We start from the raw sequence: 288,358 nt of genomic DNA, 5'->3' as shown, positions 1-288,358 counted from the left end.
TGCACACAGACTGTACTGTGCTGTGATGGCAGGAAGAGGAGAAGAGTGACTCTCAGGGCGAGGAGAGGGAGAACAAAGAGGATGAGGATGAGGTTGTAAATCCCACTTGAAGTGAACTCAGAAGCACACAGAAGCTTAGTGTAATAATTATAGGGGATAACTCAGGAGACTCTTTGCGTGGAACAAGACAACTACAGGGCACAGTTTTATAAGTGGTAAAGTCTATATTATCACATGGTGATTCAAACAGGTGCAGAGAGGAACTCAAGTCCACAACACTTGGTGTAAATAATAAATGCAGCTTTGTAGTCTATAGGGAACTTCAGAGGAAAATGCAATTACACAGAAAGTCTATGAAGCACAGTTATTCTTGAGGATACTTGACATGAATAAGTCCTTGTTTTAGTCCAAACACAGATAGATATGCTTATAAGGCAGTTCAAGCAATGTCTTATCTCAACCAGGAAGGCCTGGGTGGTAATCTCAGGTTTAAGCAGAGCAGCAACAGCTTACATGTCCAGCAAATGCAGATGGAAGTAAACACGAGCAGCAGATGAAGGAGGATTAGTGGAAACTGGTGCATGCAGCAGGAACTCAGAGCAGAGTAGCAGGATAACCACACAGGTTCACAGGAGCAGGTATATAGCCAGAGAGTCACCAGAGTCAGGAGCTGGATGCAACGCAGAATACTCTAGCACAGACTGAAGGCTGGGGTGGAGTTTTATAGCAGGAAGACACAGTGCACATGAGACCAAAGATGCCATCTTGGAAAAGGGCAGTAATGCACAAAAGGTAATAAAAATGTTCAGAGTCCTGACATTTAGTAGAGGAGGTGGAGGAGGAGAAAGACAAGGAGGTTATGTTGCTGCTTGCCTCACAGACACGGAGTGATGAAACCACAACAAGTACTGCATCCTCAGCCACCACTCTGGCTGTGGCCAGCAATGGTGGTGGGTTGCAGTCCACAGGAGCGGAAAGGGTTGCCTAGCCTGGGCCTTTTTGAGACTGCAAAGGATGACCCAACTCACATTATGAATATGAACATGTTATGTGAAGCCTTAATGAATTCACGCTGCTATACGTACATTATGTTATTGAGTGTGTAATTGTAACAAGCTGTACTGCTGCTATATATACCTTTCACTAGTGTTTGTGCACTGCTTGAGCAAGGATGCCACAACATTGCCACACCAGATGGGCTAATAAAGTCCTCTTTTTATCATCAATTTTTTTGGAGTGCTGCTTTTGGTGTTTTGAAACAGACTGCAGTATGGTAGTCGTGCAGTCCGTTTCAGCCCGGTTCGGGTTTTCCATGTGGCTAAAGGCCACAGATTCTAGTTTAAAATCCCTGCAGTAAAGGCTTTGGGTGTGTCAGTATCAGAGTGGAGTTTGCAGCAAGCAAAGCAGACAGCTCTGCAAAAACTCAGATCTGTGCGAGAGTAACACAGAACAGAGCAGAGCGAACTCCTGGCACCCGCAGCGTACACAGCTGTGCAGTCGCCCATGGAAACCGGTCAGAGGAGGACTGGCGTATTTAGGGACTGTAGTCTGGAGGATATGTTCCTGACTGCTATCCAGTGGATATTGTTGACTATGTAGAGCTGTGAGTTGGATATTAATGCTGTGCTTTTGTGAGTTGGACATTTAATTCTGTGAAGTAAACGCATTAAAGAGACTTTGTTTGGAACTGTGCTTGGTCACTGCCACAAAACTGCGTAAGTGGGCTACTGCAGCACTATAATATATATATATATATATGGATGGAATGACCTGGTTCTTGCCTTTACTTGCAAGTAGAAGGCAAAAACTTCTGTAAAGGAAACATTTTCTGTAGCAATTTAAAATGTATCTACATCTTATAGATAAAAAAAAATAAATAAATCTAAATCATATTGGTGTAAGAAAAGAAAATTAACAAAAAACCTCTAACAGCCATATACCACCCTGTAGACATTGACCGCCCAGGCTTTTATCTAATTACCAATTTCCGAGAACTTGCTCTTTTTGAAAACAAAACTTTAATCTGAGAACAATTTTGCCGTGGGTTGTAAACAGCAGTGCTATTTTATTTTAGTATTCCATACGTGACTGCAAAGTTACAACATGTTTAGTGACAAGTCATCTTGTTGGCTAGAAGACTCGATTCAAAGCTGCAGCAGTTGGCAACTTAATAACCTTATTCACTGCCAACTCCACTGGACAGCCAAGCAATTTTCTGGAACTTGTTAGCAAGTGGGAATGGAAAACATTTCTTTCTATTTTTTTCTGCTTTGTAAAAAAAAGCACATTTTGTCATCAGCAATCAATATATTTAAACCACATAACATGAATCCTTTCATTGTTGGTATGGAGAGAAGGAGTTAGGTTTTACGCTTTTAATATTAAACATATATCTAATATTAAGTTGAAATGATGAATAATTATATAAAAATAATTACCATTTTTTACAGTGTCTTTGTTATTAAAAATCTGCGGATTTATCAGTAGAGTGGACAACTGGGTGCAAATAGAGATGAGTTGCCATCATCCCAGAATTCTCACTAAAAATTTGATTTGCGGCAAATTTGTAGAGAATTTCAATACAGGAAAGCTTGTAAATGCTAAAAAAAATTTATACATGGGAGAGAGGATAGAGAGCAAACCCTGCTAAACATGAGAGCTTGCACTCTACAGAAGAGAAAGAGCACTCTTCTGATCGTACGAGCTTACACTCGAAAAGAAAAAGGACTTTGCAGACCTTAAGAGTTTACACTCTTCGAGAGAGCGAGGACTCTCTCAACATAAGAGCTTACACGCTACATGAAAGAGAGAGGGGGCTTTGCTGATGACAAGAGCTTACACATCACAGATGAGAGAGAGAAAGGACCTTGTTGACCATAAGAACTTACCCGCTATAGAAAAGAGAGACTTACCCAGTGATTCTGGAGATGGAAAACCCTGCCATACATACTAAGCTCCACTGCGAACCAGTGATCTGTGATGGCCCGTGTACTGACCACCACTGTACAAGGTATTAATTCCACTCGATGTCTTGGCTGCAGGACAATACGCAGCAGCCCAAATGGCAATGCAGAATGATGTTTGCCTGATCTCTAATGTTTCAGTTGTGTGTGCTGGGCAAGTTTATTTTTTCTTTTGTGTGACTTGCAAATAGAATTTATTCAAGAATTTTAGGAAATTTGACTCAAACTAGATACTCCACGGATTAATCCACTCATCTTTCATTGCAGATTGTATGATTCTATCAATAAAATTACCTTTGCTCTCCCATTTGCACCAGTTAAATTACTTTGAATGATTTGATATGGTTTTTTTTTATAAGGGTACTGTACTATTTTGTGGTTGTGGGGTGCCCTCTAGGGTCTAGGGAATACTTGGTACAGGGTCCAGTGGTCATTAAAGGGGTAGTCAAGGTGGCAGTGATCCGGTCCGTGGCCCTGGGTATCTAAGTAAAAGGGAAGGTCTTTAAAGGGGTTGTTGTGAATAAGGAATAAAGTTTGTTAGTGACGCCACCTGTGGTATTCGGTCAGGGATGACCAACGCTGCTTAAAGGGGTCCACTGGTGATGATGTTATTGCAGCAGGGATGATATGGCTTACCACAGGTGAAGCCTAGTCCCCAGGGCTTCTGGTGTAATAGGTAAAGATGACAGATGGTGTAGTGCTGGAAAGAATTGGAGGACACAAGGTTGCAGTCTCTTTACCTTTTACTGGTATTAGGCAGCCACAGTCCAGGGTATGATCATAGGTGATGGTGAGGTACGGCCAGCCTGAAAGCGATTCGCAATCCCCCTAGCCAGGTGGGGTTGGAAGCTTTCCTTACTGTGCTCTGTTGTAGTCCCTTGCTGCCTAAGGCTTCACACAAAGTCCTCACTTTCTCTCTCTGTCCTATTAATAGGAAAATATCTGTATGGCAGGCAATTAGAGCCTTTTTACAGCTGTCCTTACTTGCGGCGACTCCTGGCTCTATATGCTGCTGTGCCTTCGGATGCAATGGTGGACAGGCGACTTGAAATCTCCTGCCTGCCGGTTTCTACTGTGGGGCATACAGTTACCCCCAGAACCTCAGAATTCCAGCCTCCGTTTTCTGCGCTTTAGTGTGGAGGGAGCTCAGTTGAAGCTCCCCTCCTGCTCCTCACTTCTCCAGTGCTCCTTCTCCTCACACGATCTCTTACAATCTGCTCTGTATCTCTCTTCTCTTTCCGGGAGCTGCAGAACCTCATGTCTGCACGGCCCCAGCTTTCCGCTCCTCACTCCTCTCTGACAGACTCCCTCTAACAGACTAACTCCTCCTTCAGACAGAATATATATAGGGAAGCTCCCCTGAATCCATATCTAGAGCTCCCCCTTCTGGCCTGGAGTCAGAATAGCGTTGTGTGTACATTTTATCTGTTAAAGGGATCTTCATCGCTTCCAAGCATTGCATTACCCTCCCCATGAGGAATGCAATACCACTGTGACAACCGAACTCCTGGGGTGTCACATTTGCTGTGCTCCTATTAGTGCTACTTTTTTTTTTATAAGGGTAGGATACTATTTAGTGGTTCTGTGCGCAGGTCACATTGTGAAAGCTGCAAAAACTTTCATTGAAGTTTTTATTGGGGATTATTTGAAATAATTGCAAAATAAATGCTGAATTTTAATTGCTTGTGCTGGACACACTTTGTTGACTCCTATCCTACGGATAGATTCATTCCTCCATAAATAAAATCTGCTTTATACAACAGGTAAAATGAAAGCAAATATTATAGTGGCAATTAAGCTTTTCATCTAATCTGTGTTATTTTTTGAGCATTTATAACTCCTGAATTACCTCTAGGACACCGTTTCACAGTGGTATTCAACCCCATTACCACCTTGCTTTTTTTTTGCTCCCCTTTTTCCCAAAGCCATAACGTATTTATTTTTCCGACAATATGGCCATGTGAGGGTTTGATTTTTGCTGGATGAGTTGTACTTTTGAATCACACCATTGATTTTACCATATAGTGTACTGGAAAATGGGGGAAAAAAAATTCCAAGTGCGGTGCAATTTCACAATTGTTTTTTGTTTTATTACAATGTTCACTAAATGCTAAAACTGACCTGTCAATGTGATTCTCCAGGTCATTATGAGTTTATAAATGCCAAAAAATTATAGGTTCTTTTTTCCCAGACCCATAGCGTCTCCATTTTTCTGGATCTGGATCTACTGTGCTCACCATTGAGCCACCACACTGCCCAAGAATGTGACTCTTTGTTGAACACTGATAGTGGAATCTACTCTTTTAAAAAGCAGTGCTGCAATGCGTAATAATAAGGATTGCTCTTTACCATTTCATACAGAAAAGTGACTCTAATTTAATAACTTTGTTTTATGAGCGTACATAATGCATCATAGAGCAGGAAGGATGAAGGTCACCTTTGTGTCACAAACACAATATTTCAATTTGTCAATTTCTATGCAATAAAATAAACTCTACAATGAATACAAGAGATGCAATGTTCTTGATTCAGAGGTTGGTTTGCATGAAGAAAAACAAATACCTGTCCTAAATCAGCAGTATGACAAGTGTAATAAATAAGAGTGCAGCCTTTCCAATAAAATGATTGATATCCGCTATCCTCCCATGGCAGAGCAGAAGCCAAAACTCTTTGCTATTAATTTGCTTTTAAACACTGTATATCCATATGACAATATAATTTCTAAATTCATGGATCACTGATGAATATAAACACATTTAATAATATTATATTTTTTCTGTACTTGTGTGCACCTTTTTAGGTTTTTTGTTTTCTGCAACTCCATCAATCAAAAGCTCTACTATATATACAGTATCATCCTAAAGGTACAGTATACGATCATGATAAAAACTAAGTAAATCCTCTTTGAATTCTAATGTTCTAGACATCAGGACATAATAATAAAAAATCTGATCTTAACAAGGCCTTAAAATTAGGTAAATACATCCACAGATGGATAAAAACACATAATGTAACTAATTGCACCATGTCATTATTCAACAAAAATAGGATCAAACTGCGGAGGCGGTGTATGAAAAAGTAAGTATAACCCATGAATCATAAACTTGTAGAACCACCTTTAACAGTAATAATGTGAAATAATAGCTTTCTGAATGATTTTATCATTCTCTCACATCGTTTTGTATCAATTTTGGTCCACTCTTCTTTACAACATTATCTGCGTTCATTGAGCTTTGTGGATATTCACTTATATACTGATCTCTTCGGGTCCCACCGCTGTATTTCAATTAGGCCAGGGTCAGATGACCATAGATTTTCTCAAATTTTCAGCCAAATTTGTTCAGAAATGAAAATAGTTGAACTTAACTAATTTTGTGGTCCTGAAAACGATTATGATGCCTGAATTTGCTGGTTGGTTCTAATTTTCAAGCTCCAGAGAAGGTTGTAATTACTTATTATTATTATTATTATTATTATTATTATTATTTATTGTTATAGCGCCATTTATTCCATGGCGCTTTACATGTGAGGAGGGGTATACATAATAAAAACAAGTACAATAATCTTAAACAATACAAGTCATAACTAGTACAGGAGGAGTGAGGACCCTGCCCGCAAAGGCTCACAATCTACAAGGGAATGACACCTTTCATACGGGCTTATTGAAAAATTGTGTCTTTATTGTTTTATCATCATTATTGCACTGTTATTAGCTAACATACCTGCTCAAAAAAGGTGAATAGACACAAAGTATATTAAATAAATATATATAATTTCATTAAATACACCAGAATAAAATCAACGTAAAAAAAAAATTAGAAAAACATGAGGGGAAAAAAATAGTCATATGCAGGGAAATCACAAAAAAAACATATAGAGAGTGAGTATAATCAAGAGATAGCGTTAACGTTCCACAATATGGCCATGTGACTGGAGTAAAAATAATTTGTAACTAAACTTTCCCACATTATTTCATTTTTTATGATGTTTATATATGATCTTTTATTGGACTTTTTTATCCCCTCATGTTCTTCTCATTGTTTTTTCCATTTATTTTATTATTATGTATTTAATAAAAATTATATATTTTTTAATGTACTTTTTATCTTTTCACCTTTTTAGAGTACAGTAGGTATGTTGTTTAACAGTGAATATTCATATAACTAATGTGCATTTATTAGTGATTTTTTCACTTTGTTGTTGCTAATTGTTATTCGCTAGTCTATTACATCATCTGTTTAGTCTATTGAGCCTTCAGTATTCTATCATCTTAGAGTGACCAATCAAAAAATATCAACTCTGCTTTGATGATGTAATTCTAATTACAGTTGCATAACCTACTATTATAAATGCTCTCTGTGTAAGGTATACAGTTTTAGGATTTCTTAGCTTAGTTTCTTAACATATTGCCATGTTTCTATATGTTTTTTCAGATATGTCTAGTTCTTGCATTAGCAAAGCTGATAGTTTTACTACATATGCGGAAAAGTCACTTTTGCGTCCCAAAGGTGAAACTTGACTTCCATGATTAGGAAAGTCTACAACCTGTATTTTGGATGCAGAATAGAAGATCAGGACAAAAGCTAGGCTCCACACATATTCTGCAACAGATGTGCATCACATCTTACCCAGTGGTTGTATGGGAAGATGCAACCTATGTCTGTTGCAGTCTCAATGACCTGGAGAGAGCCAACCGATCATACTACCAATTCCTTTTTCTTTATAAAGTCCCTTATTAAGAAAAGAGTTTCAAGTGGACTTTATAGTATCCAAGCATTCCATCTTCAATATGCCCAGTGCTACATACGGAAGAGCTGCTGGTTCCAAAAGCACCAGAAACCTTTCCAATTGAGTCAAGTGAGGAAGAAGTGGGCACTTGGTGATGCATCTTCCTCTCACGACCCAGACTATCTGTCAGCAACAACAACTGAACCACAATAATACAAAGTAACCTGAAAGATCTTGCCAGAGATTTGGATCTGCCTATGAGTAACGCTGAGCTCTTAGGTTCCAAATTACAGCAGTGGAATCTCATAGCTGGTGATGTTTGGATTCCTTTGTTCCGCAACTGTGATAAAGATTTTGTTAAATATTTCTTCATGGAGGGCAGTCTTGTGGCATGCAACAACATCAACAGTTTAATGGAAGATCTGAAGATAAGTCACAATACAAAAGAATGGAGGCTCTTCATAGTTTCATTCAAAACAAGTCATCTTGCTGCATGACAATGCACTACCTTCAATTCCAGTTGGCTATGAAGTCCATATGAAAGAAACCTATGACCACATGAAACAGTTGTTGAGGTGCCTGAACTATGACCTTTTGTGGCTCCTCTTTAGTGAATTAAAGATGGTTGCCTTCTTACTTGGTCTCTAGGGTGGATACACAAAGTACTGCTGCTTTCCGCGTAAGTAGCATAGTTGTGCAAGAGAATATAACTACAATAGAAGAGACTGACCTCTCCGACTTTCACTTCAGCTAGGGAACAAAAATGTCCTGCATCCAGCACTTGTTGACCCGCATAAGATCTTGTTACCACAATTGCATATGAGGTTGGGGCTAATGATTGAACTTTGTAAAGGCAATGGGTAAAAATGCAAAAGCATTCAAGCATCTCATTGATAAATTTCCAAGGTTGAGTGAAGCAAAGGAGCGAATCAAGAACAACGACTGTGGTCAATAGGGGCCCGCAGACACCAGCAGAAACTTCAGCTGGATGTGTGTCCTTGGACAGACATCTAGTTGGACGCACAGACATCTAGTTGAAGTGTATTGCCATGCACAGACACATTGGGCCCATGCACTACAACACACACTGCCGTCCAATCAGAGCCAGCAGGTGACGTCATGCGCTCCCGTTACATGCCGAAGTCATGCGCTCCCGTTACATGCCGAAGTCATGCGCTCCCGTCACATGCCAAAGTCAGCTGCCGGCTTCACAAGAGAATGCATGCAGCGTGGGAGCACTGGGAAGGTAGGTATTTTTTTTTTTTATAAATCAGTGGCCATACTAGTACATGGATGACAAAGGGGTGCATTATACTTTATGGAACACTATGAGCTGTGCGTTATACTACATGGATGACTATGGGCTGGGCAGTATACTATATGAAAGATATGGAGGGTGTATTATATTACATGGAGGATTATGGGATGCATTATACTACATGGATGAATATTGTGAATATTGGCTATGCAGTACATTATATGGAGGACTATGGGGACTATGTGCATTATACTTCTAAGGAGCCCCATGACTTGTATGTATGTCCTTGATGAGTATAATGGCTTATTTTTTTTCTATACATTAAAGAAGAGTGGCAGAACGGGGAATATATACCAGGTTAGGGTATATATATATATATATATATATATATATATATATATATATATATACCAGGACAGGGCCAGGATAAGGTACATATACCAAAATGGGAGCTATATATACCAGGATGAGGGGCAAATATACCAGGATGGAGGGGGGGGGGTGTGCATATATTTTTATATACAGTATATAAAAAATAAAGGGAACACTTAAACAACAGAATATAACTCCAAGTAAATCAAACTTCTGTTAAATCAAACTGTCCACTTGTGAGACCATATGCTGGTGCGGTTGGCCTTGGGTTCCTCCTAAGACAGGACAATGCCAGACCTCATGTGGCTGGAGTGTGTCAGCAGTTCCTGCAAAATGAAGGCAATGAAGCTATGGACTGGCCCGCCCATTCCCCAGACCTAAATCCGATTGAACACATCGTGGACATCATGTCTCGCACCAGCCACCAACGTCACGTTGCACCACAGACTGTCCAGGAGTTGGCAGATGCTTTAGTCCGGGGTCTGGGAGGAGATCCCTCAGGAGACCTTCCGCCGCCTCATCAGGAGCATGCCCAGGCGTTGTAGGGAGATCATACAGGCACATGGAGGTAGCACACACACAACTGAACATCATTTCCTTGTCTTGAGGCATTTCCACTGAAGTTGGATAAGCCTGTAATTTGATTTTCCACTTTGATTTTGAGTATCATTCCAAATCCAGACCTCCATGGGATATTCACTTTGATTTACATTGATCATTTTTGTTTTATTGTTCTCAACACATTCCACCATGTAATGAATAAAGATTTGCAACTGAAATATTTCATTCAGTGATATCTAGGATGTGGTATTTTAGAGTTCCCTTTATTGTTTTTAAGCTATATATATATATATATATATATATATATATATATATATATATATATATATATATATATATATATATATATATATATATATATATATATATATATATATATATATATATATATATATATATATATATATATGTATATGTACATACGTACATACATATTCAGGATTTGGGTGGCCCAGTAAAAATCTGACACTGGGGCCAATCAGGCTCTAGTTACTGGAAGAAGTCTTTATTGGACCTCAGATTTGTCAGATTTGTAAGCTTCTTCAAATGAGTTTATCCATTTGTTGCAGTGCAACATGGGTAGATTTTGCATTAGAGGTAACTAATTTTCCGAGGGAAACTCAAGAGCAGATAACTATGAAGAGTTGGTGGAAAATCTCTTAAAACATATAAGGATCTTGGCTGTAACATGCCTTTAAAGATTAATTTCTTACATTTGCATCTAGACCTTTTTCCACCAAACTGTGGAGCAGTGAGCGACGAGCACCGTGAGAGATTTCATCAAGATATTGCAGCTATGGAGAAAAAATATTAAGGAAAATAAAATCCATCAATGCTCAAAGATTACTGTTGGATAATTGTAAGAGATGATCAGATGTAGGAGAACAAGTGACAAACAAAAAAAGAGTTGTCACTGTATGAGGACCAAATTTTGCAGTGCACTTTTTGTATGTTTATAATTCGCTATAGAGTTTAGACATATTTTAGTTATTAAAATTGTTGTTAACTTTCTTTTAAATGAATGCCATTAAAATTACCCTAACAAACTATTCTGAATCTTTATATTTGCAAAAATAATAATGTTTTGAAGTACTGAAACTTTGCATTAATTCTGCATTAATGCATTCATTAATTATACGTAGCAGTAAAAGGAAAACTCTCTGATATTATAGAAACAAAAGACAACTAAAACTTTTCATTGTAAGATTTTAATTCAGGAGGTCAAATTGATTAAGAAATGGTTAATTTTATAACTGAACCTGACAACTTTTGAGAGTATGTAAAGCAGTATTATGCTAATGACAGTCCAATCAGAGTGCAGTCTGATGTTGTCCACGCTCCCATAGACTTAAATGGGTGTCTTCTGATTTCAGAATAAAATAGTAGCATGATGCAATTTTTTTCACAGACAGATTCTTATTAATACTAGCACTGCACTTTTCTTTTTTCAGCTAGTCTAATAAAGATTTGCGGGTGTGTTTGGGATCATTTTCTAGTTCCATTATCTTATGCAAGTGGCTTTTACACATATGGCTTAACATTTGACTTCAGAATACCTTGGCATACAGAGGACTTCAAGGCTATAAAACAAGCTTAAATTACCACTTCTCCACCACTGTGCATGACAGTTTGTATAAGGTATTTGTGCTGATATGCTGTTTGGTTTTTCGCAAAAACATGGTACCTGAGCATTGTGACCAAACATCTCGCCTTTGTTCTTGTCTGTCCAAAGAATATTTTTTCAGGAGTCTTATGGTTTGCTTACATGCAAGTTTGCCAGCCTCACCTGATGTTCCATGTTCTTTTTAGGAAAAAGAGGCTGTCACTTGGCAAACTTTCCCAATAAAACCATAGTGATTTACTTTTTCTATTTGTACTGTTATAAACATGAATATTTAACATTTTGAGACCTTTAGAATCTGAACTGTAGCACTTGGGACTTTATGCAATTTACAGTATTATGCCCATTTCATGTTCTCACCTTGACTTGAATTTGCTGGGACGTCCAATGTTACAAAAATTGTCAACTTACTTGAATGTTATCCACTAATGAATAATGTTTCTCGCTGTATAATTATGGATTCCAGGTTTTGTAGTGGCCTTAAGGCCCTTACCAGATCGATGGGCAGCAACAATTGCTTCTCTAAGATCAATGCTGATGTCTTTCCTCCTTGACATTATGTTAACATATGAATGACTAACAAAATGTCAAAACTTCTGCTTTTATGGAGATGTTCACAGTTCATACTTGCTTATGAAAAATTAACCCCTTCCCGACCCATGACGCCACGTAGGCGTCATGAAAACCCGTGCCAATCCGACCCATGACGCCTATGTGGCGTCATGGAATGATCGTGTCCCTGCAGATCGGGTGAAGGGGTTAACTCCGATTTCACCCGATCTGCAGAGACAGGGGGAGTGGTGCTTCAGCCCAGGGGGGGTGGCTTCACCCCCCCGTGGCTACGATCACTCTGATTGGCTGTTGAAAGTGAAACTGCCAATCAGAGCGATTTGTAATATTTCACCTGAAAAACTGGTGAAATATTACAATCCAGCCATGGCCGATGCTGCAATATCATCGGCCATGGCTGGAAACACTAATGTGACCCCCCCCCACCCCACCGATCGCCCCCCAGTGCTCCGTTATGGGGTCCGGTCCCCTCGGTCCTGTGCTCCGCTGCCCCGTGCTCCTGCCCGCTCCCCCCGTGCTGCTATGCCACCCCCCTGTGCTCCGACGCCCCCCCGTGCCCCGATCTCCCCCCCCTTATACTCACCGAGGCTCCCGGTGTCCGTCCGCCTCCTCGCTGGGCGCCGCCATCTTCCAAAATGGCGGGCGCATGCTCAGTGCGCCCGCCGAATCTGCCAGTCGGCAGATTCGTTAAAAGTACATTTTGATCGCTGTGATAGGTTCTATCATAGCGATCGAAATAAAAAAAATAATAAATAAACCCCCCCCTTTATCACCCCCATAGGTAGGGACAATAATAAAATAAAGAAAACATTTTTTTTTTTTTTTTCTTTTTCCACTAGGGTTAGGGTTAGAACTAGGGTTAGGGTTACGGGTAGGGTTAGGGGTAGGGTTAGGGTTACAGGTAGGGTTAGGGTTAGGGGTAGGGTTAGGGTTATGGCATGTGCGGATTTGGCTGCGGATCCGCAGCGGATTGGCCGCGGATCCGCAGCGGATTGGCCGCGGATCCGCAGCGGATTGGCCGCGGATCCGCAGCGGATTGGCCGCTGTGAATTCGTAGCAGTTTTCCATCAGGTTTACAGTACCATGTACACCTATGGAAAACCAAATCCGCTGTGCCCATGGTGCGGAAAATTCCGTGCAGAAACGCTGCGTTGTATTTTCCGCAGCATGTCAATTCTTTGTGCGGATTCCGCAGCATTTTACACCTGTTCCTCAATAGGAATCCGCAGGTGAAATCCGCACAAAAAAACACTGGAAATCTGCTGTAAATCCGCAGGTAAAACGCAGTGCCTTTTACCTGCAGATTTTTCAAAAATCGTGCGGAAAAATCTTACACGAATCCGCAACGTGGGCACATACCCTTAGGGTTAGGGTTGGAATTAGGGCTAGGGTTGGAAATAGGGTTAAGAATAGGCTTGTGGTTAGGGTTACGGATAGGGTTAGGGGTGTGTTGGGGTTACAGTTGTGGTTAGGGTTGGGATTAGGGTTAGGGTTGGGATTAGGGTTCGGATTAGGGTTGGAATTAGGGTTACGGGTGTGTTGGGGTTAGGGTTGTGGTTAGGGGTGTGTTGGGGTTAGGGTTGGGATTAGGGTTATGGCTACAGTTGGGATTAGGATTAGGGGTGTGTTGGGGTTAGTGTTGAAGTTAGAATTGAGGGGTATCCACTGTTTAGGCACATCAGGGGCTCTGCAAACGCAACATGGCGCCACCATTGATTCCAGCCAATCTTGCATTCAAAAAGTCAAATGGTGCTCCCTCCCTTCCAAGCCCCGACATGCGCCCAAACAGTGGTTTACCCCCACATTTGGGGTACCAGCGTACTCAGGACAAACTGGGCAACAACTGTTGTGGTCCAATTTCTCCTGTTACTCTTGCAAAAATAAAAAATTACTTGCTAAGACATAATTTTTGAGGAAAGAACAATTATTTTTTATTTCCATGACTCTGCGTTATAAACTTCTGTGAAGCACTTGGGGGTTGAAAGTGCTCACCACACATCTAGATAAGTTCCTTCGGGGGTCTAGTTTCCAAAATGGGGTCACTTGTGGGGTGTTTCTACTGTTTAGGCACATCAGGGGCTCTGCAAATGCAACGTGACGCCCGCAGACCATTCCATCAAAGTCTGCATTTCAAATGTCACTACTTCCCTTCCGAGCCCTGACGTGTGCCCAAACAGTGGTTTACCCCCACATATGGGGTATCACTGTACTCACAACAAACTGGGCAACAAACATTGGGGCCCAATTTCTCCTGTTACCTTTGTGAAAATAAAAAATTGCTTCCTAAAACATCTTTTTTGAGGAAAGAAAAATGATTTTTTATTTTCACGGCTCTGCGTTGTAAACTTCTGTGAAGCACTTGGGGGTTGAACGTGCTCACCACACATCTAGATAAGTTCCTTGGGGGTCTAGTTTCCAAAATGGGGTCACTTGTGGGGGGTTTCTACTGTTTAGGCATATCAGGGGCTCTGCAAACGTAACATGATGCCCGCAGACCATTCCATCAAAGTCTGCATTCCAAAACGTCACTACTTCCCTTCCGAACCCCGACGTGTGCCAAAACAGTGATTTACCCCCACATATGAGGTATCAGCGTACTCAGGAGAAACTGGACAACAACTTTTGGGGTCCAATTTCTCCTGTTACCTTTGGGAAAATAAAAAATTGTGGGCTAAAAAATCATTTTTGAGAAAAGAAAAATTATTTTTTATTTTCACGGCTCTGCGTTATAAACTTCTGCGAAGCACTTGGGGGTTCAAAGTGCTCACCACACATCTAGATTAGTTCCTTAGGAGGTCTAGTTTCCAAAATGGGGTCACTTGTGCGGGAGCTCCAATGTTTAGGCACACAGGGGCTCTCCAAACGCGACATGGTGTCCGCTAATGATTGGAGCTAATTTTCCATTCAAAAAGCCAAATGGCGTGCCTTCCCTTCCGAGCCCTGCCGTGCGCCCAAACAGTGGTTTACCCCCACATATGGGGTATCATCGTACTCAGGACAAACTGGACAACAACATTTGGGGTCCAATTTCTCCTATTACCCTTGGGAAAATAAAAAATTCTGGGCTAAAATTCATTTTTGAGGAAAGAAAAATTATTTTTTATTTTCATGGCTCTGCGTTATAAACTTCTGTGAAGCACCTGGGGGTTATAAGTGCTCACTATGCATCTAGATAAGCTCCTTGGGCAGTCTAGTTTCCAAAATGGGGTAACTTGTAGGGGAGCTCCAATGTTTAGGCACACAGGGGCTCTCCAAACGCGACATGGTGTCCGCTAACGATTGGAGCTAATTTTCCATTCAAAAAGTCAAATGGCACGCCTCCCCTTCCGAGCCTTGCCGTGCACCCAAACAGTGGTTTACCCCCACATATGAGGTATCAACATACTCAGGAGAAATTGCCCAACAAATTTTAGGATCCATTTTATCCTGTTGCCCATGTGAAAATGAAAAAATTAAGGCTAAATGAAATTTTGTGTGAAAAAAAAGTACTTTTTCATTTTTACGGATCAATTTGTGAAGCATCTGAGAGTTTAAAGTGCTCACTATGCTTCTAGATAAGTTCCTTGGGGGGTCTAGTTTCCAAAATGGGGTCACTTGTGGGAGCGCTGCAATGTTTAGGCACACAGGGGCTCTCCAAACGTGACATGGTGTCTGCTAGCGATGGAGATAATTTTTCATTCAAAAAGTCAAATGGCGCTCCTTCCCTTCCGAGCCTTACCATGTGCCCAAACAGTGGTTTACCCCCACATGTGAGGTATAGGTGTACTCAGGAGAAATTGTCCAACAAATTTTAGGATCCATTTTATCCTGTTGCCCATGTGAAAATGAAAAAATTGAGGCTAAAATAATTTTTTTGTGAAAAAAAAGTACTGTTTCATTTTTACGGATCAATTTGTGAAGCACCTGGGGGTTTAAAGTGCTCACTATGCTTCTAGATAAGTTCCTTGGGGGGGTCTAGTTTCCAAAATGGGGTCACTTGTGGGGGAGCTCCAATGTTTAGGCACACGGGGGCTCTCCAAACGCGACATGGTGTCTGCTAAAGATTGGAGCCAATTTTTCATTGAAAAAGTCAAATAGCGCTCCTTCCCTTCCGAGCCCTGCCGTGCGCCCAAACAGTGGTTTACCCCCACATATGAGGTATCAGCATACTCAGGACAAATTCGACAACAACGTTCGTGGTCCAGTTTCTCCTTTTACCCTTGGGAAAATAAAAAAAATTTCGCTAAAAGATCATTTTTGTGACTAAAAAGTTAAATGTTCATTTTTTCCTTCCATGTTGCTTCTGCTGCTGTGAAACACCCGAAGGGTTAATAAACTTCTTGAATGTGGTTTTGAGCACCTTGAGGGGTGCAGTTTTTAGAATGGTGTCACTTTTGGGTATTTTCAGCCATATAGAACCCTCAAACTGACTTCAAATGTGAGGTGGTCCCTAAAAAAAATGGTTTTGTAAATTTTGTTGTAAAAATGAGAAATCACTGGTCAAATTTTAACCCTTATAACTTCCTAGCAAAAAAAATAATTGTTTCCAAAATTGAGCTGATGTAAAGTAGACATGTGGGAAATGTTATTCATTAACTATTTTGTGTCACATAACTCTCTGGTTTAACAGAATAAAAATTCAAAATGTGAAAATTGCAAAATTTTCAAAATTTTTGCCAAATTTCCGTTTTTTTCACAAATAAACTCAGAAATTATCGACCTAAATTTACCACTAACATGAAGCCCAATATGTCATGAAAAAACAATCTCAGAATCGCTAGGATCCGTTGAAGCGTTCCTGAGTTATTACCTCATAAAGGGACACTGGTCAGAATTGCAAAAAACGGCAAGGTCATTAAGGCCAAAATAGGCTGGGTCATGAAGGGGTTAATTAAAGGCATTTTATTAGCAGTACCTGGCTGTTTCTTACACCCTTAATTTGTATGGAAGCAGCAAAGGTGTACTTACTTTTTCACACATTCTATATTTTGACCTATTTTTTGTTAAATAATAATACTATAATTTGCCATCCATTTTTATTCATCTCCTGTACTTGCCTAACTTTGAGACATTCTAGGAAATTGATTTATTTTATTATACAAAAAAAAAAGAGCCCATACACCTACAGTGGGGAAAATAAGTATTTAATACACTGCCTATTTTGCAAGGTGTCCCACCTGCAAAGAATGGAGAGGTCTATAATTTTTATCGTGCGTACACTTCAACTATGAGAGACAGCATCTAAAGATAAAAAACAGAAAATCACATTGTATGATTTTTAAATAATTAAACAGCATTTTATTACATGAAATAAGTACTTGACCATCTACCAACCAGCAAGGATTGCGGCTCCCACAGACCTGTTAGGTTTTCTTAAAGAAGCTCTACAACTCTGCACTCACTACCTGCTTGAACTTATTACCTGTATAAAAGACACCTGTCCATACAATCAATCACATTCCATCCTCTCAACCATAGCCAAGACCAAAGAACTGCTTAAGAACACCAGGGACAAAATTGTAGACCTGCACATGTCTAGGATGGGCTACAGAACAATAGGCAAGCAGCTTGTAGAGAAGGAAACTGTTGGCACAATTATAAGAAAATAGTAGAAACACAAGATCACTGTCAATCTTCCTTAGTCTGGGGCTCCATGCAAGATCTTGACTCATGGTGTAATGATCATTCTGAGAAAGGTCAGGAATCAGCCCAGAACTACATGGGAGGACCTGGTTAATGACCTGAAGAGAGCTGGGACCACAGTTTCAAACATTACCACTAGTAAAAAATGATGCCATCATGGATTAAAATCCTGCAGGACACAAGGTCCCCCTGCTAATGGCAGCATATGTCCAGGCCCATTTGAAGGTTGCCAATGACAATCTGGATGATCCAGAGGAGGCATGAGAGAAGGTCATTTGGTCAGATGAGACCAAAATAGATCTTTTTGGCATCAACTCCACTTGCCGTGTTTAGAGGAAGAAGGATGAGTACAACCCCAAGAACACATTCAAACCGTGAAGCATAGTGGGGTAAAAATCATACTTTTGGAGTGCTTTTCTGCAAAGGGGACAGGATGACTGCACCTTATTGAAGAGAGGATGGATGGGGTCATGTATCATGAGATTGAAGATGGGTCGTGGCAGGGTCTTCCAGCATGACATTGACCTGAAACACACAGCCAGAGCAACTAAGGTTCTGGAGTAGCCTAGCCAATCTCCAGACATGAACCCAATAGAAAATCTTTAGAAAGAGCTGAAAATGAATGTTGCCCAGCGACATCCCTGAAAGCTGAAGGATCTGGAGAAGATCTAGGTCGGAAAGTAAAGGAACAAGGAGCACAGGTTGTCTTCTCATCCATCACCCCAGTAAATGGACATGGACCAAGGAGATTGAACAGTATTCTACAGATAAACAACTAGCTAAGTTGATGGTGCCATGAGCAATGTTTTGGGTTTCTTTACTATGGATTGAATTACCTGTATAATGGACTAGAGATGAGTTGCATCTTACAAAAACAGGAAAACACCTATTTGGTAGACACCTTGCTACACTCATCAGGAGTGCTTTAAACTAGAGTAATATGAGATGGGAAATATACTGCCAGGAAAATATATGCAGCTAATTAATTATTTTGAGAAGCCTGCTATTAGAAGTGGAAATAAATAAGAAAAGCAACAAATTCTGAATGAAAATAGTGGAGCAAGAGAAATCGACTACAGACTAAAATGTGTCTATACAAATGCACAAAGCTTGGGAAACAAGGAGAATTGGAACTGCTAACACAGGAAGAGAGATATGATGTCATATGCATCACTGAAAGTTGGTGGGATGATACTCATGATTGGAATACAAACCTTGAAGGCTACAACTTATTTATTAGAAACCAGATTAACAAGAGGGGAGGAGATTCTGCGATTCTGCATTGTATGTTAGGAAAACTCCACAGAAATCTAAGCTTAAGATAGCACTGTAGAACCTGTTTGGGTAAGAATACAAGGAGAAAGAACAGAAAGGACTCTATTATAGGTGTTTACTATAGGCCAGCTGAACAAACTGAAGATATGGATGAACTCTTTTTTATTTTTATTTTTGTATGACATAGTGATCACGGGAGATTTCAACTATCCAGATTTGCTATCTATATTTGTTGGGAATCTCACTCAGGCAAAAGTAATGGGTCCAGAAAATTCTTATCTTCTCTTGCTGACAACCATATCTTTCAAAACGTAGAAGAGAGAACAAGAGGATCTGCAATTTTGGACCTAATTGCTACCAACAGGGAGAAAATGATTGAGGAAGAAAAGGTGGCTGGAAATTTAGGAGGCAGTGATCATGCTATCCTCCAATTTTAGAATACAAGAGGAGGAAGACCAGCAAGGACTCAGATTTTAAGGTTGGATTTCAGAAAGGCTGACCTTAAAGTACTCAGAAAGAGGTTAAGGAAAGGTCCAATCTCTGGATATTCTAAAGGACAGGAATGTCCCACAGGCATGGCAGATTTTGCTAAATGAAATTCTCACTGCACAATCAGTAACAATCCGGAAAAGAAGGAAGTATTGGATGCATTAAAAGAGACCAGGATGGATGAACACCAAACTTAAACATTTGTTAAAAAGGTAAAAAGTAGTGTATATTAAATGGAAAGAGGGAGGCATATCTTAGGAAGCATATCATGCTGTTTGCAGGGAATGCAGGGTAAGCAAGAGAACAAAAAAGGAAAGAAAATTAAGCCAAGAAGTTATAGGCCAGTGAGCCTTACTTCTAAACCAGGAAAGATCTTTGAACAAAGTATGTAAGTACTTGGATATGAAAACAATAATTAACCAGAGCCAGCATAAGTTTGTAGCAAATAAGTCATGCCAGACTAATCTAATTTCCTTCTATGATGGAATCACTGAATGGGTGGATCAGGGAAATACAGCAGATCCAGTATATATGTACTTCAGCAAAGCATTTGATAAAGTATCTCATACTATCCTTATTGAAAAAATGACCAAGTATGAAATTGACAAAGCTACGGTTAGGTGGATTCATAACAGGCTCAGTGATCATACTCAAAGAGTGGTAATAAATGGTTGCACATACAACTGGAAGAGTGTTTCAAGTGGGGAACTACAAGGCTCTGTCCTGGCCCCAGTGTTGCTCAACATTTATATAAATGATCTAGATATTGGAACTGAAGGAAAACTAATCAAAATTGCAGATGATACAAAGGTAGGAAAGATAGCTAAAACTAGAGAAGACAGAAAAAAATTCAGAAGGATCTAGATAAGCTAGAACAATGGGCAGCCCTCTGCTGATCATAATGGCTTGCCAACATATGCAACATTGAGTTCCAATGAGTGGTGACATCGCATACCAGTCAGTTACCTGGAAGTTGCAAATGTTGCTGCAGCACTGGCAGGCCAGCGGCAGCTGTAGCTGACTTGTGGAAATGATCGCACAGGCAGATCTGGGTAACAGCTGCACCACTAAGTTGAGCATGTGGGTCATGCATTGGCACATGAGTGAGGTTGCCAAGCTTCAGAGCTGAAACCAGGTTATGGCCATTGTCACACATGACCATGCCTGGTTACAGGTTCAGAGGCAATAGCCACAGACCAGTGTGGTCTGGTAGACCGTTCAACAACTCAGCAGTGGATTGTGGTTTGTCACCTAAGCAGATTAGCTTTAGCAGAGTTTGTTGCCACTTGGCTGAAGCAATGCTGCAGTGTTTCCAGCTTGCAACTGATGCTGACATTTGTGATATGGAGGGCGAGGAGAAGGAGGAGGTAAATGAACTGCTGTAGAAGGTGGGAGCAACCCTGATTGAACCAAGGTCTGCAATCCTCAGTGTTGGTAGCACCTGTTCGTTCCCAAGGGTCCAACTGGGTCCCAGCTGCCACAATGATCACCAAGTGTGTAGCCAGGTAAATGTAGCGACCATGGCCACAAGCACTTGTACAGGTGTTCTTGGTTAAGTAGACTTTCCCATGTATGTATACTAACGCCAGAAGCCTTGCCAACAAAATGGACGAATTAAAATTAATGGTGTTGGAGCATAATTATGACATGGTGGGGATATCTGAAACATGGCTGGATGAGAGCCATGACTGGGCTGTTAACTTGCAGGGCTATAGTCTGTTCAGAAATGACCGAACGGATAAGCGAGCGGGAGGGGTGTGTCTATATGTAAAATCATCCTTAAAACCCATCCTGCGTGATAATATAGGTGAATCTGGTGAAAATGTAGAGTCCCTGTGGGTGGAGATAAGGGGAGGGGGAAAAAATAATAAATTACTGATAGGGGTTTGTTATAAGTCTCCAAAAATAATGGAAGCAACAGAGAATATACTCATAAAGAGGACTGGGGAGTCTGCAATACCAAGATAGTTATTATACCTGGGGCTATTTAGTTTGGAAAAACGAAGGCTGAGGGGTGATCTTATGTTAATGTATAAATATATGAGGGGACAGTACAAAGACCTTTCTGATGATCTTTTTAATCATAGACCTGAGACATGGACAAGGGGGCATCCTCTACGTCTGGAGGAAAGAAAGTTTAAGCATAATAACAGATGCAGATTCTTTACTGTAAGAGCAGTGAGACTATGGAACTCTCTGCCGTATGATGTTGTAATGAGTGATTCATTACTTAAATTTAAGAGGGGACTGGATGCCTTTCTTGAAAAGTATAATGTTACAGGGTATACATACTAGATTCCTTGTTAGGGTGTTGATCCAGGGAACTAGTCTTATTGCCGCATGTGGAGTCGGGAAGGAATTTTTTTCCCCAGTGTGGAGCTTACTCTTTGACACATGGGTTTTATTGCCTTCCTCTGGATCAACATATTAGGGCATGTTAGGTTAGGCTATGGGTTCAACTAGATGGACTTAAAGTCTTCCTTCAACCTTAATAACTATGTTACTATGTTACAGCATTGTTTAGAACATGGCTGATGTTATGGGGCATGTGCTTGTATAAACAGAGACAGCACACTGGGAGAAATTCAGCAAGTCATAACAACCAAAGTGTGGTCTTCTAATTACTTAGGACACTTGTCATGAAGGGAATGAATAATTTTGAGACTGAAGTAGTTAGTAAAAGTTACAATGTGTGTTACATTTAGAGAAAACACTAGTAATATTAAATGTGGAGTTACTTAAATTGTTCATGTCTGATTGGTTTATTGAAAACATTAGAAATTGTATATATTTTCTAAATAAATCTAATTTGCAATATGAGTTGAATAATTTTTAATGCAGCTTTAGATTAAGAGAACCATAGAGAAAAATTGAAAATGGGTCCTTCAATAAGTTTTAAGTTTTGCCGCCCTATTCTTTATGTAGCTACATAGATATGTCGGGACCACACTCAGTCGGAGCAGCCTTTGGAAGTGGGGAATCACCAGAAATAATACACAAGACACGTCTCGTATAGTATATCACTGGGAAGCCTCTGAAGCACGCCTGCCTTCAAGGTGCTATCCCCTCTTTATATAGTTGTACAGGTAGTTTCAGTGGTTATACAAGTTTTGCTTGTTTAAACAAAGAGAGAAAAGAGAAGACACAAAAAAAAAACAGTTTCGGCTATGTGATAGTTTCACAACAAACAAAACAGTACAGTTTCGCCTAAGTGGCAGTTTCACAAACAAAAAATAGGATTTCACACTATGGCTAAAATGTCCTTGAATGGACATTTGAATTGATCACAAATTCTTTTTGGTTCATTGAGGTAACCATTTTTGTTCCGCTCTTCACAATCCCCCCTTTGACATATTCCATTCAAAACCTTGTCATATAGACGATTATTTTAGTCATTCTTTTTGTGATATTACAAAAAAACTTTATATTCTCGCATCCATTACACAAAATTTATTTGTGCATACCGAGATACCCTTGAGTACAACCTTGAATAATACATATATAATTACAATAACTATAACTGTATGTATTAGGCTTTGCATAATCCCGGTAACCCACCCACCGATCCCCCTGAACCAATTGGCCGGGTTAAGAAAAGAAAAGGTATCTGACCACCAGCTATCCTTATTTTGGTCACTGTCTTTGTCATACTGATCCCTGAGTCGTTGTACGTCTTCTAATTTAAATCTCATACTCATAGTACTATTCGGGTCTATATAATGACAGCAGGTGGGTCCGATGATTTGACACATACCCCCTTGTGAGGCAGTTAGGTAATCCAATACCAGGGTATGTTGGTTAGTGACTATTATAAGCTGATTCTGTACAGCTATACTAGTATTTAATATGTCCAATATATCCCAAATCTGGTCATCTAGATAATCCGTGGCTCTAACTAATTTATCCCACATCTGTGTTAACATAGGATAAATAAAAATGGTACTAGCAATTTTGTTGGGAATTCCCATTTGTACTATATGTGGCCTCCCCGAGGGACGTGGTGAGTTATCTGCAGCTCTTTTATACAGTGTGTGCTTGGGCACGGCTTGCATATTCACTTGTTTGTTCGAAATTATGAAAGTAGCCGGGGTTAGGCGTCCTAATGTACAAGTACCCTTTATACCTACGGGAAGCCATTTATATGCTCCTTCTCCGCATATCCAAAATGTACCCTCAGGCAGATCCCACAAAGCTGAGTGCTGCAATACCAATCTGTGAGCCAAATCCACAAAACTAGATACATTCTGAAGCATACACCAAGAGGGTTTTTGTCCCAAGGGGCTACAGTACCGGGCTGCGGGATTCCCACATACATGCATTCCGTTGACATACTCATCGGATTCATTACAAACCAGGTTCCCCGGCTTACTTGTACAACTGTTTGCATCACCTTGGGGGAACAACTCAGAATGTTCCCATTTTCTATTATGTATGTACCTTTCCAATACTGTAGGTTTGAAAGCATCAGAGGAAGGGGTGGTTGTACTGAAACTGAGCTGTAGATTTTCAGTGGGGACCTGTCCTAAATCAGTTAATCCAGTCTTATTCCTAGGTACCCATGCTCCTCCTCTGAGTGCTAAATATTGTAAGTTGCCTATTTTTCCTGTAAGATTGCCCTGCCACCAAGGAAATTCTACCCATCCCACAACTGGTATGGCGATTGTAGTATTCCATAGTCTAGTATTGCCAGGTTGGTTGTTGGCCAGGTTGTCTGAACAATTAGGCCAAGCGAATATTTCTTCAGCTGACACGGGAACTGCTAGAAAAGGTATACTTGTGGCTGATACTGGTGAATGGGTACAGATCCAACAATCTGCCAGGGGTTGCGTATTATTTAACAAATCATGCACTAATTTTCTATGATGTTGTACGAATCTATTGTTCAAAGGGGCTAGAGAATTCAATTTTTCCCATGCCTCCGTTGAGGTTAACATTATTAACATCAATATCATGAGTCTTATACTGCTTTTTTGCAATGGCTTGCATGTATCCATGATGCCTTTCCTTCAAGCTTGACTGCTGTTGGAGTTGTTAACAGGACTTGGAAAGGTCCGTCAAATCTCGGTTCCAGAGTCTTTCTGGTGTGTCTTTTCACGTAGATTTGATCACCAGGTTCCAACTTGTGGCCTCCTTCGAGATTTTCTGGATCTGGAAGGGAAGCAAAAACTTGCGAATGCACTTTAGTTAAACGTTTTTGTAATTCTTGTACATAAGCAGTTAAAGTCTCAGTATTCAACATCAGTTGTTGTGGAAAATAACAACCCAAATTTGCTGCTCTAACAAAAAGAATCTCATGTGGTGACAGCTTAGCCTTCCCCCTTGGGGCGTTTCGGATGGAATACAGGGCAAGTGGTAGACACTCGGTCCAAGGCTTTCCTGTTTCTGCCATGGCCTTCTGGATTTTTAATTTTATTGTTCCATTTAATCTTTCCACTTTACCTGAACTCTGTGGGTGATACGGAGTGTGAAACTGGTTTTCTACTCCCAACATTTTCATAACATTCTGGAATATTTCTCCAGTAAAATGGGTACCCCTATCTGACTCGATCACCTCAGGCATGCCGTAACGGGGTATCAGTTAATGTGCTATTTTAATGGCAGTAGTTTTTGCTGAGGCTTTACGAACTGGATAAGCCTCTGGCCACCCTGAGAACATGTCCACACACACAAGCACATATTCGTATCCATTGTACCTAGGAAGCTGGATGTAGTCGATCTGGAGTCTTTGAAAGGGATACAGTGGTCTTACATGATGCTTGGTTGGGGTTTTAATGGTCTGACCTGGATTGTGTGCCAGGCATATAGCGCATGCAGCACACATGTTCCGAGCGAAATTACCAAAGCCTGTAGCCAACCACCTTTCTTTTACCTTGAGCGTCATACCGTTTGCCGATACATGCGTAGGTAGGTGGAGGTCACTCGCCACTGCGGGGTACCAGGCTCTGGGTAAACACAACAAAGTTCCTTTTTTCCATAATCCTTGCTGATCTTCTGCCCCTTTTTTCTGCCACTGCCCTCGTTCTTCGTCGTCTACCTGTTTCTGAGCTTCCTTCAATCTCTCCTCATCATCTTCAGAGCTATCTAGTGTGTGGGCATGATGTAAGGGTTTACGTGCTGCCTGTTTTGCTGCTTTGTCGGCTTTATCGTTACCCCTGGCTTCCTCGGTGTCGAGTCTCACATGTGCAGCTACCTTTATCACCGCTATTTCTTTAGTTTCTTGTGCTGCCTCCAGAATCTGTCTAATGAGGGAGGCATGTTTAACAGGTTGGCCTGAAGCAGTCATATAACCTCTGGCTCTCCATATTACGCCAAAATCGAAAATAATGCCATGTGCATATCTAGAATCAGTGTATATGTTTGCTGTCTGATCTTTGGCTATTTTTAGAGCTTCAACTAATGCCGTAAGTTCTGCTTCTTGTGCAGACTGATTAGCAGGGAGAGGTTCTGCTTTCAGCACTTCATGCTGAGTTACTACCGCATAACCTGTATGAAATTGTCCATTCATATCTGCATATCTACTGCCATCTATGAAAAGTTCAAATGTAGCATTACAGAGTGGCTTGTCACGTACATTACGTAAGCCCTGAGTCTCTTGTTCCATTAATTGTACACAATCATGCATTGACTCTGATGGGTCAAAGGAGTTGGAGAGTGCAGTTTCCTCAGGTATGGTACCCCCCTCAGACTCTAAAGGGAGCAAAGACGCGAGATTAAGAGTCTGGACCCTGGCAAAGGAAATGTTGGGCGGCAGTAGTAGGGAACATTGGAGACGGAGGAGTCTGGCCATTGAAATATGTTTAGGTTGGACCTGGTTAAGAATGCCATGTACATCATGAGTGGTCTGAACTAGAAGTGGGTGATCAAGAACAATCTCAGAAGCTTTATCTAATAACAGTGAAATTGCGGCTACTACTCTTACACAAGAAGGTGCGGCTCTAGCTACAGGGTCCAGATGAGCTGATATGTATGCCACAGGTCTCTGTTTGTTTCCATGTTTTTGTGTGAGCACCCCTGTAGCATGTGAGGATATCTCAGCTGCCATCAATTGAAAAGGTTTAGTGTAGTCTGGGAGTCCCAGAGCCGGAGCTGATACCAGTGCTGTTTTCAAAGAGGAAAATGACTGTTTAGCCTCTTCACTGAGTGAATATGGCGTGTTGGCAATACAGTCATATAAAGACTGCATGAGTTGACTTGCATGTATGATCCACTGTCTACAGTGTGAAACAATACCCAGGAAAGCACGCAGCTGTTTGTGATTCCTGGGTTCAAGCATGTTACGTATGGCTTCCGTACGTTGAGGTGTGAGGTGTCTGATGCCCTGTGATATGCAGTGACCAAAGAACACGACTGTTTGTTGACAAGCCTGGAGTTTCTGTCTATTTACTTTACAGCCTTCTTGCGCTAGGAAAATTAAGAAATTAACAGTTGAGGTAACTGCCGTCTGCTCATCAGGGCAACAAATAAGTAAGTCATCTACATACTGTAGAATGACTACTCCTGGTTCTGGGGTGAAATTTTTCAGCACGGTCTGCATTGCTTCAGAGTACAAAGTTGGTGAGTGTACCATACCTTGTGGCAATCTTAGTCCATGCTAATTGTTTACCCTTGAATGTAAAGGCAAACAAATGCCAACAGTTCTTATGTAGTGGCACAGAAAAAAATGCGTTTGATAAGTCAATTACCGTAAAATATGCAGCAGTGCTGGGAATTTGAGACAGTAAGGTATGAGGATTCGGTACCACAGGGGTGACCGGTGCCAAAACCTTATTGATTTCCCGTAGGTCGTGCACCATGCGATATTTCACCATAGTTTCTTTGGAGGAAACTTTCTTTTTAACAGGATATAAGGGTGTATTGGCAGGTGACCTGATTTCTACCAAAACACCTTGTAACACATAATCCTGAATTTGTTGAGAAATCGCCAGTTCTTGCTGGGCGCTGATGGGGTATTGCCTAAGCTGAGGTAAAATGGTTCCCGGGGCAGTTTCTAACAGTATAGGAGCTACTGATAAGAATCCTACATCAGTGTCTCCTTTTGCCCATAGGCTGTCAGGAACCCGAGACAAGTCAATTTTTGCTTGTTGAGTGTAAATTTCGGGAAAATCCTCCATTGCCTGTATTCTAACATATTGTTCCAGAGTTTCTGCATCTTCAGGGATGGTCAGCATAACTGTGCCATTTTCTCTAAAATGGATGTTTGCGTGCATTTTGCTTAAGACATCAGTACCCAGCAAGCAGGTAGGTGCACCTTTAGCAAATAAAAATTTGGATACAAAGGTTTTAGGGCCAAAGCTCACATTTAAAGGTTTTGTAAAGGGCAACGCCTGAATTTTACCATCATACCCTTCTGCATATGTTACCTTTGAGGATATATTGTCAGGATATGGTAAAAAGTCTTGATTTAAAATGGAGGATGTTGCTCCCGTATCTATCAGAAAAGGTACATTTTTACCCTCAACCTCAACTTGTATTATTGGTCTTCTAGAAGGAAGAGAGACCTGCATAACCTTCAGTCATTCTGAGCTGTCTGTTTGATCAGGCGCTGGGTTATTTATCCTATTTTTGGGTACAAAGGTTCCTGAATCTATATTTGCTTTTCTCTTCCTACATTCCCTTTGGAAATGTCCTGGCTTCTTACAGTAATGACAAGTAAACTTTTGATTAGCAGAGCCAGTATTAGCCTGTGCAATTCTTACTGGCTTAGAATTTTCTCTTAAGTCCATTTCTATCCCTACAGCTTTCTGTCTAGCCAGGTGTGGGTCTTCCAAGGTTCTCCAATCAGGGGTTGCGGCCTTAAGCTTTTCCTTCACTTTTGGAGACAATCCATCTATAAAGGTTTTTGTAACTAACCTCATCATTCCTGAAGCGGTTAGATCCATGCCTTCATCTCTGAAATTATTTTCTACACTTAGATAATATTCGTCTACTGATTGTCCAGATTTCTGAGCCACCACTCCCGTTGTTCCTCTCTGCCTCTGTTTTTCCCTCATGAAAACCATTAAGTGATCTACAAATTGCGTACCTGATTCTATCGTTTGTAAGGCACCATCTCCTGCCTGGGGCCTATGTACCTGTAGATTTGCTAATAGCTCCTGGAAGAGTCCAGGAGTCATTTTCATTCTACATAATTCTTCTCCATCTGCCCAAACTCCAGCGTGAGTCTGCATAATTTGCTGTATATATTGTGCAAATCTAACTGGACACTGGGTGGGATCTGGTGCGTTATGCAAGAGAGACATGCCTTCAGCGGGGGACCAAGGGAAATATTGTCGAGTTTGGTGATATCTAGTTCCCATTACTCCGTCAGCACCAGGTTCCCTAAAGGGTCTTGGTACTACCCTAACAGGGGCAAGTACAGCGCCATGTCTAGGTGTACCACAGGCTTGGCAATCATTTCGCCAGTCTGGATTTTGTTGTCCACAGTGCGGACATACCCATCCTCCTGGTCCGGCTAAACTTTGAGGTGGTGTTTGGAGAAAAGATGGGGCATGTGGGTTAAGGTATGGGGGTGGGGTGTTCTTATATTCCACATTTTGTTTTTCTCCATAGCCTGCGGGTCTAATACACCACTTTTTATTCTGTTGATTATATGTCCATCCCTCTTTTTCTGCTACCCTAGAGACATCAATCAACGCTTGGATCTGATCTATCCATTTCTTGTCTCTGATTATGCCTTTTTTTTTTTTTCCTGAATTCCTTCCCATTTTTTTCTACTAAAGGCTTCTGCCTTAGTAACTCCAAACTTACTAAAAATCTTTCTCAGCCCCTTAGTGGCATCTTCACCACTTCTCTCCTTTATGATAGTATAGATATCTAATTCTTCTGGTTCCGACTTTGTTTGCTTATTCCCCATTTTCTTATCCTGAGCTTTTTTCTTTTCTTGCCCTAGGTGGCGTTTGGGTATGAGAATGCCTCGTTACCTTGTTCCTAAGGAGCTAGGATGTTTAACGGCTTCTGCGTACCGTGTTGATGTAAGAAAATCCTGATTCCTACACCTATAGCAAACAACACAAATGCAACCAGACAGAGGATCAAAATACAACGTATCTTGTCCCAGGCTAATTTATCTGTCCTGGGCTCATACTATCATACACTTATCCGTCACCAGGTTTTCGTCAAAGACAGGATCAGAGATTGAACATAGGCGCGGAGGTCTCCCCGAAAGGACGCAACCACGTTGCCCAGTGGGACAGTCACTTCTTCTGTTTCAACACCCTGGGCGGCTTATAGGGCTATTCCCAACTTCCACACACCTTCTATTCACATGCACTCTCATTCAATGCCGTACTCCGTGAGGTGGTCAATTCCTAAGTAGTTCAAGAACCCGAGCTATAGGTATCCTCCTCTACTAGAACTACCCGCTAAAGGACACGACACAGAAAATCTTACGGACAGTGCAGGGCAGATATAAGAGATCTAACAGTGTCTCTTACCTGGCCAGGTTTTTATTCATCTGCCGTCCATTATCCCAGATTCTCTTTTCGTTCGTATTCTGCCGGTGTTCTTGAAGGAGTACACAGACCTCGGGTCCCTGTTCAGGCACCAGGAAATGTCGGGACCACACTCAGTCGGAGCAGCCTTTGGAAGTGGGGAATCACCAGAAATAATACACAAGACACGTCTCGTATAGTATATCACTGGGAAGCCTCTGAAGCACGCCTGCCTTCAAGGTGCTATCCCCTCTTTATATAGTTGTACAGGTAGTTTCAGTGGTTATACAAGTTTTGCTTGTTTAAACAAAGAGAGAAAAGAGAAGACACAAAAAAAAAACAGTTTCGGCTATGTGATAGTTTCACAACAAACAAAACAGTACAGTTTCGCCTAAGTGGCAGTTTCACAAACAAAAAATAGGATTTCACACTATGGCTAAAATGTCCTTGAATGGACAGGTCAATATTGATCACAAATTCTTTTTGGTTCATTGAGGTAACCATTTTTGTTCCGCTCTTCACAGATACCTTATAAGACGCTATATATTGGTATCTCATATTTTTGTTTTACTGCTACAATAGGCCACCTATTATCACCTACCTGACATTTGCCACCTATTAATACGATGGTTAATAGGCTCACCACTGGGAGCACCACAGATCATAAGGTTAGATGTTTAATGTCCACTGTTCCATTTCAGTCAGCCATTTTAAGAGGATTTTGCATGAAGCAACACTGGAGTATGCACCTCATTACTTCATTCAAAATCTGTGGGGCTGACAGAAACAGCTGAGTACAACGCCGCACTGTTTCCCTCAGCCTCTCTCACAATGAATGGTGTGCAATGTACACTGAAGTCTAGTCCGGCTCCTCCTCACCAAGATTGTGATGTATAGGGGGACAGGAAGGGGTCCCATGTGTTTAAAGGAGTCTCTGAAATAAAATGTTTATTACCTATTCTTGTGAATAGTTAACAAATATCAATATTCAGAAAACCCTTTTAACACTGATCATAAATTTTCTTTTGGTCAAGGACAGACCAACTCACAAGAACAGATGCCAAGCTGAGTAGAAGCTAAATTTTCTCTGTTGGGAGTACAGGAAGTCTCCCTTGTACACTGAAGTCCAGTCAAGTTCCTCCTCACCATGATTCTGATGTGTAGGGGAACAGATAGGGGTTCCATGTGATCAAGAATCAAGAGAGGAGTAGAAGGAGTGCAATGAAACACTTATTACCTATCCCATGGATAAGTAAAAAATGTAAATTCGGGGAAAACCTTTTTAACACTGATCATAAATCTCCTTTAGAAGATAATGGTCAAGGACAGACCACCTCAGGCTAACAGACACCAAACTGAGTTGAAGCTTAATTGTCACAATTGGTAAAACCGGAAGTCTCCCTTTTTCCAGTTATTTCAGAACAATCCAAGTGAGAAGTCCAGTAATTAATACATGAACACACATTGACATGTAAATATATAAAAAAAAAAAACTACTGTAGCCTAGCCACAGCTTTATGCTAGCTACCCCACCTGGGAATAAATAAAGTAATTACTGGTTTTGTGACAAGACATCTTTAACAAGATTAACCAAGATAATATTTTTGTAGATTTTCTCTTTTTTCTCTTTAATATTGAGCTGTTTCCACTCTTTATTCAACAATTCATTGAAAAATGTAATATATAAGCAATGTGAAGAAAGCTACAGAACGAAATTGCTGAGTCTCATACAACTAAAATGTGATGTTTACAAGCTGTCAGAAGTTGAGCTCTTAGATGTACAAACGTGATGCAATAAAACGACAAATATTACAAGCTGACTTCATCTATTTACTGTTACTGTCTAAGAAGAACATAAAACAAATTAATGTCATGAATAGTATATTATGGAAAGGGAAAATCAATCTTAAATGGTGAATTAATGTCCATAGTGATAATTTAATTACTATACTACTGATTCCATTAATATATGAAGTTAGTAAATATTTCCAGTAAATACTGGCATCGTAACACTGCAGAAGAAAGAAAAACTGTACATATAATTCTGTAAAAAATACTTTTCAAGCAAATCTGGTGCATAAATTGAAGGAAAGAATACCGCTCTAGCATAAAGTGTAAGCCTGCATAGTTTCTGAAGGTGGAGTTATAGATACATACATATTTATATCTTGTTGCAGTGTAGAGCATAATAGCCACACTTTTACCTACATGTGGTGAGCAAGGCATCTCTAAGCGCATCATAGTGTGTAAAATCACTGGTTACATTACCTTAGAAATTAGTCGGTCGCTCTAGAGATAGCAGAATGAATCACATGACATGATAGCAAAAGTTTATACCAAGAGAAATATTGAAATTGTCAAAATTCAAATATGAATGATAATATCATATGAGTTAAAATATATCAAAATGACAACTTAATTTATTATGTGCATGTAGTAATCTATACTAGGATTTAGTCTGCCTGGACCTTTCTCTTCTACAAACTGGTTCCCTTGAATAGCATTGTATACGATACGATATGATACACGTTATTGATCCCAGGGGAAATTACGGTATTACAGCAGCAATACAAACAGCAGTACATAAAATATTAGGACACAAATCTTGCACAAGTATACCAACATTACATAACTAATAAATGTGGGTACTTCAGGTATATAAGTCACTGTTAATTGACATTAGTACACCAGCAATCAGTCATTGTTGTCTACCACCCTTAGGAAATTGTTATACATCCCCATAGCAGTAGGTACAAACGATTTCCTGAATTTCTCTTCTTACACCTTAGTAGGATTAGGTGGCTGCTGAATGTGCTCTTCTGCTTCAAGATCAGCTCGTATAGTGGGTGTATTATTGATCATTATAGCTCTACACGTCTTCTGAATTCTATCCTCCAATACCTCCTCAAAAGAGTCCAGATGGAGGCCGACAGCCGCGCTTGCCTTCTTGATAAGTTGTTTGAGCTTATTAGCGTCAGATACTCGCACACTACTGCCCCAGCATATGATAGCAAAAAAAATGGCGCTTGCCGCAACGGACTGGTAGAACATTTCCAGCATTTTACTGCACACGTTGAACAACCTGAGCTTCCGAAGAAAGTACTGTCTGCTCATTCCCTTCTTGTAAACCTTTTCTGTATGACACCTCCAATCGAGTTTACTGTCAAGGTGAACCCCCAAATATTTGTAGCTCTCAACAATCTCAACCTCCTGGCCAGCAATATTGATCGGTAAGTAATCCTCCTTTTTCTTTCTATAACTTACCACCAACTCCTTGGCTTTCTTTACATTTAGTTCTAGACAGTTAGTTCGGCATCAATCCAAAAAGTCAGAAACCACCCTTCTATATTCCTCCTCCCCCCGGCCCCCCACAATGCCCCCTACAATCACTGAGTCATCTGAGAATTTTTGGAGGTGACAAAAATCTGATTTACACTGAAAGTTAGCTGTATACAATGTGAAGAGGAAGGGCTACAGCACTGTACCCTGAGGGGCTCCAACACTGCTAAGTACACTGCCAGATACCACCTCCCCCATCCTTACAAACTGCGGCCTGTATACTGTATATAATATACAATTTCAGGCAAAAGCTTTGGCACTTCTGGCCAAAATTACTCTTATTGTGAACAGTTAAGCAAGTTGAAGATGAAAGGATCTCTAAAAGTCCTAAAGATGACACATTTAATTTATTTTGTATTTTAGGCTAAAAAAAATTCATCTTTTGCATTTTAAAAATTACAAAAAGGAAAATGGGCCAATGTAAAAGTTTGGTCACCCTGCATGATTAGTACCCAGAAGCACCCCCTTTGGAAAGTATCACAGCTTGTGTTAGAGTTGGCAGATTGCACTAAATAGATTTAAAGAGGGAGTTCAATCGCAACCCGGGGTCCACTGTGCAGAGATGTAATACTGCAGCTAATGTGAACAATGGCAGAGAATGCAGTGTGCGATTGTTAGCACGCACTAAGTTTCACATGACTCAGTGAGCAGCACAAGAAGTAGTGTCAATCGCACACAGTAACGAAGCTGATACTCTGCAATAGAGGTGTGTCAATCGCACACAGTAATGAGGCAGATGCTCAGCAATAGAGCTGTGTCACTCGCACACAGCAACAAAAGTTATGACGCTAGACACAATCCCTGTTAACTTCACAGAGGATCTAAGCCTACTATCAGAGCAGATAGCAACAGTGATCAGTCAGCAACAGCACTCAAACAACTCCACTCCAGAGGTGCTGGAATTCTAGTGGCATTATGCCAGCCCTGAATCCACACGAACAAACTCCTCCCCCAGGGATGTCGGAATTCTAACGGCTAACAGCAAACACTGGGCACATGCTGACACAGACGACTCCATTGCAAAATACATTCACACGTAAAATTAGATTGATACTAGCGCACTGGCGTGTGCCTCTGAAAGACTTTTATACAGCTCAAGTCCAGTCGGACAGGACCTTGCCAGTGGAGCAATCCGGAGCTGCCACATCACCAGATCAGCTGCCGACTGACCACCAATGAGACGTCGCCACATCACGAGCATGCTCAGTAGGGTGATCTCTGGACTTAGTCTCCAGAGTGTTTGCTCGTCGCTGACTACTACTGATTACATAGGCTTGGCTGAAGAGACAGCAGTAACCAAATGAATAGCACAAGCCTGAGCAAGATGCTAGGACTGACGTCTATTCTCAGCAGCACCCGCAGCAGCCAAAGCAGAATTGGAGACAGCAGATGCAGGCAAGGCTTGGGATCTACCCCGTGCAGCGGGAGAATTCCTGCACCTAACAGCTTGTAAATGCTTTTTGTAGCCAGCCAACAGTCTTTAAATTCTTCTTTGAGGGATTTTCATTCATTCTTCCTTGGAAATTCTTCCAGTTCTGTGAGATTCCTGGGTCATCTTGCACGGACTGGTTTTTGAGGTCTAGTCACTGATTTTCAATGATGTTCAGACCAGGGGACTGTGAGGGCCATTGTAAAACCTTCAGCTTGCGCCTTTTGAGGTAGTCTATTGTAGATTTTGACCTGTGTTTAGGATCATTATCCATGTTTAAAAGCCATCCTCTTTCCAACCTCTGCTTTTTTTTACAGATGATGTAATGTTTACATGAACAATTTGATGAAATTTCACTGAAAGCATTTTTCCCTCAACCCATAAAATATTCCCAGCACCATTAGCTGCAATGGAACCCCAAAGCATGATTGATCCACTCCCATGCTTGACGGTGGGGAGATGGTCTTTTTCTGAAATTCTGTGCCCTTTTTTCTCCACACATACCTTTGAATATTGTGACCAAAGAGTTCTATTTTAACCTTATAGGTCCAAAGGACTTGTTTCCAAACGCATTCCTCCCTGCTGCACGGCGCACTCACACACTGGGATACAGCGCGGTTCTTTTTGCAATAGTTTTGCCTTTACCTCTTGCGCTGTCCTTGACTTATGATGCCCAGCTGGTCTACAGTACATACCCGCTGCAGCAGGTCCCTATAATTTGGATGCTCATGACCGCTTACAGAGCACCCCTTCACATCCAGTTCATGTTAAATAATGTTCTGATGAAGGTCCTGTGATGGACTGAAAACGTTCATAACCATTTTTGTCTGGATGCACAAATAAAAGGAAGCTCTTTTTTGTTCAAATACTGAGTGCCAAGTTTATTATTATATTTTGATGGGTTGGATACAAGACTTGAGCACCAACAACACTTTTAATACAGAGTGCCGAGTTAGACTATACTATTTGTTTCCAAAATGCATCAGGCTTGTTTAGATGTTCTTTTACATACGTCTGATGCTGAATTTTATGGTGAGGAGAGGTTTTCGTCTTATGACTCTTTGATGAAAGCCTTATTTGCGCAGGTGTCCCTGAACAGTAGAACAATGTACACAACTCCAGAGTCTGATAAATCTTTCTGAAGGTCTTTTTTGCAGTCAAGTGGGGGTCCTGATTTGCCTCTCAAGCAATCCTATCAGCAGCTCTCACTGAAATTTTGCTTGGTCTTCCAGACCTTATCTTGAGCTTTACTGGTCCTGTAAAATGCAATTTCTTAATTACATTTCGAACTGAGGGAAGGACAAATTGAAAATGCTTTGCTATCTTCCTATTGCCTTCTCCTCCTTTGTGGTCCACCACCATTTTCAGTTTCAGAATGCTAGGCCCATTCTGCAAATTCAGCGTGCCGATCTGGCATCAGTTGAACATCCCTTCGGCGGATATTAGCTACTCACAAATGGCACTCTTACAAAATCCGTCTGCTGTAGCAACTCAATAAAGATGACCCGGATCGGCATGCTGAATATGCAGAATGGGCAAAGCAAAAATTGGAACTGGACCCTCAGTTTACACAGAACATTATGTTCAGTGATGAGGCAAACTTTTTTGGGTGGACTATTTATATGGATACACCTAAATATTATGGGAACGGTGACAGTTTTCTTGCGTGGGGTGTCTTGCATTGAAATCTGCTTTAATGGCCCGGGTACTGCGTTCATCAGACATCAACCCAATTTCTATCAGCACCTCAAGTGTTAACCTCTGCGACATATCAATGGCTGTAAACAAAGAGAAACTTGTAAATAACTCATGAAAGAATAAAGTTACGTTAAAACCAAGCACACCATTGTTTTTCTTGTGAAATTCTCAATAAGTTTGATTTGTCACATGACCCTCTTCCAATTGGAAAAAATAAAGTTGGATCCAAAATGGCTGACTTCAAAATGGCCGCCATGGTCACCACCCATCTTGAAATGTTTCCCCCTCCCATATACTAATGTGCCACAAACAGGAGGTTGATATCACCAACCATTCCCATTTTATTTAGGTGTATCCATAAAAATGGCCCACCCTTATATACCCTGCTCAAAAAAATAAAGGGAACACTTAAACAACAGAATTTAACTCCAAGTAAATCAAACTTCTGTGAAATCAAACTGTCCACTTAGGACGCAACACTGTTTGACAATCAATTTCACATGCTGTTGTGCAAATGGAATAGACAACAGATGGAAATTATTGGCAATTATCAAGACACACTCAATAAAGGAGTGGTTCTGCAGATGGGGACCACAGACCACATCTCAGTACCAATGCTTTCTGGATGATGTTTTGGTCACTTTTGAATGTTGGTTGTGCTTTCACACTTGTGGTAGCATGCGACGGACTCTACAACCCATACAAGTGGCTCAGGTAGTGCAGCTCATCCAGGATGCCACATCAATGCGATCTGTGGCAAGAAGATCTGCTGTGTCTGTCAGCGTAGTGTCCAGAGGCTGCAGGCGCTACCAGGAGACAGGCCAGTACACCAGGAGACATGGAGGGGGCCGTAGAAGGGCAACAACCCAGCAGCAGGACCGCTACCTCAGCCTTTGTGCAAGGAGGAACACTGCCAGAGCCCTGCAAAATGACCTCCAGCAGGCCACAAATGTGCATGTGTCTACACAAACGGTTAGAAACCAACTCCATGAGGATGGTCTGAGTGCCCGACGTCCACAGATAGGGTTTGTGCTCACAGCCCAACACCATGCAGGACGCTTGACATTTGCCACAGAACACCAGGATTGGCAAATTCGCCACTGGTGCCCTATGCTCTTCACAGATGAAAGCAGGTTCACACTGAGCACATGTGACAGATGTGCAGAGTCTGGAGATGCCATGGAGCGTGATCTGCTGCCTGCAACATCCTTCAGCATGACCGGTTTGGCAGTGGGTCAGTAATGGTGTGGGGTGGTATTTCTTTGAGGGGGTAACACAGCCCTCCATGTGCTCGCCAGAGGTAGCCTGACTGCCATTAGGTACCAAGATGAGATCCTCAGACCTCTTGTGAGACCATATGCTGGTGGGTTGTCCCTGGGTTCCTCCTAATCCAGGACAATGCCAGACCTCATGTGGCTGGAGTGTGTCAGCAGTTCCTGCAAGATGAAGGCATTGAAGCTATGGACTGGCCTGCCCATTCCCCAGACGTGAATATGATTGAACACATCTGGGACATCATGTCTTGCACCATCCAACAACGTCACGTTGCACCACAGACTGTCCAGGAGTTGGTGGATGCTTTAGTTCTGGTCTGGGAGGAGATCCCTCAGGAGACCATCCGTCGCCTCATCAGGAGCATGCCCAGGTATTGTATGGAGGTCATACAGGCACGTGGAGGCCACACACACACACTACTGAGCATAATTTCCTTGTTTTGAGGCATTTCCACTGAAGTTGGATCAGCCTGTAGTTTGATTTTCCACTTTGATTTTGAGTATCGTTCCAAATCCAGGCCTCTATTGGTTAATAAACTTGATTTCCATTGATGATTTTTGTGTGATTTTGTTTTCAGCACATTAAACTTTGTACAGAACAAAGTATTCAATGATAATATTTCATTCATTCAGATCTAGGATGTGTTATTTGAGTGTTCCCTTAATTATTTTGAGCAGTGTATATATAAGAGAAAAGAAATCAAAGCACCAGAATTGCATTTTTTAGTCACTAAAAATCCTAAAAAAAAAAAAAAAAAAGCAATAAGAAGCAATCAAAATGTTGTATCCCCCAAAAACAGTATCAATAAAAACATCCGGTGGGCCTGCAAAAGAAAAGTCCTCACACAGCTCCATCAACTGCAAAATGAAAAGGTTGCAAGACTCGGAAAGATGGCAACACAAACAATTTTGTTTCAAATTACATTTTTTCACTAAATAAACAAAAATTATGCAAGCTTGGTATCTATAAAATTGTAGTGACCTAGAGAATCATATTTCACAGTCCTTTTGCTGCGCAATGAATGCCATAAAAACAAAACCCAGAAAACAAATGTGGTTGCATTTTTTTCTCAATTTCACCTCACTTGTAATTTGTTTCCCATTTTCCAATACATTATATTTTATATGATTTGTGCTATTCAAAAGTACAACTAGTCATGCAAAAAAAGCCCTCGCATGGTTATGTTTGTGAGAATATAAAAAAGTTTTGGCCCTTGGAAGGAGAAGAAGTAAGAACCAAAAGCAGAGTTTTTACATCTCATTCTTTTCTAAATATTTTTGCCATCTATTTTTGCAACAAAAATGTTAACCGAACTGTATCCTTTACAATTTACTACATTTACTACATTTTTTGCTTCCCTTTTTAAGCTTTCTGATAAATCTTGTTAACTTCTATGCTTCCTATAACAGCGATTAACGTTTGTAATTTATTAGTTGATTAATATGACTTTTTGTGTCTTTAGTTCATTTGTTTATAATGTTCCATATCACTAGATATTCTTCTGTATTTTCTGTCTCATGTAAAGCTAATGAAAACAAAAATAGCATGGCAGCAGAGACATATCATTGAAGACATTACTACTGACATGACAGAAAGTAAAACCATGGATGACATCAAACAAAAATGACATCATGAATGGATAACATTACTATAACTGATTACATTACAATGGCTCACATCAGAATCAGCATAAGAACAAGTGACATGTCATATTACAACAAACTGAGTAGCTTAACAGATAAAGTCAAAGTTGGGTTGTATCATCTGCTTTCGTTACAAATAAGGAAAGATGATTGATTGCTTTACAATAAACTGATTTTATGATGTTGTGCAAGGTAACTGAAGGTTACCCATGAATTCTTCATACATGGGTAAACAGTGTCTTCTAGCTTGCCAGTTGTGCCCTTCTGTTACCTTTGACTGTGGCGCCAACCAGCTGATTATCAGGAGCGCTCCAGGTATCCGGGTTCCCGATGCAGCTATTCGGTAAGTGCTTATCCGAAGCTATTCGCTTATCCCTAATAGTAATGAATTGAATTTAAAATTTACTAGTTGTGATATGAGGATTCAGCCAAATTGTTTTATACATAAATCTAAATTAATACTTTCAATCAGGCACTAGTTAAAACATCTATTTACCTTAAACCCCAAGGAGGAAATCATTAAAAGCTAACATATTATGTCCAAAACATGTCATTAAAGAATAATTGAGCAAATACACCTGTATTAGAAGCGTTTTTTCATATGATACGATTTCCAACATATAATGTTAGGAAAATAGCAGACTGCAGAAAGGAGGTTATCAGGAATGTATGTGCCACATTAAAAAATGAAAAATAAAACACAAAAAGTCTTTAGGCTTTGTTTAAACATTGTTTTTGCTGCATTTTTTTCATGCATATTAAAAGCTGATTTTACAGTAACAGCAAAAGTTATGAGATTTGATAAACCTCTTTTTTTTACTGAATTGGAAAACTGCTGCTTTTTTGAAATCTGCAGCAATGTAAATACTTTCAGTGTTTTTCCAGCATTTTTTTCTTATAGAAAGCAATGACCAAGTGCAAAAAAACAGCAAAAACTCTGCAAGAAAGTTCCCATTAGTTTTTGTAGTTTGTCATGAAAAAAGCAGGTACAGATGGATGTGAAACCCCTTTATTTTTGTGATTTTCTCAAGTTTAAATCAAAATGTCTTGGTTTCCTCACCTGTGAATGCCAGTTAGGTAGTATATAACAAAAAATATTTTATTATTGGTCCAATAAAAATAGAAAAATGCATACAGACATAAAAAATTGATTCATTTAAAGCGATAAAACATTCTTAATCAGTTATGATTGCTATGATTAAGAACGTTTTATCGTTTGAAACGCATCAGTTTTTTATGCCCCTTTGTATGGGTTTTTCTATTTTTAATGGACCAATATTAAAATAACTTTTTTTATACTACCTACGGATGTGGCAATTTCTCCTCTACTGCCTGTTACTGCTGAAACCTGCCAGCTGAATACTGCACCCGCCGTTAGGACTATTTTGATGGATATTTCGATTAGCAATGTTGGTGAGCTTCCTTTTTTGTTTGTTTTTCCACTTAGGATTAGTGCACTTTAATTAAATCAGTGATATGTATTAAAGTAAACAGTAATAATAATAATAATCATAATAATTTTATTTATATAGCACCAACATATTCCGCAGCGCTTTTCAAATTATAGAGGGGACTTGTACAGACAATAGACATTGCAGCATAACAAAAATCACAGTTCAAAATAGATACCAAGAGGAGTGAGGGCCCTGCTCGCAAGCTTACAAACTATGAGGAAAAGGGGAGACACGTGAGGTGGATGGTAACAATTGCTTTCGCTGTTCGGACCAGCCATAGTGTAAGGCTCGGGTGTTCATGTAAAGCTGCATGAACCAGTTAATAGCCTAAGTATGTAGCAGTACAGACACAGAGGCTATTGACTGCATAAAGTGTATGAGAACATGATGCGAGGAACCTGATTATGGTTTAAATTTTTGGAATGGGCCACCCAGGGATAGTTAAGCTAATGCATTGAGGCAGTAGGCCAATCTGAATAAATGAGTTTTTAGGGCACACTTAAAACTGTGGGGATTAATCATATTAACCTGGGTAGTGCATTCCAAAGAATTGGCGCAGCACGTGTAAAGTCTTGGAGACTGGAGTGGGAGGTGATTATTGAGGATGCTAACCTCAGGTCATTAGCATGATGTTAGAGACAGCGGTAAGCAGTATCACTGGTGTTTTCTAAAAAGGCCGGCGTGATATCAGGAGAAGAAGAGTATAATTGGGTGTCATCAGCATAGAGATGGTACTGGAACCCAAATCTATTGATTTTTTGTCCAATAGGAGCAGTATACAAAGAGAAGAGGAGGGGGCCTAGAACTGATCCTTGAGGAACCACACCAGTAAGGGGAAGGTGAGAGGAGGAGGAACCAGCAAAAGATACAGTGAAGGAGCAGTCAGAGAGATAGGAGGAGAACCAGGAGAGAACAGTGTCCTTGAGGCCGATGGAGCGGAGCATAGTGAGGAGGAGCTGATGATCCACAGTAGCGAATGCTGAGGAGAGATCCAAGAGAATTAGCAAGGAGTAGTGACTAATAGATTTAGCTGTTAGTAGATCATTAGAGACTTTAGTGAGGGCAGTTTCAGTAGAGTGTAAAGAGCGGAAACCAGATTGAAGAGGGTCAAGGAGAGAGTTATCTGAGAGATAGCAGATAAGACGGGAGTGGACCAGGAGTTCGAGGTGTTTAGAGATGAAGTGAAGATTAGAGACAGGTCTATAATTAACGGCATAGTTTTGATCGAGGGATGGTTTTTTAAGTAATGGATGTATGATGGCATGCTTAAATGAGGAGGGAAAAATACTGGAAGAGAGAGAAAGGTTGAATATTTTTGTTAGGTGAGAGGTGACAGCCAGGGAAAGGGACTGGAGGAGATGTGACGGAATGGGGTCACTGGTGCAAGTGGTTGGGCGAGAAGATGCAAGGTGTTATGATCCTTAGTGGTTGAGGATCACAAATTACTCAGCTAAGTAACAAACATAGGACAAGCTCTAGGGAGGTGGCAAACTGGACTGACCGCAAATCTGAACCTATCCAAACACACTAGAAGTAGCCGGTGAACGTGCCTAAAAATCCTAGATGTCCCGAGCCAGCCTGAGGAACTAACTACCCCTAGAGAGAAAGAAAAGACCTCTCTCGCCTCCAGAGAAATAATCCCCAAAGATATAGAAGCCCCCAACAGATAATAACGGTGAGGTAAGAGGAAGGCACATACACAGGGGTGAAAGCAGATTCAGCAAATGAGGCCCACTAATACTAGATAGCAGAAAATAGAAAAGGGAATCTATGCGGTCAGTAAAAAACCCTTACAAAATATCCACTCTGAGATTTCAAGAACCCCCACACCAACTAACGGTGTGGGGGGAGAAACTCAGTCCCCTAGAGCAACCAGCAAGCGAGGAAATCACATTTTAGCGAGCTGGACTAAAAACATAATGAACACTGATAATCAAAAAATGATCAAACAAAAACTTAGCTTGTCTTGGAGAGACTGGGAGCAAGGTAGACACAAGGAATCTGAAGAGCACTGAATACATTGATAGCAGGCAAGGAACTGAGTCTCCAGGTGAGCTAAATAGGAAACCAACCAAGGATAACGAACCAGCTGATGCAGCCAACCTGCAGAAAGACAACACTACACAGTACCGCTTGTGACCACTAGAGGGAGCCCAAAAATAGAATTCACAACAGTACCCCCCCCCCTTGAGGAGGGGTCACCGAACCCTCATCAAGACCCCCAGGGCGATCAGGATGAGCCGCGTGGAAGGCACGAACCAAATCGGCCGCATGAACATCAGAGGCGACAACCCAGGAATTATCCTCCTGACCATAGCCCTTCCACTTAACCAAATACTGAAGCCTCCGTCTAGAGATACGAGAATCCAAAATCTTCTCCACCACGTACTCCAATTCACCCTCGACCAGCACCGGAGCAGGAGGCTCCACAGAAGGAACCACAGGTACCACATACCTCCGCAACAAAGACCTATGGAACACATTATGAATGGCAAACGATGCTGGGAGATCCAAACGAAAAGACACCGGGTTAAGGATTTCCAAGATCTTATAAGGACCGATGAAGCGAGGCTTGAATTTAGGAGAGGAGACTTTCATAGGAACATACCGAGAAGACAGCCACACCAAATCCCCAACACGAAGTCGGGGACCCACACCGCGGCGGCGGTTGGCAAAGCGCTGAGCCTTCTCCTGTGACAACCTCAAATTGTCCACCACATGGTTCCAAATCTGCTGCAACCTATCCACCACAGAATCCACCCCAGGACAGTCAGAAGGCTCAACCTGACCCGAGGAAAAACGAGGATGGAAACCAGAATTGCAGAAAAAAGGCGAAACCAAAGTAGCAGAACTAGCCCGATTATTAAGGGCAAACTTGGCCAATGGCAAAAAAGTCACCCAATCATCCTGATCAGCAGAAACAAAACATCTCAAGTAAGTTTCCAACGTCTGATTAGTTCGCTCGGTTTGGCCATTAGTCTGAGGATGGAAGGCCGACGAAAAAGACAAATCAATGCCCATCTTAGCACAAAAAGTCCGCCAAAACCTGGACACAAACTGGGATCCTCTATCAGACACAATATTCTCAGGAATGCCGTGCAAGCGAACCACATTCTGAAAAAATAGAGGAACCAAATCGGAGGAAGAAGGCAACTTAGGCAAGGGCACCAAATGGACCATCTTGGAAAAACGATCACACACCACCCAGATGACCGACATTCTCTGAGAGACTGGAAGATCCAAAATAAAATCCATGGAAATGTGCGTCCAAGGCCTTTTCGGAACAGGCAAAGGCAAAAGCAAACCGCTGGCACGAGAACAGCAAGGCTTAGCCCGAGCACAAATCCCACAAGACTGCACAAAGGAACGCACATCCCACGACAAGGAAGGCCACCAGAAGGACCTAGCCACCAAATCTCTGGTACCAAAAATCCCAGGATGACCCGCCAACACCGAAGAATGAACCTCGGAAATAACTCTGCTGGTCCATCTATCCGGGACAAACAGTCTCTCTGGTGGACAACGGTCAGGTCTATCCGCCTGAAATTTCTGCAGCACTTGTCGCAAATCTGGGGAAATGGCAGACAAAATCACTCCCTCTCTGAGAAAACCAGCCGGCTCAGAAACTCCCGGAGAGTCAGGCACAAAACTCCTAGAAAGTGCATCAGCTTTCACGTTCTTCGAACCAGGCAGGTATGAGACCACGAAGTTGAAACGGGAGAAAAACAACGACCAACGAGCCTGTCTAGGATTCAGGCGCTTGGCAGATTCAAGGTAAATCAGATTTTTGTGATCAGTCAAGACCACCACACGATGTTTAGCTCCTTCGAGCCAATGTCGCCACTCCTCAAATGCCCACTTCATAGCCAACAACTCCCGATTACCGACATCATAATTCCGCTCGGCAGGCGAAAACTTTCTTGAAAAGAAAGCACATGGCTTCATCACAGAGCCATCAGAGCTTCTCTGCGACAAAACAGCCCCTGCTCCAATCTCAGAAGCATCAACCTCGACCTGGAAGGGGAGAGAGACATCTGGCTGACATAAGACTGGAGCTGAAGAAAACCGGTGCTTCAGCTCCCGAAAGGCCTCCACGGCCGCAGGAGACCAATTAGTCACATCAGAACCCTTCTTGGTCAAATCCGTCAAAGGTTTAACCACGCTAGAAAAATTAGCGATGAAACGACGGTAAAAATTAGCAAAACCCAAGAACTTCTGAAGACTCTTAACAGACGTGGGCTGAGTCCAGTCATGAATAGCCTGGACCTTGACTGGGTCCATCTCCACAGTGGAAGGAGAAAAAATAAACCCCAAAAAGGAGACCTTCTGTACTCCGAAGAGGCATTTTGAGCCCTTCACAAATAAAGCATTAGCACGCAGGACCTGAAACACCATCCTGACCTGCTTCACATGGGACTCCCAATCATCAGAAAAGACCAAAATGTCATCCAGATAAACAATCATAAATTTATCCAGATATTCTCGGAAGATGTCATGCATGAAGGACTGAAACACAGAAGGAGCATTAGAGAGTCCAAAAGGCATCACTAAGTACTCAAAATGGCCTTTGGGTGTATTAAATGCTGTTTTCCATTCATCTCCCTGCTTAATGCGCACAAGGTTATACGCACCACGGAGATCTATCTTGGTGAACCAACTGGCACCCTTAATCCGAGCAAACAAATCAGACAATAGTGGCAAAGGATACTGAAATTTGACTGTGATTTTATTCAGAAGACGATAATCTATACAAGGTCTCAAAGAACCGTCCTTCTTGGCCACAAAAAAAAAACCTGCACCAAGAGGGGAAGAGGATGGGCGAATACGTCCCTTCTCCAGAGACTCCTTTATATAACTCCGCATCGCGGCATGCTCTGGTATAGACAAATTAAAAAGTCATCCCTATTGGACTCTCTTGTAAACCAGAGATTGCTTCTGGAGTACTTTTCAAGCTTATGTCTATCCGGGTGAAGACGCGGTGTCCACCGCTAGTCATTACTGCATGCCGGAGTCACTCCGGCATGCAGTAATGACTAGCGGTGGACACCGCGTCTTCACCCGGATAGACATAAGCTTGAAAAGTACTCCAGAAGCAATCTCTGGTTTACAAGAGAGTCCATTAGGGTTCTATTGGCAGTGCATTCTCATTCTACACACCTCACAATTAGTAACTGAGGAAGGTCTGAATGGACCGAAACGTTTTGTTGTTGACACTACACAATAAATTGTTCAGCATCCCATCTTGAAGTTGAGTACGGGAGTCATGCACATGGTCATTTGCATCCAATACTGAGGCTTATTCTCAGCCAATGGCGTAGCATCAATTCCCCTCAGAGGAATAGGAAATTCCAAAGGCTCCAGGACAAAACCACAGCGCCTGGCAAACGACAAATCCATCAGATTCAGGGCAGCACCCGAATCCACAAAAGCCATAACCGGGTAGGACGACAAAGAACAAATCAAAGTAACAGACAAAATAAATTTAGGCTGTATAGTACCAATGGTGACAGGTTTAGATTTCTTTTTTAAGCGTTTAGAGCATGCTGAGATAACATGAGTAGAATCACCACAGTAAAAGCACAACCCATTTTGACGTCTATGACTTTGTCGCTCAATTCTGGTCAGAGTTCGGTCACATTGCATAGACTCAGGTCTCTGTTCGGAAAATACCGCCAAAGGATGAGCAGATTTGCGCTCCCGCAAATGCCGATCAACCTGAATGGCTAAAGCCATAGAATCACTCAGACTTGCAGGGGTGGGAAACCCCACAATAACATTCTTAACAGCCTCAGAAAGACCTTCTCTGAAATTTGCAGCCAGGGCACACTCATTCCATTGAGTAAGCACCGACCATTTCCGAAATTTTTGACAATACACCTCTGCTTCATCCTGACCCTGAGAGATAGCCAGCAACGCTTTTTCTGCCTGATTCTCAAGATTAGGCTCCTCATAAAGCAGTCCAAGAGCCAGAAAAAATGCATCCACATTAAGCAATGCAGGATCTCCTGGCGCCTGAGAGAAAGCCCAATCTTGAGGGTCGCCGCGCAACAAGGAGATAACAATTTTAACTTGCTGAGCGGAATCACCAGAGGAACGAGGTCTCAGAGACAGAAATAACTTACAATTATTCTTAAAATTTAGAAACCTAGATCTATCTCCAGAAAACAACTCAGGAATGGGTATCTTTGGTTCTGACATAGGGCTATGAATAACAAAATCCTGAATACGTTGCACCCGTGCAGTAAGATGATCCACACTAGAAGTCAGAGTCTGAACATTCATGTCTGCAGCTGAGCTCAAAACCACCCAGAGTTCAAGGGGATGAAAGAAGCTAAACAGACTGCAGCAAAGGAAAAGCGGGAGGAAAAAAAAAAAAAGTACTCCGGTCTTCTTTTTATCACACTTCTGCGATGCATTAAACACTTTTTGGCCTGCTATACTGTTATGATCCTTAGTGGTTGAGGATCACAAATTACTCAGCTAAGTAACAAACATAGGACAAGCTCTAGGGAGGTGGCAAACTGGACTGACCGCAAATCTGAACCTATCCAAACACACTAGAAGTAGCCGGTGAACGTGCCTAAAAATCCTAGACGTCCCGAGCCAGCCTGAGGAACTAACTACCCCTAGAGAGAAAGGAAAGACCTCTCTCGCCTCCAGAGAAATAATCCCCAAAGATATAGAAGCCCCCAACAGATAATAACGGTGAGGTAAGAGGAAGGCACATACACAGGGGTGAAAGCAGATTCAGCAAATGAGGCCCACTAATACTAGATAGCAGAAAATAGAAAAGGGAATCTATGCGGTCAGTAAAAAACCCTTACAAAATATCCACTCTGAGATTTCAAGAACCCCCACACCAACTAACGGTGTGGGGGGAGAAACTCAGTCCCCTAGAGCAACCAGCAAGCGAGGAAATCACATTTTAGCGAGCTGGACTAAAAACATAATGAACACTGATAATCAAAAAATGATCAAACAAAAACTTAGCTTGTCTTGGAGAGACTGGGAGCAAGGTAGACACAAGGAATCTGAAGAGCACTGAATACATTGATAGCAGGCAAGGAACTGAGTCTCCAGGTGAGCTAAATAGGAAACCAACCAAGGATAACGAACCAGCTGATGCAGCCAACCTGCAGAAAGACAACACTACACAGTACCGCTTGTGACCACTAGAGGGAGCCCAAAAATAGAATTCACAACAGTACCCCCCCCCCTTGAGGAGGGGTCACCGAACCCTCATCAAGACCCCCAGGGCGATCAGGATGAGCCGCGTGGAAGGCACGAACCAAATCGGCCGCATGAACATCAGAGGCGACAACCCAGGAATTATCCTCCTGACCATAGCCCTTCCACTTAACCAAATACTGAAGCCTCCGTCTAGAGATACGAGAATCCAAAATCTTCTCCACCACGTACTCCAATTCACCCTCGACCAGCACCGGAGCAGGAGGCTCCACAGAAGGAACCACAGGTACCACATACCTCCGCAACAAAGACCTATGGAACACATTATGAATGGCAAACGATGCTGGGAGATCCAAACGAAAAGACACCGGGTTAAGGATTTCCAAGATCTTATAAGGACCGATGAAGCGAGGCTTGAATTTAGGAGAGGAGACTTTCATAGGAACATACCGAGAAGACAGCCACACCAAATCCCCAACACGAAGTCGGGGACCCACACCGCGGCGGCGGTTGGCAAAGCGCTGAGCCTTCTCCTGTGACAACCTCAAATTGTCCACCACATGGTTCCAAATCTGCTGCAACCTATCCACCACAGAATCCACCCCAGGACAGTCAGAAGGCTCAACCTGACCCGAGGAAAAACGAGGATGGAAACCAGAATTGCAGAAAAAAGGCGAAACCAAAGTAGCAGAACTAGCCCGATTATTAAGGGCAAACTTGGCCAATGGCAAAAAAGTCACCCAATCATCCTGATCAGCAGAAACAAAACATCTCAAGTAAGTTTCCAACGTCTGATTAGTTCGCTCGGTTTGGCCATTAGTCTGAGGATGGAAGGCCGACGAAAAAGACAAATCAATGCCCATCTTAGCACAAAAAGTCCGCCAAAACCTGGACACAAACTGGGATCCTCTATCAGACACAATATTCTCAGGAATGCCGTGCAAGCGAACCACATTCTGAAAAAATAGAGGAACCAAATCGGAGGAAGAAGGCAACTTAGGCAAGGGCACCAAATGGACCATCTTGGAAAAACGATCACACACCACCCAGATGACCGACATTCTCTGAGAGACTGGAAGATCCAAAATAAAATCCATGGAAATGTGCGTCCAAGGCCTTTTCGGAACAGGCAAAGGCAAAAGCAAACCGCTGGCACGAGAACAGCAAGGCTTAGCCCGAGCACAAATCCCACAAGACTGCACAAAGGAACGCACATCCCACGACAAGGAAGGCCACCAGAAGGACCTAGCCACCAAATCTCTGGTACCAAAAATCCCAGGATGACCCGCCAACACCGAAGAATGAACCTCGGAAATAACTCTGCTGGTCCATCTATCCGGGACAAACAGTCTCTCTGGTGGACAACGGTCAGGTCTATCCGCCTGAAATTTCTGCAGCACTTGTCGCAAATCTGGGGAAATGGCAGACAAAATCACTCCCTCTCTGAGAAAACCAGCCGGCTCAGAAACTCCCGGAGAGTCAGGCACAAAACTCCTAGAAAGTGCATCAGCTTTCACGTTCTTCGAACCAGGCAGGTATGAGACCACGAAGTTGAAACGGGAGAAAAACAACGACCAACGAGCCTGTCTAGGATTCAGGCGCTTGGCAGATTCAAGGTAAATCAGATTTTTGTGATCAGTCAAGACCACCACACGATGTTTAGCTCCTTCGAGCCAATGTCGCCACTCCTCAAATGCCCACTTCATAGCCAACAACTCCCGATTACCGACATCATAATTCCGCTCGGCAGGCGAAAACTTTCTTGAAAAGAAAGCACATGGCTTCATCACAGAGCCATCAGAGCTTCTCTGCGACAAAACAGCCCCTGCTCCAATCTCAGAAGCATCAACCTCGACCTGGAAGGGGAGAGAGACATCTGGCTGACATAAGACTGGAGCTGAAGAAAACCGGTGCTTCAGCTCCCGAAAGGCCTCCACGGCCGCAGGAGACCAATTAGTCACATCAGAACCCTTCTTGGTCAAATCCGTCAAAGGTTTAACCACGCTAGAAAAATTAGCGATGAAACGACGGTAAAAATTAGCAAAACCCAAGAACTTCTGAAGACTCTTAACAGACGTGGGCTGAGTCCAGTCATGAATAGCCTGGACCTTGACTGGGTCCATCTCCACAGTGGAAGGAGAAAAAATAAACCCCAAAAAGGAGACCTTCTGTACTCCGAAGAGGCATTTTGAGCCCTTCACAAATAAAGCATTAGCACGCAGGACCTGAAACACCATCCTGACCTGCTTCACATGGGACTCCCAATCATCAGAAAAGACCAAAATGTCATCCAGATAAACAATCATAAATTTATCCAGATATTCTCGGAAGATGTCATGCATGAAGGACTGAAACACAGAAGGAGCATTAGAGAGTCCAAAAGGCATCACTAAGTACTCAAAATGGCCTTTGGGTGTATTAAATGCTGTTTTCCATTCATCTCCCTGCTTAATGCGCACAAGGTTATACGCACCACGGAGATCTATCTTGGTGAACCAACTGGCACCCTTAATCCGAGCAAACAAATCAGACAATAGTGGCAAAGGATACTGAAATTTGACTGTGATTTTATTCAGAAGACGATAATCTATACAAGGTCTCAAAGAACCGTCCTTCTTGGCCACAAAAAAAAAACCTGCACCAAGAGGGGAAGAGGATGGGCGAATACGTCCCTTCTCCAGAGACTCCTTTATATAACTCCGCATCGCGGCATGCTCTGGTATAGACAAATTAAAAAGTCATCCCTATTGGACTCTCTTGTAAACCAGAGATTGCTTCTGGAGTACTTTTCAAGCTTATGTCTATCCGGGTGAAGACGCGGTGTCCACCGCTAGTCATTACTGCATGCCGGAGTCACTCCGGCATGCAGTAATGACTAGCGGTGGACACCGCGTCTTCACCCGGATAGACATAAGCTTGAAAAGTACTCCAGAAGCAATCTCTGGTTTACAAGAGAGTCCATTAGGGTTCTATTGGCAGTGCATTCTCATTCTACACACCTCACAATTAGTAACTGAGGAAGGTCTGAATGGACCGAAACGTTTTGTTGTTGACACTACACAATAAATTGTTCAGCATCCCATCTTGAAGTTGAGTACGGGAGTCATGCACATGGTCATTTGCATCCAATACTGAGGCTTATTCTCAGCCAATGGCGTAGCATCAATTCCCCTCAGAGGAATAGGAAATTCCAAAGGCTCCAGGACAAAACCACAGCGCCTGGCAAACGACAAATCCATCAGATTCAGGGCAGCACCCGAATCCACAAAAGCCATAACCGGGTAGGACGACAAAGAACAAATCAAAGTAACAGACAAAATAAATTTAGGCTGTATAGTACCAATGGTGACAGGTTTAGATTTCTTTTTTAAGCGTTTAGAGCATGCTGAGATAACATGAGTAGAATCACCACAGTAAAAGCACAACCCATTTTGACGTCTATGACTTTGTCGCTCAATTCTGGTCAGAGTTCGGTCACATTGCATAGACTCAGGTCTCTGTTCGGAAAATACCGCCAAAGGATGAGCAGATTTGCGCTCCCGCAAATGCCGATCAACCTGAATGGCTAAAGCCATAGAATCACTCAGACTTGCAGGGGTGGGAAACCCCACAATAACATTCTTAACAGCCTCAGAAAGACCTTCTCTGAAATTTGCAGCCAGGGCACACTCATTCCATTGAGTAAGCACCGACCATTTCCGAAATTTTTGACAATACACCTCTGCTTCATCCTGACCCTGAGAGATAGCCAGCAACGCTTTTTCTGCCTGATTCTCAAGATTAGGCTCCTCATAAAGCAGTCCAAGAGCCAGAAAAAATGCATCCACATTAAGCAATGCAGGATCTCCTGGCGCCTGAGAGAAAGCCCAATCTTGAGGGTCGCCGCGCAACAAGGAGATAACAATTTTAACTTGCTGAGCGGAATCACCAGAGGAACGAGGTCTCAGAGACAGAAATAACTTACAATTATTCTTAAAATTTAGAAACCTAGATCTATCTCCAGAAAACAACTCAGGAATGGGTATCTTTGGTTCTGACATAGGGCTATGAATAACAAAATCCTGAATACGTTGCACCCGTGCAGTAAGATGATCCACACTAGAAGTCAGAGTCTGAACATTCATGTCTGCAGCTGAGCTCAAAACCACCCAGAGTTCAAGGGGATGAAAGAAGCTAAACAGACTGCAGCAAAGGAAAAGCGGGAGGAAAAAAAAAAAAAGTACTCCGGTCTTCTTTTTATCACACTTCTGCGATGCATTAAACACTTTTTGGCCTGCTATACTGTTATGATCCTTAGTGGTTGAGGATCACAAATTACTCAGCTAAGTAACAAACATAGGACAAGCTCTAGGGAGGTGGCAAACTGGACTGACCGCAAATCTGAACCTATCCAAACACACTAGAAGTAGCCGGTGAACGTGCCTAAAAATCCTAGACGTCCCGAGCCAGCCTGAGGAACTAACTACCCCTAGAGAGAAAGGAAAGACCTCTCTCGCCTCCAGAGAAATAATCCCCAAAGATATAGAAGCCCCCAACAGATAATAACGGTGAGGTAAGAGGAAGGCACATACACAGGGGTGAAAGCAGATTCAGCAAATGAGGCCCACTAATACTAGATAGCAGAAAATAGAAAAGGGAATCTATGCGGTCAGTAAAAAACCCTTACAAAATATCCACTCTGAGATTTCAAGAACCCCCACACCAACTAACGGTGTGGGGGGAGAAACTCAGTCCCCTAGAGCAACCAGCAAGCGAGGAAATCACATTTTAGTGAGCTGGACTAAAAACATAATGAACACTGATAATCAAAAAATGATCAAACAAAAACTTAGCTTGTCTTGGAGAGACTGGGAGCAAGGTAGACACAAGGAATCTGAAGAGCACTGAATACATTGATAGCAGGCAAGGAACTGAGTCTCCAGGTGAGCTAAATAGGAAACCAACCAAGGATAATGAACCAGCTGATGCAGCCAACCTGCAGAAAGACAACACTACACAGTACCGCTTGTGACCACTAGAGGGAGCCCAAAAATAGAATTCACAACAGCAAGGAGCCTGATTACTTCTTCTGTAACTGGTTCAAAGTCAGAACGTGAACTAGATGCTGTGGGGGAGGGAGGACAGTGCATGGTATGAAAGGATTGGGAGATAATTTCCTGTCCAATGTGGTCAATTTTTTCTTTGAAGTAATTGGCCAGATCGTCAGAGCGGAGATCCGTGGTTGGGGCCTGCACTCTTGGGTTGAGTAGGGAATGGAAAGTGTCAAAGAGACGTTTAGGGTTATTGGACAGCGAGGTGATGAGGGTGTTAAAATAGGTTTGTTTGGAGAGGTGAAGGGCAGAGTTGTATGTTTTAAGCATGAACTTATAATGGATGAAATCTTCGGGTGGATTAGATTTTCTCCACATACGTTCGGCACACCTGGAGCACTGCTGTAGGAAACATGTTTGCAGCGTGTGCCACGGTTGTCGCCGTCTGTGCCAAGTTGTTCTATGTATAGGAGGTGCAATTTCATCCAGGGCACTTTGCAGGGTTCCATTGTAATGCTTCAATGCAGAATCAGGACATGAGATTGAGGAGATAGGGGCCAATGAGGACTGCAAGTTCTTTATAAGTTTCTGGGTGTTAATGGCCTGTATGTTTCTATAAGTGTGGAAAGTGGGGGTGACCTGAGCGGGATGGCAGTTCTTGATAGAGAATGAAAGAAGGTTGTGGTTAGAGAGCGGGAGAAGGGAGTTTGTGAAACAATCCAAAGAGCAAAGCCGGGAGAAGACCAAGTGGAGGGAGTTTCCGTCTTCATGCGTTGGAGAGTTAGTATGCTTCGAGAGGCCGAAAGGGGAGGTTAGAGATAAAAGGTGAGAAGCAGCTGGGGAGAGGGGAGAAGCAATGGGGATGTTGAAATCACCCATGATGAGGGTGGGGATGTCACAGGAGAGAAAGTATGGAAGCCTGGTAGCAAAGTGAATTGATGAGAGGGGTCCGGAGGACGATACACCACCGCCACTCGCATGGAGAAGGGGATGTAGAGTCTGACAGCATGGACCTCAAAAGAAGGGAAGACAAGTGAGGGTACTTGGGGGATAACTTGGAAGGTACATTTGGTTGATAGGAGCAGGCCAATGCCTTCACCTACTCTGTTGTCCGATCTTGGGGTATGAGAAAAGGGTAGTCCACCATATGAAAGAGCAGCAGGAGCGGTGGTGACTGACTGCTTGATCCTGGTTTCAGTAAGAGCCAGGAGGTTAAGAGAATTAGAAAAGAAGAAGTCATGGATGAAAGGGAGTTTATTACACATAGAGCGAGAATTCCAAAGGGCACAATTGAACGAGGCAGAAGGCATGCATCGAATATTAATAAGGATAGAGGGGTTTCTGAGTGTAGCAGTTGGGAGGTTTGACTGGCAATAATATGGGGGGCTGGGGTTGGGAGAGATGTCTCCAGCAACTAGGAGAAGGAGGATAGAAAGAGTGAGCAGATGGTTAAGTGATTTGTGAGAGCGTCTCTTGTGTTGGATTGTGGGACTGAATGGATCTGCACTGTTAAGCAATGTGAACAGAGCATGAGTGCTATACATAGGAGAGGAGAGGACAGAGGGGCCGATATGGATGGAGTGTAAAGAGTTAATGCAAGGGCGGTGAATGTCAGTGAATGCCGCAGCCAGGATATAGATTATACAAATGCAAATGGTGAGTATTTGTTGTGCTTCAAATGTACAGGGAATAGATTTATTTAATTGTCTTACCTGTCTCCTGCCCTGTCTAACTGCCATGTTTTAACTGCCAGTACTTTGAAAAAAGGACTTTGAACAAATGTACACGAATAATAGTGCACAAATGCTCCCCTGCACGAATGCGTCCCCAAACTATGTCTACATTTATATATATATATATATATATATATATATATATATATATATATTTATTTATATATTTTTTTTCACTCTCGTTAGCAATCAATCTAACTCAGTTGAGACAGCAGGACACAATAAATATAGTGAACAGATAAACAAATGTCCTGGCCTACATGGATCATAAACCACTTTGAAAACAGTTATGTGATCTCTCTGCATAAGGGGAAGCAGAAGTGAGTTCAATATTTATATACAAAAACAAAGGCTTACTAAGATGCCTAACAAATCTAGATACATGCAGGATTCTATGTGTTATGACCCCAATGGCGAGGGTCTCAGAGAAACAAGTAAGTCTGCGACGTACAAAAATCCAGCTCATAGGGCAGTGGTAACTGGGTTGACCATATATCTACTCCTAACGCCAACACTAGAAGTAGCCGGGGAACATGCCTACGTTGGTCGCTAGATGTCTCGCGCCAGCCGGAGGACTAACTACCCCTAGAAGAGGAAAACAAAGACCTCTCTTGCCTCCAGAGAATAGACCCCAAAAGTAGGATACAAGCCCCCCACAAATAATAACGGTGAGGTAAGAGGAAATGACAAACACAGAGATGAACTAGGTTTAGCACAGAGAGGCCCACTTACTAATAGCAGAATGTAGTAAGATAACTTATATGGTCAACGAAAACCCTAACAAAAATCCACACTGGAGATTCAAGAACCCCCGAACCGTCTAACGGCCCGGGGGGAGAACTCCAGCCTCCCTAGAGCTTCCAGCAAGGTTAGGATACAGATTATGTGCAAGCTGGACAAAAATGCAAACAAAAACAAATAGCAAAAAGCAAGAAAGCAGACTTAGCTTAATTTAGCAGGAACCAGGATCAGTAGACAAGAGCACAACAGATTAGCTCTGATTACAACGTTGCCAGGCATTGAACTGAAGGTCCAGGGAGCTTATATAGCAACACCCCTGACCTAACGACCCAGGTGAGCATACAAGGGATGGCAGACATTCCCAGAGTCAAATCACTAGTAACCACTAGAGGGAGCCAAAAAGATAAATTCACAACAGTACCCCCCCCTTAGTGAGGGGTCACCGAACCCTCACCAAGACCACCAGGGCGATCAGGATGAGCGGTGTGAAAGGCACGAACCAAATCGGCCGCATGCACATCAGAGGCGACCACCCAGGAATTATCCTCCTGACCATAGCCCTTCCACTTGACCAGGTACTGAAGCCTCCGCCTGGAGAGACGAGAATCTAAGATCTTCTCCACCACGTACTCCAACTCGCCCTCAACCAACACCGGAGCAGGAGGCTCAGCAGAAGGAACCACAGGCACAACGTACCGCCGCAACAAGGACCTATGAAATACGTTGTGGATGGCAAACGACACCGGAAGATCCAGGCGAAAGGATACAGGATTAATGATTTCCAATATCTTGTAAGGACCAATGAAGCGAGGCTTAAATTTGGGAGAGGAGACCTTCATAGGAACAAATCGAGAAGACAGCCATACCAAATCCCCAACGCGAAGTCGGGGACCCACACCGCGGCGGCGGTTGGCAAAACGCTGAGCCTTCTCCTGTGACAACTTCAAGTTGTCCACCACATGACTCCAGATCCGCTGCAACCTATCCACCATCCACCCCAGGACAGTCAGAAGGCTCCACATGTCCCGAGGAAAAACGAGGATGGAAACCAGAGTTGCAGAAAAATGGCGAAACCAAGGTGGCGGAACTAGCCCGATTATTAAGGGCGAACTCAGCCAATGGCAAGAAGGTCACCCAATCATCCTGATCAGAAGAGACAAAACACCTCAAATAAGCCTCCAGAGTCTGATTAGTTCGCTCCGTTTGTCCGTTAGTCTGGGGATGGAAAGCGGATGAAAACGACAACTCAATGCCCATCCTACCACAAAAGGATCGCCAGAACCTGGAAACAAACTGGGATCCTCTGTCCGACACAATATTCTCAGGAATGCCGTGCAAACGAACCACGTTCTGGAAGAACACAGGAACCAGATCAGAAGAGGAGGGCAGCTTAGGCAAAGGAACCAAATGGACCATCTTGGAGAAACGATCACATATCACCCAGATGACAGACATGCCCTGAGACACCGGAAGATCAGAAATGAAATCCATAGAGATGTGTGTCCAAGGTCTCTTTGGGACAGGCAAGGGCAAGAGCAACCCGCTGGCACGAGAGCAGCAAGGCTTAGCTCGAGCACAAGTACCACAGGACTGCACAAATGACCGCACATCCCTTGACAAGGAAGGCCACCAAAAGGACCTGGCCACCAGATCTCTGGTGCCAAAAATTCCCGGGTGCCCTGCCAACACCGAGGAATGAACCTCGGAAATGACTCTGCTGGTCCATCTAGCAGGCACAAACAATCTGTCAGGTGGACAAGAGTCAGGCCTACCAGCCTGAAATCTCTGCAACACACGTCGCAGATCTGGAGAAATAGCAGACACGATAACTCCTTCCTTAAGAATACCCACAGGTTCAGCGACTCCAGGAGCATCAGGCACAAAGCTCCTAGACAGAGCATCGGCCTTCACATTCTTAGAACCTGGTAAATACGAGACCACAAAGTCAAAACGGGAGAAAAACAATGACCAGCGGGCCTGTCTAGGATTCAGGCGTTTAGCAGACTCGAGATACATCAGATTTTTGTGATCAGTCAAGACCACCACACGATGCTTAGCACCCTCGAGCCAATGACGCCACTCCTCAAATGCCCACTTCATGGCCAACAACTCCCGATTGCCCACATCATAATTTCGCTCTGCCGGCGAAAACTTCCTAGAGAAAAAGGCACAAGGTCTCATAGTAGAGCAACCAGGGCCTCTCTGCGACAAAACGGCCCCTGCCCCAATCTCCGAAGCATCCACCTCAACCTGAAAGGGAAGTGAGACGTCAGGCTGGCACAAAACAGGCGCCGAAGTAAACCGGCGTTTCAACTCCTGGAAAGCCTCCACGGCAGCAGGAGCCCAGTTAGCTACATCAGAGCCTTTCTTGGTCATATCCGTCAGCGGTTTAACAACGCTAGAGAAATTTGCGATAAAACGACGGTAGAAGTTAGCAAAACCCAAGAACTTCTGAAGACTCTTAACTGACGAGGGTTGAGTCTAATCATGAATAGCTCGGACCTTGACTGGATCCATCTCCACAGCAGAAGGGGAAAAAATGAACCCCAAAAAGGGAACCTTCTGTACACCAAAGAGACACTTTGAGCCTTTTACAAACAAAGAATTTTCACGCAGAATCTCAAAAACCATCCTGACCTGCTCCACATGCGAGTCCCAATCATCAGAAAAAAACAGAATATCATCCAGATAAACAATCAAAAATTTATCCAGATACTTCCGGAAAATGTCATGCATGAAGGACTGAAAAACTGAAGGTGCATTAGAGAGCCCAAATGGCATCACCAAGTACTCAAAATGACCTTCGGGCGTATTGAATGCGGTTTTCCATTCATCGCCCTGCCTAATGCGCACAAGGTTGTACGCACCACGAAGGTCTATCTTGGTGAACCACTTGGCACCTTTAATCTGGGCAAACAAATCTGACAACAGCGGCAAAGGATACTGAAATTTGACAGTGATCTTATTTAAAAGCCGATAGTCAATACAAGGCCTCAAAGATCCGTCCTTTTTGGCCACAAAAAAGAATCCCGCACCAAGAGGGGAAGAAGAAGGACGGATATGCCCCTTCTCAAGAGACTCCTTGATATATGAACGCATCGCGGTATGTTCAGGTACCGACAGATTAAACAGTCTCCCCTTAGGAAACTTACTGCCAGGAATCAAATCTATTGCACAGTCACATTCCCTATGAGGAGGCAGTGCACTGGACTTAGACTCGCTGAAGACATCCTGATAATCAGACAAATACGCCGGAACTTCCGAAGGCGTAGAAGAAGCAATAGACAAGGGCCGGGAATCTCCATGAATTCCATGGCAGCCCCAACTTGACACTGACATAGCCTTCCAGTCCAAGACTGGATTATGGGTCTGTAACCATGGCAAACCCAAAACAACCAAATCATGCATTTTATGCAGAACAAGAAAACGTATTACCTCCCGATGTTCGGGAGTCATGCACATGGTAACCTGTGTCCAAAACTGCGGTTTATTTTTTGCCAATGGCGTAGAATCAATACCCCTAAGAGGGATAGGATTTTCCAATGGCTCAAGAACAAATCCGCAGCGCTTGGCAAATGACAGATCCATAAGGCTCAGGGCAGCACCCGAGTCCACAAACGCCATGACAGGATACGATGACAGTGAGCAAATCAAAGTTACAGATAGAATAAATTTAGGTTGCAAATTACCAATGGCGACCGGACTAACAACCTTAGTAAGACGTTTAGAGCATGCTGAGATAACATGTGTAGAATCACCACAGTAGTAACACAAGCCATTCTGGCGTCTATGAATTTTCCGCTCATTTCTAGTCAGGATTCTATCACATTGCATTAAATCAGGTGCCTGTTCAGACAACACCATGAGGGAATTTGCGGTTTTGCGCTCCCGCAACCGCCGGTCGATTTGAATAGCCAGGGCCATAGAATCATTCAGACCTGTGGGAATGGGAAAACCCACCATCACATTCTTAATGGCTTCAGAAAGGCCATTTCTAAAATTAGCAGCCAATGCACACTCGTTCCACTGGGTCAGCACGGACCATTTCCGAAATTTTTGGCAATATACTTCAGCCTCGTCCTGGCCCTGAGACATCGCCAGCAAGGCTTTTTCTGCCTGAATCTCAAGATTGGGTTCCTCATAAAGCAAACCGAGCGCCAGAAAAAACGCATCAATGTCAGCCAATGCCGGATCTCCTGGCGCCAGCGAGAAGGCCCAATCCTGAGGGTCGCCCCGTAAAAAAGAAATAACAATTTTTACTTGCTGAGTGGAGTCTCCAGATGAACAGGGTTTCAGGGACAAAAACAATTTACAATTATTCCTGAAATTTCTAAATTTAAATCGATCTCCGGAAAACGGTTCAGGAATCGGTATCTTAGGTTCTGACATAGGACTTCTGATAACATAATCTTGTATGCCCTGCACACGAGCAGCAAGCTGGTCCACACTTGTAATCAAGGTCTGGACATTCATGTCTGCAGCAAACACAAGCCACTCAGAGGTAAAGGGGAAAAGAAAAAAAAAAATGAGAGAGAGAAAAAAAAACTCAGAACTTTCTTTCTTATAATCCCGCTTCTGCAATGCATTTAACATTTAATACTGGCCTGGCAAACTGTTATGACCCCAATGGCGAGGGTCTCAGAGAAACAAGTAAGTCTCATAGGGCAGTGGTAACTGGGTTGACCATATATCTACTCCTAACGCCAACACTAGAAGTAGCCGGGGAACATGCCTACGTTGGTCGCTAGATGTCTCGCGCCAGCCGGAGGACTAACTACCCCTAGAAGAGGAAAACAAAGACCTCTCTTGCCTCCAGAGAATAGACCCCAAAAGTAGGATACAAGCCCCCCACAAATAATAACGGTGAGGTAAGAGGAAATGACAAACACAGAGATGAACTAGGTTTAGCGCAGAGAGGCCCACTTACTAATAGCAGAATGTAGTAAGATAACTTATATGGTCAACGAAAACCCTAACAAAAATCCACACTGGAGATTCAAGAACCCCCGAACCGTCTAACGGCCCGGGGGGAGAACTCCAGCCTCCCTAGAGCTTCCAGCAAGGTTAGGATACAGATTATGTGCAAGCTGGACAAAAATGCAAACAAAAACAAATAGCAAAAAGCAAGAAAGCAGACTTAGCTTAATTTAGCAGGAACCAGGATCAGTAGACAAGAGCACAACAGATTAGCTCTGATTACAACGTTGCCAGGCATTGAACTGAAGGTCCAGGGAGCTTATATAGCAACACCCCTGACCTAACGACCCAGGTGAGCATACAAGGGATGGCAGACATTCCCAGAGTCAAATCACTAGTAACCACTAGAGGGAGCCAAAAAGATAAATTCACAACATCTATGCCAGAAATAGAATGACATGATTACTATTCAGGTTGCTTGCTGACAATGAATGGAGTAAAGACATGTAAGGTAATTCATTTCAGTGCCTGACCAATGTGTGAAATTGAGCAATTCCTGACCAACACAATGGCCCTACTAATGTGTTAAGTAAACAATATCTGTCCAACCCAATAAACTGCCAATGTTTCAGGTAAACTATGCCCAGCCAAGTCAACTTCCTCCTGCTGTTTTTACATTTGAAATTGTGTATTTTGTCATGAACTTATATGAACTTTTTTGTTTAGAATAGTCACTATTTTTTGACCCAGAAAAATCTTTTTTCACTGAATAATTTGATCAAATTACTGTTTTTTCCAAAAATATTTTATGGTTTCACATATGTCTTGCATTGGTGGCCTAATAATTATAGAGGACAAAGAAAAGGATGAGATTTTAAACATGCACTTTTCATCTGTGTTCACCAATGAAGGACTGTTTGTTCCAGGGATCATTCAACAAGGCAAAATTAAACTTCACCACTAGGGTTGAGCGAAACGGGTCGATCATTTTCAAAAGTCGCCGACTTTTGGCTAAGTCGGCGTCTCATGAAACCCGATCCGACCCCTGTGCTTGTCGGCCATGCGGTACGCGACTTTCGCGCCAAAGTCGCGTTTCAATGACGCGAAAAGCGCCATTTCTCAGCCAATGAAGGTGAACGCAGAGTGTGGGCAGCGTGATGACATAGATCCTGGTCCCCACCATCTTAGAGAAGGGCATTGCAGTGATTGGCTTGCTGTCTGCGGCGTCACAGGGGCTATAAAGGGGCGTTCCCGCCGACCGCCATCTTACTGCTGCTGATCTGAGCTTAGGGACAGGTTGCTGCCGCTTCATCAGAAGCAGGGAGAGCGTTAGGCAGGGTCCACTAACCACCAAACCGCTTGTGCTGCAGCGATTTCCACTGTCCAACACCACCTTCGGTGTGCAGGGACTGTGGAAGCTATTTTTTTTTTTTTTTCCCCTCAGCGCTGTAGCTCATTGGGCTGCCCTAGAAGGCTCCGTGATAGCTGTATTGCTGTGTGTACGCCACTGTGGAAACCAACTGCTTTTTTCAAAGCACATATCCTCTTGTTCCTTCCTTTCTGCACAGCTATCTTTTCTGTTTTTCCACACTTTTTATTTAATTTGTGCATCAGTCCACTCCTATTGCTGCCTGCCATACCTGGCTTACATTACTGCAGGGAGATAGTAATTGTAGGACAGTTTTTTTTTTTTTTTTGTTTTTTTTTTTTGTGGGAGATTAAGATTGGCATTTCTGCTACAGTGCCATCCCTGTGTGTGCCATCTCTCACTGAGTGGGCCATAGAAAGCCTATTTATTTTTTCCGTGATTTGTGTTCTAAAATCTACCTCAACACAAAAACAGTACATCAATCAGTGGGAGAAAAATATTGGCCTCAGTCAGGGCTTGTGTGCCACTGCTGTGTGTGCTATCTCTCATTCAGTGGGCTATAGCAAGCCTATTTTTTTTTTTTTTTTTTAATATTATTTGGTTTCTAATTCTCCCTGAAAAAAAAAAAAAAAACCTAAAAAAACAGTGGGAGAATAATATTGCCCTTTCAGCTTGTGTGCCAGTCTTGACTCCTGGGTGTGCCACCTCTCTCCCTCTCATTCAGTGGGCCATAGAAAGCCTATTTATTTTTTTTTTTAAAATATTATTGGGTTTCTAAAGTCTCCCTGAAAAAACAAAAAATACATAAAAAAACAGTGGGAGAGTAATATTGCCCTTTCAGCTTGTGTGCCAGTCTTGACTCCTGGGTGTGCCACCTCTCTCCCTTTCATTCAGTGGGCCATAGAAAGCCTATTTATTTTTTCCGTGATTTGTGTTCTAAAATCTACCTCAACACAAAAACACTACATCAATCAGTGGGAGAAAAATATTGGCCTCAGTCAGGGCTTGTGTGCCACTGCTGTGTGTGCTATCTCTCATTCAGTGGGCTATAGCAAGCCTATTTTTTTTTTTTTTTTTTTTTTTAATATTATTTGGTTTCTAAAGTCTCCCTGAAAAAAAAAAAAAAACATAAAAAAACAGTGGGAGAGTAATATTGCCCTTTCAGCTTGTGTGCCAGTCTTGACTCCTGGGTGTGCCACCTCTCTCCCTTTCATTCAGTGGGCCATAGAAAGCCTATTTATTTTTTGGTTTTTTTAATATTATTTGGTTTCTAAAGTCTCCCTGAAAATAAAAAAAAAAAATACATAAAAAAACAGTGGGAGAGTAATATTGCCCTTTCAGCTTGTGTGCCAGTCTTGACTCCTGGGTGTGCCACCTCTCTCCCTTTCATTCAGTGGGCCATAGAAAGCCTATTTATTTTTTGGTTTTTTTAATATTATTTGGTTTCTAAAGTCTCCCTGAAAATAAAAAAAAAAAATACATAAAAAAACAGTGGGAGAGTAATATTGCCATTTCAGCTTGTGTGCCAGTCTTGACTCCTGGGTGTGCCACCTCTCTCCCTCTCATTCAGTGGGCCATAGAAAGCCTTGTTTTTTTGTTTTTTTTTAATATTATTTGGTTTCTAAAGTCTCCCTGAAAATAAAAAAAAAAAACATAAAAAAACAGTGGGAGAGTAATATTGCCATTTCAGCTTGTGTGCCAGTCTTGACTCCTGGGTGTGCCACCTCTCTCTCTAATTGTGGGCCATAGAAAGCCTATTTATTTTTTGGTTTTTTTAATATTATTTGGTTTCTAAAGTCTCCCTGAAAATAAAAAAAAAAAATACATAAAAAAACAGTGGGAGAGTAATATTGCCCTTTCAGCTTGTGTGCCAGTCTTGACTCCTGGGTGTGCCACCTCTCTCCCTTTCATTCAGTGGGCCATAGAAAGCCTATTTATTTTTTGGTTTTTTTAATATTATTTGGTTTCTAAAGTCTCCCTGAAAATAAAAAAAAAAAATACATAAAAAAACAGTGGGAGAGTAATATTGCCATTTCAGCTTGTGTGCCAGTCTTGACTCCTGGGTGTGCCACCTCTGTCCCTCTCATTCAGTGGGCCATAGAAAGCCTTGTTTTTTTTTTTTTTTTTAAATATTATTTGGTTTCTAAAGTCTCCCTGAAAATAAAAAAAAAATACATAAAAAAACAGTGGGAGAGTAATATTGCCATTTCAGCTTGTGTGCCAGTCTTGACTCCTGGGTGTGCCACCTCTCTCTCTAATTGTGGGCCATAGAAAGCCTTTTTATTTTTTTCCTTCATTTGTGTTTTAAAATCAACCTCAACACAAAAACACTACATCAATCAGTGGGAGAAAAATATTGGCCTCAGTCAGGGCTTGTGTGCCACTCCTGTGCGTGCCATCTCTCATTCAGTGGGCCATAGAAAGCCTTGTTTTTTTTTTTTTTTTTTAAATATTATTTGGTTTCTAAAGTCTCACAGAGAAAAAATAAAAAATAAATTAGGTGGGAGATTAATATTGACATTAGTGCTTGAGTGACAGTCCTGCGTGTGTGTCATCTCTGTGATTTGGTGTCACAGAAAACAGAGTGTGTAACATTGTGCCTGATTTTCCTTGTGGTCTCACCAACCTGTTAAGGGATATTGAAATCATACTGAAGTTATAGCTCACCGTGTAAGTTGTTTGACAGCAACAAATAAAGTTAGTTTGGTTACGATTTTTAAACAATGAGGAAGTCTGGTGCAAGAGGTCGTCGTGGGCGTTCATTGTCAGCTGGTAATGATGGTAGTGGTAGTGGAGCATCAGGTGGTCGTGGGGATAAAAATATTCCACCTAAGTCTGGAGCTGTGGAGCCAGTTTCGTCGTCAGGCTACACAAGGCCTCGAACGCTCTCTTTTCTGGGAGTAGGAAAACCGCTTTTAAAGGCTGAGCAGCAACAGCAAGTTTTGGCTTACATTGCAGACTCAGCCTCTAGCTCTTTTGCCTCCTCTTCCGAAACTGGTAAATGTAAAAGCAGCGCGTCGCTTGTGGATGTTCACGGTCAGGGACAAGTCGCTTCCTTGTCCTCCTCAGCAAAAACTACAACAAGAGAGAAGGATGCAGCAGGCGACACAACGGGTCACTCCATGGAGCTCTTTACACATACCGTCCCTGGCTTAGAAAGTGAAACATTTAACAGGCCATGCCCATTACAAGTAGATTCTGACATGGAGTGCACTGATGCACAGCCACAGCCAGAGTACTATGCTGCTCCTTTGACTCAGACCACCACATTGCCCTCTCAGGGTACAGATCCACAATCAGACCCTGATGAGACTATGTTGCCCCGCCACGAACGCTATACCACCGACCGACACAGTGACACAGACGAAGTTGCACACGAGCTCGAAGAGGAGGTAATAGATGACCCAGTTATTGACCCCGATTGGCAGCCATTGGGGGAACAGGGTGCAGGCGGCAGTAGTTCAGAAGCGGAGGTGGAGGAGGGGCCGCAGCAGGCATCAACATCGCAACAGGTTCCATCTGCCGGGCCCGTATCTGGCCCAAAACGCGTGTCAAAGCCAAAACCTGTTGGAGGACAGCGTGGCCATCCGGTTAAAGCTCAGTCTGCAATCCCTGAAAAGGGATCCGAGTCTAGGAAGAGTGCAGTCTGGCATTTTTTTAAACAACATCCAACTGATCAGCGCAAAGTCATCTGTCAAAAATGTTCAACTAGCTTAAGCAGAGGTCAGAATCTGAAAAGTCTAAATACTAGTTGCATGCATAGACACTTAACCACCATGCATTTTCAAGCCTGGACTAACTACCAAACGTCCCTTAAGGTTGTAGCACCCTCGGCCAATGAAGCTAGTCAGCAACGCAACATCCCTTCCGTCACTGTAAGGCCACCATTTTCCGCACCACCGGCAGTATCTGTGCAGGTTTCTTTGCCAGCCAAAAGCAGTCAGGGTCAGGGAATCACCAGTTTAGTAGGAGGAAATATTGCATCTAGGGCACCGGCGGAAACAATACCGTCTCCAACCGTCTCTCAGTCTGCCATGTACACCGGCACACCCGAAAGTTCCACGATCTCCTGCTCTCCAGTCCAGCTCACCCTACATGAGACTCTGGTTAGAAAAAGGAAGTACTTATCCTCGCATCCGCGTACACAGGGTTTTAACGCCCACATAGCTAGACTAATCTCGTTAGAGATGATGCCCTACCGTTTAGTTGAAAGCGAAGCTTTTAAAGCCCTGATGGAGTACGCTGAACCACGATACGAGCTACCTAGTCGACACTTTTTTTCCAGAAAAGCCATCCCAGCCCTGCACCAGCATGTTAAACAGCGCATCGTCCATGCACTTAGGCAATCTGTGAGTACAAAGGTGCACCTGACTACAGATGCATGGACCAGTAGGCATGGCCAGGGACGTTATGTGTCCATCACGGCACACTGGGTGAATGTGGTGGATGCAGGGTCCACAGGCGACATCAATTTAGGGACAGTTGTGCCTAGCCCACGGTCTAGGAAACAGTTGGCTGTAGGCGTTCGCACCCCCTCCTCCTCCTCCTCGTCCTCCTGCAGAAGCTACAGCTCTTCCACAGAACGCAGTCGGCCAACCACTCCATCGGCAGATGACACTGTTGCACACCAGTTGTCCCATTATGGGCCAGCTACTGCCAAGCGTCAGCAGGCTGTATTGGCTATGAAGTGTTTGGGCGACAACAGACACACCGCGGAAGTTCTGTCCGAGTTCTTGCAACAAGAAACGCAGTCGTGGCTGGGCACAGTAGATCTTGAGGCAGGCAAGGTAGTGAGTGATAACGGAAGGAATTTCATGGCTGCCATCTCCCTTTCCCAACTGAAACACATTCCTTGCCTGGCTCACACCTTAAACCTGGTGGTGCAGTGCTTATTGAAAACTTATCCTGGGTTCTCCGACCTGCTCCTCAAAGTGCGTGCACTTTGCTCACATATCCGACGTTCGCCTGTACACGCCAGCCGTATGCAGACCTATCAGCGGTCTTTGAACCTTCCCCAGCATCGCCTAATCATAGACGTTGCAACAAGGTGGAACTCAACACTGCACATGCTTCAGAGACTGTGCGAACAGAGGCGTGCTGTTATTTATTTGTGGGAGGATACACGGGCAGGCAGTAGGATGGCAGACATGGAGTTGTCAGGTGTGCAGTGGTCGAAGATACAAGACATGTGTCAAGTCCTTCAGTGTTTTGAGGAATGCACACGGCTGGTTAGTGCAGACAACGCCGTAATAAGCATGAGCATCCCCCTAATGCGTCTGCTGATGCAAAGTTTGACGCACATAAAGGAGCAGGCGTCTGCACCAGAGGAAGAGGGAAGCCTTGATGACAGTCAGCCATTGTCTGGTCAGGGCAGTGTACAGGACGAGGTAGCGGGCGAAGAGGAGGTGGAGGACGAGGAGGATGATGGGGATGAGTATATTTTTAATGCGGAAACTTTCACGGGGGCACAGGAAATTGGTTGCGTGTCACGGCCGGGTTCTGGTTTTTTGAGGGACACAAGTGACGTAGATTTGCCTGCAACTGCCCCTCAACCAATCACAACCGGAGATTTGACAACTGGAACTTTGGCCCACATGGCGGATTATGCCTTACGTATCCTAAAAAGGGACACACGCATTACGAAAATGATGAACGATGACGATTACTGGTTGGCCTGCCTCCTTGATCCACGCTATAAAGGCAAATTGCAAAATATTATGCCACATGAGAACTTGGAACTAATATTAGCAACCAAACAATCAACTCTTGTTGACCGTTTGCTTCAGGCATTCCCAGCACACAGCGCACGTGATCGTTCTCACACAAGCTCCAGGGGGCAGCAGACTAGGAGTGTTAGGGGTGCACACATCAGAAGTGGCGTTGGACAGAGGGGTTTTCTGACCAGGTTGTGGAGTGATTTTGCTATGACCGCAGACAGGACAGGTACTGCTGCATCAATTGAAAGTGACAGGAGACAACATTTGTCCAGTATGGTTACTAACTATTTTTCATCCCTTATCGATGTTCTCCCTCAACCGTCATTCCCATTTGATTACTGGGCCTCCAAATTAGACACCTGGCCAGAATTGGCAGAATATGCATTGCAGGAGCTTGCTTGCCCGGCAGCAAGTGTCCTATCAGAAAGAGTATTCAGTGCTGCAGGTTCAATATTAACCGAAAAAAGGACTCGTCTGGCTACCCAAAATGTTGACGATCTAACATTCATTAAAATGAACCACAACTGGATTTCGAAATCTTTTGCCCCACCTTGCCCGGCCGACACCTAGCTTTCCTATGAAAAGCTCTTGCCTGTGAATTACTTTTCTAATGTCTAATTTGCTGCAGCTGATTGTACAGCATACGACATGTTTACACCTCCCTAAATGGCAAAACTCCCCACACGGGGCCGTGGTATCGCGACTTGGCGCAAGCACCCGTGAGACTGCTGTTTGTCTGAAGAGGTGGGTGTGCTCGCTTTTGGTTGACGGCATTGCTACTGGGTCCCTCATAGTACAATGTAGTGTCTCTGGCGGTGGTGGTGCGCACCCAACGTCAGACACACCGTTGTAACATGAGGGGCCCTGGGGCGGTCCCGCCGGCCTCAAGAGAGTTCCCCCCTACCCCAGCTCAAAATGTGCTCTACCACGTGCAAAATTATGTCGCACAGCTCCACCAATCTTTAGTCTATTCGCTGACATCATTCAATGTCTGGCACTGACAATACAAATTTGTAGACATCTATGATGCAACTTAAAGTAGTCTGTGTCTGTGTCCTATATTGGCACCATTAAATAGTTACTGCCAAATTACAATGTCAGAAACTCAGTAGATGAGCCCACCCCTGTACCTAAGTATGCCACCTTTTTTTTTTGTTTTGGTTGTTTTGCGAGACATTAACATCTATTTATATTTTGGGAGTACTGGGACAGACACTCCTTGCACTACTCCTCCACTCACCACCAAGCTGCCTGTGTATCCATGTAACCGCTGTAAAACTGCCATGAGCCTATTGTTTGTTATTTTAGGCCTTTGATAGCCTGTCTGCGGTCCCTACTTTAAATACTCCTCCACTGACCACCAAGCTGCCTGCCCGTGTATCCATGTAACCGCTGTGAAACTGCCATGAGCCTATTGTTTGTTATGTTAGGCCTTTGATAGCCTGTCTGCGGTCCCTACTTTAAATACTCCTCCACTGACCAGACCACTGCTGCCCGTGTACCCCTGGAACCAATTATAAAGTGCCTACAGCCAGCCCATTTTCTTATGTTAGGCCTTTGAAGCCTGTCTGCGGTCCCTACTTTAAATACTCCTCCACTGACCAGACCACTGCTGCCCGTGTACCCCTGGAACCAATTATAAAGTGCCTACAGCCAGCCCATTTTCTTATGTTAGGCCTTTGAAGCCTTTCTGCGGTCCCTACTTTAAATACTCCTCCACTCACCACCACCAAGCTGCCTGCCCGTGTATCCATGTAACCGCTGTGAAACTGCCATGAGCCTATTGTTTGTTATTTTAGGCCTTTGATAGCCTGTCTGCGGTCCCTACTTTAAATACTCCTCCACTCACCACCAAGCTGCCTGTGTATCCATGTAACCGCTGTAAAACTGCCATGAGCCTATTGTTTGTTATTTTAGGCCTTTGATAGCCTGTCTGCGGTCCCTACTTTAAATACTCCTCCACTGACCAGACCACTGCTGCCCGTGTACCCCTGGAACCAATTATAAAGTGCCTACAGCCAGCCCATTTTCTTATGTTAGGCCTTTGAAGCCTGTCTGCGGTCCCTACTTTAAATACTCCTCCACTGACCAGACCACTGCTGCCCGTGTACCCCTGGAACCAATTATAAAGTGCCTACAGCCAGCCCATTTTCTTATGTTAGGCCTTTGAAGCCTGTCTGCGGTCCCTACTTTAAATACTCCTCCACTGACCAGACCACTGCTGCCCGTGTACCCCTGGAACCAATTATAAAGTGCCTACAGCCAGCCCATTTTCTTATGTTAGGCCTTTGAAGCCTGTCTGCGGTCCCTACTTTAAATACTCCTCCACTCACCACCACCAAGCTGCCTGCCCGTCTATCCATGTAACCGCTGTAAAACTGCAATGAGCCTATTGTTTGTTATTTTAGGCCTTTGATAGCCTGTCTGCGGCCCCTACTTGCAATACTCCTCCACTGACCACAATGCTGCCTGGAGTGCCTGCCTGTGTATCCATGTAACCGATGTAAAACTGCCATGACTGCCTACTGTTTGTTATTTTAGGCCTTTGATAGCCTGTCTGCAGCCCCTACTTGCAATACTCCTCCACTGACCACACCAATGCTGCCCGTGTACCCCTGGAACCTATTTAAAAGTTCATAGAGCCTAGTTATATATTTTATTTACTATTAATAAGGCCATGATGGACTACGCTGTACCACGCTACAAGCTAACCAGTCGACACTTCTTTTGCGAGAAAAGCCATCCCAACCCTCCACCAGCATGTAGAAGACCGCATTGTCCATGCACTCTGGCAATCTGTGAGTACAAAGGTGCACCTGACAACAGACGCATGGACCTGTAGGCATGGCCACGGAAGATTACGTGTCCATTACGGCGCAATGGGTTAATGTGGTGGATGCATGGTCCACAGGGGACAGCCTACTAAGTCTGTCTGCAGTCCCTAATTCAAATTGTGCTCCACTGTCTAAATCGGAACTTCCACCTTCTGGCTTTCGGCCTATAGTATCAGAAATTAAACTGCATTTGGCCTTCAACTTTGGTTAGGGCCTACTAACGGCTTCTGCCCCTCCCTGGTGTTGTCCTCAACTAAATAAAGCTGAGCTTCAACCTTCCGGCTCTCATTATGTGGTTTTAAAAAAAAAAAAGGTGGTTAGGGCCTACTAACGGCTTCTGCCCCTCCCTGGTGTTGTCCTCAACTAAATAAAGCTGAGCTTCAACCTTCCGGCTCTCATTATGTGGTTTTAAAAAAAAAAAAGGTGGTTAGGGCCTACTAACGGCTTCTGCCCCTCCCTGGTGTTGTCCTCAACTAAATAAAGCTGAGCTTCAACCTTCCGGCTCTCATTATGTGGTTTTAAAAAAAAAAATGGTGGTTAGGGCCTACTAACGGCTTCTGCCCCTCCCTGGTGTTGTCCTCAACTAAATAAAGCTGAGCTTCAACCTTCCGGCTCTCATTATGTGGTTTTAAAAAAAAAAAAGGTGGTTAGGGCCTACTAACGGCTTCTGCCCCTCCCTGGTGTTGTCCTCAACTAAATAAAGCTGAGCTTCAACCTTCCGGCTCTCATTATGTGGTTTTAAAAAAAAAAAAGGTGGTTAGGGCCTACTAACGGCTTCTGCCCCTCCCTGGTGTTGTCCTCAACTAAATAAAGCTGAGCTTCAACCTTCCGGCTCTCATTATGTGGTTTTAAAAAAAAAAAAGGTGGTTAGGGCCTACTAACGGCTTCTGCCCCTCCCTGGTGTTGTCCTCAACTAAATAAAGCTGAGCTTCAACCTTCCGGCTCTCATTATGTGGTTTTAAAAAAAAAAAGGTGGTTAGGGCCTACTAACGGCTTCTGCCCCTCCCTGGTGTTGTCCTCAACTAAATAAAGCTGAGCTTCAACCTTCCGGCTCTCATTATGTGGTTTTAAAAAAAAAAAGGTGGTTAGGGCCTACTAACGGCTTCTGCCCCTCCCTGGTGTTGTCCTCAACTAAATAAAGCTGAGCTTCAACCTTCCGGCTCTCATTATGTGGTTTTAAAAAAAAAAAAGGTGGTTAGGGCCTACTAACGGCTTCTGCCCCTCCCTGGTGTTGTCCTCAACTAAATAAAGCTGAGCTTCAACCTTCCGGCTCTCATTATGTGGTTTTAAAAAAAAAAATGGTGGTTAGGGCCTACTAACGGCTTCTGCCCCTCCCTGGTGTTGTCCTCAACTAAATAAAGCTGAGCTTCAACCTTCCGGCTCTCATTATGTGGTTTTAAAAAAAAAAAAGGTGGTTAGGGCCTACTAACGGCTTCTGCCCCTCCCTGGTGTTGTCCTCAACTAAATAAAGCTGAGCTTCAACCTTCCGGCTCTCATTATGTGGTTTTAAAAAAAAAAAAGGTGGTTAGGGCCTACTAACGGCTTCTGCCCCTCCCTGGTGTTGTCCTCAACTAAATAAAGCTGAGCTTCAACCTTCCGGCTCTCATTATGTGGTTTTAAAAAAAAAAAAGGTGGTTAGGGCCTACTAACGGCTTCTGCCCCTCCCTGGTGTTGTCCTCAACTAAATAAAGCTGAGCTTCAACCTTCCGGCTCTCATTATGTGGTTTTAAAAAAAAAAATGGTGGTTAGGGCCTACTAACGGCTTCTGCCCCTCCCTGGTGTTGTCCTCAACTAAATAAAGCTGAGCTTCAACCTTCCGGCTCTCATTATGTGGTTTTAAAAAAAAAAAAGGTGGTTAGGGCCTACTAACGGCTTCTGCCCCTCCCTGGTGTTGTCCTCAACTAAATAAAGCTGAGCTTCAACCTTCCGGCTCTCATTATGTGGTTTTAAAAAAAAAAAAGGTGGTTAGGGCCTACTAACGGCTTCTGCCCCTCCCTGGTGTTGTCCTCAACTAAATAAAGCTGAGCTTCAACCTTCCGGCTCTCATTATGTGGTTTTAAAAAAAAAAATGGTGGTTAGGGCCTACTAACGGCTTCTGCCCCTCCCTGGTGTTGTCCTCAACTAAATAAAGCTGAGCTTCAACCTTCCGGCTCTCATTATGTGGTTTTAAAAAAAAAAAAGGTGGTTAGGGCCTACTAACGGCTTCTGCCCCTCCCTGGTGTTGTCCTCAACTAAATAAAGCTGAGCTTCAACCTTCCGGCTCTCATTATGTGGTTTTAAAAAAAAAAGGTGGTTAGGGCCTACTAACGGCTTCTGCCCCTCCCTGGTGTTGTCCTCAACTAAATAAAGCTGAGCTTCAACCTTCCGGCTCTCATTATGTGGTTTTAAAAAAAAAAAATGGTGGTTAGGGCCTACTAACGGCTTCTGCCCCTCCCTGGTGTTGTCCTCAACTAAATAAAGCTGAGCTTCAACCTTCCGGCTCTCATTAAGTGGTTTTAAAAAAAAAATGGTGGTTAGGGCCTACTAACGGCTTCTGCCCCTCCCTGGTGTTGCCCTCAACTAAATAAAGCTGAGCTTCAACCTTCTGCTCCAAATTACCATTTTAAAAAATGCAATAGGCTTTTCCGGCCTACTAAAGGTGTCTGCCCCTCCCTGGTGTTGTCCTCAACTGAACAAAGCTGAGCTTCCACATTCTGGCTTTCGCCCTATACTATCAGATATTAAACTGCATTTGGCCTACTAGTGTGGTTAGGCCCTTGAAACAGTGTCTGCTGCTCTTGGGTTTGCTACTCCACTGAACAAAGCAATGCCGCCTGTTTAGTCCTGTTACCAATTTTGAACTGCATGTAGCCTACTTTATTCTTTGGCCCTATATCTGTTTCCTCCTCATCCTGCCCATTGCCCAGCCACTGCTAAATGAGTCTGCTGGTACATTGACCGAGACCACTACATTCCCCTTGTACTCTACACAGCCAGAATCTGTCCCTGCTGAAAGTAAGGTTCCCCTTCCCGCATGTTATACCACCTTACACAGGGACAAAGAGGAAGGTGCAGATGAAAGTGCAGGTTCCTTCATCAGGTGGGGGGGCATACTCGTTGGCGACGTCACTGGCACAGGGCCCCTCAGAGTACGCAAAAGTGTCGCTGCTGGTGGGAGGCGCCCCCGCCATGCAAACACACCGCCGTACTTTGAGGGGCCCTGTGCCAGTGGCAATGCGAACGAGTGGGCCCCCCCCCTGCTTGCTCAGGATCACAGCACTTGCAACTTTTAAATAATTACCTTTCCCTGCAACACCGCCGTGACGTAGTCCGCATTTCCTGGGCCCACGAAAAACTTGAGCCGGCCCTACTCCCCCCACAACTTTTGCCAAATGACCCCCAATTCCCTATGCCCAACTATTATTATAAAGTTAATTAAGATTGACAAGCTTCAGAAACAAGAATGGATGTTTTTGGCATTAAAATGGGCACTGTAGGTGTTTTCCTGGCCTCCACTCACTGCCGACTATGCTTCCCCATTGACTTGCATTGGGTTTCGTGTTTCGGTCGATCCCCGACTTTTAGCGATAATCGGCCGACTGCACTCGACTCGACTCTGGACAAAATCGGGTTTCCCAAAACCCTACTCGATCTTAAAAAAATGAAAGTCGCTCAACCCTATTCACCACCTGATATAATTAGTTTAAGACAAGAAGAAGTACGCCTGCATCTGAGCAAATTAAATATTGACAAATCTATCTTCCCAGATGGCGTTCATCTATGGATATTGAGGGAATTGAGCTCAGTAATTGACAGACCAATGCATCTTTTACTCTTAGACTTTCTTGGAACAGTGTTGGTGCCACAGAATTGGCGGATGGCTGATATTTAAGAAAGGTATGAAGGTGGAATCAGGCAACTACCATCCCATAAGTCTGACATCAGTAGGGTGCCAACGTTTAAGAGATTCTAAGGCATTATAAGAGATGACCTGCAGAAATATATAGCATAGAATAATATAATAACTGACAACCAGCATGGATTCATGAAAGAGAAGTCATGTCTAACAAACATGTTGTGTTTCTATGAGGAGATAAATCTAGATGCTGGTAATGCAGCTGATGTGATTTATCTGGACTTTGCAAAGGCATTTGATACTGTACCACATAACAGCCTTATACTGGGGCTCCAGGAGCAAGGACTGGGGGAAACAATATGCAGATGGGTAAAGAATTGGCTAAAAGACAGTAAACTGTGTCCAGTTCTGGGCACCACATTTTAAAAAAGACATAAAAAACTGGAACACGTTAACAGAAGAGTTACCAGGATGGTGAGTGGACTGCTAAGCATGTCCTACGAGGAACTATTAAAGGATCTGGGAATGTTTCATTTGAAAAAAAGAAGGCTAAGAGGAGACTTGGCTGTCTACAAATATCTGAAGGGAGCTGCAATATTTCATCTGGTAAACATATATGTTGTCCCATATAGCATAACAGATTATATAGATATCATAGAGAAAAAAAAATGCCAGGACTAATATTTCATAAAGTATTAAGAATAATACACATTATTAAAGTAAATATTAAAATCCAGAAAACAGACACATAATCTGGAGGGTGAGAAGTGATGGTGGCACTACAATAAAAAGAATATTACAATGTCTGTATTATCGAGACAAAAATGTGCATAAGAAACATAGTAAAATAACCCTTAGTGAAGATTTTATGGGACTCACATATTAGTGAATTGGCTCATAGAGCCCCAAGGATTTAGAGTTTATGCGATTCAAGCACACTATAAACAAATCCAGTAAATTAGCCTTTAGTAGTGTCATATAGTGTGACAAGGGTGTATACAGATATGCACATAAACCAAGGAATGGCCCCCAAGACAAAAGTATATAGAATCACATGTAGTGCTTAGCGGTAACTTACTCACACACCAAGGATCCAATGCGCATTTCGCAGATGCTTTATCAGGGGGTCAAGAAAGGCTTTATAGTTGGAGCAGTCAGAATGTGGAATGCCCTACCACAAGATGTAGTAATGGCAGAAACTATAACAGCTTTTAAAAAAGGAGTTCATTCACCCCCCACATCCGATCACTGGCTCGCTCTTCTTATCTGCATCTCAAAAACATTTCTAGAATTCGCCCTTTTCTTACTTTCGACTCTGCAAAAACTCTTACTGTCTCACTTATTCATTCTCGTCTGGACTCTCCCCGCTCCAATCTGTCCTGAATGTTGCTGCCAGGATCATATTCCTCACCAACCGTTACACCGATGCCTCTACCTTGTGCCAGTAATTACATTGGCTACCCATCCACTCCAGAATCCAGTACAAAACTACTACCCTCATCCACAAAGCACTCCATGGCTCAGCACCACCCTACATCTCCTCTCTGGTCTTAGTCTTCCACCCTACCCGTGCCCTCCGCTCCACTAATGACCTCAGGTTAGCATCCTCAATAATCAGAACCTCCCACTCCCGTCTCCAAGACTTTACACGTACCGCGCCGATTCTTTGGAATGCATTACCTAGGTTAATACGATTAATCCCCAATCCCCACAGTTTTAAGCGTGCCCTAAAAACTCATTTGTTTAGACTGGCCTACCGCCTCAATGCATTAACCTAACCATCCCTGTGTGGCCCATTCAAAAAAAAAAAAAAAAAACATAATCAGGTTCCTCTCATCATGTTCTCATACACTTTATGCAGTTAATAGCACTCTGTCTGTACTGCTACATACTTAGGCAGTTAACTGGTTCATGCAGCTTTACATGAACACCCGAGCCTTACACTATGGCTGGTCCAAATAACTAAAGCAATTGTTACCATCCACCTCTCGTGTCTCCCCTTTTCCTCATAGTTTGTAAGCTTGCGAGCAGGGCCCTCATTCCTACTGGTATCTGTTTTGAACTGTGATTTCTGCTATGCTGTAATGTCTATTGTCTGTACAAGTCCCCTCTATAATTTGTAAAGCGCTGCGGAATATGTTGGCGCTATATATATAAAAATTATTATTATTAAGGAGTGGATGATTTCCTCAGTTCACATAACACTGTGGGTTACAGTTACCGTATTTTTCGGACTATAAGACGCACTGGACCAATAAGATGCACCTCCAATTTTGGGGTGGAAAATAGCAGAAAAAAGATTTTTATAAGATGGGGGCCATCTTAATGGCAGGCACGGTACAGAATAGGGAATGTGCCTCTGACTGCGGAGCCCCTTATGGAAGAAGCTAATAGGAAACACCGTGCAGTGCCTATTCCCCCCTCACACTACTCCCCCAGGTGATGCACTAATTGGGACGCCCAGCTGACCAACGGGAAGAGAGAGGAAGGGGCGTCTGGCCACACCCACAAGGGTTAAATCCAGGTGCCGGGGTCAGTTTCTTCCTCTTTCTCCCCGGCTGACCCTCTGGAAGCAATTGTCCCAGATATCCCGTCTGCCATGTCTGACCCCATGATCGAGGCCATACAGTGGAGAGCTGCACAGGAAGGTGAGCAATGGTTGCGATCCCTTATTTCTGGCCTGGGTGCTCACCTTCCTGTGCCCTCTTGCGTCCCCCTAACCTCCCCTCAAGCCTCCCCATCATACCCCAGGGCTCCATCCTCCCATACACTCTCCCCCGGGGCCTCGTCCTCTTCTGCCGCCCCAGGGCTGACAATCCACCCTCCCCTGCTCTCAGCGTCCCCTGGACTACCGCGGCCCCCTCTCCCGGACTGCCCGCACCCCCTCCCCCGCCCGCAGACCCACCTCTGTCCATCGCTGGTGCTGCGGGCTGTTCTCCTCCACCCCACCATTGATTCTGTCCCCTGCCACCAGCGCCCCTCTTCCCGCTGCAGCGCTGCCTCCGGGTAGACGCTCAGAGCGTTCCTCACCCCCCGTGCGCCTGCGGGTCGGCGGGGAGCCGGCGCCTACAAGCCGCCGTGCTCTTTCAGCCACCCCACGCACAGGTCCTTCCTCGCCGAGTGCCGCTGCCCGCCGCGAGGTGCCACAACATCGGGCCTGTCCACACTGCGCCCCTCCTCCTACAAACGCGCAGGCCCCAGTCACTTCCTGTCCCTGCCTTGCAGACCAGGGCCTGGCATGCTTGGAGCAACCCCAGTGCACTCCTCAAGGATGCAGGCCCGCCCCGTCTCCCAGAGCGCACTGTGGGCTGGCAGGGACACGCCCACTTCTGCCCCCATTTCCTCCCTGCAGGCCCGGAGCTCCGGGCATCATGAGGGACCGCCCACCACCTCCGTTAGTTCTGCGGCGCACCAGCCGCTCGGTGGGATAGCGGTACGGCGAGGCCAAACAGCCAGGGTGCTCCGCAAGCCCCCCACAGCTGCAGGCAGATCCCCCTCCCTGCTGCAGGCTCGGTACGACTACGCCCCGCCCACTTCTGCCCCTGCACGCTCGGCGAGCACAGCGCTGGCCTGGGGGGCCCCTGCCCACCAAATCATCCAGAGGGGCGCCTCACAGGCTGTGCTGTCTGGCCCCCCAGGCCATGTCCCACTCAACCACCTGCCACCCCAGCACAGACCATCCGCCAGCCGCGGCCTGGCCCACAACGTCCTTCTGGCAGGTATCGCTGCAATGCCTGCACGGGGGGGCTGTGGGGTCAGGTCTTCCACCCAGGAACGCGGTCGCGGAGTGCGCTGATCAGGCCATCTCATCCAACCAGCACGCTCCGCAACCAGTACAGTATAACACAAACACGTTCGCACACAACATGTACACAACACCAATAAATGGCGCACCGCTGACACCCCCATACACCCAGACGCAAGTTGATCTGTTTAATACTCCCCCACGGTCCCTTCCCGCACACCCCCGGTGGCTAACATCGTCGCCTTATCACCAACGCCGTCACACCGCCAGCTATGACACACAGCCTGTGCGGCTCAGTCTCACCCCCTAACCACGATAGTCACAGGCTTATACGCCGCAGACCATCCCCATCCTCCTCCGAAGACTCTCAGCATTACGTCCACGGCCCCCCAAATCCCCACTATTCCCCCTATAGACGCTGCGCGCATACATATCGCCACAGATCCCGGTCCGCTAGGTGGCGCTCACCATCCACATTGGGACAGTATGACAGTTTTGAGTGCCGTGAGAGGCGGTACCGGAGAAGACGGCGCTCACCCCGAGGATCCGTCATCGGGGCTGGAGCGACACCAACAGCGGTAACCGCTCAGCCACACTTCAACATGGCGGCAGCGACACCATCAGCTGTAACGGCTCAGCCACACATCAACATGGCGGGAGCGACACCATCAGCGGTAACCGCTCAGCCACACATCAACATGGCAGGAGTGAAACCATCAGCGGTAACCGCTCAGCCACACTTCGACAGGGCGGGAGCGACACCATTAGCGGTAACCGCTCAGCCACATGTCAACATGGCGGGAGCGACACCATCAGCGGTAACCGCTCAGCCACACGACGAGCCATTGCCATCAAGTGCCCCAGCCTCGGCTACCGGCAGGGGATACCTACCCTCAGATCCCTGGGCTACCACTCTACCTCCCTGGGCTTCCTGTCAACAAGTTATCGCAAAGATGGGAGTCAGAGTACCCCCACCAGTGGGAGACACTCGGCCTGCGTCACACAGCTGTAAGAGCTCTGAATTTGGCGAACATCATGCCATACACATCACAGGGGAAGGAGAATTAGCATCCATTATCAGGGTGCTGGTCCATCAGCTGACTCGCCCTGCCGGACCAACTGACACAAGGACAGCTCAATCAGCTAGCCTTCACAAAGACGCATTTTTCTGCAGAATTAGTCCCCTAGGTACTCACGTAGACCCAGAGATAAAACAGAAAATATGGGATAACAATTACGTGGATATATGGTCGCTATTGTCAGAAGACCAACAATCCGTAGATAAGGAGCGGAGGGCAGGATTCAAAAGGAACAGACCTAAGATCGCCCAAACCATGAACAACTGTCTTCAGGCCTTTGCAGTCTTAGGCTGCATCATGGGTCAAAAACACCCGGAACGCTGTTCCGAGCTATTCATATACCAGGAACTAGTATATAACTCATATAAGTCTCACGGCGGGTCAGCGTGGAGGCGGTATGACAAAGAATTCCGCAGGCGGCTTGCCATGCAACCCGACCTAGGCTGGGGCGTTAAAGCGACGGATGTTTGGTTGCGTCTTATGCTATCCCAAAAACAACCCCCCTTTTCGTCGTCGGACACTAATTACCCACCCACCGCAGGCCAAAATTCAGTGGTCGTACGGAGACCAGGGGCCTGCTTGCTGTATAACGAGGGGTACTGCCGCTTCCACGGTTCCTGTAGATACAAACACGACTGCGGTGGCGGACACCCCGCTGCGAGATGTACGCGCCAAGCACCTGCAAGGCATAACCCCGGTGAACGTTACCGCAATGGGCCCTTGGCTAAGCCTCTACCCCAATAAAGAGGCCGCGCAGCAACTCGATCACGGTTTCAAATTCGGTTTCTTTATCCCCTTTAACTTTAGTCGCAAAACGAAATCAGCTAATAATCTTAAATCTGCTTGCGAATTCCCCGAGATCTTACGTAAAAAATTTCAAAAAGAGGTAGAACTAGGCAGGATGGCTGGCCCATTTACATCGCTGCCATTCGAGAATCTTAGAGTCTCACCCCTGGGCATCGTCCCTAAAAAAGAACCGCAGGGTAGTGCGTTACGAAACCGGCAGCAATTCGACGGTTCATTACCTCGATGATTTCTTGTTCGTCGGGCCAAAATACTCGAAGCTCTGCTATTTCCTCCTCCAAAAATTTAAATTTCTAGCCAGTCAATTCGGCGTGCCTCTCTCAACAGAAAAAACGGTCGGCCCGTGTAATGTGCTGCCTTTCCTTGGCATAGAGATAGACACCAACGCAATGGTTTTTAGATTGCCAGAGGAAAAATTGCAGAAAACGCTGCAAATGGTCAAAGATTTCTGTGGGGTTAAAAAAGTCACCCTCCAACAGATGCAGTCCCTGCTAGGTTTGCTCAATTTTGCTTGCCACGTAATGCCGGTGGGCAGAACCTTTTCACGCTGACTATCGCTGGCGACGAAGGGCATCTCCCAGCCAGGCCATAGAATTAGGCTTACTCGCACACTGAAGGAAGACTTGCTAGTCTGGAAAACATTCCTAAATTCCTACAACGGCCATACTTGCCTCATGTCTCAAGAAATGCTAAGTAAAGAGTTAGGGCTAGCAGCAGGAGGAAATCTCAGAGACGGTTTTGGGGCAATCTACCAAAACCAATGGTGCAAAGCGGCCTGGCCAGCTCTATGGGCCACAGCCGACTGGGGCCGCGACCCAGCCCTGCTAGAAGTCTTTGTGATTGTAGCGGCAGTAGAGCTCTGGGGCGCACAACTAGAGAACAGAAACATAAGATTCCCAACAAAACACCCCGGGACAGCAAAGAGCTTGAACAGCATGTCCTCTGCATCCCCACCTTTACTCGCGCTGCTACGCTGCCTAGCATTACTATGCTTAAAACACAACATCTGGTGTCGAGCCACAGTTACGCCGGTTGATGATAACCTTGTTAACGCTCTGTTATTTTCCAATTGGCAGGCCTTCAAAGCTCTCCTTCCGGCCGCGCAACTAGCGGGTGTCCAGTGTCCAACACTCCTTTTGGACACGGTAGCCAATCAATGATGCCACTGATCCACGCATCAGTTATGCCGGCTACCTGGCAGGTTTACGGTAAGGCGTGGGACCAGTGGTGCTCATTAATTCATGAAAGACCGGTGGATAGGTGCGATCGGGCGAGATGCGAAGTGCTGGTTGATCTTCGGAATTTACTCAGACAAAGAGGCACATCGGGAACATCGGCGCAGCGTCATCTTTCGGGAATAGCCTTTTTCTACCAGATTCTGGGGTGGGCGGACGTGACGAAGTATTTTTTCATCAGACAAGCCGTTAAAGGCTGGAAAAGGCTCCAACCTAGTCAGGAGTGTTGTCGTCCCATTTCTTTGAGTTTACTTCACGATATTATCACGATTTCCCCGACGGTATGCACTTCCCAATACGAGTCAGTCCTAATGTCAGCCGCGTTTGCCATCGCCTTTTTCGGAGCGCTACGGATTAGCGAGCTGGTACCGCGTTCAAAAACCTCATCAGAGGGCGGGCTAATCAACGAAGACCTCGTCATATGTAACGATGCGCTGCGCATTAGGGTGCGTAAATCCAAATGCGACCCCGCCGGGAGAGGGACGTGGGTCCTTGTTAAGTCGTCGGACGGTCCCGTATGCCCACTTAACGTCGTGAAAAGATACACGGCAATGAAACGCGCGGGTAGATTCTTTCTGTCACACGCAGACGGCTCCCTCTTACCAAATACCAGTTCCACATAATTTTTAATCGATGTCTCAAAGCTGTCAGCGTCGATCCTTCAGAATACGAGACACATTCTTTCCGTATAGGGGCTGCTACCGAGGTGGCTAAGGCTGGGATCCCCGAGGACGAAGTGCAGCGATTGGGTCGATGGAAATCCGCATGGTTTGCCAGATACATTAGACCTGACCTGCTTAAGTAACATATCTTGTCTTTTCCAGGCGTCCAAAAACCCGCAGTTTGGGTGGTTGGACATTCATTACATCTACTGGGCAAAGAAACTGGCCAAACATCGGCCCGGGGGTGCGAATCTAGGCTTAAGGAATGTAGAGATCAGCTGGAAAGGGATAAGAGGCCTACAGTGGCAAAAAATCTTCTCAGAAGTCGTCGACATCGCTAAGAGGGCCAAAGGGCCGGTGATACTAGTCTTGCATGCCGGTGGCAACGATCTGGGAAAACAGAGATGTATTGAGCTCAGTTCAACGATGACACCTGATATCGAGCGTTTCTTCCACCTGTTACCGGATATGATATTGGTGTAGTCGGAGATGGTGCCACGAGCGGTCTGGCACGGGGCTAAGGATCCAAGAGCCTTAGAATGATCAAGAAAAAAGGTCAACCTGAGAGTGGCAAGATTTGTAAAAGCAAAATTTGGCATTGTAGTTTGCCACCACCTACTAGAAGGCGACAAATCAGGATTGATGAGGCCTGACGGCATTCATCTCACGGACATTGGGCTCAATATATTTTTGTCTGGTCTACAAGACGGAATCGAACAGGCCCTAACGCTAATGGGTGGGGGTTGGAGTCACGTGTACGTAGTACACATGATCCTCCGTGGCGGAAATGGAGGGAGGGGCGAAGCTTCGTAGCCGCTCATTGGCTGGCCTGTTGTGAATTCCGCTCTTGGACTCCTTCCGGTGATTATAAGTAGCATTTTTGTGAATTCTGCTCTTGGGCTCCCTCCTGTGGTTTTGAGTGGTATGGCTGCTTCTTGGATTTAGCATCAGCAGCTGTTCTCACTGATCGTCTTTCTGGCTCGGCTATATTAGTCTGGCCTTATCCCTAATTCAATGCCAGTTGTAAATTGTTGAGCTTGGAGTCATGGCTCTCTGAGGATTTCCCTGCCACTCTGACCATTTCAGCAAAGCTAAGTCCTTGCTTGTTTTTGCAGTTCACTTGTTGTGGACTTTGTTGTTTAGCATTTTCTATGTTTTGCTCATTTGTCCAGCTTATCAGTATGGATCTATTTAGCTAAGCTGGAAGCTCTGGGCAGCAGAATTTGCCCTCCACACCTTTAGTCAGGTGTGGAGATTTTTGCATTTCTCTGCGGTGGACTTCTAGTTTTAATTACTGACCGCACAGTTTTCTGTTCTGTACTAATTCTGTCTAGCTAGTAGTGGCCTCCTTTGCTAAATCTTGTTTCATACTACGTATGTCATTTCCTTCTCCTCTCACAGTCATTATTTGTGGGGGGCTATCCTATCCTTTGGGGATTTTCTCTGAGGCAAGATATCTTTCCTGTTTCTACCTTTAGGGGTAGCTAGATCTCCGGCTGTGACGAGGTGTCTAGGGAGTGACAGGAACATCCCACGGCTACTGCTAGTGTCTGTGTTAAGATTAGGAACTGCGGTCGGTATAGTTACCACCTGCTCAGAGCTAGTCGCATGTCGCTCCTTAATCACCAGACCATAACACTGGCCGCCGGTTTGTCACAGACTGGTCCCACGGCTGTGAGCCCATTGCGAAATGTAATTTGCCCCTCCCTGCTTATTAAATTAATAAACTGTGACTGACTAGTTCAACCCATCTAAGCCTGTTCGCGTTGTCTTTTCGGGATCGGTGGTAGGGGGGAAGGCACTAGTTACGACACACAGGTCTCCGCAGTCTGTCTGAATTTAAGGTATCTTACCTGAGAGCCGGAGGTGGTAGAGGAGGGTCACTGGAGGCATGGTCCCTTCCTTAGGAAGCCGGCGGTAGCAGAAGTGGGGCAATGCTGCAGTCCCGAGGTATCCCAGAGGTGCAATGTTGCAGGCCCGTTGTCGGCAGTGAGGCAGAGCATAGAGCAGGGTCCCTTCCACAGGATGCTGGTGGCAGAAATGTGGCGACGTCGCAGCCCAGTGTCCACGGCAAGCAGAGCCAAGTGCATCACCGGTTTCTCAGCAGCCATCTTCCTGAGGCTGCGAGTGTGCAGATTGAGATCTAGGCGGCCCTCGGCTTAAGGAAAATGGCTGCCAAGATCTCAATCTGTGCACACGCAGCCTTCGGTGACCCACGGCTTCAGGAAGATGGCCGCAGGGAAGCCAAGGATGCACTTCGCACCACCCACCGCTGACACCGAGCCTCAGCATCGGCAAACCTCTGCAGCCGCCGGTTCCCTGAGGAACGGATGCTGCTATACCACTGCCGCAACCCCCGGTCAGCCTGCATTTGGACTATAAGATGCACCCCCCATTTTCCTCCCAAATTTTTTGAAAAATCTGGTAATTTAGTGACAACATGTATAGTTGGTGGAGAAAGCTTGCACTTGATAGACCTAAGTCTTTTTTCAACCTACAGTGGCCTGTGAAAGTATTCATCTCCTTGGCTTTTTACCTATTTTGTTACATTACAACCTGTGTTTAAATATTGTTGTAATCCAATTTGTGTGTGATGCATCAGCACTAAGTAGTCTAAATTGGTGAAGTGAAGTGAGAAAAATAGAGGCATACATTAAATGTATGGGATCAAATAACTAAAAATTGGTATGTGCATATGTATTCATCCCTTTTGCTAATAAGCCCCTAAAACAATCTGGTACAAGAAATTACCTTCATAAGTCACATGCTTAGCGAAAGGAAGTCCACCCGAGTGCAATTTAAGTGTTACATGATCTGTCAGTATATATATATATATATCTATTCTGAAAGGCATCAAAGGCTGCAACATCATTAACCCCTTAGTGACAGAGCCAATTTGGTACTTAATGACCGAGCCAATTTTTACAATTCTGACCACTGTCACTTTATGAGGTTATAACTCTGGAACGCTTTATCGGATCCCGCTGATTCTGAGATTGTTTTTTCGTGACATGTTGTACTTCAAGTTAGTGGTAACATTTCTTCGATATTACTTGCGATTATTTATGAAAAAAATGGAAATATGGCGAAAATTTTTAAAATTTTGCAATTTTCAAACTTTGTATTTTTATGCCCTTAAATCAGAGAGATATGTCACAAAAAATAGTTAATAAATAACATTTCTCACATGTCTACTTTACATCAGCACAATTTTGGAAACAATTTTTTTTTTTGTTAGGGAGTTATAAGGGTTAAAAGTTGACCAGCAATTTCTCATTTTTACAACACCATGTTTTTTTTAGGGACCACATCACCTTTGAAGTGATTTTGAGGGGTCTATATGATAGAAAATAACCAAGTGTGACACCATTCTAAAAACTGCACCCCTCAAGCTGCTCAAAACCACATTCAAGAAGTTTATTAACCCTTTACGTACTTCACAGGAACTAAAACAATGTGGAAGAAAAAAATTAACATTTTACTTTTTTTTGCAAACATTTTACTTCAGAACCATTTTTTTTAATTTTCACAAGTGTAAAAACAGAAATTTAACCACAAATTTTGTTGTGCAATTTTTCCTGAGTACACCGATACCCCATATGTGGAGGTAAACCACTGTTTGGGCGCACCGCAGAGCTTGGAAGTGAAGGAGCACCGTTTGACTGTTTCAATGCAGAATTGGCTGGAATTGAGATCGGACGCCATGTCGCGTTTGGAGAGCCCCTAATGTGCCTAAACAGTGGAAACCCCCCACAAGTGACACCATTTTGGAAACTAGACCCCCCAAGGAACTTATCTAGATGTGTGGTGAGCACTTTGAACCCCCAAGTGCTTCACAGAAGTTTATAACGTAGAGCCGTGAAAATAAAAAATCGCATTTGTTTTCACAAAAATGATTTTTTCGCCCACAAATTCTTATTTTCACAAGGGTAACAGGAGAAATTAGACCACAAAAGTTGTTGTGCAATTTCTCCTGAGTACGTCGATACCCCATATGTGGAGGTAAACCACTGTTTGGGCGCACCGCAGAGCTTGGAAGTGAAGGAGCACCGTTTGACTTTTTCAATGCAGAATTGGCTGGAATTGAGATCGGATGCCATGTCGCGTTTGGAGAGTCCCTGATGTGCCTAAACAGTGGAAACCCCCCACAAGTGATACCATTTTGGAAACTAGACCCCCCAAGGAACTTATCTAGATGTGTGGTGAGCACTTTGAACCCCCAAGTGCTTCACAGAAGTTTATAACGTAGAGCCGTGAAAATAAAAAATCTCATTTTTTCTACAAAAATGATCTTTTTGCCCCCAAATTTTTATTTTCACAAGGGTAACAGGAGAAATTAGACCACAAAAGTTGTTGTGCAATTTCTCCTGAGTACGTCGATACCCCATATATGGGGGTAAACCACTGTTTGGGCGCACCGCAGAGCTTGGAAGAGAAGGAGTGTCGTTTTACTTTTTCAATGTAGAATTGGCTGGAATTGAGATCGGACGCCATGTCACGTTTGGAGAGCCGCTGATGTGCCTAAACAGTAGAGACCCCCCACATATGACACCATTTTGGAAACTAGACCCCTTAAGGAACTTATCTAGATGTGTGGTGAGCACTTTAAACCCCCAGGTGCTTCACAGAAGTTTATAACGTAGAGCCGTGAAAATAAAAAAATCGCATTTTTTCTACAAAAATGATCTTTTTGCCTCCAAATTTTTATTTTACCAAGGGTAACAGGAGAAAATGGACCCCAGAAGCTGTTGTACAATTTGTCTTGAGTACGCCGACACCCCATATGTGGGGGTAAACCACTGTTTGGGCGCATGGCTGAGCTCGGAAGCAAAGGAGCGCCATTTGACTTTTCAATGCAAAATTGACTGGAATTGAGATCGGACGCCATGTCGCGTTTGGAGAGCCCCTGATGTGCCTAAACAGCAGAAACCCCCCAAAAGTGACCCCATTTTGGAAACTAGACCCCCCATGGAACTTATCTAGATGTGTAGTGAGAACTTTGAATGCCCAAGTGCATCACAGAAGTTTATAATGCAGAGTCGTGAAAATAAAAAATATATATTTTTTAACAATAAAGATTTTTTAGCCCCCAAGTTTTTATTTTCACAAGGGTAACAAGAGAAATTGGACCCCAAAAGTTGTTGTCCAATTTGTCCTGAGTATGCTGGTACCCCATATGTGGGGGTAAACCACTGTTTGGGCGCATGGCAGAGCTCGGAAGGGAAGGAGTGCCATTTTGGAATGCAGACTTTGATAGAATTGTCTGCGGGCGTTATGTTGCCTTTGCAGACCCCTAATGTACCTAAACAGTAGAAACCCCCAACAAGTGACCCCATTTTGGAAAATAGACCCCCCAAGGAACTTATCTAGATATGTGGTGAGAACTTTGAATGCCCAAGTGCTTCACAGAAGTTTATAATGCAGAGTAGTGAAAATAAAAAATATTTTTTTTCCCACAAAAAAGATTTTTTTAGCCCCCAAATTTTTATTTTCACAAGGGTAACAAGAGAAATTGGACCCCAAAAGTTGTTGTCCAATTTGTCCTGAGTATGCTGGTACCCCATATGTGGGGGTAAACCACTGTTTGGGCGCACGGCAGAGCTCGGAAGGGAAGGAGCGCCATTTTGCAATGCAGACTTTGATAGAATTGTCTGCGGGCGTTATGTTGCGTTTGCAGACCCCTAATGTACCTAAACAGTAGAAACCCCCACAAGTGACCAAATTTTGGAAACTAGACCCCCTAAGGAACTTATCTAGATATGTGGTGAGAACTTTGAAAGCTCAAGTGCTTCACAGAAATTTATAATGCAGAGTAGTGAAAATAAAAAAATATATTTTTTTCCAACAAAAAAGATTTTTAGCCCCCAAGTTTTTATTTTCACAAGGGTAACAGGAGAAATTGGACCCCAAAAGTTGTTGTCCAATTTATCCCGAGTACGCTGATGCCCCATATGTGGGGGTAAACCACTGTTTGGGCGCACGGCAGAGCTCAGAAGGGAGGGAGTACCATTTGACTTTTTTAGCGCAAAATTGGCTGTCGTGTTTGGAGACCCCCTGATGTACCTAAACAGTGGAAACCCCCCAATTCTAACTCCAACCCTAACCCCAACACAGCCCTAACCCTAATCTCAACCCGATCCATAATCCTAATCACAACCCTAACGATAATCACAACCCTAACCCCAAAACAGCCCTAATCTCAACCCTAACCATAACCCTAATCAAAACCCTAAATCCAACACACCCCTAACCCTAATCCTAACCCTAATCCCAACCCTAATCCCAAACGTAACACTAATCCCAACCCTAATCCAAACCCTAACCCTAATCCCAACTCTAACCCTAACTTTAGCCCCAACCCTAACTTTAGCCCCAACCCTAACCATAACTTTAGCCCCCGTCGTCACAAAAAAAGTTCAATGTAACCTTTTTTTTGTACGTCGCGTCCGCCATTTCCGCGGATGCGTGGCCGTAACTCTGCCCTCTCCTCCCCAGGACATAGACTGGGCAGCGGATGCGTTGAAAAACTGCATCCGCTGCCCACGTTGTGCACAATTTTCACAACGTGCGTCGGTACATCGGGCCGACGCATTGCGACCGCCCCGTACCGACGCAAGTGTGAAAGAAGCCTTAGGCTACTTTCAGACATAGCGCATTTTTGAGCGCTATTTTGCGGGCGCTTTTCAAAAATGCGCAATGTCATTTTCGTCTGCCGGCAAAGTGAATGAGAAATTCACTTTGCCGTTCAGACACACCGCAAAAAAACGCGGCGCTTTTGTCTGCAAACACGCCGGCGTAAAAAGAATTGACATGTCAATTCTTTACGCAGCGGCGTGTCTGCTTATCCCCCTAGGGCCCCATATTACCTTCCACACACAGCGCCTTTGTCCTGGGTGTCGGCGTCTTTGTACGGAGGGGTTGACACCCAGGACCGGACGTGACGTCGGACAGGAAGAGGGAAGCCCCCGCCCCCCAGTGAAGCAGCATGGAGTCCTTCTGTGTGTGTGTGTGTGCGTGTGTGTGCGTGTGTGTGCGTGTGTGTGTCCCCATGCGACGCTAGTGCCACCATTGTGCTAAGTCGCCGTATGGGACTACTACTCCCATCCGGTATTAGGATGGGAGAGTTGTCCCTGTGTCCGGCGACTTAGCACAATTGTAAAGTTACACAAAACACCTACACACAATACACATACATGACACACAGTACATACAACATATAACACAGAGTATATACTCACCAACAGCACACTTGTAGGCGAAGCCCTCAATCCTCCAGGAAAAAATCCAAAAATAATAAACCAAATTCATACTCCCTGTCCGCAGAATCCATAAAACGAGTGTCCCACGCCGATCGGCTGCTCTCCGGCGATACACTGCCAGGAGCGAAGCTCCTAGCAGTGTATCGCGTACTGTTCCGGAGTTCAATGACTCCGGCGTCTCGGTTAACAGCAGTACAGCTGCGTTGAACTTTCCCACGCAGCACTGCCGTTAAGCGAGAGTGCCGGGGTCAATGACCGCCGGTAAACTCGCTCGCGCATGCGCAGTGACACACCGACAGGAACTATGGCTCCTGTCAGTGTGTTGCTGCAGCCGTGGAGAGCAGACATATCTCTGGATGTGTCTGTTCTCCATGGAAAATCTTGATACGTGGCACTTAAATATGTGGCAATTAAATACGTGACACGTGGCACTTATACGTGATACGTGTCACTTAAATACGTGGCACCGAAATACGTGGCACGTGGCACTTTGATACGTGGCACGTGGCACTTTGATACGTGGCACGTGGCACGTGGCACTTTGATACGTGGCACTGAAATATGTGGCACGTGGCACTTTGATACGTGGCACGTGTCACTTAAATACGTGGCACGTGGCACTGAAAGATGTGGCACGTGGCACTTTGATACGTGGCACGTGGCACTTTGATACGTGGCACGTGGCACTGAAATATGTGGCACGTGGCACTTTGATACGTGGCACGTGGCACTTTGATACGTGGCACGTGGCACTTTGATACGTGGCACGTGGCACTTTGATACGTGGCACTGAAATATGTGGCACGTGGCACTTTGATACGTGGCACGTGTCACTTAAATACGTGGCACGTGGCACTGAAATATGTGGGACACGTCGCACAAAAAAGTTACATGTAGTTTTTTTTGTGTCGACGGTCCGCCGAAGCACGACGCATCCGTCGCACGACGGATGCGACATGTGGCAATCCGTCGCAATGCGTCGCTAATGCAAGCCAATGGAGAAAAAACGCATCCTGCAAGCACTTTTGCAGGATGCGTTTTTTCTCCAACGACGCATTGCGACGGAAGCCAAAAAACGCTAGTGTGAAAGTAGCCTAACCCTAACCCTAGCCCTAACCCTAAATTTAGCCCCAACCCTAACCCTAACCCTAACCCTAACTCTAACCCTAACCCTAACCCTAATTTTAGCCCCAACTTGTCTTCTCCTGCCGGCCGGCAGATGGCAGCAGATGGCGGGCGCACTGCGCATGCGCCCGCCATGATGAAAAAGCCGGCTGGCAGGAGAAGACAGAAGAGGACCCAGGGACCCCGGGTGAGTATGTTAGGGTCCCCGAATCCCCCTATTTCTCTGTCCTCTGATGTGCGATCACATCAGAGGACAGAGAAATAACTGATCGCTTTTTTTTTTTTTTTTTTTTTTGCGGTCGCCGGTAAACTGTTAATTACCGGCGATCGCAAAGCAGGGGTCGGTGCAAATCGACCCCGATCATGTTCTTTGGGGTCTCGGCTACCCCCGGCAGCCGAGACCCCAAAGAACATCCGGGTGCCGGGCGGTGGGCGCACTGCGCGTGCGCCCGCCATTTTTTCCCGGAAAAAAGATGGCGGCGCCCATGGGGAGACACGAGGAGCACCGGGGGAGGTAGGTAAGTATTGGGGGGCTATTGGGGGCCATCGGGGACCACATTTCTCTGTCCTCCGATGTGCGATCACATCGGAGGACAGAGAAATTAAACGGCAAATCGCGTTTTTTTTTTTTTTGTTGCGACCGCCGGTAAACGGTTAATTACCGGCGATCGCAACTCGGGGGTCGGTAAAAACCCCCCGAATCATGTTCTCTGGGGTCTCGGCTACCCTCGGCAACCGAGACCCCAGAGAAAATCCGACTCTGGGGGGCGCTATTCACTTTTTCCACAGCGCCGTTAATTAACGGCGCTGTGGTTTAAGTACCCTTAGCGGCCGCCGTTAAAAGGCGTATCGGCGGTCGTTAAGGGGTTAAGCAAGAGGCATCACTAACCAAACAACACCATGAAGAAACAGGAGATCTCCAAACAAGGAATTCACAGAATAGTACTCAAATTAAAGATAGTTATATAAAACATAGCTTTTAATGTAAATATAAAGGTAAAAAAGTTACATATAACACAATACACAACAAAATTTTATCATCACCCCATATGATATGGGTCTGTCAATTATGAGGGACGGAAAGAAAGGAAGAGAGATCACCCTAATTGGTTACTATGGACTACCTACCAGCAGAGTTTGGCACCCTTAATCCTGTGCAGTGGCGCCACCATTCAATGATGGCTCTCCCTCCCTTTCCCTAAATGACCCTGTAACAATTAGGGTAAAAAATAGCAGTAAGGTACCATATGTTGATAATCAGGTAAATGTGGTACCCTGCTTCTGATAAACCATATGGCATGTGTAATATATCACCATGTTTTTAATATCATGAATTAAAAATTGTTTTGCTTTTTTAGGTGCTGGAAGGGCTTTCTTTTGGAAACATTAGCAAGCTTGAATGGGCAAATATACTCATTAAAAATTCCTTTGGACGGGGAGCAATTTTCACGTTATTTACTGTATAGTAACTTATTGCCTACTGCCTACTTTGTACAAAGGCAGAGACAACTTAGGTTCTTAGAATTATATAGATGACAATAATAATACCGAGACAGGCAAGGAGTCATTTATTTCAGTATATAATATATTTATAATGTCTTTAAAATCCTAGTTCAAAATGCTAGAAAATTTCCCTAAATTGTTGTCCCCTCTATAGTCTAATTTTTTTCTTAGAAACTTCCATGCGAACTGTCATAGCAGTCACCTTGGTATTCACATAACTTTCATAGAAACATATATAACAAGAGAAAACTGAATCAAATTCAAAAATATACATGAAATCCACTTTATTCACTGGCAATTCTTTTTTTTTTTTTAAGAAGAAAAGGCCTTTTCAAGTGCTTATTTCATCTTCAGAAAAAAACTATAAAAGGTAACGTGGATATAACATTCTAGCATGTAATGAACTGTAAAGATCCTAAGCCTTAACTATACATAAAACATTTTGCAAAATGAGATTCTGGTCCGGTTTGTTGTACTAGTAAAACTTGTAATTCCAGATGATAGGCTTTGGGCAGTAGTTTTACAACTGCAGAAATATCAGTTAATTTTTTTTTTACTTTTCTAAACTATTTTCTATTATCTCCTGTGGACAACCCATATCATTTTGTTGCCTTAAAATGATCCTATTACATCTTCCCCAACATAAAGTTTATTTAGCTTTAGTTTCAATTATTTCACTCTTGAGCCTTGTTACTATGGTTTTCCTTCTACAAAGGTAGCTTAAATCACAATTCTTTGCCTTACAGCATATCTGTGATAATGCCATACTTGATGAATCAGGCCCATCGTGTTCCTTTCAGTTGAAGCCAAATTTGTAGTGGGATTGCACTCATATAGTAGATTTGCAATCTGTCAGTGGAGTGGGGTATGTTGCCCTGTAAGTATCATTGAAGAAAATCACTATGAGCTCAAGAGTTATAGCAACGTGACATGGTATTTTATTCTGAAATGCAGCATGCAGATATGTCAGTGTTAGAGATTAGCAAATCTTTTGAAATTGGAATTCACCAACCTCGCCAAATTTTCCACAGTATTGCTGCATGTAGTAAAAATCACGGTCTCCGTTGAAGAACGGCCACGGGTTGGGTTTCAATTGAGCTTGTAATAACAGGCAGAGAGATCTTCAACAGACCCTGAGCTGTTATAGTAACCCAACGGCACCCCATGATCATGTTATGGGTTTGCCGATGGGCTCATTGAATGACGCACCTCCATGCCAGTGCTCTGTTAGTGCCGCTACTACAGATTAACAGTGGCATTTAACAGGTTAACAGTCTCATGCAGATCTCCGCTCCACCGATGTCTGTTAGAGGCAAGTCCTGGCTGTGTGTCGCAGCCATTATCTACCGAGTTTTGGGCAAACTCACTCCGTGAGCCCACTTCATACACCCGCTACCGACTTGCGCTGTACATGTACTTTAGGTATCGGTAAGGGGTTAATGTTAATTACTATAATTGTGATATATTATATGCTGTATTGTACTCTACAATGTGCAATGGACCTGTGACCAATTTACTTATGTTTCAATTACACACTGTTCATTATTGCTCTGCTTTGCATGAAAGTCATCCTAAAAAAAAATCAAGTTTGCAAAGCTTAATTACGATTCCCATGGTCTCAGATGAAGTTTAAAATGTTTCTTTCTCCTTCCCAGAAGGACATCTATACAATTATTTCTCCATATGGCATGTCAGATCCTTAAATGCAATGCCTCCGTGGAGGATGTTTAAGCCAGACCGGTAAAATGGCAATAAATCAATCTTATTGCCTGAAGGTAGAAAGACAACCTGGGTATTGCCTGTAGTTTCTTCTGCACCAGTGTTCTACATTTAGGGAATGTAACTCTACCAGCAAATATCATATTTTATTTCCAAAATAACATTATTGTGCATTTTATTTGATAAAAACATATTTGCATTAAACAGATACTGTATATTAGTATTGCATTTGTTTAACCAAAGGTATATTTAGAGCCCTTCACAATTTTTGTAATATCAAGTCTAGCTAATGTTAAGATCAAGCAGTACGGACTTAAATATTTCATGACTAGTGATGAGTGGATACATTCGGCACTGTTCGTTACTCGCACGAATAGTATGCTATTTGGGCTATTCATTACTCGTTAAGTTATTAGGTATTCACCTCAGTATATTCGAGTGACCTGCCCAGCATGTTTGGCGCTTTATTTGCAGCCAATGAACATGCTGTGCTGGCTTGCCAATCAAAGAAATGCCATCGCCATCTTTGGTGTGGCGTTACTGTGATTGGCTGGCCTTCCAGCATCATAGGGACTATTTAAACGCTGCCGGCGCCATCTTGGGCACATTGCAGCCGGAAGCAGAGTAGTGAGAGCATAGTCTGAGCCTAGGGAGATAAGGACAGTGATAGAGTGTTATAGTGAGTGTTATTTATTCCTGAACGCTCTTTTAAGAGCTGAAGACTGTTAAGATTAATTATTTTTGTTTGTTAGGTGGGGATATAGTAGTGAGAGATTTAATAGGAGGGAGGGAGGGAGGGTGGGTGAAAGGCAGGCACCTGGGTGTTATGATCATAGGAAGTACATGCTGCAGCTCTCTGCTATTTTTCACTTAAAATACCTAATATTTGTCTAGCAGTTGTGCAACTGGCGCAATCCGTGTAGAGATAATCGTACTTGACCATTTAGCAGGGGCAATAACCTTCATTACTCCGCATTTGGAGTGTGTCAGCCAGACGATGTCCCAAAAAATTGCCACACAATGCTAGATACAGTGAATTTGTACATAAGTACATAAGACCTTTGTAAGGGTACTTGTGAAAAATAAAGCCAGTATTTTTTTTGTTTCATAAGCATAACGCATTCAAGATGCGAAAGGGTGACATTAAGGGATGTGGATGTAGTAGTGCACGCCAAGGCCGTGTAACAGATCCGAAGCTAACTGTATCTTGTTCAAGGTTCCCGTCAAAATTATTTAGTCATCATGCTACATCACTAATGAACCCAGACAAGTACAAGGATGTTGTGGGTTAGATAGCAGACAAATGCTCCAGTGTGTTTACAAGCAGTACCACAAAGTCTTCCACATGGTCCAGTCTCAGTAGCCAAGAGGCTAGGCCTCTGAATCCTCAATCTGGTTCTTCTTTCTCCCACCACCAAGAGTCCCAGGAGACATATGACCCCAACTCTGGCCACTCTGAGGAACTGTTTATGTTCTCTTGAAATTTGTTTGTAATTTTATTTGATAAGAACATATTTGTAGTAAACAGATATATAAGTATTGCATTTGTTTAACCAAAGGTATATTTAGAGCCCTTCACAATTTTTGCAATATCAAGTCTAGCTAATGTTAAGATGTTATGTTACGTTCTCTTGTAATTTGTCACGCCTCTCAACGTGCACCATTAAAGAGGGTCATGATGTCTGAAGAAGTGGAGGATAAACATGAGGCACAGTTGCCATCAGGTCAGCCTCAAATTACAGCTCAGGAGGATCAGATTGAAGAATTGGAAGACGACGTGGTCGAAGATGAGGCCACTGATCCAACCTGGTAGGGTTGAGCGACTTTCATTTTTTTACGGTCGAGTCGGGTTTTGTGAAACCCGACTTTGTCCAGAGTCGAGTGCAGTCGGTCGATTATCGGTAAAAGTCGGGGATCGACCGAAACACGAAACCCAATGCAAGTCAATGGGGAAGCATAGTCGGCAGTGAGTGGAGGCCAGGAAAACACCTACAGTGCCCATTTTAATGGCAAAAACATCCATTCTTGTTTCTGAAGCTTGTCAATCTTAATTAACTTTATAATAATAGTTGGGCATTGGAAATTGGGGTCATTTGGCAAAAGTTGTGGGGGGTAGGGCTGGTTCAAGGTTTTAGTGGGCACAGGAAACGTGGACTACGTCACGGCGGTGGAGCAGTGAGAGGTAAGTATGTCAAGTTTGCAAGTGCTGTGATCCTAAGCAAGCAGGGGGGCCCACTCGTTGGCATTGGCACTGGCACAGGGCCCCTCAAAGTACAGCGGTGTGTTTGCACGGCGGGGGCGCCTCCCACCGGCAGCGACACTTTTGCGTACTCTGAGGGGCCCTGTGCCAGTGACGTCGCCAACGAGTATGCCCCCCCACCTGATGAAGGAACCTGCACTTTCATCTGCACCTTCCTCTTTGTCCCTGTGTAAGGTGGTATAACATGCGGGAAGGGGAACCTTACTTTCAGCAGGGTCAGATTCTGGCTGTGTAGAGTGCAAGGGGAATGTAGTGGTCTAGGTCAATGTACCAGCAGACTCATCTAGCAGTGGCTGGGGAATGGGCAGGATGAGGAGGAAACAGATATAGGGCCAAAGAATAAAGTAGGCTAAATGCAGTTCAAAATTGGTAACAGGACTAAACAGGCAGCATTGCTTTGTTGAGTGGAGTAGCAAACCCAGGAGCAGCAGACACTGTTTTAAGGGCCCAAACACACTAATAGGCCAAATGCAGTTTAATATTTGCTACTGTAGGCCAAAAGCCAGAAGGTAGAAGCTCAGCTTTATTCAGTTGAGGACAACACCAGGCAGGGGCAGACACCGTTAGTAGGCAGGAACCACCAATTTTTTTAAAAACAGCAGTTAATCAGAGCCAGAAGGTAGAAGCTCAGCTTTATTCAGTTGAGGACAACACCAGGCAGGGGCAGACACCGTTAGTAGGCAGGAACCACCAATTTTTTTAAAAACAGCAGTTAATCAGAGCCAGAAGGTAGAAGCTCAGCTTTATTCAGTTGAGGACAACACCAGGCAGGGGCAGACACCGTTAGTAGGCCGGAAACCACCAATTTTTTTAAAAACAGCAGTTAATCAGAGACAGAAGGTAGAAGCTCAGCTTTATTCAGTTGAGGACAACACCAGGCAGGGGCAGACACCGTTAGTAGGCCGGAAACCACCAATTTTTTTAAAAACAGCAGTTAATCAGAGCCAGAAGGTAGAAGCTCAGCTTTATTCAGTTGAGGACAACACCAGACAGGGGCAGACACCGTTAGTAGGCGGGAACCACCAATTTTTTTAAAAACAGCAGTTAATCAGAGCCAGAAGGTAGAAGCTCAGCTTTATTCAGTTGAGGACAACACCAGGCAGGGGCAGACACCGTTAGTAGGCCGGAACCACCATTTTTTTAAAAAAACAGCAGTTAATCAGAGCCAGAAGGTAGAAGCTCAGCTTTATTCAGTTGAGGACAAACACCAGGGAGCAGCAAACAGAGGTATTAGGCCCCATCCAGCAATTAAAAAAAAAAAAAAAAAAAGCTTAATCAGAGCCAGAAGGTAGAAGCTCAGCTTTATTCAGTTGAGGACAACACCAGGCAGGGGCAGACACCGTTAGTAGGCGGGAACCACCAATTTTTTTAAAAACAGCAGTTAATCAGAGCCAGAAGTTAGAAGCTCAGCTTTATTCAGTTGAGGACAACACCAGGCAGGGGCAGACACCGTTAGTAGGCCGGAAACCACCAATTTTTTTAAAAACAGCAGTTAATCAGAGCCAGAAGGTAGAAGCTCAGCTTTATTCAGTTGAGGACAACACCAGGCAGGGGCAGACACCGTTAGTAGGCGGGAACCACCAATTTTTTTAAAAACAGCAGTTAATCAGAGCCAGAAGGTAGAAGCTCAGCTTTATTCAGTTGAGGACAACTTGAATTAGGGACTGCAGACAGACTTACCAGGCTGTCCCCTGTGTGGACCATGCATGCAATACATTAACCCATTGCGCCACAAAGGACACGTAACCTTCCGTGGCCATGCCTTCCGCTCCATATGTCTGTTGTCAGGTGTACCTTTGGACTCACAGATTGACAGAATGAAAGGACAATGTGGTCTTTAACATGCTGGTGGAGGGGTGGGATGGCTTTTCTCGCAAAAGAATTGTCAACTGGGTAGCTCATAGTGTGGTACAGCGTAGTCCATCATGGCTTTATTAATATTAAATAAAATAAAACAATAGGCTCTATGCACTGTAAAATAGGTTCCAGGGGTACACGGGCAGCAGTGGTCTGGTGAGTGGAGGCCTAGTGGAAGGAGGGACCGCAGACAGGCTTCGAAGGCCTAACACAATAAAATGGGCTGGCTGTAGGCACTTTATAATTGGTTCCAGGGGTACACGGGCAGCAGTGGTCTGGTGAGTGGAGGCCTAGTGGAAGGAGGGACAGCAGACAGGCTTCGAAGGCCTAACATAATAAAATGGGCTGGCTGTAGGCACTTTATAATTGGTTACAGGGGTACACGGGCAGCAGTGGTCTGGTCAGTGGAGGCCTAGTGGAAGGAGGGACAGCAGACAGGCTTCGAAGGCCTAACACAATAAAATGGGCTGGCTGTAGGCACTGTAAAATAGGTTCCAGGGGTACACGGGCAGCAGTGGTCTGGTCAGTGGAGGCCTAGTGGAAGGAGGGACCGCAGACAGGCTTCGAAGGCCTAACACAATAAAATGGGCTGGCTGTAGGCACTGTAAAATAGGTTCCAGGGGTACACGGGCAGCTGTGGTCTGGTGAGTGGAGGCCTAGTGGAAGGAGGGACCGCAGACAGGCTTCGAAGGCCTAACACAATAAAATGGGCTGGCTGTAGGCACTTTATAATTGGTTCCAGGGGTACACGGACAGCAGTGGTCTGGTGAGTGGAGGCCTAGTGGAAGGAGGAACCGCAGACAGGCTTCGAAGGCCTAACACAATAAAATGGGCTGGCTGTAGGCACTTTATAATTGGTTCCAGGGGTACACGGGCAGCAGTGGTCTGGTGAGTGGAGGCCTAGTGGAAGGAGGGACCGCAGACAGGCTTCGAAGGCCTAACACAATAAAATGGGCTGGCTGTAGGCACTTTATAATTGGTTACAGGGGTACACGGGCAGCAGTGGTCTGGTCAGTGGAGGCCTAGTGGAAGGAGGGACCGCAGACAGGCTTCGAAGGCCTAACATAATAAAATGGGCTGGCTGTAGGCACTTTATAATTGGTTCGAGGGGTACACGGGCAGCAGTGGTCTGGTCAGTGGAGGCCGATTGTAATGAGTGTCTGCCAGTTAGTAGTCAAAAACAAAAAATAAATGTGAATGTCTCGCATTAAAACAAAACAAAAACACTAAAGGGTGCAATCATTAGGTTCAGGGGTGGGATCCTCTGCCTTGTTTCAGACCTACTAATTTAGCGCAAAGTATTTACTGTGGTAAATAGAGGACACTGCCCCTGACTATGTTAAGTACCATCATACATGTCAACACAATGGTATTGTCAGTGGCAGGTATGGAAGGATGTCAGCGCATAGACTAAACATTGGTGGAAGTGTGAGAGATAACTGTGGAAGTGGTAGAGCAATGTTTGACCTGGGGGTGGGTGAACTCTCTTGTGGCCGGCGGTACAGGCCCAGGGCCCCTCATGTTACAACAGTGTGTCTGACGTTGGGTGCGCACCACCACCGCCAGAGACACTTTATTGTACTATGAGGGACCCAGTAGCAATGCCGTCGACCAAAAGCGAGCACACCCACCTCTTCAGACAAACAGCAGTCTCACGGGTGCTTGCGCCAAGTCGCGATACCACGGCCCCGTGTGGGTAGTTTGGCCATTTAGGGAGGTGTAAACATGTCGTATGCTGGACAATCAGCTGCAGCAAATTAGACATTAGAAAAGTAATTCACAGTAGTCCACAGGCAAGAGCTTTTCATAGGAATGCTAGGTGTCGGCCGGGCAAGGTGGGGCAAAAGATTTTGAAATCCAGTTGTGGTTCATTTTAATGAATGTTAGATCATCAACATTTTGGGTAGCCAGACGAGTCCTTTTTTCGGTTAATATTGAACCTGCAGCACTGAATACTCTTTCTGATAGGACACTTGCTGCCGGGCAAGCAAGCTCCTGCAATGCATATTCTGCCAATTCTGGCCAGGTGTCTAATTTTGATGCCCAGTAATCAAATGGGAATGACGGTTGAGGGAGAACATCGATAAGGGATGAAAAATAGTTAGTAACCATACTGGACAAATGTTGTCTCCTGTCACTTTCAATTGATGCAGCAGTACCTGTCCTGTCTGCGGTCATAGAAAAATCACTCCACAACCTGGTCAGAAAACCCCTCTGTCCAACACCACTTCTGATGTGTGCACCCCTAACACTCCTTGTCTGCTGCCCCCTGGAGCTCGTGTGAGAACGATCACGTGCGCTGTGTGCTGGGAATGCCTGAAGCAAACGGTCAACAAGAGTTGATTGTTTGGTTGCTAATATTAGTTCCAAGTTCTCATGTGGCATAATATTTTGCAATTTGCCTTTATAGCGTGGATCAAGGAGGCAGGCCAACCAGTAATCGTCATCGTTCATCATTTTCGTAATGCGTGTGTCCCTTTTTAGGATACGTAAGGCATAATCCGCCATGTGGGCCAAAGTTCCAGTTGTCAAATCTCCGGTTGTGATTGGTTGAGGGGCAGTTTCAGGCAAATCTACGTCACTTGTGTCCCTCAAAAAACCAGAACCCGGCCTTGCCACGCAACCAATTTCCAGTGCCCCCGGGAAAGCTTCCGCATTAAAAATATACTCATCCCCATCATCCTCCTCATCCTCCACCTCCTCTTCGCCCGCTACCTCGTCCTGTACACTGCCCTGACCAGACAATGGCTGACTGTCATCAAGGCTTTCCTCTTCCTCTGGTGCAGACGCCTGATCCTTTATGTGCGTCAAACTTTGCATCAGCAGACGCATTAGGGGGATGCTCATGCTTATTATGGCGTTGTCTGCACTAACCAGCCGTGTGCATTCCTCAAAACACTGAAGGACTTGACACATGTCTTGTATCTTCGACCACTGCACACCTGACAACTCCATGTCTGCCATCCTACTGCCTGCCCGTGTATGTGTATCCTCCCACAAAAACATAACAGCCCGCCTCTGTTGGCACAGTCTCTGAAGCATGTGCAGTGTTGAGTTCCACCTTGTTGCAACGTCTATGATTAGGCGATGCTGGGGAAGGTTCAAAGACCGCTGATAGGTCTGCATACGGCTGGAGTGTACAGGCGAACGTCGGATATGTGAGCAAAGTCCACGCACTTTGAGGAGCAGGTCGGAGAACCCAGGATAAGTTTTCAATAAGCACTGCACCACCAGGTTTAAGGTGTGAGCCAGGCAAGGAATGTGTTTCAGTTGGGAAAGGGAGATGGCAGCCATGAAATTCCTTCCGTTATCACTCACTACCTTGCCTGCCTCAAGATCTACTGTGCCCAGCCACGACTGCGTTTCTTGTTGCAAGAACTCGGACAGAACTTCCGCGGTGTGTCTGTTGTCGCCCAAACACTTCATAGCCAATACAGCCTGCTGACGCTTGCCAGTAGCTGGCCCATAATGGGACAACTGGTGTGCAACAGTGTCATCTGCCGATGGAGTGGTTGGCCGACTGCGGTCTGTGGAAGAGCTGTAGCTTCTGCAGGAGGACGAGGAGGAGGAGGAGGGGGTGCGAACGCCTACAGCCAACTGTTTCCTAGACCGTGGGCTAGGCACAACTGTCCCGAAATTTATGTCCCCTGTGGACCCTGCATCCACCACATTCACCCAGTGTGCCGTGATGGACTCATAACGTCCCTGGCCATGCCTACTGGTCCATGCATCTGTAGTCAGGTGCACCTTTGTACTCACAGATTGCCTGAGTGCATGGACGATGCGCTGTTTAACGTGCTGGTGCAGGGCTGGGATGGCTTTTCTGGAAAAAATAGTGTCGACTGGGTAGCTGGTATCGTGGTTCAGCGTACTCCATCAGGGCTTTGAAAGCTTCGCTTTCAACTAACCGGTAGGGCATCATCTCTAACGAGATTAGTCTAGCTATGTGGGCGTTAAAACCCTGTGTACGCGGATGCGAGGATAAGTACTTCCTTTTTCTAACCAGAGTCTCATGTAGGGTGAGCTGGACTGGAGAGCTGGAGATCAAGGAACTTTCGGGTGTGCCGGTGTACATGGCAGACTGAGAGACGGTTGGAGACGGTATTGTTTCCGCCGGTGACCTAGATGCAATATTTCCTCCTACAAAACTGGTGATTCCCTGACCCTGACTGCTTTTGGCTGGCAAAGAAACCTGCACAGATACTGCCGGTGGTGCGGAAAATGGTGGCCTTACAGTGACGGAAGGGATGTTGCGTTGCTGACTAGCTTCATTGGCCGAGGGTGCTACAACCTTAAGGGACGTTTGGTAGTTAGTCCAGGCTTGAAAATGCATGGTGGTTAAGTGTCTATGCATGCAACTAGTATTTAGACTTTTCAGATTCTGACCTCTGCTTAGGCTAGTTGAACATTTTTGACAGATGACTTTGCGCTGATCAATTGGATGTTGTTTAAAAAAATGCCAGACTGCACTCTTCCTAGCATCGGATCCCTTTTCAGGGATTGCAGACTGAGCTTTAACCGGATGGCCACGCTGTCCTCCAACAGGTTTTGGCTTTGACACGCGTTTTGGGCCAGATACGGGCCCGGCAGATGGAACCTGTTGCGATGTTGATGCCTGCTGCGGCCCCTCCTCCACCTCCGCTTCTGAACTACTGCCGCCTGCACCCTGTTCCCCCAATGGCTGCCAATCGGGGTCAACAACTGGGTCATCTATTACCTCCTCTTCGAGCTCGTGTGCAACTTCGTCTGTGTCACTGTGTCGGTCGGTGGTATAGCGTTCGTGGCGGGGCAACATAGTCTCATCAGGGTCTGATTGTGGATCAGTACCCTGAGAGGGCAATGTGGTGGTCTGAGTCAAAGGAGCAGCATAGTACTCTGGCTGTGGCTGTGCATCAGTGCACTCCATGTCAGAATCTACTTGTAATGGGCATGGCCTGTTAAGTGTTTCACTTTCTAAGCCAGGGACGGTATGTGTAAAGAGCTCCATGGAGTAACCCGTTGTGTCGCCTGCTGCATCCTTCTCTCTTGTTGTAGTTTTTGCTGAAGAGGACAAGGAAGCGACTTGTCCCTGACCGTGAACATCCACAAGCGACGCGCTGCTTTTACATTTACCAGTTTCAGAAGAGGAGGCAAAAGAGCTAGAGGCTGAGTCTGCAATGTGAGGCTGGGGTCACACATGCGTGTTTTACGTACGTAAGAGCGCATAAACTACGTCCGTAAAACTCGCATTACATACGGCACAATGCTTCTCAATGGGGCTGCTCCTATCAGCCGTATATTACGGTTCAGTATTATACGGCTTTCTACGGCCGTACAAAATCGCAGCATGCTGCGTTTGTCAGCGTACTGCGCAAATAATACGCCAATGAAAGTCTATGGGGGCGAGAAAAATACGGATTCCACACGGACCAGCAGTGTGACTTGCGAGAAATACGCAGCGCTGTTAGTGAAAAGTCGGAAATTCAATTGCCGGCTTTTTCCTTCTCCTGCACAAACCCGACAGGATATGAGACATGGTTTACATACAGTAAACCATCTCATATCCCCCTTTTTTTTGCATATTCCACACTACTAATGTTAGTAGTGTGTATGTGCAAAATTTCAGCGCTGTAGCTGCTAAAATAAAGGGTTAAATGGCGGAAAAAATTGGCGTGGGCTCCCGCGCAATTTTCTCCGCCAGAGTGGTAAAGCCAGTGACTGAGGGCAGATATTAATAGCCAGGAGAGGGTCCATGGTTATTGGCCCCCCCGTGGCTAAAAACATCTGCCCCCAGCCACCCCAGAAAAGGCACATCTGGAAGATGCGCCTATTCTGGCACTTGGCCACTCTCTTCCCACTCCCTGTAGCGGTGGGATATGGGGTAATGAAGGGTTAATGCCACCTTGCTATTGGAAGGTGACATTAAGCCAGATTAATAATGGAGAGGCGTCAATTATGACACCTATCCATTATTAATCCAATTGTAGGAAAGGGTTAAAAAACACACACACACATGATTCAAAAGGATTTTAATGAAATAAACACAGCGGTTGTTGTAATAATTTATTGTTCTCGCAATCCATTTGCAAACCCTCGCTTGGCAAAATAATAAACGCACAATATACATACCTTCTGATGTCAGATCATGTCCCACGAAGTAATCCATCTGAAGGGGTTAACTAATATTACAGGCAGAGCTGCGATAATCCACTCGCTCGTGCCTGTAATCCCCGGGTGCTGAAAGGAAAGCAGTGATCTATACTTACATTCAGTCGCGGTGAGGCGCCCTCTGGTGGATGTTCTCATGAACTGCAGCCTGGGAACTTTTTCCCACGCTCCAGGTCATATGAGGACATCCACCAGGGGGCGCATCACCGCGACTGAAGGAAATGTAGGTCAATGACCTACATTTAATTCATTCGCTGGGGATTACAGGCACGGAGCACCGCTGCATTAGCAGGGCTCCTGCCTGTAATATTAGTTAACCCCTTCAGATGGATTACATCGTTGGACGTGATCTGACATCAGAAGGTATGTATTTTGTGCGTTTATTATTTTGCCAAGCGAGGGTTTGCAAATGGATTGCGAGAACAATAAATTATTACAACAACCGCTGTGTTTATTTCATTAAAATCCTTTTGAATCATGTGTGTGTGTGTTTTTTAACCCTTTCCTACAATTGGATTAATAATGGATAGGTGTCATAATTGACGCCTCTCCATTATTAATCTGGCTTAATGTCACCTTCCAATAGCAAGGTGGCATTAACCCTTCATTACCCCATATCCCACCGCTACAGGGAGTGGGAAGAGAGTGGCCAAGTGCCAGAATAGGTGCATCTTCCAGATGTGCCTTTTCTGGGGTGGCTGGGGGCAGATGTTTGTAGCCACGGGGGGGCCAATAACCATGGACCCTCTCTAGGCTATTAATATCTGCCCTCAGTCACTGGCTTTACCACTCTGGCGGAGAAAATTGCGCGGGAGCCCACGCCAATTTTTTCCGCCATTTAACCCTTTATTTCAGCAGCTACAGCGCTGAAATTTTGCACATACACACTACTAACATTAGTAGTGTGGAATATGCCCAAAAAAAGGGGATATGAGATGGTTTACTGTATGTAATCATGTCTCATATCATGTCGGGTTTGTGAAGGAGAAATGCAAAGCCGGCAATTGAATTACCGGCTGTTCACAGATATCGCGCTGAATGAAATATAAATACAGAATATATATATATGTGTCTCAATGACATATATATATATACATACTGTATATATGTTTTAATGAACATTTGAGCACATAAATCCATTAGATGTCGGTTTTGCAAGCCTGCGCGAAAATCTCGCAGTACGGATGCCATACGGATTACATACGGAGGATGCCATGCGCAAAATACGCTGACACACCCTGACTACGGATCAATATTTTGGGAACATTTCTCCATATTACGGCCGTAGTACGGACGTATAATACGTGGCGTATTGTCTTACGCCATGTGTGACCCCAGCCTAAGCCAAAACTTGCTGTTGCTGCTCCGCCTTTAAAAGCGGTTTTCCTACTCCCAGAAAAGAGAGCGTTCGAGGCCTTGTGTAGCCAGACGACGAAACTGGCTCCACAGCTCCAGACTTAGGTGGAATATTTTTATCCCCACGACCACCTGATGCTCCACTACCACTACCATCATTACCAGCTGACAATGAACGCCCATGGCCACGACGACCTCTTGCACCAGACTTCCTCATTGTTTTAAAAACTTAACCAAAGTAACTTTATTTGTTGCTGTCAAACAACTTACACGGTGAGCTATAACTTCAGTATGATTTCAATATCCCTTAACAGGTTGGTGAGACCACAAGGAAAATCAGGCACAATGTTACACACTCTGTTTTCTGTGGCACAAAATCACAGAGATGCCACACACGCAGGACTGTCACTCAAGCACAAATGTCAATATTAATCTCCCACTGTTTTTTTTTTTTTTCTTTTTCAGGGAGACTTTAGAAACCAAATAATAAAAAATAAATAGGCTTTCTATGGCCCACTGAGTGAGAGATGGCACACACAGGAGTCAGGAGTGGCACACAAGCAGAAAGGGCAATATTAATCTCCCACTGTTTGAATTTTTTTTTTTTTTTCAGGGAGACTTTAGAAACCAAATAATAAAAATAAATAGGCTTTCTATGGCCCACTGAGTGAGAGATGGCACACACAGGAGTCAGGAGTGGCACACAAGCCCTGAGGCCAATATTTTTCTCCCACTGATTGATGTAGTGATTTTTTTTCAGGTAGATTTTAGAACCCAAATCAAGCAAAAAAAATAAATAGGCTTTCTATGGCTCACTGAGTGAGAGATGGCACACACAGGAGTCAGGAGTGGCACACAAGCCCTGAGGCCAATATTTTTCTCCCACTGATTGATGTAGTGATTTTTTTTCAGGTAGATTTTAGAACCCAAATCAAGCAAAAAAATAAATAGGCTTTCTATGGCCCACTGAGTGAGAGATGGCACACACAGGAGTCAGGAGAGGCACACAAGCAGAAAGGGCAATATTAATCTCCCACTGTTTGAATTTTTTTTTTTTTTCAGGGAGACTTTAGAAACCAAATAATAAAAATAAATAGGCTTTCTATGGCCCACTGAGTGAGAGATGGAACACACAGGAGTCAGGAGTGGCACACAAGCAGAAAGGGCAATATTAATCTCCCACTGTTTGAATTTTTTTTTTTTTCAGGGAGACTTTAGAAACCAAATAATAAAAATAAATAGGCTTTCTATGGCCCACTGAGTGAGAGATGGCACACACAGGAGTCAGGAGTGGCACACAAGCCCTGAGGCCAATATTTTTCTCCCACTGATTGATGTAGTGATTTTTTTTCAGGTAGATTTTAGAACCCAAATCAAGCAAAAAAAATAAATAGGCTTTCTATGGCCCACTGAGTGAGAGATGGCACACACAGGAGTCAGGAGTGGCACACAAGCCCTGAGGCCAATATTTTTCTCCCACTGATTGATGTAGTGATTTTTTTTCAGGTAGATTTTAGAACCCAAATCAAGCAAAAAAAATAAATAGGCTTTCTATGGCCCACTGAGTGAGAGATGGCACACACAGGAGTCAGGAGTGGCACACAAGCCCTGAGGCCAATATTTTTCTCCCACTGATTGATGTAGTGATTTTTTTTCAGGTAGATTTTAGAACCCAAATCAAGCAAAAAAATAAATAGGCTTTCTATGGCCCACTGAGTGAGAGATGGCACACACAGGAGTCAGGAGTGGCACACAAGCCCTGAGGCCAATATTTTTCTCCCACTGATTGATGTAGTGATTTTTTTTCAGATAGATTTTAGAACCCAAATCAAGCAAAAAAATAAATAGGCTTTCTATGGCCCACTGAGTGAGAGATGGCACACACAGGAGTCAGGAGTGGCACACAAGCCTTGAGGCCAATATTTTTCTCCCACTGATTGATGTAGTGATTTTTTTTCAGGTAGATTTTAGAACCCAAATCAAGCAAAAAAAATAAATAGGCTTTCTATGGCCCACTGAGTGAGAGATGGCACACACAGGAGTCAGGAGTGGCACACAAGCCCTGAGGCCAATATTTTTCTCCCACTGATTGATGTAGTGATTTTTTTTCAGGTAGATTTTAGAACCCAAATCAAGCAAAAAAAATAAATAGGCTTTCTATGGCTCACTGAGTGAGAGATGGCACACACAGGAGTCAGGAGTGGCACACAAGCCCTGAGGCCAATATTTTTCTCCCACTGATTGATGTAGTGATTTTTTTTCAGGTAGATTTTAGAACCCAAATCAAGCAAAAAAATAAATAGGCTTTCTATGGCCCACTGAGTGAGAGATGGCACACACAGGAGTCAGGAGAGGCACACAAGCAGAAAGGGCAATATTAATCTCCCACTGTTTGAATTTTTTTTTTTTCAGGGAGACTTTAGAAACCAAATAATAAAAATAAATAGGCTTTCTATGGCCCACTGAGTGAGAGATGGAACACACAGGAGTCAGGAGTGGCACACAAGCAGAAAGGGCAATATTAATCTCCCACTGTTTGAATTTTTTTTTTTTTCAGGGAGACTTTAGAAACCAAATAATAAAAATAAATAGGCTTTCTATGGCCCACTGAGTGAGAGATGGCACACACAGGAGTCAGGAGTGGCACACAAGCCCTGAGGCCAATATTTTTCTCCCACTGATTGATGTAGTGATTTTTTTTCAGGTAGATTTTAGAACCCAAATCAAGCAAAAAAAATAAATAGGCTTTCTATGGCCCACTGAGTGAGAGATGGCACACACAGGAGTCAGGAGTGGCACACAAGCCCTGAGGCCAATATTTTTCTCCCACTGATTGATGTAGTGATTTTTTTTCAGGTAGATTTTAGAACCCAAATCAAGCAAAAAAAATAAATAGGCTTTCTATGGCCCACTGAGTGAGAGATGGCACACACAGGAGTCAGGAGTGGCACACAAGCCCTGAGGCCAATATTTTTCTCCCACTGATTGATGTAGTGATTTTTTTTCAGGTAGATTTTAGAACCCAAATCAAGCAAAAAAATAAATAGGCTTTCTATGGCCCACTGAGTGAGAGATGGCACACACAGGAGTCAGGAGTGGCACACAAGCCCTGAGGCCAATATTTTTCTCCCACTGATTGATGTAGTGATTTTTTTTCAGATAGATTTTAGAACCCAAATCAAGCAAAAAAATAAATAGGCTTTCTATGGCCCACTGAGTGAGAGATGGCACACACAGGAGTCAGGAGTGGCACACAAGCCTTGAGGCCAATATTTTTCTCCCACTGATTGATGTAGTGATTTTTTTTCAGGTAGATTTTAGAACCCAAATCAAGCAAAAAAAATAAATAGGCTTTCTATGGCCCACTGAGTGAGAGATGGCACACACAGGAGTCAGGAGTGGCACACAAGCCCTGAGGCCAATATTTTTCTCCCACTGATTGATGTAGTGATTTTTTTTCAGGTAGATTTTAGAACCCAAATCAAGCAAAAAAATAAATAGGCTTTCTATGGCCCACTGAGTGAGAGATGGCACACACAGGAGTCAGGAGTGGCACACAAGCAGAAAAGGCAATATTAATCTCCCACTGTTTGAATTTTTTTTTTTTTCAGGGAGACTTTAGAAACCAAATAATAAAAATAAATAGGCTTTCTATGGCCCACTGAGTGAGAGATGGCACACACAGGAGTCAGGAGTGGCACACAAGCAGAAAGGGCAATATTAATCTCCCACTGTTTGAATTTTTTTTTTTTTTTTTCAGGGAGACTTTAGAAACCAAATAATAAAAATAAATAGGCTTTCTATGGCCCACTGAGTGAGAGATGGCACACACAGGATTCAGGAGTGGCACACAAGCCCTGAGGCCAATATTTTTCTCCCACTGATTGATGTAGTGATTTTTTTTCAGGTAGATTTTAGAACCCAAATCAAGCAAAAAAATAAATAGGCTTTCTATGGCCCACTGAGTGAGAGATGGCACACACAAGGATGGCACTCTAGCAGAAATGCCAATCTTAATCTCCCACACAAAAAAAAAAAAAAAAAACAGGGACTGTCCTACAATTACTATCTCCCTGCAGTAATCTCAGCCAGGTATGGCAGGCAGCAATAAGGAGTGGACTGATGCACAAATTAAATAAAAAGTGTGGACAAACAAAAAAGATAGCTGTGCAGAAAGGAAGGAACAAGAGGATTTGTGCTTTGAAAAAAGCAGTTGGTTTGCACAGCGTCGTACACACACAGGCACAGCAAAGCAGCTATCAGGGTCAGGGAGCCTTCTACGGCAGCCCAATGAGCGACAGCACTGAGGAAAAAAAAATGTAGCTTCCACTGTCCCTGCAAACAAAAGGTGGTGTTGGACAGTGGAAATCGCTACAGCACAAGCGGTTTGCAGCTTTATGTACCCTGCCTATCACTATCCCTGCTTCTGAAGAAGCGGCAGCAACCTCTCCCTACGCTCAGATCAGCAGCAGTAAGATGGCGGTCGGCGGGAACGCCCCTTTATAGCCCCTGTGACGCCGCAGAAAGCAAGCCAATCACTGCAATGCCCTTCTCTAAGATGGTGGGGACTGAGATCTATGTCATCACGCTGCCCACACTCTGCGTTCACCTTCATTGGCTGAGAAATGGCGCTTTTCGCGTCATTGAAACGCGACTTTGGCGCGAAAGTCGCGTACCGCATGGCCGATGCAACGCTGGGATCGGCTCGGTTTCATGAGACGCCGACTTTCCCAAAAGTCGGCGACTTTTGAAAATGAACGACCCGTTTCGCTCAACCCTACAACCTGGCACTGTGACCCTCCTAGCGAGCACAGCAGTGCAGAGAGGGATGGATCCGTAGCAAAAAAACAGGCAAGGCAAGAAGAGGTAGTGTTTTACCCAGAGGTAGAACTCGGTCAACTGTTCCACAGAGCCTCCCCAACCCAGCTAGATAACAGGCCAAGGGTTCGTTGTTCCCTGGTATGGCAGTTTTTTCTGAACGTCCTTTAGATAAAACAACTGTAATTTGCAGCATCTGCCAAAACAAGCTAAGAAGAGGCAACACTGCCAAACTGACTCTGAGCCAGAGCCGTCATCAGGGCATTATTGCCCTTACTGCTGTATGGGGCCCAGTGAGCACCAGTACACAGAGGGGCCCACAGGTCCGGGGCCCCACTCTTGTGCTTCTGCTGATTGGGCCCCATTGTGCAGTAAAATAATGTGCACTGCGGCACACACATCAGCGCTGGGGCCCGGGAGCCTTTTTGGAGTTGTCCATTGCTGCCTAATCTTGATGGCTGTGCAGTTCCTGCTCGGCTGTAGCTAGAATGTATGGGCTCCTTTCAGGTCCTGACTATAGCCCATACATTCTAGCTGCTTCACTGCGGAAAACACTAGATGCCCCGGGAATGACTGAGGTAAGTATAAAAAAAGTTTTTGTTTTTTTTAAATGGGTGAGTTGGGGGGGAGTGAGACTGCATACGATGAAGTGTGTTTGAGGGGGTACTGCACATGGTGAAATGATAGTGGGATAGGGGGCTGCAAATGATGAAGTAAGGGGGACTGCAGATGAAGTGAAGGGGGGATAGGAGGCTGCAAATGATGAAGTAAGGGGGACTGCAGATGAAGTGAAGGGGATAGAGAACTGTAAATGATGAAGTAATGTGGACTGCAAATGATGAAGTGGGGGTGATAGGGACTGCAAATTATGAAGTGGGGGTGATGTGGACTGCAAATGATGAAGTGGGGGAGATGGTGACTGCAAATGATGATGTGGAAGTGATGGGGACTGCAAATGATGAAGTGGGGGTGATTGGGACTGCAACTGATAATGTGGGGGTGATGGGACTGCAAATGATGATGTGGAGGTGATGGGGACTGCAAATGATGATGTGGGGGTGATGGGGACTGCAAATGATGATGTGGGGGTGATGGGGACTGCAAATGATGTGGGGGCGATGGGGACTGCAAATGATGATGTGGGGGTGATGGGGACTGCAAATGATGAAGAGGGGGTGATTGGGACTGCAAATGATGAAGTGGGGGTGAAGAATGGGGGACAGCAATTGAGTTGAAGGTGGGGGGTGGGGAGAGCAAATGGTGAATCGAAAGTGGGGAGTGGGAAGAGCAAATAATGATGAATTTTCAGGGTGGGGGAGTAAATGATGTATTGAATGTGGGGAAGAGCAGTTGATAATGAATAGAGGGTGGGAGAGAGAGAATTCATGACAATGAATTGAGGCAGAAGGGGCATGTAACTATAATGAATCAGGGTAAGGGTTAGAGCAGGAGGTACATACTGGGAGCATTGAGGATAAAGTGACTGGTAATGAATTGGGGGAAGAGTACAGGTGTTAATTAATTTATATATTAAATGGGAAAAGTGGCTATGTATAGATAGTGTGAGGACACAGTGGAGGATTACAGTTTATATTTGCAATGGTGGGTTGCATAATAATCAATTTTATATTAATGGTGGGTGCACGTCTGTTTTCAGATGTGTAGTGTAGAGGAAGGGGAAAAAGTGGGGAATGTGCTCTGGAAGCGGTGCTCTAGATAACTGTGTTATTTTATGCAGAGACGAGTCCTGGCTGAAAGAAGTGATGGTGGTCTGCGCTTGATTAAAAAGAAGCGCTTGATTAAAAAGAAAGGCAAAGATGAAGGACGTTAGCTAGAGACGTCACTGATGAGTCAGTGTGTTACCTGTACACTGACACTATACACTGTATACTGTATACAGAGCTCCTGTGCATAATGTCACTGGTGATCACTATATTACCTGTACACTATACACTATATGCAGAGCTCCTGTGTATAATGTCACTAGTGATCACTGTATTACCTATACACTGACACTATATGCAGTGCTCCTGTGTATAATGTCACCAGTGATCACTGCATTACCTGTACACTAACACTATATACCGAGCTCCTGTATATAATGGCATCGGTGATCACAGTATTACCTGGACACAGACACTGCATACTAAGTACAGATCTCCGGTGTATAATGGCACTTATGGTGATAGTATTTTTTTTTATTAATGATCAGTATTGTAGTATTCAGTCACAATATGTTAGTAATATGTTGTCCGGCCATGGTGTGGCGGTATTTGTTCCTTGTATGTGGTATTATTGGTCACCATGTGGTGGTAATATGTGATCTGGACATGGTGCGGTGGTATTTGTCCCTTGTATGTGATATTGTTCAGTCACTGTGGTGGTAATATGTGGTCTTGACATTGTGTGGTTGTATTTGTTCCTTGTATGTGGTTTTATAGGTCACTATGTGGTGGTAATATGGTGTCTGGTCATGGTGTAGTGGTGTTTGTCCCTTGCATGTGGTATTATTGCTCATTTTAAAAATTGAAAAATAAATAAAAATATACTAAATTGTATTGCATATTTTAACAAATGTTTTATAGGTTAGAGTAGAGTAGGGCCTGACCAAAAGAGTCTACCTTGTCGTCGTGGCAGATTAAAAAATCTTTTGGCCAAAACAAAAGCTGCTGGCTATGTGTGTGATTTGGTGATGGGAACTGTTATTGTGTGATTGGTGACAAGTGGAGTTTTTCCAAAAGAGAGCGGTGGGACTGTGGACAGTTCGAGTGGTGGAGGTGGGGCTGGGATGGAGCCTGGGCAGAGTCTCAAGGGGGCCCCGGAAATTTTGTCAGTATGGGGCCCTGAAATTCCTAGTGGAAGCCCTGCTCTGAGCACCACCACCATGCAAAAGCACATGGCAGCCAAGCACCCCAGTATGTGGGCAGAACTCCTAGGTATCAAATCTGAGGGTGAAACCACTGGCACTTCCCCTGTGTTACAGCTTTCCCAATCTGCTGACCAGGAAGCCGATGCTGATGCCTCCGGCCCACAACCAGTGGTTGCACACACACAACAGTCAGCAACCACGTCCACTTCATGGTCCCAGCACAGCGTTCACTTGTCCCTGCCCCAGACATTTACTAGAAAGCAGAAATATCCAGTCACCCACCCACATGCACAAACGTTAAACACCCACATTACCAGATTGCTAGCCCTGGAAATGTTGCTGTTTCAACTTGTGGGAACTGAGTCTTTCTGTGACCTCTTGGCGATGGCAACCACGGTTTCACAATTTTCAAACTTTAAATTTTCATGCCCTTAACCCCTTAGTGACAGAGCCAATTTTTACAATTCTGACCACTGTCACTTTATGAGGTTATAACTCTGGAATGCTTTAACGCATCCCACTGATTCTGAGAATGTTTTTTACTGACATATTGTACTTCATGTTAGTGATAACATTTCTTTGATATTACTTATTAAATTAAAATTTTATGCCCTTAAATCAGAGAGATATTTCACATAAAATACTTAATAAATAACATTTACCACATGTCTACTTTACATCAGCACAATTTTGGAAACAATTTTTTTTTCTTAGGAAGTTATAAGGGTTAAAAGTTGACCAGCAATTTCTCATTTTTACAACAAAATTTGCAAAAGCATTTTTTTTAGGGACCATCTCATATTTAAAGTTACTTAGAAAGGTTTACATGACAGAAAATACCCCAAAATGACATCATTCTAAAAACTGTACCCCTCAAGGTGCTCAAAACCAACTTCAAGAAGTTTATTAACCCTTTATGTGCTTCACAGGAACTGAAGCAATGTGGAAGGAAAATATTTACATTTAACTTTTTTTTTACAAACATTTTAATTCAGAAGATTTTTTTTTTTATTTTCACAAGTGTAAAAAAAGAAAATGAACCACAAAATTTGTTGTGCAATTTCTTCTGAATACGCCAATACCCCACATGTGGGGGTAAACCACTGTTTGGGCACACGGCAGAGCTTGGAAGGGAAGGAGTGCCTTTTGACTTTTTCAACGCAGAATTGGCTGGAATTGAGATCGGACGCCATGACACGTTTGGAAAGCCCCTGATGTGCCTAAACAGTAGAATCCCCCCACAACTGACACCACTTTGGAAACTAGACCCCTTAAGGAACTTATCTAGATGTGTGGTGAGATCTTTGAAGCCCCAAGTGCTTCACAGAAGTTTATACCATAGAGCCATGAAAATAAAAAATCATATTTTTTTCCACAAAAATGATCTTTTCACCCCCAAATTTTTATTTTAACAAGGGTAACAGGAGAAATTAGACCCCCAAAGTAGTTGTGCAATTTGTCCTGAGTACGCCGATATCTAGAAGTGTGGTGAGCACTTTGAACCCACAAGTGCTTCACAGAAGTTTATAACGCAGAGCCACGAAAATAAAAAATCATTTTTTTCCTAAAAAAGGATTTTTTTAGCCTGCAATTTTTTTATTTTCACAAAAGTAACAGGAGAAATTGGACCCCAAAAGTTGTTGTCCATTTTGTCCTGAGTAAGCTGGTACCCCATTTGGGGGGGAACCACTGTTTGGGCACACGTTGGGGCTAGGAAGGGAAGTGCAGACTTTGATGGAATGGTCTGCGAGCGTCATGTTGCATTTGCAGAGCCTCTGATGTACTTAAACAGTAGAAACCCCCACACAAGTGACCTCATTTTGGAAACTAGGCCCCCCAAGGAGATTATCTGGATGTGTGTTGAGCACTTTGAACCCCAAAGTGCTTCACAGAAGTTTATAGGGTAGAGCCATGAAAATAAAAAAAACATATTTTTTCCCGGAAAATTAATATTTCCACCCCCAAATTTTTACTTTCACAAGGGTAACAGGAGACCATAAAAGTTCTTGTGCAATTTGTCCTTAGTACGGTGATACCCCATATGTAGAGGGACCACTGTTTGGGCATGTGGCAGAGCTCGGAAGGGAAGGAGCACTGTTTTGGAATGCAGACTTTGATAGAATGGTCTGCGGGCGTCATGTTGCATTTGCAGAGCCCCTGATGTGCCTAAACAGTAGAAACCCCCCACAAGTGGCCCCACATTGGAAACTAGACCAACCAAGGAACTTATCTAGATGTGTTGTGTGAACTTTGAACCCTCAAGTGTTTCACTAAAGTTTATAACGCAGAGCCGTAAAAATAAAAAAATCATTTTTTTCCACAAAAATGATTTTGTAGCCTGCAATTTTTTATTTTCCGGAGGGTAACAGGAGAAATTGTACCCAAAAACTCGTTGTCCATTTTGTCCTGAGAACGCTGGTACCCCATATGTGGGAGAAAACTACTGTTTGGGCACACGTCAGGGCTCGGAATGGAAATAGTGATGTTTTAGAATGCAGATTTTGATGGAATGGTCTGCTGGCGTCATGTTGCGTTTTGCAGAGCCCTTGATGTGCCTAAACAGTAGAAACCCCCCACAAGTGACCCCATTTTGGAAACTAGACCCCCAAGGAGCTTATCTAGATGTGTGGTGACCAATTTGTCCTGAGTACGCTGATGCCCCATATGGGGGGTAAACCACTGTTTGGGCAGCGTCAGAGCGCAGAAGGGAGGGAGCACCATTTGACTTTTTGAATGCATAATTAGCTGGAATCAATGGTGGCGCCATGTTGTATTTGGAGACTCCCTGATGTACCTAAACAGTGGAAACCCCCCAATTCTAACTCCAACCCTAACCCCAGCACACCCCTAACCCTAATATCAACCCTAACCATAACCCTAACCACAACCCTAACCACAACCCTAACCCCAACCCTATCCATAACCCTAACCACAAACCTAACCCCAACACACCCCTAACCCTAATCCCAACCCTAACCCTAATCCCAACACTAACCCTAACCACAACTCTAATCCCAACACACCCCTAACCCTAATCCCAACCATAACATAACCCTAACCACAAAACTAACCCTAATCCCAACCCTAACCCTAATCTCAACCCTAACCCTATCTTTAACCCCAACCCTAACTCTAACTTGAGCCCCAACATTTACCCTAACCCTAACTTTAGCCCAACTCACTTTAGCCCAACTCTAACCCTAATGGGAAAATGGGAATAAATACATTTTCTTTATTTTATCATTTTTCCCTAACTAAGGGGATAATAAAGGGGGGGGGGTTATTTACTATTTTTTTATTTTGATCACTGTGATAGGTTCTATCACAGTGACCAAACTAATCAATAGGAAAAATCTTCCTATTGTCGCTTACCGGAAGAAGACGGCAGCAACCATGGGGTGAAGAAGGAGGACCCAGGGACACCAGGAGACACTGGTAAGTATCGGGGGATTGGGGACCCTATTTCTCTGTCCTCTGATGTGCGATAACATCAGAGGACAGAGAAATGATAAATCGCCTTTTTTTGGGATGGTCGCCATTATACTGTTAATAACAGCAATCGCAACCCCGGGGTCAGTAAAAATCGACCCTAATCATATTCTCCAGGGTCTTGGCTGCCAGGGGTAGCCAAGACCCCGGAGAAATTCCGACTCTGGGGAGTGCTATACACTTTTTCCACAGCGCTGTTAATTGATGGCGCTGTGGTTTAAGTACCCTTAACTATCGCCCACATGCCTACTTTACATCAGCACAATTTTGGAACCAATTTTTTTGGGGGGAAGTTATAAGAGTTAAAAGTTGACCAGCGATTTTTTATTTTTGCAACAAAATTTACAAAACCATTTGTTTAGGGACCACATCACATTTGAAGTCACTTTGAGGGGTCTGTCACAGAAAATGCCTAAAAGTGACACCATTCTAAAAATTGCATTCTAAAAACCCTCAAGATGCTCAAAACCACATTCAAGAAGTTTATTAACCTTTCAGGTGCCTACAGGAACTTTTGAAATAAGGGAAAAATGAACATTTAACTTTTTTCGCAAAAAAAATTACTTCAGATTCAAATTTTTTTATTTTGACAAGGGTAATAAGAAAAAATGGATCCAAAATTTGTTATGTAATTTCTCCTGAGCATGCTGATACCCCATATAAGGGAGAAAACCCCTGTTTGGGTGCACGGCAGAGCTCAGAAGGGAATAGATGCCATTTGACTTTTTAAATTCAAAATTTGATGGATCAGTTGGCGGATGCCATGTCGTGTTTGGAGAGCCTTTGATGTGCATAAACAGTGAAAAAAAACACAATCGACCCCATTTTGGAAACTAGACCCCCTCAAGGAATGTATTTAGATGTGTGGTGAACACCTAGAATCCCCAGGTGCTTCACAGACATTTATAACGTTGAGCCGTAAAAATAATAAAATCACATTTTCCCCACAACAATGTTATTTTAACCCCAATTTTTGCATTTTCATAAGGATAACAGGAGAAATTGCATGATAGAATTTGTAGTGCAATTTTTCCTGAGTATGCTGATATTTCATATGAGGGAGAAAACTACTGTTTGGGCACACGGCAGGGCTCGGAAAGGAAGGAGCGTCATTTGACTTTTTGAATGTTAAATTTCCTGGAATCATTAACAAACGTCATGTCCCATGTGGAGAGCCCCTGATGTGCCTAAACAGTGGAAACCCCCCACAAGTGACCCCATTTTGGAAACTAGACCCCTCAAGGAATATATTCAGATGTGTGATGAGCACTTTTAACCCTCAGGTGCTTCACAGAAGTTTATAACGTTGAGCTGTGAAAATGAAAAAAATCACATTTTCCCCACAAAAAATGTTATTTTGATCCCAAATTTAGCATTTTCATAACGGTAACAGGAGAAATTGCACCATACAATTTTGTGTTTCCTTGTAGTCAGTGTGTTTGCATAAAAGCTGAGTGAGTTTCTGGGATCCAGACAGACTCTTGTATCTTTCATCTAGCCACTGACGTTTCTGGATTGTGAGTCATGGGGAAAGCAAGGTAATTGTCATCGGATCCACGGAAAAGGTAGTTGAACTGTATAAACCAGGAAAGGGATACAAAAATATATCCAAGGAATTGATAATGCCAGTCAGCAGTGTTCAAACTGTGATTAACAAATAGAAAGTCAGGGGCTCTGTAAAAACAAAACCACGGTCAGGTAGACCAATAGAAATGTTGTCCACCACTGCCAGGAAAATTGTTTGGGATGCAAAGAAAAACCCACAAATAACATCATCTGAAATACAGGACTCACTGAAAACTAGCAATGTGGCTATTTCAAGATGCTCAATAAGGAGGCAGATGAAGAAAAATAGGCTGCATGGTCGAGTCAGCAGAGAAAAGCCATTACTGCACAAATGCCACAAAGTATCTCTCCTACAATAAGCAAAACAGCACAGAAACAAGCCTCAAAACTTCTGGAACAAGGTAATTTGGTGTGATGAGACCAAAATTGAACATTTTGGCCACAACCATAAATTTTACATTTAGAGAGAGGTCAACAAGGCCTATGATGAAAGGTACACCATTCCTACTATAAAGCACCAAGATGGATTGGTGTTGTTTTGGGGATGTGTGAGCTACAAAGGCACAGGAAACTTGGTCAAAGTTGAAGGAAAACTGAATGCATCATGTTATCAGCAAATACTGCTTTCAAATTTGCACTCATCAGCCCTGAAGCTGCACATTGGACGTACTTGGACGTTCCAACATGACAACGATCCAAAAACACAAGGCCAAGTAGACCTGTCATTGGCTACAGCAAAACAAAGTGAAGGTTCTGGAGTGGCCATCTCAGTCTCCTGATCTCAATATCATTGAGCCACTCTGGGGAGATCTCAAGCTCGCAGTTCATGCTAGACAGCCCAGGTAAAGTGGGCCAAGTACATGCCAAGTAAAGTGGTCAGTTTTACCATCTGAGAAAATAAAGAACCTCATCCACAACTACCACAAAAGACTTCAAGCTGTCATTGATGTTAGAGGGGGTAATACACGGTATTAAGAAATAGGGTATATTAACTTTTGATCAGGGTCATTTGGATGTTTTGGGTTTTCATTATGATTTAAAAAGAGAAAGCACAATAGTTTGACAATAAATGGCTTCACCCAACCACAAACCATGAGTGGAGAAAAAGTTTTGGTGTTATCTTTCATATTCTCTGAAAAAAAGCCAAGAAAGCAAAAATTCTGAACTTCTAAACTTTTGAACACAACTGTAACTCTGGAATGCTTCAACATATCCCATTGATTTGTAGGTTATCTTTTTGTGACACATTATACTTTATAATATTGGTAAACTTAGGTTGATATGTTTTGTGTTTATTTACAAAAATATCAGAAATTTGAAAAAATGTAAAAAAAAAATATCAATTTTCAAACTTTGAATGAGTATCCCTTAAATCCAGATACTCATACCACACAAAAACATTTAGTAAATAACATTTCCCTGATGTCTGCTTTACATCAGCACCATTTGTAAAATGTTGTTTTATTTTGTTAATATTTTACAGGGTTTAAAAATGTAGCAGTAAGTTTTCATTTTTTTTCAAGGAAATTTACATTTCTTTAGGGACCAATTCAGTTTTGAAATGACTTTGGGGGTCTTATATTTTGGAATCCCCCCAAAATGATCCCATTTTAAAAGCAGTACACCTCAACATGTTAAAAAAAATTGCTTTCAGGTAGTTTATTAACCCCTCAGGTGCTTTTCAGGAATTAATACAAAGTGATATGACAGGAATGAAAAAAGTATTTTTACCACCTAAATGTTTCTAACTTCTGAACAGGCTATAGTTGGAAGACTTTAAGGCCCTTATTTGGCCATGAATTGACTTGCCATTATGACTCTCCAGGTCATTACGAGTTAATAGACACCAAACATATATAGGTTATTTTTTAAGTGGTGAAAAAATTGTGCTATTTTACAATACCCGTAGTGTCTCCATTTTACACGATCTCAGGTTGGGTGAGAGCTTCTTTTTTGCGTGCCAAGCTGACGTTTTTAATGATCCAATTTGGGTGCAGATACGATCATTTGATCTCCCGTCATTGCATTTTAATGCATTGTTGCGATGACCAAAAAAACTTAATTCTGGCATTTTTACTTTTTTTTCTGATTATGCCGTTTAACGATCGGTTTAATTCTTTTATTATATTGATAGATCAGGCAATTCTGAAAGCGGCAATACCAAATGCGTGTATTTAATTTTTGTATTATTATTTTATTTTGAATGGGGCGAAAGGGGGATGATTTGAACTTTTATATTTTATTTTTTTTAATATTTTTAAAAACTTTTTTATTTTTTGCATGCTTCAATAGTCTCCATGGGAGACTAGAAGCTGCAGTTGTTGAATCGGATCTGATACATACAGACGATTATCAGATCACCTGTATGTAGCAGAAATGCTCACTTGCTATGAGTGCCGACCACGGGCGGTGCTCATAGTAATCTGGCTATGACAACCATAGAGGTCTGCTGGAGACCTCTAGTTGTCATGCCAATCCATCGGTGACCTGCGATCACGTGACAGGGTCACCGATGGGTGGGATTTCCGGAGCACTTGTTAAGCGCTGTCAGGGATTGACAGTGGCATTTAATGGATTTACAGCTGCGGGTGGATTGCGATTCCACCTGCGGATGTTGCGGGCACATGTCAGCTGCATATATCAGCTGATATGTGCCAGGAAAGTTGCGGGCTCAGTGCCAGTGCCCGCACCAAACGGGGAGTCCGACATCTGCGTACTATTACACCCGATGTCAGAAAGGGGTTAAGGACATGTAGTTGTTGGCGGGCCTTGTTACAGATTTTGCACTGTGGCCAAGGAGTATTAGATAACACTACCGGTAATGTTGAATTTATGGGGTACATAATAAGCTGAAACTGCAAAGGAATAAGTGTATAGGCTGATGTCTGTGGATCTCGGACCACAATGCACAGACTTGCCGCAATTATCCCAACCAGAACGTGACAGCTTTATATATCTATATGAAGCTATTATCCTCAAGTCGAGAGAGGCACTGCCAGTTTACATTGTAGTCTGAGATTAGACCAAGATTCACAGACGTCTGCATAATCTTCCAGTTTTCTGATATACAATGTGTTTGCTCAAAGATTTGAGACTTTTTGCTACTTTACACTAATCTCGCTACTTGCAAAAAGTGATTTTAGTTTAGGTTTTTTTATCTATGTAAATAAAGTGTAAGTCAAATTTATGAATTGTATCTTTTTAAAAAGTCTCAAAAAGTTGAAAATTCACTCCAGTAGGAAGCATCAAAAATAGCAGCTCAATTATAACAGAAGTGTTATTTCTTATGATGTTCCAAATTAATCAAACATCATGCATCACTTTGATACATTTTTTGCCTATAACAGTAGCAAAGCAAGAAAAAAAACATTCTAATATTATCACATTTTAAGACAATGATAGTTTAGTCAGGTAAAATGAAAGTCAGTTTATTTATGCAAAGAATAGCAAAATAGCATTGTGTCCTCTAAGTACACTAGCAAAGTTTTTGTAGGAATTCGTAAAGGGAGATTTTTGCAAACATCCTGATAGCTAACCATGGATCTTCTGTGAATACACAGTTGTGTAAAAATGTATTTGCCCCCTTCCTGAATTCCTACTCTTTTGCATGCTTGTCATACTTAAATGTTTCAGGTCACCAAACAAATTTAAATATTAGACAAAGCTAACAAAAGTAAACACAAAATGCAGTTTTTAACCCCTTCCCGACCTGTGACACAGCGTATGCGTCATGAAAGTCGGTGCCAATCCGACCTGTGACGCATATGCTGTGTCACAGAATGATCGCGTCCCTGCAGATCGGGTGAAAGGGTTAACTCCAATTTCACCCGATCTGCAGGGACAGGGGGAGTGGTACTTTAGCCCAGGGGGGGTGGCTTCACCCCCCCGTGGCAAAGATCGCTCTGATTGGCTGTTGAAAGTGCAACAGCCAATCAGAGCAATTTGTAATATTTCACCTATGAAAATGGTGAAATATTACAATCCAGCCATGGCCGATGCTGCAATATCATCGGCCATGGCTGGAAATACTGGTCTGCCCCCCCCCACCACCCCCGATCTACTCCCCAGTCCTCCGTTCGGTGGTCCGCTCCCCTCCGTCCTCCTGTCCGCTCCCCCGTGCTGCGATCCACCCCCCATGCTCCGATCCCCCCTCCGTGCTCCGATCTCCCCCCCCTTCATACTTACCGAGACTCCCGGTGTCCATCCGTCTTCTCTCTGGGCGCCACCATCTTCCAAAATGGCGGGCGCATGCGCAGTGAGCCCGCCGAATCTGCCGGCCGGCAGATTCGTTCAATGTACATTTTGATGACTGTGATAAAACCTATCACAATCATCAAAATAAAAAAAATAGTAAATGAACCCCCCCTTTATCACCCCCATAGGTAGGGACAACAATAAAATAAAGAAAATATATATTTTTTTTTTTTTTCCCCCACTAAAGTTAGAACTAGGGTTAGGGTTAGGGTTAGAACTAGGGTTCGGGTTAGGGATAGAACTATGGTTAGGGTTAGGGTTAGAACTAGGGTTAGGGCTAGGGTTAGAACTAGGGTTAGGGTTAGAACAAGGGTTAGGGTTAGGGTTAGAACTAGGGTTAGGGTTAGGGTATGTGCACACGTATTCTGGTCCTCTGCGGATTTTTCCGAAGCGGATCTGATAAATCCACAGTGCAAAACCGCTGCGGATTTACTGCGGATTCACCATGGCTTTTCTACGGATTTCACTGCGGTTTTACAACTGCGGTTTTCTATTGGAGCAGGAGTAAAACCGCTGCGGAATCCGCAGAAAGAAGTGACATGCTGTAGAATGTAAACCGCTGCGTTTCCGCGCATTTTTTTCCGCAGCATGGGCACAGCGTTTTTTGTTTCCCATAGGTTTACATTGAACTATAAACTCATGGGAAACTGCTGCGCACCCGCAGCTGCGGAAACACTGCAGATCCGCAGCGTTTTCCGCAGCGTGTGCACATAGCCTTAGAATTAGGCTATGTGCACACGGTGCGGATTTGGCTGCGTATCCGCAGTGGATTGGCCGCTGCGGATTCGTAGCAGTGTTCCATCAGGTTTACAGTTCCATGTAAACCTATGGAAAAACAAATCCGCTGTGCCCATTGTGCGGAAAATACAGCGCGGGAACGCTGCGTTGTATTTTCCGCAGCATGTCAATTCTTTGTGCGGATTACGCAGCGTTTTACACCTGTTCCTCAATAGGAATCCGCAGGTGAAATCCGCACAAAAAACACTGGAAATCCGCAGTAAATCCGCAGGTAAAACGCATTGCCTTTTACCTGCAGATTTTTCAAAAATGGTGCGGGAAAAATCTCACACGAATCCGCAACGTGGGTACATAGCCTTAGGGTTAGTGTTGAAATTAGAGTTAGGGTTGGAATTAGGGCTAGGGTTGGAAATAGGGTTAAGATTAGGCTTGTGGTTAGGGTTATGGTTATGGGTGTGTTGGGGTTAGGGTTGTGGTTAGGGTTGGGATTAGGGTTAGGATTAGGGTTGGGATTAGGGTTAGGGGTGTGTTGGGGTTAGGGTTGTGGTTAGGGGTGTGTTGGGGTTAGGGTTATGGCTAGAGTTGGGATTAGGGTTAGGGGTGTGTTGGGGTTAGTGTTGGAGTTAGAATTGAGGGGTTTCCACTGTTTAGGCACATCAGGGGTCTCCAAACGCAACATGGCGCCACCATTGATTCCAGCCAATCTTGCGTTCAAAAAGTCAAATGGTGCTCCCTCGCTTCCGAGCCCCGACGTGCGCCCAAACAGTGGTTTACCCCCACATATGGGGTACCAGCATACTCGGGACAAACTGGGCAACAATTATTGGGGTCCAATTTCTCCTGTTACCTTTGTGAAAATAAAAAATTGCTTGCTAAAACATCATTTTTGAGGAAAGAAAAATTATTTTTTATTTTCACGGCTCTGCGTTGTAAACTTCTGTGAAGCACTTGGGGGTTCAAAATGTTCACCACATATCTAGATAAGTTCCTTTGGGGGTCTAGTTTCCAAAATAGGGTCACTTGTGGGGGGTTTCTACTGTTTAGGCACATCAGGGGCTCTGAAAATGCAACGTGACGCCTGCAGACCATTCCATCAAAGTCTGCATTTCAAAACGTCACTACTTCCCTTCCGAGCCCCGATGTGTGCTAAAACAGTGGTTTACCCCCACATATGGGGTACCAGCATACTCGGGACAAACTGGGCAACAACCATTGGGGTCCAATTTCTTCTTTTACCCTTGTGAAAATAAAAAGTTGCTTGCTAAAACATCATTTTTGAGGAAAGAAAAATGATTTTTTATTTTCACGGCTCTGCATTGTAAACTTCTGTGAAGCACTTGGGGGTTCAAAGTGATCACCACATATCTAGATAAGTTCCTTGGGGGTCTAGTTTCCAAAATGGGGTCACTTGTGGGGGGTTTCTACTGTTTAGGCACATCAGGGGCTCTGCAAACGTAACATGATGCATGCAGACCATTCCATTAAAGTCTGCATTCCAAAACGTCACTACTTCCCTTCCGAGCCCCGATGTGTGCCAAAACAGTGGTTTACCCCCACATATGGGGTACCAGCATACTCGGGACAAACTGGGCAACAACCATTGGGGTCCAATTTCTTCTTTTACCCTTGTGAAAATAAAAAGTTGCTTGCTAAAACATCATTTTTGAGGAAAGAAAAATGATTTTTTATTTTCACGGCTCTGCGTTGTAAACTTCTGTGAAGCACTTGGGGGTTCAAAGTGCTCACCACATATCTAGATAAGTTCCTTGGGGGTCTAGTTTCCAAAATGGGGTCACTTGTGGGGGGTTTCTACTGTTTAGGCACATCAGGGGCTCTGCAAACATAACATGATGCCTGCAGACCATTCCATCAAAGTCTGCATTCCAAAATGTCACTACTTCCCTTCCGAGCCCTGATGTGTGCCAAAACAGTGGTTCCCCCCACATATGGGGTATCAGCGTACTCAGGACAAACTGGACAACAACTTTTGGGGTCCAATTTCTCCTGTTACTCTTGTGAAAATAAAAAATTGTGGGCTAAAAAATAATTTTTGAGGAAAGAAAAAAGATTTTTTATTTTCACGGCTCTGCGTTATAAACTTATGTGAAGCACTTGGGGGTTTAAAGTGGTCACCGCACATCTAGATTAGTTCCATAGGAGGTCTAGTTTCCAAAATGGGGTCACATGTGGGGGAGCTCCAATGTTTAGGCACACGGGGTCTCTCCAAACGCGACATGGTGTCCGCTAACGATTGAAGCTAATTTTTCATTCAAAAAGTAAAATGGCGCTCCTTCCCTTCTGAGCCCTGCCGTGTGCCAAAACAGTGGTTTACCCCCACATATGGGGTACCAGCATACTCGGGACAAACTGGGCAACAACCATTGGGGTCCAATTTCTTCTTTTACCCTTGTGAAAATAAAAAGTTGCTTGCTAAAACATCATTTTTGAGGAAAGAAAAATTATTTTTTATTTTCTCGGCTCTGCGTTGTAAACTTCTGTGAAGCACTTGGGGGTTCAAAGTGCTCACCACATATCTAGATAAGTTCCTTGGGGGTCTAGTTTCCAAAATGGGGTCACTTGTGGGGGGTTTCTACTGTTTAGGCACATTAGGGGCTCTGCAAACATAACATGATGCCTGCAGACCATTCCATCAAAGTCTGCATTCCAAAATGTCACTACTTCCCTTCCGAGCCCTGATGTGTGCCAAAACAGTGGTTCCCCCCCCACATATGGGGTATCAGCGTACTCAGGACAAACTGGACAACAACTTTTGGGGTCCAATTTCTCCTGTTACTCTTGTGAAAATAAAAAATTGCGGGCTAAAAAATAATTTTTGAGGAAAGAAAAAAGATTTTTTATTTTCACGGCTCTGCGTTATAAACTTATGTGAAGCACTTGGGGGTTTAAAGTGGTCACCACACATCTAGATTAGTTCTATAGGAGGTCTAGTTTCCAAAATGGGGTCACATGTGGGGGAGCTCCAATGTTTAGGCACACGGGGTCTCTCCAAACGCGACATGGTGTCCGCTAACGATTGAAGCTAATTTTTCATTCAAAAAGTAAAATGGCGCTCCTTCCCTTCTGAGCCCTGCCGTGTGCCCAAACAGTGGTTTACCCCCACATGTGAGGTATCAGTGTACTCAGGAGAAATTGCCCAATAAATTTTAGGATCCATTTTATCCTGCTGCCCATGTGGAAATGAACAAATTGAGGCTAAAAGAATTTTTTTGTGAAAAAAAAGTACTTTTTCATATTTATGGATCAATTTGTGAAGCACCTGGGGGTTCAAAGTGCTCACTATGCATCTAGATAAGTTCCTTTGGGGGTCTAGTTTCCAAAATGGGGTCACTTGTGGGGGAGCTCCAATGTTTAGGCACACAGGGGCTCTCCAAACGTGACATGGTGTCCGCTAACGATTGGAGCTAATTTTTCATTCAAAAGTCAAATGGAGCTCCTTCCCTTCCGAGCCCTGCCGTGTGCCCAAACAGTGGTTTGTAACCACATATGAGGTATCAGTGTACTCAGGAGAAATTGCCCAATGCATTTTAGGATCCATTTCATCCTGTTTCCCATGTGGAAATGAACAAATTGAGGCTAAAAGAAATTTTTTGTGAAAAAAAAGTACTTTTTCATTTTTACGGATCAATGTGTGAAGCACTTGGGGGTTCAAAGTGCTCACTATGCATCTAGATAAGTTCCTTGGGGTGTCTAGTTTCCAAAATGGGGTGACTTGTGGGGGAGCTCCAATATTTAGGCACACAGGAGCTCTCCAAACGCGACATGGTGTCCGCTAAAGATTGGAGCCAATTTTTCATTGAAAAAGTCAAATGGCACTCTTTCCCTTCCGAGCCCTGTCGTGTGCCCAAACAGTGGTTCCCCCCACATATGAGGTATCGGCGTACTCAGGACAAATTGTACAATAACTTTTGGGGTCCAGTTTCTCTTTTTACCCTTGGGAAAATAAAAAAATTGTTGCTAAAAGATCATTTTTGTAACTAAAAAGTTAAATGTTCATTTTTTCCTTTCATGTTGCTTCTGCTGCTGTGAAGCACCTGAAGGGTTAATAAACTTCTTGAATGTGGTTTTGAGTACCTTGAGGGGTGCAGTTTTTAGAATGGTGTCACTTTTGGGTATTTTCAGCCATATAGACCCCTTAAACTGACTTCAAATGTGAGGTGGTCCCTAAAAAAAATGGTTTTGTAAATTTTGTTGTAAAAATGAGAAATCGCTGGTCAAATTTTAACCCTTATAACTTCCTAGCAAAAAAAAATTTTGTTTCCAAAATTGTGCTGATGTAAAGTAGACATGTGGGTAATGTTATTTATTAACTGTTTTGTGTCACATAACTCTCTCTTTTAACAGAATAAAAATTCAAAATTTGAAAATTGCAAAATTTTCAAAATTTTTGCCAAATTTCCATTTTTTTCACAAATAAACGCAAAAATTATCGACCTAAATTTACCACTAACATGAAGCCCAATATGTCACGAAAAAACATTCTCAAAACCACTAGGATCCGTTGAAGCTTTCTTGAGTTATTACCTCATAAAGGGACACTGGTCAGAATTGCAAAAAACGGCCAGGTCATTAAGGTCAAAATAGGCTGGGTCATGAAGGGGTTAAATGAAGGCCTTTACTATTAAGGGAAAAGGAAATCCAACCTACAGGGCCCTATGTGAAAAAGTGATTGCCCCCACCCCCTCTTAAAACATAAATTAACTGCAGTTTATCACATCTTTGGTAAGCTGAGTTCAAATTCCCCAGCCACACCCAGGCCTGATTACTGCCACACCTGTTCTCAATCAAGAAATCACTTAAATAGGACCTGTCTGTCAAAGTGAAGTAGACCAAAAGATCCTCAAAAGCTTAACATCATGCTGCAAACCAAAGAAATTCTGGAACAAATGAGAAGCAAAGTAATTAAGATCTATCATTCTGGAAAAGGTTATAAAGCCATTTCTAAAGCTTTAGGACTCCAGCGAACCACAGGGAGAGCCATTATCCACAAATGGCGAAAACATGGAACAGTAGTGAACCTTTCCAGGAGTGGACGGATAACCAAAATTACCCCAAAAGTGCAGCAACAACTCATCCAACACTTGCCTCCATTAAGGTCAGTGTTAATGACTCCACCATAAGAAAGAGACTGTGCAAAAATGGCCTGCATGACAGAGTTCCAAGACAAAATCACTGCTGAGCAATAAAACATTAAGGATCATGTCAGTTTTGCCAGAGATCATCTTAATGATCCCCAATACTTTTGGGAATATATTCTGTGGACTGATGAGACAAAAGTTGAACTTTTTGGAAGGTGTATGCCCCATTACATCTGGCGTAGAAGTAATACAGCATTTCAGAAAAGGAACAGCACACAGTAAAATATGGTGGTGGTTGCGTGATGGTCTGGGGTTGTTTTGCTGCTTTAGGACCTGGATGATTTGATGTGGTAAATGGAACCATGAATACTGCTGTCTACCAAAAAATCCTGAAGGAGAATGTCCATCCATCTGTTCATGATCTCAACCTGAAGCACACTACAGCAGGACAATGATCCAAAATACACCAGCAAGTCCACCTCCAAATAACTTAAGAAAAACAAAATTAAGGCTTTGGAGTGTCATAGTCAAAGTCCTGAACTTAATCTGATTTGAGATGATGTGGTATGATCTTAAAAAGGCAGTTCATGCTTGGAAATCCTCCAGTGTGGCTGAATTATAACAATTCTGCAAAGATGAGTCAGACAAAATTCCTCCAGAGCGTTGTAAAAGATCCATTGCCAGTTATCGCAAACGCTTGATTGCAGTTGTTGCTGCTTAGGATGCCCCAACCAGTTATTAGGTTTAGAGGGAAATCACTTTTTCACACAGGACCCTGTAGGTTTGGATTTCTTTTTCCCTTAATAATAAAGACCTTCATCTAAAAACTACATTTTGTGTTTACTTCTAATACCTTTGTCTAATATTTAAATTTGTTTGGTGATCTGAAACACTTAAGTGTGACAAACATGCAAAAGAATAGGAAGTCAGAAAGGGGGCAAACACTTTTTCACACCCCTGTAGGCTTGTACAATTCCTTCTATCTCTTCATACAATCCCAGACAAGCTCGGTGATGTTGATATCAAGGCTTTGATGCTTTTTTGAAGACAAAGCGTGGTCACACAAAATACTGATTTACATTTTTGTTTTGTTCATTTACTTTGATAATTGATAAAAATAAATGACCCTATTTTGTGAACTACAAGATACACATTTTTTACCCTAAAAAAGATTTATGAAAAGTGGGGTTGCCTTTTATAGTCTGGATGTACCTTATAGTCTGGCTTCAGTGGGGAACAGCAGCGGCGAAGGAGTGAGTCACAGGAGGCAGGAGCCGGTGGCTGCAGCTAACGTGTGCGTGGGATTATGGGCATGTGGGACAGTGAATTTTCACTCTCTTTAAGAGCGGCACATGTGTTAGACGCAGCCGCTGGCTCCTGCAGCTGCTGGGAGATCACGTGTGTCCGCTATCAAAGAGAATAAATGTTCACTGCTCCCCATGCCCATAGTCCCTCCCACCTCTATGCACTGAAGCCAATACCAAGATTTGGGTGGGACTATGCATGTAGAGAGCAGTGAATATTCATTCTCTTTAATAGTGAGCACATGTGTAGCTGCAGCTACTGGCTTCATGCAGCTGCTGGGTGATCACATGTATCCACTAATTAATATTTACTGCTCTACACACCCATAGTCCCGGGCATAGGGAACAGTGAATATTCCGGCAGTTGAGCTCAACATGTGAAGGCGCATGGCAGTGACGTCACAAGCTTACATGTTGAAATCAGCTGCTGGCATCAGAACAAGATGCCATGCTGTGAGAGAGCGGAGGGAAGGAGAGTAGAATCATATATTTTTTTATGTATCTGGCATGAAATAGGCCATATATACCAAGATGTTGTTGGGGGCCGTGTATAGCAGGATGGGAATGGGAGCCATGTAAACTATGATCTGGATGAGGTTCATGTATACCAGGATGAGCATGGAGGCCATTATACCAGGATTGAGGCCATGAATATTTAAGGGGTGTATCGGGACCGTGTGAGGTTCCGCCCCTTTCTCTCATGCATTTATATATGCCTTGAATGTATCATTGTTTTTATATGTTTGCTCTATTATTTATACAGTATTACTAGGGAAAGTGTAGTACTTCAGTTGTGCCACTACATGGGACATTATAGTGTAATATTCACTGTTCCCGTCTTTCCTCATATGCAGTCCAGCTGCCCTGCCTGTGAATCCCAGCCCCGCAATGTGAATAAATCATAAGTCACTGCGGGGCTGGGATTCACAAGCAGGGCGGCCGCGCAGGCGCAGTCAGCTGGACTGCATATGAGGAAAGACGGTCAGCACTCACTGCACCTGCACCAGGCAGGGGAAAAGAGCGCAGGCGCCGGCTATTTTCAAAACAGCGGGGAGGAGGAGGCGGCGCCCGGCGCCAAGAAGATTTGAGTGACAGCTGTGTGGCGTCTGAAGCAGGGGGTAAACGCCGGCCTCCTTGACTGAAGACCAGGTATTTCTGACAAATTATAAAACTGATTATTTCTCTAGTTACAGCACCCAGAACTAAAAGAGCCACCTTGTCAGAATGCAGCATTACTGCTGCACAAGGTGGCTCTTTTAGTTTGAAACGATTGGGGGGGTGACAGGTTCCCTTTAATGTGGCACATTACTGCTGTCGCCACTGGCTGTAGCAATCACATGCCGACGGCTTGTAAAAAAAAACTAAAGAAAAAAAATTAAGTATCTTTGTTTTATTATTTTATAATATTTTCACCAGCTTACATTTTTTTATAAAATTGGATATATGCTTTAATTAAATTTTTTTTACTATTTTTATTTTATTGAAGAAACCACACATTATGACAGATATTCAATATATACAAGTATGAAAAGCATGTAACAATAGTAATTATTATTTTTAATTTATAATTATTAGTAATGGATACGACTGATATTCATAATTTATAAAAAGTGGTTTATTGTGCACATTAATAGCAGGCTCATTAAATAGAGAATCAATAATTCTGGTCATATACCAGGGCTGATAGAGAAGTTAACGGATCTCTCTTTATTCAGCTTCCTTGGACAACATAATGTTCCAGACAAAATTACAAAGTGATGAGTAGCCAGACTGTGATTTTCTTCAAAGCATTGCGTAATCTTTCTTGATTGAGAAATAAGGAACGTGAAGCCTCATTTTCCCATTTTCTTCTACCTACAGTTTCTATTTAGATAAAACATGATAAAAATACAAAGTAAACACTATTTTAAAAACTTGATAAAATGGGTATTGTACCTGTTCAGTATTACACACAACTGATTACTGTAATATTTGATTACATGTTTATTGTGTTAATTAAATATTAACTGTGTTAGGCTAAGTTTACATTAGCATTCGGGGGCTTTGCGGAGGACTGCGCACTTCCTCCGTTAAGCCTGCCTACTTCTGCATACTTCTGCATGTGTCCTGCGTACCTATCTTTAACATTGGGCACGCAGCACATGCGGATGTATGCGGATGCGTTGTTTTGACGCGCCCGCTGACCGCATGGGAACGCAACAAGTTGTGCTTTGTGCGGACGGCGGGCACGTCAAAACAATGCATCCGCATACATCCGAATACATCTGCATGTCCTGCATACCCAATGTTAAAGATAGGTATGCAGGACGCATGCAGAAGTATGCGGAAGTAGGCAGGACTTAACAGAGGAAGTAGGCAGCCCTCCGCAAAACCCCCAAACGGTAATGTGAACTCGGCCTTACTTAGCTAAAACTTGAGTAAAAATCTGTCAATTTTGGTCAATTTGCTTTCAGTATATAAATATGTAGTGCTTTGCATAAAATAGCAAAATTACAGATTTAAGCTAAAGGGGGTGATTTGACCTTTTGTTTATTTATTTATTTTTTTTATATTTTTAAAAACTTTTTTTTTTTACTTTTTTGCCATGCGTCAATAGTCTCCATGGGTGACTAGACGCTGCAATAATCCGATCGGCTCTGCTACAAACAGGCGATGATCAGATCACCTGTATGTAGCAGAAATGCTCACTTGCTATGAGCGCCGACCAACAGGCGGCGCTCATAGCAACCCAGCAGTGACAGTCATAGAGGTCTGCTGGAGACCTCTGGTTGTCATGCCACCCATCGGTGATCACATGACGGGGTCACCGATGCACGGGATATCTGGCACACTTGCAGGAAGAGCGCTTTAAATGCCACTGTCAGAAATTGACAGCAGCATTTAACTAGTTAACAGCCGTGGGTGGATTGTATTTCCACCCGTGGCTGTTGCGAGCATATGTCAGCTGTATATATCAGCTGATTTGTGCCTGGAAAGGTGCAAGCTCAGCGCCGGAGCCCGCACCAAACAGGAAAAGTCAGACATTGATGTACTATTACGCCCGATGTTGGAAAGTGGTTAAAGTGAACCTGTCAACAGGATTTTACTAAGTAACCTACAGACACTGTCAGGTTGGAAGTGTTATACTGATTAACCCCTTTACGTTGTTAGGAGTAATAGTACACCCATGTCAGAATCCCTCCCTATGATGTGGGCTCTGCTGCTGATCCCACATCTTTCCCAACACGTCAGCTGTTTTCAACAGCTGACATGTGCCTCTAACTGCCGAGGGTGGAATCAGATCCAGCCATGGCTGTTAACTAGTTAAATGCCTCTGTCAATCTCTGACAGCAGCATCTAACTCGCGCTTTCTGGAAGTGCGCCAGAAATCCCGCCCATCGCATCTCACTGATGGGTTGGCATTAGGGTTGAGCGAAACGGATCGGATAAATTAAAAAATCGCCGACTTTCGGCAAAGTCGGGTTTCATGAAACCCGACCCGATCCTAGTATGGGATCGGCCATGAGGTCGCCGATCTGCACGCAAAAGTCGCGTTTCATATGACACTTTCAGCACCATTTTTCAGCCAATGAAGGAGGACGCAGAGTGTGGGCAGCATGATGACATAGGTCTCGGTCCCCACCATCTTAGAGAAGGGCATGACAGTATATTTTTGTGCATCAGCTCTGTAGCTTATTAGGCTGCCTTATAAGGCTCCCTGATAGCTGCATTGCTGTTTGCACGCTGCTGTGCAAACCAACTGCTTTTTTAAAAGCAAAAATCCCGTTGCTCTTTTCTGCACAGTTATCTTGTTTATTTGTCCACACTTTTGTGTGCAGCAGTCCTTTTTATTGCTGCCATACTTGTCCTGAGATCATTGTAGGGAGATTGAAATTGTACTACAGTCCTTGTACTTTTTCATATATCTTCCAGCCACTTTCTGCCACTTACATTGTGTTGTTTTATACACTGGGCCTGAGTTTTGGTTCAGTCTCCCAAAAAAAAGTGAGATTCAAATTCTCACAAAGTGGATATACTGCAGTCCTGTTAGTTTGTTGTATATCAGCCAGCCACTTTCTGCCACTTACATTGTGTTGTTTTTTGCACAGGGCCTGAGTTTTGGTTCAGTCTCCCAAAAAAAAAGGGAGATTTAAATTCTCAACAAGTTTATATACACCTTCTACCTTGTTTTACAGTACCATATAACGGTTGTTATTTTGGTTAGAGCCCATCGGCGGTGGTTGCCAGCTGGTACTGATGGTGGTGGTGGTGGTGGTGGTGGTGTTGGTGCATCTGGTGGTAGTGGCAAAAGCACAATAGCACCTAAGGCTGGAGGTGTTGAGCAAGCGTCATCGTCTGGCTACACAAGGCCTCGAAGGCTCCCTTATCTGGGAGTAGGAAAACAGCTTTTAAAGCCGGAGCAGCAAGCAAAAGTTTTGGCTTTCCTTGCTGACTCAGCTTCTAGCTCTTTCGCCTCCTCTTCAGAAAGTTCCAAATATAAAAGCAGTGAGTTGTCAGTGGATGCTCCCGGTCAGGAACAAGACATTTCCTTGTGTCCTTCACCCAAACCAAAAGTGAAGGATGCGTCAGGCGACACTACAGGTTACTCCATGGAGCTCTTTACAAATACCGTGCCTGGGTTAGAAATGGAAATTGTTAACTGCCCATTACAAGATGAATCGGACATGGAGTGCACTGATGCACAGCAACAGCTAGATTATTATGCTGTTCCATTGACTCAGATCACTACATTATGGTGCCCCGTCCCGAACGCTATAGCACCTTACAAGGTGACACAGAGGAAGGTGCACATGACATTGAAGAGGAGGTGATAGATGACGCAGTTGTTGACCCAGATTGACAGCCATTGGGGGAAGAGGGTGCCGCTGCCAGTAGCTCAGAAGCGGAGGAGGATGATCCGCAGAAGCCATGTACATCGCAACAGCTGTCATCTGGCAGGCCCGTATCAGGCCAAAAACGTTTGTCAAAAACAAAAACAGTTTTAGGACAGCGTGGCCATCCAGTGAAAGTAGCACAGCGTGCAATGCCTAAAACGGTATTCCATAGTAGGAAGAGTGTAGTGTGGCAATTTTTTAACCAAGATAAAAATGATCAGTCAAAAGTTATCTGTAAGAAATGCTCAAAGACCTTTAGCAGAGGGAAGAATCTTCAAAATTTAAATACAACGTGCATGCTTAGACATTTAACGAGCATGCACTTGCAAGCCTGGACTAACTACCAAATGTCCCGTACCGTTGGAGCACCTGCTCAGAATGAAGGTAGTCAGCAACGCTACATTGCTTCCCTCACTGTAAGCCCACCGGTTAGGACACCACCAGCCGCAAATGTGGAGGTATCGTCGCAAGGCCAAAGCAGTCAGGGAATCACAAGGTTATTGGTAGGAAACACTGTATGTAGGCCAACATCAAGAATGCCATCACCAACCCTCTCTCAATCCGCCATGTCCACCACCACTAGTTCCACCATATGCAGCTCTCCAGTCCAGCTCACCCTACAAGAGACTCTTGTTAGGAAAAGAAAGTACTCATCCTCTCATCCACGTACACAGGGTTTGAACGCCCACATTGCTATACTAATCTCATTAGAGATGATGCCCCACCGGTTGGTTGAAAGCGAAGCTTTCAAAGACCTGATGGCCTACGCAATACCACGCTATGACCTACCCAGTCGGCACTTCTTTGCGAGAAAAACCATCCCAGCCGTCCACCAGCATGTCAAAGACCGCATTGTCCATGCACTGAGGCAATCAGTCAGTGGAAAGGTGCACCTCACAACAGATGCATGGACCAGTAGGCATGGCCAGGGATGTTACGTGTCCATCACGGTGCACTGGGTTAAAGTGGTGGATGCAGGGTCCACAGGGGACAGCCATAGTGAGACAGTTCTGCCTAGCCCATGGTCTAGGAAACAGTTGGCTGTAGGCGTTCGCCACCCCTCCTCCTCCTCCAGAAGCGAAAGCTCGTCTACAGAGCGCAGTCGCACAACCACTCCATCCGCAGCTGCCAGTGTTGCACACGAGGTGTCCCATTATCGAACAGCTAGTGGTAAGCATCAGCAGGCTGTGTTACAAATGAAGTGTTTGGGCAACAACAGACACACCACGGAAGTACTGGCCGAGTACTTGCAGGAACAAACTCAGTCATGGCTGGGCAGTGTACATCTTGAGGCAGGCAAGGTAGTCAGTGATAGCGGAAGGAATTTTATGGCTTCCATAGCCCTTTCAGAACTGAAACACATACCTTGCCTTTCTCACACCTTGAACCTGGTGGTGCAGTGCTTCCTCAAAAATTATCCGGAGTTACCAGCCCTGCTCCTGAAGGTGCAAAGACTTTGCTCGCACATCCGCTGGTCGCCCGTACACTCCAGCCGTATGCTGAACCATCAGCGATCGCTGAATCCTCCCCAGCACCGCCTAATAATTGACGTTGCAACAAGGTGGAACTCTGTTGTGAATTCTGCTTTTGGGCTCCCTCCGGTGGTTGTAGGTGGTAATGCAGTTGCCCCTGAGTTGCAGTCCTGGTCAGGTGTATCTGCTGATTGCAGTTCTGACTGGGGTATTTAGGCGTGCAGGATTCATTAGTCCTTGCCAGTTGTCAATTGTTGTTGGGAGGTGTTGGACCTTTGCTTGGTTCCTCCTGCCTTTCTGCCAAATCAGCAAAGATAAGTGTCTGGGTTTTTTTTCCTGTGGCACACATGCTATGTGCTTCACAATTCAGTGCTATTCTTTGTGTTTTCTTGTCCAGCTTAGATTGTGTCAGTATTTTCTCAGTCTTGCTGGATTCTCTGGAGTGGCAGATATACATTCCATGTCTTTAGTTGAATTGTGGAACTTTTTGTATTATCTGCTGTGGATATTTTTGGAAGGGTTTTAATACTGACCACCTAGTAATCTGTCCTATCCTTTCCTATTTAGCTAGAGTGGCCTCTTTTGCTAAATCCTGTTTTCTACCTGCGTGTGTCTATTCTTCTCCTACTCACAGTCATTATTCGTGGGGGGCTGCCTATCCTTTGGGGGTCTGCTCTGAGGCAAGGTAGCATTCCTATTTCCATCTATAGGGGTATTTAGTCCTCCGGCTGTGTCGAGGTGTCTAGGGTATGTTAGGCACACCCCACGGCTACTTCTAGTTGCGGTGTTAGTTCAGGATTTGCGGTCAGTACAGGTTCCACCGACTCCAGAGAAAATTTCATGCGGCTCCAAGGTCACCAGATCATAACAGAACTCCACACTGCACATGGTTCAGAGGCTGTACGAACAGAGGCGTGCTGTAATTAATTTGTGGGAGGATACACATACATGGGCAGGCACTTGGATGGCAGACATGGAGTTGTCTGGTGTGCAGTGGTCGAAGCTACAAGACGTCTGTCAAGTCCTTCAGTGTTTTGAGGAATGCACATGGCTGGTAAGTGCAGACGACGCCATCATAAGCATGAGCATCCCACTAATACGTCTGCTGATGCAAAGTTTGACGCACATTAAGGAGCAGGCGTCTGCAGCCAAGGAGGGAAGCCTTGATGACAGTCAGCCATTGTCTGCTCAGGGAACTCTACTGGACGAGGTGGCGGACGAAGAGGAGGAGGATGATGGGGATGAATATTTATGGGAGGAGGATGCTTCTCAGGGGGCAATAGAAACTGGTGGCGTTGCAAGGTCAGGTACAGGGTTTTTGCGATACACAAGTGATGTTGATTTGCAAGAAAGTGCTCCTCAACCCAGCACAAGCAGTGAATTGACACCTGGAACATTGGCCCACATGGCTGAGTATGCCTTGCGTATCCTAAAAAGGGACCCCCGCATTATCAAAATGATGACCGATGACGATTACTGGTTGGCCTGCCTCCTGGATCCACGATATAAAGGAAAATTACAAAATATCATGCCACATGAGAACCTTGAGCAAATATTGGCTACCAAACAAGCAACTCTTGTAGACCTTTTGGTTCAGGCATTCCCAGCACACAGCGGCGGTGATGGTTCTCACACGAGCCGTAGGGGGCAACATGGCAGAGGTGTTAGAGGTGCACAAATCCGAAGTGGCATTGGACAGAGGGGTTTTATGACCAGGTTGTGGAGTGATTTCGCAATGACCGCTGACACGACAGGTACTGCTGCATCGATTCAAAGTGACAGGAGACTGCATTTGTCCAGTATGGTTACGAACTACTTTTCCTCCCTTATCGATGTTCTCCCTCACAGGTCATTCCCCTTTGATTACTGGGCATCTAAAATAGACCCGTGGCCTGAATTGGCAAAATATGCATTACAGGAGCTCGCTTGCCCTGCTGCTAGTGTGCTATCAGAAAGAGTCTTCAGTGCTGCTGGTTCAATGCTGACCGAAAAAAGGACACGTCTGGCTACCCAAAATGTTGATGATCTAACCTTCATTAAAATGAACCAATCATGGATTTCAAATTATTTTGCCCCACCTTCCCCTGCTGACACGTAGCTTGCCTGAAAAATGTCTTGCTTTTGGCCTCCTCTTACTGACTTCTCCAATTCCTCCATTTGCAGCTGCTGAATGTCCATCATAGGCCATTTTTATACTTCCCTAAATGGGCTGACTCCCCCCACAGGGCCGTGGTCACCACCTGGCGCAAGCACCCATGCGAGTGCCATTTGCCTGGACAGATGGGTGGGCCCACTCTTGGGCGACGGCACTGGCACAGGGTCCCTCATAGTACAATGAAGTGTCTCTGATGGTGGTGGTGCACAACCAACATCAGACACACCGTCATAATATGAGGGGCCCTGTGCCAGTACCGCTGCCCACGAGAGAGTGTTCCCCCCAGCTCGAACAGTGCTCTACCACTTGCAATACTTACCTCTCCCTGCTCCACCACTGTGTAGTCTGTGCTGTTAAATCCTTCAATGGCACTGCCAATACAAATTTGTTGAAATGATAGATGATAGTTTAGACCAGTTAGTACTTTGCGCCTACTACCTCTGTCTGTTACTCAGCAGAGGAGCCCACCCCTGTACCTAGCTATGCCACCTGTTTATTTATGAACAATTTTTTGGCAGACATTTAGCCCACTTTATTATTTGGGCCTACTAACTTAGTCTGCTACTCATTACAATTTTCCGACACTGGCGTGTGGTTGGCGTTCATAGCAAATGAGCATTTCTGCTACATACAGGCGATCTGATGATCGCCTGTATGTAGCAGAGCTGATCAAAGTACTGCAGCTTCTAGTCTCCCATGAAGACTACTGAAGCATGCCAAAAGTGAAAAAAGAATGTTTTTAAAAATATATATATATATATATATATATAAAAAATATATATATATAAAAAGTTAAAATCACCCCCCTTTTGCCCCATTCAAAATAAAACAATTTAAAAAAATCAACTATACACATATTTGGTATCGCCGTGTTCAGAATCGCCCTATATTAATATAAAAAAGGAATTAGCCCAATCGCTAAACGGCGTAACAAGAAAAAAATTAAAAATGTCAGAATGACATTTTATTGGTCACCCCTACATTGCAATAAAATGCAATAACAGGCGATAAAAAGTTCATATCTACACCAAAATGGTATCAATAAAAATGTTAGCTCGGCAATCAAAAAATAAGCCTAATCCTAACCCTCACCCAGTACAAGATCAAGAAAAATTGAGACTCTACAGGTCTTGGAAAATGGCGCCATTTTTTTTTTTTTACCAAAGTTTGGATTTTTCTTTTGTGAAGGAGAGAATGGCTAATGAAATCATTTATTAAACCTTATAAAAGTCAATTCAGACATGGTGTAGCAAGATGGTGATTGTGTCCTTGGCAGGCCCGGATTTAGGGGGCGGTCCAAGGGGCCCGGGCCCTGGGCCACCCTCCTAGCGGAGGCCTCCCACCAATATAGGGATAAATATCTCAAAACATGTAAAATACACGTCTCTTTGCTGTGAACCGTTTCTAATGATAAGGAACATTTAACAAAAGAGGAACTTTTGAAAGTGTAGGGACTTGGCTACAGTCCTACATCTCAGTGGCTGGCGCAGAGCGGCAGAGTCATGGCACCTGACCTGCATCAGCATCCACTGACCTGGCTAGCCTACCCAAACTTCCTTAGTACCCTCCCTGTACCTAATGCTTAGCTCAGTGGTCCCCAACCTTTCTGACCTTGAGAGTTACATCCAGCTCCTGCTCCCCTCACAGTAGTGGCAACCAAAGCCCCCATTACAGGTATAATGATAACCAAAGCTTTTCCATACAAATCACCCTGAATCAGTATACCAAGATCCAGGGGTTTCCACCAAACCCCCATTCAGCATTCTTCCATCACTCCCAACACAATCACATTCAGCTTCAAGCACCTCCTCTGACCAGTAGTATCATCCTGTCTCCAGTGTATCATACTTAAATTATCTCTAAACCCCCAAGACCAGTAGAAGTGTACCCACATCTGCTCTTCTGTGCAGGGCTAATCACAAATTTCACCATTTCGCGATGTGCTCTTCACACCCGTTTACTAAATCTGGAGCTAATGCACAAAGCTGGCAGACAGCCGCGAGCCACAATTCATGGGACAGAGAGCCACATGTGGCTCCCAAGCTACAGGTTGGGGACCCTTGCCATAGTCCATACAGTATCATGCAACCTATAGAATTGGAATTTTTTATGTTTTCCTGTACAAAATGTGGTGAAATGAATGGTGTAATTCAAAAGTACAACCTGTCCCCCCCCCCAAAAAAAAGCCCTCATATGGCTATGTGGACAGAAAAATAAAAAAGTTGGAGTTTGGGAAAAGTGGAGGAAGAAACAAAAACATAAAAATGAAAATTGATATTGTTGTTAAGTGGGTTAAATAATGACTTTATAGAAAGCAAGAAAGCAGATGACACTTAAGGCCCCAGCTCACATAGCGAGATCGCTAGCGAGATCGCTGCTGAGTCACTAGTTTTGTGACGCAACAGCGACCTCCATAGCGATCTCGCTATGTGTGACACGTACCAGCGATCAGGCCCCTGCTGTGAGATCGCTGGTCGTGTCGGAATGGCCTGGACCTTTTTTTGGTCGTTGAGGCCCCGCTGACATCGCTGAATCGGTGTGTGTGACACCGATCCAGCGATGTCTTCACTGGTAACCAGGGTAAACATCGGGTTACTAAGCGCAGGGCCGCGCTTAGTAACCCGATGTTTACCCTGGTTACCAGCGTAAATGTAAAAAAAAACAAACAGTACATACTCGCCTTTCGGTGTCCAGGTCCCTTGCCGTCTGCTTCATGCTCTGACTGAGCAGCCGTACAGCGAGAGCGCAGCGGTGACGTCACCGCTGCGCTCTGCTCTCGCTGTACGGCCGGATCTCAGTCAGAGCAGGAAGTGGACGGCAAGGGACCTGGACACCGAAAGGCGAGTATGTACTGTTTGTTTTTTTTGGTAACCAGGGTAAACATCGGGTTACTAAGCGCGGCCCTGCGCTTAGTAACCCGATGTTTACCCTGGTTACCCGGGTGCTGCAGGGGGACTTCGGCATCGTTGAAGACAGTTTCAACGATGCCGAAGTCGTTCCCCCTGATCGTTGGTCGCTGGAGAGAGCTGTCTGTGTGACAGCTCCCCAGCGACCACACAGCGACTTACCAACGATCACGGCCAGGTCATATCGCTGGTCGTGATCGTTGGTAAATCGCTATGTGAGACGGGGCCTTTATTCTCTTACTCCATACACATTGGAAGATCTAGTGAACATATTACACATCACACTTCTCTCATCACATGACTATAGTATCATCATTATTACATGCGGCTTTCACTGCTGCCATTTCCTAAACATCAATTAATAAATGGAATAACATGACAACTTCCCCAAATAACACTAATTGGAATAAAGAGGAAAACTACAAATATAGATATAAAGGTAATACACTGTATTTCCTTAGAACATTACTAGAATGCGCTTTCCCTTTAAATTTAGCGCCGCATGCATCATGTGTATCAACCATCAACCAATAGAATCGCAGGATTTGAATTTAAAGAAAGAAAAAACCGTCAGTTGGTGCCAGTCTGCGATAGCTCTATTAGAGATAAGACAGGCTCCTTATTGATTATGAGAAGCGACACTTTTTGGATTTGTACCCGGATCGTTACCTGCTGATTGGGAGACAACCGCTACCGGCCGCTCTACAGAGGTGAGAATCATTGTGTGATGAATAAACTGCCGATTTATGTCATTCCAGATACTGACAGTTGGGATCTATACTGAAAGCAATCACATATAAAAAGAAAATGATTTCACCATAAATCCCAAATACAGGGGTGATTATGGATAAATAGGATAACATTTGGTGACTTTGAATAAATATTTAAAATGTGGATAATGATGTGTAATAATAATCTGAAAAACACTGGGCCACATATTTCTCCTAGAAATTCCCAGATCCAATATTTAGAAGCGCATGGCCATTATTAGCCTGTATATAATAGTTATATCATACATGTAGTGGAGATATGAAGACTATTGTACTGGATCATCAGTCACTATACAGGGAGGTAGCGGATATATGCAGAGGTTTATATGGCGGGTCACAGTGCAGTCAGTATAATGTAGATATGTGTAGTCTTTCCTTATCATAGGACATGAAATCAATCTGGTAGGCATCAATGACCAATTATATATTTTTTGCTTTTTTTTAAGCACCACTGCAGCGGGGTTTTTTTACTGCACCGCGGGAGTGGTGCTTTTTATGTAATTCTCCTGGCCCCTGTCTTATAGTCACCTGTCGCCCCTTCATCCTTTTCCAATGCTGGTCCTATCAGTCTCCGGTGATTTGTGACCGGCCATCAGCTCCAGTGATTCATGGAGCGGCACAGAGGTCACTTTTCAATACATCTCTATGAGAGCCTCGTTCTGGCTCTCATAGATTTTCATTAGACTCTTGTCATGTAACTTCTGACTTGCGGCCGGTCAGAAGTTACGGGCACAAGATGGCACCAAGTATAAGAACGTGGGCAGGAGTCTTACATTAAAAGCGCCACTCCAGCAGTACAAACAAAACAAAATGCTGGAGTGGTGCTTTAAGTAGAAAATAGGGTTTGTTTTGTTTACTAGCTACAGCGCCACTTCTGTCAATGGGTCATGTTGGGTATTACAACTCAGCACCAATCAAGTCAATAAAGCTGCAATACTGCAACCCATGTAATGCAGGCTGTGGTAGTTAGGTTTTGGGTTACACATTAGGTTGGTAGTATTACTCTACTAGAGATCCTATAGACAGAGGCATTCTCTGCATATTCAGGTTTTACTTTTTCTGTATGTTAGTTTCCAGGAAGAAGAGTAAAGATGGCCATGAGGAAGCGGAAGGGAGAACTGATCGCCCAGTATGAAGAGGAGTGGTAAGTAGATGAGGTTACATCACTGCAGTCATCACAATCCATACACTTACACCAGCAAATCATAGTGACCATTACACATCATCACTACACATATTTATACCATTTACAGCACAAAACTAATGTCAGATCCCCATGAGGAGAACACCCATCAGGATGTAAGTGAATTATGTGTAGCCATAGTGCGACCATGTGCATGAGGCCTAATACTATATTATCTACCTCTTCTACCACAGTTCACTGTCTGCCACCCAGGAAGTGGCCAAGAGGAGGAAGACAGAAGATGACATCCCCCAGCCAGAAGAGCGGGCAGCTTTTGCCGCACTCCTTGGTAAGACTCATTGCACATTACAAGGTTTCCATATGTAAAGTATTAGATTATATGACATGTATTTTTATATTAATCTATTTTATGTGTATAATGGTAGAGAAACATGTAGGGAAGTGTTCTCCCTCAGCCTCCTATAATTATACCTAGTATGATACAGCAGACAGGAGTGGTCACTATGTGGTGAGCAGTGTCGTGGCTTTGGTTTCACCTCAATAGTGATGGCATATCTTTAGGACAATTCTTCAGTATCTGATCAGTGGGTGTCGGGGGCCAAAGCTCCAGCAATCTGATATTCATGAGTTATTGTGAGGATAATCCATCATTAATGAAATGCTCTAATTTAACATTAATAGTATTAAAAAGGTTTTCATTACAAAGTTCATAGTGAAATAATTCTATTTTCTCATTTTTGTAGAAGAAGAATACATCAGACGTTTTCTAGCCAGGGACAGCTGTCTTAAGATTTCGGACAAGGTATTATTGTAGTGAAGGATAAGAAATCACCCAGATTTGAGAAGATCCATCATAGGGAAATAAAGGGCTTATTCTTATGTAATAGTGGCCAGATATTACCAAACATAGGAATATACAGCTATATATGTTCTGTATTATATCTGCCCTCTACCTCTGCTTCTCATCCCTCTAGTATCTCCTCGCCATGGTCGTCACTTACTTCAGGAGAGCAGGACTACGATCTTCAGAATATGGAACTTCTTCTTTCCAGCTCTGTGAGTCTCTTTTATTATTACACATTTATGTCTATAAATAACTTTATTTTATTTTATTGTAAAACCAAAATATCTTCTCTACCACTCATGTAAATACATGATAATTGTATTTGTTGTTATATTTCTGTATTTTCTCCTGAAGTGGATTCTAATTTATTTGGTTTCATTTCTCTTCCCTCCAGGTTTTTAGCCAACCAGTTTGAAGAGGATGTGCCATATCAACAGGAGATCTACCGCTGGGCCCTTGAATGGACGTGGAGCATGAAGAAGGACCAACTACTACAATTCCGCAATGTTCTTCTCACCAGGATGGAATTTCGGGCTTGGGTGGATCGGGCCACCTGTGATCTGGTTAGCAATATAAACAATAATAATATAAAGCTGATCTGTAACTAGATATCACAATATAAACAGCATGCATAAATAAATCCATTAGACCTGATGGTGCTGTGGTACTTACTTTGAAAAAAAAATATCAAAATGGTCATGTAATCTTGATATTAGGGAGAGCATTTTATGACTGCAACCATAGCTGGACTCATGAAATGCTTGTTTTAATATCAAGCAAGAAAACTTCAAAAAGTTCCAGCATCATCAGGCCTAAAATATATGCAAATTGGATTATGGTTAATGGTGATATATTCCCTTTAAACTCTGATTATAATCACTTATTTCATTCTAGATCATGGCACAAGACCCTGACCACTGGGCATGGAAGAGAAACAGGAATATCCATCACAGCTGGGCAATCCGTTGGTTCAGGAGGAACAATGCCCTACCCTGCTCTCTCTGTAACATCGTTCCATGCAAGAAGGAGGAAGATGTGAATATGTAATGCCTGGAAACACCACTGCTGGACCCACAAGAAGAATGAACTGGCTGGAAGAGGAACATAGCTGCTAGACCTGCAAAGAGAAGAACATCTAGACGACGTGACGGATGAAGAACTTCGGAAAGGAGAGAAGTATTCTTAATATTCACACACAGAAAATGCACATCCCACTCTACACAGACAGTAAACACACAGACAGTGTCAGACTGGAGCACCTTGGGCCCACCAGAGAAAATCGTTCTTGGGGGCCGCTATGTAGCTACATAGAAATAAATACAAGACCACCAATCGTGTGGTAAAACGCGCTAATATCAGGGTATAATATAAAGTAGTACATGTCTTCATTATGTAGCAGGGATTGGGGTAGCCTCCCTCATAAAATATAAAGTAGCCCCCTCATAAGGTATAATGCAGCCCCCCATAGAATATAATGTAGCCTCCTCACAGAATATAATGCAGCCCTCATATAGAATATAATGTAGCCCCCTTATAGCAAATAATGGAGTCCCCCATAGAATATAATGTAGCCCCCCCATAGAATATAATATAATGCAACAAGCCTCAAAGTATAATGCAGCCCCCCATAGGGTATAATGTAGCCCCCTTAGAGTATAGTGCAACCACCTCATAAGGTATAATGCAGCCACCCATAGAATATAATGTAGCCCCATCATAGGGTATAATGCAGCCCCCTTCAAATAGTATAATGCAGCCCCCCACAGAATATAATGTAGCCCCCTCAGAGTATAATGCAGCCCCCTCAAAAGGTATAATGCAGCCCCTTCATGGAATATAATGCAGCCCCCCACAGATTATAATGTAGCCCTCTCATAGGGTATCATGCTGCCCCCCTCATAGGGTATCATGCTGCCCCCATCATAGGGTATCATGCTGCCCCTTATCAGAGGGTATCACGCTGCCTCCCTCATAGGGTATCATGCTGCCCCCCTCATAAGGTATCATGCTGCCCCCCTTTCATAGGGTATCATGCTGCCCCCCTCTCATGGGGTATCATGCAGCTCCCCCATAGAATATCATGCAGCTCCCCCTAGGGTATCATGCAGATTCCCCTCATAGGGTATCATGCAGCTCACCTCTCCTCCTCGCTGCCACGCTGATTCCAGTGGCGGCTCTGCTCCGATGTCATCGCACACCCGATGTGTGTCAGAGGCGAGGGGAATAATGGGAGAGGGAGCATCATCTGATGCTCTCTCCTCCATTAATGAGTGCTGGGGTGCGGCGCTGGCGTCGGCTCTTCCTGGCTTTCAGCCCCACAGCCACAGCTTGCGGCAAACACTGCCCGCTATTAAAGTGGAATTAAGTCACTCCTCTCCATGGGGGCGTGGGGATGCATGAATATTCATTTCACTTTAGCAGCGGGAACAGGCTTAGGCTTCCTGTCACTTGCTGCTGCTCTGCTGGCACCAGGGCCCCATAGCAGCTGCGTGGTGTGCTGCTATTATCGACAATCCCCTGGCTGGGGGCCCCTGGAGCAGCAGGAAGCTGCTGGCCCTTTATGCCAGCAGGTGTCAGGGTCTGGGCCCACCGGAGAATCCTCCGGTTCTCCGGTGGCCCAGTCCAACCCTGCACATAGACACACACAGACACCCCATATGCGGTACACATAGACACACTGTATACTTTACACATAATTGTTATTTTTTCACAGTTGTTATATTTTATAGTGGGGAAATATGTGTAAGTGGGTTAAGAGCTGGCTCAGGGATAAGAAACAAAGGGTGGTTATTAATGGAGCACACTCGGACTGGGTCAAGGTTAGCAGTGGGGTACCACAGGGGTCAGTATTGAGCCTTCTTCTTTTTAACATATTTATTAATGACCTTGTAGGGGGCATACAGAGTAGAATTTCAATATTTGCAGATGACACTAAACTCTGCAGGGTAATCAATACAGAGGAAGACAATTGTATATTACAGGATGATTTATGTAAACTAGAAGCTTGGGCTGATAAATGGCAAATGAGCTTTAATGGGGATAAATGTAAGGTCATGCACTTGGGTAGAAGTAATAAGATGTATAACTATGTGCTTAATTCTAAAACTCTGGGCAAAACAGTCAATGAAAAAGACCTGGGAGTATGGGTGGATGACAAACTCACATTTAGTGGCCAGTGTCAGGCAGCTGCTGCAAAGGCAAATAAAATAATTGGATGCATTAAAAAAGCCATAGATGCTCATGAGGAGAACATCATTTTACCTCTATACAAGTCACTAGTTCGACCACACTTAGAATACTGTGTACAGTTCTGGTCTCCGGTGTATAAGAAACACATAGATGAACTAGAGCGGGTGCAGAGAAGAGTGACCAAGGTTATTATTATACCAAGATAGATTATTACACTTGGGGCAATTTAGTTTGGAAAAACGAAGGCTAAGGGGTGATCTTATTTTAATGTATAAATATATGAGGGGACAGTACAAAGACCTTTCTGATGATCTTTTTAATCATAGACCTGAGACAGGGACAAGGGGGCATCCTCTACATCTGGAGGAAAGAAGGTTTAAGCATAATAACAGACACGGATTCTTTAGTGTAAGAGCAGTGAGACTATGGAATTCTCTGCCGTATGATGTTGTAATGAGTGATTCATTACTTAAATTTAAGAGGGGATTGGATGCCTTTCTTGAAAAGTATAATGTTACAGGTTATATATACTAGATTCCTTGATAGGGCATTGATCCGGGGAACTAGTCTGATTGCCGTATGTGCAGTCAGGAAGTAATTTTTTTCCCCAATGTGGAGCTTACTCGTTGCCACATGGGTTTTTTTTGCCTTCCTCTGGATCAACATGTTAGGGCATGTTAGGTTAGGCTATGGGTTGAACTAGATGGACTTAAAGTCTTCCTTCAACCTTAATAACTATGTAACTATGTAAACCTCCCTTAGTATGCCCGGAGGAAGGGCAGTACAGCAGCCATGGTTTCCCTACAGGTTTCCACCACTGGGGGTTTTTCCTGTCCTGAGTGTTGCTGTACGCTCTTTGTGAGTGATGGGAGGTAACCAGCACATATAAAGCATATAATAAACTTCACACTATTTAAACTTTCCATGATGTGTCTGAGTCTTTATTTTATACTTTTATGCGTGGACAGGACCGCCATCAGATCATTACTGCCCCTACTGTTGTGAGGGACTCGGCGAGAATAAGTAAAGAGGGGGGCCCGGACTCAGTTTGGACCCCCCTCTTGTGCTTCTGCTCACTGGGCCCCAGGGTATAATAAAGTAGTGTGTGCCGACACGCCGCCATCGGCGGTGCACATCTCGGCGCAGGAACGCATGCCTCCCTCTTCCCTGTCCTGGTATGAATGCCTCCCCATCCCTGCCCCTGTCTGCATGCCTCCCCCGTTCCTTCCCTGTATGCATGTCTCTTCCATTCAGTCCCTGTATGCATACCTCCCCGTTTAGTCCCTGTATGCATGCCTCCCCCGTTCCTTCCCTGTATGCATGCCTTTCTTATGCAGTCCCTGTATGCATGACTCCCCCTTCCCTGTCCTGGTATGGATGTCTCCCCGTTCAGTCCCTGCCTGCATGACTCCCCCTTCCCTGTCCTGGTATTGATGTCTCCCCGTTCCTTCCCTGTATGCATGCCTTCCTCATTCCTTCCCTGTATGCATGCCTCCCTCATTCAGTCCCTGTATGCATGCCTCCCTCCTCCCTGTCCTGGTATGAATGCTTCCCCATCCCTAACCCATCTGCATGCCTCCCCCATTCCTTCCCTGTATGCATGCGTCCCCCGTTCAGTCCCTGTATGAATGCCTTCCCTGTTCAGTCCCTGTACGCATGCATCCCCCGTTCCTTCCCTGCATGCATGCCTCCCTTGTGCAGTCCTTGTATGCATGACTCGCCCTTCCCTGTCCTGGTATGTATGTCTCCCCCGCTCTGTCCCTGTATGCATGCCTCCCTGTTTTCCCTGTATGCATGCCTCCCCCTTCCCTGTCCTGGTATGAATGCCTCCCCTGTTCAGTCCCTGTATGTATGCCTCCCCCTTCCCTGTCCCTGTATGCATGCCTCCCCCGTTCCTTACCTGTATGCATGCCTCCCCTGTGCAGTCCCTGTATGCATGCCTCCCCCTTCCCTGTTCTTGTATGAATGCCTCCCCCATTCAGTCCCTTTATGCATGACTCCCCCTTCCCTGTCCTGGTATGAATGCCTCCCCCGTTCAGTCCCTGTACACATGCCTCCCTCTTCCCTGTCCTGGTATGTATGTCTCCCCCGTTCAGTCCCTATATGCATGCCTGCCCCTTCCCTGTCCTGGTATGAATGCCTCCAGCATTCACTCCCTGTATGTATGTCTCCCCCTTCCCTGTCCTGGTATGAATGCCTCCCAGTTCCGCTCCTGTACGCATGCCTCCCCTTCCCTTCCCTGTCCCTGTATGCATGCCTCCCTCTTTCCTTACCTGTATGCATGCCTCCCAGTTCAGTCCCTGTATGCATGCCTCCCAGTTCCGTCCCTGTATACAGGCCTCCTTATTCCCTATTCCTGTGTGCATATTTCCTATTGAAAAAAAAACAAACAAAAAACATCATACTCACCTACCTGCGCGCCCTGGGTGCTGGCACTGCATCTCGGTCTGGCAGCTGGCGCCTGCCTGCAGCTCTTCCTGTGCTCAGCGGTCGCATAGTACTGTTCATTAAGGAGATGAATATGCACTCCACCTCTATGGGAGTGAAGACGCGTCCATATTCATCACCTTAATGAGCGGTACCACGTGACCGCTGAGCACAGGAAGAGCTGCAGGCAGGCGTCGGCGGCCAAAACGAGATGCAGTACCAGCACCGAGGGCGCGCAGGTAGGTGAGTATGATGTGTGCTCCGGCTCCTGGCACCCGCTGCTCTTCCGCCCCCCTCCCCCACCAGCTTTCTGGACCGTGACTCATGTATAAGCTGAGGGGGCGATTTCAGCACAAAAAAATGTGCTGAAAAACTTGATTTATACATGAGTATATACGGTATTACTTAAGATAACAAAATTATTGTTTATTGTGATTTGTTTGCATTATTCTTTTATCCTATTATAATTCAGTCACTAATAAGACAAACCCATTTTCTTTTCTGTACATCCCCTCTAGTTCTGATGAAGGTCTGAGTGCAGACCGAATACATTCAACAAATTATGTATGCAAAATAAATGGAACTTTAATTTTCAACAGTATTCTACTTGAGTGCCACGTTTTTTGATGTTTGTGTGTTATTTTATGCAGAGACAAGTCCTGGTTGGCATAAATAATGATGGTAATATTAGTATTGTGGGTTTTTTCTATTAATGATCAGTATTCTAGTATTCGGGTACTATGTGGTGGTATCATGTAGTATGATCATGATGTGGTGGTATTTGCCCCTTTTATGTGGTATTATTCGGCCACCTTGTGATGGTAATATGTGATCTGGTGGTCATGGTGTGCTGGTATTTGTCCCTTGTATGTGGTATTATTCAGTCAATATATGATGGTAATACGTGATCTGGTCATGGTGTGGTGGTATTTGTTCCTTGCATGTGGTTTTATTCAGTCACTATGTGGTGGTAATAGCTAGTCCTGCCACGGTGTGACAGTATTTTTCCCTTGTATTTGGTATTATTGGTCATTTAAAAAAATGTATGTCACACATTCCCTTAAAGAAAAATAAAGAAAAATAGACCTAAAAACAGTACTGAATATTTTATTTTATAGGTTAGAATAGAGTAGGACCCTGCCAAAAAAGAGTATGCCTTGTGTTAGGGGTCGAGTTCCCGCCTCTGCACAGGGGAAATCTCGGGCCATCTCCGCTGCGGTCTCCCATTCTTCTTCTGCCGCAGTGGAGGCTGCTCAGCAGAGACATCGGTCCCAGCATCTCACTCAATCTGACTCTGTGAAGAGGATTACTGCTGCTTTTCCAGCTTCTGCCATTGAAGTCAGTGCTGGGCAGCGGCGAGCAGACGCTTTTGGGGCTAAGTCCTGCTTTTCTCCTTCTGAGCATGCCCAGGGTAAGATCTCTCATTGGAAATCGAGGGTCACATGCTTGGATACTGCAGCAAAGCCCATTGGTCCTCCAGGAAGGTCCTGAAGGTGCTCAGGCATTGTGGCAGCTTCTCATTGGTCCTTCTAGGAAGGTCTTGTTCTGGCTGCAGCTATAAAAGACTCGCATGGCCGCACGGCCATGCGCTAGTATCTTTCTAAGTTATGTGCTTTGCGCCAGTGTGGTCATGTAAGATTGTGTTTCAGGGACCCGGCTGAAATAAGCCCCTAGAACGCTGGCACCTCTGGCGAGGAGTTTTGTGTGCATGCATGACCACTGACTGCTCTCTGTTGGGCAGTTAGCCTGTGCTCCTGTGAAGTACAACAGGGTGCAGTGCTTTGCTTTCACAGCTGTTCTGTGAGTTAACAGAGCTAGCAAATACCGCCATATAGTGCTGCCATTTGCTAGCAGCAGGTTTTCCTGCACGGTGGACCCCGGGCTGCGAACGCATCAATAACAATAAAAACTATATTTTCTCAGTGCGTTCCGCTAGCCCTAACACCTTGTCATCGTGGCAGCTTAAAAAAAGATTTTGGCCAAAACAATAGTTACTGGCTATGTATGTGATATGGTGTTCGATGGGAACTGTTAATGTGTGATTGGTGAGGGCGTGGTGCAAAAGTGTAGTTTTTCCAAGAGTGAGCGGTGGGACTATGGAAGGTTCGAGGGCTGGAGGCAGAGCTGGGGTGGGACTCTGAAATTCCTGGTGTATCATGCACTGGGATTGGATACACATTGTTTCATAAACTAGCATTGAATACGCAGAGTGTATGGCGCACTGAGATTGGATACACAGAGTGTATGGCGCACTGGAATTGGATACGCAGAGTGTATGGAGCACCGGGATTGGATACACAGAGTGTGTAGTGCACTGGTATTGGATACATAGAGTGTAGTGTTTGGCTGAGCTATACTGTGTCATGTTACAGCTGTAAGTCTTTATGGGGAAGCCTGCATGGTCGCACCCCAATGTTTTGCCATCCTTCTACAGCTGATCCAATCTTCTGCAATGTGCAAAACAGTAACAGACTTTTTGTTGCCAATTTGCGCTAATCCAATGGCAAACTGTCCGAACTCGCTGCAACTTGTGAAAGTCATAAAAGTCAACTCAATTTCGATATGCATCGAATTGATTGTTTGATCTCTAGTACCCAGTTTATGGTTTGTATAATTGCTAGATAGAAAGATTAGCCTGTCTGCTGCATTCATGAGGACAAAAGTTGTAAGTTACTCTAAGCACCCGACTGGAAGGATATACAGTATATTAAAATTGTCAACAGAACATAATGAAGTCAGCAAGATTTAAAAGCAAACTCGTGTGAAAGAGGACGCTTGATGTCTTCTTTTAGAGAAAAAAGTCCTGCATTTTGAGTTTGAATGAGTTTGATCTTTAATTAAACCAGGAGATACAGTAAGTCATTACCAGAAGTATTTGGCTGCTGCTTACCTCTCTTACTCTATGGCAATACACAGACACTCTTGAACACTGGATTTCCTCCTGGAGGCAAGAGACTACAGCTACAACCTGTAACACTAAATATTAGTAAAACTTACCAGTTCTAAGTCTTGTCTGTTAAGAGTATCTGAGAAGAACTTTAGGAAATTAAATGGTAGAAACCTCTAGGCAGTCACTTTTGCCGTCTCAATAACTTTGTCCTTTCTGATAGAATCTGAACTCAGAGTTGGCCTTCTTAAAAACAGTCTCAAGATAATAATTTACATTTAAAGCGACTTATTTGGATAATCAGACTTGTACACTCAGCGAACAAATTATCTCTGTCACTTCTCCCCCATATTTCTCCCCCCAAAAATAATAGTTTTACAAAATACGAATTTTACATATACACAGGAATAATGATTAAATATTGATAAAAAATAATCAGGTAGACAATATCCTTCACAAAAATACAGCAAAACTAAAATAAAGACATACAGTTCTGGCACAAATTAAGAGACCACTGCAAAATGTTCAGTTTGCCTGATTTTTCTCTTTATAGGTATATTTTTGAGTAAAATGTAAATTGTTCTTTTATTCTATAAACTTCTGACAACATATCTCTGAATTTCCAAGCAATAAATTTTGTATTTTTTTTCTGACAAAGAAAAATTGTAAAAATTAAAACAAATCAGTGCTTTAAGACCTCAAATAATACAAAGAATTCATAATCATTTAGAAACAACAATACTAATGTTTTAACTCAGGAAGAGTTCAGAAATCAATATTTTGTGGAATAACCATGATTTTTAATCACAGCTTTCATGCGTCTTGGCATGCTTTCCACCAGTCTTTCACACTGCTTCTGGCACAAAAATTTAAGCAGTTCTTCTTTGTTTGATGGCTTGAGACTATCCATCATCCTCTTGATTGCATTCCAGAGGTTTTTCAATGGGGTTCAGATCTGGAGATTGGGCTGCCCATGACAGGGTTTTGATGTGGTGGTCTCTTAATTTTTGCCAGAGCTGTATATGGATGAGTTTTTTACTTTCTGAGAACTTTAGCTACCTTGCAGTTGAAAATAAGTCTATAGCTTTAAAGATCAAAAAGTTAGAGGGGCATTTCATTGGCACATTCCAACCAGATAACAAAACAAATTATTTTATTTAAACAATTTTAAAAACGGTCAAAAAAGACCTTAACGTCTGACATGTTTCTGGTGTACGACAACACACGTACTCATAGGACTTAGGGGCAGACACCATGAAAAGTGGCATCAATTGACCCACAGTAGAAATTTGCTAATAGCACAGCAGCAGTCATCCATTGGGCCATGCATGAGGTATCAGGGTCTGAGCCAGCATTTACAGCTTTGAAGATTCAGTGATGACCTAGTGGTTAAAGAGAACCTGTCAGCAGATTTTGAGCTATAAGATGTTGCCACTGCCGCTTCAGTGGCCCTTGAGGAAGCAGCTTTTGTTCTCATGTCTGCAAGTCATGCTTCTCTCTGCTAAGACGTTTCAGTGGACTTTGAGGAAGCAGCTCTTGTTCTCTGGTCTGCAAGTCTTGCTTCTCTCTGCTGAAACGTTTCAGTTGCCCTTGAGGAAGCAGCTCTTATTCTCTTGTCTGCAAGTCTTGCGTCTCTCTGCTGAAACGTTTCAGTGGCCCTCGAGGAAGCAGCTCTTATTCTCTTGTCTGCAAGTCTTACTTCTGTCTGCTGAGACGTTTCAGTGGCCCTTAAGGAAGCAGCTCTTATTCTCTTGTCTGTAGGTCTTGCTTCTCTCTGCTGAGACGTTTCAGTGGTCCTTGAGGAAGCAGCTCATTTTCTCATGTCTGCAAATCTTGATTCTTTCTGCATGATGTCATAATAGGTTGCCATGGCAAAAATAATGTCATAATAAGTTGCCATGGTGACAATGATGCCATAATGGTTGCCATTCTGTCAATGATGCCATAGTAACATAGTAACATAGTTAGTAAGGCCGAAAAAAGACATTTGTCCATCCAGTTCAGCCTATATTCCTATATTCCATCATAATAAATCCCCAGATCTACATCCTTCTACAGAACCTATAGCCATAATGAGTTGCCATTCTGTGATGATGATGTCATGATGGCTGCCATGGCAACGATGTCATAATTGGTTGCCATGGCAACAATGATACCATAATAGGTTGCCATGGCGACAATAATGTCATAATAGGTTCATAAGGTGACGATGTCATTGTCGCCATGGCAACCATTGTGACATCATGTGTCGTCATGGCAACTTATTATGGTAATATGACAAACCATACCATAATAGGTTACCATGGTGATAATGATGTCATAATGGTTGCCATGGCAACGATTGTCATAATTGTTGCCATGGTAACCATGATGTCATAACGGGTTGCCATGGGGACAATGACATCATAATAGGTTGCCATGCCAATGATAATGTCATAATGATTGCCATGGTGACTATGATGTCATAAAGGGTTGCCATGGCTACAATGATGTCATAAAAGGGTTCCCAAGGAGACAGTGATATCATGATGGTTGCCATGGCAACGATGATAACAATGGTTTCCATGGCGACTATATTATAATGGCCTGCCATGGCGATAATGGAATAATAGCTTGCCATGGTCCTCTGCATAGTATAATGCACCACATGCTCCATACAGTATAATGCACCCCATAGTCCTCTGTGTAGTATAATGCACTCCATACAGTATAATGCACCTCATAGTCCTCTGTATAGTGTTATGCGTCCGATAGTCCATACAGCATAATGTACCCCATACTCCTCTATAAAGTATAATCCACTCCATAGTCCATACAACATAATGCAATACATGGTCCATACAGCATAATACACCCCATAGTTTATACAGTATAATGCACCCATAGTCCTCTGTATAGTTTAATGCACCCCATAGTCCTCTGTATAGCATAATGTACCCCATAGTCCATACAGTATATTGCACTCCATAGTTTATACAGCATAATGCACCCAATAATCCATACAGTGGGGCGGCATGGTGGTGCAGTGGTTAGCACTGCAGCCTTGCAGCGCTGGAGTCCTGGGTTCAAACCCCACTAAGGACAACATCTGCAAAGAGTTTGTATGTTCTCTCCGTGTTTGCGTGGGTTTCCTCCAGGCACTCCAGTTTCCTCCCACATTCCAAAGACATACTGATAGGGAATTTAGATTGTGAGCCCCATCGGGGACAGTGATGATAATGTGTGCAAACTGTAAAGCGCTGCGGAATATGTTAGCGCTATATAAAAATAAAAATAAAGATTATACAGTAAAATGCACCCCATTGTCCTTTGAATAATATAATGCATCCATACAGTATAATGCACCTCATAATCCATACAGCATAATGCATCTGATAGTCCAAACAGCATAATGCACCCAATAATCCTCCATACAGTATAATGCACCCAATTGTCCTTTGCATAGTGTAATTCACCACATAGTCATCCACACAGTATAAGGCACCCCATAATCCATACAGCATAATGTACCCTATAGTCCTTATACAATATAATAGACTATACAACATAATGCACCCCATAGTCTATATAGTATAATGCACCCCATGGTCCTCTGTATAGCATAATGCACCACACAGTCTATATAGTATAATGCAACTCATGGTCCACTGTATAGTATTATGCACCCCATAGCTTATGGCATGCGGCAGCCTTCTCCGATCCCAACAGAAGCTTTGTACCCAACTAGGCACTACCTATTCAGCTATATGATCGCTCCATCAGATGAGAGTTTGTTCAGCTACCTTTGAGGAAGGAGGTGGAGCCACGATGTCAGCGCGAGAAGAGGATTCTCCACCACGGAGCGCGGCAGGACTTCACTCTGGATTTTCAGTCACTGAAGATCCAGAGGTGAAGTGGTTCAGTCTTCACAGCGCCGCGGCGGGTGATATGATCTCTGTGTGTAAGTGTGTGTGTGTCTGTCTGTGTATCTTTCTTGCAGCTCCTGTCCTACACAGTACCATACTGTATATACAGGTCCACACTATATCCTGCATTACAGTGTGTCTGTGTATACTGTATGTATATAGGGTGGACCTCTTTACAGTATAGTGCTGTGTATACACTTTATACAGCCCCTCAGCCCCTCATATATATACAGCCAAGCAGCAGCCCCTCATATACAGGGCCGTATTTAGAGTTTATGCTGCCCTAGGCACTTTTAGTGCTGCCTCCCCCTTTGGTGAGTATGACACAATTTGCAGTGACTTTGGCAAGAATCGCTGATGTGAAAGTAGCCTTTTGCAGCAGATCGGGCAGTTTTTCTGCATCTGCCGCGTAACGGATCACATACGGCAACACTGCGTTCGGCCTCATTCATTCCCTATGGGATTTGAGGCACTTGCCGTGATCTGGCAAATGCAATATCATACCTCCCAACTTTTGAAGAAGGGAAAGAGGTATAAAGTTTGCGGCGCGGCAAATTTTAGGCCACGCCTCTGACCACACCCATTTCACAACTAGTCACATCCATATCCATGTCCCAACCACACCCATTTAGCACTGCTGATCACACTGTTTCATATACAATAATTATAACCAAAAAAATATGGCCAAACAGTGCTCCATACTGTATAATGGCCACACATGATGCTCAATACTGTATAATGGCCACACATGATGCTCAATACTGTATAACGGCCACACAGTGCTCCATACTGCATAATGGCCACACATGATGCTCAATACTGTATAATGGCCACACATGATGCTCAATACTGTATAATGGCCACACATAATGCTCCATACTGTATAATGGCCACACATGATGCTCCATACTGTATAATGGCCACTCATGATGCTCCATACTGTATAATGGCCACACATGATGCTCAATGCTGTATAATGACCATTGGCCACACATGATGCTCCATACTGTATAATGGCCACACATGATGCTCCATACTGTATAATGACCCCACATGATGTTCAATACTGTATAATGGCCACACATGATGCTCCATACTGTATAATGACCCCACATGATGCTCAATACTGTATAATGGCCACACATAATGCTCCATACTGTATAATGACCCCACATGATGCTCAATACTGTATAATGCCCCCTCCCATCTTGTATGCATGGCTCATCTCCCCCATCCTGTATGCATGGCTCATATCCCCCCTCCTGTATTCATGGCTCATCTCCCTCCCATCCCATATGCATGGCTCATATCCCCCCCTCCTGTACGCATGGCTCATATTCCCCCCTCCTGTATGCATGGCTCATCTCCCTCCCATCCCATATGCACGGCTCATATCCCCCCTCCTGTATGCATGGCTCATATCCCCCCCTCTTGTATGCATGGCTCATCTCCCTCCCATCCCATAAGCATGGCTCATATTCCCCCCTGTATGCATGGCTCATCCCATACGCATGGCTCATATTCCCCCCCCCACCAGTATGCATGGCTCATATTCCCCCCTCCTGTATGCATGGCTCCTATTCCCCCCGTATGCATGGCTCATATCCCCCCCCACCAGTATGCATGGCTCATATTCCCCCCTCCTGTATGCATGGCTCCTATTCCCCCCGTATGCATGGCTCATATTCCCCCCCCCACCAGTATGCATGGCTCATATTCCCCCCTCCTGTATGCATGGCTCCTATTCCCCCCGTATGCATGGCTCATCTCCCTCCCATCCCATATGCATGGCTCATATTCCCCCCTCCTGTATGCATGGCTCATATTCCCCCCCTCCTGTATGCATGGCTCATATTCCCCCCCTGTATGCATGGCTCATATTCCCCCCCTCCTGTATGCATGGCTCATACCCCCCTCCTGTATGCATGGCTCATATTCCCCTCCCCCTCCTATATGCATGGCTCATATTCCCCCCTCCTCCTGTATGCATGGCACATATTCCCCCCTCCTGTATGCATGGCTCATATCCCCCCTCCTGTATGCATGGCTCATATTCCCCTCCCCCTCCTGTATGCATGGCTCATATTCCCCTCCCCCTCCTGTATGCATGGCTCATATTCCCCCCTCCTGTATGCATGGCTCATATTCCCCTCCCCCTCCTGTATGCATGGCTCATATTCCCCCCCTCCTGTATGCGTGGCTCATATTCCCCCCCTCCTGTATGCGTGGCTCATATTCCCCCCCTCCTGTATGCATGGCTCATATTCCCCTCCCCCTCCTGTATGCATGGCTCATATCCCCCCATCTGTATGCATGGCTCATATTCCCCCCTCCTCCTGTATGTATGGCTCATATTCCCCCCCTCCTGTATGCATGGCTCATATTCCCCCCCTGTATGCATGGCCCATATTCCCCCCCTGTATGCATGGCTCATCTCTCAATCCTTCCACTCCCACTCCTGCTCCCATCTTGCATGGCTCGGCTTACCGTCCTCCTTCATCCCCCCATCCCCTGTCCCCCCCATCCCCTGTCCCCCCCGTTTCCTGTCCCCCCGTCCCTCATACTCACCTTTCCCACACCGCACGGCCGCGCTGAACATCCCTCTGGCTCTGTCCCGACTCCCGGTGCAGTACCTTCTTCCTGAGTGAACGGTCATGTGGTACCGCTCATTAAGGTCATGAATATGCCCATATTCATGACCTTAATAAGTGGCACCAAATGACCGCTCACTCAGGACGAGCTGAAGACGCTGAGACCAGGCATCGCTGGAGCAGGGTGAGTATGATGTCTTCAAGGAGGGTGGGTTGTTTAGCGGGTGGCCGGGGGGGAGCTGGGGGGGAGGTCGGTCGGGAGGTGACTCAGGACTTAAATAAATTTTAAAAAAACCTTGCTCAGGTGCCGCCCCCCGCATCGTCCCGCCCTAGGCACGTGCCCTCAAGTGCCTAGTGGCAAATACGGCCCTGCTCATATATAAACAGCCCTGCAGAAGCCTCTCATACATATACAGCCCAGCAAAAGCCTCTCATAAATATACAGCCCAGTAGCAGCCTCTGACTTATAGAGCCCAGCAGCAATCTTTGACATAGACAGCCCAAATTTCTACAATATTTTTAGATTACCATCATGGACAATTGTGAAGGAGATAGGCACAGACATCGCACAAGAATTTGAGAGTCTGGGGCTTCTAAAAGACAAAAGGCAAAAGAAGCAACAATGAAATCAACAGAAGAGATAGCGAAGACAAGAAAATTGGACAAGTTCTTCACTGTTCATTCAAGGCAAGTGTCAGAAAGAAGTAATGACCTTGTAGAATCTGATCAACATGACAATGCTTCAGTGGAAATGGTTGTTGATCCTGGCAAAGAAAAAGCTGAAGAAGTAACCTGTACAACTGAAGAACATAATGAAAAGGAGAATGATAGTGGCACATCTTATGAAGAAGGTGAAGTTGAGGGCCCACCAGGGGGCAATGACATTGGACTTAGGCCATCCATTATTTCAGAACAGATGCGAGATTACTGGCTGAAAAGGGGTGTAGCAACAATCCAGCGCTGTGATGAAAGTTTGTTCATTGCACACTCGGTTCAGCAACCTAGAAAGGACCACAATATTCCAAGAATGTGCACACTTGGTCTTTTCCGTCGTCAAAATCATAATGGAGAAGTCATAACAAGGAAATGGTTATGCTAAGGGACGCATTTACTGCTTCACGTGCAGATTGGTGTGCTTTATTACAGCATCTGAGCCTTCTCAGCTTTCCTCTAATGGATTCTGTGTGGAAACATTCACAAGAACGTATAAAAAGTCATGAGCAGTCAGCGGAACATCTGAACTATTGTTTTCAATATGAGGTTAAAAGTGATTGGGCGAATTGATACAGAGCTAACAGGCTCAGGAGCATTATTGGAGGTCAGTATTGAAACGAGTGGTAAATGTTATTCAGTTTATTGCCGAGCGTCGCTTAGCATTTAGAGGAGATAACGAATTGGTTGGATCACCTAGAAATGGAAACATTATGGGCATTCTTGAACTCATCGCCCAGTACGACGACTTTCTTGCACAGCATATCAAAACTCAAGCAAATCGCTGTAAGGGTCATACAAACTACCTGTCATCTACAATTATGGAAGAAATTATCAATGTAATGGGCGAACAAGTCCTCAGATAAATTATTTCTCGAGTTAACAAATCAAAATACTACTCCATCTCTTTGGACTGCACACCCGATGCAGCTCACGTTGGCCAACTAACCCTTGTATTGAGGTACAGTACAGACCAAAAGTTTGGACACACCTTCTCATTTAAAGATTTTTCTGTATTTTCATGACTATGAAAATTGAAAATTCACACTGAAGGCATCAAAACTATGAATTAACACATGTGGAATTATATACTTAACAAAAAAGTGTGAAACAACTGAAAATATGTCTTATATTCTAGGTTCTTCAAAGTAGCCACCTTTTGCTTTGATCACTGCTTTGCACTCTCTTGGCATTCTCTTGATGAGCTTCAAGAGGTAGTCACCGGAAATGGTCTTCCAACAATCTTGAAGGAGTTCCCAGAGATGCTTAGCACTTGTTGGCCCTTTGGCCTTCACTCTGCGGTCCAGCTCACCCAAAACCATCTCGATTGGGCTCAGGTCTGGTGACTGTGGAGGCCAGCTCATCTGGCGTAGCACCCCATCACTCTCCTTCTTGGTCAAATAGCCCTTACACAGCCTGGAGGTGTGTTTGGGGTCATTGTCCTGTTGAAAAATAAATGATGGTCCAACTAAACGCAAACCGGATGGAATAGCATGCCGCTGCAAGATGCTGTGGTAGCCATGCTGGTTCAGTATGCCTTCAATTTTGAATAAATCCCCAACAGTGTCACCAGCAAAGCACCCCCACACCATCACACCTTCTCTTCCATGCTTCACAGTGGGAACCAGGCATGTAGAGTCCATCCGTTCACCTTTTCTGCGTCGCTCAAAGACACGGTGGTTGGAACCAAAGATCTCGAATTTAGACTCATCAGACCAAAGCACAGATTTCCACTGGTCTAATGTCCATTCCTTGTGTTCTTTAGCCCAAACAAATCTCTTCTGCTTGTTGCCTGTCCTTAGCAGTGGTTTCCTAGCAGCTATTTTACCATGAAGGCCTGCTGCATAAAGTCTCCTCTTAACAGTTGTTGTAGAGATGTGTCTGCTGCTAGAACTCTGTATGGCATTGACCTGATCTCTAATCTGAGCTGCTGTTAACCTGCAATTTCTGAGGCTGGTGACTCGGATAAACTTATCCTCAGAAGCAGAGGTGACTCTTGGTCTTCCTTTCCTGGGGAGGTCCTGGGGCAGGTGAGCCAGTTTCTTTGTAGCGCTTGATGGTTTTTGCAACTGCACTTGGGGACACTTTCAAAGTTTTCCCAATTTTTCGGACTGACTGACCTTCATTTCTTAAAGTAATGATGGCATTGGCCACTCGTTTTTCTTTACTTAGCTGCTTTTTTTCTTGCCATAATACAAATTCAAACAGTCTAGTCAGTAGGACTATCAGGTGTGTATCCACCAGACTTCTGCTCAACACAACTGATGGTCCCAACCCCATTTAGAAGGCAAGAAATCCCACTTATTAAACCTGACAGGGCACACCTTTGAAGTGAAAACCATTTCTGGTGACTAAGAGAATGCTAAGAGTGTGCAAAGCAGTCATCAAAGCAAAAGGTGGCTACTTTGAAGAACCTAGAATATAAGACATATTTTCAGTTGTTTCACACTTATTTGTTACTTATATAATTCCACATGTGTTAATTCATAGTTTTGATGCCTTCAGTGTGAATTTACAATTTTCACAGTCATGAAAATACAGAAACACTTTTAAATGGAAGGTGTGTCCAAACTTTTGGTCTGTACTGTATATGGAAAAAGATGGCCCTGTGGAAGACTTTGTAACATTCATGGCAAACAAAGACCATGGCACTCAATACATGTTCAATGCCTTGTTGGAATTTTTGAAGAGACATGACCTAGACCCGGGAAATTGCCAAAGTCAAAGTTATGACAATGCATCTGCAATGAGTGGCAAATGCAACAGCCTGCAAGCCAAAGTGAGAGAGAAGAACAATCTTGCATCCTGGATTCCTTGCACGGCACACTCTTTAAATCTGGTTGCTAAAAATGCTGTAGAAAGCTGCTCGAGTGCTGTACATTTTTTTAACTTCCTTGAAAAACTGTTCCTCTTCTTCACATTTTCAACGCATCAGCATCAGCTCCTGACTGACGCTTTGAAAAATATTGACTCAGCAACAGCATTGACTCTCAAACGTGTCACAACAACGCGTTGGTCCTGCAGAGCTGACGTTACTAAGGCCCTTTAGCATGACTATCAGCAGATTAAAGATGTACTTAAACAGATTGCTGATGACTTTGAAGAAAAAAGCTGTGTACAGTGTGAAGCAGAAGGATTGTTAAGACAAATGAATCAGCTTGAAATTGGTATTAACACCACCTTCTGGAATGATATCCTGCAAAGAACAGATGATACTAGTAAAAATCTAAAACACGCAAAACTCGATCTAAACACTGCTGTGGCGTCACTGACCAGCTTAAAAAACTATGTCACATCAAAGCGTGACTCTTCAAAATTTATGAGAAGCAAGGTGAAGAGCTGTCTAGTTCATCTGAGTATGTTCAGACGATAACTCGACACAGGCGCCGAAACGTGTGTCTCAATCCATTGGATTATGGCCATACAGAAGAAATACAACTCAGCCCTTCTGAAAAATACAGGACAGAAACTTTCTTGCCTATTATTGATCAGTGTATCGCTTCTCTTGACCAACATCTTAAAGCATATAAAGATATATCAAGCAAATTTAGCTTTTTTAGCCATCTGAAAGAAATGTCTTCAGACAAGCTTAAGGCCACAGCAAAGCAACTTCTCAGGTCTTATTCAGATGACTTGGACATTACATTTATTGATGAACTGTGTCAGTTTGTAACATTGGCCAATTTATTCACAGACGAGGAGCCAAAAGATATCAGCACTGAACTTTTCATGTACAAGCTTATCATGGAAAAAGGTGTGCAGGACACTTTCCCAAATATTGAGATAGCTCTAAGGATATATCTAATTTTGATGGTAACAAACTGCAGTGGTAAGCATTCCTTCTCAAAACTCAAATTAGTTGAAAACCGATTAAGGACATCCATGAAGCAGGAACAACTTGTAAATTTGGCTATCATGAGCATCGAGTCAGATATACTGCATGAATTGGACTTTAGTGACATCATTAGTGATTTTGCAGCACGAAAATCAAGGAAAGTGCCTGGATTGCAAAAAAATGAATGATTTTACCTGAATTACTCTGCGTAAATGATTTTTGTAAATAAACTTGTGTTAGTGTCATTTTGTGTTTTTGCATTACATATTGAAACACCTTAAAAAATGGGCCTCCCTCCAAAATGGGCCCCGGGCCACCCACCTCTTGAATCCAGCCCTGCCTTACTCTGACTATTTTACAGCACTGAAGTTCTGGTCCCTGTTGACTTATATGGGGTTCAGTGTCCGGAGGAAAAGTTCAGGTCCGAAACCGGACTTTTCAAAAAGTCTGGCCAAACCCAGCGAACCCGAGTGAACTAAACTTGATGATATTTTAATTTTTTCACCTGATTTCGATTTTCCCAAGGAAAATGTCAGTATAGTATTGAAAAGGTTGAGGGAAAATTCTTTGTTTACTAAAATTGAGAAATTTTTTATTCTGCTCAGGAAATGTTATTCCTAGGGTTCATTGTATCAGCTGATGGCTTTAAGATGGAACCTGGGAAGGTGTATTCCATAATAGATTGGGTTCAACCTAGTGACCTTAAAGCATTGCAACGTTTTCTATGATTCACCAACTATTATAGGAAATTCATTAGTGATTTCTCTCTGGTTGCTAAACCTCTTACTGACCTCACACATAAGGGGGCGGATCTCAAGGTTTGTTCACCGAATGCTATTAAGGATTTTGAAAAATTGAAATAGTTTTTTTATGTCTTGTCTTGTTCTAATCGAACCTGATCTTCAAGAACCATTTACTGTGGAGATCGAGCCGGGGTTGTTTTATCTCAGGGTTGCAAAATTCTGAACAATTTGCGGACATGTACATTTTTCTCGAGAAAATTTTCATCTGCTGAAATAAATTATGATATGGGGAATCGTGAGTTACTCACTGTTAAATTAGCTTTTGAGGAATGGAGGCATTTTTTAGAGGGGGAATTTCATCAAGTCACTGTGGTTACCAACCAAAAGAATTCAGCTTACATTGAATCAGCTAAATGCTTAACTCATAGACAGGCCAGATGTCACATTCAAGATCACATTCAGGCCTGGGTGCAAGAATGTGAAGACTGATGCATTATCACACAGTCTTAATTCAGTTTCTCCCTAAGGGCATTGTGGTCTCTGTGGTATACTCGGAGTTGGAAGTGGAGATCCGTAAAGTCCAGTCGATGGCTTCTTCCGCCACTCCAGGATCAAAGTTATTTGTACCTGTGTTCCTAAGACTGTATCTGTTGCAGAAGTTTCATGAATCTGTCTTGAGTGGTCATCCTACAGGTTGCAGCTACGCAGAAAGCTTTTGTTAGGTTCTTTTGGTGGCTGACTATGAATAATGATATTAAACATTTTGTGTCCACTTGTTAAGTGTGAGCAGGCACAAGCCGGGAATTGGCTCCACTGCCAATTCCAGAAAGACTGTGGACTCATCTGTCCATGGATTTCATTACAGATTTGCCTCTCTATGGAGGGAAAACTGTTATTTGGGTGGTGGTTGACCAATTCAGTAAACAGTCTCATTTTATTCCTTTTTCAAGGTTACCTAATGCAGAGACACTCTCCAGTGTGTTCATTTCTCATGTTGTGAGATTGCATGGAATTCCTCTTACAGTGCCTTGCGAAAGTATTCGGCTCCCTGGAACTTTTCAACCTTTTCCCACATATCATGCTTCAAACATAAAGATACCAAATGTAAAGTTTTGGTGAAGAATCAACAACAAGTGGAACACAATTGTGAAGTTGAATGAAATTTATTGGTTATTTAAAATTTTTGTGGAAATTCAAAAACTGAAAAGTGGGGCGTGCAATATTATTCGGCCCCTTTAACTTAATACTTTGTTGCGCCACCTTTTGCGCGTACACATAATCGTCACGTCTGTAATGACCCGCTCTATAAAATAGGCATGTTATTTATTACGTTTGGTGAACAACACAAAAAAATAATAGAAAAACACCCCAAAAATGGTAATAAATCTGAATATATAATTTTCAATAATGCTACACTGTCCATTCTCTTCTTTGGTTATTTATGTAAAAATTCTATGGATGAGCTCTTCTTTAACTAGCCTTTTTTTTGGGGATTACTATATGTGCCCCAACCAACAAGGTTAAGACCAGCGGACGACACAACTTATACCTTCAACAGGATGGAATGGGGTGAGGAAGGCCCTAACCGTAGGGAATGAGGGACGGGGCACCTCCTGAACTACCATCCTGAGCCTGTCCCTACACTCACCTAATGCCCTAAGTGGGTCCTTCCCCCCACCGCCATCACGTGCCTGAACCCTGATTGTCACCTCACTAACCCCTGGCTAGTGCACTGGCTGGCAAGGACCACTGCAAATGATGAACAGCACAGGGAGAGTGGCAAACAAAAGACAGAGGAAAACATAACTTAACAGTCTCTGCTACAAAGCACCACACAGCAGAGGAAAGGCACCAGGACCATGAACTCCAAGAAACCAGCAGATTCACCACTGCAACCAGAGAGCTCCTTACTCTATGCTTGGTCAACATAGATTACTCTAACACCGACAGTCAGTTGATGCGTCAGGTGACTATTTAGAGGATGGTGGTAATGGTCACCACCCACATCAGCTGACCAGCAATGCAGTATATGCCAGCAAGGAAACAGACTTTAACCCTTGCTGGCTTGAAAGGAAAAAAGCTACATATAAATTATAGCAGAACCAGAGATGCCACAAATCCAAACCTGAATCTTGATGATATGGGGTAACAATGTATGGGTACTAGACTGGCAGATTTACAATTCTCCAGAATAAGACCTGATGTGGATGTTACAAAATAGTCACTGCAGCCATAGATGAATTCATTGAGAGGTGCATTTTCTACAATGGAGTCACTTTGGGGGGGTTTTCTGCTGTTCTGGAACATTTGGGGCCCATAAACTATTTTAGCAAAATCTGTGCTCTAAAATCTAAATAGCGCTCCTTACTTCTCAGGCCTGGCGTGTGGCCTAACAGTAATTTCTGACAACATATGGGGCAGCACCGCGTTCAGGAAAAATTTCACAAGATGTTGCAGCAATTGCAATTTTTGCAGCAAATACAAAAATTACATTTTTACCACTAAAATGTAATATTTCCACATCTCATTGTTATAAAATTCTGTGAGGCATCTATGGGTTTAAAATACTCACTTCACCCCTAGATGAATTCCTTGAGGAGTCTACTTTCCAAAATGGGGTCACTTTTGTGGGGTTTCTGCTGTTTTCACGCTTCAGGGGCTTTTCAAATGCGACATAGCATTCACAATCTATCCCAAGCAAATAGCACTCTTTCCTTTCCTAGCCCTGCCAAATTGTGAAACACATATGAGGTCATTTTTCTCCTATTTTCTATTGTGAAAATTATAAATTTGGGGCTAAGACAACATTTTCATGAAAAAAATGAAAATTTTCAATATGACAACTTAATGTTAACAAATTCTGTGATCAAAACACTCACTATACCCCTGGATAAAATCCTTAAGGGGTGTAATTTCTGAAATGTAGTCACTTGTGGGGAGTTTTTACTGTTTAGGCACATCATGGGCTCTCCAAACGTGACAAAATACCCCCAGAACATTCCATCAAACGCTGCATTCCAAAACAACACTCTTGCCTTTCTGAGCCCTGCTCTGTGCCCAAAAGGTGGTTTTCCTCCATATATGGGGTATTGGCATACTAAGGAGAAATTGTAAAAAAATTTTGAGTCCTTTTTCTCCGGTTTCCCTTGTGAAAGTAAAAAAAAATTGTGGGTAAAATGTGATTTTGTATCTTCACAGTTCTACATTATAAACTTCTGTGAAGCACCTGGGGGTTCCAGGTGCTCATGACACATCTACATAAGTTCCCTAAGGGGTCTATTTTCCAAAGTGGAGTCACTTGTGGGGGGTTTCCACTGTTTTGGCACATCAAGGGCTCTCCAAATGAGATGTGGCGTCAGCTCTCGATTCCAGACGTTTTTTGCATTCAAAAAGTCAAATGATGCTCCGTCCCTTCAGAGCCCCGCCGTGCACCCAAATAGTAGTATTCCCCTACATATGGGGCATCTGCGTACTAAGTAGAAAATGTACAAGAAATTCTGAGGTCGATTTTCTCCTTTTACTCTTGCGAAAATAAAAAATTGGGGCTAAGTGTACATTTTACGGGGGGCATAATATGATTTTTTTTATTGTCATAGCTCTACGTTATGAACGTCTGTGAAGCATCTGGAGGCTTAAGGTTCTCACCACACATCTAGATACATTTCTTACGAGGTCTAGTTTCCAAAATGTTGCCACTTGGGGGGGGGTTCCACTGTTTAGGCACATCAGGGGCTCTCCAAATGTGACATGACTTCTGCTCTCAGTTCCAGCCATTTTTGGTTTAAAAAGTCAAACGATCTTCCTTCCCTTCTGAGCCCGGCCATTCACCCAAACAGTGGTTTTTCCCCACATATGGGGTATCCGCATACTAAGGAAAAATTGCATAACATATTTTAGGGTCCATTTTCAACTGTTACCCTTGTGAAAATAAAAAATTCACAAGGTGCCAAACATGCACAGCGGGGAGTCGAGCATGGTGCTTGAGCACCCATGACACTCGACCGATTTCCGAGCGTACCCGAACACCCGATGCTCGATCGAGTATCGAGCAGTGTCGAGCACACTTGCCCATCAGTAATCTCTATGCATGTTTATATATTCTACTATTGTTCCCGTGCCTGTATTGATATGCACCTTATATATACATAGACTGCATTTGTCTCAATTCTCAACAACCCTGATTAGTGTATCTTCTTGTGCTTTATTATGAATTTTATTAGTGGGGAGACTATTTGTATCATTTTCTATTCTGTCCTGGAGACTGTCTTTTTCACAAAGTATTTCCCTTACTTTTTGTTTTTACATGTTTTTAAGATGATTTATTGCCTGATTATACACCGCAGCCAGCTAATTATATAATACACACTGCAGAGAGACAATATATCTATCACCTCCCTATTCTACCCTAGGACATTAAAATTAGTGATAATGCCCCCTCCACTTTACACTGCCAGGGAAGTTTTAATTAATAAGAAAAATATTTTTCCAATTTTCTGCTGTCTAAATCTGAAGTGTGTCTTATGGTAAGGTGCATCTTATAGTCCAAAAAATAAGATAAAGCCTTAAGGTACCGTCACACTCAGCGACGCTGCAGCGATATAGACAACGAGCCGATCACTGCAGCGTCGCTGTTTAGGTCGCTGGGGAGCTGTCACACAGACAGCTCTCTCCAGCGACCAACGATCAGGGGAACGACTTCGGCATCGTTGAAACTGTCTTCAACGATGCTGAAGTCCCCCTGCAGCACCCGGGTAACCAGGGTAAACATCGGGTTACTAAGTGCAGGGCCACGCTTAGTAACCCGATATTTACCCTGGTTACCAATGTAAAAGTTAAAAAAAAACCACTACATACTCACCTTCTGATGTCTGTCACGTCCCCCGCCGTCCCCGCTGCTGCTCAGAGCTTCCTTCACTGAATGTGTCAGGGCCGGCAGAGCACAGCGGTGACGTCACCGCTGTGCTCGGCTTTACAGCAGCCGCGCAGCAGCGCTGAGCAGCAGCGCGGACGCCGGGGGACGTGACAGACATCAGAAGGTGAGTATGTACTGTTTTTTTTTTTACTTTTACAATGGTAACCAGGGTAAATATTGGGTTACGAAGCGTGGCCCTGCACTTAGTAACCCGATATTTACCCTGGTTACCGTTGTAAAACATTGCTGGTATCGTTGCTTTTGCTGTCAAACACGACGATACACACCGATCTAAAGACGAAATAAGGTACTGGCCTTCTAGCTCCGACCAACGATAGCACAGCGGGATCCAGATCGCTGCTGCGTGTCAAACACAACGATATCGCTATCCAGGACGCTGCAACGTCACGGATCGTTCTCGTTCTCGTTGGAAAGTTGTTCAGTGTGAAGGTACCTTTAGTGATTAATTCCCCAGTTTGAGTCTTACCACTAAATATACAGTGACTATCTAAAACAAATATGCAAAAGACACTAACTCTACATGACATTATGTAGTAAATGTCATATTTAAAGGCAAACTATAATTGCTATGAATGTTATTTACCTGCAGATATAGTGGTAGTCTGTAAATGATAAGCATTTTAATCATGTTTTGCTGTTTTACTGGAATCATGGCTACACGGAGAAAATTAAGAATTATTCATCCTGCAGTCAATTGCTCCAGCCATTGTGTTCATGCAGGGGGATGTAACAGTCACCAGTGAGTGCACTGTAATCACTCCCCTTGCACCTTGAATGACAGCTTGCTCCACAAACACATGTAGCACACACACTGCAGAGCAGGATTTAGTAAAGGTACAGGGGAGTAATTACAGTGTGCTCACTGTGTAGTAAGTGGTGACTGTAACAGCCCATTGCATTGCCCCGATGACTGGAAGCAAGTGGCTACAGGGAGAATATTAGCTATTTTTTTCAAGTATTAGTGTTATCAGTAACAGAGTAAAACATGGATAACATGCCAGTTACCTTCAGATTGACATATGTACATGAAAATTGTGTTTTCGTAGATGTCGGGTTCCTTTTAAACTCTTTTGTTAACTACGAATGAGAACTAAATACTCTCAATTTCAAATGAAATGTTTCAACTCAAAGTTTAGTCCTATTTATTTTCCCATATTTATATATATATATATATATATAAATAGTGGAAATGTTGTGCTTTGTGGCCTTCACTTCATTGATTGCTGTAGGCAAAATACCTATCACAATGTGCAATAGATGCTGGTTCTTAACTGCACTGCCCATATATATTCCTTTCTCTTTTATTGGCAAGCACTTACCGAAGATTGACACAAATTATGTAATACTTAAACAGGCCCGGAAGAAAAAGAGAATACGTTTCTGAAATGCTGCAAAAATCAATCAAGCAAGTACTACAATTTACATGAAGAAATTGTGCTTTAAGATTTGGACTGAGAGAACAAAAAAATTGAAGCGGAAAAGTTGAAACAGAAAAAAAAGGAATTTCATTTGTTTCTCCTTTTTTCAGTGTTCACTGTGTGGTAAAAATGACATGTTAACTTTATTATGTGGGTAATCACAATTACGATGATTGCAAATGTAGTAATTTGTTTTTTTATGGTGTGCACTTTCCCAAAGGAAATTCCCAGGTCAATATCCCCACAGATGACTTTGTAAGCAATAGCTGCCATATTGACAGACAGGAAAGATATAGCTTTGTACCTTGTTAGCCAGTAGAAAGAAAAATATTCCAATTTGAGAGTCTTGGTTGGTACCTTTTAATGGGTATCTGAAAAGAAGGTAATAAGTAGCAAGCATTTCAGACTATTCAGGTCTCTTCATCAGGCATAGAATAAAAGAAAATCTGAAGAGTCACATATTTATACATAAGAGGACACAAGAGGAGCTAACAGGCTCAGGAGCATTATTGGAGGTCAGTATTGAAACGAGTGGTAAATGTTATTCAGTTTATTGCCGAGCGTCGCTTAGCATTTAGAGGAGATAACGAATTGGTTGGATCACCTAGAAATGGAAACATTATGGGCATTCTTGAACTCATCGCCCAGTACGACGACTTTCTTGCACAGCATATCAAAACTCAAGCAAATCGCTGTAAGGGTCATACAAACTACCTGTCATCTACAATTATGGAAGAAATTATCAATGTAATGGGCGAACAAGTCCTCAGATAAATTATTTCTCGAGTTAACAAATCAAAATACTACTCCATCTCTTTGGACTCCACACCCGATGCAGCTCACGTTGACCAACTAACCCTTGTATTGAGGTACAGTACAGACCAAAAGTTTGGACACACCTTCTCATTTAAAGATTTTTCTGTATTTTCATGACTATGAAAATTGAAAATTCACACTGAAGGCATCAAAACTATGAATTAACACATGTGGAATTGTCGGGGCCGTAAAACGACAATTACCCTTCCTTCACCAGTCATTCCAAATTAATATGTGTGCAGGGCATCTGGTACCGGATAAGAATAAATCAGACAGGTAGCTGGTTCAAACTTAGTTAATGCCCCGTGCATCCACACATGTCTGCAGCGGTCACACCAACAACTGGCTTTATTCTAAAATACACAATACTATATTGAGTGTTAGGGGAAGGCGTGCATTAGGCGGGGTCTAAGCTAGCATCCAGTCTTTCTGATTTGTTCTGACGTCTTCTGGTGAATCCTCCCTTTCTTCACATTCCTGAGTTTCGATTCTGAAGAAATGAATCATCCCTCCAGACACAAACCAGAAACGAAACTGAACTCTGGCGGCCATCTTTAAATACAATTACATTTGCATTAACTAGCAGATAGGAAAAACTTATTGTTTTACAGTGTAAGATATATAAAAGTACAAAGGTATATAAGAAAATACATTTTCACCTTGACAATCCCCCCTAAACACTAAGTTTTTCCCTTAAAGAAGGAACCTTCGAGACTGTCCATGTGATGGGAAAAGGGGAGGTGGATTTCTTCATCCAGACATCTCAGAAACTCTCCCCTAGTGAGAGGCCTCCAGGCATCTGAACCCTTCACTAACCTCACATGGAGTTCTCCCACTGTCCCTAAACTAAATCTCTTAACATCATCTGAGAATGGGGGGTTTTGTCTACTCTCTTGAGGGGGAATGTACTTCGGGATTTCCCCTGGATCAGTACCATTGTACTCTGGTGGATCTACTTCTTGATTGAGGAAGGTGCCAGTCGGAGTTGCTTTGGCAATAACCTTTTTATACAAGGGAATAACACAACAGAGAATTATCGATCCAATTACAAGGAGGGCAATTAGTACTAAACAAACTTATTGAAGGAATCCCTTGATCCCACCTAACCAACTGGAGAAGAAAGATGTGTCTGCTCCAGCATACATGACACGTCGTCTTATTGTCCTAATTTGTTCAACTTCTTTAGAAACCTTCAGGTCTTTCGGATCTACATTTCGCCATTCAGGTCTGGCTGTCTATATTTCGTCTCGTAAGTCTTTGGTCATACTGTCAATGAATGTATTTACCAATACTCTAACATCAAGTGGGTTCATGGGACTGTACTCCATGTCTTCCCATTTCAGCTGTAACCGTCCAAAGTGTAGCTCTACACTCTCTCCTTTTGTCACATCTGCAAAAATCTTAATTTGCGTTCTAGCACGTCACCTGTTTTTGTGCTCACTAACTACCTAGGCCTGCCTAGGTGGATTTATACGTCCATCATATTGTCTTTATCTGAAAAATGGGAAAGGTTGGTTCTCAGGGTCAGTCAAATGTTTTTGCGTAGCTAGCTAGTCAGAGGGCCTCCAGGGATAATACTCCTGTATCTGTCTTACCCTACCTGATGTGGTTGGTTCTCTGGTGGTGGGGGCGACATGACATGCTGGTCTACAGCTCCTTCCCAAAAGGATTACTGTCAGCCTACTCCTAAAAGTTAATGTCCCCACTATCCGCCAACCACAATCCTGTGTCAGCTTCTTATATCACTGCATGTGATCTTGTCTGGACAGGATTCAGTGTAATTCTCTTAGGTCGGGTTGCAGCACGGGTCATACAAGTGTTAGGGCCCAAATCCTCAACTATACCCTAAAAGGCATCACAGCTATAATTGACAAATCTTTGATCTCTGTAATATATATATATTTGATCCATTCAACATTTTTATTAATCTGCACCTGTTGGATTATAGAAGCAAAGCCGGCATAAATCTGGTTCTGGGCTTTAAACTGGTCAGGCACCCCCCTTGGCACTCCAATGGCATCAATATATATACTAGTGGATCTTCTTCATAACTCATGTGGAGCTGATCAAAACTTCTCCTCTTTCTGGTAGGTTCATCAGGTATCTTTGGTGTACATATATTGTGTATGTTTAATTAGCAAATCAGTATCTAGAGAACTGTTCTCCCTGCAGAAACCTGTCTCGAAGATCCCTACTGGTGTACCTGTAATTGTAGCAGGTGTAATTGTCAGCTAATACGGTTACTTCTCCTGGGACCTTTAGTCTGGGTTCCTTATGAATCAGTGGGACGTAATCTGGGCAATCAGTGGACTTCAAACCTTTCAACAGATTCATGACACAGGCAGTGTGTCATCAGGAAAAAGCAATGCATGTGTGTATAGGTGTGTATTCGCAGCAGCACAAGCAATACATCCTACAGAGATGTTCTGGACTTTTACATTGTATCTCACCCATTCTAACCATAGGTTTTTCCTTGGGGCTGTTTGTGTTTCTATGGAGAAAACCTCTTGCCAACTGAGACCTGGAAGGGGTTCACTTCATTAACTACATTTTGCAAACGCTCACCTGGGCCTGTTTTAGGTGTACTGGTAACGGGGGCTTTGGTTGGTCTGAAACTAATATCCTGGAGCTGTATATGGCCTAAATACACATAGGGTCCAGCACTAAATACATAATTATAATGCCTTCCTAATACGAACGTCTGCAGATCAGCAGATTGGGGGTTTTCAAGATTCAGGAGGAGGGGGTGACAACTTTTACCCCATTTACAGCCCCTAAGTGGTTGCAGAAGGGCTGTTAGATTTACCCAGAGAATAGTGGGACCAGAATTCTTATTTACAATAGGGGCCGAAGAGGTAGGGGCGAGGATGGCCCCCATTTCCAGGATCAAAAACAACAGCAACATTTCCCTTCAGTCACTACTGTGACTAAACACTGGTTCGGTCTCCTTTACAATATGAGGCGTGGATCCAGGTGCTCTTTCCTTCAAGTTTTACTGCAGTGGGGGTGACCAGGAGCACCGTGTGGGGTCCTCCAAATCTCGGCTGGAGACAATCTCTGCGCACAAACTTTTTCACATACACCAGGTCTCCTGGCACAAAGTCATGGTGTCCAGGAACCTTGTCTGGGTCTGGAAGAGAACTGAAGACAGTTAAATGCACTTTGGCAAGGTGTCCATGTAAGGCCTGCACATAGCTAGTCAAGTCCTGGTACTTGAGCTGCAACTGTTGTGGAAAGAAACATCCAAGATTGGGGCTCCTGCCAAACAGAATCTCATACGGTGACAGTCCTGTCTTCCTGTTTGGGGTATATCTTACTGAAAACAAAGCTAGAGGAAGGCATTCTGTCCATGGTTTACCAGTCTCTGTCATTGCCTTCTGGATTTTAAGCTTAAGAGTTCCATTTAGTCTCTCCACTCTTCCACTACTCTGCGAATGGAGTATGCAATGCTTGACTTACCCCCAGTGCTGCCATTACCTCTGACATGATCTCTCCAGTAAAATGGGAACTCCGATCGCTCTCAATGACTTCAGGAACTCCATACCTGCATATGATCTCAGCCATCAGTTTCTTCGCCGTTGTCTTAGCCGTAGCTTTGGCAACTGGGTAGGCTTCTGGCCAACCTGAAAATAAATCAATGCAGACCAACACATACTCATACGTCCCTACCCTGGGTAACTGAATTTAATCAATCTGCAGTCTCTGGAATTGGTTAAAGGGGCCGGGGAGTGTGTTTGGATGGGGTTTTCACTGTCCTACTCTGATTATGTGTGACACATATCATGCAGCTCTGTACCTGCCTTTCTGCGCAGGTGGAAAACTCGGGGGCAATCCGTTGTTTCTGTAGGGTGTCACACATGGCCGTCTTCGAGTGGTGCACATTCCCGTGCAGAACCTGTGCCATCATTGGGTACAGTACCTGTGGTAGGCAGACCTTTTCACCCCTCCCCCATAGTCCGGTGACGGTATCAGAGCAAGCCCCTATCCTTTGCCACCTATTTTTCTCCTCCTTACTTGCCTGTTCTTGTAACCGGGCTAAGATGTCTTTCAACACAAGTGGAGATGGTGGGGTGTCTAGGTGATGTACTCTAGAGGCTACAGGAGTGCTTGCTGCTTTCTTGGCAGCCTGGTCTGCCAGTGTGTTACCCTTCGTCCGTCCATCAGTGCCTTTGCTATGTGCCTTTACCTTTATGATGCCTGCTTGGGTGGGAAGCTGTAGTGCATTCATAAGTTGCTGGACTGCCTCAGCATGTTTAAAGGGGTGGCCATTTGCTGTCAGGAAAGCCCTGGCTCTCCAGATAGGCCCATAACCGTGTGTAATGCCAAAAGCATACCTGGAATCAGTGTAGATATTTACAGTCTTACCTTCTGCTAGTTTGCACGCTTCTGTAAGCGCCTTGAGCTTCTGCTTCTTGTGCAGACATATGAGCTGGCATTGACTCTACCTTGATTATCTCATGTTCTGAGACCACAGCATATCTGGTACAGTAGCATCCTCGGTCATCTTGGTGACGGGATCCATCTACAAAAAGCTCAAAATCAGCATTAGAATAGGCACACTAGAGACCAGCCGTTTCCTGAGACATCAATTCTAGACAATCATGTGGTTTGGAAACCTAATCTTGTTCCTCTGGATCCATTCTAGAAAGAAAAAGAGTGTCCTTTTTCATGTCACCTTCATGTCACCTACTCCTCCCCCCTTTGGATCCAGGGGAACTAGGAGAAAAGTAGCGGGGTTCAGGACAGTGCACCTTTTCAAAGTCACATTAGTAGGCATGAGAATAGCACACTGAAGTCGCAGCTGTCCGGCCATAGACAGGTGGCTAGGTTGTACCTGATTAAGGATACTATATACATCGTGTGGGGTGTGGACCATCAGTGGGTGATCCAAAACAATCTCTGAAGACTTGTGTAGCAACAGCTGGACAGACAACACGGCCCGAACACAGAAGGGGCTTCCTCTTGCCACCGTATCCAGGCGGCCACTATAATAAGCAACAGGTCTCTGTTTGTCTCCATGAAGCTGAATCAGCACACCTGTAGCATGTCCTGCAGGTGAGCTCTGTCTGCAATACTGTGCAGCAGTGCTCGGGTGTCTTGTAATCATATATAGGGCCTGCAGTGTGTAACACTATATCACAGGGCAGATTCCCTCCCTGGGTAGTCATAGCATCTCCTGGATGCAAGGGGCCATAAGTGGCAAGGTAGGCCTGGCACTCTTGGGCTATGGATGGGCCCCCCTTTTTTTTCTTAACGGGAAACACGGGTGTGTTACATGGGGAAACACAGGGTATCAGGGCACCATTATCGAATAACATTTGTATTTGCCCCTTGAGACACTGCTCCTGATCATGTTTCAAAGGGTATTGATGGACTTTAGAAAAAGGGGCACCAGGTTTGAGAAACACTTTTACTGGTTCTACAGGCATTATTGGGGGAGAATCTGGGTCTATCAGGACCATCATAACTGTGGGAAGGGCAAGTAGGATACACATCTCTTTATATTCATCTGCATAGGAGTTATATAACGCAAGGACCATCTGACCATCATCTTGGAATTATATCTTGGAGCAGAACTGTATTAATAAATCTGCCCCCAGTAAATTTACCGAACATATAGAAGAGATTACGAACTGAGCAGTAACTTCAGGGAAAGGTCCCACAGGGATAGGTTTTATAAGAGTATATTCATTGGGTCTGTCATCTACTCTAATTAAAACAAGCTCTTGATCTGAGAATTCGCATGGCGGGGCTGGGGAGATAATGAAATTCCCATACGGGGTTAAAGGCGTATTGGAATGTGAAGCTGGACTCACGTGTACGAAGGGAGGAGGCAGAAACTAGAGTCTGTTACATAGACAGTAAGAAGCGCTGCTGATTTAACCCCTTTTTTTTTTTTCCTGCTGGACTAAATTCTTTTGAAAACCTTTTACTATTTGCAATGCATCATCCGGAGTGGAAATCTCAATATCGGGTCTACTACAAAAAGGTATGAATGGGCTTTTTATTACAATGGGAATCCCAGATCTTCAAACACTACCATAAGACGCCCATAGAACTTCTCGGCAGTCCAGGATATATTGGTGCCTTTTACCAATCTTTCAATTACTTACAAGTTTTCATCGAAGACTAGACACAGGTCTATTTCACTTCCAATCTCATACAGTACTTATTGCTTCAAATACAAATCTCTCAGTGTGTATTAAACCAAGGACAGAGAAAACTTTGGAATGCAATACATGGCCCCCCCCCCTCCCCCGTAGCCCACAGCGCCGAGGGGAAAAATTGCAAGCAGATAGCGCAGGGATTCACTCAGCCCCTCCCCTCTAGTAACACGGAGATAAGAACTTCCACTGCATTCTTCAGCGCTGAAGGGAGAGCAAGAGCCCAACTCTATACCCCCCTTTCTCCAGCACGTAGCGCAGATAAGGAGAAAGAAGAAGTGACAAAGAAATCTCGCAGCTGCTCAGCCCCTCCCCTACAGTACACAGCACTGATACAAAGCTCCGTATCTTCTACAGTCACAAATTACAGCAGTTTTCAGACCTAATTTCTACAAAACTTTCCTATAATCCTCCGTGGTCTGGGCGGAGCCCCAAGGACGGTCCGTACACACACACAAGGCAGGTCACCACCCAGGTTGGATTCTGCACAACACAAACAGGACACACCTACACTTCTGGAGATCTCGTCTCGCCACCATTACAGGGCGCTGGCTGAGACTGCATTTTCATCATCAGTGGCACGGCGGCCATTTTACAATCTGTAAGATCACAGTTCACAGGCATTTTATAACCAAACACGGGCTCTGTATTATCTGATCCTTCCTCTCCATCAACCTATTTTCATCCTTTGTTCTTTAAGCCTCGCGCAACTCGCAGATAAGCTTCTTGACTGTCTCTTGCCCTCCCGTGACCATTGTCTTGACTTCCACGGCATCCTCATCTAACTTGTGGGGCACTGACTTCTTTTGCTGTAAGATACGCAGCTTGGCTCCCAGGATACTATGGTTTTCTGCAGTAAAACCACTGGCAGCGATCTTCAACACTGAGTTCCACAATACGGAATCTCGCTCAACGTATTAGAAAAAGAAGAGCCTCGCGCTCAATATTTCCATCCCTAACCTGAACAATCAGTGATTAACAGACTATCCTGCCACGATATCCCAAACAGTCGGGAGGCAGCCTCCTAATGAGACCCCTCCACAAAAATTCTGGTGGTCCCGTATGGAGCGTCTTAATTACCTGTTTCTGGTGGTCCCGTTCCGGGACGTCTTAATTACCTATTTCTGGTGGCTCCATACGGGGCGTCTTAATTACCTATTTGTACTCAAAATTCTGGTGGTCCCCCACTTGGGACGTCTTAATTACCGGTTAGTACAATATCACAGAGGCTGCGTCTCCTATCCCTTTCACTAAGCTGCCCCACAATCTACAACTGGCTCAATTTTTCAGTCCACTTCACTACTAGACAATAGTCACGGGTAGGGTGGTTGAATGGAGTACAATGACCGGTAAAGGAGGTGTGGTGTACAGAGGTCGCACAGGATGCGACGTCTCTCAGTTGCTGGTTCAGAGCGTGGCACAGGATCACGTTTGATCTCACCACTCGATCATTCACCTCCCGGACCCAAGGAGACTACAGACAAACCAATAACGGCTGAGACACTAGCAAGTGTGACATATACAGTGTACATGATCGCCACTTACCGCGTGCAGAGGGTGATCAGTCCTCGAGGTCAGCCACTACGGGTATCATCCACAGACATCCAGGCATGGGTCCAGAGGGTCTCGGATCGCTGGCCACGCCCCCCGTTGGTCGCGCCAAATTGTCGGGGCCGTAAAACGACAATTACCCTTCCTTCACCAGTCATTCCAAATTAATATGTGTGCAGGGCATCTGGTACCGGATAAGAATAAATCAGACAGGTAGCTGGTTCAAACTTAGTTAATGCCCCGTGCATCCACACATGTCTGCAGCGGTCACACCAACAACTGGCTTTATTCTAAAATACACAATACTATATTGAGTGTTAGGGGAAGGCGTGCATTAGGCGGGGTCTAAGCTAGCATCCAGTCTTTCTGATTTGTTCTGACGTCTTCTGGTGAATCCTCCCTTTCTTCACATTCCTGAGTTTCGATTCTGAAGAAATGAATCATCCCTCCAGACACAAACCAGAAATGAAACTGAACTCTGGCGGCCATCTTTAAATACAATTACATTTGCATTAACTAGCAGATAGGAAAAACTTATTGTTTTACAGTGTAAGATATATAAAAGTACAAAGGTATATAAGAAAATACATTTTCACCTTGACAGAATTATATACTTAACAAAAAAGTGTGAAACAACTGAAAATATGTCTTATATTCTAGGTTCTTCAAAGTAGCCACCTTTTGCTTTGATCACTGCTTTGCACTCTCTTGGCATTCTCTTGATGAGCTTCAAGAGGTAGTCACCGGAAATGGTCTTCCAACAATCTTGAAGGAGTTCCCAGAGATGCTTAGCACTTGTTGGCCCTTTGGCCTTCACTCTGCGGTCCAGCTCACCCCAAACCATCTCGATTGGGCTCAGGTCTGGTGACTGTGGAGGCCAGCTCATCTGGCGTAGCACCCCATCACTCTCCTTCTTGGTCAAATAGCCCTTACACAGCCTGGAGGTGTGTTTGGGGTCATTGTCCTGTTGAAAAATAAATGATGGTCCAACTAAACGCAAACCGGATGGAATAGCATGCCGCTGCAAGATGCTGTGGTAGCCATGCTGGTTCAGTATGCCTTCAATTTTGAATAAATCCCCAACAGTGTCACCAGCAAAGCACCCCCACACCATCACACCTTCTCTTCCATGCTTCACAGTGGGAACCAGGCATGTAGAGTCCATCCGTTCACCTTTTCTGCGTCGCTCAAAGACACGGTGGTTGGAACCAAAGATCTCGAATTTAGACTCATCAGACCAAAGCACAGATTTCCACTGGTCTAATGTCCATTCCTTGTGTTCTTTAGCCCAAACAAATCTCTTCTGCTTGTTGCCTGTCCTTAGCAGTGGTTTCCTAGCAGCTATTTTACCATGAAGGCCTGCTGCATAAAGTCTCCTCTTAACAGTTGTTGTAGAGATGTGTCTGCTGCTAGAACTCTGTATGGCATTGACCTGATCTCTAATCTGAGCTGCTGTTAACCTGCAATTTCTGAGGCTGGTGACTCGGATAAACTTATCCTCAGAAGCAGAGGTGACTCTTGGTCTTCCTTTCCTGGGGAGGTCCTGGGGCAGGTGAGCCAGTTTCTTTGTAGCGCTTGATGGTTTTTGCAACTGCACTTGGGGACACTTTCAAAGTTTTCCCAATTTTTCGGACTGACTGACCTTCATTTCTTAAAGTAATGATGGCATTGGCCACTCGTTTTTCTTTACTTAGCTGCTTTTTTTCTTGCCATAATACAAATTCAAACAGTCTAGTCAGTAGGACTATCAGGTGTGTATCCACCAGACTTCTGCTCAACACAACTGATGGTCCCAACCCCATTTAGAAGGCAAGAAATCCCACTTATTAAACCTGACAGGGCACACCTTTGAAGTGAAAACCATTTCTGGTGACTAAGAGAATGCTAAGAGTGTGCAAAGCAGTCATCAAAGCAAAAGGTGGCTACTTTGAAGAACCTAGAATATAAGACATATTTTCAGTTGTTTCACACTTATTTGTTACTTATATAATTCCACATGTGTTAATTCATAGTTTTGATGCCTTCAGTGTGAATTTACAATTTTCACAGTCATGAAAATACAGAAACACTTTTAAATGGAAGGTGTGTCCAAACTTTTGGTCTGTACTGTATATGGAAAAAGATGGCCCTGTGGAAGACTTTGTAACATTCATGGCAAACAAAGACCATGGCACTCAATACATGTTCAATGCCTTGTTGGAATTTTTGAAGAGACATGACCTAGACCCGGGAAATTGCCAAAGTCAAAGTTATGACAATGCATCTGCAATGAGTGGCAAATGCAACAGCCTGCAAGCCAAAGTGAGAGAGAAGAACAATCTTGCATCCTGGATTCCTTGCACGGCACACTCTTTAAATCTGGTTGCTAAAAATGCTGTAGAAAGCTGCTCGAGTGCTGTACATTTTTTTAACTTCCTTGAAAAACTGTTCCTCTTCTTCACATTTTCAACGCATCAGCATCAGCTCCTGACTGACGCTTTGAAAAATATTGACTCAGCAACAGCATTGACTCTCAAACGTGTCACAACAACGCGTTGGTCCTGCAGAGCTGACGTTACTAAGGCCCTTTAGCATGACTATCAGCAGATTAAAGATGTACTTAAACAGATTGCTGATGACTTTGAAGAAAAAAGCTGTGTACAGTGTGAAGCAGAAGGATTGTTAAGACAAATGAATCAGCTTGAAATTGGTATTAACACCACCTTCTGGAATGATATCCTGCAAAGAACAGATGATACTAGTAAAAATCTAAAACACGCAAAACTCGATCTAAACACTGCTGTGGCGTCACTGACCAGCTTAAAAAACTATGTCACATCAAAGCGTGACTCTTCAAAATTTATGAGAAGCAAGGTGAAGAGCTGTCTAGTTCATCTGAGTATGTTCAGACGATAACTCGACACAGGCGCCGAAACGTGTGTCTCAATCCATTGGATTATGGCCATACAGAAGAAATACAACTCAGCCCTTCTGAAAAATACAGGACAGAAACTTTCTTGCCTATTATTGATCAGTGTATCGCTTCTCTTGACCAACATCTTAAAGCATATAAAGATATATCAAGCAAATTTAGCTTTTTTAGCCATCTGAAAGAAATGTCTTCAGACAAGCTTAAGGCCACAGCAAAGCAACTTCTCAGGTCTTATTCAGATGACTTGGACATTACATTTATTGATGAACTGTGTCAGTTTGTAACATTGGCCAATTTATTCACAGACGAGGAGCCAAAAGATATCAGCACTGAACTTTTCATGTACAAGCTTATCATGGAAAAAGGTGTGCAGGACACTTTCCCAAATATTGAGATAGCTCTAAGGATATATCTAATTTTGATGGTAACAAACTGCAGTGGTAAGCATTCCTTCTCAAAACTCAAATTAGTTGAAAACCGATTAAGGACATCCATGAAGCAGGAACAACTTGTAAATTTGGCTATCATGAGCATCGAGTCAGATATACTGCATGAATTGGACTTTAGTGACATAATTAGTGATTTTGCAGCACGAAAATCAAGGAAAGTGCCTGGATTGCAAAAAAATGAATGATTTTACCTGAATTACTCTGCGTAAATGATTTTTGTAAATAAACTTGTGTTAGTGTCATTTTGTGTTTTTGCATTACATATTGAAACACCTTAAAAAATGGGCCTCCCTCCAAAATGGGCCCCGGGCCACCCACCTCTTGAATCCAGCCCTGCCTTACTCTGACTATTTTACAGCACTGAAGTTCTGGTCCCTGTTGACTTATATGGGGTTCAGTGTCCGGAGGAAAAGTTCAGGTCCGAAACCGGACTTTTCAAAAAGTCTGGCCAAACCCAGCGAACCCGAGTGAACTAAACTTGATGATATTTTAATTTTTTCACCTGATTTCGATTTTCCCAAGGAAAATGTCAGTATAGTATTGAAAAGGTTGAGGGAAAATTCTTTGTTTACTAAAATTGAGAAATTTTTTATTCTGCTCAGGAAATGTTATTCCTAGGGTTCATTGTATCAGCTGATGGCTTTAAGATGGAACCTGGGAAGGTGTATTCCATAATAGATTGGGTTCAACCTAGTGACCTTAAAGCATTGCAACGTTTTCTATGATTCACCAACTATTATAGGAAATTCATTAGTGATTTCTCTCTGGTTGCTAAACCTCTTACTGACCTCACACATAAGGGGGCGGATCTCAAGGTTTGTTCACCGAATGCTATTAAGGATTTTGAAAAATTGAAATAGTTTTTTTATGTCTTGTCTTGTTCTAATCGAACCTGATCTTCAAGAACCATTTACTGTGGAGATCGGGCCGGGGTTGTTTTATCTCAGGGTTGCAAAATTCTGAACAATTTGCGGACATGTACATTTTTCTCGAGAAAATTTTCATCTGCTGAAATAAATTATGATATGGGGAATCGTGAGTTACTCACTGTTAAATTAGCTTTTGAGGAATGGAGGCATTTTTTAGAGGGGGAATTTCATCAAGTCACTGTGGTTACCAACCAAAAGAATTCAGCTTACATTGAATCAGCTAAATGCTTAACTCATAGACAGGCCAGATGTCACATTCAAGATCACATTCAGGCCTGGGTGCAAGAATGTGAAGACTGATGCATTATCACACAGTCTTAATTCAGTTTCTCCCTAAGGGCATTGTGGTCTCTGTGGTATACTCGGAGTTGGAAGTGGAGATCCATAAAGTCCAGTCGATGGCTTCTTCCGCCACTCCAGGATCAAAGTTATTTGTACCTGTGTTCCTAAGACTGTATCTGTTGCAGAAGTTTCATGAATCTGTCTTGAGTGGTCATCCTACAGGTTGCAGCTACGCAGAAAGCTTTTGTTAGGTTCTTTTGGTGGCTGACTATGAATAATGATATTAAACATTTTGTGTCCACTTGTTAAGTGTGAGCAGGCACAAGCCGGGAATTGGCTCCACTGCCAATTCCAGAAAGACTGTGGACTCATCTGTCCATGGATTTCATTACAGATTTGCCTCTCTATGGAGGGAAAACTGTTATTTGGGTGGTGGTTGACCAATTCAGTAAACAGTCTCATTTTATTCCTTTTTCAAGGTTACCTAATGCAGAGACACTCTCCAGTGTGTTCATTTCTCATGTTGTGAGATTGCATGGAATTCCTCTTACAGTGCCTTGCGAAAGTATTCGGCTCCCTGGAACTTTTCAACCTTTTCCCACATATCATGCTTCAAACATAAAGATACCAAATGTAAAGTTTTGGTGAAGAATCAACAACAAGTGGAACACAATTGTGAAGTTGAATGAAATTTATTGGTTATTTAAAATTTTTGTGGAAATTCAAAAACTGAAAAGTGGGGCGTGCAATATTATTCGGCCCCTTTAACTTAATACTTTGTTGCGCCACCTTTTGCGCGTACACATAATCGTCACGTCTGTAATGACCCGCTCTATAAAATAGGCATGTTATTTATTACGTTTGGTGAACAACACAAAAAAATAATAGAAAAACACCCCAAAAATGGTAATAAATCTGAATATATAATTTTCAATAATGCTACACTGTCCATTCTCTTCTTTGGTTATTTATGTAAAAATTCTATGGATGAGCTCTTCTTTAACTAGCCTTTTTTTTGGGGATTACTATATGTGCCCCAACCAACAAGGTTAAGACCAGCGGACGACACAACTTATACCTTCAACAGGATGGAATGGGGTGAGGAAGGCCCTAACCGTAGGGAATGAGGGACGGGGCACCTCCTGAACTACCATCCTGAGCCTGTCCCTACACTCACCTAATGCCCTAAGTGGGTCCTTCCCCCCACCGCCATCACGTGCCTGAACCCTGATTGTCACCTCACTAATCCCTGGCTAGTGCACTGGCTGGCAAGGACCACTGCAAATGATGAACAGCACAGGGAGAGTGACAAACAAAAGACAGAGGAAAACATAACTTAACAGTCTCTGCTACAAAGCACCACACAGCAGAGGAAAGGCACCAGGACCATGAACTCCAAGAAACCAGCAGATTCACCACTGCAACCAGAGAGCTCCTTACTCTATGCTTGGTCAACATAGATTACTCTAACACCGACAGTCAGTTGATGCGTCAGGTGACTATTTAGAGGATGGTGGTAATGGTCACCACCCACATCAGCTGACCAGCAATGCAGTATATGCCAGCAAGGAAACAGACTTTAACCCTTGCTGGCTTGAAAGGAAAAAAGCTACATATAAATTATAGCAGAACCAGAGATGCCACAAATCCAAACCTGAATCTTGATGATATGGGGTAACAATGTATGGGTACTAGACTGGCAGATTTACAATTCTCCAGAATAAGACCTGATGTGGATGTTACAAAATAGTCACTGCAGCCATAGATGAATTCATTGAGAGGTGCATTTTCTACAATGGAGTCACTTTGGGGGGGTTTTCTGCTGTTCTGGAACATTTGGGGCCCATAAACTATTTTAGCAAAATCTGTGCTCTAAAATCTAAATAGCGCTCCTTACTTCTCAGGCCTGGCGTGTGGCCTAACAGTAATTTCTGACAACATATGGGGCAGCACCGCGTTCAGGAAAAATTTCACAAGATGTTGCAGCAATTGCAATTTTTGCAGCAAATACAAAAATTACATTTTTACCACTAAAATGTAATATTTCCACATCTCATTGTTATAAAATTCTGTGAGGCATCTATGGGTTTAAAATACTCACTTCACCCCTAGATGAATTCCTTGAGGAGTCTACTTTCCAAAATGGGGTCACTTTTGTGGGGTTTCTGCTGTTTTCACACTTCAGGGGCTTTTCAAATGCGACATAGCATTCACAATCTATCCCAAGCAAATAGCACTCTTTCCTTTCCTAGCCCTGCCAAATTGTGAAACACATATGAGGTCATTTTTCTCCTATTTTCTATTGTGAAAATTATAAATTTGGGGCTAAGACAACATTTTCATGAAAAAAATGAAAATTTTCAATATGACAACTTAATGTTAACAAATTCTGTGATCAAAACACTCACTATACCCCTGGATAAAATCCTTAAGGGGTGTAATTTCTGAAATGTAGTCACTTGTGGGGAGTTTTTACTGTTTAGGCACATCATGGGCTCTCCAAACGTGACAAAATACCCCCAGAACATTCCATCAAACGCTGCATTCCAAAACAACACTCTTGCCTTTCTGAGCCCTGCTCTGTGCCCAAAAGGTGGCTTTCCTCCATATATGGGGTATTGGCATACTAAGGAGAAATTGTAAAAAAAATTTGAGTCCTTTTTCTCCGGTTTCCCTTGTGAAAGTAAAAAAAAATTGTGGGTAAAATGTGATTTTGTATCTTCACAGTTCTACATTATAAACTTCTGTGAAGCACCTGGGGGTTCCAGGTGCTCATGACACATCTACATAAGTTCCCTAAGGGGTCTATTTTCCAAAGTGGAGTCACTTGTGGGGGGTTTCCACTGTTTTGGCACATCAAGGGCTCTCCAAATGAGATGTGGCGTCAGCTCTCGATTCCAGACGTTTTTTGCATTCAAAAAGTCAAATGATGCTCCGTCCCTTCAGAGCCCCGCCGTGCACCCAAATAGTAGTATTCCCCTACATATGGGGCATCTGCGTACTAAGTAGAAAATGTACAAGAAATTCTGAGGTCGATTTTCTCCTTTTACTCTTGCGAAAATAAAAAATTGGGGCTAAGTGTACATTTTACGGGGGGCATAATATGATTTTTTTTATTGTCATAGCTCTACGTTATGAACGTCTGTGAAGCATCTGGAGGCTTAAGGTTCTCACCACACATCTAGATACATTTCTTAAGAGGTCTAGTTTCCAAAATGTTGCCACTTGGGGGGGGGTTCCACTGTTTAGGCACATCAGGGGCTCTCCAAAGGTGACATGACTTCTGCTCTCAGTTCCAGCCATTTTTGGTTTAAAAAGTCAAACGATCTTCCTTCCCTTCTGAGCCCGGCCATTCACCCAAACAGTGGTTTTTCCCCACATATGGGGTATCCGCATACTAAGGAAAAATTGCATAACATATTTTAGGGTCCATTTTCAACTGTTACCCTTGTGAAAATAAAAAATTCACAAGGTGCCAAACATGCACAGCGGGGAGTCGAGCATGGTGCTTGAGCACCCATGACACTCGACCGATTTCCGAGCGTACCCGAACACCCGATGCTCGATCGAGTATCGAGCAGTGTCGAGCACACTTGCCCATCAGTAATCTCTATGCATGTTTATATATTCTACTATTGTTCCCGTGCCTGTATTGATATGCACCTTATATATACATAGACTGCATTTGTCTCAATTCTCAACAACCCTGATTAGTGTATCTTCTTGTGCTTTATTATGAATTTTATTAGTGGGGAGACTATTTGTATCATTTTCTATTCTGTCCTGGAGACTGTCTTTTTCACAAAGTATTTCCCTTACTTTTTGTTTTTACATGTTTTTAAGATGATTTATTGCCTGATTATACACCGCAGCCAGCTAATTATATAATACACACTGCAGAGAGACAATATATCTATCACCTCCCTATTCTACCCTAGGACATTAAAATTAGTGATAATGCCCCCTCCACTTTACACTGCCAGGGAAGTTTTAATTAATAAGAAAAATATTTTTCCAATTTTCTGCTGTCTAAATCTGAAGTGTGTCTTATGGTAAGGTGCATCTTATAGTCCAAAAAATAAGATAAAGCCTTAAGGTACCGTCACACTCAGCGACGCTGCAGCGATATAGACAACGAGCCGATCACTGCAGCGTCGCTGTTTAGGTCGCTGGGGAGCTGTCACACAGACAGCTCTCTCCAGCGACCAACGATCAGGGGAACGACTTCGGCATCGTTGAAACTGTCTTCAACGATGCTGAAGTCCCCCTGCAGCACCCGGGTAACCAGGGTAAACATCGGGTTACTAAGTGCAGGGCCACGCTTAGTAACCCGATATTTACCCTGGTTACCAATGTAAAAGTAAAAAAAAAACCACTACATACTCACCTTCTGATGTCTGTCACGTCCCCCGCCGTCCCCGCTGCTGCTCAGAGCTTCCTTCACTGAATGTGTCAGGGCCGGCAGAGCACAGCGGTGACGTCACCGCTGTGCTCGGCTTTACAGCAGCCGCGCAGCAGCGCTGAGCAGCAGCGCGGACGCCGGGGGACGTGACAGACATCAGAAGGTGAGTATGTACTGTTTTTTTTTTTACTTTTACAATGGTAACCAGGGTAAATATCGGGTTACGAAGCGTGGCCCTGCACTTAGTAACCCGATATTTACCCTGGTTACCGTTGTAAAACATTGCTGGCATCGTTGCTTTTGCTGTCAAACACGACGATACACACCGATCTAAAGACGAAATAAGGTACTGGCCTTCTAGCTCCGACCAACGATAGCACAGCGGGATCCAGATCGCTGCTGCGTGTCAAACACAACGATATCGCTATCCAGGACGCTGCAACGTCACGGATCGTTGTCGTTCTCGTTGGAAAGTTGTTCAGTGTGAAGGTACCTTTAGTGATTAATTCCCCAGTTTGAGTCTTACCACTAAATATACAGTGACTATCTAAAACAAATATGCAAAAGACACTAACTCTACATGACATTATGTAGTAAATGTCATATTTAAAGGCAAACTATAATTGCTATGAATGTTATTTACCTGCAGATATAGTGGTAGTCTGAAAATAATAAGCATTTTAATCATGTTTTGCTGTTTTACTGGAATCATGGCTACACGGAGAAAATTAAGAATTATTCATCCTGCAGTCAATTGCTCCAGCCATTGTGTTCATGCAGGGGGATGTAACAGTCACCAGTGAGTGCACTGTAATCACTCCCCTTGCACCTTGAATGACAGCTTGCTCCACAAACACATGTAGCACACACACTGCAGAGCAGGATTTAGTAAAGGTACAGGGGAGTAATTACAGTGTGCTCACTGTGTAGTAAGTGGTGACTGTAACAGCCCATTGCACTGCCCCGATGACTGGAAGCAAGTGGCTACAGGGAGAATATTAGCTATTTTTTTCAAGTATTAGTGTTATCAGTAACAGAGTAAAACATGGATAACATGCCAGTTACCTTCAGATTGACATATGTACATGAAAATTGTGTTTTCGTAGATGTCGGGTTCCTTTTAAACTCTTTTGTTAACTACGAATGAGAACTAAATACTCTCAATTTCAAATGAAATGTTTCAACTCAAAGTTTAGTCCTATTTATTTTCCCATATTTATATATATATATAAATAGTGGAAATGTTGTGCTTTGTGGCCTTCACTTCATTGATTGCTGTAGGCAAAATACCTATCACAATGTGCAATAGATGCTGGTTCTTAACTGCACTGCCCATATATACCCCTTTCTCTTTTATTGGCAAGCACTTACCGAAGATTGACACAAATTATGTAATACTTAAACAGGCCCGGAAGAAAAAGAGAATACGTTTCTGAAATGCTGCAAAAATCAATCAAGCAAGTACTACAATTTACATGAAGAAATTGTGCTTTAAGATTTGGACTGAGAGAACAAAAAAATTGAAGCGGAAAAGTTGAAACAGAAAAAAAAGGAATTTCATTTGTTTCTCCTTTTTTCAGTGTTCACTGTGTGGTAAAAATGACATGTTAACTTTATTATGTGGGTAATCACAATTACGATGATTGCAAATGTAGTAATTTGTTTTTTTATGGTGTGCACTTTCCCAAAGGAAATTCCCAGGTCAATATCCCCACAGATGACTTTGTAAGCAATAGCTGCCATATTGACAGACAGGAAAGATATAGCTTTGTACCTTGTTAGCCAGTAGAAAGAAAAATATTCCAATTTGAGAGTCTTGGTTGGTACCTTTTAATGGGTATCTGAAAAGAAGGTAATAAGTAGCAAGCATTTCAGACTATTCAGGTCTCTTCATCAGGCATAGAATAAAAGAAAATCTGAAGAGTCACATATTTATACATAAGAGGACACAAGAGGAGCTAACAGGCTCAGGAGCATTATTGGAGGTCAGTATTGAAACGAGTGGTAAATGTTATTCAGTTTATTGCCGAGCGTCGCTTAGCATTTAGAGGAGATAACGAATTGGTTGGATCACCTAGAAATGGAAACATTATGGGCATTCTTGAACTCATCGCCCAGTACGACGACTTTCTTGCACAGCATATCAAAACTCAAGCAAATCGCTGTAAGGGTCATACAAACTACCTATCATCTACAATTATGGAAGAAATTATCAATGTAATGGGCGAACAAGTCCTCAGATAAATTATTTCTCGAGTTAACAAATCAAAATACTACTCCATCTCTTTGGACTCCACACCCGATGCAGCTCACGTTGACCAACTAACCCTTGTATTGAGGTACAGTACAGACCAAAAGTTTGGACACACCTTCTCATTTAAAGATTTTTCTGTATTTTCATGACTATGAAAATTGAAAATTCACACTGAAGGCATCAAAACTATGAATTAACACATGTGGAATTATATACTTAACAAAAAAGTGTGAAACAACTGAAAATATGTCTTATATTCTAGGTTCTTCAAAGTAGCCACCTTTTGCTTTGATCACTGCTTTGCACTCTCTTGGCATTCTCTTGATGAGCTTCAAGAGGTAGTCACCGGAAATGGTCTTCCAACAATCTTGAAGGAGTTCCCAGAGATGCTTAGCACTTGTTGGCCCTTTGGCCTTCACTCTGCGGTCCAGCTCACCCCAAACCATCTCGATTGGGCTCAGGTCTGGTGACTGTGGAGGCCAGCTCATCTGGCGTAGCACCCCATCACTCTCCTTCTTGGTCAAATAGCCCTTACACAGCCTGGAGGTGTGTTTGGGGTCATTGTCCTGTTGAAAAATAAATGATGGTCCAACTAAACGCAAACCGGATGGAATAGCATGCCGCTGCAAGATGCTGTGGTAGCCATGCTGGTTCAGTATGCCTTCAATTTTGAATAAATCCCCAACAGTGTCACCAGCAAAGCACCCCCACACCATCACACCTTCTCTTCCATGCTTCACAGTGGGAACAAGGCATGTAGAGTCCATCCGTTCACCTTTTCTGCGTCGCTCAAAGACACGGTGGTTGGAACCAAAGATCTCGAATTTAGACTCATCAGACCAAAGCACAGATTTCCACTGGTCTAATGTCCATTCCTTGTGTTCTTTAGCCCAAACAAATCTCTTCTGCTTGTTGCCTGTCCTTAGCAGTGGTTTCCTAGCAGCTATTTTACCATGAAGGCCTGCTGCATAAAGTCTCCTCTTAACAGTTGTTGTAGAGATGTGTCTGCTGCTAGAACTCTGTTGTTGTGAATTTGCTTTTTGCTCCCTCTAGTGGTTACTAGTTTTTTGACTCTGGTTTTTCTGTCATTCCTTTTATCCGCACCTGGGTCGTTAGTTAGGGGTGTTGCTATATAAGCTCCCTAGACCTTCAGTTCTATGCCTGGCAACGTAGTTATCAGAGCTAGTCTGCTGTGCTCTTGTCTACTGATCCTGGTTCCAGTTATATCAGCTAAGTCTGCCTTTTGCTTTTTGCTATTTGTTTTGGTTTTGTATTTTTGTCCAGCTTGTTCCAAATCTATATCCTGACCTTTGCTGGAAGCTCTAGGGGGCTGGTGTTCTCCCCCCGGACCGTTAGACGGTTCGGGGGTTCTTGAATTTCCAGTGTGGATTTTGATAGGGTTTTTGTTGACCATATAAGTTACCTTTCTTTATTCTGCTATCAGTAAGCGGGCCTCTCTGTGCTAAACCTGGTTCATTTCTGTGTTTGTCATTTCCTCTTACCTCACCGTTATTATTTGTGGGGGGCTTCTATCCAGCTTTGGGGTCCCCTTCTCTGGAGGCAAGAAAGGTCTTTTGTTTTCCTCTACTAGGGGTAGCTAGATTCTCCGGCTGGAGCGTGTCATCTAGAATCAACGTAGGAATGATCCCCGGCTACTTCTAGTGTTGGCGTTAGGAGTAGATATATGGTCAACCCAGTTACCACTGCCCTATGAGCTGGATTTTTGTATTCTGCAGACTTCCACGTACCTCTGAGACCCTCGCCATTGGGGTCATAACAGTTTGCCAGGCCAGTATTAAATGTTTAATGCGTTGCAGAAGAGGGATTATAAGAAAGAAGATTCTGAGTTTTTTTTTTTTTCTTTCTTCTTCCCCTTTACCTCAGAGTGGCTATGCTTGCTGCAGACATGAATGTCCAGACCTTGATTACAAGTGTGGACCAGCTGGCTACTCGTGTGCAGGGCATACAAGACTATGTTATCAGAAATCCTAGGTCAGAACCTAAAATACCGATTCCTGAACTGTTTTCCGGAGACAGGTTTAAGTTTAGGAATTTTGTGAATAATTGTAAATTGTTTTTGTCCCTGAGACCCTGTTCATCTGGAGACTCTGCTCAGCAAGTAAAAATAGTTATTTCGTTCTTACGGGGCGACCCTCAGGATTGGGCTTTTTCGCTGGCGCCAGGAGATCCGGCATTGGCTGATATTGATGCGTTTTTTCTGGCGCTCGGTTTACTTTATGAGGAACCCAATCTTGAGATTCAGGCAGAAAAGGCCTTGCTGGCTATGTCTCAGGGGCAGGACGAGGCTGAAGTGTATTGCCAAAAATTTCGGAAATGGTCCGTGCTGACACATTGGAACGAGTGTGCACTGGCCGCTAATTTTAGAAATGGCCTATCTGAAGCCATTAAGAATGTTATGGTGGGTTTTCCCATTCCCACAGGTCTCAATGATACTATGGCACTGGCTATTCAAATTGACCGGCGGTTGCGGGAGCGCAAAACCGCAAATTCCCTCATGGTGTTGTCTGAACAGACACCTAATTCGGTGCAATGTGATAGAAAAACCGCAAATTCCCTCATGGTGTTGTCTGAACAGACACCTGATTTAATGCAATGTGATAGAATCCTGACTAGAAATGAGCGGAAAATTCATAGACGCCGGAATGGCTTGTGCTACTACTGTGGTGATTCTACACATATTATCTCAGCATGCTCTAAACGTATAGCTAAGGTTGTTAGTCCTGTCACCGTTGGTAATTTGCAACCTAAATTTATTCTGTCTGTAACTTTGATTTGCTCACTGTCGTCTTATCCTGTCATGGCGTTTGTAGATTCAGGTGCTGCCCTGAGTCTTATGGATCTGTCATTTGCTAAGCACTGTGGTTTTACTCTTGAACCATTAGAAAATCCTATTCCTCTTAGGGGTATTGATGCTACGCCATTGGCAGCAAATAAACCGCAGTATTGGACACAGGTTATCATGTGCATGACTCCTGAACACCGCGAGGTGATACGTTTCCTGGTTTTACATAAAATGCATGATTTGGTTGTTTTAGGGCTGCCATGGTTACAGACCCATAATCCAGTCCTGGACTGGAAGGCTATGTCAGTCTCAAGTTGGGGCTGTCGTGGTATTCATGGGGATTCCCTGCCTGTGTCTATTGCTTCTTCTACGCCTTCGGAAGTTCCGGAGTATTTGTCTGATTATCAGGATGTCTTCAGTGAGTCTGAGTCCAGTGCACTGCCTCCTCATAGGGACTGTGACTGTGCTATAGATTTGATCCCAGGCAGTAAGTTTCCTAAGGGAAGACTGTTTAATCTGTCGGTACCTGAACATACCGCTATGCATTCATATATCAAGGAGTCTCTGGAGAAAGGACATATTCGTCCGTCTTCTTCCCCCCTTGGTGCGGGATTCTTTTTTGTGGCAAAAAAGGACGGATCTTTGAGACCTTGTATTGATTATCGGCTTTTAAATAAGATCACTGTCAAATTTCAGTATCCTTTACCGCTGTTGTCTGACTTGTTTGCCCGGATTAAAGGTGCCAAGTGGTTCACCAAGATAGACCTTCGTGGTGCGTACAACCTTGTGCGCATTAAGCAAGGTGATGAATGGAAAACCGCATTCAATACGCCCGAAGGTCATTTTGAGTACTTGGTGATGCCTTTTGGGCTCTCCAATGCGCCTTCAGTTTTTCAGTCCTTTATGCATGACATTTTCCGGAAGTATCTGGATAAATTTTTGATTGTTTATCTGGATGATATTTTGGTTTTTTCTGATGATTGGGATTCGCATGTGGAGCAGGTCAGGTTGGTCTTTAAAATTTTGCGTGAAAATTCTTTGTTTGTCAAGGGCTCAAAGTGTCTCTTTGGTGTACAGAAGGTTCCCTTTTTGGGGTTCATTTTTTCCCCTTCTGCTGTGGAGATGGACCCAGTCAAGGTCCGAGCTATTCTTGATTGGACTCAGCCCTCGTCGGTTAAGAGTCTTCAGAAGTTCTTGGGTTTCGCTAACTTCTACCGTCGTTTTATCGCTAATTTTTCTAGCATTGTGAAACCGTTGACGGATATGACCAAGAAGGGCTCCGATGTAGCTAACTGGGCTCCTGCTGCCGTGGAGGCTTTCCAGGAGTTGAAGCGCCGGTTTACTTCGGCGCCTGTTTTGTGCCAGCCCGATGTCTCACTTCCCTTTCAGGTTGAGGTGGATGCTTCAGAGATTGGAGCAGGGGCCGTTTTGTCACAGAGAGGCCCTGGTTGCTCTGTTATGAAACCTTGTGCCTTTTTCTCCAGGAAGTTTTCGCCTGCCGAGCGAAATTATGATGTGGGCAATCGGGAGTTGTTGGCCATGAAATGGGCATTTGAGGAGTGGCGTCATTGGCTCGAGGGTGCTAAGCATCGTGTGGTGGTCTTGACTGATCACAAAAATCTGATGTATCTCGAGTCTGCTAAACGCCTTAATCCGAGACAGGCCCGCTGGTCATTGTTTTTCTCCCGCTTTGATTTTGTTGTCTCGTATTTACCAGGTTCAAAGAATGTGAAGGCCGATGCTCTTTCTAGGAGCTTTGTGCCTGATGCTCCTGGAGTCGCTGATCCTGTTGGTATTCTTAAAGATGGAGTTATCTTGTCAGCTATTTCTCCAGATCTGCGACGTGTGTTGCAGAGATTTCAGGCTGATAGGCCTGAGTCTTGTCCACCTGACAGACTGTTTGTCCCGGATAAATGGACCAGCAGAGTCATTTCCGAGGTTCATTCCTCGGTGTTGGCAGGTCACCCGGGAATTTTTGGCACCAGAGATCTGGTGGCCAGGTCCTTTTGGTGGCCTTCCTTGTCAAGGGATGTGCGGTCATTTGTGCAGTCCTGTGGGACTTGTGCTCGAGCTAAGCCTTGCTGTTCTCGTGCCAGCGGTTTGCTCTTGCCCTTGCCTGTCCCGAAGAGACCTTGGACACATATCTCCATGGATTTCATTTCTGATCTTCCGCTATCTCAGGGCATGTCCGTTATCTGGGTGATATGTGATCGCTTCTCCAAGATGGTCCATTTGGTTCCTTTGCCTAAGCTGCCTTCCTCTTCCGATCTGGTTCCTGTGTTTTTCCAGAACGTGGTTCGTTTGCACGGCATCCCTGAGAATATTGTGTCAGACAGAGGATCCCAGTTCGTTTCTAGGTTCTGGCGATCCTTTTGTAGTAGGATGGGCATTGATTTGTCGTTTTCGTCTGCTTTCCATCCTCAGACTAATGGACAGATGGAGCGAACCAATCAGACTTTGGAGACTTATTTGAGGTGTTTTGTCTCTGCTGATCAGGACGATTGGGTGACATTCTTGCCGTTGGCTGAGTTTGCCCTTAATAATCGGGCTAGTTCCGCCACCTTGGTTTCGCCTTTTTTCTGCAACTCTGGTTTCCATCCTCGCTTTTCTTCGGGTCATGTGGAGCCTTCTGACTGTCCTGGGGTGGATTCTGTGGTAGATAGGTTGCAGCGGATCTGGAATCATGTGGTGGACAACTTGAAGTTGTCACAGGAGAGGGCTCAGCGCTTTGCCAACCGCCGCCGCGGTGTGGGTCCCCGACTACGTGTTGGGGATTTGGTATGGCTTTCTTCCCGCTTTGTTCCTATGAAGGTCTCCTCTCCCAAATTTAAACCTCGTTTTATTGGGCCTTACAAGATATTGGAAATCCTTAATCCTGTACCTTTTCGTCTGGATCTTCCTGTGTCGTTTGCTATTCACAATGTATTTCATAGGTCCTTGTTGCGGCGGTACATTGTGCCTGTAGTTCCTTCTGCTGAGCCTCCTGCTCCGGTGTTGGTTGAGGGCGAGTTGGAGTACGTGGTGGAGAAGATCTTGGATTCTCGCCTCTCCAGGCGGAGGCTTCAGTACCTGGTCAAGTGGAAGGGCTATGGTCAGGAGGATAATTCCTGGGTGGTCGCCTCTGATGTTCATGCGGCCGATTTAGTTCGTGCCTTTCATGCCGCTCATCCTGATCGCCCTGGTGGTCGTGGTGAGGGTTCGGTGACCCCTCACTAAGGGGGGGGTACTGTTGTGAATTTGCTTTTTGCTCCCTCTAGTGGTTACTAGTTTTTTGACTCTGGTTTTTCTGTCATTCCTTTTATCCGCACCTGGGTCGTTAGTTAGGGGTGTTGCTATATAAGCTCCCTAGACCTTCAGTTCTATGCCTGGCAACGTAGTTATCAGAGCTAGTCTGCTGTGCTCTTGTCTACTGATCCTGGTTCCAGTTATATCAGCTAAGTCTGCCTTTTGCTTTTTGCTATTTGTTTTGGTTTTGTATTTTTGTCCAGCTTGTTCCAAATCTATATCCTGACCTTTGCTGGAAGCTCTAGGGGGCTGGTGTTCTCCCCCCGGACCGTTAGACGGTTCGGGGGTTCTTGAATTTCCAGTGTGGATTTTGATAGGGTTTTTGTTGACCATATAAGTTACCTTTCTTTATTCTGCTATCAGTAAGCGGGCCTCTCTGTGCTAAACCTGGTTCATTTCTGTGTTTGTCATTTCCTCTTACCTCACCGTTATTATTTGTGGGGGGCTTCTATCCAGCTTTGGGGTCCCCTTCTCTGGAGGCAAGAAAGGTCTTTTGTTTTCCTCTACTAGGGGTAGCTAGATTCTCCGGCTGGAGCGTGTCATCTAGAATCAACGTAGGAATGATCCCCGGCTACTTCTAGTGTTGGCGTTAGGAGTAGATATATGGTCAACCCAGTTACCACTGCCCTATGAGCTGGATTTTTGTATTCTGCAGACTTCCACGTACCTCTGAGACCCTCGCCATTGGGGTCATAACACTCTGTATGGCATTGACCTGATCTCTAATCTGAGCTGCTGTTAACCTGCAATTTCTGAGGCTGGTGACTCGGATAAACTTATCCTCAGAAGCAGAGGTGACTCTTGGTCTTCCTTTCCTGGGGAGGTCCTGGGGCAGGTGAGCCAGTTTCTTTGTAGCGCTTGATGGTTTTTGCAACTGCACTTGGGGACACTTTCAAAGTTTTCCCAATTTTTCGGACTGACTGACCTTCATTTCTTAAAGTAATGATGGCATTGGCCACTCGTTTTTCTTTACTTAGCTGCTTTTTTTCTTGCCATAATACAAATTCAAACAGTCTAGTCAGTAGGACTATCAGGTGTGTATCCACCAGACTTCTGCTCAACACAACTGATGGTCCCAACCCCATTTAGAAGGCGAGAAATCCCACTTATTAAACCTGACAGGGCACACCTTTGAAGTGAAAACCATTTCTGGTGACTAAGAGAATGCTAAGAGTGTGCAAAGCAGTCATCAAAGCAAAAGGTGGCTACTTTGAAGAACCTAGAATATAAGACATATTTTCAGTTGTTTCACACTTATTTGTTACTTATATAATTCCACATGTGTTAATTCATAGTTTGGATGCCTTCAGTGTGAATTTACAATTTTCACAGTCATGAAAATACAGAAACACTTTTAAATGGAAGGTGTGTCCAAACTTTTGGTCTGTACTGTATATGGAAAAAGATGGCCCTGTGGAAGACTTTGTAACATTCATGGCAAACAAAGACCATGGCACTCAATACATGTTCAATGCCTTGTTGGAATTTTTGAAGAGACATGACCTAGACCCGGGAAATTGCCAAAGTCAAAGTTATGACAATGCATCTGCAATGAGTGGCAAATGCAACAGCCTGCAAGCCAAAGTGAGAGAGAAGAACAATCTTGCATCCTGGATTCCTTGCACGGCACACTCTTTAAATCTGGTTGCTAAAAATGCTGTAGAAAGCTGCTCGAGTGCTGTACATTTTTTTAACTTCCTTGAAAAACTGTTCTGTTGTGATTTTGCTTTTTGCTCCCTCTAGTGGTCATTAGTGATTTGACTCTGGAGCGTCTGTCTTTTCCTATATCCTCACCTGGGCCGTTAGTTCAGGGGCGTTGCTATATAAGCTCCCTGGACCTTCAGTTCAATGCCTGGCATCGTTGAAATCAGAGCTAATCTGTTGTGCTCTTGTCCTCTGATCCTGGTTCCTGTTTTTCAAGCTAAGTCTGCTTCTTTGCTTTTTGCTTTTGTTTTGTTTGGTATTTTTGTCCAGCTTGTTCCTATCTGTATCCTGACCTTTGCTGGAAGCTCTAGGGGGCTGGTGTTCTCCCCCCGGACCGTTAGACGGTTCGGGGGTTCTTGAATCTCCAGCGTGGATTTTTATAGGGTTTTTGTTGACCAGATAAGTTATCTTGCTTTATTCTGCTATTAGTAAGCTGGCCTCTCTTTGCTGAACCTGGTTCATTTCTGTGTTTGTCATTTCCTCTTACCTCACCGTTATTATTTGTGGGGGGCTTGTATCTTGCTTTGGGGTCCCTTTCTCTGGAGGCAAGAGAGGTCTTTGTTTTCTTCTCCTAGGGGTAGTTAGATTCTCCGGCTGGCGCGAGTCATCTAGCGATCACCGTAGGCATGATCCCCGGCTACTTCTAGTGTTGGCGTTAGGAGTAGCTATTTGGTCAACCCAGTTACCACAGCCCTATGAGCTGGATTTTTGTATCTTGCAGACTTACACGTTCCTCTGAGACCCTGTCCACTGGGGTCATAACAGTATGCCAGGCCAGTATTAAATGTTTAATGCATTGCAGAAGTGGGATTATAAGAAAGAAAATTTTGAGTTTTTTTTTTTTTTTTCCCTCTCTCATTTTTTTTTTTCTTTTCCCCTTTACCTCAGAGTGGCTTAAGCTTGCTGCAGACATGAATGTCCAGACCTTGATTACAAGTGTGGACCAGCTTGCCGCTCGTGTGCAGGGTATACAAGATTATGTTACCAGAAATCCTAGGTCTGAACCCAAGATTCCGATTCCTGAACTGTTTTCAGGAGACCGATTTAAGTTTAGGAATTTCAGGAATAATTGTAAATTATTTTTGTCCCTGAAACCTTGTTCGTCTGGAGACTCTGCTCAACAAGTAAAAATTGTTATTTCATTCTTACGGGGTGACCCTCAGGATTGGGCTTTTTCGTTGGCGCCAGGAGATCCGGCATTGGCTGATATTGATGCATTTTTTCTGGCGCTCGGTTTACTTTATGAGGAACCCAATCTTGAGATTCAGGCAGAGAAAGCCTTGCTGGCTATGTCTCAGGGCCAGGACGAGGCAGAGGTGTATTGCCAAAAATTTCGGAAATGGTCCGTGCTGACACATTGGAACGAGTGTGCACTGGCCGCTAATTTTAGAAATGGCCTTTCTGAGGCCATTAAGAATGTTATGGTGGGTTTTCCCATTCCCACAGGTCTGAATGATACCATGTCCCTGGCTATTCAAATTGACCGGCGGTTGCGGGAGCGCAAAACCGCAAATTCCCTCATGTTGTTGTCTGAACAGACACCTGATGTGATGCAATGTGATAGAAAAACCGCAAATTCCCTCATGGTGTTGTCTGAACGGACACCTGATTTGATGCAATGTGATAGAATCCTGACTAGAAATGAGAGGAAAATTCATAGACGCCGGAATGGCTTGTGCTACTACTGTGGTGATTCTACACATGTTATCTCAGCATGCTCTAAACGTATATCTAAGGTTGTTAGTCCTGTCACCGTTGGTAATTTGCATCCTAAGTTTATTCTGTCTGTAACTTTGATTTGCTCACTGTCATCTTATCCTGTCATGGCGTTTGTAGATTCAGGTGCTGCCCTGAGTCTTATGGATCTCTCATTTGCTAAGCGCTGTGGTTTTATTCTTGAACCATTAGAAAATCCTATCCCTCTTAGGGGTATTGATGCTACGCCATTGGCAGAAAATAAGCCGCAGTATTGGACACAGGTTACCATGTGCATGACTCCTGAACACCGCGAGGTGATACGTTTTCTTGTTCTACATAAAATGCATGATTTGGTTGTTTTGGGGCTGCCATGGTTACAGACCCATAATCCAGTCCTTGACTGGAAGGCTATGTCAGTGTCTAGTTGGGGCTGTCGTGGTATTCATGAGGATTCCCTGCCTGTGTCTATTGCTTCTTCTACGCCTTCGGAAGTTCCGGAGTACTTGTCTGATTATCAGGATGTCTTTAGCGAGTCCAGGTCCAGTGCATTGCCTCCTCATAGGGAATGTGACTGTGCAATAGATTTGATTCCAGGCAGTAAGTTTCCTAAGGGAAGACTGTTTAATCTGTCGATACCTGAACATACCGCTATGCGTTCATATATCAAGGAGTCTCTGGAGAAAGGACACATCCGTCCGTCTTCTTCCCCTCTTGGTGCGGGATTCTTTTTTGTGGCTAAAAAGGACGGATCTTTGAGGCCTTGTATTGACTATCGGCTTTTAAATAAGATCACTGTCAAATTTCAGTATCCTTTGCCGCTGTTGTCTGACTTGTTTGCCCGGATTAAAGGTGCCAAGTGGTTTACCAAGATAGACCTTCGTGGTGCGTACAACCTTGTGTGCATTAAGCAAGGGGACGAATGGAAAACCGCATTCAATACGCCCGAAGGTCATTTTGAGTACTTGGTGATGCCTTTTGGGCTCTCTAATGCCCCTTCAGTTTTTCAGTCCTTTATGCATGACATTTTCCGGAACTATCTGGATAAATTTCTGATCGTTTATCTGGATGATATTCTGGTTTTTTCTGATAATTGGGACTCGCATGTGGAGCAGGTCAGGATGGTCTTTAAAATTTTGCGTGAAAATTCTTTGTTTGTCAAGGGCTCAAAGTGTCTTTTTGGTGCACAGAAGGTTCCCTTTTTGGGGTTCATTTTTTCCCCTTCTGCTGTGGAGATGGACCCAGTCAAGGTCCGAGCTATTCTTGATTGGACTCAGCCCTCGTCAGTTAAGAGTCTTCAGAAGTTCTTGGGTTTCGCTAACTTCTACCGTCGTTTTATCGCTAACTTTTCTAGCATTGTGAAACCTTTGACGGATATGACCAAGAAGGGCTCCGATGTGGTTAATTGGGCTCCTGCTGCCGTGGAGGCTTTCCAGGAGTTGAAACGTCGGTTTACTTCGGCGCCTGTTTTGTGCCAGCCTGATGTCTCGCTTCCCTTTCAAGTTGAGGTGGATGCTTCAGAGATTGGAGCAGGGGCCGTTTTGTCGCAGAGAGGCCCTGGTTGCTCTGTTATGAGACCTTGCGCCTTTTTCTCTAGGAAGTTTTCGCCTGCGGAGCGAAATTATGATGTGGGCAATCGGGAGTTGTTGGCCATGAAATGGGCATTTGAGGAGTGGCGTCATTGGCTCGAGGGTGCTAAGCATCGTGTGGTGGTCTTGACTGATCACAAAAATCTGATGTATCTCGAGTCTGCTAAACGCCTGAATCCTAGACAGGCCCGCTGGTCATTGTTTTTCTCCCGTTTTGACTTTGTTGTCTTGTATTTACCAGGTTCAAAGAATGTGAAGGCCGATGCTCTTTCCAGGAGCTTTGTGCCTGATGCTCCTGGAGTCGCTGAACCTGTTGGTATTCTTAAGGATGGTATTATCTTGTCAGCTATTTCTCCAGATCTGCGACGTGTGTTGCAGAGATTTCAGGCTGATAGGCCTGATTCTTGTCCACCTGACAGACTGTTTGTGCCTGATAAGTGGACCAGCAGAGTCATTTCCGAGGTTCATTCCTCGGTGTTGGCAGGTCACCCAGGAATTTTTGGCACCAGAGATCTGGTGGCCAGATCCTTTTGGTGGCCTTCCTTGTCTAGGGATGTGCGGTCATTTGTACAGTCCTGTGGGACTTGTGCTCGAGCTAAGCCTTGCTGTTCTCGTGCCAGCGGGTTGCTCTTGCCCTTGCCTGTCCCTAAGAGACCTTGGACACATATCTCCATGGATTTCATTTCTGATCTTCCGGTGTCTCAGGGCATGTCTGTTATCTGGGTGATATGTGATCGCTTCTCCAAGATGGTCCATTTGGTTCCTTTGCCTAAACTGCCTTCCTCTTCCGATCTGGTTCCTGTGTTTTTCCAGAACGTGGTTCGGTTGCACGGCATCCCTGAGAATTTTGTGTCAGACAGAGGATCCCAGTTCGTTTCCAGATTCTGGCGATCCTTTTGTAGTAGGATGGGCATTGACTTGTCGTTTTCGTCTGCTTTCCATCCTCAGACTAATGGACAGACGGAGCGAACTAATCAGACTTTGGAGGCTTATTTGAGGTGTTTTGTCTCTGCTGATCAGGACGATTGGGTGACCTTCTTGCCGTTAGCTGAGTTTGCCCTTAATAATCGGGCTAGTTCCGCCACCTTGGTTTCGCCGTTTTTCTGCAACTCTGGTTTCCACCCTCGTTTTTCTTCGGGTCATGTGGAACCTTCTGACTGCCCTGGGGTGGATTCTGTGGTGGATAGGTTGCAGCGGATCTGGAATCTTGTGGTGGACAACTTGAAGTTGTCACAGGAGAGGGCTCAGCGCTTTGCCAACCGCCGCCGCGGTGTGGGTCCCCGACTACGTGTTGGGGATTTGGTGTGGCTTTCTTCCCGCTTTGTTCCTATGAAGGTTTCCTCTCCCAAATTTAAACCTCGTTTTATTGGTCCTTACAAGATATTGGAAATTCTTAATCCTGTGTCCTTTCGCCTGGATCTTCCTGTGTCGTTTGCTATCCACAACGTGTTTCATAGGTCCTTGTTGCGGCGGTACGTTGTGCCTGTGGTTCCTTCTGCTGAGCCTCCTGTTCCGGTGTTGGTTGAGGGCGAGTTGGAGTACGTGGTGGAGAAGATCTTGGATTCTCGTCTCTCCAGGCGGAGGCTTCAGTACCTGGTCAAGTGGAAGGGCTATGGTCAGGAAGATAATTCCTGGGTGGTCGCCTCTGATGTTCATGCGGCCGATTTAGTTCGTGCCTTTCACGCCGCTCATCCTGATCGCCCTGGTGGTCGTGGTGAGGGTTCGGTGACCCCTCACTAAGGGGGGGGTACTGTTGTGATTTTGCTTTTTGCTCCCTCTAGTGGTCATTAGTGATTTGACTCTGGAGCGTCTGTCTTTTCCTATATCCTCACCTGGGCCGTTAGTTCAGGGGCGTTGCTATATAAGCTCCCTGGACCTTCAGTTCAATGCCTGGCATCGTTGAAATCAGAGCTAATCTGTTGTGCTCTTGTCCTCTGATCCTGGTTCCTGTTTTTCAAGCTAAGTCTGCTTCTTTGCTTTTTGCTTTTGTTTTGTTTGGTATTTTTGTCCAGCTTGTTCCTATCTGTATCCTGACCTTTGCTGGAAGCTCTAGGGGGCTGGTGTTCTCCCCCCGGACCGTTAGACGGTTCGGGGGTTCTTGAATCTCCAGCGTGGATTTTTATAGGGTTTTTGTTGACCAGATAAGTTATCTTGCTTTATTCTGCTATTAGTAAGCTGGCCTCTCTTTGCTGAACCTGGTTCATTTCTGTGTTTGTCATTTCCTCTTACCTCACCGTTATTATTTGTGGGGGGCTTGTATCTTGCTTTGGGGTCCCTTTCTCTGGAGGCAAGAGAGGTCTTTGTTTTCTTCTCCTAGGGGTAGTTAGATTCTCCGGCTGGCGCGAGTCATCTAGCGATCACCGTAGGCATGATCCCCGGCTACTTCTAGTGTTGGCGTTAGGAGTAGCTATTTGGTCAACCCAGTTACCACAGCCCTATGAGCTGGATTTTTGTATCTTGCAGACTTACACGTTCCTCTGAGACCTTGTCCACTGGGGTCATAACACTGTTCCTCTTCTTCACATTTTCAACGCATCAGCATCAGCTCCTGACTGACGCTTTGAAAAATATTGACTCAGCAACAGCATTGACTCTCAAACGTGTCACAACAACGCGTTGGTCCTGCAGAGCTGACGTTACTAAGGCCCTTTAGCATGACTATCAGCAGATTAAAGATGTACTTAAACAGATTGCTGATGACTTTGAAGAAAAAAGCTGTGTACAGTGTGAAGCAGAAGGATTGTTAAGACAAATGAATCAGCTTGAAATTGGTATTAACACCACCTTCTGGAATGATATCCTGCAAAGAACAGATGATACTAGTAAAAATCTAAAACACGCAAAACTCGATCTAAACACTGCTGTGGAGTCACTGACCAGCTTAAAAAACTATGTCACATCAAAGCGTGACTCTTCAAAATTTATGAGAAGCAAGGTGAAGAGCTGTCTAGTTCATCTGAGTATGTTCAGACGATAACTCGACACAGGCGCCGAAACGTGTGTCTCAATCCATTGGATTATGGCCATACAGAAGAAATACAACTCAGCCCTTCTGAAAAATACAGGACAGAAACTTTCTTGCCTATTATTGATCAGTGTATCGCTTCTCTTGACCAACATCTTAAAGCATATAAAGATATATCAAGCAAATTTAGCTTTTTTAGCCATCTGAAAGAAATGTCTTCAGACAAGCTTAAGGCCACAGCAAAGCAACTTCTCAGGTCTTATTCAGATGACTTGGACATTACATTTATTGATGAACTGTGTCAGTTTGTAACATTGGCCAATTTATTCACAGACGAGGAGCCAAAAGATATCAGCACTGAACTTTTCATGTACAAGCTTATCATGGAAAAAGGTGTGCAGGACACTTTCCCAAATATTGAGATAGCTCTAAGGATATATCTAATTTTGATGGTAACAAACTGCAGTGGTAAGCATTCCTTCTCAAAACTCAAATTAGTTGAAAACCGATTAAGGACATCCATGAAGCAGGAACAATTTGTAAATTTGGCTATCATGAGCATCGAGTCAGATATACTGCATGAATTGGACTTTAGTGACATCATTAGTGATTTTGCAGCACGAAAATCAAGGAAAGTGCCTGGATTGCAAAAAAATGAATGATTTTACCTGAATTACTCTGCGTAAATGATTTTTGTAAATAAACTTGTGTTAGTGTCATTTTGTGTTTTTGCATTACATATTGAAACACCTTAAAAAATGGGCCTCCCTCCAAAATGGGCCCCGGGCCACCCACCTCTTGAATCCAGCCCTGCCTTACTCTGACTATTTTACAGCACAGAAGTTCTGGTCCCTGTTGACTTATATGGGGTTCAGTGTCCGGAGGAAAAGTTCAGGTCCGAAACCGGACTTTTCAAAAAGTCTGGCCAAACCCAGCGAACCCGAGTGAACTAAACTTGATGATATTTTAATTTTTTCACCTGATTTCGATTTTCCCAAGGAAAATGTCAGTTTAGTATTGAAAAGGTTGAGGGAAAATTCTTTGTTTACTAAAATTGAGAAATTTTTTATTCTGCTCAGGAAATGTTATTCCTAGGGTTCATTGTATCAGCTGATGGCTTTAAGATGGAACCTGGGAAGGTGTATTCCATAATAGATTGGGTTCAACCTAGTGACCTTAAAGCATTGCAACGTTTTCTATGATTCACCAACTATTATAGGAAATTCATTAGTGATTTCTCTCTGGTTGCTAAACCTCTTACTGACCTCACACATAAGGGGGCGGATCTCAAGGTTTGTTCACCGAATGCTATTAAGGATTTTGAAAAATTGAAATAGTTTTTTTATGTCTTGTCTTGTTCTAATCGAACCTGATCTTCAAGAACCATTTACTGTGGAGATCGGGCCGGGGTTGTTTTATCTCAGGGTTGCAAAATTCTGAACAATTTGCGGACATGTACATTTTTCTCGAGAAAATTTTCATCTGCTGAAATAAATTATGATATGGGGAATCGTGAGTTACTCACTGTTAAATTAGCTTTTGAGGAATGGAGGCATTTTTTAGAGGGGGAATTTCATCAAGTCACTGTGGTTACCAACCAAAAGAATTCAGCTTACATTGAATCAGCTAAATGCTTAACTCATAGACAGGCCAGATGTCACATTCAAGATCACATTCAGGCCTGGGTGCAAGAATGTGAAGACTGATGCATTATCACACAGTCTTAATTCAGTTTCTCCCTAAGGGCATTGTGGTCTCTGTGGTATACTCGGAGTTGGAAGTGGAGATCCGTAAAGTCCAGTCGATGGCTTCTTCCGCCACTCCAGGATCAAAGTTATTTGTACCTGTGTTCCTAAGACTGTATCTGTTGCAGAAGTTTCATGAATCTGTCTTGAGTGGTCATCCTACAGGTTGCAGCTACGCAGAAAGCTTTTGTTAGGTTCTTTTGGTGGCTGACTATGAATAATGATATTAAACATTTTGTGTCCACTTGTTAAGTGTGAGCAGGCACAAGCCGGGAATTGGCTCCACTGCCAATTCCAGAAAGACTGTGGACTCATCTGTCCATGGATTTCATTACAGATTTGCCTCTCTATGGAGGGAAAACTGTTATTTGGGTGGTGGTTGACCAATTCAGTAAACAGTCTCATTTTATTCCTTTTTCAAGGTTACCTAATGCAGGGACACTCTCCAGTGTGTTCATTTCTCATGTTGTGAGATTGCATGGAATTCCTCTTACAGTGCCTTGCGAAAGTATTCGGCTCCCTGGAACTTTTCAACCTTTTCCCACATATCATGCTTCAAACATAAAGATACCAAATGTAAAGTTTTGGTGAAGAATCAACAACAAGTGGAACACAATTGTGAAGTTGAATGAAATTTATTGGTTATTTAAAATTTTTGTGGAAATTCAAAAACTGAAAAGTGGGGCGTGCAATATTATTCGGCCCCTTTAACTTAATACTTTGTTGCGCCACCTTTTGCGCGTACACATAATCGTCACGTCTGTAATGACCCGCTCTATAAAATAGGCATGTTATTTATTACGTTTGGTGAACAACACAAAAAAATAATAGAAAAACACCCCAAAAATGGTAATAAATCTGAATATATAATTTTCAATAATGCTACACTGTCCATTCTCTTCTTTGGTTATTTATGTAAAAATTCTATGGATGAGCTCTTCTTTAACTAGCCTTTTTTTTGGGGATTACTATATGTGCCCCAACCAACAAGGTTAAGACCAGCGGACGACACAACTTATACCTTCAACAGGATGGAATGGGGTGAGGAAGGCCCTAACCGTAGGGAATGAGGGACGGGGCACCTCCTGAACTACCATCCTGAGCCTGTCCCTACACTCACCTAATGCCCTAAGTGGGTCCTTCCCCCCACCGCCATCACGTGCCTGAACCCTGATTGTCACCTCACTAATCCCTGGCTAGTGCACTGGCTGGCAAGGACCACTGCAAATGATGAACAGCACAGGGAGAGTGACAAACAAAAGACAGAGGAAAACATAACTTAACAGTCTCTGCTACAAAGCACCACACAGCAGAGGAAAGGCACCAGGACCATGAACTCCAAGAAACCAGCAGATTCACCACTGCAACCAGAGAGCTCCTTACTCTATGCTTGGTCAACATAGATTACTCTAACACCGACAGTCAGTTGATGCGTCAGGTGACTATTTAGAGGATGGTGGTAATGGTCACCACCCACATCAGCTGACCAGCAATGCAGTATATGCCAGCAAGGAAACAGACTTTAACCCTTGCTGGCTTGAAAGGAAAAAAGCTACATATAAATTATAGCAGAACCAGAGATGCCACAAATCCAAACCTGAATCTTGATGATATGGGGTAACAATGTATGGGTACTAGACTGGCAGATTTACAATTCTCCAGAATAAGACCTGATGTGGATGTTACAAAATAGTCACTGCAGCCATAGATGAATTCATTGAGAGGTGCATTTTCTACAATGGAGTCACTTTGGGGGGGTTTTCTGCTGTTCTGGAACATTTGGGGCCCATAAACTATTTTAGCAAAATCTGTGCTCTAAAATCTAAATAGCGCTCCTTACTTCTCAGGCCTGGCGTGTGGCCTAACAGTAATTTCTGACAACATATGGGGCAGCACCGCGTTCAGGAAAAATTTCACAAGATGTTGCAGCAATTGCAATTTTTGCAGCAAATACAAAAATTACATTTTTACCACTAAAATGTAATATTTCCACATCTCATTGTTATAAAATTCTGTGAGGCATCTATGGGTTTAAAATACTCACTTCACCCCTAGATGAATTCCTTGAGGAGTCTACTTTCCAAAATGGGGTCACTTTTGTGGGGTTTCTGCTGTTTTCACGCTTCAGGGGCTTTTCAAATGCGACATAGCATTCACAATCTATCCCAAGCAAATAGCACTCTTTCCTTTCCTAGCCCTGCCAAATTGTGAAACACATATGAGGTCATTTTTCTCCTATTTTCTATTGTGAAAATTATAAATTTGGGGCTAAGACAACATTTTCATGAAAAAAATGAAAATTTTCAATATGACAACTTAATGTTAACAAATTCTGTGATCAAAACACTCACTATACCCCTGGATAAAATCCTTAAGGGGTGTAATTTCTGAAATGTAGTCACTTGTGGGGAGTTTTTACTGTTTAGGCACATCATGGGCTCTCCAAACGTGACAAAATACCCCCAGAACATTCCATCAAACGCTGCATTCCAAAACAACACTCTTGCCTTTCTGAGCCCTGCTCTGTGCCCAAAAGGTGGTTTTCCTCCATATATGGGGTATTGGCATACTAAGGAGAAATTGTAAAAAAATTTTGAGTCCTTTTTCTCCGGTTTCCCTTGTGAAAGTAAAAAAAAATTGTGGGTAAAATGTGATTTTGTATCTTCACAGTTCTACATTATAAACTTCTGTGAAGCACCTGGGGGTTCCAGGTGCTCATGACACATCTACATAAGTTCCCTAAGGGGTCTATTTTCCAAAGTGGAGTCACTTGTGGGGGGTTTCCACTGTTTTGGCACATCAAGGGCTCTCCAAATGAGATGTGGCGTCAGCTCTCGATTCCAGACGTTTTGTGCATTCAAAAAGTCAAATGATGCTCCGTCCCTTCAGAGCCCCGCCGTGCACCCAAATAGTAGTATTCCCCTACATATGGGGCATCTGCGTACTAAGTAGAAAATGTACAAGAAATTCTGAGGTCGATTTTCTCCTTTTACTCTTGCGAAAATAAAAAATTGGGGCTAAGTGTACATTTTACGGGGGGCATAATATGATTTTTTTTATTGTCATAGCTCTACGTTATGAACGTCTGTGAAGCATCTGGAGGCTTAAGGTTCTCACCACACATCTAGATACATTTCTTAAGAGGTCTAGTTTCCAAAATGTTGCCACTTGGGGGGGGGTTCCACTGTTTAGGCACATCAGGGGCTCTCCAAATGTGACATGACTTCTGCTCTCAGTTCCAGCCATTTTTGGTTTAAAAAGTCAAACGATCTTCCTTCCCTTCTGAGCCCGGCCATTCACCCAAACAGTGGTTTTTCCCCACATATGGGGTATCCGCATACTAAGGAAAAATTGCATAACATATTTTAGGGTCCATTTTCAACTGTTACCCTTGTGAAAATAAAAAATTCACAAGGTGCCAAACATGCACAGCGGGGAGTCGAGCATGGTGCTTGAGCACCCATGACACTCGACCGATTTCCGAGCGTACCCGAACACCCGATGCTCGATCGAGTATCGAGCAGTGTCGAGCACACTTGCCCATCAGTAATCTCTATGCATGTTTATATATTCTACTATTGTTCCCGTGCCTGTATTGATATGCACCTTATATATACATAGACTGCATTTGTCTCAATTCTCAACAACCCTGATTAGTGTATCTTCTTGTGCTTTATTATGAATTTTATTAGTGGGGAGACTATTTGTATCATTTTCTATTCTGTCCTGGAGACTGTCTTTTTCACAAAGTATTTCCCTTACTTTTTGTTTTTACATGTTTTTAAGATTATTTATTGCCTGATTATACACCGCAGCCAGCTAATTATATAATACACACTGCAGAGAGACAATATATCTATCACCTCCCTATTCTACCCTAGGACATTAAAATTAGTGATAATGCCCCCTCCACTTTACACTGCCAGGGAAGTTTTAATTAATAAGAAAAATATTTTTCCAATTTTCTGCTGTCTAAATCTGAAGTGTGTCTTATGGTAAGGTGCATCTTATAGTCCAAAAAATAAGATAAAGCCTTAAGGTACCGTCACACTCAGCGACGCTGCAGCGATATAGACAACGAGCCGATCACTGCAGCGTCGCTGTTTAGGTCGCTGGGGAGCTGTCACACAGACAGCTCTCTCCAGCGACCAACGATCAGGGGAACGACTTCGGCATCGTTGAAACTGTCTTCAACGATGCTGAAGTCCCCCTGCAGCACCCGGGTAACCAGGGTAAACATCGGGTTACTAAGTGCAGGGCCACGCTTAGTAACCCGATATTTACCCTGGTTACCAATGTAAAAGTAAAAAAAAACCACTACATACTCACCTTCTGATGTCTGTCACGTCCCCCGCCGTCCCCGCTGCTGCTCAGAGCTTCCTTCACTGAATGTGTCAGGGCCGGCAGAGCACAGCGGTGACGTCACCGCTGTGCTCGGCTTTACAGCAGCCGCGCAGCAGCGCTGAGCAGCAGCGCGGACGCCGGGGGACGTGACAGACATCAGAAGGTGAGTATGTACTGGTTTTTTTTTTACTTTTACAATGGTAACCAGGGTAAATATTGGGTTACGAAGCGTGGCCCTGCACTTAGTAACCCGATATTTACCCTGGTTACCGTTGTAAAACATTGCTGGTATCGTTGCTTTTGCTGTCAAACACGACGATACACACCGATCTAAAGACGAAATAAGGTACTGGCCTTCTAGCTCCGACCAACGATAGCACAGCGGGATCCAGATCGCTGCTGCGTGTCAAACACAACGATATCGCTATCCAGGACGCTGCAACGTCACGGATCGTTGTCGTTCTCGTTGGAAAGTTGTTCAGTGTGAAGGTACCTTTAGTGATTAATTCCCCAGTTTGAGTCTTACCACTAAATATACAGTGACTATCTAAAACAAATATGCAAAAGACACTAACTCTACATGACATTATGTAGTAAATGTCATATTTAAAGGCAAACTATAATTGCTATGAATGTTATTTACCTGCAGATATAGTGGTAGTCTGTAAATGATAAGCATTTTAATCATGTTTTGCTGTTTTACTGGAATCATGGCTACACGGAGAAAATTAAGAATTATTCATCCTGCAGTCAATTGCTCCAGCCATTGTGTTCATGCAGGGGGATGTAACAGTCACCAGTGAGTGCACTGTAATCACTCCCCTTGCACCTTGAATGACAGCTTGCTCCACAAACACATGTAGCACACACACTGCAGAGCAGGATTTAGTAAAGGTACAGGGGAGTAATTACAGTGTGCTCACTGTGTAGTAAGTGGTGACTGTAACAGCCCATTGCACTGCCCCGATGACTGGAAGCAAGTGGCTACAGGGAGAATATTAGCTATTTTTTTCAAGTATTAGTGTTATCAGTAACAGAGTAAAACATGGATAACATGCCAGTTACCTTCAGATTGACATATGTACATGAAAATTGTGTTTTCGTAGATGTCGGGTTCCTTTTAAACTCTTTTGTTAACTACGAATGAGAACTAAATACTCTCAATTTCAAATGAAATGTTTCAACTCAAAGTTTAGTCCTATTTATTTTCCCATATTTATATATATATATATATAAATAGTGGAAATGTTGTGCTTTGTGGCCTTCACTTCATTGATTGCTGTAGGCAAAATACCTATCACAATGTGCAATAGATGCTGGTTCTTAACTGCACTGCCCATATATACCCCTTTCTCTTTTATTGGCAAGCACTTACCGAAGATTGACACAAATTATGTAATACTTAAACAGGCCCGGAAGAAAAAGAGAATACGTTTCTGAAATGCTGCAAAAATCAATCAAGCAAGTACTACAATTTACATGAAGAAATTGTGCTTTAAGATTTGGACTGAGAGAACAAAAAAATTGAAGCGGAAAAGTTGAAACAGAAAAAAAAGGAATTTCATTTGTTTCTCCTTTTTTCAGTGTTCACTGTGTGGTAAAAATGACATGTTAACTTTATTATGTGGGTAATCACAATTACGATGATTGCAAATGTAGTAATTTGTTTTTTTATGGTATGCACTTTCCCAAAGGAAATTCCCAGGTCAATATCCCCACAGATGACTTTGTAAGCAATAGCTGCCATATTGACAGACAGGAAAGATATAGCTTTGTACCTTGTTAGCCAGTAGAAAGAAAAATATTCCAATTTGAGAGTCTTGGTTGGTACCTTTTAATGGGTATCTGAAAAGAAGGTAATAAGTAGCAAGCATTTCAGACTATTCAGGTCTCTTCATCAGGCATAGAATAAAAGAAAATCTGAAGAGTCACATATTTATACATAAGAGGACACAAGAGGAGCTAACAGGCTCAGGAGCATTATTGGAGGTCAGTATTGAAACGAGTGGTAAATGTTATTCAGTTTATTGCCGAGCGTCGCTTAGCATTTAGAGGAGATAACGAATTGGTTGGATCACCTAGAAATGGAAACATTATGGGCATTCTTGAACTCATCGCCCAGTACGACAACTTTCTTGCACAGCATATCAAAACTCAAGCAAATCGCTGTAAGGGTCATACAAACTACCTGTCATCTACAATTATGGAAGAAATTATCAATGTAATGGGCGAACAAGTCCTCAGATAAATTATTTCTCGAGTTAACAAATCAAAATACTACTCCATCTCTTTGGACTCCACACCCGATGCAGCTCACATTGACCAACTAACCCTTGTATTGAGGTACAGTACAGACCAAAAGTTTGGACACACCTTCTCATTTAAAGATTTTTCTGTATTTTCATGACTATGAAAATTGAAAATTCACACTGAAGGCATCAAAACTATGAATTAACACATGTGGAATTATATACTTAACAAAAAAGTGTGAAACAACTGAAAATATGTCTTATATTCTAGGTTCTTCAAAGTAGCCACCTTTTGCTTTGATCACTGCTTTGCACTCTCTTGGCATTCTCTTGATGAGCTTCAAGAGGAAGTCACCGGAAATGGTCTTCCAACAATCTTGAAGGAGTTCCCAGAGATGCTTAGCACTTGTTGGCCCTTTGGCCTTCACTCTGCGGTCCAGCTCACCCCAAACCATCTCGATTGGGCTCAGGTCTGGTGACTGTGGAGGCCAGCTCATCTGGCGTAGCACCCCATCACTCTCCTTCTTGGTCAAATAGCCCTTACACAGCCTGGAGGTGTGTTTGGGGTCATTGTCCTGTTGAAAAATAAATGATGGTCCAACTAAACGCAAACCGGATGGAATAGCATGCCGCTGCAAGATGCTGTGGTAGCCATGCTGGTTCAGTATGCCTTCAATTTTGAATAAATCCCCAACAGTGTCACCAGCAAAGCACCCCCACACCATCACACCTTCTCTTCCATGCTTCACAGTGGGAACCAGGCATGTAGAGTCCATCCGTTCACCTTTTCTGCGTCGCTCAAAGACATGGTGGTTGGAACCAAAGATCTCGAATTTAGACTCATCAGACCAAAGCACAGATTTCCACTGGTCTAATGTCCATTCCTTGTGTTCTTTAGCCCAAACAAATCTCTTCTGCTTGTTGCCTGTCCTTAGCAGTGGTTTCCTAGCAGCTATTTTACCATGAAGGCCTGCTGCATAAAGTCTCCTCTTAACAGTTGTTGTAGAGATGTGTCTGCTGCTAGAACTCTGTATGGCATTGACCTGATCTCTAATCTGAGCTGCTGTTAACCTGCAATTTCTGAGGCTGGTGACTCGGATAAACTTATCCTCAGAAGCAGAGGTGACTCTTGGTCTTCCTTTCCTGGGGAGGTCCTGGGGCAGGTGAGCCAGTTTCTTTGTAGCGCTTGATGGTTTTTGCAACTGCACTTGGGGACACTTTCAAAGTTTTCCCAATTTTTCGGACTGACTGACCTTCATTTCTTAAAGTAATGATGGCATTGGCCACTCGTTTTTCTTTACTTAGCTGCTTTTTTTCTTGCCATAATACAAATTCAAACAGTCTAGTCAGTAGGACTATCAGGTGTGTATCCACCAGACTTCTGCTCAACACAACTGATGGTCCCAACCCCATTTAGAAGGCAAGAAATCCCACTTATTAAACCTGACAGGGCACACCTTTGAAGTGAAAACCATTTCTGGTGACTAAGAGAATGCTAAGAGTGTGCAAAGCAGTCATCAAAGCAAAAGGTGGCTACTTTGAAGAACCTAGAATATAAGACATATTTTCAGTTGTTTCACACTTATTTGTTACTTATATAATTCCACATGTGTTAATTCATAGTTTTGATGCCTTCAGTGTGAATTTACAATTTTCACAGTCATGAAAATACAGAAACACTTTTAAATGGAAGGTGTGTCCAAACTTTTGGTCTGTACTGTATATGGAAAAAGATGGCCCTGTGGAAGACTTTGTAACATTCATGGCAAACAAAGACCATGGCACTCAATACATGTTCAATGCCTTGTTGGAATTTTTGAAGAGACATGACCTAGACCCGGGAAATTGCCAAAGTCAAAGTTATGACAATGCATCTGCAATGAGTGGCAAATGCAACAGCCTGCAAGCCAAAGTGAGAGAGAAGAACAATCTTGCATCCTGGATTCCTTGCACGGCACACTCTTTAAATCTGGTTGCTAAAAATGCTGTAGAAAGCTGCTCGAGTGCTGTACATTTTTTTAACTTCCTTGAAAAACTGTTCCTCTTCTTCACATTTTCAACGCATCAGCATCAGTTCCTGACTGACGCTTTGAAAAATATTGACTCAGCAACAGCATTGACTCTCAAACGTGTCACAACAACGCGTTGGTCCTGCAGAGCTGACGTTACTAAGGCCCTTTAGCATGACTATCAGCAGATTAAAGATGTACTTAAACAGATTGCTGATGACTTTGAAGAAAAAAGCTGTGTACAGTGTGAAGCAGAAGGATTGTTAAGACAAATGAATCAGCTTGAAATTGGTATTAACACCACCTTCTGGAATGATATCCTGCAAAGAACAGATGATACTAGTAAAAATCTAAAACACGCAAAACTCGATCTAAACACTGCTGTGGCGTCACTGACCAGCTTAAAAAACTATGTCACATCAAAGCGTGACTCTTCAAAATTTATGAGAAGCAAGGTGAAGAGCTGTCTAGTTCATCTGAGTATGTTCAGACGATAACTCGACACAGGCGCCGAAACGTGTGTCTCAATCCATTGGATTATGGCCATACAGAAGAAATACAACTCAGCCCTTCTGAAAAATACAGGACAGAAACTTTCTTGCCTATTATTGATCAGTGTATCGCTTCTCTTGACCAACATCTTAAAGCATATAAAGATATATCAAGCAAATTTAGCTTTTTTAGCCATCTGAAAGAAATGTCTTCAGACAAGCTTAAGGCCACAGCAAAGCAACTTCTCAGGTCTTATTCAGATGACTTGGACATTACATTTATTGATGAACTGTGTCAGTTTGTAACATTGGCCAATTTATTCACAGACGAGGAGCCAAAAGATATCAGCACTGAACTTTTCATGTACAAGCTTATCATGGAAAAAGGTGTGCAGGACACTTTCCCAAATATTGAGATAGCTCTAAGGATATATCTAATTTTGATGGTAACAAACTGCAGTGGTAAGCATTCCTTCTCAAAACTCAAATTAGTTGAAAACCGATTAAGGACATCCATGAAGCAGGAACAACTTGTAAATTTGGCTATCATGAGCATCGAGTCAGATATACTGCATGAATTGGACTTTAGTGACATCATTAGTGATTTTGCAGCACAAAAATCAAGGAAAGTGCCTGGATTGCAAAAAAATGAATGATTTTACCTGAATTACTCTGCGTAAATGATTTTTGTAAATAAACTTGTGTTAGTGTCATTTTGTGTTTTTGCATTACATATTGAAACACCTTAAAAAATGGGCCTCCCTCCAAAATGGGCCCCGGGCCACCCACCTCTTGAATCCAGCCCTGCCTTACTCTGACTATTTTACAGCACTGAAGTTCTGGTCCCTGTTGACTTATATGGGGTTCAGTGTCCGGAGGAAAAGTTCAGGTCCGAAACCGGACTTTTCAAAAAGTCTGGCCAAACCCAGCGAACCCGAGTGAACTAAACTTGATGATATTTTAATTTTTTCACCTGATTTCGATTTTCCCAAGGAAAATGTCAGTATAGTATTGAAAAGGTTGAGGGAAAATTCTTTGTTTACTAAAATTGAGAAATTTTTTATTCTGCTCAGGAAATGTTATTCCTAGGGTTCATTGTATCAGCTGATGGCTTTAAGATGGAACCTGGGAAGGTGTATTCCATAATAGATTGGGTTCAACCTAGTGACCTTAAAGCATTGCAACGTTTTCTATGATTCACCAACTATTATAGGAAATTCATTAGTGATTTCTCTCTGGTTGCTAAACCTCTTACTGACCTCACACATAAGGGGGCGGATCTCAAGGTTTGTTCACCGAATGCTATTAAGGATTTTGAAAAATTGAAATAGTTTTTTTATGTCTTGTCTTGTTCTAATCGAACCTGATCTTCAAGAACCATTTACTGTGGAGATCGAGCCGGGGTTGTTTTATCTCAGGGTTGCAAAATTCTGAACAATTTGCGGACATGTACATTTTTCTCGAGAAAATTTTCATCTGCTGAAATAAATTATGATATGGGGAATCGTGAGTTACTCACTGTTAAATTAGCTTTTGAGGAATGGAGGCATTTTTTAGAGGGGGAATTTCATCAAGTCACTGTGGTTACCAACCAAAAGAATTCAGCTTACATTGAATCAGCTAAATGCTTAACTCATAGACAGGCCAGATGTCACATTCAAGATCACATTCAGGCCTGGGTGCAAGAATGTGAAGACTGATGCATTATCACACAGTCTTAATTCAGTTTCTCCCTAAGGGCATTGTGGTCTCTGTGGTATACTCGGAGTTGGAAGTGGAGATCCGTAAAGTCCAGTCGATGGCTTCTTCCACCACTCCAGGATCAAAGTTATTTGTACCTGTGTTCCTAAGACTGTATCTGTTGCAGAAGTTTCATGAATCTGTCTTGAGTGGTCATCCTACAGGTTGCAGCTACGCAGAAAGCTTTTGTTAGGTTCTTTTGGTGGCTGACTATGAATAATGATATTAAACATTTTGTGTCCACTTGTTAAGTGTGAGCAGGCACAAGCCGGGAATTGGCTCCACTGCCAATTCCAGAAAGACTGTGGACTCATCTGTCCATGGATTTCATTACAGATTTGCCTCTCTATGGAGGGAAAACTGTTATTTGGGTGGTGGTTGACCAATTCAGTAAACAGTCTCATTTTATTCCTTTTTCAAGGTTACCTAATGCAGAGACACTCTCCAGTGTGTTCATTTCTCATGTTGTGAGATTGCATGGAATTCCTCTTACAGTGCCTTGCGAAAGTATTCGGCTCCCTGGAACTTTTCAACCTTTTCCCACATATCATGCTTCAAACATAAAGATACCAAATGTAAAGTTTTGGTGAAGAATCAACAACAAGTGGAACACAATTGTGAAGTTGAATGAAATTTATTGGTTATTTAAAATTTTTGTGGAAATTCAAAAACTGAAAAGTGGGGCGTGCAATATTATTCGGCCCCTTTAACTTAATACTTTGTTGCGCCACCTTTTGCGCGTACACATAATCGTCACGTCTGTAATGACCCGCTCTATAAAATAGGCATGTTATTTATTACGTTTGGTGAACAACACAAAAAAATAATAGAAAAACACCCCAAAAATGGTAATAAATCTGAATATATAATTTTCAATAATGCTACACTGTCCATTCTCTTCTTTGGTTATTTATATAAAAATTCTATGGATGAGCTCTTCTTTAACTAGCCTTTTTTTTGGGGATTACTATATGTGTCCCAACCAACAAGGTTAAGACCAGCGGACGACACAACTTATACCTTCAACAGGATGGAATGGGGTGAGGAAGGCCCTAACCGTAGGGAATGAGGGACGGGGCACCTCCTGAACTACCATCCTGAGCCTGTCCCTACACTCACCTAATGCCCTAAGTGGGTCCTTCCCCCCACCGCCATCACGTGCCTGAACCCTGATTGTCACCTCACTAATCCCTGGCTAGTGCACTGGCTGGCAAGGACCACTGCAAATGATGAACAGCACAGGGAGAGTGACAAACAAAAGACAGAGGAAAACATAACTTAACAGTCTCTGCTACAAAGCACCACACAGCAGAGGAAAGGCACCAGGACCATGAACTCCAAGAAACCAGCAGATTCACCACTGCAACCAGAGAGCTCCTTACTCTATGCTTGGTCAACATAGATTACTCTAACACCGACAGTCAGTTGATGCGTCAGGTGACTATTTAGAGGATGGTGGTAATGGTCACCACCCACATCAGCTGACCAGCAATGCAGTATATGCCAGCAAGGAAACAGACTTTAACCCTTGCTGGCTTGAAAGGAAAAAAGCTACATATAAATTATAGCAGAACCAGAGATGCCACAAATCCAAACCTGAATCTTGATGATATGGGGTAACAATGTATGGGTACTAGACTGGCAGATTTACAATTCTCCAGAATAAGACCTGATGTGGATGTTACAAAATAGTCACTGCAGCCATAGATGAATTCATTGAGAGGTGCATTTTCTACAATGGAGTCACTTTGGGGGGGTTTTCTGCTGTTCTGGAACATTTGGGGCCCATAAACTATTTTAGCAAAATCTGTGCTCTAAAATCTAAATAGCGCTCATTACTTCTCAGGCCTGGCGTGTGGCCTAACAGTAATTTCTGACAACATATGGGGCAGCACCGCGTTCAGGAAAAATTTCACAAGATGTTGCAGCAATTGCAATTTTTGCAGCAAATACAAAAATTACATTTTTACCACTAAAATGTAATATTTCCACATCTCATTGTTATAAAATTCTGTGAGGCATCTATGGGTTTAAAATACTCACTTCACCCCTAGATGAATTCCTTGAGGAGTCTACTTTCCAAAATGGGGTCACTTTTGTGGGGTTTCTGCTGTTTTCACGCTTCAGGGGCTTTTCAAATGCGACATAGCATTCACAATCTATCCCAAGCAAATAGCACTCTTTCCTTTCCTAGCCCTGCCAAATTGTGAAACACATATGAGGTCATTTTTCTCCTATTTTCTATTGTGAAAATTATAAATTTGGGGCTAAGACAACATTTTCATGAAAAAAATGAAAATTTTCAATATGACAACTTAATGTTAACAAATTCTGTGATCAAAACACTCACTATACCCCTGGATAAAATCCTTAAGGGGTGTAATTTCTGAAATGTAGTCACTTGTGGGGAGTTTTTACTGTTTAGGCACATCATGGGCTCTCCAAACGTGACAAAATACCCCCAGAACATTCCATCAAACGCTGCATTCCAAAACAACACTCTTGCCTTTCTGAGCCCTGCTCTGTGCCCAAAAGGTGGTTTTCCTCCATATATGGGGTATTGGCATACTAAGGAGAAATTGTAAAAAAATTTTGAGTCCTTTTTCTCCGGTTTCCCTTGTGAAAGTAAAAAAAAATTGTGGGTAAAATGTGATTTTGTATCTTCACAGTTCTACATTATAAACTTCTGTGAAGCACCTGGGGGTTCCAGGTGCTCATGACACATCTACATAAGTTCCCTAAGGGGTCTATTTTCCAAAGTGGAGTCACTTGTGGGGGGTTTCCACTGTTTTGGCACATCAAGGGCTCTCCAAATGAGATGTGGCGTCAGCTCTCGATTCCAGACGTTTTTTGCATTCAAAAAGTCAAATGATGCTCCGTCCCTTCAGAGCCCCGCCGTGCACGCAAATAGTAGTATTCCCCTACATATGGGGCATCTGCGTACTAAGTAGAAAATGTACAAGAAATTCTGAGGTCGATTTTCTCCTTTTACTCTTGCGAAAATAAAAAATTGGGGCTAAGTGTACATTTTACGGGGGGCATAATATGATTTTTTTTATTGTCATAGCTCTACGTTATGAACGTCTGTGAAGCATCTGGAGGCTTAAGGTTCTCACCACACATCTAGATACATTTCTTAAGAGGTCTAGTTTCCAAAATGTTGCCACTTGGGGGGGGGTTCCACTGTTTAGGCACATCAGGGGCTCTCCAAATGTGACATGACTTCTGCTCTCAGTTCCAGCCATTTTTGGTTTAAAAAGTCAAACGATCTTCCTTCCCTTCTGAGCCCGGCCATTCACCCAAACAGTGGTTTTTCCCCACATATGGGGTATCCGCATACTAAGGAAAAATTGCATAACATATTTTAGGGTCCATTTTCAACTGTTACCCTTGTGAAAATAAAAAATTCACAAGGTGCCAAACATGCACAGCGGGGAGTCGAGCATGGTGCTTGAGCACCCATGACACTCGACCGATTTCCGAGCGTACCCGAACACCCGATGCTCGATCGAGTATCGAGCAGTGTCGAGCACACTTGCCCATCAGTAATCTCTATGCATGTTTATATATTCTACTATTGTTCCCGTGCCTGTATTGATATGCACCTTATATATACATAGACTGCATTTGTCTCAATTCTCAACAACCCTGATTAGTGTATCTTCTTGTGCTTTATTATGAATTTTATTAGTGGGGAGACTATTTGTATCATTTTCTATTCTGTCCTGGAGACTGTCTTTTTCACAAAGTATTTCCCTTACTTTTTGTTTTTACATGTTTTTAAGATGATTTATTGCCTGATTATACACCGCAGCCAGCTAATTATATAATACACACTGCAGAGAGACAATATATCTATCACCTCCCTATTCTACCCTAGGACATTAAAATTAGTGATAATGCCCCCTCCACTTTACACTGCCAGGGAAGTTTTAATTAATAAGAAAAATATTTTTCCAATTTTCTGCTGTCTAAATCTGAAGTGTGTCTTATGGTAAGGTGCATCTTATAGTCCAAAAAATAAGATAAAGCCTTAAGGTACCGTCACACTCAGCGACGCTGCAGCGATATAGACAACGAGCCGATCACTGCAGCGTCGCTGTTTAGGTCGCTGGGGAGCTGTCACACAGACAGCTCTCTCCAGCGACCAACGATCAGGGGAACGACTTCGGCATCGTTGAAACTGTCTTCAACGATGCTGAAGTCCCCCTGCAGCACCCGGGTAACCAGGGTAAACATCGGGTTACTAAGTGCAGGGCCACGCTTAGTAACCCGATATTTACCCTGGTTACCAATGTAAAAGTAAAAAAAAAACCACTACATACTCACCTTCTGATGTCTGTCACGTCCCCCGCCGTCCCCGCTGCTGCTCAGAGCTTCCTTCACTGAATGTGTCAGGGCCGGCAGAGCACAGCGGTGACGTCACCGCTGTGCTCGGCTTTACAGCAGCCGCGCAGCAGCGCTGAGCAGCAGCGCGGACGCCGGGGGACGTGACAGACATCAGAAGGTGAGTATGTACTGTTTTTTTTTTTACTTTTACAATGGTAACCAGGGTAAATATCGGGTTACGAAGCGTGGCCCTGCACTTAGTAACCCGATATTTACCCTGGTTACCGTTGTAAAACATTGCTGGCATCGTTGCTTTTGCTGTCAAACACGACGATACACACCGATCTAAAGACGAAATAAGGTACTGGCCTTCTAGCTCCGACCAACGATAGCACAGCGGGATCCAGATCGCTGCTGCGTGTCAAACACAACGATATCGCTATCCAGGACGCTGCAACATCACGGATCGTTGTCGTTCTCGTTGGAAAGTTGTTCAGTGTGAAGGTACCTTTAGTGATTAATTCCCCAGTTTGAGTCTTACCACTAAATATACAGTGACTATCTAAAACAAATATGCAAAAGACACTAACTCTACATGACATTATGTAGTAAATGTCATATTTAAAGGCAAACTATAATTGCTATGAATGTTATTTACCTGCAGATATAGTGGTAGTCTGTAAATAATAAGCATTTTAATCATGTTTTGCTGTTTTACTGGAATCATGGCTACACGGAGAAAATTAAGAATTATTCATCCTGCAGTCAATTGCTCCAGCCATTGTGTTCATGCAGGGGGATGTAACAGTCACCAGTGAGTGCACTGTAATCACTCCCCTTGCACCTTGAATGACAGCTTGCTCCACAAACACATGTAGCACACACACTGCAGAGCAGGATTTAGTAAAGGTACAGGGGAGTAATTACAGTGTGCTCACTGTGTAGTAAGTGGTGACTGTAACAGCCCATTGCACTGCCCCGATGACTGGAAGCAAGTGGCTACAGGGAGAATATTAGCTATTTTTTTCAAGTATTAGTGTTATCAGTAACAGAGTAAAACATGGATAACATGCCAGTTACCTTCAGATTGACATATGTACATGAAAATTGTGTTTTCGTAGATGTCGGGTTCCTTTTAAACTCTTTTGTTAACTACGAATGAGAACTAAATACTCTCAATTTCAAATGAAATGTTTCAACTCAAAGTTTAGTCCTATTTATTTTCCCATATTTATATATATATATAAATAGTGGAAATGTTGTGCTTTGTGGCCTTCACTTCATTGATTGCTGTAGGCAAAATACCTATCACAATGTGCAATAGATGCTGGTTCTTAACTGCACTGCCCATATATACCCCTTTCTCTTTTATTGGCAAGCACTTACCGAAGATTGACACAAATTATGTAATACTTAAACAGGCCCGGAAGAAAAAGAGAATACGTTTCTGAAATGCTGCAAAAATCAATCAAGCAAGTACTACAATTTACATGAAGAAATTGTGCTTTAAGATTTGGACTGAGAGAACAAAAAAATTGAAGCGGAAAAGTTGAAACAGAAAAAAAAGGAATTTCATTTGTTTCTCCTTTTTTCAGTGTTCACTGTGTGGTAAAAATGACATGTTAACTTTATTATGTGGGTAATCACAATTACGATGATTGCAAATGTAGTAATTTGTTTTTTTATGGTGTGCACTTTCCCAAAGGAAATTCCCAGGTCAATATCCCCACAGATGACTTTGTAAGCAATAGCTGCCATATTGACAGACAGGAAAGATATAGCTTTGTACCTTGTTAGCCAGTAGAAAGAAAAATATTCCAATTTGAGAGTCTTGGTTGGTACCTTTTAATGGGTATCTGAAAAGAAGGTAATAAGTAGCAAGCATTTCAGACTATTCAGGTCTCTTCATCAGGCATAGAATAAAAGAAAATCTGAAGAGTCACATATTTATACATAAGAGGACACAAGAGGAGCTAACAGGCTCAGGAGCATTATTGGAGGTCAGTATTGAAACGAGTGGTAAATGTTATTCAGTTTATTGCCGAGCGTCGCTTAGCATTTAGAGGAGATAACGAATTGGTTGGATCACCTAGAAATGGAAACATTATGGGCATTCTTGAACTCATCGCCCAGTACGACGACTTTCTTGCACAGCATATCAAAACTCAAGCAAATCGCTGTAAGGGTCATACAAACTACCTGTCATCTACAATTATGGAAGAAATTATCAATGTAATGGGCGAACAAGTCCTCAGATAAATTATTTCTCGAGTTAACAAATCAAAATACTACTCCATCTCTTTGGACTCCACACCCGATGCAGCTCACGTTGACCAACTAACCCTTGTATTGAGGTACAGTACAGACCAAAAGTTTGGACACACCTTCTCATTTAAAGATTTTTCTGTATTTTCATGACTATGAAAATTGAAAATTCACACTGAAGGCATCAAAACTATGAATTAACACATGTGGAATTATATACTTAACAAAAAAGTGTGAAACAACTGAAAATATGTCTTATATTCTAGGTTCTTCAAAGTAGCCACCTTTTGCTTTGATCACTGCTTTGCACTCTCTTGGCATTCTCTTGATGAGCTTCAAGAGGTAGTCACCGGAAATGGTCTTCCAACAATCTTGAAGGAGTTCCCAGAGATGCTTAGCACTTGTTGGCCCTTTGGCCTTCACTCTGCGGTCCAGCTCACCCCAAACCATCTCGATTTGGCTCAGGTCTGGTGACTGTGGAGGCCAGCTCATCTGGCGTAGCACCCTATCACTCTCCTTCTTGGTCAAATAGCCCTTACACAGCCTGGAGGTGTGTTTGGGGTCATTGTCCTGTTGAAAAATAAATGATGGTCCAACTAACCGCAAACCGGATGGAATAGCATGCCGCTGCAAGATGCTGTGGTAGCCATGCTGGTTCAGTATGCCTTCAATTTTGAATAAATCCCCAACAGTGTCACCAGCAAAGCACCCCCACACCATCACACCTTCTCTTCCATGCTTCACAGTGGGAACCAGGCATGTAGAGTCCATCCGTTCACCTTTTCTGCGTCGCTCAAAGACACGGTGGTTGGAACCAAAGATCTCGAATTTAGACTCATCAGACCAAAGCACAGATTTCCACTGGTCTAATGTCCATTCCTTGTGTTCTTTAGCCCAAACAAATCTCTTCTGCTTGTTGCCTGTCCTTAGCAGTGGTTTCCTAGCAGCTATTTTACCATGAAGGCCTGCTGCATAAAGTCTCCTCTTAACAGTTGTTGTAGAGATGTGTCTGCTGCTAGAACTCTGTATGGCATTGACCTGATCTCTAATCTGAGCTGCTGTTAACCTGCAATTTCTGAGGCTGGTGACTCGGATAAACTTATCCTCAGAAGCAGAGGTGACTCTTGGTCTTCCTTTCCTGGGGAGGTCCTGGGGCAGGTGAGCCAGTTTCTTTGTAGCGCTTGATGGTTTTTGCAACTGCACTTGGGGACACTTTCAAAGTTTTCCCAATTTTTCGGACTGACTGACCTTCATTTCTTAAAGTAATGATGGCATTGGCCACTCGTTTTTCTTTACTTAGCTGCTTTTTTTCTTGCCAAAATACAAATTCAAACAGTCTAGTCAGTAGGACTATCAGGTGTGTATCCACCAGACTTCTGCTCAACACAACTGATGGTCCCAACCCCATTTAGAAGGCAAGAAATCCCACTTATTAAACCTGACAGGGCACACCTTTGAAGTGAAAACCATTTCTGGTGACTAAGAGAATGCTAAGAGTGTGCAAAGCAGTCATCAAAGCAAAAGGTGGCTACTTTGAAGAACCTAGAATATAAGACATATTTTCAGTTGTTTCACACTTATTTGTTACTTATATAATTCCACATGTGTTAATTCATAGTTTTGATGCCTTCAGTGTGAATTTACAATTTTCACAGTCATGAAAATACAGAAACACTTTTAAATGGAAGGTGTGTCCAAACTTTTGGTCTGTACTGTATATGGAAAAAGATGGCCCTGTGGAAGACTTTGTAACATTCATGGCAAACAAAGACCATGGCACTCAATACATGTTCAATGCCTTGTTGGAATTTTTGAAGAGACATGACCTAGACCCGGGAAATTGCCAAAGTCAAAGTTATGACAATGCATCTGCAATGAGTGGCAAATGCAACAGCCTGCAAGCCAAAGTGAGAGAGAAGAACAATCTTGCATCCTGGATTCCTTGCACGGCACACTCTTTAAATCTGGTTGCTAAAAATGCTGTAGAAAGCTGCTCGAGTGCTGTACATTTTTTTAACTTCCTTGAAAAACTGTTCTGTTGTGATTTTGCTTTTTGCTCCCTCTAGTGGTCATTAGTGATTTGACTCTGGAGCGTCTGTCTTTTCCTATATCCTCACCTGGGCCGTTAGTTCAGGGGCGTTGCTATATAAGCTCCCTGGACCTTCAGTTCAATGCCTGGCATCGTTGAAATCAGAGCTAATCTGTTGTGCTCTTGTCCTCTGATCCTGGTTCCTGTTTTTCAAGCTAAGTCTGCTTCTTTGCTTTTTGCTTTTGTTTTGTTTGGTATTTTTGTCCAGCTTGTTCCTATCTGTATCCTGACCTTTGCTGGAAGCTCTAGGGGGCTGGTGTTCTCCCCCCGGACCGTTAGACGGTTCGGGGGTTCTTGAATCTCCAGCGTGGATTTTTATAGGGTTTTTGTTGACCAGATAAGTTATCTTGCTTTATTCTGCTATTAGTAAGCTGGCCTCTCTTTGCTGAACCTGGTTCATTTCTGTGTTTGTCATTTCCTCTTACCTCACCGTTATTATTTGTGGGGGGCTTGTATCTTGCTTTGGGGTCCCTTTCTCTGGAGGCAAGAGAGGTCTTTGTTTTCTTCTCCTAGGGGTAGTTAGATTCTCCGGCTGGCGCGAGTCATCTAGCGATCACCGTAGGCATGATCCCCGGCTACTTCTAGTGTTGGCGTTAGGAGTAGCTATTTGGTCAACCCAGTTACCACAGCCCTATGAGCTGGATTTTTGTATCTTGCAGACTTACACGTTCCTCTGAGACCCTGTCCACTGGGGTCATAACAGTATGCCAGGCCAGTATTAAATGTTTAATGCATTGCAGAAGTGGGATTATAAGAAAGAAAATTTTGAGTTTTTTTGTTTTTTTTCCCTCTCTCATTTTTTTTTTTCTTTTCCCCTTTACCTCAGAGTGGCTTAAGCTTGCTGCAGACATGAATGTCCAGACCTTGATTACAAGTGTGGACCAGCTTGCCGCTCGTGTGCAGGGTATACAAGATTATGTTACCAGAAATCCTAGGTCTGAACCCAAGATTCCGATTCCTGAACTGTTTTCAGGAGACCGATTTAAGTTTAGGAATTTCAGGAATAATTGTAAATTATTTTTGTCCCTGAAACCTTGTTCGTCTGGAGACTCTGCTCAACAAGTAAAAATTGTTATTTCATTCTTACGGGGTGACCCTCAGGATTGGGCTTTTTCGTTGGCGCCAGTAGATCCGGCATTGGCTGATATTGATGCATTTTTTCTGGCGCTCGGTTTACTTTATGAGGAACCCAATCTTGAGATTCAGGCAGAGAAAGCCTTGCTGGCTATGTCTCAGGGCCAGGACGAGGCAGAGGTGTATTGCCAAAAATTTCGGAAATGGTCCGTGCTGACACATTGGAACGAGTGTGCACTGGCCGCTAATTTTAGAAATGGCCTTTCTGAGGCCATTAAGAATGTTATGGTGGGTTTTCCCATTCCCACAGGTCTGAATGATACCATGTCCCTGGCTATTCAAATTGACCGGCGGTTGCGGGAGCGCAAAACCGCAAATTCCCTCATGTTGTTGTCTGAACAGACACCTGATGTGATGCAATGTGATAGAAAAACCGCAAATTCCCTCATGGTGTTGTCTGAACGGACACCTGATTTGATGCAATGTGATAGAATCCTGACTAGAAATGAGAGGAAAATTCATAGACGCCGGAATGGCTTGTGCTACTACTGTGGTGATTCTACACATGTTATCTCAGCATGCTCTAAACGTATATCTAAGGTTGTTAGTCCTGTCACCGTTGGTAATTTGCATCCTAAGTTTATTCTGTCTGTAACTTTGATTTGCTCACTGTCATCTTATCCTGTCATGGCGTTTGTAGATTCAGGTGCTGCCCTGAGTCTTATGGATCTCTCATTTGCTAAGCGCTGTGGTTTTATTCTTGAACCATTAGAAAATCCTATCCCTCTTAGGGGTATTGATGCTACGCCATTGGCAGAAAATAAGCCGCAGTATTGGACACAGGTTACCATGTGCATGACTCCTGAACACCGCGAGGTGATACGTTTTCTTGTTCTACATAAAATGCATGATTTGGTTGTTTTGGGGCTGCCATGGTTACAGACCCATAATCCAGTCCTTGACTGGAAGGCTATGTCAGTGTCTAGTTGGGGCTGTCGTGGTATTCATGAGGATTCCCTGCCTGTGTCTATTGCTTCTTCTACGCCTTCGGAAGTTCCGGAGTACTTGTCTGATTATCAGGATGTCTTTAGCGAGTCCAGGTCCAGTGCATTGCCTCCTCATAGGGAATGTGACTGTGCAATAGATTTGATTCCAGGCAGTAAGTTTCCTAAGGGAAGACTGTTTAATCTGTCGATACCTGAACATACCGCTATGCGTTCATATATCAAGGAGTCTCTGGAGAAAGGACACATCCGTCCGTCTTCTTCCCCTCTTGGTGCGGGATTCTTTTTTGTGGCTAAAAAGGACGGATCTTTGAGGCCTTGTATTGACTATCGGCTTTTAAATAAGATCACTGTCAAATTTCAGTATCCTTTGCCGCTGTTGTCTGACTTGTTTGCCCGGATTAAAGGTGCCAAGTGGTTTACCAAGATAGACCTTCGTGGTGCGTACAACCTTGTGCGCATTAAGCAAGGGGACGAAAGGAAAACCGCATTCAATACGCCCGAAGGTCATTTTGAGTACTTGGTGATGCCTTTTGGGCTCTCTAATGCCCCTTCAGTTTTTCAGTCCTTTATGCATGACATTTTCCGGAACTATCTGGATAAATTTCTGATCGTTTATCTGGATGATATTCTGGTTTTTTCTGATAATTGGGACTAGCATGTGGAGCAGGTCAGGATGGTCTTTAAAATTTTGCGTGAAAATTCTTTGTTTGTCAAGGGCTCAAAGTGTCTTTTTGGTGTACAGAAGGTTCCCTTTTTGGGGTTCATTTTTTCCCCTTCTGCTGTGGAGATGGACCCAGTCAAGGTCCGAGCTATTCTTGATTGGACTCAGCCCTCGTCAGTTAAGAGTCTTCAGAAGTTCTTGGGTTTCGCTAACTTCTACCGTCGTTTTATCGCTAACTTTTCTAGTATTGTGAAACCTTTGACGGATATGACCAAGAAGGGCTCCGATGTGGTTAATTGGGCTCCTGCTGCCGTGGAGGCTTTCCAGGAGTTGAAACGTCGGTTTACTTCGGCGCCTGTTTTGTGCCAGCCTGATGTCTCGCTTCCCTTTCAAGTTGAGGTGGATGCTTCAGAGATTGGAGCAGGGGCCGTTTTGTCGCAGAGAGGCCCTGGTTGCTCTGTTATGAGACCTTGCGCCTTTTTCTCTAGGAAGTTTTCGCCTGCGGAGCGAAATTATGATGTGGGCAATCGGGAGTTGTTGGCCATGAAATGGGCATTTGAGGAGTGGCGTCATTGGCTCGAGGGTGCTAAGCATCGTGTGGTGGTCTTGACTGATCACAAAAATCTGATGTATCTCGAGTCTGCTAAACGCCTGAATCCTAGACAGGCCCGCTGGTCATTGTTTTTCTCCCGTTTTGACTTTGTTGTCTCGTATTTACCAGGTTCAAAGAATGTGAAGGCCGATGCTCTTTCCAGGAGCTTTGTGCCTGATGCTCCTGGAGTCGCTGAACCTGTTGGTATTCTTAAGGATGGTATTATCTTGTCAGCTATTTCTCCAGATCTGCGACGTGTGTTGCAGAGATTTCAGGCTGATAGGCCTGATTCTTGTCCACCTGACAGACTGTTTGTGCCTGATAAGTGGACCAGCAGAGTCATTTCCGAGGTTCATTCCTCGGTGTTGGCAGGTCACCCAGGAATTTTTGGCACCAGAGATCTGGTGGCCAGATCCTTTTGGTGGCCTTCCTTGTCTAGGGATGTGCGGTCATTTGTACAGTCCTGTGGGACTTGTGCTCGAGCTAAGCCTTGCTGTTCTCGTGCCAGCGGGTTGCTCTTGCCCTTGCCTGTCCCTAAGAGACCTTGGACACATATCTCCATGGATTTCATTTCTGATCTTCCGGTGTCTCAGGGCATGTCTGTTATCTGGGTGATATGTGATCGCTTCTCCAAGATGGTCCATTTGGTTCCTTTGCCTAAACTGCCTTCCTCTTCCGATCTGGTTCCTGTGTTTTTCCAGAACGTGGTTCGGTTGCACGGCATCCCTGAGAATTTTGTGTCAGACAGAGGATCCCAGTTCGTTTCCAGATTCTGGCGATCCTTTTGTAGTAGGATGGGCATTGACTTGTCGTTTTCGTCTGCTTTCCATCCTCAGACTAATGGACAGACGGAGCGAACTAATCAGACTTTGGAGGCTTATTTGAGGTGTTTTGTCTCTGCTGATCAGGACGATTGGGTGACCTTCTTGCCGTTAGCTGAGTTTGCCCTTAATAATCGGGCTAGTTCCGCCACCTTGGTTTCGCCGTTTTTCTGCAACTCTGGTTTCCACCCTCGTTTTTCTTCGGGTCATGTGGAACCTTCTGACTGCCCTGGGGTGGATTCTGTGGTGGATAGGTTGCAGCGGATCTGGAATCTTGTGGTGGACAACTTGAAGTTGTCACAGGAGAGGGCTCAGCGCTTTGCCAACCGCCGCCGCGGTGTGGGTCCCCGACTACGTGTTGGGGATTTGGTGTGGCTTTCTTCCCGCTTTGTTCCTATGAAGGTTTCCTCTCCCAAATTTAAACCTCGTTTTATTGGTCCTTACAAGATATTGGAAATTCTTAATCCTGTGTCCTTTCGCCTGGATCTTCCTGTGTCGTTTGCTATCCACAACGTGTTTCATAGGTCCTTGTTGCGGCGGTACGTTGTGCCTGTGGTTCCTTCTGCTGAGCCTCCTGCTCCGGTGTTGGTTGAGGGCGAGTTGGAGTACGTGGTGGAGAAGATCTTGGATTCTCGTCTCTCCAGGCGGAGGCTTCAGTACCTGGTCAAGTGGAAGGGCTATGGTCAGGAAGATAATTCCTGGGTGGTCGCCTCTGATGTTCATGCGGCCGATTTAGTTCGTGCCTTTCACACCGCTCATCCTGATCGCCCTGGTGGTCGTGGTGAGGGTTCGGTGACCCCTCACTAAGGGGGGGGTACTGTTGTGATTTTGCTTTTTGCTCCCTCTAGTGGTCATTAGTGATTTGACTCTGGAGCGTCTGTCTTTTCCTATATCCTCACCTGGGCCGTTAGTTCAGGGGCGTTGCTATATAAGCTCCCTGGACCTTCAGTTCAATGCCTGGCATCGTTGAAATCAGAGCTAATCTGTTGTGCTCTTGTCCTCTGATCCTGGTTCCTGTTTTTCAAGCTAAGTCTGCTTCTTTGCTTTTTGCTTTTGTTTTGTTTGGTATTTTTGTCCAGCTTGTTCCTATCTGTATCCTGACCTTTGCTGGAAGCTCTAGGGGGCTGGTGTTCTCCCCCCGGACCGTAAGACGGTTCGGGGGTTCTTGAATCTCCAGCGTGGATTTTTATAGGGTTTTTGTTGACCAGATAAGTTATCTTGCTTTATTCTGCTATTAGTAAGCTGGCCTCTCTTTGCTGAACCTGGTTCATTTCTGTGTTTGTCATTTCCTCTTACCTCACCGTTATTATTTGTGGGGGGCTTGTATCTTGCTTTGGGGTCCCTTTCTCTGGAGGCAAGAGAGGTCTTTGTTTTCTTCTCCTAGGGGTAGTTAGATTCTCCGGCTGGCGCGAGTCATCTAGCGATCACCGTAGGCATGATCCCCGGCTACTTCTAGTGTTGGCGTTAGGAGTAGCTATTTGGTCAACCCAGTTACCACAGCCCTATGAGCTGGATTTTTGTATCTTGCAGACTTACACGTTCCTCTAAGACCCTGTCCACTGGGGTCATAACACTGTTCCTCTTCTTCAAATTTTCAACGCATCAGCATCAGCTCCTGACTGACGCTTTGAAAAATATTGACTCAGCAACAGCATTGACTCTCAAACGTGTCACAACAACGCGTTGGTCCTGCAGAGCTGACGTTACTAAGGCCCTTTAGCATGACTATCAGCAGATTAAAGATGTACTTAAACAGATTGCTGATGACTTTGAAGAAAAAAGCTGTGTACAGTGTGAAGCAGAAGGATTGTTAAGACAAATGAATCAGCTTGAAATTGGTATTAACACCACCTTCTGGAATGATATCCTGCAAAGAACAGATGATACTAGTAAAAATCTAAAACACGCAAAACTCGATCTAAACACTGCTGTGGCGTCACTGACCAGCTTAAAAAGCTATGTCACATCAAAGCGTGACTCTTCAAAATTTATGAGAAGCAAGGTGAAGAGCTGTCTAGTTCATCTGAGTATGTTCAGACGATAACTCGACACAGGCGCCGAAACGTGTGTCTCAATCCATTGGATTATGGCCATACAGAAGAAATACAACTCAGCCCTTCTGAAAAATACAGCACAGAAACTTTCTTGCCTATTATTGATCAGTGTATCGCTTCTCTTGACCAACATCTTAAAGCATATAAAGATATATCAAGGAAATTTCGCTTTTTTAGCCATCTGAAAGAAATGTCTTCAGACAAGCTTAAGGCCACAGCAAAGCAACTTCTCAGGTCTTATTCAGATGACTTGGACATTACATTTATTGATGAACTGTGTCAGTTTGTAACATTGGCCAATTTATTCACAGACGAGGAGCCAAAAGATATCAGCACTGAACTTTTCATGTACAAGCTTATCATGGAAAAAGGTGTGCAGGACACTTTCCCAAATATTGAGATTGCTCTAAGGATATATCTAATTTTGATGGTAACAAACTGCAGTGGTAAGCATTCCTTCTCAAAACTCAAATTAGTTGAAAACCGATTAAGGACATCCATGAAGCAGGAACAACTTGTAAATTTGGCTATCATGAGCATCGAGTCAGATATACTGCATGAATTGGACTTTAGTGACATCATTAGTGATTTTGCAGCACGAAAATCAAGGAAAGTGCCTGGATTGCAAAAAAATGAATGATTTTACCTGAATTACTCTGCGTAAATGATTTTTGTAAATAAACTTGTGTTAGTGTTATTTTGTGTTTTTGCATTACATATTGAAACACCTTAAAAAATGGGCCTCCCTCCAAAATGGGCCCCGGGCCACCCACCTCTTGAATCCAGCCCTGCCTTACTCTGACTATTTTACAGCACTGAAGTTCTGGTCCCTGTTGACTTATATGGGGTTCAGTGTCTGGAGGAAAAGTTCAGGTCCGAAACCGGACTTTTCAAAAAGTCTGGCCAAACCCAGCGAACCCGAGTGAACTAAACTTGATGATATTTTAATTTTTTCACCTGATTTCGATTTTCCCAAGGAAAATGTCAGTATAGTATTGAAAAGGTTGAGGGAAAATTCTTTGTTTACTAAAATTGAGAAATTTTTTATTCTGCTCAGGAAATGTTATTCCTAGGGTTCATTGTATCAGCTGATGGCTTTAAGATGGAACCTGGGAAGGTGTATTCCATAATAGATTGGGTTCAACCTAGTGACCTTAAAGCATTGCAACGTTTTCTATGATTCACCAACTATTATAGGAAATTCATTAGTGATTTCTCTCTGGTTGCTAAACCTCTTACTGACCTCACACATAAGGGGGCGGATCTCAAGGTTTGTTCACCGAATGCTATTAAGGATTTTGAAAAATTGAAATAGTTTTTTTATGTCTTGTCTTGTTCTAATCGAACCTGATCTTCAAGAACCATTTACTGTGGAGATCGAGCCGGGGTTGTTTTATCTCAGGGTTGCAAAATTCTGAACAATTTGCGGACATGTACATTTTTCTCGAGAAAATTTTCATCTGCTGAAATAAATTATGATATGGGGAATCGTGAGTTACTCACTGTTAAATTAGCTTTTGAGGAATGGAGGCATTTTTTAGAGGGGGAATTTCATCAAGTCACTGTGGTTACCAACCAAAAGAATTCAGCTTACATTGAATCAGCTAAATGCTTAACTCATAGACAGGCCAGATGTCACATTCAAGATCACATTCAGGCCTGGGTGCAAGAATGTGAAGACTGATGCATTATCACACAGTCTTAATTCAGTTTCTCCCTAAGGGCATTGTGGTCTCTGTGGTATACTCGGAGTTGGAAGTGGAGATCCGTAAAGTCCAGTCGATGGCTTCTTCCGCCACTCCAGGATCAAAGTTATTTGTACCTGTGTTCCTAAGACTGTATCTGTTGCAGAAGTTTCATGAATCTGTCTTGAGTGGTCATCCTACAGGTTGCAGCTACGCAGAAAGCTTTTGTTAGGTTCTTTTGGTGGCTGACTATGAATAATGATATTAAACATTTTGTGTCCACTTGTTAAGTGTGAGCAGGCACAAGCCGGGAATTGGCTCCACTGCCAATTCCAGAAAGACTGTGGACTCATCTGTCCATGGATTTCATTACAGATTTGCCTCTCTATGGAGGGAAAACTGTTATTTGGATGGTGGTTGACCAATTCAGTAAACAGTCTCATTTTATTCCTTTTTCAAGGTTACCTAATGCAGCGACACTCTCCAGTGTGTTCATTTCTCATGTTGTGAGATTGCATGGAATTCCTCTTACAGTGCCTTGCGAAAGTATTCGGCTCCCTGGAACTTTTCAACCTTTTCCCACATATCATGCTTCAAACATAAAGATACCAAATGTAAAGTTTTGGTGAAGAATCAACAACAAGTGGAACACAATTGTGAAGTTGAATGAAATTTATTGGTTATTTAAAATTTTTGTGGAAATTCAAAAACTGAAAAGTGGGGCGTGCAATATTATTCGGCCCCTTTAACTTAATACTTTGTTGCGCCACCTTTTGCGCGTACACATAATCGTCACGTCTGTAATGACCCGCTCTATAAAATAGGCATGTTATTTATTACGTTTGGTGAACAACACAAAAAAATAATAGAAAAACACCCCAAAAATGGTAATAAATCTGAATATATAATTTTCAATAATGCTACACTGTCCATTCTCTTCTTTGGTTATTTATGTAAAAATTCTATGGATGAGCTCTTCTTTAACTAGCCTTTTTTTTGGGGATTACTATATGTGTCCCAACCAACAAGGTTAAGACCAGCGGACGACACAACTTATACCTTCAACAGGATGGAATGGGGTGAGGAAGGCCCTAACTGTAGGGAATGAGGGACGGGGCACCTCCTGAACTACCATCCTGAGCCTGTCCCTACACTCACCTAATGCCCTAAGTGGGTCCTTCCCCCCACCGCCATCACGTGCCTGAACCCTGATTGTCACCTCACTAATCCCTGGCTAGTGCACTGGCTGGCAAGGACCACTGCAAATGATGAACAGCACAGGGAGAGTGACAAACAAAAGACAGAGGAAAACATAACTTAACAGTCTCTGCTACAAAGCACCACACAGCAGAGGAAAGGCACCAGGACCATGAACTCCAAGAAACCAGCAGATTCACCACTGCAACCAGAGAGCTCCTTACTCTATGCTTGGTCAACATAGATTACTCTAACACCGACAGTCAGTTGATGCGTCAGGTGACTATTTAGAGGATGGTGGTAATGGTCACCACCCACATCAGCTGACCAGCAATGCAGTATATGCCAGCAAGGAAACAGACTTTAACCCTTGCTGGCTTGAAAGGAAAAAAGCTACATATAAATTATAGCAGAACCAGAGATGCCACAAATCCAAACCTGAATCTTGATGATATGGGGTAACAATGTATGGGTACTAGACTGGCAGATTTACAATTCTCCAGAATAAGACCTGATGTGGATGTTACAAAATAGTCACTGCAGCCATAGATGAATTCATTGAGAGGTGCATTTTCTACAATGGAGTCACTTTGGGGGGGTTTTCTGCTGTTCTGGAACATTTGGGGCCCATAAACTATTTTAGCAAAATCTGTGCTCTAAAATCTAAATAGCGCTCCTTACTTCTCAGGCCTGGCGTGTGGCCTAACAGTAATTTCTGACAACATATGGGGCAGCACCGCGTTCAGGAAAAATTTCACAAGATGTTGCAGCAATTGCAATTTTTGCAGCAAATACAAAAATTACATTTTTACCACTAAAATGTAATATTTCCACATCTCATTGTTATAAAATTCTGTGAGGCATCTATGGGTTTAAAATACTCACTTCACCCCTAGATGAATTCCTTGAGGAGTCTACTTTCCAAAATGGGGTCACTTTTGTGGGGTTTCTGCTGTTTTCACGCTTCAGGGGCTTTTCAAATGCGACATAGCATTCACAATCTATCCCAAGCAAATAGCACTCTTTCCTTTCCTAGCCCTGCCAAATTGTGAAACACATATGAGGTCATTTTTCTCCTATTTTCTATTGTGAAAATTATAAATTTGGGGCTAAGACAACATTTTCATGAAAAAAATGAAAATTTTCAATATGACAACTTAATGTTAACAAATTCTGTGATCAAAACACTCACTATACCCCTGGATAAAATCCTTAAGGGGTGTAATTTCTGAAATGTAGTCACTTGTGGGGAGTTTTTACTGTTTAGGCACATCATGGGCTCTCCAAACGTGACAAAATACCCCCAGAACATTCCATCAAACGCTGCATTCCAAAACAACACTCTTGCCTTTCTGAGCCCTGCTCTGTGCCCAAAAGGTGGTTTTCCTCCATATATGGGGTATTGGCATACTAAGGAGAAATTGTAAAAAAATTTTGAGTCCTTTTTCTCCGGTTTCCCTTGTGAAAGTAAAAAAAAATTGTGGGTAAAATGTGATTTTGTATCTTCACAGTTCTACATTATAAACTTCTGTGAAGCACCTGGGGGTTCCAGGTGCTCATGACACATCTACATAAGTTCCCTAAGGGGTCTATTTTCCAAAGTGGAGTCACTTGTGGGGGGTTTCCACTGTTTTGGCACATCAAGGGCTCTCCAAATGAGATGTGGCGTCAGCTCTCGATTCCAGACGTTTTTTGCATTCAAAAAGTCAAATGATGCTCCGTCCCTTCAGAGCCCCGCCGTGCACCCAAATAGTAGTATTCCCCTACATATGGGGCATCTGCGTACTAAGTAGAAAATGTACAAGAAATTCTGAGGTCGATTTTCTCCTTTTACTCTTGCGAAAATAAAAAATTGGGGCTAAGTGTACATTTTACGGGGGGCATAATATGATTTTTTTTATTGTCATAGCTCTACGTTATGAACGTCTGTGAAGCATCTGGAGGCTTAAGGTTCTCACCACACATCTAGATACATTTCTTAAGAGGTCTAGTTTCCAAAATGTTGCCACTTGGGGGGGGGTTCCACTGTTTAGGCACATCAGGGGCTCTCCAAATGTGACATGACTTCTGCTCTCAGTTCCAGCCATTTTTGGTTTAAAAAGTCAAACGATCTTCCTTCCCTTCTGAGCCCGGCCATTCACCCAAACAGTGGTTTTTCCCCACATATGGGGTATCCGCATACTAAGGAAAAATTGCATAACATATTTTAGGGTCCATTTTCAACTGTTACCCTTGTGAAAATAAAAAATTCACAAGGTGCCAAACATGCACAGCGGGGAGTCGAGCATGGTGCTTGAGCACCCATGACACTCGACCGATTTCCGAGCGTACCCGAACACCCGATGCTCGATCGAGTATCGAGCAGTGTCGAGCACACTTGCCCATCAGTAATCTCTATGCATGTTTATAAATTCTACTATTGTTCCCGTGCCTGTATTGATATGCACCTTATATATACATAGACTGCATTTGTCTCAATTCTCAACAACCCTGATTAGTGTATCTTCTTGTGCTTTATTATGAATTTTATTAGTGGGGAGACTATTTGTATCATTTTCTATTCTGTCCTGGAGACTGTCTTTTTCACAAAGTATTTCCCTTACTTTTTGTTTTTACATGTTTTTAAGATTATTTATTGCCTGATTATACACCGCAGCCAGCTAATTATATAATACACACTGCAGAGAGACAATATATCTATCACCTCCCTATTCTACCCTAGGACATTAAAATTAGTGATAATGCCCCCTCCACTTTACACTGCCAGGGAAGTTTTAATTAATAAGAAAAATATTTTTCCAATTTTCTGCTGTCTAAATCTGAAGTGTGTCTTATGGTAAGGTGCATCTTATAGTCCAAAAAATAAGATAAAGCCTTAAGGTACCGTCACACTCAGCGACGCTGCAGCGATATAGACAACGAGCCGATCACTGCAGCGTCGCTGTTTAGGTCGCTGGGGAGCTGTCACACAGACAGCTCTCTCCAGCGACCAACGATCAGGGGAACGACTTCGGCATCGTTGAAACTGTCTTCAACGATGCTGAAGTCCCCCTGCAGCACCCGGGTAACCAGGGTAAACATCGGGTTACTAAGTGCAGGGCCACGCTTAGTAACCCGATATTTACCCTGGTTACCAATGTAAAAGTAAAAAAAAAACCACTACATACTCACCTTCTGATGTCTGTCACGTCCCCCGCCGTCCCCGCTGCTGCTCAGAGCTTCCTTCACTGAATGTGTCAGGGCCGGCAGAGCACAGCGGTGACGTCACCGCTGTGCTCGGCTTTACAGCAGCCGCGCAGCAGCGCTGAGCAGCAGCGCGGACGCCGGGGGACGTGACAGACATCAGAAGGTGAGTATGTACTGTTTTTTTTTTTACTTTTACAATGGTAACCAGGGTAAATATCGGGTTACGAAGCGTGGCCCTGCACTTAGTAACCCGATATTTACCCTGGTTACCGTTGTAAAACATTGCTGGCATCGTTGCTTTTGCTGTCAAACACGACGATACACACCGATCTAAAGACGAAATAAGGTACTGGCCTTCTAGCTCCAACCAACGATAGCACAGCGGGATCCAGATCGCTGCTGCGTGTCAAACACAACGATATCGCTATCCAGGACGCTGCAACGTCACGGATCGTTGTCGTTCTCGTTGGAAAGTTGTTCAGTGTGAAGGTACCTTTAGTGATTAATTCCCCAGTTTGAGTCTTACCACTAAATATACAGTGACTATCTAAAACAAATATGCAAAAGACACTAACTCTACATGACATTATGTAGTAAATGTCATATTTAAAGGCAAACTATAATTGCTATGAATGTTATTTACCTGCAGACATAGTGGTAGTCTGTAAATAATAAGCATTTTAATCATGTTTTGCTGTTTTACTGGAATCATGGCTACACGGAGAAAATTAAGAATTATTCATCCTGCAGTCAATTGCTCCAGCCATTGTGTTCATGCAGGGGGATGTAACAGTCACCAGTGAGTGCACTGTAATCACTCCCCTTGCACCTTGAATGACAGCTTGCTCCACAAACACATGTAGCACACACACTGCAGAGCAGGATTTAGTAAAGGTACAGGGGAGTAATTACAGTGTGCTCACTGTGTAGTAAGTGGTGACTGTAACAGCCCATTGCACTGCCCCGATGACTGGAAGCAAGTGGCTACAGGGAGAATATTAGCTATTTTTTTCAAGTATTAGTGTTATCAGTAACAGAGTAAAACATGGATAACATGCCAGTTACCTTCAGATTGACATATGTACATGAAAATTGTGTTTTCGTAGATGTCGGGTTCCTTTTAAACTCTTTTGTTAACTACGAATGAGAACTAAATACTCTCAATTTCAAATGAAATGTTTCAACTCAAAGTTTAGTCCTATTTATTTTCCCATATTTATATATATATATAAATAGTGGAAATGTTGTGCTTTGTGGCCTTCACTTCATTGATTGCTGTAGGCAAAATACCTATCACAATGTGCAATAGATGCTGGTTCTTAACTGCACTGCCCATATATACCCCTTTCTCTTTTATTGGCAAGCACTTACCGAAGATTGACACAAATTATGTAATACTTAAACAGGCCCGGAAGAAAAAGAGAATACGTTTCTGAAATGCTGCAAAAATCAATCAAGCAAGTACTACAATTTACATGAAGAAATTGTGCTTTAAGATTTGGACTGAGAGAACAAAAAAATTGAAGCGGAAAAGTTGAAACAGAAAAAAAAGGAATTTCATTTGTTTCTCCTTTTTTCAGTGTTCACTGTGTGGTAAAAATGACATGTTAACTTTATTATGTGGGTAATCACAATTACGATGATTGCAAATGTAGTAATTTGTTTTTTTATGGTGTGCACTTTCCCAAAGGAAATTCCCAGGTCAATATCCCCACAGATGACTTTGTAAGCAATAGCTGCCATATTGACAGACAGGAAAGATATAGCTTTGTACCTTGTTAGCCAGTAGAAAGAAAAATATTCCAATTTGAGAGTCTTGGTTGGTACCTTTTAATGGGTATCTGAAAAGAAGGTAATAAGTAGCAAGCATTTCAGACTATTCAGGTCTCTTCATCAGGCATAGAATAAAAGAAAATCTGAAGAGTCACATATTTATACATAAGAGGACACAAGAGGACACATGAATGATAGAGTATTAGTCACTGCACTATTCTATGTCCTGTTGTGTATAAATATGTGACTCTTCAGATTTTGTTTTAGTCTATGCCTGATGAAGAGACCTGAGTAGTCTCAAAAGCTTGCTATTTATTACCTTCTTTTCAGATACCCATTAAAAGGTACTAACCACTGAGGACTCTCAAATTTTAACTCCTTTACAACCTTAGATGTATCCATACATCCAGGTCGCCTGGTACTTATTGACCTTGGATGTATGGATACGCAAGGCGATTCTGCTCTCAGTGCCAGGAGCAGAGCCCACACCGATCCCGGCACTCGCAGCAATTAGTTAACAGGCACAGGGAAGAAAGCCCCTCTACCATTGGATCGGCATTAGGAAGTTAGTTAGATCATGCGCAGTGCATTATTGAACTAAGGCTACTTTCACATTTGCGTTTGGAGCCGCTGCGGAGGGCTGTGGACTTCCTCCGTGAAGCCCCGCCCCCCACCGCTAGCTCCGCCTACTTCTGCATGCGGCCGGCATGCGACCTGGGTACCTATATTTAACATTAGGTACGCAGGTCGTGCCGCAGTATGGGGATGCTGCCGCATGCGTCGTTTTGACGATGCGGAGACCAGCGTACGACGCAGCTTGTAGCAATTTTTTTTTTTCCGCATCGTCAAAACGACGCATGCGGCAGCATCCCCATACTGCGGCACGACCTGCGTACCTAATGTTAAATATAGGTACCCAGGTCGCATGCCGGCCGCATGCAGAAGTAGGCGGAGCTAGCGGCGGGGGGCGGGGCTTCACGGAGGAAGTCCACAGCCCTCCGCAGCGGCTCCAAACGCAAATGTGAAAGTAGCCTAACTTGTGTCTGCAGGGCTGACAAGCTATAAGGTATAACAATGCCCCTGCATTCAGACTGCAGTGAAAATCCCATAGTGGGACTAAGTAAAAACAGTTTTTTTTAAAAAAAAGTTGTAAAAATATATATTTTTTAAATCACAAAATGATAATAAAAAAATAAGAAAAAATTGTTCCCATAAATAAATAATATTATGAGGAAGCAAAAACAATAAAAGTACACATATTTGGTACCGCTGCATCCGGAACGACCCGACCTATAAGGCTATGTTCACACTTTGCGTTTTTTGCTGCGGATCCGCAGCGGATTTGCCGCTGCGGATCCGCAGCAGTTTTCCATGCAGGGTACAGTACAGTGTTACCCTATGGAAAACAAAAAACGCTGTTCCCACTTTGCGGAAAATCCCTTTAAAAACTGCGCGGAATTGTTGCGGAAAAAAAGGAGCATGTCACTTCTTTCTGCGGATTCCGCAGCGGTTTTCAACATGCACCAATAGGAAAGTGCTGTTGAAAACCCGCAGAGGAATCCGCAGAAGAAACCGCAGGAAAATCCGCAGGGAAAACCGCAGCGGTTTTTCAATGCGGTTTTTCCAAATCCGCTGTGGAAAAATCCGCAGCAAGATCTGCAAAGTGTGAACATGCCCTAAAACTGTCCCACTAGTTAACCCCTTTAGTGAACACCGTAAAAAGAAAAAAATAGACAAAGGCAAGAAACAATGCTTTCTCATCTACCACCTAACAAAAAGCGTAATAAAACACGATAAAAAATATAAATGTAAATAAAAATGTTACCGATAAAAACGTCATCTTGTCCCACAAAAAACAAGTCACTAAACAGCTACATCAGCCAAAAAATAAAAAAGTTATAGCTCTCAGAATAAAGTGATGCAAGAATAATTATTTGTCTTTAAAATAGTTTTTATTGTTTATAAGCACCAAGACACAAAACTATATAATTTTGGTATCATTGTAAACATACTGACCAGAAGAATAAAGTTGCCTTATTAATTTTACCATACGCGGAATGGCATAAAAAAAAATTTGAATTGTTGGCTTTGTTCATTCTACCTCCCAAAACTCGGAATAGAAAGCGATCAAAAAATGTAATGAGCCCGAAAATGGTATTAATTAAAACAAAAACTCATTCCGCAAAAAATAAGCCTTCACATAACTCTGTTGGCCGAAATATGGAAACATTTTAGCTCTCAAAATATGACAATGCAAAAATTAGTTTTTGAGGAAAAAAAGTGTGTGACAGCAGCTAAACATAAAAACACAATATAAATGTGGTATCGCTGTATTCGCACTGATCCAAAGAATAAAGTCATATAATCGCTTATACCGCACAAGAAATGGCATAAAAAAAATTAAAACAAATTTTTCACCTGCTGTTGATTTGTTCATTATTAGAGATGAGCCACCTCCCTAGTGTTTGGGTTCGCTTCGGTTCATCGAACAGGGATGTGTTCGTCGAACTGTTCGTCGAACATTCGACGAACACCATCGAACCCCATTGAAACCAATGGCAGGCAAACACAAACACATACAAACACATGCAAAACACATAGAAAACACCTTAACCCCTTCACCCCCGGAGCTTTTTCCGTTTTTTCGTTTTTCGCTCCCCTCCTTCCCAGAGCCATAACTTTTTAATTTTCCGTCAATATGGCCATGTGAGGGCTTATTATTTGCGGGACGAGATGTACTTTTGAACGACATCATTGGTTTTACCATGCCGTCTAACAGAAAACGAGAAAAAAATTCCAAGTGTGATGAAATTGCAAAAAAAAGTGCAATATCACACTTGTTTTTTGTTTGGCTTTTTTGCTAGGTTCACCAAATGCTAAAACTGACCTGCCATTATGATTCTCGAGGTCATTACGAGTTCATAGACACCTAACATGTCTAGGTTATTTTTTATCTAAGTGGTGAAAAAAAATTCCAAAGTTTGCTAAAAAAAAATAAAAATAAAAAAAAATTGTGCGATTGTCCGATACCCGTAGCGTCTCCAATTTTCATGATCTGGGGTCGGGTGAGGGCTTATTTTTGGCGTGCCGAGCTGACGTTTTTAATGATACCATTTTGGTGCAGATACGTTCTTTTGATCGCCCGTTATTGCATTTTAATGCAATGTTGCGGCGACCAAAAAAACGTAATTTTGGCGTTTTGATTTTTTTTCGCTACGCCATTTAGCGATCAGGTCAATCCTTTGTTTTTATTGATAGATCGGGCGATTCTGAACGCGGCGATACCAAATATGTGTATTTTTGATTTTTTTATTGTTTTATTTTGATTGGGGCGAAAGGGGGGTGATTTGAACTTTTATATATATATTTTTTTATATATATTTTTAAACACTTTTTTAAAAATTTTTTGGCATGCTTCAATAGCCTCCATAGGAGGCTAGAAGCATGCACTACACGATCGGCTCTGCTACATAGAGGTGAAGTACAGATCACCTCTATGTAGCAGAAAGGCAGGTGTACTTTGAACGCCGACCACAGGGTGGCGCTCAAAGCAATCGGCCATCAACAACCATAGAGGTCTCAAGGAGACCTTTGGTTGTTATGGCAATGCACCGCTGACCCCCGATCATGTGACGGGGGTTAGCGGTGCGAGCACTTCTGGCCGTGCGGCCGGGAGCGCTAGTTAAATGCAGCTGTCAGCGTTTGACGGCGGCATTTAATTAGTTAATCCGCTCGCGCTCATTGCGCGCACATGTCAGCTGTACAAAACAGCTGACATGTTGATACTTTGAGGTGGGCTCACCGCCGGAGCCCACCTCAAAGCGGGGGATCTGCCAGCTGACGTACTATTCCGTCAGCTGGCAGAAAGGGGTTAAAAGGTGTCCAAAAGCTGACAAACTTCTCAGAAGACACAACAAACACATGGAAAAGTCACAACTACAAATAGTCATGCGAAAAGAAAAGAGGTGGAGGAGTAAAAGGAGGAGGAGACACAGATATAGGCATGTCATGCCCTTCTAAAATCAAGAAAGGCTGGAGTAAAAATCTAAACTCACTCTACCAACACCCAGACATCTTGACAAAAAAAGAAAAAAGAAATATCTTTAGGTAGAATGGCGGCGGGTCCATTCAGAACACTTTCCTTAGAAGACGTAGTGGTATACCCGTTGGGAGTTGTGCCAAAAAATGAACCCAATACATTCAGACTAATCCAGCATTTGTCATATCCAAGGGGCAGGTCAGTAAACGACAACATCGACGTGAACCAAGTACAGTACTATGTACTGTACCTCCTTTGACGAGGCAATCAGGCGGGTCAAGAAGTTGGTAAGGGGCACCCAAATGGCCAAAACAGACATTGAGGGGGCGTTCCGGTTACTACCTGTGCCTCCGAATAGTGTCCTCCCATTGGGCTGCTTCTGTGAAGGAGCATACTACATAGATCGCTGTTTGCCCATGGGGTGCTCCATATCCTGCTCACTATTTGAGGAATTTAGTTGCTTCCTCGAATGAGTCGTCATGGACGTTTGTAAGGTGGCACATATTATCCATTACCTCGATGACTTCTTATGCCTGGGCCCAAAAGATTCGCCACAGTGTGAAAACACGCAGTAGTCCACCTGTGAGAAGGAGAGAGCTGGAGGGAGAGTGGACACCCCAGAGCCGAGGGGTTAGATTGAGAAAGAAAGAAGGCGGTGTAGCTTGCTTCATGGGTGGGGTACTCTGCTGAGTAGCGGAAATTGCTACTAGGCCCAAAAGGATTTCCTGGGCCAGATGCTGTTACAAAATAGTAGTTAGGTAAACAAGTGGTGTAGCTTGCTTCATGGGTGGGGTACGCTGCTGAGTAGCACTAAATTCTACTAGGCACAAAAGGATTTCCTGGGCTAGATGCCGTTAAAAAATTGTACTTAGGTAAACAGGCGGTGTAGCTTGCTTCATGGGTGGGGTACGCTGCTGAGTAGCACCAAATTCTACTAGGCCCAAAAGGATTTCCTGGGCCAGATGCCGTTAAAAATAGTACTTAGGTAAATAGGCGGTGTAGCTTGCTTCATGGGTGGGGTACGCTGCTGAGTAGCACTAAATTCTACTAGGCCCAAAAGGATTTCCCAGACTAGATGCCGTTACAAAATAGTAGTTAGGTAAACAGGCGGTGTAGCTTGCTTCATGGGTGGGGTACTGTGCTGAGTAGCACAAAATGCTATTAGGTACAAAACGATTTCCTGGGCTAGATGCAGTTAAAAATTAGTAATTAGATCAACAGGCGGTGTAGCTTGCTTCATGGGCGGGGTACTCTGCTGAGTAGCACTAAATTCTACTAGGCCCAAAAGGATTTCCTGGGCTAAATGCCGTTACAAAATAGTAGTTAGGTAAACAGGCGGTGTAGCTTGCTTCATGGGTGGGGTACGCTGCTGAGTAGCACCAAATTCTACTAGGTCCAAAAGGATTTCCTGGGTGAGATGCCGTTAAAAATAGTACTTAGATAAACAGGCGGTGGATGACTGGGCTACTCTGCTGACTAGCAGACACTGAAGCTTTGGAGCAGACCTCTGAATCCCAGTCCATAGTATGAGTAAACAACTCTGCAGACGACCCCACCCACCTGGAATTGACGATGGCAACGTCATGTAAAACTCAGCAAGGGGACTAAATAAAAGAGTCTCCATTTTTTCAAAAAATTCAGCCACAGACACTACTTAAGTGGCATCAATTTCGCCAGAGTTTTTTAAAACAGTTGGTGAGGTGATTTTCAAAAATCATCAAGCTTTTAGTCTCCCCAAGATGACACAGGGGTAGAAAAGTCCTTGTCTACATTGTCACTGGACAGCCACGTGCGCTTATCTGTTAGCACACCACCAGCAGCGCTGAACACACGTTCAGAGAGAACGCTGGCTGCGGGGCACGACAAGATCTCCAAGGCGTGAGTGGCGAGCTCAGCCATTTTTCAAGATTGGAAGCCCAAAATGAGCAAGGGTCCAGATCCACAGTCATAGCATCGATGTTAATTTGGAGATACTCTTGTACCATCCTCTCTAGGCGTTGACTGTGCGTCAGACTTCTTGTCTCCTGTGGCCTTGCAAAGGATAATCTAAAAAATCTTGAAACGATTGGAAAAAATTGCTGTTACCACCAGATACAATGTTACTGTTACGGTTAGAGTGATGACTCAATAGTCCCACGGTTGGCAAGTTAGAACTCAGAGATTGACTACGTGCACCACTGGTGTTTTGTGGAAAAGCAGATGTTAGATTCTGTAACAGTCTCTGCTGATACTCCTGCATGCGTGAATCCCTTTCTATGGCAGGAATTATTTCACCAAATTTGCTTTTGTACCGGGGATCTAAGAGTGTGGCAACCCAGTAGTCGGCATTACTTCGGATTCTGACAATCCGAGGGTCATGTTGCAGGTAGTGCAGCAAGAAGGCACTCATGTGTCTTGCACATCCAGGAGGACCAAGTCCTTGTTGTCTTGGTGGTGGCGAGGTGAGAATCATGCTTCCTTCGTGTGCCCTCTCCCCCCAACCTCGCACAACAGAAATTTGATCAAGGTCTCCCTCATCTGATGAGTCTTCCATGCCCAGCGCCAGTTCGTCCTCCACTTCTTCCTTGCCTCCTGCACCTTCCTCAACAGTTTGGCTGCTGCCACGCGCCCTCGGTAATCCCTCTCCCCCAGCCTCCAATGCCAGCCGCCTTGGTGCTGCCAACCTTCTTGACCTTGGGGATATGATCCCTTCCGCATACGACACCTCCTGTTCCTCCTCCTCCTTTTGTTCCACCACCTGACTCCGAAGACTGTGTAAGGTGTACTCCAGCATGTAAAGCACCAGAATGGTCATGCTGATAATGGCATCGTCAGCACTAGGGTTGAGCGAAACGGGTCGTTCATTTTCATAAGTCGCCGACTTTTGGCAAAGTCGGCGTCTCATGAAACCCGACCCGATCCCTGTGTGGGGTCGGCCATGCGGTACGCGATCTAGGCGCGAAAGTCGCGTTTCGTATGACGCGTTTAGTGCCATTTTTGAAGCCAATGAAGGACCGGTAGAGTGCTGACGTAGGTGTTAGGGGGCGTACACAACAACAGGCTTTTTTTTTCGCGTGCATTACAGCGATGTGCAAAGTGTAAAATGAGCGTTCTGGGAGCGATGTGGAAAATCAGCGTTTAGGGGGAGAGGGAGAGAGAGAGAGAGAGAGAGAGAGAGAGATTTAAAAAATAATATTAAAAAAATTTCTTCATTGGGTTTCGTGTTTCGGCCGAAACCCGACTTTTCACAGTGGTCGGCCGATTACACTCGACTCGACTTTTAAGACAGTCGGGTTTCACAAAACCCGACTCGACCCTAAAAAACTAAAGGTCGCTCAACCCTAGTCAGCACTAAACATCTTCATTGCTATTTCAAAACTGTGCAGAAGGGTGCATAGGTCCCTGATCTGAGACCACTCCTGCAGCGTGATTTGCCCCACCTCTTGAGCTCATTGGCCCAGGCTATACATCATAACGTACTGCACCAGGGCTCGTCGGACAGTGCAGACACTGCTCCTAGGCCCAAAACTATTAACTGGATTTGATGCAGTAAAAATTGAGATACACAGGCTGTATAGTTTGTTTCACAGGCTGGCTACTCTGCTGACGTACAGACACTGCTCCTAGGCCCAACACTATTAACTGGATTAGATGCAGTAAAAATTGAGACACACAGGCAGTATAGTTTGTTTCACAGGCGGGCTACTCTGCTGACGTGCAGACACTGCTCCTAGGCCCAAAACTATTAACTGGATTAGATGCAGTGAAAATAGAGATACACAGGCAGTATAGTTTGTTTCACAGGCGGGCTACTCTGCTGACGTACAGACACTGCTCCTAGGCCCAAAACTATTAACTGCATTAGATGCAGTAAAAATTGAGATACACAGGCGGTATAGTTTGTTTCACAGGCTGGCTACTCTGCTAACGTGCAGACACTGCTCCTAGGCCCAAAACTATTAACTGGATTAGATGCAGTAAAAATAGAGATAAACAGTTGGTGTAGTTAGCTTCACAGGCGGGCTACTCTGCTGACGTGCAGACACTGCTCCTAGGCCCTAAACTATTAACTGGATTAGATGCAGTGAAAATAGAGATACACAGGCAGTATAGTTTGTTTCATAGGCGGGCTACTCTGCTGACGTGCAGACACTGCTCCTAGGCCCAACACTATTAACTGGATTAGATGCAGTGAAAATAGAGATACACAGGTGGTATAGTTTGTTTCACAGGCGGGCTACTCTGCTGACGTGCAGACACTGCTCCTAGGCCCAACACTATTAACTGGATTAGATGCAGTAAAAATTGAGACACACAGGCAGTATAGTTTGTTTCACAGGCGGGCTACTCTGCTGACGTGCAGACACTGCTCCTAGGCCCAAAACTATTAACTGGATTAGATGCAGTGAAAATAGAGATACACAGGCGGTGTAGTTAGTTTTACAGGCGGGCTACCCTGCTGACGTGCAAACACTGCTACTAAGCCCAAAACCCCAAATTTATTTACTGGGTTAGATGCAGTGAAAATAGAGATACACAGGTGGTGTAGCTAGCTTCACAGGCAGGCTACTCTGCTGACGTGCAGACACTGCTACTAAGCCCAAAACCCCAAAACGATTTACTGGGTTAGATGCAGTAAAAATTGAGATACACAGGCGGTGTAGCTATCTTCACAGGCGGGCTACTCTGCTGACGTGAAGACACTGCTACTAAGCCCAAAACCCCAAAACGATTTACTGGGTTAGATGCAGTAACAATTGAGATACACAGGCGGTGTAGCTAGCTTCACAGGCGGGCTACTCTGCTGACGTGCAGACACTGCTACTAAGCCCAAAACCCCCAAATGATTTACTGGGTTAGATGCAGCAAAAATTGAGATACACAGGCAGTGTAGTTAGCTTGACAGGCGGGCTACTCAGATGACTATCAGACAATGCTACTAGCCCAAAAACGATTGGCTGAGCAAGATTACACCAAATGCTGTGACTAAAGGTACCTTCACACGAAACGACATCGCTAGCGATCCGTGACGTTGCAGCGTCCTGGCTAGCGATATCGTTTCGTTTGACACGCAGCAGCGATCAGGATCCTGCTGTGATGTCGCTGGTCGCTGAATAAAGTCCAGAACTTTATTTGGTCGTCCGATCGCTGTGTATCGTTGTGTTTGAAAGCAAAAGCAACGATACCAGCGATGTTTTACACTGGTAACCAGGGTAAACATCGGGTTACCAAGCGCAGGGCCGCGCTTAGTAACCCGATGTTTACCCTGGTTACCAGCGTAAAAGTAAAAAAAACAAACAGTACATGCTCACCTGTGCATCCCCCGGCATCTGCTTCCTGACACTTACTGAGCGCTGGCCCTAAAGTGAAAGTGAAAGCACAGCGGTGACGTCACCGCTGTGCTGTTAGGGCCGGAGCTCAGTCAGTGTCAGGAAGCAGACGCTGGGGGACGCGCAGGTGAGCATGTACTGTTTGTTTTTTTTACTTTTACGCTGGTAACCAGGGTAAACATCGGGTTACTAAGCGCGGCCCTGCGCTTAGCAACCCGATGTTTACCCTGGTTACCCGGGGACCTCGGCATCGTTGGTCGCTGGAGAGCGGTCTGTGTGACAGCTCTCCAGTGATCAAACAGCGACGCTGCAGCGATCGGCATCGTTGTCGCTATCGCTGCAGCGTCGCTTTGTGTGAAGGTACCTTAACACTTGCACAGCACTGGCTCAGACCTCCCTGGCAAACAGTGCTATGAACTGCTGTAACCTACCCTGAAAAGGGCTGATATTACAACTAGTCCCGACTCCCTAAACCTACTGTATCTCTCTGACAATTTGCTCCAAAAAAACACTCTTAGTCTGTATAGCGCCCACAGCAGCAGCGGTGCCATCTAACACTAAGCTGCAGCAGTGAGGAAATGGTGGCGACGGGGCAAATGGCTGGTTCTTATAGGGCAAGGACATGTGACATACACAGCCAATGACACAAGCCCTTGCTTGTGTGCATCACATGCACATTGCTGTGTGTGTGCGCACTGCTGATAGGCTGAGAGACTGCATCGCCCCTCTGTAAATGCGGAAAAGAAAAAAAAAATGGAGATCGGTGTTATTTCAGCACAGATCTATCCCCCGGCCTGCCCCCCCCCCCCTTGCCCACTATACACTGAAGCAGTCTATTAACAATGATAAACAGTTTTAATGTGCAAATCAAGCTAGGCTTTTGGTGAACGAACATTATCGAACAGAAACTCGAACAGCCGAATTTTAAGCAAATTGTTCGGGTTTGTCGAACGACTCGAACACTGCCCAAAACAGCTCGAATTTGAAATTGGCAAACAGTTCGACTCGAACACAGCTCATCTCTATTCATTATGAATCCCAAAGATCACAGTAAGGCTTGGCACATATTTGTTCTGCTGAGCGCTTTCATCAAGGTTTCCATCTAAATCTCTGTAATTCGTGATTCAGATGGAACCACCGGCAGAAGACCTGTTTGACCTGTGATCCAGCGATGTCCCTCTTTTTATTAAGAGTGCATAAAAGTGCCGTCGGCCACAGTTTTGTGCACATCTGGAAAAAACAGCCCTGCTGAACAGAGGCCAGATATAGTCCAGAGTAATTCTGCTGCCGCTGTTGTGATCCGCTTTTTGGGCTCCCCTAGTGGTGGCTGGTGGTACTGGAGACTTGTGTGTTCTTTTCTGCCTCAGCTCACCTGCTTCCATCAGTTTTGGGAGTTCCCTATTTAGCCTTGCTCTCCAGTCACTTCCTTGCCGGTCATCATTGTAACCTGAGTCTTTCAGTTGCATGTTCCTGCTACCAGTCTGCTGATCAGCTAAGTGGACTCTTGTCCTTTTTGTTTTGTATTTTTTGTCCAGTTTACAGTTTGTCATTTCCTGTTACTGGAAGCTCTTGTGGACTGAAATTGCCACTCCTGTGTCATGAGTTGACACAGGAGTCTTAAAGTAATTTCAGGATGGGTTTTTGAAAGGGTTTTTCAGCTGACCGTGAAGTCCTCTTTTGTATCCTTCCTCTATCTAGTAAGTGGACCTCGCTTTGCTAAATCTACCTTCATACTGTGTATGTCTTTTCCTCTGAACTCACCGTTAATATATGTGGGGGCTACTATCATCTTTGGGGAATTTCACTAGAGGTAAGCCAGGTCTGTTCCTTCCTCTTCCAGGCGTAGTTAGTTCTCCGGCTGGCGCATGGCATCTAGGCAGCCGTAGGAATGCTTCCTGGCTACTGTTAGTTGTGTGGTAGATTTAGGTCACGGTCAGCTTGAGTTTCCATCACCCGAGGGCTAGTCTGTTATTTTGTGTTTCTGATGTTCCCATGCCATTGGGGATTACTGTCATGATTCCCCAATGGCATGGGAACATCAGAAACACAAAATAACAGACTAGCCCTCGGGTGATGGAAACTCAAGCTGACCGTGACCTAAATCTACCACACAACTAACAGTAGCCAGGAAGCATTCCTACGGCTGCCTAGATGCCATGCGCCAGCCGGAGAACTAACTACGCCTGGAAGAGGAAGGAACAGACCTGGCTTACCTCTAGTGAAATTCCCCAAAGATGATAGTAGCCCCCACATATATTAACGGTGAGTTCAGAGGAAAAGACATACACAGTATGAAGGTAGATTTAGCAAAGCGAGGTCCACTTACTAGATAGAGGAAGGATACAAAAGAGGACTTCACGGTCAGCTGAAAAACCCTTTCAAAAACCCATCCTGAAATTACTTTAAGACTCCTGTGTCAACTCATGACACAGGAGTGGCAATTTCAGTCCACAAGAGCTTCCAGTAACAGGAAATGACAAACTGTAAACTGGACAAAAAATACAAAACAAAAAGGACAAGAGTCCACTTAGCTGATCAGCAGACTGGTAGCAGGAACATGCAACTGAAAGACTCAGGTTACAATGATGACCGGCAAGGAAGTGACTGGAGAGCAAGGCTAAATAGGGAACTCCCAAAACTGATGGAAGCAGGTGAGCTGAGGCAGAAAAGAACACACAAGTCTCCAGTACCACCAGCCACCACTAGGGGAGCCCAAAAAGCGGATCACAACATGCCGCATTACAGTGAATGGATACCTCGGGGGTTTCATTTGTCACATCACTCAGAGATTTAGATGGAAATACCAAGTAAGTGCTCAGCGTAGATAAATGTGAACCCAAACATTATGTGAAATGTTCCCAATAAAAGCTTCAACTAAATCCACAAAAGGCATGTCCCCTAAGGTCCATCATCTGCACCACAGTGTTTCTAAAAAACATTTAGCATCCACATGTTTGACATTTCTGTAGTGATAACAGCCTGCCTAATTTACTGGTGCATGAGATGGTTACAATGTACCGGCACTACAATTTACTGGTCACTGTACTGTATTGGTTATTACAACGCCAGTTTGCAGTTTTCCCTCAGCAATATCCACTGCTGCTTGTTTCTGGAAAACACCAATGGAGTCAAAATCATCACTACACCTGTAGATAAATTCCCAAAGGGGTATAGGGAATTTAGATTGTGAGCCCCATCAGAGACAGCAATGATAATGTGTGCAAACTGTAAAGCACTGCGGAATATGTTAGCACTATATAAAAATAAAGATTATTTATTATTATACTTTCCAAAATGAGGTCACTTGAGGGGGGATTCTGCTCTTCTAGCTCATAGGGGCTCTGAATATGGAATCCGCAAACTGTTATTTGCAAATAGTGGTCTGTCCCTCCTGAGTTTCGCCATATGGCTAAGCAGTACTGTTCAACCACATATGCTGTATTTCTACATTCAGCAGAAATGGGACATATTTTTGTGCTATTTTTACCCATTTTCCAATGTTAAAAAGTAAAATCTGAGGCTAAAACCAAATTTTGGTGAAATTTTTGTCAATATGATCACTGCTATGAGAGGTGTAGTTTGTAAAATGGGGTCTCTTATGGGTGTTCTGCTGTTTTGGCTCCTCAGGGGTTCAAGATGACATGGCACACCAAAATGGCACTTCTTCCCGTCTGATCTTTGCACTGCACATCAAAAGTAGTTTTCGACAACATATGAGATATTGGCGTACTCAGGAGAAATTGGACAACAAATTTTGGGGTGTGTTTTCTCCTGTATCCTTGTAGATACATTCCTTGAGGGGTCTAGCTTCCAAAATAGCATCACTTGTGGGGAGTTTCTACTGTTTAGGCACATCAGTGGATCTCCAAACGTGACATGGCATTCGCTAATTATTCCAGCAAATTTTACATTCAAAAAGTCCAATGGCGCTCCTTCCTTTATGAGGACATATATGGGTATGCTCAGGAGAAATTGCACCACAAATTTTGGGGTCCATTTTTTTCATCTTACACTTGCGAAAATGAAAAAATTGGTTTCAAAGTAACATTTTTGTGACAGAAAGTTAAATATTCATTTTTTTCCTTACACATTTAAAAAATTACTGTGAAATACCTGAAGTGTTAATTAAAATTCTTGAATGTGGTTTTGAGCACCTTGAGGGGTGCAGTTTTTAGAATGGTGTCATACTTGGGTATTTTCTGTCATATAGGCCCCTCAAAGTCACTTCAAATGAGATGGTGTCCCTAAAAAAATGGATTTGTAAATTCTGTTGGAAAAATGAGAAATCAATGGTCAACTTTTAACCCATAATACAGTAACTTCCTAACAAAAAAATATGTTTCAAAAATTGTGCCGATGTAAAGTCGACATGTGGGAAATGTTATTTATTAACTATTTGTGTGGTAGAACTCTCTGATTTAAGGGAATAAAAATAAAAAGTTTGAAAATTGCAAACTTTAAAAAAAGTTTGACAAATTTCCATTTTTTTCTGAAATAAACTCAAGTCATATTGGAGAAGTTTTACTAATATCATCAAGTACAATATGTCACAAAAAAGAATCTCAGAATCAGTGGGATCCTTTAAGCATTTCAGAGTTATTACCTCATAAATTGACACTGGTCAGAATTGTAAAAATTGGCTTAGTCATTAACATGCAATCAGCGTTGGTGGGTAATGGGGTTAAAATTTGACTGTAGATACCAATTCATATGCCTAAGGCACCTGTATCTGTGCTGGAAGTTGCAGTTAAAGATCACTTTTCACCGAATGTTTCATGCAGAACTGGACAAAGGATGTAACAGTAGCTGTAGGGTAGAATACAAATAATTTCTTAGTTTTGTTTTTTATTTCGGAATATTAGCAATCAAAGTATTGGGCATGTAATGAATTAACTATTTTAAGTGCAAGTTGATATTATCAGACTTTTCACTATGTCTGTGTACTTGTTCTTCCTGTATGATGCTGACCAATGATAAGCAGACAGTAACACTTAGCAGAAAGAGGAACATGCACCACCATAGTTTATTGCACATTTGTCAGTTTGTGAAATGTAATGATCCAGCTTTGATCTCCTGGTCTAACCTCCTGAGTGAGTGTGGGAAAAGGGACAGTTAAGCTGAGTTTAGCTGTGTCACATTACAAGTTCTCTTGTTCTGTGTCACATTACAATCACTCTACAGTGAGCGCAGAGCTGCGTATCATTACATCTCACATGTATCAACTGCCTGTTCTGCACTTATCTTGTGTGAGATATAATGACACCCAGCTCTGCTCTCGCTGCATATCAATTACAAGTTAAGGACAATAGACATAAATGATATACTGTCTCATCTCTGGAAGGCAGTATGGGTGAGAGGCAGTACAGCAGAGGTGACCATATTATATAGAGCTCATAGAAGGTTTTGCAATGATCGCACCTAAACTCAGCTGCACTGGCCCTCCTCTCACACTGGTTCATGCAGAAAGTTAGACCAGGAGATCAGAGCTGTATCATTACATCTCACAAACTTGGAATTTTCTCTAAACTATGGTTGGAGGTGTTCTTCTTTCTTCTTCCCTTTAAGTTTAGCTTTCTGCTTATGATTGGTCAGCATCATACAGGTAAAAGAAGTACACGCTGCCAGTGAAAACTATCTGATAACACCATAGCACCCACTTGGACTTAAAAAAAGTTATCTCATTAGGTGGGAAATACTTTGATTTCCAACATTTCTATAATAAAGAAACAAAAATATATATATATATATATTTTATTCCACACTGCAGCCACTATTTCATTACATGTCCAGATCAACATGAAAAATATGATTATTGGTCCTGTTTAAAAGCACAAAGGTTAGACACAGATGTAGCATTTCCTAACATGATGCGCATACAACAGTACGGCATGATATCTTGACACAGAAAACTGTAACTCAGAACCCAGTTTAGCATGATGAATGGCTTCTGATGTGTTATGTCCAGTTATAGCTTTCTATATCAAGATATTTTTTTACATCATGATGTATAGTTAGGTGGCAAATACTTCAATATCTAATATCTAGATTATAAAGAAGCGAAGTTAAAAAAAAAAATTATTCTGAACTGCGTTACCTTTTGAAAATGACAAAAAAAAAAAAGAAAATCACTAAATAAAAATATCCCTGGGACAGTATGGCAGATTTTAGGTGAGCAATAGGGATAGAATAAGAGGAAGAACTTTCCACTACTAACATGGTGACTGGTGCCGGTTCAAGTCCCCTGAAAAATACAATGTAAAATTTAAAAAAAAGGTTAAAACTGTGTCTTAAAAAATTAAAATACATCAAAATGTAAGTTACACCCTTTTTTCCTCAGTTAAAAATAATAAATTTAAAAAAATAAATAAGGCTGTTCTGCATTATTATAAGGTAAACAAAACAGAGGAAAAGAAAAGACAAAACCTAAACTCTAAAATTGCCGACTTTTGGTCTCCACAATTCTGTTTAAAAATACAATACAAAAGTGATCAAAACATTTTATGTAACCCAAAATGGTACCATTCAAAACTACAGTTTGGCATATGAAAAGTAAGCCCTCATACAGGTTTATCAAAGGAAAATAAAAAAGTTATGGGTTTCAGAAAATGGCAACTCAAACCAATTTTTTTCAACATTCAGAATTTTTTAAGCCACTAAAATAATCAAAACCTATTCAAGTTTGGTATCACCATAATCATTCTGACCTGGAGAATCATGCTACTGTGTCAATTTTATGGCACAATGAGCACTGTAAAACTGAAACCTAAAGAAAAGGCAGAATTGCAACTATTTGCCATTTCACCTAACTTACAGAATGTTTCCTGTTTACAGCACGACATGTTATTCTAAACTGCAATTCATCCTCTAAAAACAAGCCCATATTGATGCAAAAATTAAATTGTTATGGTTCTTGGAAGAAAGGGAAAAAAAATGAAAGCATAAAAAAGAAAAGTGGCTTTGGCGGGAAATGGTTAATGTATTAGTACTTTGTAGAATTTGCTCCTAAGTGAAAAGAAGGGTCTGGTTTTACACTCTCTCAGCTTGGTGAGAGAAATGACCACCTTGTTTGTAGAGAAGTTGAGAATTCAAATGATGCGCAGTCAGGAGGTAGAGCAAATTTTTGTGGTTACTCATCCCAGGATGTTGAGCGCCCTCCAGCACTCCTTAAGGACCAATTTACTGAATAGAAATTCACGGTTGCTGAAACTTTTATTTTTCTCAGAGGGAGAAAAACATTGAGAAGAAGCCACAGGATAATGCTTTTACTTTACTTAGTTTCAGTGAGAAAGCTGCCTAAAATCCTATATGTCAAGCATTCATTTTCAAGAAAAACAGCATATTGGGATCAGCTCTTTTAAGAACTGTAGCAGATTTAGTCTCAATAGTCCAGTATTTCGTTTGCTAATTGGGGCAGTAAAAGGTGCAATGACAGAAGAAAAATGTCAAATAAATTAGTCACTAATAAATGGCAAAATTGAGTAACCATTGGAGCCTTAAGGTCATGCGGACGAGCTCAGAGGCGGACATATCATAAGTGCAACCTATGGAGCCACACAGGAGCCAAAAGTTAAAGGGGCCCAGCAACTCCTCTAAAGCAGGTAGAATTGTGCATTATGACTGTTGGACTACTAAGGGCCCACATATTGTCCTTGAACAGGAACCTTCTTCTGTTTGTGTCCGCCAGTGGATGAGCTCACCACGACATCACCCACACAGATAAAAGATCCGAGAACATATTACCACTGTCCAATCAGAAAGTGCACTCCTGGCAAGTCATCATGATGCATTACTATGGAAACAGATTTCAGCTCAGCTAATCACTGGCCAAGTCCCAGCAATGACCTCAGAAACTGGATAATAGGATCACAGATGGTCCACCTATATATGGCTTGAGTGCTCAACTTCGATTGCCCAGACATTCATATTTATCTACTGTTCATTCAGCACTCTGCCATGCCATTGCACGTCCCTATCCCTTTCCTTATTTTCAAATACCCTCCCATAAATAGTTGACTTTTACCAGGGACGCGTCAGAGGGAACTCTAGGAACATATCTAGTTGGACAGGACCACACTTGGGTAATGTCTTTGTCAGGATGGTGGTTTATACTTAGGGCATGGATATTAGTTCCCTTCCTCTCATATCATATCATGATATACTTTGGAGGGTATCCATTGTCATCTTAGGGGTGAGATCAAACCATTTTATTAACTGCATGGTTTTTATGATCACGTATGTTTGAAGTGAATGCGTGTTCATCCATTGTGTGTGTGTATATGCTACTTACTGAGCTTTGTTCACAAATTTGAATCTATGTAATTAAAGTTAGGTTTTATTTTAAGTTATCTCCATGCTGTATACTCTGTTTGACAGGATATTTTTTCATCGTCTCTACCCAAGAGGCAATTGCTGGTTTAAAGAGGAACTATCGCCAGGTCAAAAGTGGCCAGATTTTGCTCTTTTTTTATCCCCGCTGCTCCCTTGAGTAGTCCGCCATACGGTTCATCAGTTGCTCCCACTTAGAAAAGATCATAAAAACTAGCTCTAATAAAAAGACCCGTATCTATGGAACCATATGGTGGATTAAAAAAATAATAATACTCTGCGGAGTAGTGGGGAATAAAATAAGAGAATAAACTGGCCAATTTTCATCTCGTGGCACATCCTCTTTAAGGTCTCCAAAAAGACGACTTGGGCATTATTGAGCCTGAAATTACATAACAAAATTCTCATAGTTCCCATGATGGTAGACGCACATCAAATTGTAGACTCTGTGTATTGTTTCCTGTCAAAACGTGCAGAGACAGAGGATACTGTGTTGTACGTCACTATAAGTTTGGATTTTTTAAAAGTGCTTTCTAATTACTTTTGAGCATAAATGGGTGTATGGAGGAATACAAAAAGCACAAGTTGCAATTTCCTTTTACTTGCAGTTATGAGCAGGTCAAGTTGTTCCTCTGTCATGACATGAGTACAATGTTATTTACAGAAAATGTGAAGAACAGAGATTTCAGTTAATTATTGTTTCTTACTTCTCAGTCATTTCAAATGGGATAAAATCCAAAAACAAATGCAAAATTAGCCTCTATTTTCTAGACTGTTAAATCAGCTCCTATGCAGAAAAAGAGGTAGGGTAAATATGAAGAATAATCCTGATTGCACTTGTCTAAGGAGTCCATTCCTTTTATCTTTTCTCAGTTATGTTCATTAAACACATTTGTGTCCAATACTGAATTTTTGACAACAGTTATAATGCTCGTTAGTGTCCATAGAAACAACATGTTGTTGGCAGTAAAAATGTGAATGGCTTCCTCATCATGTAGTTCAAAAGTATTGCACAGCTTTTCATGTGCCGTTTAGAAAAGGGCCATCTGCATTTTTAGACATGAAAGCAAGAGAGGAACAAGACTTCAGGCCAAAATACTATACTGAGCAAAAGTCTAATTTCATATTTTGGAGGATAGTGGAAATCAGAAATACTGATATATTTAAAGGGGAAGTACTCCAGAATAATTATTGAACTGTTGTTAAAGAAGTACACTTCAAAATACATTGTTGCGGATTTTGTGAGTTCTTATGTGAAAAGGAGTAATCCAGATTTTATTTTTTAATTATTTTTTGTAGAACTTTTAAATACTCTTTACATATGTTTATTGTATTAGCACAGTGGTCTCTAGCTTCATAAATAGAATCGTAAACTGTATATATCAGTACTGTGCAATGCCTAAATTGGATAACTGAATATGTACATATACTCTGCCTTGAAGTTGTATCAATCATTAAGGCTAGTTTCACATTTGAGGTAGAATCCGCAGCGTTTAATCCGCAACCTGAAACGCATGATAAACCGCGTGCAAACGAAGCGTTTTTTAGACGCATAAGATAACGCATGCAGTTAAAAAAAGCTGCGTTTTAACGCTTTTTCATGCGTTTTGCATGCGTTTTTGTTTTCTGTGCGCATGGTGGAAAATTTAACAGGAGCAAAATCTAGATAACCAGACACCGCCAATGGGACTACAGTGGGCGTGTATTATGGGATATCTATATATATATAGACCCTTGGACTGCTGAAATCTACAGATTTTGCTACTGTATCCTGTGTCATGATGGATCTTCGCATGGAGAGCTTTTATTTTAACCTGGATTTAAGTATTAAGCTGCTTCTTGCCTGTGCATTTGCTTGGGAGCAGCAAAGAAATAGAGAACGACAGAGAAGGACACGGCGTAGGCGTTTTTGGAGACACCCCATTATTGAACTCTGAGAGAGCCGTGGAGCCTACCACACACTATATGGCGAGCTTAATGCCAACCCAGACAAATTCCCGGAATATACCAGGATGTCTCAAGAGTCTTTTCGGGATTTGCTTGGTCATGTCCAAGGAGCCATCCGGAGACAGGACACCCAGCTCCGTAGAGCGATTCCTGCAGAGGAACGTCTCCTGGTTACATTAAGGTACGTAATAATTCTAAACAAATGCCAGTCATAATTATTGTTGGTCTGCCATGTATTATTTGTATTTTCCTTTATGTAAGAGCTAAACACCAGCATAAATAGAATTGATTGTAATTTTATTTTTTTATTTTATTTCAGATTTCTGGCTACCGGAGAGAGCTTATCATCACTCCACTTTCAGCACCGGCTTGGAATTTCCACCTTGTCTGGAATAGTTTCGGACACCTGCCGGGCTTTGTGGAATGTTCTCCAGGATGAATTTATCCCCCTACCTACTGTGGACATGTGGATGGAAATTGCAGAAAAATTCTGGAGTGTGTGTGATTTCCCCAACTGTTTGGGAGCGGTGGATGGAAAGCACATACGCATTATCAAACCCGCCAGAACTGGATCAGAGTACTTCAACTACAAAAAATATTTTTCTGTAGTGCTCATGGCAATAGCAGATGCGGACTGTCGCTTCATTGCCATGGACATTGGAGCTTTTGGCCGTGGCAATGACTCACAGACTTTCAAGAACTTTGATATGGGCCGACGTGTGTATGGCAAAAATTTTAATTTTCCCTTGCCACGACCTCTCCCCAACACTCAAGGCCCACCGATGCCATTTGTTATGGTTGGGGATGAGGCTTTTCAGATGTGTGAAAACCTACTGAAGCCATATTCCAGTCGGGACTTGAACCACACTAAAAGGATTTATAACTACAGACTGACCAGGGCCCGAAGAACAGTAGAGTGTAGTTTTGGGATTCTTGTCTCAAAATGGCGCATTCTTGGGACAGCCATTAATCTAAAAATGGAGACAGTCGATGGAGTGGTCAAAGCCTGTGTGGTTCTCCACAATTACATAATGGATAAGGAGCGACCCAACATTGAACTGGATGAACCAGTTGCAAACCCATTGCCAGATTACCAGCATCACCCGCTGCGGTCAACTGTTGAAGTTGGCCACATGCGGAACCAATTTGCTGCCTATTTTGATATTGGACGTGTGGCATGGCAAGATAATATTGTGTAAAATGTGCTGTTGGGTTTGGGTCTGTACCAGTTATGTTTTAAATGTTACTAATATTTTTTGCTAATAAACTACGTGTTTTGATATCTTTACCGAGTCTCCTATGTATTTCCTCTAAAAACCACTTAGGTTGCTAGTGGTAAGGTAGTTGATGTTATTATATCCTGATTCTGTTCTGCAGTATCTATTGGACGCAGACTGAAGAGACGATGGAGGTATAATACAAAGCAGATCTATACTCATCAAGTCGTGTGTGACAAATAATGACTTCATGAGCACAAAACCCAGCCTCGTGAATTTACTATTTCTGACACCTGTCCAGGTGAGTATAGATATGCCTTGTTTGACCTCAATCGTCTCTTCAGTTTGTGTGAAACAGATTACGTAGACTGAAGAGAAAATGGAGGTTATACACGTCAGTTCTCTACTCACCAGGTCAGGTGTCATAACTAATGAGTTTTTTGACACATGACCTAATGAGTGTAGTTCTGCTTTGTATTACTGCCATTGTCTCGTTAGTCTGCGACACAGATTAAGCAGAAGAGATCATGGAGAAAATACAGGTATTATTTTTTGACAACTCATAGCTCCATACCAAACACACAAAGCTGCAGTGTTGTACTTAACTACTGGAGCTATGAGGTGGCAAAAAATCAAAGTGTACGGCGCAGTGTGTTTATTCGGCGCACGGTGTGTGTTGCCGGCGGCGAAATACACAAATAACCAAACAGTATTGGGGGCAAAAAACATTAACATTTATTTTTAAACATAACACAAAGATTAACTGCGCCTGCTTGGGGTAGAGTGACGGAACTGGGGGGTGTGTAGCTGTGAGGCCTGGCTAACTATGGACGATGCTGTGGTGGCAGGAAAAGAGGCAATTAAAGTAGTGGGGTTTGGGAGTTCGGGAATGGTGCTTGATGCCTGAGAGGGCAGAAACACACTGGAAGGGTGAGACAAACCTGACATTACAGACACATTGGGAGGTGAGGGGGGAGGAATTGAGATAGTCTTTTGCTTTTTATTTTTTTCCCTTTTTGGGATCGGCGCTGCGGTCTGGGGAGCCTCGGTGGGTTCATTTCTTGTGGCCTGGTAATGGTGGCCGACCTGTCAGGGTCCATGTGCCGCTGCTGCTGCATGGTTGTGGTGGTGGGGAAGTCCATGCCAGGGTCCTGCTGCTGCTTCATCGTGGTGGTAGAGCAGAAGGCCATGCCAGGGTCCTCCTGCTGCATGGTGGTGGTGGGGAAAGCCATGCCTGGGTCCTGCTGCTGCTGCATGGTGGTGTCAGTGGAGGAGGTCCAAGCAGGAGCAGCAGTTGTCATGGTGGTGGCGGTGGGCTGTCCAATAGCACTCGGCATGGTGGTGGTGCTGTAGTGGTGTCCGGCAGTGCTTGGAATGGTGGTGGCCGTGCAGTGGTATGCAGCAGAGGTCGGCATTGAGGTCAAGCGTGACAGTGTTGGCACAGGTGGAAATGCCCCCACTGCTGAAAATACTGACTCTGCTGCATAGCCTGCATGTAAGCAGCATTGCAGGCCTGCATGACACTAAGCTGGAGATCAGGAGTAAGGTGTTCCAACATGCCCTTTTCTATTTGATTGAAAAAATGATGTGCTGGCCTCTGGAGGTCGGCTTTCACTTGGTCAAGGCTTCTGGTGACATCCTGGATAAGTGTATTCATATGGTTTATGGTACTATCCAGTCGGTCACCCATTGCCTTGAGTTCATCATGAAAGACCGAGCTCAAGTGCAAAAACTCGGCATGAGTGACTTGTCCGAAGCCCTCTGCCGCTGCCGGGAATTGCCAAAAAAAAGAAGCAGAGGACTGGGACAGGGGAACACCTGATGGACCAGCTTCCTGGTCTCCAGTCTGTGTTGCAGGCCCACTTTCTGCAGCGCTGCTGGATGGCTGGGACGGGTCCACGGCTGTTTGATGAAGGACCGCTCCAGAACCAGGGTCAAGAATGCTGCTCCATGTTCTGTGAAAAAAAAAAACATTACTACCAAACATTTACAATAGTAAAGAGCCAACTCCTGTGGAATAGAAAAATACAGATTAGGCAATTCAACACAACCCATTACACCACAAAAAATACTTACGTTCTCTGGAAAAGGACCAATCTCAAAAATGCAAGAATGAGGAGATATTTATATTTGCAGATCCTTGCTCCACAACCACTAGGAACCCGGCTCTCTTGATGAAGATCCTTGTTGAAGCGATCCTTCATCGAACGCCAACGTGTTTTGACTTTGAGCACTGTTGAAAAATATAAATAATGATTAGACAATGCACTTTTGACCGTGATCACACAACTGTGTGTGATCAGAGAAACTCTCAGGAGTTTCTCTCATCACACACAGTTGTGTGATCACAGCCAAGGTCACTGCTGCAGCACACCGCATTGCAATACTTACAAAATGCATTTCGGACCCAAGTCGGGGGGTTGTCCCAGCCATCCCACATCGCTTTGGCCACCTCATTCCATAGCCACCGGATCGTCACGTTGTCCGAGTGCTGCGGAACCCGGGTGTCCCACAACGAGACTAGGTCATGGACCAGGGAGATGAGGATATCGTTTTCAATGAGGTCCTCATCCCATTCTGGACCCTAAAAAATAAATAAAGACATTAATGTTGGAGACATTAACATAAGGAAAAGAAAGAAAACAACAGAGACAGAAAACTGGCATGAATATTCAAAGTCAAGAAAAAAAAAAGGAGTCAGGAAGAAAAAGTTAAAGAAAGAGGAAAGTAAAGAAATGCACATTCAAGAATAGAAAAGTCAGGATACAATAAACAGTCAGCCAGGTATACTTACACGCTGCCGCCTTGCCACCCAACCGTGTCCACGCTGCTCCTGCTCAGCCTCTGCCACAGTGGAAGAACTGCTCTAAAAAAAGGAAAAAAAAAATTTGTCACATGTGTAGATGTGACAAGGAATACTTACCAATCTGAAGAGGTGAGTACTCACTTCACTTTCAATTCCACCTTGAGCAGGCCCAAGCCTTGCTCCTCAGAAGAAGATGACATTCAGATGCATGCAGCAAGAAAAAAAAGACAGAAAATAGAACATATAGAGACAGAAAATAGAAAATAAAGACATTGGCTTTGATGCTCACATTGTTCAGAGTGTTGATTTCTCCCAGATTCTTTCCTCCGTCTGTCTGCTCTTGTTTCCAGTCTGCTGAGTTATGGACTGCAAATGCCTACTACCACCTTTTATCAGTTTGTATATGGGGGGTGGCTATTCAGTTTCTAGAAATGTTTTCCTGTGGTACAACGCATGCGTTCACAAACGAAAGCAAACACATGTGCTTGTGAACGCATGCCTTCACATAGACCGTAACGCTTTTTTTTGCCGCATTCCTTCCACTAACAACCGCATACGTTTTGAGGCGGCAAATTGACGCCTCTGAAATTACTACATGTAGCTTTTACCATGCCAAGCCGCAGACAACGAAACGACGCATGCGTCGTCAAACGCGGCAAAATGCAACCAATCGCAGCCACCTGTGTCCCTAATGTTAAAGATAGGAATACACGACGCATGCGGAAAATTGCTGCGGACACAACCGCAAATGTGAAAATTAGCCTAAAATGAAATGTCCAAATATGTTACATAGCTTGAAAAAAAATACCTAAGTCCATGAAGTTCAATCTTTCTTCATCAATGATACATTTTGTCAGTAAATTAACTATATCCCACAATGTTACAGTGGGGAAAATAAGTATTTGATACATTGTTGATTTTGCAAGTTTCCCCACCTACAAAGAATGGAGGGGTCTATGATTTTTATCAAAGTAACACTTCAATTATGAGAGACACAATTTAAAAATAACAAAAAACAGAAAATCACATTGTATGATTTTGAAATAATTAAATTGCATTTTATTGCATGAAATAAGAAATAAGTATTTGATCACCTACCAAACAGCAAGAATTCTGTCTCTCACAGACTTGTTAGTTTTTCTTTAAGAAGCCCTCCTACTCTGCACTTATTGCCTGTATTAATTGCACCTGTTTTAAATCATTATCTATATAAAAGGCACCTGCCCACACACTCAGACAATCACACTCCAACCTCTCCACTATCGCCAAGGCCAAAGAGCTGTCTAAGAACACCAGGGACAAAATTGTAGCACTGCACATGGCTGTGATGGGCTACAGGACAATAAGCAAACAGCTTGGTGAGTAGGCAACAATTATTAGTAATTCAGAGAAACACAAGGTGACTGTCAATCTTCCTCGGTCTGAGGCTCCATGCAAGATCTAAAGATGATTCTGTGAAAGGTCAGGAATCAGCCCAGAAATACATGGGAGGTCCTGGTCAATGACAAGAAGAGAGATGAAATCACAGTCTCAAACATTACACTTAGTAACACACTACGCCATCATGAATTAAAATCCTGCAGGACATGCAAGGTCCCTCTGCTCATGCCAGCACATGTCCAGGTCTGTTTGAAATTTGCCAATGACCATCAGGATGATCCAGAGGAGTAATGGGAGAAGGTCATGTAGTTAGATGAGATCAAAATAGAACTTTTTGGTATCAACTCCACTCATCGTGTTTGGAAGAAGAAGAAGGATGAGCACAACCCCAAGAACACTGTACCAACCATAAAGCATGGTGGGGGAAGCATACTTTGGGAGTGCTTTTCTGCAAAGGGGACAGGGCAACTGTAATGTATTGAAAGGAAAAAGGGGTCACATGTCATGAGATTTAGCCAACAACCTCCTTCCCTCAGTAAGAGCATTGAAGATGGGTCATGGCTGGGTCTTCCAGCATGACTATGACCCAAAAGACAAAGCCAAGGCAACTAATGAATTGCTCCGTAAGAAGCATTTCAAGGTCCTGGAGTGACCTAGACAGTCTCCAGATGGGAACCCAATTTAAAATCTTTGGAGGGAACTGAAACTCAATATTGCCCAGCAACACCCTATGAAACATAAAAGATCTGTATGGGCTAGTGGGCCAAAATCCCTGCTGCAGTATGTACAAACTTGTTCAAGAACTACAGGAATCACCTGACCTCTAATTTTAAACAAAGGTTTCTGTACAAAATAATAAGTTATGTTTCTCTATTGTATCAAATACTTATTTCATGCAATAAAATGCAAACTAATTAAGTAAAAAATCATACAATGTGATTTTCTGTATTTTTTTAAGATTATTTCTCTTACAGTTGAAGTGTACCTATGATAAAAATTACAGACTTACTATTTTTTCCTACTCTGTGTATTGAGGAAGTCATCCAGCCCTTTTTAAAAACCTGTTATAGTGTCTGCCATTACTACCTCTTGCGGTAGGGCATTCCACATTCTGACTGTTCTAACTGTAAAGAACCCTTTCCTATGTTGCTGCCAGAATCACCTTTCTTTCACCCGTAATGAGTGCACCCTGGTCCTTGGAAAAAAAAAGTCTTTTTCCAGTCCTTTGTACAGACCACACATATATTTATACATATAAATGTTATCTCCTCTGAAATATCTCTTTTCTAAACTAAACAAACCCAACATTTCCAACCTCTCATCATATGAGAGGCCTTCCATCCCTTGTAATAATCTAGTTGCCCGCATTTGAACTGACTGTAACTTCTGAATATCCTTTTAAAAATGTGGATTCCATATTCTAGATGTGGCCTCACAAATTATTTAGAAAGGGGTAACAATATGTTGGGATGGTGGGAAATCTTGTTTGCGGTTACAGCTGCTGCCTGACATTGTCTACTACTGCTCAGCTTACTTGTAACTAGAATAGCCAACTCTTTCTCCTGTTCTGTAGTCCCGAGTATACTCCAATTTAATGTAAATGCAGCAATAGGATTACTCCGTCCTAGGTGCATTACTCTACATATATCAACATTAAATCTCATTTGCCAAGTGTTTGCCCATTCAGTCATCTTATCCAGATCGTTTTGCAATATTTTAATGTCAAGTAATAAATGGGAAAAATAGAGTCAGATACAAAAGCATATGTCTCATTAAAATATAATAATTTATTGAACAAACAGTATAAAATTAACAAGGGAATATCACAAAAACACTTAATGGGTAGTACCCATGATCATACCGAAGGCACATGTTGGTTTTAAATTATTTCGATTCCCTTCTCAGCCGCTGATGTATTCCTCGGCACTCGGTTCGCGCATGCGCAGGTCAGGTACTTCCCCAGGACTTCCTGCCTCGCTCACTATGGTTACGCATAGCGTCCTAGTCTCTGCGTTCCAGATGCGATGGACAGGAAGTCTCTATTCACAAGAGGGGAGGTCCAGGGACTAGCGCATGCGCAGTACACCACCGGGGACGCCGACATTACAATCAGCTGTACATCGAGGTATATATACACTCACTGGCCACTTTATTAGGTACACCTGTCCAACTTCTTGTTAACACTTAATTTCTAATCAGCCAATCACATGGCGGCAACTCAGTGCATTTAGGCATGTAGACATGGTCAAGACAATCTCCTGCAGTTCAAACCGAGCATCAGTATGGGGAAGAAAGGTGATTTGAGTGCCTTTGAACGTGGCATGGTTGTTGGTGCCAGAAGGGCTGGTCTGAGTATTTCAGAAACTGCTGATCTACTGGGATTTTCACGCACAACCATCTCTAGGGTTTACAGAGAATGGTCCGAAAAAGAAAAAAAATTCAGTGAGCGGCAGTTCTGTGGGCGGAAATGCCTTGTTGATGCCAGAGGTCAGAGGAGAATGGGCAGACTGGTTCGAGCTGATAGAAAGGCAACAGTGACTCAAATCGCCACCCGTTACAACCAAGGTAGGCCTAAGAGCATCTCTGAACGCACAGTGCGTCGAACTTTGAGGCAGATGGGCTACAGCAGCAGAAGACCACACCGGGTACCACTCCTTTCAGCTAAGAACAGGAAACTGAGGCTACAATTTGTACAAGCTCATCGAAATTGGACAGTAGAAGATTGGAAAAACGTTGCTTGGTCTGATGAGTCTCGATTTCTGCTGCGACATTCGGATGGTAGGGTCAGAATTTGGCGTAAACAACATGAAAGCATGGATCCATCCTGCCTTGTATGGAGCATCTTTGGGATGTGCAGCCGACAAATCTGCGGCAACTGTGTGATGCCATCATGTCAATATGGACCAAAATCTCTGAGGAATGCTTCCAGCACCTTGTTGAATCTATGCCACGAAGAATTGAGGCAGTTCTGAAGGCAAAAGGGGGTCCAACCCGTTACTAGCATGGTGTACCTAATAAAGTGGCCGGTGAGTGTATATGGCAGCGTTACTAACAACACACATGCCCCCTTTTGAGGAAGCTATTATAGCGAAATGGCGCTGTCGGGGTACTTTGAGGGTGTACACATGAGGCTAAGGATTCCATGTAAGTAGCATGTATTCTATACAACATTAGGCGTAAGGCCTTTACACATTCCGCTTTGCACTATAGACACTATTATTACTTTGCATATAACCAGGATCCTGACATTTGTGCAGTCTCTATTAAGGGTTGTTGGAACTATATACTAGTTGTTTGGGTGCGTATATTTTTATACATGCTCATGTGTATTTAATCCTTAGTCCTTGTACTACCCATTAAGTGTTTTTGTGATATTCCCTTGTTAATTTTATACTGTTTGTTCAATAAATTATTATATTTTAATGAGACATATGCTTTTGTATCTGCCTCTATTTTTCCCATTTATTATATGGGTAATTTGAATGGTTATATCTGGTTGGAGGTTTTACTGAAAACCCTGGACTTTTGAAATGTATAGGATTGTTGCTCTGTTTTCTAACAGATTGTCCGCTTTATTTAGGATGGACCTTAAGGCCAGGGAAACCACTTGGCGGTCCAAAGCTTCCGATTTATTTAAACAAGGGATTTCACCAGGATTACAGAATTTTACTGTGGAGAATAAAGAACTATCTTTACAATATAAAAATGCAGTTCATAAAAAAACAAAACTATGGTGGAATAAAACAACGTTAGAGAATTATTTGACACAGAATATTGTTCCCAGGGGTCTTAGAGTCCAAGTTTATCCCTCTTTTGAATTGGAAGACTCTGAACTAATCTTGAGATGGAAAAAGGCAGCTATTGCGTGCTCTTCCGAATTCATAAAAATTATTATTGATAAAAATATGGCGAGTATGACTGCATTGGATGAGGAGATTAACGAACTGCATAGGGTTCTTAAGAACCAACTAGCTGTGGATAAAATGGAAAACTTCATTAGTAGTTTGGAGAAAGATATTGATAAGTGGGAAAACGAAATAAGTGAATTGAAGTATAAGAAATTTATGAGGGATTCAACAGACTTTGAAACTGACAAAATTTTCAGGTGGCAACTTCCAAAGAAGAAATCTAATAGTGTTGCCAATAAGTCCAATGGTTCTGGGCGGGAGGAACCCTCATATGCAGAAAGTAGTACTTCATGCAGTGAAGCAGAAAATTCTAGTGACTATCGTATGCAAACAAGGACCTATAACCGTGAGAACAATAAGAGACTCCCTGATATTTTTAACCAGAGGAGAATCAACAGGCGTACTAATGATAAATCTAAGGTAATCAATCTATCTGACCACAAATTTAGCGATGTGCAAATTAAAATATTGGAAAAGGGTCTGACTTTTTCCCCTTCTGCACATCTAGACAAATTCCAAGTAGTTAAAGATCTCCATTTGTTCGCACGTAAAATAATTTTACAAAAATGGCATTATAAGAGTGAGTTGGATGAGATGTATCCCACTGAAACCGAGAAAGAGGCTTTGAAAAATTTGGAGGAGCTCATGGAAGAAAACGACAGGTCTGAAGAGGGTAAGTTCCCAACCCATCTACTGAGTAAGTGTGGTAAATTTCCCAGTCTAAATACGTGTTCGGCTGTGGAAATTTTTGTCAAGATGGTTTCAGAAGAAGTAGAGAACTTACCATCAGTTCCTGGTTGGGTGTCTAATCTATCTGTGGAAGAAAATAGGGCATTAAAAGAATTGCAGGCATTAGAGAATGTGGTCATTAAACAGGCCGATAAAGGCGGTAACATAGTTATTTGGCCTAATTCTATGTATGAGAAACAAGCGCATAAAATTTTAAATAATACTAAATGTTACAAAAAACTTCAATATAACCCCCTAACGGAATTTCAGGGTGAATTAATTAGTATTTTAGAAACCGCCTATGAGGATGGAATTGTTCCCAAAAAAATGGTGGAAGCAGTTACTAAATTACAACCAAAATTGTCTACGTTCTATCTATTGCCTAAAGTGCACAAAAATCTGGTGGATCCGCCGGGAAGGCCCATTGTTTCAGGTGTAGGTAATTTATGTGAAATAATTTGTCAGGTGATTGATTACTACTTACAACCTCTGGTACAGGGTTTACCCTCGTATATCAAAGATACTACCATGATGCTCCAGAGGTTGGATTCCCTGCACCTGGAACAAGGGGCGGTCCTAGTAACGGCGGACGTAGAAGCCTTGTATTCTTCAATTAGGCATGAGGATGGTTTAAATGCAGTGGCACACTACCTGTATGAAAGCAATCTTGACCCACCCCTTATTGAGTTAATTCTCTGTTGAAATTTGTATTAGAACATAATGTGTTCACATTCAACAAAGATATCTACCTACAGAAACAGGGTACTGCGATGGGGGCCATTTGTGCCCCCTCATATGCGAACCTGTTTATGGGTTACTGGGAAAGAATTATTTTCCAGGAGGAAGAGATTGTGGGAAACAGTACCATACATGGATGGAGTCGTTATATCGACGACATCCTCTTTATATGGGAAGGCCCTATCACAGATTTACCGATATTAATGGAGGAACTTAATCGGAATATTTTCAACATTAAATTGACCTTTAAATTTGGGAGGAAAGTGGAGTTTTTGGATCTAAACATTGAGGCCTTATCAGATGGTAAGTTAATCACTGATGTTTTTAGAAAACAAACAGCAACCAACACGCTATTGCATGCCTCCTCACCATAAATCAACGATTAAGGGTATCCCTATTGGCCAGTTTCTGAGGGCTAAACGAATTTGCATCTTAGACAAGGATTATCAATATCAGGCATCTGACTTGGCCCATAGATTTTTGGATAGGGGCTACAGTAAAAAACAGATTAAGCATGGATTTAAGTTAGCTGAAAGATCCAATAGAAATGTCCTCTTGTATGGAGATAGGAAAAAACGGAAGGCACCCACTGTTAACCATGTTCGGTTTATTACGGGTTTTAATAAACAGTGGCCTGAGTTGGTGGGAATTATGCAGAAGCATTGGGGGGTGTTACAATCAGACCCAATTCTCAGAAGATTTTTACCAGATAAACCTTTGATGACCTCAAGACGCTCCAGAAATTTGAAAGATCTCTTAGTGCGTAGCCACTATTCGGCCACCCCACGTGAAAAGCTTGATGTTGAATTGTATGGGTTTTTTCCATGTAATGCATGCAAAGCCTGTCGTAATCACATTAGGAGTAAAACTTTTGACAACTGTGATGGATCTAGAGTTTATGACATACGCAAAAGGCTTACTTGTGCCTCTAGAGGGGTTATCTATCATGCTCGGTGCCCTTGTGGGAAAATTTATATAGGGATGACCACAAGGGAATTAAGAATCAGGACTAGGGAGCATATAAGGGACATAGAAAAGGCCCTAACTATAGAGGATCCTAATGGTTTAAAAACCCTGCCAAGACACTTTAAATTGTATCATAAGTGTGACCCTAGGAATCTAAAAATTCAAGCTATAGATCAAGTGGATTTGGGGTTTAGGGGAGGGAATCTTGGTAGGATTTTGGCACAAAAAGAAAGTAGATGGATTTATCTACTCAAAACCATGGTTCCCCAGGGCCTGAACGAAACTATGGGGTTTTCTGCATTCTTATAGATAGTTATTAATTTCCATTCAGTGATTTTTTGTATTTTATTGTGTGTTGGTTTTAAATTCGTTTTTAACTTTTGTCTCTCTCTTATCTTGTCTTATTCATCAGAATTGAATCATTGCATCCTACTCTCTATTGTCTTCGTTTGGATTTGGATATGTCCGGCTATACAGATATATTCGTCGATACCGGCTTAATCTTGTTTCGGTTTATTATCAAATATTATTCATATGTATATTGATAAGGGGTGGAGGGTTCTTTTAAATGTCTTTTTCTTGCTGCCTAGGCATTTTTCATCTAAAATATATATGGCTGCTTGGGGATCACGTATAGTACTTTCTGTGGGATAGTATTTTTATGTATTTACTTTCATAGGCACTTGTGTTTTTTCTGTATATTTATATAGTCTATTCATTATATTATTATTGTTATAGAAATTAAATGTAGTATATATTTTCATATATTTTTGCACTTAATATTATGTGAATTGCAACTGATCGATTTATTATGTATTAAGCACATTTTGCACTTTATCACTCTTGAATTATTATACATATATACATTGTAACCTGTATTATATTTATTTCCCATATTGTAATAGTTTGTATATTATTATATTACTTGATTATTGCACTTTTGTCACTTTTCTTATATATGTGTTATTTAGTTTATATTATAAGTAATCTGTCTGTGTTATGGTTTTAAAAGTGTTCTGAATTCCTTTATGTAGCCTCACTATGTACTTTTCGGTTTCAATCTACGCATGCGCGGGTCAGATACCTCTTTACTGTTTTTTTGCCCCGGTTACTATGGTTATACATAGCGTCCTGTTCCTTATATTCTAGACGCTGTTAAAAATAAGTATTTATTGATAGTGGGGGAGGTCCAGGCACCGCATCACGCGTTACATACTATTGATCATACCGAAGGCACATGTTGGTTTTAAATTATTTCGATTCCCTTCTCAGCCGCTGATGTATTCCTCGGTACTCGGTTCGCGCATGCGCAGGTCAGGTACTTCCCCAGGACTTCCTGCCTTGCTCACTATGGTTACGCATAGCGTCCTAGTCTCTGCGTTCCAGATGCGATGGACAGGAAGTCTCTATTCACAAGAGGGGAGGTCCAGGGACTGGCGCATGCGCAGTACACCACCGGGGACGCCGACATTACAATCAGCTGTACATCGAGGTATATATATATGGCAGCATTACTAACAACACACATGCCCCCTTTTGAGGAAGCTATTATAGCGAAACGGCGCTGTCGGGGTACTTTGAGGGTGTACACACGAGGCTAAGGATTCCATGTAAGTAGCATGTATTCTATACAACATTAGGCGTAAGGCCTTTACACATTCCGCTTTGCACTATAGACACTATTATTACTTTGCATATAACCAGGATCCTGACATTTGTGCAGTCTCTATTAAGGGTTGTTGGAACTATATACTAGTTGTTTGGGTGCGTATATTTTTATACATGCTCATGTGTATTTAATCCTTAGTCCTTGTACTACCCATTAAGTGTTTTTGTGATATTCCCTTGTTAATTTTATACTGTTTGTTCAATAAATTATTATATTTTAATGAGACATATGCTTTTGTATCTGCCTCTATTTTTCCCATTTATTATATGGGTAATTTGAATGGTTATATCTGGTTGGAGGTTTTACTGAAAACCCTGGACTTTTGAAATGTATTTTAATGTCAAGGTCAGATTTTAAAATATCCTAAATAGTTTGGTGTCATCAGCAAAGACTGACACTTTACTCTCAATTCCATCCACAAAGTCAATAATGAAGAGGTTAAAAAGAATTTGTCTGAGCACAGATCCTTGCAGTACCCCATTGGGGACTATAGACCATTTAAGAGAATGTACGATTTATGACAACTCTTTCTTTCCTGTATTTTAGTCAATTCCTTACCCATCTGCATATACACTGCTCAAAAAAAATAAAGGGAACACTAAAATCTCACATCCTAGATATCACTGAATGAAATATTCCAGTTGTAAATCTTTATTCATTACATAGTGGAATGTGTTGAGAAGAATAAAACCTAAAAATGATCAGCGTAAATCACAACTAATATCCCACGGAGGTCTGGAGTTGGAATGAAGTGGAAAATGAAGTTACAGGCTGATCCAAACTCAGTGGAAATGCCTCAAGACAAGGAAATGATGCTCAGTAGTGTGTGTGGCCTCCATGTGCCTGTATGACCTCCCTACAATGCCTGGGCATGCTCCTGATGAGGCGGTGGATGGTCTCCTGAGGGATCTCCTCCCAGACCTGGACTTAAGCATCTGCCAACTCCCGGACAGTCTGTAGTGCACTGTGACGCTGGTGGATGGTGCGAGACATGATATCCCAGATGTGATCAATCAGATTCAGGTCTGTGGAATGGGTGTGCCAGTCTATAGCTTCAATGCCTTCATCTTGCAGGAACTGCTGACACACTTCAGCCACATGAGGTCTGGCATTGTCCTGCATTAGGAGGAACCCAGGGCCAATTGCCCCAGCATATGGTCTCACAAGGAGTCTGAGGATCTCATCTCGGTACCTAATGGCTACCTCTGGCAAGCACATGGAGAGCTGTGCGGCCCTCCAAAGAAATGCCACCCCACACCATTACTGACCCATTGCCAAACCGATCATGCTGAAGGATGTTGCAGGCAGCAGATCACTCTCCACGGCATCTCCACACTCTGTCACATGTGCTCAGTGTGAACTTGCTTTCATCTGTGAAGAGCACAGGGTGCCAGTGGCGAATTGGCAATCCTGGTGTTCTGTGGCAAATGCCAAGCGTCCTGCATGGTGTTGGGCTGTGAGCACAACCCCCAGCTGTGGACGTCGGGTACTCAGACCATCCTCATGGAGTCAGTTTCGAACTGTATGTGCAGACACATGCACATTTGTGGCCTGCTGGAGGTCATTTTGCAGGGCTCAGGCAGTTGTTGCCCTCCTACAGCCCCCTCCATGTCTCCTGGTGTACTGACCTGTCTACTAGTAGCGCCTCCTGGTCTCTGGACACTACGCTGACAGGCACAGCAAACCTTCTTGCCACAGCTCGCATTGATGTGCCATCCTGGATGAGCTGCACTTCCTGAGCCACTTGTGTGGGTTGTAGAGTCCGTCTCATGCTACCACAAGCGTGAAAGTACAACCAACATTCAAAAGTGACAAAAACATCAGCCAGAAAGCATTGTTACTGAGATGTGGTCTGTGGTCCCCACCTGCAGAACCACTCCTTTATTGAGTGTGTCTTGATAATTGCCAATAATTTCCATCTGTTGTCTATTCCATTTGCACAACAGCTTGTGAAATTGATTGTCAAACAGTGTTGCTTCCTAAGTGGACAGTTTGATTTCACAGAAGTTTGATTTACTTGGAGTTATATTCTGTTGTTTAAGTGTTCCCTTTATTTTTTTGAGCAGTGTAGTTTCCCCCAGTCCTTGCTTCTGCAGCTCCAGGATAAGGCTATTATGTGGTACAGTATCAAATGCCTTTACAAAGTCCAGAAAAATCACATCAGCCGCATTACCTTCATCCAGACTTGCACTCACCTCCTCATAGAAACCCAACATGTTAGTTAGACACGACTTATGTTTCATGAATCCATGCTGGTTGTCAGTTATTATATTGTTCTCTGCAATGTATCTCTGCAGTTTGTCTCTTATAATGCCCTCAAAAGCTTTGCAAACTACTGATGCCAGACTTACTGAATGGTAGTTGCCTGGATCCACCTTCTTATCTTTTTTAAATATCAGTACGTCGGCAATCCTCCAGTCATGTGGCACCAACCTTGTTACAAGAAAGTCTGACAAGATGAGATACAGCGGTCTATCAATTACTGAGCAATAAAAAAACAAGGATTTTACAAAGTGTTCTTAATTTACATGTTGTTATACAAAACACAATAAGGCTTCATTCAAACTTTCATGAATCAAGTGCATGTTCTGTGTTTTTGATAAATAGAATACTTACCCATTACAGTCTATGGGGCTTTTAAAATATCTGTGTTTTTTGGAAGTCACGTGTCTGGCCCATAGCATGGAACAGCTCATTTACATATAAGGAAGATGTGGAGTTCTCTATAATAAGACATCATATCGCAGATAGCAAATTATAATTTTATACTGCTTCCTATGAACTGGTGCTCATATAGACAGCTTAGGAGGGTTGTTACTACTGACAGTTTCCCTTAGGCCGGGGTCACACTTGCGAGTGTGATAAGAGAAACTCGAGCGAGTCTCTCACATCAATACCCAGCACTGCCGCCGGCACTCGGGACCAGAGTGTGCTGCAGCATGTGTTTCTATGCAGCTGAACGCTCTGGTCTGAACAGTGCCGAGTATTGATGCGAGAGACTCACGTGAGTTTCTCGCATTGCCCTCACAAGTGTGACCTTGGCCTTAAATGTATTGGATAGGAGAAACTTTGCAATTTTTTTTTTCATATGAGAAAATCACTGATGGTAAAACCTGATGGCTTATCTGGAAAGGGGCATGGTCTTAGGTGCATTACCATTTTACAAGCTTAAAGTCAGACTGTTACAGAAGAATATGAGATGAAATGGCCTTGGGTCTCAGGACCTGGGTCAAATTTAAGAGAATGTTAGCTTGGATAAGGAGACATGTAATCTGATTTGTACAAGGACTTTAAAAAACAGACTTGTGAGTTCAGCCTTAAGATAAGGTAAGAAGGCACAGTTGTGATGCAGTCTTGATGCAGTCAAAAAATAAGGGCACTTTTTAACTGCATGCTATTTAGCAGGGTTATTACCACCAGCATTCAATGTTAACCTATGAATTTTGAGGCATGTAGTCAAAACTATGATTGTGTATGGAAAAACTGGGTCATGACTAGAGATGAGCGAACCTTTCAAGGTTCAGTTTTCTTCGCCGAACGTTTAGATGTTCACTGAACATGTTCGCCGAACAGTTTGACAAACGTACTTGAACCCCATTAGATTCAATGGGAGGTCAAACCACAGGTATACACAACACCTTAAGGGATGGCAAAAAGCTTCCCAAACAGCTAACATTTCGGGGCAGACACCATGAAAAGTGGCATACATTGACCAACAGTAGAAATTTGCAAATGGCACAGCAGCAGTCAGCCATGGGCCATGCATGAGGTAGCAGGGTCTGGGCCAGCATTTACAACTTGGAATTTAAGTTTTAATGAGAGCCTGGTTGTTAAAGGAGCAGTGTAGGACTTCTTAGCTGGGAGACCTGATAACTCATGGAAAACCTCCAATTTTCTTTTCTTTTCCAGCCACACTCAGATGGCAAAAACATCAGTTTCATACAGTACTATTTGTAGAAAAATGTAAGGAAAAACACAGGTTATTGACTGATCAATTGCCCCACAGTAGAACCTTTTATAATGGCACATAAGCTGTCAGCCATGGGCCATGCATGACGTATCAGAGTCTGGGCCAGCATTTATATCTTGGAATTGACGTTTCAATGAGGACCTGGTGGTTAAGGGAGCGGTATAAGCCTTCTTAGATGTGAGTCCTGATACCTCATGCAACACCTACAATTTTTTTTTTCAGCCACATTCAGATGGAACAAACATCAGTTTCATACAGTACTATTGATAGTAAAATGTAAGGAAAGTAACACAGGTAGTTGACTGAAAGTAAGTGCAGGCCCTACTTACACATCCATCTCACCAGATTGAGACCCAACTTGGAGTCTCCACGTTGAAAAAAATTGTTTTTAACATCAGCAGCAGTGGCATCAGCAGGCACAGAAGACAACACAAAGATGGTACAAACGGAAATAATGCAAGATCAATGCATGACACTAAAAATGACACCATCGACTAGTCTGCCCAGTCTGCGACTGGGGTTCAAAAGTCATTGGATATCCATGACTTGTTCATTTTGATGAAAGTTAGGCAGTCTACACTTTCAGGGGACAGCCGGATAAGCTTATTCTTCAGGAAACCACCAGCAGCGCTGCAGACACCTTCTGAGAAAATACTGGCTGCCAGGCATAAAACCTCCAAGGCATGGCAGGCAAGCTCAGGCCACTCTTCCATTTTTTTTTAAGTCCAAAATGCAAAATGGTCCAAACCCCCAGATGACATTGATATTGAGCTCCAGATACTCCTGCACCATCCTCTACAGTCGTTCACAGCGTGTCAGACTTTTACTCTGTTCTGCTGGTACACGGGCTGGTCTAAAGAATATGGGAAACGACTCACAGAAATTGCTTATGCCACTTACACTGCTAATTCTAATGTTTTTGCGATAACGCCTTGATTTTCCCAGGGTTGGACATCTAGAACTGGGATGCACACTGTGTGCCTCACTGCTGTCTTGGGGAAAACCACTCTTAAGATTGTCTACAAACATGTTTCGATACTCCAGCATACGGGCGTCCCTTTCCAGGGGGTGGCAGTATCTGGCTAAATATACTCTTGTATCGTGGATCTAACCACGATACAAGAGTATATGGCAATCCAGTAGCACTATTTCTAATACTAAGAATAGAGGCATCATGTTGAAGAGAGTGCAGCAAGAAGGCGCTCATGTGTCAGGTGCTTCCATGAAGTCCAAGGTCATGGTGTGTAACACTCAAGGTTGCTTTCTACGTCCCCTCCTGACAACCATGGAAAACAGAGAGGGGATAATTATCCTCTTCATCTCCTGACTGTTGCATGTCCATCACCTCATCGTCCTCCATTTGTTCCTCAGCTCCTGCACCATCATTAACAGTTTGTCTGATACCATGAGCCGCCCTCGATCGCTGTAAGCCACCCTCAAATGCCACCTGCCTGTGCAATGACAGTCATGAAATTTGAGATATTGTTATCCCTTCCACATCCTCAAAATTGTTAAATAAAAATCTCTAGAATACGGGAATGATCTAAGCTGTGTGAACATGTAAACCCTTAAAATACTTTTTATTAAATATCTTAAAAATACAAATATCCCAGTGACAAAAAACAGGATCAAAAAAGTGCACCTCTCCTAGTGCTATCCCTGCACTTAACTCCTCTCCCTACCTATCAGTGGAGGTTGGCACCCTGATAGAATGATTTTGGCGCCCCCACTCAACGGTGGCTGTCCACTGCTACCCCTGTTTTTTTCCTAGATGGCTACAGGTGGGAAAACAATGAGCTATAAAAAGAGATGAAATAAAGCGCAAAGAAAAAACAAACAAACATTAGGTGCACATAAAAAATCCCCAATTATTATCCAATTAGGAAAAAATTCACATAAGACAATGATGGCATGGGGAATATAAATATGTCAATATAAAAGAATGGTTCAAGAAGCAGATAATATTTCACCAGAACTAAAGCAAAGTTGGTCTCTTACGGCCACAGATAGAGACTGCCCAGTAGTACAGTCAGTATCCTCTTTTTGCACCAAGGCATATAGTTGAGGGCCGCAAAATAACCAACAAACATGAAAAGCCAATGATGTATAGTCTGGTAATGTATGCAAAGTTATTATGGGTAGCTATCCAGGGATCATAACCCCAGATTTATAGTACTTAGCTTCCCAGCTTCGCAGCAGTCGTCTCAGTCGCCTCGACGCGTTTCCCCAAACTACGGTTCATCAGGAGGCAGTTCAGAACAGGAACCATTAAGCCAAAGATACAGGCGCCATGATGCAAAGCAGACCTGAAGATCCAGGGGAAGGGGAGGTGTTTTTATAGCAACAAGTAAACTCTCACTGGTCGGTAATAACCAGCCAGCGAGGTATCCGCCCCCTATCTCCGGAAAAAACTGAGTAGTCTGATAACTTAATCAAACATACGGACTTAATTAATATAGTCATGTCTACAAGCGTCCGTGGGTCCCTCCCCACAGACAGGACAGATCATTAATGAACATATCTAAAATGCATAACATACCGACAATATAGATACAGTGGCGTCCTCATAAGCATGCTCGCACGGTGTCATGGACGGCGCCATCTTCATACGCCCAAGCGCGCACGCGCCGTCTTCATACAGCAAAGTGCGCACGCGCCAGGATGACAAACTCGCGCATGCGCATAATGCCCATGGAACGAGATGATCAACGGTGCAGCGCGCATGACAGGGATCCCCGTTCATGATCTAAGCTGCGCAAGTGTGCACAATACGAGCCCGCAAATTACAGGCACGCAGAACGTAACAGGCATGATGTCTAAAAGCTGTATGGCCCTATGTACAAATATTAATGTATACCTGGACCAGATACAAATCATGTTATTGTTTAGATAAATGTTGAGTATATATGGACACAATAACTTTAATATAATATAGGCTGCTTTAAAAAAAGATATCAAAAATGCAGTCTAAGATATACAGGTACATATAATGTAGTGACAGAAAATGTCACTAGGCCAATATACAGTATGAAAAAACCCATTACTTGGCTAAAGTTTCATGTCCAGATGGACATACTATTTTATCGTTAGATACAATGTCTAAATTAATTAAACCTAAAAAGGAAGAGATTTAAATACCGGGAATAATATCCCTTGTTGCCATAAGTTCTGCTTTGTATTGGTACATAGACTACAAAAGGATATATAAGTCGGTACTACACAAAAAGATATAAATGATAAAGGGATAAAGAATCATTTTAAATATTAGTCATAACAATAGACTCCTGCAAAAAATAAAATGCAGTTTTTTATAGCAGTCCCTAAATCAGTTTGCCCCTTCTGAATATATAATAGCGCAGAGTGCAAATCCAGAGTAAATGAAAAAGATTTTTTATTATTGGAATGATGGACAGAGAGTGTCACAGAAAGCAGGTGTAGGTCAAAGACTCATTCAGTCCCCTGGGTGATACTGATTGCATGCGAAAAATCCATTCTGCCTCCCGTTTTAGGAGGGCCTTATCAAAATCACCTCCTCTAATTCTTGGTTTTAACAACTCAATCATACAAAATGTTATTCCCTCCAGGCTTCCTCCGTGTGTTTGATTTACATGCCGAGCCAATGGGGTGTCCCTACCATGTTTAATGTCGCCAAGATGTTCCCCAAACCTGGTTTTTATCTCCCTGGTGGTCTTCCCTATATAATCCAGGGGGCAGGGACAAGTGATCTTATATACTACTCCCACTGACCGGCAATTACCAAAATCCCTTATATCAAAACTCCTCCCATTGGCAGCACTCGTAAACTGCCTTGATGGTTTCACGTATTGACACTTAGTACAATTTCCACATTTATAGAAGCCAAGCGGTTTTCTATCTAGCCACGTACCCTTTGGTTGTGGTTTTTGATACAAACTATGCACCAGCCTGTCTCCGATGGACTTTCCCCTCCTATACGTGATACCAGGTGTATATGGGATAATGTCCCTAAGGTCTGGGTCCGCCCGAAGTATCCCCCAATGTCTTTTCAAGATCTGGTATATTCTTTCAGATTGATTATCGAAGGTCCCTACCAGTCTGACCGGACCAGAAACATCCCCAGATTTCTCTTTTGTTCTCAAAAGTAGGGATCTATCCCTGTCAAGCGCCTCCTTATAAGATCTTACCAAAACACCTGTAGGGTATCCCCTCTCCTTAAACCTCCGATGTAAATCGCCAGCCTGATGTTTATAGGTGGCCACATCGGAGCAGTTTCTTCTGATACGAAGAAATTGGCCTTTGGGTATGCCACGTTTAAGGGGGGTAGGGTGATGACTCTGCCACTGCACCAGGCTATTAGTTGCTGTTGGTTTGCGATAAGTATGTGTACTTATACCTCCTTTTTCATTTTTTGTGATAGTCAAGTCCAGAAAGGCAATACTTTTTTCTTGAAATTCAAATGTGAACCTCATCCCGATGTCATTGAGGTTGATCTCCTTCATAAACCTCTCAAAGTCCGCCTCTGAGCCAGACCAGAGAACCAGGATGTCGTCAATGTATCTGGCCCAGAGGCAGACCAAGGGACACCACCACATATCCTCACCCGGAAAAATATGGGTTTCCTCCCACCAGCCCAGGAACAAATTGGCATACGTGGGGGCACAAGGGCTCCCCATCGCCGTGCCCCTGAGCTGGTGGAAGTACTTCCCATTGAAGATGAAATAATTCCGGGTGAGTACAAAATGAAGGAGATCCTTGACAAAGATATTGTGCTCTCTACACTCAATGGCTCTTGTTTTGAGAAAGTGATTTACCGCTCTCATGCCCCCATCATGAGGGATACTGCTATAAAGCGCCTCCACATCAATGGAGGCGAGTTTGACATGGGGTTCCACAACCACATCCTCCAACATGCCTAGCAGATGGGATGTATCCCTCACATATGATGGTAATGAGAGTACAAAGGGTCTCAAGATGTGATCTAAATACGTCCCAACATTCTGAGATAGAGAATCTATCCCGGCCACGATTGGACGACCTCTAAGTGGGGACAGACCCTTATGCACCTTCGGGAGGGCGTAAAAGGTTGGTACCGAAGGGGTGCGTGGGGTGAGAAAGGTACATTCATTCTGTGATATGAGCTTTTTACACAAGGCTAAATTCAAAATGCATACCAATTCATCAGAGTACACAGCTGTTGGATTACTTGGCAAAATTTCGTAAGTCTCTCCGTCATTTAGGAGTGAGCCACACATCTCCAGATATATTGTGTGGTTCATGACCACCAGGTTGCCGCCCTTGTCAGACGATTTAAATATTAAATCAGTGTTTTTTTCCAGTCTCTTCAAGACCTGAAACTCACTGTCTCCCATATTATTTTCTCTTTTTTTGTTGTTATTAGAGATTTTACATAGGTCAGCTTCCACTAATTTTACAAAGATGTCAACGCTGGTGACCTCATTACCTGGTGGCATCTTTTTACTCCTACTCTTAAGAGTAGTGAATGGTCCCTCACCCCTATTTCTCTCATTTTCCTGTAACAGACCACATAGAGCATGATATCCCTCCAGGTCCTCTTGAGTTAGGCCCAATTCTCTGCATTTTTCTAAATCATTTTTTTGAAAAAATAATTTCCATTTAAGATTTCGCCCAAACAAGTTTAAGTCTTTTACCCAATTGAAACAATTGAACGTGTTTGTAGGAACAAAGTTCAGACCTTTTTGCATGACAGCATATTCCTCTCTTGAAAAAACATAGGAGGTTAGGTTTATAATCTGACCTTGTACTATTGATGTCTCCTTCTCAGGTCGTAGTTTGCTGTCGGTCTGCTGTCTAAAAAAGAAGACGATGAAGACGCAGAGGGCAAGGGGGATGCTGACTGCATGGAGCCATAGGTTAAACCCATAGGGCCCCTTCCCCCCCGTCCCTTCCTCCTCTTCCCCTTTGCTTGCGTTGGTTCCTGTTTGGCCGCCATCTATTGTTAGGTATGCTGCCTCGGTGTATGTTTGTAGCTGTACCTAGTTCTGATCGTTCCGTATCCGGTGTATCTATATCTGATGAGGAAACATCCACAGTGTTCTGGGATTGATAATCATAGGCTCTATTCTCTTTGAACTCTGCCAAATCCCCGATGAACTGTGTGTGTTTCCTTTCTTTCAACCTGTTTTGAAATTTCTCAATAGATGTCTGCAAGAAGTTCTCTCTCCTACTGTAGTCTGGGTCTGTCTTATATTTTTGTACCTGTTCTATCAGTAGGTTCAACTTCTTACTAGACTCCTCAAATAATGATTTTTCTTCTGCCAACAGTATTTGTATGAAACGTACGGAAGACTCAACAGACTCTTTTGTCCAAGCCGCCAACACAGCAGGGCTTGTTGTACGGGGAGAGGGCCTGATAGAGATACGCAATCCTTTGGGTACTATTCTATTTTTAATATAGTTCTAAAGCCCTTTGATCTCCCACCAGGATTTGATATTGTCTTTATAGCAGAGATATATGTCCTTGAATTGACTTTGCAGAGAGGGGTTCTCAGTACTCTGGAGGGAAGTATCACTAGTGGAAAAAACTAGACTAGCATCCTGCGCCCATATATCCGTGTTTATGGGACCTGAGAGGAAACCTGCCATAGCAATTGACTCAAAATTGTTAAATAAAAATCTCTAGAATACGGGAATGATCTAAGCTGTGTGAACATGTAAACCCTTAAAATACTTTTTATTAAATATCTTAAAAATACAAATATCCCAGTGACAAAAAACAGGATCAAAAAAGTGCACCTCTCCTAGTGCTATCCCTGCACTTAACTCCTCTCCCTACCTATCAGTGGAGGTTGGCACCCTGATAGAATGATTTTGGCGCCCCCACTCAACGGTGGCTGTCCACTGCTACCCCTGTTTTTTTCCTAGATGGCTACAGGTGGGAAAACAATGAGCTATAAAAAGAGATGAAATAAAGCGCAAGGAAAAAACAAACAAACATTAGGTGCACATAAAAAATCCCCAAATATTATCCAATTAGGAAAAAATTCACATAAGACAATGATGGCATGGGGAATATAAATATGTCAATATAAAAGAATGGTTCAAGAAGCAGATAATATTTCACCAGAACTAAAGCAAAGTTGGTCTCTTACGGCCACAGATAGAGACTGCCCAGTAGTACAGTCAGTATCCTCTTTTTGCACCAAGGCATATAGTTGAGGGCCGCAAAATAACCAACAAACATGAAAAGCCAATGATGTATAGTCTGGTAATGTATGCGAAGTATAGGGGTGAGGGACCATTCACTACTCTTAAGAGTAGGAGTAAAAAGATGCCACCAGGTAATGAGGTCACCAGCGTTGACATCTTTGTAAAATTAGTGGAAGCTGACCTATGTAAAATCTCTAATAACAACAAAAAAAGAGAAAATAATATGGGAGACAGTGAGTTTCAGGTCTTGAAGAGACTGGAAAAAAACACTGATTTAATATTTAAATCGTCTGACAAGGGCGGCAACCTGGTGGTCATGAACCACACAATATATCTGGAGAAGTGTGGCTCACTCCTAAATGACAGAGAGACTTACGAAATTTTGCCAAGTAATCCAACAGCTGTGTACTCTGATGAATTGGTATGCATTTTGAATTTAGCCTTGTGTAAAAAGCTCATATCACAGAATGAATGTACCTTTCTCACCCCACGCACCCCTTCGGTACCAACCTTTTACGCCCTCCCGAAGGTGCATAAGGGTCTGTCCCCACTTAGAGGTCGTCCAATCGTGGCCGGGATAGATTCTCTATCTCAGAATGTTGGGACGTATTTAGATCACATCTTGAGACCCTTTGTACTCTCATTACCATCATATGTGAGGGATACATCCCATCTGCTAGGCATGTTGGAGGATGTGGTTGTGGAACCCCATGTCAAACTCGCCTCCATTGATGTGGAGGCGCTTTATAGCAGTATCCCTCATGATGGGGGCATGAGAGCGGTAAATCACTTTCTCAAAACAAGAGCCATTGAGTGTAGAGAGCACAATATCTTTGTCAAGGATCTCCTTCATTTTGTACTCACCCGGAATTATTTCATCTTCAATGGGAAGTACTTCCACCAGCTCAGGGGCACGGCGATGGGGAGCCCTTGTGCCCCCACGTATGCCAATTTGTTCCTGGGCTGGTGGGAGGAAACCCATATTTTTCCGGGTGAGGATATGTGGTGGTGTCCCTTGGTCTGCCTCTGGGCCAGATACATTGACGACATCCTGGTTCTCTGGTCTGGCTCAGAGGCGGACTTTGAGAGGTTTATGAAGGAGATCAACCTCAATGACATCGGGATGAGGTTCACATTTGAATTTCAAGAAAAAAGTATTGCCTTTCTGGACTTGACTATCACAAAAAATGAAAAAGGAGGTATAAGTACACATACTTATCGCAAACCAACAGCAACTAATAGCCTGCTGCAGTGGCAGAGTCATCACCCTACCCCCCTTAAACGTGGCATACCCAAAGGCCAATTTCTTCGTATCAGAAGAAACTGCTCCGATGTGGCCACCTATAAACATCAGGCTGGCGATTTACATCGGAGGTTTAAGGAGAGGGGATACCCTACAGGTGTTTTGGTAAGATCTTATAAGGAGGCGCTTGACAGGGATAGATCCCTACTTTTGAGAACAAAAGAGAAATCTGGGGATGTTTCTGGTCCGGTCAGACTGGTAGGGACCTTCGATAATCAATCTGAAAGAATATACCAGATCTTGAAAAGACATTGGGGGATACTTCGGGCGGACCCAGACCTTAGGGACATTATCCCATATACACCTGGTATCACGTATAGGAGGGGAAAGTCCATCGGAGACAGGCTGGTGCATAGTTTGTATCAAAAACCACAACCAAAGGGTACGTGGCTAGATAGAAAACCGCTTGGCTTCTATAAATGTGGAAATTGTACTAAGTGTCAATACGTGAAACCATCAAGGCAGTTTACGAGTGCTGCCAATGGGAGGAGTTTTGATATAAGGGATTTTGGTAATTGCCGGTCAGTGGGAGTAGTATATAAGATCACTTGTCCCTGCCCCCTGGATTATATAGGGAAGACCACCAGGGAGATAAAAACCAGGTTTGGGGAACATCTTGGCGACATTAAACATGGTAGGGACACCCCATTGGCTCGGCATGTAAATCAAACACACGGAGGAAGCCTGGAGGGAATAACATTTTGTATGATTGAGTTGTTAAAACCAAGAATTAGAGGAGGTGATTTTGATAAGGCCCTCCTAAAACGGGAGGCAGAATGGATTTTTCGCATGCAATCAGTATCACCCAGGGGACTGAATGAGTCTTTGACCTACACCTGCTTTCTATGACACTCTCTGTCCATCATTCCAATAATAAAAAATCTTTTTCATTTACTCTGGATTTGCACTCTGCGCTATTATATATTCAGAAGGGGCAAACTGATTTAGGGACTGCTATAAAAAACTGCATTTTATTTTTTGCAGGAGTCTATTGTTATGACTAATATTTAAAATGATTCTTTATCCCTTTATCATTTATATCTTTTTGTGTAGTACCGACTTATATATCCTTTTGTAGTCTATGTACCAATACAAAGCAGAACTTATGGCAACAAGGGATATTATTCCCGGTATTTAAATCTCTTCCTTTTTAGGTTTAATTAATTTAGACATTGTATCTAACGATAAAATAGTATGTCCATCTGGACATGAAACTTTAGCCAAGTAATGGGTTTTTTCATACTGTATATTGGCCTAGTGACATTTTCGGTCACTACATTATATGTACCTGTATATCTTAGACTGCATTTTTGATATCTTTTTTTAAAGCAGCCTATATTATATTAAAGTTATTGTGTCCATATATACTCAACATTTATCTAAACAATAACATGATTTGTATCTGGTCCAGGTATACATTAATATTTGTACATAGGGCCATACAGCTTTTAGACATCATGCCTGTTACGTTCTGCGTGCCTGTAATTTGCGGGCTCGTATTGTGCACACTTGCGCAGCTTAGATCATGAACGGGGATCCCTGTCATGCGCGCTGCACCGTTGATCATCTCGTTCCATGGGCATTATGCGCATGCGCGAGTTTGTCATCCTGGCGCGTGCGCACTTTGCTGTATGAAGACGGCGCGTGCGCGCTTGGGCGTATGAAGATGGCGCCGTCCATGACACCGTGCGAGCGTGCTTATGAGGACGCCACTGTATCTATATTGTCGGTATGTTATGCATTTTAGATATGTTCATTAATGATCTGTCCTGTCTGTGGGGAGGGACCCACGGACGCTTGTAGACATGACTATATTAATTAAGTCCGTATGTTTGATTAAGTTATCAGACTACTCAGTTTTTTCCGGAGATAGGGGGCGGATACCTCGCTGGCTGGTTATTACCGACCAGTGAGAGTTTACTTGTTGCTATAAAAACACCTCCCCTTCCCCTGGATCTTCAGGTCTGCTTTGCATCATGGCGCCTGTATCTTTGGCTTAATGGTTCCTGTTCTGAACTGCCTCCTGATGAACCGTAGTTTGGGGAAACGCGTCGAGGCGACTGAGACGACTGCTGCGAAGCTGGGAAGCTAAGTACTATAAATCTGGGGTTATGATCCCTGGATAGCTACCCATAATAACTTCGCATACATTACCAGACTATACATCATTGGCTTTTCATGTTTGTTGGTTATTTTGCGGCCCTCAACTATATGCCTTGGTGCAAAAAGAGGATACTGACTGTACTACTGGGCAGTCTCTATCTGTGGCCGTAAGAGACCAACTTTGCTTTAGTTCTGGTGAAATATTATCTGCTTCTTGAACCATTCTTTTATATTGACATATTTATATTCCCCATGCCATCATTGTCTTATGTGAATTTTTTCCTAATTGGATAATAATTGGGGATTTTTTATGTGCACCTAATGTTTGTTTGTTTTTTCCTTGCGCTTTATTTCATCTCTTTTTATAGCTCATTGTTTTCCCACCTGTAGCCATCTAGGAAAAAAACAGGGGTAGCAGTGGACAGCCACCGTTGAGTGGGGGCGCCAAAATCATTCTATCAGGGTGCCAACCTCCACTGATAGGTAGGGAGAGGAGTTAAGTGCAGGGATAGCACTAAGAGAGGTGCACTTTTTTGACCCTTCCACATCCTCCCCTGCTTTCACCTCTTCCTCTGGGACCACCACCTCCTTACGCAGATTATTCAAAGTGTGCTCCAGAATGAAGATGACCGGAATAGTGATGCTGATAACGGCATCATCAGTGCTAACCATCTTAGTTGCTATTTCAAAACTGTGCAGAAGAGTGCAGAGGTCTTTCATCTGTGCCCACTCAGCAAGCGTGATTTGCATGTCAGTACTGCATTGGCCCAGGCTATGCAAAAGTACATACTGCACCAGGGCTTGTCGCTGCTGCCACAGCTGCTGCAACATGTGCAGAGTGTAATTCTATCATGTTGGAACATCGTGAATCAAACGGTTAACCAGTAGGCCGAAAGACCTCTGTAGCGATGCAAGTCGAAAACCTGCAGAGTGTGCTCATCGGAGATGAGCACACAGCAACCGTGCTTTCTGCAGCAGTGCATCCAGGTCGAGATAGAAATTGCTGCACCACCAGGTGGAGGATGTAAGACATGCAAGGCACGTGTTTGAGGTTGCCCTGACGTAGAGCCGCCACCAGATTTGCACCATTATTGCACATGGCTTTCCTTGGCTTCAGGTGCAATGGAGACAGGCATTGTTCTAACTGGATAGGTGTACAAAACTCTTGAGCTGTGTGACTGCGATCTCCAAAGCATATTAATTTGAACACTGCTTAATTGTCGTGAGCCATGGCTGCGCAGTACGGAGGTGGGGGGATCTATCTGCACTGTTGGAACGCGTGTCTGTTTAAAGGAGATGTTAAGGGCACTGGTGGGGGCTCTAGAGGTGGTGGAGGAACCAGAAGCAGTGAAGAAAGTGTTAGATAGACATTTGTCCCCCAGGCCTTGGGGATTCAAAGACTTGTGGAGCAGCCCCTTGATCGCCTGCCCCCACAGCCACCAGACTCACCCAGTGCCCAGTCAGTGAGATGTAACGCCCCTTCACATGTTTGCTCATCCATGTGTCAGTGGTGAAATGCACTCTGGCAGACATAGATTTTTTCAGGAAACCGGTTATGTTGTCTGCTGGTGTAGCGCAGACATAGCTTTCTTAGAGAAGTAATGGCAACTGAGCAACTGGTACGGGGGGGATGCGACGGCCATCAACCTTCTGGAATGTTTGAATACACCAGCATTTCTGTGGCCAACAGATTGGAGATGGTGGAGTTCAAGCTCTTAGCTTTGGCATGTGTAGGAGTTAAGATTCTGTTACGTGACCACAACTGCAGGAACGAGACTTGGATGATGTGCTGAGATTCTGATTCACCGGTAGGCTCTACAAATAGCACACACTCGATGCAACAGAGATCAGTTCCCAATCTTCCCAGCACTAGTGGAGCGATTCCAAAAAAA

This window comes from Ranitomeya variabilis, chromosome 3 (assembly GCF_051348905.1).
Source record: "Ranitomeya variabilis isolate aRanVar5 chromosome 3, aRanVar5.hap1, whole genome shotgun sequence".
Taxonomy (NCBI): Eukaryota; Metazoa; Chordata; class Amphibia; order Anura; family Dendrobatidae; genus Ranitomeya; species Ranitomeya variabilis.
Note: the sequence above shows the minus strand (reverse complement) of the source record.